The sequence below is a fragment of the Syngnathus acus genome, chromosome 3 (assembly GCF_901709675.1).
Source record: "Syngnathus acus chromosome 3, fSynAcu1.2, whole genome shotgun sequence".
NCBI classification, from domain to species: domain Eukaryota; kingdom Metazoa; phylum Chordata; class Actinopteri; order Syngnathiformes; family Syngnathidae; genus Syngnathus; species Syngnathus acus.
Genome location: NC_051089.1, coordinates 8385561 through 8644156, shown reverse-complemented (window position 1 = coordinate 8644156; position 258596 = coordinate 8385561). Strand labels below are relative to the sequence as shown.

Sequence of the window (258596 nt, the reverse complement as noted above, 5' to 3'; positions counted from 1 at the left end):
CATGAACGTGAACCCAGTGTTCCATCCAAACTGATATCATGTCCCATGGCTATAAAATGACTTTATCTAAGTACTGGCTCGTCGTGTTGCAGAGCGGTCATATAACATGCTCACTTTCATTGCACTTTATCTCCGTTCAGAGGTCTCCCACTTTGACTTGACTTGTGTACAACACAGCCATGCGACTTCTGTACAGTATCTGATCCTGGTCACCTTCTCACCCCTGTGTCTTTTGCCATAAAGTGATCATTATACACATGTGGAAAAAGTTGTTGTTAATGAAAGAAAAACATTACAATGATCACGAAACTATCTTGAGACTGATGAAAGTGGAATTTGTTTAAATGCCTACTCACAATCCTGCAGGGATAATATTCTTGTGACAATTGCTTTTTGTTTTCTTAATTCAACAAAAGGCTACCAATAATTGTTCCCATTCCTCACGTAGAAGGAAAAGAACACTGCCCCTTCTGTGAAATGTGGAGGAGGGCTTTGTTATGTTCGTGGTCTGCTTCGGACACAGTGTGTCTTGAACCTGTGCTGGGTGCAAAGAAATCCAGAGACCATCAAGGCATTCTGAAGTGAAACATGTTGGTCACGGGTCTTCCAACAGGATAAAGAAACAAACGTGAGAATGGCTAAGAACAAAAACTTGGACTATTCCGATGAGTACTAATAAACTGAACATGTTTGAAAAAAGCAGAAATTTATTTTGGAGAAGCTGCCCATCAGACCTGTAAAAGGTTAAAGTACTCAATGAACAGTGTGCACTTGTGATAAAGTTCCTCCTCCGGAATGCTTATTCTCACGCAGCAACAGGAGCAAAAGGCATTGCATTCTTGTGGAATTTAGTGCCGTTTGCACGAGTTCCCCATTGTGTGCGCCATAATAGCAAAAATGCAATAAACAGCGAGCACAAGGTGAATTCAGTAAGAATGCTGCAAGAGAGGGGAACGACTGACATAATGCTTTCAAATTGATATTTCTTCACAGGAACAGTAGCGTTATTTGTCAAACTCTCACTATTGTAGCCGCTTATATTTTAGCTTGTGTTTTATTGCCTTTTGTTTCAGTTAAGGATACGTCATGAACAAGAAGTTGGTATATATTTAGATATCCATTCAGAGTTTAGTCCAAATAATACTACTTGCCCTTAAGATTTAAAAAAATAACACAAATTATTGTCACTTTGTATCTACCATAAATGAATGTTGTAGTCACATCATGCACAATAGAAGAGAAAGAGATGTATTCCATTTATCCAGTAAACATATACACAATGCACAATACCCAGTAAGTTCATGATCAATAGTAGTTCAATTTTAATGCATCATTTGCTATACTGCATATCTTTTCAACAGAGGTTATGTATCATCAGCAATGTAATATTGGTCACATTGAACAAAACAAAAAAACACCTGTGTTCTCATTTTTCTTGTCATGTTCTAACACTTTCAGTATTTATCCTCTTGATTTTCTCTCTTCTCTTTTTCATAATGACTATGACTATATGTAATATGTAATGTCTTGCACATTGCTTTTGAGTAGCAGGTCAACGCTGAGGTTAGTCAACAACGGGTGCAGACGTAACTGGTGTTTGTGCGTTTGCTCGTCAATACGGCACTCGGAGTTTCGGATTAGAACACAATCTCCGATAGAAGCCTATTGTTTCTAGTTCCACTCGGTTGCCCTGTCATCTATTTGGGCTTACCTGCGCAGCAGTGGCCCGTTCCCTGGGGTACGACCACAGCGGAGCGAGACTAATACACAAACGAAGGGAGAGCTCATTAGTCATGACAGAAGAAAGTGGCGGACCTAAATTAGCTGCTTTTGTGTGGCTGAAGTTATTGATGATGCCGAGGAAGCGGAGATGTGCATGGAAAGGAGAGGGATGGTATCAAACCACCAAATTCATATAATGTGAAAGAAAAAGGAATCTACTGCAATATTATGCACAGTGTCTTGTATTTTTTTTTTTGACATTTGTGATATTCAAGTCCTTCGGAAACCATCGCGACCACATTAAATGGGAGAATACTACTTAAGCACCATCGCATTTCTTCCCCTCCCATGGCCTCATTAATGTACTCTGTCTGTGTTTCCACTTCCATTCATCACTTACTCCAGAAAGGAAACATGGTAAATATTAAAACGTCTAAATCTATTTTTAAAAAGCCAATAACCTCAAAATACAAACTAAAAGGAAGTCGGTATTAAAAAAACACATTTCCTTATTTTCTAATGTGCTATTTCCAAACATTTGCAACAATGTGAATTATGTAATATATCGTTTTTGACCATTATGTGTGAATAATGTTTGCAGCCAATCTAAAAGTAACAATAACAGTAGAGACTGTCACTGTAATGTGAGTTTGAGGCCTGCACTCCTCCACAGTGTTCGATGATAGGCGTGAGTGAGTGGAGAGACCATAGGTCACCGAGTTGTTTGTTGTATGACTGGTAGCGTGTGTGTGTGTGCACATCCAGACAGCTATCTAATCAACTTCTTTGCATTCCATCACTTTTGCATTCAAGCCTCAACACGAGCCTATTAGTATCAGTTCCAAAGACTGTGAGCTGATAATACCAACGTAAATATAAGATCGAACGTCACACAACTTTGAAAAGAATACACAGGCTGTGTAGTTGTGTATATCTCAAGGAAGACACAACTTGCTTTTCTGCCTGCACAAAGCGTTGCTCCCTGCCTGTACAATTCCATCAGCAGTGGAGTGAGAACAACAAAGCTGCAATATTAATTTTCACCCGGGCAACAGAATGTGGGCACAGTCATGTCATAATGACCCTGATCCATTAGTTCGAGGCGAGGTGAGGCTGCCGAGGGTGCAACAAAGGATAGCGCGGACAGAAAAGGCCACAGTTTAATGTTGCACATTTCTCCCCCCTTTCCCAGCTGCCAAACATATATATACATATATATATAACATATATATGGTTGCTAATTTATTTGGTTGACGACAAATGTGAGCTGCCCAGTCCAGTCAAATGTTGAATAATCAAAGAAGTCAATACTGTGCAAATTAGACATAATTATATTCAAATAAACAATATGCATTGGTTTTACTGTGATGTGTAAGTTAATGTGCATGGAATGTAATTATTTATGAACTGTTGGATAGATTTCCAAGGTTATCACCTCTGGTCCTACGTGCTTTCACATGACTTAGACTTTGCTACCAAGAAAGCATTCGTGTGTGTGTGTGTGTGTGTGTGTGTGTGTGTGTGTGTGTGTGTGTGTTGTTTGCTATGTTTACCCACGTGTGACTCTATGTGCTTCATATTTACGTATGTGTTGATGTTATAACAAACACATTGAGTGCTTGTCCCCTATATATGGCAAATCCAATAAAATTATTACTCAGTTGTAATAGGGGAAATAGAAATTGATTTAACTTCCACTGTAGTTGCAGGGTGAAACCAGCTGGAATATTTTTGTAAATAGAAAAGGGGGAGAGGAAAGTGTTTGATGCAGCAACACAGAATTTATAATCACGAATTTGGAATACTCAAATTCAGATTCTTTAATAGCTCATAGTCTACATGCAGTACACACAGAGTTCAGAGTGTAACAAGAAAATAACACTTTTGGGCACCACAATACCACAACCCGGATATACAGGACTGCACTTCATACTGACAAAAGCCAATGCAAGCGCCGTGACAAATATTCAAATATTCAATTCAGTTTTGATTAGGGGTTGCACTAACTAGTCGACTTCACTTCTCTGCAATGCCAGTTATAGCTTGAGTTAGCTTAATGAATTAAATAACTATCCACTAGTGTTCCTACAAATGCTCCTGCTTTTTCCCTTGGCTCCACCCCCTTTATCATCCAATCACAAATTACAGACACCGTAATGGTCTCACAGAGAGTCCAACCCCTTAAAATTCCTCCAGCAATCCACACACAAAAAAAACTGCAGGTTTGCTACAATACCACATTGCAAAGCATTCCCTCCTACTGTAATTTAAAAAAGAAATATTTACTATAGCTATCGTGTTGATGTAAATGTTCATTCTGAGATGCACATGCGCATGCCCGTAGCCTAATGAGAGATTTTCTGACCTTTCTCTGTGTACCCCTAGAGAATATTGATGAATCCCCTTTTAAAAATAACTCTCGCCTTGTAGGGTCATTAAATGATTTACAGTTATTTCACAAGCGCATAATTATTGCATTTATTATGCTGGGAGTGTACAGGGTTAGGACCGGACCCAGTCATGCACAAAAGCGTGAATAAAAGTTGATTTTCCCAATCAGTCTAATGGTCACAACCTAAAATGTTTAGTATATTATGCAGTTACTGTTGACTTAATAACAGAGAGGCCTTAACATTTAGGTCGAATTAACCCCCCATAATATTTTGCAACTGTAAAAATGTTAGCCATTTCTAATTGCAGTTCTTGTAATGACATTTGAGACTTACGTTGTTATAGATTTTATAGTTTTATGACTTAAACCTTTGCCCCGATGAAACGTGAGTAGATAGATTTTGTCCCTTCTCAGAATCCTCACTCTTATCTTTGCCTAATCGCCTTTAATCTAAAGTAGTGATTTAAGTAATTACAACTAATGTCATATTTGGTCCAGTGGCATAAAGAGTAACAACCACGACGGAATAGCAGGGTTATGGAATTATCTTATTCAAAGACATCTGACCTGCAAATGTGCAGCCACTGTAATTAGCATTATAAAGGACTTTGTCTGTTTCACTCCTGCCGTCCATATCTATCTCTGTTAATGATGTCATCTCAATTGTTACATCGGCTCGGCTGATGAAATGTCATCTGATTGCGAGTGAGTGTGGCCCTTTTAAACTTCCCCGTGGGTAAAACACCAAGCGCCACATTGTGCATTACAAACAGACTCAATTTACAACGATGATTTTAATTAACTTGTTTGGAAAACATTTAATTACACTCTGAGCGTAATTGAAGACATCTCTCAAGTGTTGAGTTAGTCTTAATGAAATACAAAGTGGTAGGGAGAGAATTCAACAACACACTCAATGACACCCCATCCCCACTGTCAACTTCACTCAGAAATCAAGTATGTGCCGCTTATCAGAAGCTAGCACTGTTAACCGATCATTGCATTCTTCCCAACTCAATTCAGCTCTGCTTACATTTTGGATTTAACACTAAACTGTTTCAGACGGTATCATGAGAACATCGCTTAAAGTGGGTGGTGACATCACAATTTAACACATTTAACACTTAGAATTTGTTTTAAGTATTTTTTTTTAAAGCAATATTCTATTTTCAATCATTTCTATCTTGCATTATATATATTTTCTTAACGAGCCAGTTAACACAAGTTATTGAGGACCCAAATGCAGGGAAGCACAGCAGTGGGGCTGTGGTTCAACCAAAAATATTTAATTCAATTGAAACAAAAAGGCAAACAAAAGACTCATAGACAATGGACATAAAGGACTGCAAAAAGTTCAAAATAATGGGCTTCAAAAGGGAGAGTTCTTGATGTAGTTCAAACAAAAGCGAACAACAAAAAGGTTTCTTTTGGTTAGATGTGGCAAGAAGGCAAGGGAAGGCAAGGCAATGCATTGAGGACTGTGAATGTTTCAATAATCACAGGGGGAACAAAATAGACAGAAATTCGGTGCAAAGTAACAAAACGGACTTGGGCGTGACTAGAGCAGGGGCAGCACAAAGCGCAATGCACGACAGCATGTAGGACAGATAATAATGACCCGAGAACTAAATACAAACAAATTGATGATATAACTGACACACCTAGACAAGACACAAGTGGCTGAGGGAGCTGATTGGAGGACACAAGGGGGTGGGGCTAACAAGGACAGGTGACAAGGGGGTGGGGCTAACAAGGACAGGTGGCAACAGTTACTTGATAAGACAGATGTTGAAGCAGAGGAACACAAGGAAAACCTGACAATGAACAAAAGCAACATAAATCAAAGTCTAAAATAACAAAACCGACAGTATAACTTTGTTTAGGGGCTGGAATGAACTAATCGGCTTGCCATTTATTTCAATTGGAAATATTACCTAGGTTTACAAACATTTCAGGTTGAAAAGGAGCCCAATGAACCAAAAAAGTTCGTAACTCTCCACTATAAGTTTACACCTGTTGAATAAGCAGGATCTCAAGAGACCTCACTATTTGTGTAAGTCAATTTCTTAGTCAATAATGTATCTGGTTAAGAAACTGATGGAATATGTGCATTGTGTCCTGAAAAAAACTCAAATTGAAATAAAATTGTTTACTTAAATATCTTTTTTCACCAACATTTCAGGTTGGAAACGACCTCATCGACCCAAGTAAGATTGTAACTTTCCATGATAATTTTACACCAGTTGGATAAGCAGGATCTCCAGAGACCTCACGATTTGTGTAAGTCCATTTTTTATTCAATAATTTGTGTGGTTAAGAAACTGTGATGGTAAATGTGCATTGTGTATTGAAAGAAACTCAAATTGCAATAACATTTTTTACTTAAATATCTTTTAAAAAACAAAACTTCCCAATATTCAAATGGCAATGCAGAGTTGTTAATTTTGCATAATTCAACCAATGTATTTAGTGGTGATGACATGAGCTGTCAACTGTAAAACTAGCCGTTTGAAGAAATAGTTACATGGCAAATGTTCCTGCTGATACAGTACAAAACACCTTCCTTTGGAAACTTGTCACCCCCCTAACCTGTACCAGTAGTAATGGGAGTCTTACATTCCCTCACCTTTGTACCCGAGCTGACAAAGTCAGACTAGAGGGTAAACCCATGTCAGTCTATGAGTACAACAGGCAGCAGTCGTTTCAATTCCTGGAAAACTATTGACCTTGAGGCAGAAGAGGGTTGAATTTAACTATTTTAGCTTGTTTGCTTGAGGCAAAAGTGTCAAAACAAAGTTATATTTCTTTTAAACTCTCTGAATGTTACATTCGCTTGGAGTATCCCACAAACTTTGCCACATTCTATTCTGTGTTGGTAGCGGCTTCAATGTAAAGCAAACGGATGTTGTATGGTTGAATACTGTGACGCCATTGGTTAAATCTAGAGTATACAAACCTACAGTTTGTATAGTGAGAGCATTTCCTGGCAGAACAATGAGACTCCAAACTTCTCTCGCACAACTAGGGTGTGTGTATGTGTGTGTGAGTTTTGTGTATATGTGTTGACAGATTCCTACAAAGTACGTATGTTTGAAGACATATTAAGATTTTAGTAGTGATTATGTCCAAATCTCAAATACTGTTTAATAAAATGGTGTTATGATGAACTTTATAGGATGTCATGTTTTTTAATGTGGTTAGTTAGCGGGATGAAACAAACATTGTACATTCATTGACTAATTTATTCATCTTCTGAATTGCTTAGCCTCATGAAGGTCACTAAATTATTAACAAAAATGCGTAAATTAGCAAATCTTGTACGCATGATAATTTTGCAAAACAAGATCTTGCCAAAGAACTAAATACCAAATGGATGTCACCTGGTGACAAGCCTTGAGAATCACATTCTGTCTCCACACATCACATGTTTTGCAATGAGTTTACAATTAAATTGCCTAATAAATGCTCATCATCCAAATTATGATCTGTGACTCCAGAGCTGTGGCATCAGAGTTCACATGGACAATGACACCCAGTAGTCAGAGCACATCCTTGGACCCGTCTCACATTCCAGCCAGCAATTACAACACTAGGCTGACCAATCCAGACCAATACACCTCCTCACCAAGACAAAAGACACCATTGTTTGCATACAAGAGAAACGCTCTACATTGTTGTTTTGCTCCAGTCTTGATAACAAACTTAACTGGATAATTAGAGCAATTGTCAGTCATTGCACACTCTCACGTTAATGTAAAAGGCATTGACCATAGGTCAAGTAGTACGTTTGTTGTCTGAAACAAATAAGTGGTTGGTAATACAAGGTTACATTGTCTTTATCTTATTGGTCATATTTGTCATACCCTCCCGTAAAGTGTGTTTACGTGTGTATGTTTGTATCATTTCCCTTGTCACGCGCTTGGCCACTGCCCACCTTTCATAACCTGATAACTTTCCAACAAAGCCCCATCATATCTGTTTCATCAAGTCCCATTTCAAAAGTAATAAGAGTCCAAGACTTGTAGTGTAACTGTATAACATACATCCATTATTCACACTACATACAGTATGTGTTAATGGCCCGAGAAGGAATTTTGTGAGTGAAATGGGGTTTGTAATTTGGTGTGAAATGAAATATTCACTGTGTAATGGAAATGACATCAATCCTTCTCAAGTATCCTCACATATACGGTATTTACTCTTGGAAAATGCTTCATCCTGAAGACGATTCAAGTTTACTTGGTGTTCACTCATGCGGCCACAATAACATAGAAACTCACAAACACTTAACTCTTTCACTGCCTATGATAAATAAAAAGGTCAGACAAAATAGTCACCAATGTTTGGGTCAATGTGAATGGCTGTTTGGAAAGTGGCCATAAATGTTAAAAATACAGTAAACCAGACATGTCCCACCTTTCCAGTTGCATGACATGGCATATTGGACTATACTGTTGGAAGATTCCACCCCACCCCCCTTGTGCGGCTATTTGAGCTGTCTGCGGCAAAGGTTGCTCACCACTGCTGGTGTTCAGCTACCATGTCTCGTGCAATTTTCCCTTCAAAGAAAATTTGTCCGCCATCTGTCTACTGCTCCAACTCCATGCCGAATTGAAGCCAAGTAAAACAGAAGTAGTGCAAAGTTGGGTCATTTTGCGATCCAATTTTTGGGGTTTTGTGCAAAACATTTAACCCAAATTGGGTTATTTCCGACCCAACAGTTTTAAGAGTGTGACTATTGGTCAGCAGGGGACAGGTGAGGCCAAAGCACAACACGATAGAACCATCCCAGTTTAAGTGCGCCCTTAGTCTGAAGTTTAAAAAGGTCCATTATTGATATAAAAAAAACACATCTATTTATGTAGGCCATACATTTTAGGTCGCTTAAATAGAGCCTTAAAAGTTGGATTTATTTGTGATATTATCTTAACCTACAAGAGCAATCAATACAAAAGACATGGGAGCTTTTACCTCAATGTGCATTTTATTCTCCAGTATACAACCTCATGTAAAATGTTGCAGCAAACGCTAGCAATAAAAATCAACGTGCTCATTGTAGTTGTTGTAGTCAGAGCGAGACATAAGTAAAAGAAAGTTGTTTTGTTTTACGATTGTGATTAGCGGCATTATTGTAGCCTGAATTCAAAGAGCAAACATGCAGCCTTTTTCTTTCAGCAGACTAACACATGTCCAGTTGACGCTATCCTATTGTCCCGTCTAGTGGGAGCTGTCAGTTGGTCTGTGGCTTTCCACTTTTGTTTGCTCAAGCAGGGGCCCATGTTTGGCTTTGTTTGTGCGGTTGAAGTTTTTTTTTCCCAGAATTCTGAGCGGTTTTACAAAATGATTGTCCACCAATCAAAGGCTGTAACTTGTCAAGTGCCTGGAGTCGCATGCGAGCAAACACGCCGTGATACAGGATCAATCGCCTGACAAGAAAACACACAATGGAGTCTATCTGTCTGGATTGAACCATGATTGGTATTTTAATTTCAAAAGTCATATCAGTGAGGTATGGTGATATGTGAATAAGCTAAGCAAAGAACCAAAGGTCAGTCATCTGCAAGTATATTGATTATTTGATTATGTTAGTGAATTGTTTTGTTTAAAAAAAAAAAGGAGTGAATTGTATAAACATTGTCACATTCGTTGTTTGTACATGAAAGAATTTGCCCTGACATTGTTTGTTTAGTGAATGGCCCTCATGACTTAAAGTACGTAAAAATAAAATCCCATACAGCTTCAGCTGTTTTGAAATGCGCTATATAAATAATGTTGTACTGTAGAAAAATATAGATTGTGCTCAATCGAAAAAGGATGCTATTGACCTGACCCAACTATTTTAAAATAATCATTTTAGAGCTGTGACCGTTTGAAAGTATACTATTTTTGCCAATATCGTTGTACCAGAATATAATACAGTCCCATGCCTGGTTAAAACCATGCTGAGTTACAGTTAAAGGTAGCACACTAATAATTTGTCTGATGGAGGAGTGTGGGCAGGAAAGGTACCTTAATGAGAGGTCAAAGGTCGCATTGGGTCAAGAACCTACATGTTAAACACGCTGCCCAGGGGGAAAAGGGGACATTATGGTGTTTGACAAGATCAACAAGAATGGCCTACTTAGAACAAAGCAAGCCACAATAGACCAAGCAAGTAAATCTTGAGCAACGTGAATTTCTTCTGTGGCCCTACTTCTTTCACAATACTTATTTTCATTCCTTTCCGTATTTCAGTTTGTGCAGTTGTCTTACCAGCCAACAAGGATTTACCGTATGCAGCGTAATTTGGAGGAAACAGCCTCATCGGGAGAAAGACAATTAGTCCTTCAGCAAACAGCATGGATCAGTTGCTTTAATTAAACACCCTCCCCCTTCATTGCCTCTTCCCTGCAGCTCCTTGCCCTCTCGTTCATCTGTTTTTCCGTCTCGATTCTTTAACACCGTTGAGTGTGTTGTTGTTTTTTAGTTCAACGGACAGATGACACCCTAATAATTTGTTGTGGGGCTTGGTGAGCCTCTAACCAGTGGATTAGATGGATATCAGTCAGTGGGATAGTTTGTGGAGTTAGCGCTAACAGGATTTACCATCTACTGAGTATATCAAAGGCAGAGTCTTGTACTAAGCACGAAGCACTTAACCAAATTAAAAAGTGACCCACAGGTGGGCTCGCTGCACTTTTTGTGCCGATGGGCCATGACGCTAATTGCTTTCTAACTCTGTTACCAGTGCCATCAAATTACACTTGTCAATTAGAGTGAAGAGGAGTGTATGGAGGCTCTGAGAGCTTATCCCGCTGCTGTGCGTTTTACTTTTGTCTTTATTGCACACTGGGCACTGAGTCAGAGACTTGCAAAAGCGTACGCTCTCCAAGGTTACCATTATCTTAAATTCCTTCCTTAATTCAGCATTATTAAATTAGGGCATGCGATCATTCGCATGATTCTATCAAATAGATTCTTATACAGGTCATCGTTAATGCGATAGTAGGTTGAGCTGCAAGTAGATGTAAAAAATTATTTAAATGTGTCAAATCTGTCTATGTACATAAAAAAAAAAACATAAAACCTTGGCTAAAGTTTCATCCAAATAGAGAAAAAAGCTGGAAATAATAAGACTACCTTGTATGCGCGTGCGTGCGCGTGTGTGTGTTTTCTTCAATGATATGCATCTTGGGGTATTTCCAATAGATATGGACATATGATGCAGTGTGCTCATTTAATTGAGGCTGGTCCTTGTTACGTATACAAATAAGGCCACAAAAAGTCAAAACATGCCAATTTAACTCAATCAATGCTCTCTGATTTTCGTCACCCAAAATGTTAAACTATTTCAGAACCTTGTTTAGAAGAGTGTCATGGCCCATGGCAGCCCAACACCCCTTCATGGTCCTTTACTGGAAGTGTAGGGCGTACCTTTCCAGCAAGAGTCACCACATAATGGGGGAATGAGAAGTAAGAATAAAACTGACAGACAACACAGCTGTAGAAGATGAGCGAAGCAAGTGGCACTGTCAGGGTAATAATTCACCTGTAAAACTATCGGCCACAGGTAGTAGCCGCAAGAGGCAATGTGTTAGACGTTGAGTATATCATCAAAGGAGGAAAATAGCACATTGGCAACCAATCAATCTTTGGCGGTGTTTTTGTTGGACAGGGAGGTGCCTCTCTCAGTTTTTGCTTCAGGGAACTACGCTTTTCTCTGTAATTTTAGGGAAAATCTTTAGTACTAAATTGCACTACAGTTAATATATCCTTGATAATTTATTAAGTTATAAGAGAACATATTGCATGTATTGTCGTTGCATTTCACTAAATTGTACAGTGCGATGAAATGGAATTGCTACAAGCTAGTATTCATATAAATGAGATTGTATGTAGTATCTATAATTAAAATGAAATGAGAAATTCAGTTACAACTATTGTTTTAAAAGGGGGTTTGCAGTTGTAACAACATGATGGATGGACTTGTCATTACACTGTACTTGGACTTTAACTGACTTGTTGTCTCTTGTGAAGAGACTATTTAGCCCCTTTTGACTTGACAGGTCTAAGAACTTGAATTATGAGAAGGTAAAAATGATGAGGATTCATGGTGATGTTTTTGCTCATGATACATTGTCACGGTAAAAGTACAGGAATGTACTGTCTGCACCTCATCTTGCAGAGGCATGTTATCGTCTGGGGCTGCTCCAAAAATGACACTTTGTCACTGTAACCCTTTGTGCTGTGGAGAGACGAGTACAGTCAATAATGTGATCAAGAGAGACTGAGAATGTAGAAGTGTGCATTAAATTATTCCTTCATTTTGAGCGCTTAAAATAATATTTTGTATTTCAGAAATGCGTCAAGTTACGTTATAGACTGTAAAATGATTCATCCTAAACTGACTTTTCTCCAAATGATTCCAGATCAAATGTTATTCCATGCCTGATAATCTTGCAATATCAATAAAAAAAAAATCCTGAATATATGCAAGACAGAAGATTGATTTTTGGACAGGGCTCTTGCCACATATTGCTGACAGACATTGAGTCATTTCCAATATTTCCACAAAATTCTTAAACAAGAAAAGTTCCACTTACAACAAAACAAATGAGTGCAAATAGATCATTGATGTGACTGCTCTAATTATTTCGGCATGTGGAAGTTTTTTTATGTAAATATTTATTTTACAGTCTGGGAATAATAAACGTTATAGAGTGACAACCCATAATTTGGACAGCAGACAAAATGTCATTTTTACAAGGATATGGAAACAGTCTTCCAAGCTTAAATACACAAAACAAAACTGAAGTATCAATTATAAACATAAATCAATAGTTTGGTTTCGCAACCACTACTTCAATTTAACAACGCAATGTAAAAGCTACCAGACTTAAGACAATGACAGGCCAATTGGCGTTTGCAAAAGACACGTATAATTGTTATCCAGATATGAGTTAGCACCTTGTAGGCCTCCTGCTAGGTCGAGCATTATGTGTAACCACCCAGAGAGACGTGTGTCTAATTGAAGAAGACACGATGTTTGTCTTCACAATTTGGGCCCAAGCCAAATGCTTAGCATCAGGGGGCAGGGTCCCTCCAGGCCATGAAGGCTTGTAAGCCTACCTCCTCATGCTAGCTTGCGTCTTCGTTCACTTTTCAGCCTCCCCCCTACCTCTTTCGTTTCTCCTTCTCCACATGAGGCCAATTTGTTGTGGCAGGCATGCGTCTCAAGGTCTAGATCTTGTTTCACAAATTTGGCTTTGCTTGAGGATTTTGAACCCGGTCCAGACCTGATAGACGAGGCTGTTGGCGTCTCTGAGGAGTGCCAGACTGAGATGACATGATCTGGGCTGTTATGTTTGATGGGATTTAACAAGGTACTGTACAGTGTACACTCAACCTAATTTGTGGTCTATAATGCAACAAATTACTCAGTCGAGAACACCAGATCCTGCTTTACGACACGTATATTAGAAAAACATTGATGGTTGTGCATACGATTCCAATTAACTGACAATCCAAATTACTAGTGAGCCAAGCTGTCAGTACATCTTCCATTAATATTAGCTCTTTGTATGATAGTCTCATAGTGGTCTTAGCCACAGAGTCGGGCTAATCCCACCAAGACCACAGAAGTAGGATTAGCTAAGCGAATACTCATCCTTTCCTGGATGAAATCCTGTTGCCAACTCTGCAACGGGAAGTGGTGGCCAATGGTTTTTGTGCTTAGGAGGAAGAGGGGCTGTTGCGGTTTACACAGTTCAGTTTTTATCTCCCCTTCTGTTGTTTTAGGGATTGGTCGGCTGATGAGGCTGAGCTATAGGGTCAGAGTGACGAGCAGAGATGCCCGGCACTGATAACCATATCAAGTCTGAGGTCATTACAGATGGGATAACATTTCTGTCGTCATTCAGTAGCTGTTGCTACGTGCAGGCACTTCAAAATACACGCTCACTCTGGACGTTCACATTTTTGTGAAAGTATTACAGTCTCAATTCCTCTCCTACAGAGCAGTGGGTAGTGAGGCTGAGAACAGAGGGCAGAAAAAAAATCTCTTCAGAAAGTAAACAGTCACGGAATTGAAGAAACAAGGAAGAGGGGAGGCATCTGAAACACGTGGGAATGATGTGGATGTCACATTGGATGGACAAAGGGCAACTGTGATGGCTACAAACTGAAATGGACCTTCCTTGTTTGAGAACACTTACAAGATTGACCCGAGCGATTTTCTCACAGGCTTTAGGTAAAGCATTGTGAGGCCATTTCCATATGTACGTACATGCTTAGTGGGAAGACAATGTTGAAAAATGCTTGTGTACTCCATTATGAATTCTCAGTCATAAAAGTTTTTATTTGATCGATCGGTCTTTGTTGTGTCCCCCCCCCTTTTTTTCCACTGATTATACACATTTACCCAACATTATGCCCAACTCCATGTATTAAAGTACTGAAAGGCTCATGAAAATGTTACAAACTGTATTGTATGTGGTATGCTCTTAACAATTTTATCACAGTAGACTGTAATGCTATTAAAACACTGTCTGCCAAGCAGAGGATTTAAAGAGAGCTGTATATACGTATCTGCCAAATTCTTATACATCTCCTTTTCCATTAACATGAGACCGAGAACAGCATGCGTCACAGACGGACATAAATCTCCCGTTTCTCTTCCCCCTCCCTGGCCCCCACACAGTAGCCTCTGAGGGCTGAAAATGCCCAGCAACTGAAGCCTTTACTTAACACCACACTATATGAAGACTTTATCCACAATCAACATGTTTGAATTTAGCCACGTTCAATTTAGCACACAAAATCACACACGGACAAATCTGTGGCTCGAGAGAACGTCATCCTTCTCCTCAAGGATCTATCACTAGACCACGCAAAACAGTCATTAGCCACTCATCCCCTTGCAGAAGGGTTTCAAAAAAGCAGTGACGGATGACTTGATCGTTTCTCCTGTGGCATTCTGCCGTTCCATGAATCCTACTGCCTGTTGTTTAATATGCTCCATAGATGGCATAAGGAAAATCCCATTTTAAAGGACTGTACTTTTAAACAAGCACAGAAGACTGACAAATGGACATTCAGGGCATGTTCAATGGGCATCTTGCTCTAAGTATCTGCATTTCCCCAAAACACTCACAGAATGAACATTTAGCATGACCGTGCATGTTTGAGATTATGAGTTTGAGTAAGATATGCTTTCCATAAACCAACCAATGTGCAACTAAGTGTTTTGGTTAAGAGAAAGATTGGGCTGTATAGACTTTACGCCAGGTAATTGAACATGTCATTATGAGAAACATGGTCACAAAAAGTTAAATACATTTTTTATAGAAACGGAAGGCCTGAAAAAAAAGGCATGAAATTCTGCTGCTTTATAGTGCAATATACGTATGTATCCAACTTGAAAAGGAAAGATGTTTTTTTTCTTTGAATGTTCTCTGTCTTATATTGATGCATTGACCTACAAATCCAAACACACACATACTCAGTACTTGACCATTAAGTGTATTCTCATTAGTGGTAAATAGGTCTTGATTAGGGGTGAGTTCACACAATCCATCTGATGGCTATCTACGGGGCCCGGTGGTTGACGGAAGCGGGAGAGCACCAGACCGTCAATTAGATAACATTTAGAGAAGGTTCTGCTGAGGGGGTCACATTTGGACACTTCTGCCTCCCATTGCAGATTTGTTCCCTCCCACAGGCACAGATTCTTCACTCACTAGCACCTACACTTCAACAATAATCTGTGCAGTGGCAGAAAACACTCATTGTATGCGGTCATTAGAAAATTTACACGACTCTGTAGATTTATGACAAAAGAATGTGACAGATTAGCAGCAGCAGCACAGTGTATGTTTTGCCACTGAATTTAACAAATAACGCTTAACACTGTAGGATCCTGACTGGATTGTCCCTGCAGTAACTTTGAGCTGTTTAATACTTTAGATATTTTTTATTTGAAAAAAATAATAATTTGTTATCGAAACTGTGTAACAGATTTGAAAAAAACATTTGCCCAACTACTGTATTTTCCGGACTATAAGCCGCACATTTTTGCACAAGCTTTGAACCCTGCTGCTTATAGTCCAGTGCATTTTATCTGTGGATTTTTAATGAGTTTTATTATAATGTATGATTTGTGCATATTCTCTTATATATGGAAATTAAACATTAAAACACCTGTGTCTTATAGTTCAGTGCGGCTCATACATGAACAAAACAGGATTTCCCCCTAATTTTAGCTGGTGCGGCATAAAGTTTGGTGCAGATTATAGTTCAGAAAATACGGTAATTTTTCGAAACCATTCCGACAGTCCCATTATCCAACTCTTTAGTAGTACGCTGCTCCATTTAAACCTCACTGAGCTTAGGAAGTATTTGTACTCTTTGGAGGCTGATCAATTTCAAGCTTGTGAATCGGTCCATTTCCTACCAGGCCTCATCACATAAAAAATATTCAATATACTGCATATTATAAAACAATTGTCAAGACTTTTGGTGGTAAAAAGGACCACGGTCTTGGAAATACAGACGGTAAAATCAATTGTGCATAGAAGCCAGGTTCCAATTTATATGAGGTGTGAACGGAAACAGGACAGGCTCAGAGTAATGAAGTTAAAAAGCAGAAAAAACACTACAAGTTTGGAAAATGTGCAGCGGACTCCAGTTTAGCCCGATGTGACACCACACATCTTCTATATCTGGACTGTACTGTCTTGGGGAACAGCCAGTATCCATCATCAAACACTTAAATGTGGGTCTAAATTAAGAACCACCACACATATAGCAGTAACCAGACGAGTGGTTGTAAGTTTCTGCCAACTCTCATCTAAAAGGAATGGAATAGAATGGATGGAAGAGTTAAAATGAAGCAGAATGGTATGCACTTCTAGGTGGGCGTAAAGAGCAGCACGATGCAATGTAGAAGTCACACTCGGCCTGATGATTGAGGGGTACCGTTTAATTTCCAAAATGTTTGAAAATGCATTCATTGGTAAGACAAGCATCAGGGCAGATCCACTACAGTGTGGCAACATGATGAATTATTGACTTTATGGAGAGCAAAGACAGAATATCACTGCAAAGATTAGGTCAAGAAACCTCCAAGCCACAATGTCTCTTGAGGAAAAATGTCTTTCCTCTGAGTGCCCATTAACAGTCTTTTCCCATTTAAGCCACACATTGTGCCATGCTTGGACAGCGTGGTAAGTGTGGCCGGGGCCTACGCCCGCCTTGAAATACTCAGGCTGAGTGCTAATCGTGGTAGGTCCAAGAACTGGGACATTAACTGGTCGCCAGTCAATTGCAGAAAGACAACCATGGCTACTCGCATTCAAACTGTCACTTAGTAGGAAATGAACCCACGCCGCCTGGTCGGGAGTCAGACGAGTGAAACACAACACCGTCAGTGACCTTTCTTAAATTTTCATTTATTACAACACTGTCCAACCCACCGTGCACATTTCTGTTTGTACGATAAAGCACTTGTAAATTTATAGCGTCTATCAACTCTCCATGATAGATACCATCAAGAATTGCAAATGTTCCTCAAGTGGAGGACATGAGTAAGCCCTTGTCATTTTATTAATGGGGAATACGCAGCGCTGGTTCTAAGAATAATCCGCGGAGACGACACCACAAGTGGAAACAGGAAAAGCCGCTGCAAATGCTCCAAACGCATGCATTCATTTATGTAGCCACTGTGTCATCACAAAGCCACAAATATGAAGGAAAATCTGAAAATGTCCATCATTCTATTTACGAGGACAATCTTAAACCATTAAAGTTATGTTACGTATTCATGGCAAGGATGATATCATTTGCCATCATATATGCCGTAATATCTTTAAGTGCTGATTCTATAATATTTCTGCTATTTGCAATATACTAATGTTAAAGTATTGTTAACACAGTCATTCAAAGTTCTTAGTAGACAAATAACCAAACCTTAGTTTGGTCTGTCTGTTTTTGTTTTTCCCTTAAAAATTCGACTGTTATAATATACACTTTCAGCATTTGTATTTATTTTTGAAAGCTCAAGTGCATTTTTGTTTGGCTGTTATATATGTGACATGATACCGCACACTGTGATTTTTTTGGGGGGAGAATTGCAGAAAAAACGGTGGATGGCAGTCAAAAACTAGAAGAACCCTGCACACAGCACAGTTTGTTTCAATGGTAGGCTTTAACATTTACTTTCATATGTATTTGGTCTGTTTCTTTTGTCCCTGAATATCCCACTCGAAATAGTTTTACTAAAATGGATGAAATTACTGTAAAAATATTTTTTCTACATGGCAATGTGATATGTATGTGCTTGATCCTCTGTTTTTTTTTTTTAACGTAGTCATCATACATCATTCTCTTATCACTACTCTAAATTGCATCTATTGGATGCTGAGATTGTGTTGATGAAAGTAAAACCCTGGCTGGATCTTAGTTGAGGTCATAATTACACTGTTTACATGGAAGACAATGCATTTGTGTAAAAGTTTATTATACACGCCGCTTGCTAGGCTTTGCTGCGTCTGTCGCATGTATGATGATAAATTCAGTGCAGGTGACACCCCGGTTACGGTAGGTGAGGATTGATGGTCTGCAAAGACTGGCAATCAATCACCATGGCATCGAGATTTGCCGAATGCGTTCCTGATCACAGCCCACAGTGGGGGCCACGTGGTAACGACCCCTCTCAGTGTGACACCACAGGAAATCGATAACATGCACTCAAGGTCAATGTACTGTTGGAAAACTACTTAAGGCCTGACGGATGGAGGGCTTGTCTGCAGATGAGACAACCCACTGACATTGTCTCATACAGGGGAAGAAAAATAGAAAATACAAAATAAACACTGTTTAACATGAAACGTGCATATTGGTTACCAAGTATGTATGAAGTATGCCATTTTTTTTTTTACTTCTCTGTTAGGTGTGCTTGACTAAAAGTAAGATGTAGTGTGAAAAGCCGGAGTACTTCAAGCCTCACAAAATCGTCTGATCTTGCTGTATAGCGAGTTGTGCGGCATTCCTTTCTCCTCACGTTTAAATCAATATGATTCCTTTTTTATAATTCACATATACTTAAAGAAAATACTTACTCATTATATCATCCATAAGCATCCATAAAGTTATTTTTATTCTAAAATAATTCGACTATCAATACACTTTTCGGTAATCTGGCCTTAAAATGCTGGCTCTGAAATTAGATATTACAGCTCGCTTTTGGAATGTTCCTTTTTGCTTTGGACGTTTCTTTCTCAAAGCAATTTCACACCAAATACACACTTGTTAAGATTTATTGAGTGTGTTCCTATTGAGGTTTGCATGGCCATAAAACATTCATGCAGGGTATTTGATAAATTAATAGTGAACTAATCTGTTTCTTGGTTGACCAATCTGAACACGATGCTTTTCCCGTCTTTTCGATCTCTCGCAATAAAAGCCTGTGTGAGTTTCTTTCAGCCCACTTGTGTGTGTTACAACGATCTGTTATAGATACCATGAATTAACAGACTAAAATGTGGGTGAATTACTGTTTGTGTCTTGGGGTTGGCAGCTACCAAGAAGCCACAAACCCAGAAGTTGAGTTACTATCCGTTCTTTTTCCAACCCCCTCTTTAAGTTGCCCTCTTTTGCGTCACATTTGCATTAGATTTCCAGCCACTGGCATAAACACCACTCTATTACTGGATCTCTATGCGCGAGCATTGCCAACGAAAAACCTGTTCTTCCCATAGACCGGCCACATATATCCATCTGCACTTCCAGCATTCTGAATAATTTTCCCGAAAAACCGCATATCGGAACAATTACACGCATCTATTATTTCTTTATTATGACTTAACCTGGTTGCCATATTTAGTGCTTTACATTTTTTACTAAAACTTCTATTTGGCCTGAAGTTAATACCACAAAAGAATAACTGTCAATCAATGTGAATTCTATAATTATTGCAAATCAAATGACAAGCACATACACCGGAAGTTTGAATGCAGTTTGTTCCAGCAGGCAAGTTTGTTGGCAGTTTCCCTGTCTAACATCTTTTAACGACTCAACATACTAGAAATGTGCAATAGCAAGAAAAAGTAAGTCTAAAACATTGGAAATAATGTGAACTATTATAATCTTAAAAGTCTTTCATAGAGTTCGTTTTAGGTAACATTTGTGCTGGAACCTCGCAACCAGGCCATGACTTAGAAATACACAATTTTCTGCCACATGTACAAGGGAAGTCAATGTAAAATAATAAGAAACAGATACGTTCATACAAAAGTCATTCAATGGGTAATATAATTCAAGATTGTGTGCTCATCTTTAAACTGATTAGTGGAAATTGTCGGTAGCTCAGACATGTTTTCGAAATGATGTGTGCACCTGGCTTGGTCATGCGCGAGACAAGCCGTGATGGGAAACAGGCAGAGCTCCAGAAGCTTTTTAGTAATTTGCTCGTAAATAACAACGTGACTTAGTCTTCTTTGTATTTGCCTGTCAACTTTGGCGCCACATGTTCCCAAATCTTATGTCTGCTGCGAGACGTTTTCTTGGCACCTACGTGTAAATTATGCTTCTTCTTCATCCTCAGACATCTGTATTCTTCCACTTCCATTGCCGCTGCATGATAGAAATGTCATCAAGACATTCATTCACTGATAGTCAAATTCCGTTGATCTTTAGACCATAATCATGTTTTATTTGACTCAGTCATGCTACAGGTTTTTGCTATTTAAGGAGGCCATGTTGCAACTTGTTTTTTTTTTCCCCAAACAAATACGCAAGGGTCTCACACACAGGCGGTTGGTTGTCGACATTCGTTTTGCTTTTATCTGCATAATGGTTTATGTGGGTCAACAAATAGGTGATCTATTTTTCTTCATCCGTGTGCCTTATTATTTATATACCTCAAATAATTAGCACATCTAGACAGCACCAGCACATCTGTGCGAGCTACTCTTTTCCTGCTAACCTACTTATACACAGGTCTGATTTTGCAAAGACTTTGTAGAGTCAACTTTTTAAAAACAGTAATGTTCTGCCTTGTTTCCCTTTTCTTTGATACCACCCATCACTTTAAGTGATGCAAGTCTATTTTTTAATCAGACTATTTGCGGAGGTGTTGGAGAAATTTTGCACAGAATGAAGTCGTGATGCTAGAAGAATAAACGGAAAGACCTCAAAGGACCACACTACAGTGTGATCTGTGGGTTTGTGGGAACCTCTGGTCCGATGAAAATCTAAATAGCTAGCGTTGTTCTGAGGGTGACGGCATGAGCTACAGCAAAATAGACCGACTACCCTCAGGACATTTTATCTGGATTACGGCGAAGAAACCAATGACCCTTCAATGACAGAATAATGAATTTCATTTTGATGTACAGATGACAACAATTATTTGCCAATTGTTTTAACAGTGAAGTATGTCCGAATACCTTTTCAAACCTGTCATTCACACACTTTTTGGTATGAACTATGTTAAGAGATCAGCTGCTCGCTGTGCCATGTTTTATAAGCCCTTTAGGGCATGGCAAACCATGTATTAGCCTCTGTCTGGGCCAAGAAGTCAGTCGCCTGTTTGAACATGAAAAATTAGCCAGGCCCTCAGACACCAGTCATTATGTGGTTGCCACTCGGCTTTTCCGCCATAGCCTGGCCAAATGGGACATGGTGACAGCCCAGGGAACTAACCTTGGAGGCTGGCTATTCATGGTAGAACCTCCCTCAGGAATGGTAACAGCATATTGAGAAGCATGCAATTAATGGAAGAGTCGGAAGGGTGGTGAGAGCAAGATGACAGAGAGGAGTGTCATGGAGAAAAACATAAATACAGATAACTTCATTCAAGAGAAGTGGAAAATTAGGAGCGTAATTGACTAAAAACCTAAATGCTAAATTCCTAGTTCATTTTTCCTGATTGCACATACTTGGCAACAAGTTGTCATGTCTGCGGTATTTAGAAGAGAGTTTTGCACTTTAGGTAGCGCCGATGGTTTTCACCATAGACCATATTGTTTGACGTTTGGACAGTGGAAGAGAAAGAAGTCAATTTCCCGATAATCCAATAAACTTCATAAAACTCAGTGTTTGATTTAGGCGATTCTTCATGCATGGAAAAAGGGATGTAGTATGTTTCCCTCCTGTGCAACATTGTGTTTCAAACTTGGCACACCAAATGACACATGGATTTTATCATCTACAGAAAAACAAAGTTTGTCAATGAGCGAGGTTGTGTACGTTCATAAATTGTTATTGTGGCAGTAGCTTTCTGTTCTATACATTGGCCACAAATGCCACTTGGCAATTGTGAAAGCGGTTGTGCAAGAAGGCAGCAGTCTCAATTTTACCAACAGGTGTTGGGATAGCTACTTCACATTGTACATATTGAGAAACCTCTACAAAGTTTATTTTAAGACAATAGAAAACGTGGCACATTATTTGTGATGTTTGCATGTGCATGTATGCAAGTTCAGCAACACCGGTCCCTTCACACACACACACACACACACACACACACACACACACACACACACACACACACACACACACACACACACACACACACACACACACACACACACACACACACACACACACACACACACACACACACACACACACACACACACACACAAAAACATACACGTAAACCCACGACTTGTAATAACCCACTTTAACATACTTTTGCTCCAGTCTGATGGAATCGGTGCATACACTGAGGTTATCTAGGGGGAGCTGACCTGCTTTTAAATGTATAGTTCTCCGTAGAGTTCATTTTAAAATTTATGTCAGTGGAGACTTATGTGAGATTTAACTGCACTGCAAAGCACAATAAATACTTTTTAGCAGTTGAATATTTGTTACTCATATTGCAGTTAAAACATGCAAGGGCAAAGTGAAGACTTAGTCTAAAGAAATGAAAATTTTAAAACCAACATAATCAAGCAGCTCGCCAATTTGCTTTCCTGTCATGAGGCCATAGAGGTACCTCACTCCACTGAGTTCATACCAGACTCGGCCCACACACAGAACAACAAAGTTGAATGAGTAAATTATAAATAACCACAAGGCATTGACTGGAATAAGCATTTGCCTCCCCCGTAACTTATCAGATGTGTTAAAAACAGTTTAACAAGAATCAACAGGGTTCATATATGTAAAATGTAATGGTCAATACACTGTAAAGAATTCTGTCTCTAAATCTTGTCAAATCCCACCTACGCGCATTTACACACACACACCGCATGTGTCTTGGCATTGCGTGCTGCTTGTTGACCACAACACAGAAGCAACTACCTACCCCACAGTTTCACACATGAGGGCAAATTTTCTATCATTAACTCAAGCCTTTTAAAAATATTCTTTACAAGATCATGTGACCCCACTGCATGAAGGTGCTCTTTTGTGTCTTTGTGGACTAACAACGTCTTAAAATGTTTTATAGGAGACACTTAAGTATCGATAACTGATATCACCTGGAAGGTGGGCTGAGTTGTTGGCAGATGATAGGAGCCTACCTTCTAGGCTGCATTTGCCGTGACTGGTGCATGAGTAAGCACGTTTCTACAGTCTGAATAGTATGCAACAAAGTTAAACAAACGATAGATAGGTATTTAAGAAGAAAATCAAAATGAGGATGTAAACAAATGATATTTTGCCCTTGAGGGTGTTTGCTGGTGTGTGCTTACCAAGATAAAATTGTGATTTATTTTTTTTATTAAACATTTAGAGATTTTTCAACATTCTTTCTATATTTTTACTGTCTGGGTGTTGACAATATTCAGGAAGGTTTCAGTGAAGGTACAGTTTATCATACTTATCTAAATTACAAGGATTGGCTGGACTGAGTACCATACATGTTCTGGTTTTCTTCTCTGACAGGTGAAGTAACCCGTTCATATGAGTAGTTGACTTCTTGCCATGCAAGGTCACTCACCTTGGCTCTCAGAAAGTCTGCTGATTGTCGAAGCCCTGCGGCGGACTCCATCTCCGAACAATGTTATACTTTGGCATGACAAGCACACACAGCACTTCACTCTGAGCCCAACGGCACACAAACACAGGTCACTTTTCATTCAGCGTCACAAACAAAGCCGTGATTGAATAATTCAAACATAACCGTGACAATAAGTAAAAACTGTTGAGTCAATATTTAGCACTAACTTTTCTCAGCGTGCAGGAAAAAGTGGCGACGGGAAAGCCACAATCCCGACGACTTCAGCAACATGTTGAGATGGGAAAACGGCTGCTTGTTGAACTATTTGAAACTGAAGAGAGCATGTACGGTGAAAAGATAAAAAGACTATGTTTACGCTCTTTGTAGATTCCAGGGAGATCTCTCATTTATCTCTCTCCTTAAACAGTGGTTCACCCTGATGCTAAAAGCCAACCTCAGCACTTTCTCTCCCTCTCCTTAGCCTTTAATATTGATGATTCTCACAGGATAAAATAAGTTAAGTGGAGATATGGTAATCCCTCCTCTGCTTGCTGAACTCATTTGTTTACTCTGGGGTGACTCCGGTGATGTAGCTACGCCTTTCTAGTCGCATATAATTTCACGTTTAGCAAATGCTCCCCTTTAATGTGCCCACTATCAAGGTCATGAATAGCTAAATTTTCTTAGCTTCTAGAATTAATTATTCACCGATAAAAAGAAATGGAACACCTCACCCCCTTCCAAACCCTTCCCCCCCTCACTGGAATGAGCCACACTTATGTCTTTGTCCAGAATATATTTGACCACTTACCCATGCAAAAGTATGCAGTTAAATCTCCTTTAATTATTAATTTGGTTGTTTATTGTGACTATTTTATTACCATTTTATAAGCAGCAGAGAAAGCCCACTAAACTAACAAGGCGTGGAAGTTGGAAGTCCTATCTTTTTTTCCAGCCAGCTCTTGAATAAAAAGTCTGAGTGAAGAACAAACTAATTCAACAAAAGCGTTAGGAAATGTCTTGGCGTGATTATGAAATAAGTGCGGAGTGGATTCATGTTTAACTTATATGAGCAACCATAGGAAAAGTTGCGTTCCTACCCAAGGTTAGAGCAGAGATAGAGCAGGACACCCCTGTGGATCCTCTCTGACCAAATATTGGAAATGGCCTGTGAATTCTCATTGTGCAGTCTGTTTGATAAAGGATTAATCTTCATACGGGAGTCTCTCTTTGAGTCATCACTGCATTTTACTGTTGTTAATTGCTTCCTCACACTTTATTTTACTGTTTTTGGCAGGTGAGCTTTGGTTGATATATAATGTTTTGTTGGACATAATATTCTGATTGCAGCAGTCGAATTATTCCAAGTTTGAAAACAAACCAGGTAGTCAAGAGATATTTAGCTATTAAGGTTCAAGGCTCAGTACCTCTTACCTAAACTTCAGATTTAGTTGTATGGATCATACACACTTTTCCTGATAACAAGAGTGGGAAATTTTAAGACTTGAAGAAGGCAACACCGATTTTGCATAGAATATGCTTATTAGTGGACTAGCATGTTTTTTTCTTCAATTAATTTTTCTATTAATTTATTCCATTAATTTGAATGATTAATTTTGCTCTTTGCGGGCCAGCTTCGTCCTTATCCCCAGATAGCGAGGCACCACTTTACACAAGAACAGATGATTTTCGTTTCCTTTATTTCCTTTGGGAATTATTTGGAAATTTGAGAGCACAGATTGTGTTCCACAGGCGTTCTACTGTAAATTACATTTCACAACAAAAAGGAGAGGGCTAGAAGCGCTGAACTCCAATTTTACTCTATGGTTTCTTTAAACTCTGTGTTAAGAATTGTCTACATTCTAGTTAGTGCAAATTTAATCAGCATCCATATCAATTCCCAGTAGTTAAATAATGTATTTGCTCAAGCAAATGCACAAACAGTTTGGGACTCACAGATTGCATCTTGGTATGATTTATCTCAACAAGCATTCTCAATAAAGTCATCTTTTCTGCTTTGCTGTCAGTTTTGGGGGCTCCGTTCTATTTGAACGAATCACCTGCAGACTTTAATTACCAAGTCTTTCCCCCAAGCCAGCTCAGCACTAACCAGCCTGCCTCTTGCAGGCTAAGAAAGTCAATCCCCATCTCAAATGCATGTTAGATTTAAGCAAGACTGATTACGACTGATGAAGGTGTTTGAGTGAAACGCTATAAATGATATGAAACTATTTGGAAAGTGGGAGCGAGGAAGTACGGATGATGGTTTAAAGAGATTGACTTGTGTTGGATTAAACTCTGGATGCTGAATCAGCTTGAACCAAGTTTTTTTGGGGGGGAGGCTGTGATATAACTGAGCTACGATACATTCGACATGTAACTAAAGCCTGCATATACTTATAGGCTGGTTTTATCATTTAAAACGTGTATCATTTTTCTCTGGAAATGCATGGTAGGCCGATTGACTTCTCCAAATTGTCCGTAGGTGTGACTGTGAGTGTGAATGGTTGTGTGTCCAAAGACTGCCCAGGGTCCAGCACACCCACGACCATCGTGAGGATAAACGGTTCGGATGATGAATGAGTGAATGTTTGACAGGTCTGTACATGTGACATATCTCATTCCAAACGATGCTTTTGCAGTTTGACTGCGTACTGACAAGAGACAAGCAGAGCTGAGCGGGAGCTTCAATCGTGCAGTAGTAAAAGAGCTGAGTAAGAGGCGTATTTAAAAATTCTGTTTAATGATGAGGAATAATCATAAGAAAATCACTCTTGATGTATGTATGCTCCACTTCCCTCTGAAGAACTTGGTGGGATTGTACTGCAACAGGAGCATTTGGAATGGCAGCATTACATAACAGCAAGCTCAAGTTCCTAAGCAGTTCCGATCTCTGGTTCTTATATTTGTCCGCCCGACTTGGGAGTGTCCATCAGAACTGCGGTTCTGGAGTGAAGAGGAACACCTCTGCTGCATAGGTCTGCGCTCACCGCAACGCCATTGCAGCCGTAAACTGTGCCCGTTGGCCATGCTTGAACTGAATAATAGGGAAGAAATTTATAGAGCCTAGCTCACCAGTACCTATGTCATATGTTGTCTCACTTACTTTGTGTGGTGTCTGTGGGGATACATCTCACTTTTAAGCTGTAAGTCCTGGGTCTTGAGGCCAACTCTATGGTGGGTAGCCGTAAGTCACGTCTGGGTTTAGCACATTGCTGAGGCTGGCTGAGGTTTGCTGCGGAACCACAGCTTAATTCAGCCGGCACAGTGAGGAGACGGCCCGTCTGCAGCCCAGAGCCATGACCAAGCAGCGGCTTTACTGTGGGGCCGCACGCCAGAGGTATTACCCCCCTTCCCGTCTTTTGTGTCTTTGGTTCTAAACTCTTGTTTTTGAGTATTCATGTTCAGGAATGTCTATTTTTTTTTTAAATTCATAAACATCCAGAACTTGGTCCAATGTGCTTTATCTCCTGCAAAAATAAACAAGGTCCTGCAAGCAAATGTCAAGAGAGATAAATGCGCGTGGTATGTTTTACTCAAGTGCTTTACTGTACTTGAAATGATAATCCTTGCTCAATTAGAGTCGAGGCACAGTGTCGGAGAGTTTAGGGTTTAAGCATAATAATCTTTTTCATACCTTCTCCCATTTACTGGAGATATGTGGACGTGATAACGGCGAGTAAATATACCCAGGCAGCATGTTCCGCACACATGCACGTGCCCCTTTCAAATCATTCCCTGGTGCCACCGCAGCTACTTTACAAATAATAGCCCCCATGTGTGTTCCGGGCTCCAAGGCTGTGTGAGGCAGGGCGACTGGGCGCTGTGCCCAGTCTGAGACCCTGTCAGAATCGCTATAAATTTCTCCTTGTTTTCAGCAGCTGTAATTTAACAGCCAGATGTGCAGGAGACTTTGTCAAATATACAGCTAACTACATTTTTTCTCTCTCTTGATACTGTTTTACATGGAAACCAATTTGCCTTATTTGGGCTCAGCAAATTATTTAGAATGGGCAGGCAGATGATGCCAAGAATACAGAGCATAATAGTGAACATCAGGTTATGTTATCATTAGACTGCAAATACAACTTATATTAATGACAGCGTAATTTTACGTGTTTGATTAGAATTGTCAGGATTCGCGTTGCTGGCATTTATGTGGGTGCCTTTAAAGTTGGGACTATGTGGCTGCATTGTGATGCTATTTCTAACCATAGATATTGCATTAACACATGTAGTTTAGTTTCCTGTGCATTTCACAATGAATGTTGTCACCAATGATCCAACTTTTCGAGACCTAAAACAATCACAGTGGTAGACTAAACATTCTGCAGTCCAAGAGAAAATGATTTTAATTCAGAAGACCACACTAATTGGAAATATAATAGTGGGTGAAGACATGCTGCTGGACTTAGTGGGAGGCCTGATGAATGTGTGCGGACTGGAAATGTAGGAGTCTCCTTGTGTATTGGCACAGACAGGCAGCATTGCGCTCGGGTTTTCGGTGAAAGGTCACTTTGTATCAGATGTGTTTGAACATTCTGCGGCATGCAGTTGACAAGTCGTGGTGTGAGTGCATTTAGGGCATGTCAAAATCTCATGTACCTCAATTTCTATTTAATTACATTTGTGTTAAAATGGAAGAATCAGCACATTAGAAAGTTAAAAGGTTGTTGAACAACCAGCATACAGTAAAACCTAAAAAAACCTCATTTTCAGGACAGTTAGTGTCAGATTCTTTCTGTCTCACATAAAAGTCAGAATCCTGTCACGCCCCTTTTCTTTTCTTCATTGGCCCTAATCCTCTTCCGTAAATATCCTCCACACATTAAAACACTTTTTTTCCATACAATAATGTTGTGCATGGAATATTAGGCATTAATAAAGGTGTGTGCAAGTGTGCGCGTGTATCCCACAAAAATGCTTGCTGTGTTGGCCATGGGCACACAGTGGTTGGCCACACATAGAGTAGCAGTAGGAGGTGGACACCCCCTGTTTTACGACCCTTTGAGGAAGTCCAATCATTTTGGCCCTCTTCATTCTCCTGCTTACGTACAAGCACTAATATTAGATCAGCCGCAGCCACCGCTCGATTCCACATAGAATAATTGCTCTCGGTTTTCTTACTCATAAAACTGTCCTTGTAATTGGACAAGAAATGTATCTTCTGAGACACTCGGGCCAAAGTGTTGGCGGCACTTTTAATTAGATGCATTGAACTTCCATGGAAGTGAATTCTGGCTCCTGCTAAGAGCTGTAATTGTACGACTGATGTTCTGATTATTAATTGTGCTCCAGTGAACGAACGATACAACAAGGCACACGACACCATCTTCACGGGCATTTTTTTTCTTTCAACATTCTGGTTTGGTGGAGTTAATTCACTCAATATATGGATAATCATTTTTGCACGCTTGCAGGTGAGCTAATATGAAAACATAGTCTTAGATGCTCACCTGCTGTGTGGCTTACAAAGGCCATGGCTATATGAGCCCTGGTAAGAATTCCACACAGGATTCCGCTGTGCCATGGGGCTGCTCTAGCTGTATGCTGGGTGCTAGCGAGGGCTTTCACAGGCGGGACCCTACTGGTATAATCCCATAATCCCCCGCACAGGGGTCCCACAACTGGGTTGGAAAGTAGTCTTGGATAGTGCGCTTTAATTAAGGTCTGAAAAGGGGGCAATAATGTTGTTGAACAGATGAATGAAACTCGTGTACGAGGTTTTTTAGCAGGAAATGTACTGGAGACCTTGTGTAGTGAAACTGGAAAAGAGGTTTTTAATTATTCCATACATCTGATAACCAAAGTCTTAACAAAATGTTGCAGATCTTAGTTTAGAGGTCTGTACAAACTGTTGGTGTGATTTTAATTTCCGTTATTGCCTCTAAACTCTTGATTCTAGTGTTTATTTTTATTGTGGTATAAAAAGATGGGGTTCCTATCACTTGAATTTAGTGAAAGCCATCTGGAAAAATTAATTCCAGTGAGAAAGAAACTCTACATTCGTAGATATGATCAATAAAATTAAAACATGCAATTATTATTTATTTAAATTATTTATCCAGTCATTTCCCTTTTCAAATTTATGTCATGCTACTTAAAAGTTTGTGAAGCCCTGAGGAGGACTTATCTATATTTTTAGTGCAATGTAGTGCCATCAAACTTGAGCATTATGAAAGAATCACATTTTAATAGACGTGTGTGTGTTTCCCATCTGAGTAGTTTGGAACTTTGGAAAACGTTCTTGAAGCAACAGGAAGCAACCAGTTTTCCCTGGCTGGGTTGTTAGTGCTCTAATCCAACTCTAGGACAGCAGTGTAGCTTTAGCGACTCTCCATGAATCTTGCTTCTCCACCATTGTTTTGACTGTTTCATGTGCAAACGGGCTGTTGCAAAGTGTTTCACATATTCCATCTGCAGCATTCACTTGTGTGGTGCAATACAGATAATCATCGCGTTATTGTATCCTTCTGCAGAGGGATTCTTAAGGAGCTCCTGCAGACTCACTGTTTGATATTCAAAGCCCAACGCCTCTATTTTTTACAAGCCGGGAGTTTGTTAGATTGACGAGCATAGAAGGCCAAAGGCCACAAGTTCATTCATACTCAAATACTTCCCTTATCAGAATATCATGCCGTAATCACATGACATATAGAGTTGACCTTGCCACAGGATTTTTTTTCCGACTGATAAAATCTAATTACATTTCAAAGGTTCCTAAAGCAGGCCCAACAAAAGGAGACACCCTTGTTACCATCGTGATAGTAAAACACGTGTTTCTGTCTTCCTTTATTGATGGTTTAAGTATTAGAGAGCCCTCTGTTGCAGTGATCTCATGCATTTATTGTAGCACAGTTTTAATACTATTTGCTTTTCATATAAATCTTGAAAATCTGCACAATAGAGAGCTGACAGAAATGTTTATTTTACTATTAAAAAGCTTAAACAGGGGTAAAATGTCCTCCAGAAACAGAACATAAAATGCCGGGATAGGCTCCAGCACGCCCATGACCCTTGTGAGATGAATGGATGGACGGATGGACGGATAGTTGGGAGGATGGATAGGTGGAAGGACGGATGGACGGAATTGCAATTGGAAGGCTTTTTCACTCCTTAGGACTCTGAGATGATGCACAAGCATTTATATGAGCGGCTGACATATTGTTTGAATGCATACTACTTCAAAATAACAGGGGGAGACCTTGAGGAAAAAAAGCACACTATGTTTCCCTTTTCTGCTTTAAATCGTGCCATTTGTAGGTTTTTAAACCCACAGTAACATGTGAACTCTGACATATTCTAATATGCATACAAACCTCATAATTCGTGGATTGGAGGCCGAAAAAATGAAAAATGTGAACATATAACTTCAGATTGTCCAACTGAAAATCTGAAAAAAACGAAACCATTTTGACCCACGACTCCCTAAAGCTTCTCGTGGTTAAAAATGAATAGAAGAAAAAGAAACACCCTTTGACTTTGCCAGGAACCCTTGTAATGAGGTGTACTGCTGCAGAGGCCTATTGTAATACAAAACTACAAGACTGCTTCTTCTAAAGTCTTTGCAAACCCACAGCTAAACGGATAATAGCTCAGCCTTAAACCGAAACATAGCTGAGCCACGGAATAAAAGATATTTAGTCCGATTGCTCCTCTGAATACAAAAACTAAGTCATATAGTTGTAAATTAAGAGACTGCTTAATTACACCGACCACGGGTGCAAACCGGTTAATAAGAGCAATTTGAAGAGTAGATGATTCCTCGATAAGCAGGCTGGATTACCTCCGTAAGCCCTTCTGTCACATATAGTGATGCCCCAAATCTCCCTTTGCTCTGAGCATTCAAGCCGTCAAATGAAATGAAAGAGACCTTAATGAACACCTCGCTCCCACTCGTGGAGTCGCTGTTTAAGATGGGCCGCATCCCCTCGCGCTGGCTGCGTGCTAAAGCTGGGAGATCAGAGCCCGCCGAAGTGCAGGCGAGCATTGTTTCCCATATTCCTTTGGAGGAAAGGAAACTTGAACTCTTTTGGCGATTTTACACGCCTCTCATTGCACTTGCAAGATAAGTCGCATCAACGGCATCATATTCTGGATGTAAAATGGTCATTATGACTAATTTATTAGGGGTAATACAATTATATAGATATGTATTAAATTTAAGTCAAGTTTACTAAGAACTACAAAAATATAATAGGAGTGATATGTTAATATTCCAATTCCCAGTTGGAGTTATGTGCCCTGTTCTCTTATGCATTATCATAAATCATAGCAGGCCTATTTAGACATTCAATACCACACTGTCCCCCAGGACCATAATCTGTTTACAGGAGCACTGCAGCTTTGCATAGTACTCTCAAATCCATACCAAATGCATTTTTAATTGGTAAATAAATGCAAAACGCATGCTAACAGGCAATCGCAGCAATGCTCCTGAATACTTAAATATGGTTCCGAGCATGATGTTCGCATTATGGATTTTGCATCAGCGTGTGTTTCCAAGGTGATTTATAATCAGCCAAGCGTCCAGTCTCTGTTGTGGCATAATGGAAGGTCCCGAACTTAGCTCGTCCTGAACTTAGCTATGACTTCATCACATTTCGACATGAATATTGAAGATTCCACGGGAAGCCTTCACACAGAGAGAGGGCTTGGCTCTTTCCTATTTCCATCAGCGATCAACATAGGTCAGCACCATTCTTTATTACACCAGATGGCTAGAACAAAAAATATGGCTGGCAAGTTCAAATGCAATAACTAATCAGTCTATTTTGTATGTAAAAGGTATTACTGTCAATGGAAACTGGCATATTATTGGTGTTGCAGCGGAACCCCTGAGGTCAAAGAAGTGTACGAAATAAGTTGACACCTTGTCGATAAAGCTGAATACAATACAATTAAATTTCACTAAAATAAAATCTTAGTGATTTGTTTACATAATGTACCATAATACATTTAAAATTATGGACAAATATGGGGTTGCTTTGGCAAAACTGATTGTTTTAGTGAAAATTTTGAGATTTCTAACATTACTGTTGCATTTAAAGTCTCAATGAGTTAGTTAATTGTTTTTCACACGTTCATGCACATGCCGTGAAATGTGACTGCTGTTTATGAGTCACCCAGCGATCAAAGGCCAAGGCACACCACCATGTGCGGAAACACCTGATTCTGTCAGTTAAGGGCGTCAAGAACATCTGTTTGATTGCGCAACACTTGTTATCACAACCACTGCAAAGCTCCGAGGTGTTTGTCGGAAAAGGAAAACAAAGCAGACGTCACACCTGCAAAAGTTTTAGGTTGGAGGCATTAACCAAATGAAAATGCATTAGAAATGAGCAACTATTAAAATTAGCACCATTCAGCCATCTGGTCACAAAAATCTTTGCAGGGGGCAAGGATGCACTTCTGTCAATTGGGTCCAAACTTAGTGTTGTCTTGAGAGTTCAATTAGGTGGAAATGATGGCAGACATTTGTAGCATTATACACTCAGAATTTACGTTTACAAATAAAAATGATAACATTTAAACATTTGCTAATTTGTATGTTATGTTCACTTTTCTTTCATAAATAAAAAAAAATTTTGGTGCAAACAAAACACTTCTCGTCCCCCCCATAAAAACACCACACTTAGTTAACCATGGTGATGACATCGTCATGCTTTGGAACAGTTTTTTTCTTCAGTCACACCTGGTTGAAGGAATTACGAACTGTTCGAAAATTCAATCAGCGCTGCCACAAAACATTTAGGCTTCTGCTAGAAAGTCAAAAAAAGTCAGCAAAAGCCTACTAGAACAGATTTGTTTTATTAGGGGCTATGTACTTTAAACGGTGGCAGGTGTACCATGATTTATTTTTAATGAGTATGTGATGTGATTGGTTAACACAGAACCCAGCCACTTCTCAGTTATAAGAGGCCATGAACACTTGTGCAAACACATTATTTCAGTTTGTTTTTATACCCTCCTCGAAAAGATAATCTGTTGTTGTTGACTGTAGGTCATAAAATAGATTTCTGAACGCACTAATTTGTTAAATTACCAGTTTGTGTTGGCATAGATCTTTCCGACCCAGGAATAGAGAAGACATGCATTTTCCAAAATATCGTTGAATGTGTTGCATCGGCCAATAAGGAAAGGCGGCGATGGTCGTTTGGTGCTCACCAAATTTTCCTCACAGCAGTAAATCAATACATGCAAAGATTTAAGATAGTGGTCTTATCATGTTTTATTGCATCCTTATCAAAATGCAAGCTTCTACAACACCCCTCCCCCCATGGATGAGCGAGATTTCTAATGCTACTGAACCAAACACAAGGACATCCTGTGTTGGAGGCATCTTTATCAAAAGAAATTATCACAAGGCCATAATCCATTCGTTCATCAGTGGTCACAATCTTCTTCAAATATCTTCAACAAAAAGCTAGTCCAGATTAAAATGCTTGCGGAATAAAACAGCAAGTGTCAATGACACAAGTCCTAAATCTTTGGTTTTCATTATTGCTTTGTAAAATGCCAGGGTCACTCCTCGAGTGTGAAACATGACCGTACTTGATGACATTCTTATCTGCTGTTGTTATCTCTGGCAGTGTAAAGCTGGTGTCAAACATCAGGAGCAGGTAAATAATTTACGTCAAGGATATCACAGCATGGTTATAAATACCCATACCAAAATGTGCTTTTAATATCTATATTTTAATTTTCTCTAAGAGAATGTCTTGGCCAACGACATGGCAATAATTGCAAATCTGACTCATATATTTCCGCTTCCATTCCAATTTAAACACACTTTTATAATTCAATTAGGTTTTATTTTTGTCAGACTAATCTAAGCGTTCCGAGACGACACATCCTAATCTGGCTGCATAAAGCTATTGTTTCTCCTATATAATTATATGATTGATATAAGTTTTCCAACAACAAATAGTGAAGCCACGGTGTATTAGCAGGTGCTCTCTCTCACACGTCTAAAAGGGTGCAAGACCCAACAGCATATCACCACATCTGTCAATCAAACAACAGGGAACGTGAAGGGTAAGGAGGAGACAGGCACGCTGGCTAATCATTTTGTAATCAGGCGTCAAAACAAAACAAAAAGTGTTTATCTGATCAGAACAGGCGGCTGCCAGAGCTGACATGGATGTTACTTTTCTCCTGTGTCATTGTGTCAGGCCTAATGGACAGTGGTGAGAAGGAGAGTTAATTACTTTTGACCACCTTCTCCCCTAATTTCCGATTTGTATGGAGTCCCTTTTCTCCTCTGACATCCGCCATGAATATCATACAATGTCATTTGTGCATAGAAATACATGTCCTATTTTAACATTGTCCAAATATTGAGAGTGAGATTACTTAACCTCTGATACTTTTCCTAAGTATAACAAATCTGTTTTGTATTTGTAAGAATTACATGTAAGAAATCTTGGGGAGATGTTCAGCTAAGGCGGCTCGGTGGCGCGCTGGGTAGCACGTCCGCCTCACAGTTCGGAGGGTGCGGGTTCGATTCCACCTCCGGCCCTCCCTGTGTGGAGTTTGCATGTTCTCCCCGGGCCCGCGTGGGTTTTCTCCGGGCACTCCGGTTTCCTCCCACGTCCCAAAAACATGCTTGATAGGCCGATTGAAGACTCCAGATTGTCCCTAGGTGTGAGTGCGAGTGCAAATGGTTGTTTGTCTCTGTGTGCCCTGCGATTGGCTGGCAACCGGTTCAGGGTGTCCCCCGCCTACTGCCCGATGACGGCTGGGATAGGCTCCAGCACACCCGCGACCCCCGTGGGCACTAAGCGGTTCAGAAGATGGATGGATGTTCAGCTACTAATTTTTGGCTCCAAATTGAATTCTTCCAGTCGAGGTGACTAAGAGATTGGAAATGCATGACCACGCGCTCCCATTATCGTCGGTATCAAATTGCAAAACAATTTGGCATAGTTGAAACTACCAAGATTGAACCGATTTTTTTTTTTTCTTCGGGTGATATTTAAACTCTCACTTTTATTTTCACATAAGGAATAATGGTACCATAACTAAACTATTCCAGAGTCAAATTATCACCTTATACTGAAATAAAATGGAGAGTGATATTTAATCCTTGAAAAAAAAAAAACAAGGAACATATTTTTCTTTTTTTTTTTCTCTAAAAAAATTTAACTAAATAAATAAACTAGCAACATTTATCATACCCTCATCATAAAAATTGCTCTGACTCCATATTTCGACCCCACGAATGTCTCCTCAATTCTTTTACATGTTATCGTTCAGGTAGAAATCAACATACGTAATACATGAATTGGGCCTGTTAGACAGTGGCTTTTCTGGCAACTGATATATGTGGAAAGAGCAAAAATAAAATGGGACGTTTTAATTTTGGCCATCAATCTGACTGGGACCTGTGGACATGGGGGAAGAAGGTAATAATTCATTTTAAAAGGGGGCTCGGTTGGCTACAAGAGCCCTAAGGGGTGGTGATGGGTCTTCACCCTGTGATTGAGATCCTAAATGTGAAGCTGTTTTATGGGCCTCTTAATTTAGCTAGGCAGACTCTGTTATAGAAGATATGTCAGGGGGCTGACCTCCAAAGGCGACAATGATTGACCCTCTGTGCATGGGCATGTGGATTAATGGGTTCATGCGGAAACATTTGAGACAGTGGAACATGATTTGGTACCAAAGTATGAGATCCATAGAGACGTACAGTATTGGGGGTCTTGATAGTCTGTTGCAGTGCTCTCGCTGTGATTTGGTGGGACATCCAGATGACCTCGAGGTCATATACTCGATACGGCGTAAACAGTCAATCACGTTCCAAGCGTCTCTGTCCAGGATGTATAATCAATCACTTTCCCAAAGACTTTGAAAAAGTGCATGTTTGTTGAAGGAACATGAATTTAACAGTACTACAATGCAGGTTCCCTCGGTGTGTCCACTGGGGGTTGATTATTTCAGCGACACCTGTAAAATCAAAAGATTGATAAGCGTTTAAGCATGAGGCCAGTCAATCAGGAAGACAAATCCTCCGTGTCGCTTTAAGCTCTCGCGCTATTCTGTGAGAGACAGCCATTATTCTTGCATGCCAACAAGCTTCCCAATTTGTCAGGCACACAATAGCGACCCATTTGCATTACTGTGTGAACAACAAATGTGATTGATCGAATTATTGATTATTGTTTGTTGAAGGTAAGGGATGTCTCTGGAGAGCAGTTGAACAATTAGATTTTACATACGTCTTCTGACCTTTCTAAAGGTACTGTACAAGTCAGGATGATATATTATACTGAAAAGAAGTACTAGCAAACTGAAAGTGAAACAATTACACATGGAAAGCTCTTCAATCAATGGAACATTTCCTTATTTAATTGAATTGTTTTCATATCAATTTAGTAATGTCATAAGTGGTCAGTTCCCACTTTGGCTGTTATTTTGAATGATCAATTATTAATAAGTATTAGTGATTGCAAGTGTGTTAACTCTTGCACATTTTCACACTTTATTGCTTTATTGACTCTGGTATTATGGGTTAGGGTCAATATTCAAATTCTGTTTGGTACCTTAATATATTTTTTCCTTTAAGTAGTGCTTTTGGAGACGCAAGAATTCCACCCAAAAAGCCTTATGTACCTGTTCTGCAATTTTATAAATGTTCTAATACTGTATTTTTTCAAAGAACTATTGACCTTGTTCGTTTATCTTATCACGCAAGCAGTAAACTAGCAAGGAAACATTTGCATGATAAAATGCTATTAACCACTACAATGATGGCAAGCTGCACATGGAGTCTATAAAAGGTTAGGTACAAAAATATTACCACAACTTCTCTCATCATCTTTAATTTCTAAGAGTAACTATAAATTGAAGCACTTTGATATGAATCATTGAATCCAAAGCATTTGTGTGTGTTTGACTGCGGCTGAAGTAAGGGCAACACAGTCATTGGACATGCACATCTCATTGCAACTGTTGCGTATTATTAACGCACAAAACCAGGGCCAATGGATCATTAGTGCATCAATATGTAGTTTGCATAAAATTATATCCTTTAAATGGTCTGAGTTTGAGGTGACACAGGGTTGGCTCATCAATAATGTAAATGAGCCATTAAGGCCTTTAAGAGGCTGTCTGTGAGAATGACAGACCACCCAGTGTCAGTGAGTTAATATCCAATACAGCCATCACCACCACACCCCCAATGGCTACTGGCAGAAACATTGCTGTAATATTAATGTGGCCCATTTTAACATTTTAGCTCAACATCTTTTTTTTTTTTTTTTTTTTTTTTTTGCTATATGCATTTTCCTGCTTTGTTTGCGATAAGCCAATTTTAGCATCTCCCATTCCTCGCTCTGGTGGCTGGGACAGTGTTCCAAGTAAAAGTGATTAGCAATGTTTTTAAATGCCACATACTCCTGAGGAGAATTCCCGATGATGCAGTTGTAGCTCATCTCTGAGCCTGCCCTTTGCTTCAATCCATAAGTGCTCCTGGCTAACACCTGCAACCTTGAGGTCCACCCGTGTCTTCCCTCTACTCTTGGGTCCGCCGATAGTAAGAAGTCTGACTAAATGGCAGTAAGAGGAAATGTTCAACATGGTTGTCTCATCTTTGTTTTATGTCGAGCGCTGGTTTATCGGACTTTCGATTGCTGTGGGATAAAAGATGCAAATTAACCACCTGAAGGTTGTTCTCACACTAGAAGTCAGTTTGCGTTCAGCACATTGCTTTTCTCATAATACAGTAGATGGCTACACACACACACACACACACACACACACACACACACTACTGACACCCCCCCACCTCCCTCGCCACATCTTAACCACCCAAACACTGAGGACCTTAATTTATATTTTTATATATATATATATATATATATATATATATATATATATATATTTATATAAAAATATAAATTATATAATGATGAAAGCATATATATATATATATATATATATATATATATATATGCTTTCATCAAGCATATACGTATATATATATATATACGTATATATATGAGTAATCCATTGTGCAAATTACGACATGTCTGCGTAGGCATTGTATAAGTCTTGGTAAAAATGATTATTTGTATTACTTGGCCTTATCTTTGCCTGCCATACTTCCCAGATCTGTGCTCTTCCATCTTCCCTGAATGCCAGCACATAAGAAGGATGGCAGCTCACCAGTGTAAAGGTGACAGGCACATGATAATAGCCCAATTATCCCAAAATGCCAAATTTTACTCCAAAGGAAAAGGAGTGTGCGGTGATTAATGGTGAACACTTAAGGGGAAGAGTCAGACAACGCTGTTGGAGAGGAGAAAATATGTATCAGACTGCCGACGCTACAGATGCTTCCTCCCTCCTGACAAGTGCAATTCATTTGAGAAGCTATTAACATGCATAATTATGCTAATCAAGCAGTAATTAAGTGCCTATTCATTAGAGACCTTTTTTGTCTGTTAATTTCATCAAGCATCGCTGTTGGGGTTTGTTTTCCTGCATATTTCTTTATGCAATATTTGCCAGATAAGGCACTCGCGTATCACCAAACAGACCCTTTGCTGGATATTTTTGAGGTTTACACAGACTCACGCACACACTTATTGTAAATAGCCCCCTATTGTATTTCCCCTGCACTTTATGTGCCATCAAACAAGGGTTGATAGCACAAAGGAAGAACTGCCCCTCTGAACACACAGTATACCAAGCCGTACTGCGCATATCACAGAAATTCTGAAGTTGGAATCCCTGGGGTCGTATGGTTCAGAGTTAGACCGTTTTGAAGAAATATGTACCTCTAAAGTCATTGTACTTTTGCATCCTCAACAATATCACTGCAAGATCACTTACAAAAGGGTTTTGCCTCCCAAAGGTCCAACCACTTTGTCTTTATAAGCCCGCAAGTAATTTATAACACAATTGTCGAAACTTGTGACACCGACAGGAGCCAAAATGAGAAAAAAAAATTCACAATGGCTGCAATCCAACTTCTGGTGTCGCCTTCAGCATGATTTGTGACGGTTCAGTGAGGGACTCATAGATTCAGAATCAGTAGGGGGTTAACATGGACTATATGCATGTTTACATACTGGGATCTTTGCCCACAAAGATCTTCTACTTACACCACTTACCTCTGACTATTTGTTCATTTCCATAATATTGTCTTATCTAAAGTAAAGGCCAAATAAAACATTTATATATAGTGGTAAGACCCAGTTGAAAAACAATTTATAGCTTACATTCTTACATTCAAGAGTCATCTGATCGGCAAGAGGCGAGGACTAGGGGGCATTATCCTGAAGAAAGCAACAGACTTCCAAAAATACTTCAAGAGAACCAGGGACCTGCTGAGAGAATTTCTCAGGCAAAAGAAGCCCAGTAAGGAGAAGGAGCCAGATGGGCTGTCAAGAAAAGACAAGCACGTGCACCACACGTATTGCTGGAAAATTAAGGAGGTGGCTGACATTGAGAAAACCTACCAGTGGCAGAAAATAAATAAATGGAAAGTCAGTACAAAGATATTAATCATGGCAGCAACAGACATAGCCAGTAATGGCGGTTTGTCACGAAATGTCAGAATAAGTGTGCGCCGATTGGATTATCAATCGACATAAACCACCCCTCTCATTCTGAATAAATTCTTGATCAGAATATTGCGAATGAGGTGTGTAGATGAAGCATTTATATTCCAATCAGGCTTTTAATCTGAGTAGCCACTGACAGCTCTGACAAGGATTGAAGTGACATCTGAAACTGTCAGCAAGATAAGTGAACATTCTCTTTACTGAAAAGAAGAAAAAAAACAGTTGTCAGAAGAAAATAACTTTAAAACCTAATATGGCCACGCATTTGGTCTATATCTTAATACACTTAGATTCTCTTAATTCACAAAACTCCCTTGAAATATTTCCTGCATTTTTACAACTGTATGAGCTACACTCCCACTGTGTCAACTAAGGCTTTGCAGTGCATGTGAAATGTTATTTGCAATGGCATGCCTCTGTCCACTTTCAGAGAGTGGGACAGGTGCTCTCATTGGACATGAAAGCCTCTGGTGATGCATGTCAGTCTTGATCAACCGTGATGATGCCCCCAGGAAACCAAATCGCTTCCCTTCATTTGACATCGAAACTGTTTTGTGTTTCAGCACTTTTCTGATAGTTTTGGCGGCTACGACAACCATTTGGACGGTTGAGACTTGACCCGTGCGTGTTTTATATCCCCCAAATGCCTTTGACGTTCTACCTTTTTGGATGTATTTTCAGTTTTATCTGGAATAGAGTTGGAACTTGAAATAATAAATACATTAACAAAAGGGCCCACCTAATTCTCAATCTTTGTAAGGTTTTGGGGCTCCCCATATGTGTGAATTACTCAAAATGACAGCAGGGGCATGGTTAAGGCTAAGATCATTTATTTCAATTACATTTATAGTACCTTAATTATTGACTATCTATTGCAAATCTCCGTCTGATCCATATGCATCAAAACATTAAGGGTGGCCGGCCTGAAGTTCAACGGGGCAGAAAAAGGTCCACGCTGACGTCCGGCTGCTCGTTTTGACGGCACGTCAGAGTCGGCTCGCACACTGCTAGGCCTCATCAGGGTGATGGCCGTCATCGTTGTGGCGGGCCTGTCAGAACAAACTGGTGTGCTGCGGGAGAGATCCAGCTTTAGTGTCTGGGTGGGGAGTATGCAACACATGCACCGCCCTTCCATGGAATATGTTCCTCAAAGTAGCAAGCTGGTGGCAAATTAATGACAAGAACAAGCGGTGACATCATAGAAAAAGTATGATTAGACTCCACTTAAGACATCCGAGTAAGTCCATACAAGTTGCCAGTGGGGGCTGACTGAAAGATTTATCATCTTCATAAGTGAAGCGTTGCTATTACTTTTTATTCCCATCACCTTAGCACAAAAGTGATCCAGCGTAAATAAAGAATTGGCTCACACATGACCAGGATTTTAATATTGATTTATTCCCATAGATTGACAGTCACAACAGAGGCTAATGTGTAATCATTAGCAAATGCTTTACAAAATATTTATGTATTGTAAACCGTGATGATTTACTCATCACTCCCCTCGCTCACACTACCATTACCGAGTGCCTTAGAAAACAATAAATGCCACAATCGCTTTCACTTAATTAAGACAATAGATATCATACTGCAAGGTAAAATGTCACTCATAGTGCTGTCTTGTGCATGCAGCAATTTACTACTAAGTGTTATGAGAGAGAGTGACACAAATAATAGCTGTTAAGCTGTCAGATAGCGGGGGCTGAGTCACATTAGTGAAATTAGCCGAGATACACATAAACAATGCCAGCATCTCCCTACGTCCATAGAGTACATAGGTGCAAGGGAGTGGATGCAGGAATAATATGAGACATTAGCAGTATAGATTTATCAGGATGTAAAAAGCAGGCCACCATTTGTGCAATTAAGTCTAATTTGAGGGCAGAAATGGTACAAGTGAGTGAACACCCTCTCATGCTGACACATAATTGATGCCTTTATTCAAACTAAGACACACTAAACAAAAAAAGGGTATAAATATAGAGTAAACGTACCATGAGTGACACTGTGTTTCAATCTAAACAAAAATATCAAATGAGACGGCCTGTTCACTGCTTGGCTTTATGACGGGAAGTGGATTCACGGTCAACACTGACATCTGCTGATGGTAGAATGTACATGATAAATATTGTACTGACTGAAATCAAGATGACGTCAAACTTTTTCCACTTAACATAATTAAGTACTGAAGTACATAGCAATTAAAATAGCATGACAATGTCAAGAGTAGCACAGTGCAGGTTGCACGTCAGTTAATCTCTCCGAGTGTCGTCTGTAGCCCGATATTAGTCCCTAGAAATCTCAAGTTGTCAAGAGTTGCACAGCAATTTTTTTGAATGTCTCATTTGTGTTATTTCTCATATAATTGGTGGGGCAATGCAAAAGCAAGCCAAAATAAGCTTTCTTGAGTCAGCGTGTTTTTGCAACATGATATGTCACTCTGTCAATTTACAAACACGCATACACGCTAATGTTAGTCTAAGGAGGAAGAAAAATGCCCCGACTCTTCCCTGGAGACTTCATAGCTGTCTTTGGCAATGACTGACAAGGACTCTTAAACAGGTAGCGGCTGGGGGAGCAAGGCAGACGATGTCAGCGTGTCCGCTGCAATTCTGATGTGATGATTTATGACTCCTACTTCAATTATTACTTCTACTAGATATGTTTTTCTTTGAAAATGTTGCACCTGGGGCAACAGCACATTTGAAGGACTAGTTTCTCTTCCTGGACAGGTGTAATTTTAAAATTAAATAAATTTTAAAAAAGGCTCTTGAACAAAAATTAAATAAATAAATAAATAAAAATCTCTTTTGCTCCAATGATGCAGTCTTGTGCAGTATTGACTTTCTACTGTTAGTATTGTAATCAACAGTAATACTAATTAGAAACAATAAAACAACAGAGCAATAATTTATTATTTACAACAGTACATGGATGAAAGTACACAAGGAGAAATATCAGTTCTGAGGTAAATCCTTGTTTCTTCTCAAAAGATTTTGGTAAGGCCTTTAAAGCGTTAGTTATATGGGAATTAAGGCAAAACGGTTTGGGTAGTAACAAGCCGGTGTTTGCATTTGTCATTTTGAAAAAGCCATGTTCACAAATGTCCGATGCAAAAGTGCTCTGTAAACTCATTTGTAGAATATGAATAAAGCATCATATCTGAAGATATACATCCAGACTTTCAAAAAGGTCTTAAAGCATATGGAATATTTGGAACAACCATAAAAGGAATGCAGTTTTCACTTAACACATTCATTTCATAGATAATATATTCATAGATTTTGTGATTAATAAATACATGATGATTGTCCAGCAATGCATTTTTGGGGATTTCTTGTGAAGCTGACCACTGTGATTCTCTTAGCAATTGTTTGTGTTAGTCCGCCACAACTTGCCCTCGTCGTGATCGAGCTTCTTGGCTTGTCTGTCCAAGTTGGGGCTGATACCCTTGAGTGCTGCGGAGGGCGTCCTTGAAATCCCGTTCACAGTCAGCAATCCGCCCTCTACGGGGCAGATGTAGTCTGCAGATTCGTCGGGTTTCCTCTTCCTAAGGTGACTAAACTGGGTGAAGCCAAGTTTCTTGGGCTGTAATAAACACATTTTAGGGGCGATTTCTTATAGAATGGAATTCCTGATTTGCAAAATAGTATGGTCACACTGTCAAGACAATTATGAAAAAATATTACATGATAAGACACAAATAATGAAAACCGAATAGGTTTGATTACGTAATAGTTTATTTTTACATTGACCCTTACCTTCACTTTCGATGTAGTCGTGAGGGGCACATGGCCTGTAGCATTGCCGTACTCTCTCTTCTCCTGCGTGGCCTGAGTCCCCACCAGGGTGGAGAAGGCTGTGGCTAAATGGCGACGGAGCAATGTTTTCTGCGGGGGAATATTTAGGAGCAAGGCCAAAGTCTCTGCGCTGAAGCGAGGCTCCAGGATCTGTAATAATGGATATTGTCAAGTGTGGTTTATTTCACTAAATTTGATCCTGTATGCCTGACATAAAATAAGAATTACTCACAATTAGTCCACCGTGGACACCACTGCCCCGTAGATTAGGTGCATACTCTGCAAGGTCAACTGCTCGAAGCCACTCCATCACCCGGTGGTTTGACCACTGCACTACCTCAGAAGGGGAAGGTTGTTTCTGAAGGACAATAACAAGAGATACTTGAGGTTATGCACTTATTTTTCATCGTATGCAAGAAAAGCAAACTTAAAAAGCAAGTGGCAAGATTATACCTAAACGTGAAAAGAATATCTCCCCTACAGCCTCCATTCTTTTTGAAAATCTTTCAATCAGATGTTGAAACATGTTTGTGGTATCACCCTCGAGAATTGCCAGAGGTTAGCGGGCCTACTTTATAATTGATGTCACATTTCATCCCAGAAGTATGACAGAGTTGAGGTCATGCTGGCTACCACAAAGCTCTTACTGATATAGTATGTAAATGGATAGCCGCAGTCAGAAGTAGCAATAATAGAAATGTATTTTTCGCCATCTTGTGGTCACATGCTGTCATGTCCACTGAGAAAGATGCAACACAAGTTATGAAACGTGGAGAAATCACGTAATACCTTGCATGGTTCTTTAAATTGAGATTTATACATACAAATTTGACGACACAACATAATAATGACACAATCCTCAATTTGAACGTGCTTACGTCTTCCCCAGGCCTGCGTCTGAGGCAGTGAGGGTTAAACTTGTTAGCATGGAGGACGTGGATGGCACATTTGATGCTGAGATGATGAAGTTGACTGGTCACTTTTAGGCTCAAGAGGTCATTCTAGGCAATATGAAAAGGTATCGTGAGCTTCACGTTAAATGTACAAATTGGGAATTGGACGTTCACCTCAACTTACCACTGTGAGGTATTGTATCATGCGGCCGTCCACACGAGCTTCATGGAACTGGTCTTTATACTGAGGCAAGCCGATATCATCCAGCCATCCTATGAGAGCCCGATGTATCATATAGGCAACATACTAAACATCACTTGTTGCGTTTTGAGTTTAGATAAGACTCTTACGGGTGACCCAGATATGATCTAACTCCGATGACTTCTCTGTTGTTTTATTGGTGAATGCCTTCAATGCCAACTGCAGTTTCTTCCTGTGCAAAGGGTGCTTCATTCCCATCTCCTGAGGTTACAAAGAACATTTCATTCTCATGCTTTTAGTGTTTGTATTCTTATTAATGTAGATTATTATATACGTATATATTATATGAATAATTGCAGTCTCCACAATGTACTGTCAACCACCACGTGTGTGTGTGTGGTGTTTGTTTTGGTGAAGGGTAACATCAGCCCAACCAAGAACATGATTTTAGTTGAAACTACCTCAAGTTTATTTTAGTTTTGTCATCTTAAGGCAATTATTTTAGTCATCTGGGTTTTTTTTCCTGTTCTAACCTTTTCAAGATCCTGAGGCGTGGCAGAAAGTAGCGTCTGGCCACATTCAACCCACTGCCTTGTGAGGTTGACGTAGTGGCCCAGCCCATAGTCCTCCAACCAGCCACACACCTGCTCCTTGCTCCACTGGCTGAACGGGAGATTCATGTCGCTGGCAGAGAAAATGGAGCAAATCGGCACATTAATTAGTATTTGAAATAACAAGTACTGTAGAGTACTTCATTTAAGAAAATATAACAATGTTTGGGCTTATTTCAAACAACAAAAAGTATTCACTTGTGGGTCTTATGTTGCGGACACTTACCGTACAGAGGCAGGAGATTCCGGGGTACGGGTCAGTCTCGGTCCCGCTGTTGCTCGGAACCCGCCTCTTCTAAAAGGACCAGTATCTGGATCCTCTGCATTGCTGCCTCCAGAATTTGTTCTTCGAAGTCTAGGTAGTGAAGAGTGATAAAATGCTAAATTGGAATGATAGGAGCTGCTTTTACGTACTTGGTTGGATGATCCAACAAATTAATGAAATTACAATCTCACTTTGGCCTATTTAATTGACACACATTGAAAAAGTGTCCCTGTCTGATTTGAGCTGCTCAAATCATTATCACTTGATGAATAATTATTTTCCCATATGTACGTATAATGCATTTGCCACACCCACTTTCCCCAAAGTCTCCTGAGGCTCCGGTTTGTCTTCATGTATTCCGGCGAGCCCACATTCCTCTGGCCTGGTGGGCTGTTTGTCCCGGGGCTGTTCTTTGCTGAAAAATTTTTTATAAAATATATCAGCATGAATCATGATCAATGCAATTTTGTAATAGTATACTCTATTGCAATTTGAGGACTAATAATGGCTACAGGTTTGTACTACATTAACTGTGCTATATTTAAAAAGCTCATGTCTTGAACCTGGAGGGGGGGGGGGCAGCCTAAAGTGTGTTTTATTTCTGTAAGCAGGAATATCAATTGGGGTGAGTTATAATGGTCAGTGGTGGGTGGAGCTGGGCTATGTGCGGTCATCAGAAAAGAGGAAAGGGTGTGTTAGCTTAGGGAGAAAAAAAAAAGCATCCATCCCCTGATTCTTCCCAGTCTGAAGTCCCTGCAATTACTGAAGATCAAAAGTAGTACTCCCTCTGGTTACAGGGGAGCGGCTTGCTCCGAATATAAGTTCTGTCTGGTAATATAATATTGTTAATATATTTACTTTGGCTGGAGTCTCCGTCTTCACTGTCATCTGGAGAGCGTTCACTTTGGAGCTCAGTGCTGCTCTCTGTAGGGGACGAACGGACAGGCAGCATCGGACTCCTGGTGTCCCTCTGTTTCAAGTCCCCACCCCAGATACAAACAAATGGTTAACTGACACGACATATCTAATTGCATTAGATGTGCACATGCTATGCGGTCACAAGCAACAGATGTGAAATTCATCAGTCATATTTTTTGTAATTTATCATATGCCTTCTAACCCCTAGCTAAATGGGAAACTAGTAATTAGCGTCAAGAAAATAAGATGAAGTACTTGACCTTTTTTGTCAGGACTGAAATTATATCAAACTGATTTGGGATCATAGTTTGTGGTATACAGTGTGTCCAGTTAAACTATTCCAAACACTTTTATAACAATCACTCGCATTTATTTGCTGAATACGGCAGGGCTCGGTCCCTATCTGCTGCAAATAGCGCTGTTTGGAGTGGATATGGTTCTATGAAAGTATGTGCACTACTGTTACGGGAAGTGATAATGACACAAATAAAAAAACATGAGCGCCAAACCCCTGCTGCACAGCCTCCACTCTTTTGGGAATACTTTCAACCAGATGTTGCAGTGTGTTTGTGGGAATTTTTGTCCACCCAGAACAACATTTTGGGCGGTCAAGGGTCACTAAGAGTCTGACTCCCACTCGTGAATATTTTGTTTGAGGACATCATCGTGAAATGATTGGAACAGCAGATGGTTGGGGACTCTGGGTGGGTCACTCAGGCATTTAGCCATTGAAAAGGAACAAACCAACTCCTTGAGTTTAAAGATACTCAGCCCAGTTGAGTATATTTGTGTATCCGGCATTGGACATTTAGGACCAGAAATAGATTCATGCTGGAACAGAAAAGGGCATAGTTTAAGCTGTTCCTGATTTACCCATCTGCCTCGGACAAATTAGGGTGGAAGGGTGGAATTATTGCTACTGTTTTGGACTCTATTCTCACTCAAACTGTTTCTCAAAATTGCCGTTATTCCCTTGCCGCCAGTCCAGGGTGTAAACCATGGAACCCGACTGATTAAGCCGGTCCTTGAGCACTGGCGGAGCTAGGATTTTTTCTTTGGGGGAACGTAGAGGGAGGGGGAAAGACATCTCAGGGGGCCCGGAAAACATTTTTGGGGGTTTTCACAAACACCCCAAAATTCTTAAGAAAACACTGATGAATATTCGTTTTTTGTTCCCAATAGAGGAAGGGGGATATGTGGAAGAAAAATCGGAAAATACGCAAAACACGATTTTCTGTGGAAAGAAATTTATAGAAAAAAACTGAAAAAAATCTGTCAATTTTCTGGCCTGGCACATGGGGCGGGCATATTGTCCAAAGCTTGAGAAGTAAAAAAGCAAATACCTTTTGTGTCTGACCGGGTGATAAGTCCGCCATGCTACTTGCTGATGTTTGTGTCTCTGGCCTGAATAGACATCAGCAACATTATGAGCAGAAAAGTAACGATGCCATAGATTTACTATCATTGACGTGATACGTCTTGAAATACCTGCAATCACTGTCCTTCTGAGACAAAATTGATGTTTGATGAGAGGAGGCACTATTTGTGGAAACCTAAATCATGTAAAAAAAAAAAAAGAAAAATCATAAACATTCACATTCCAAGTATTTCCTCCTACAAGAAAAAAAATGAGGCAGTTTATTTTTTACCCACATCAGACTTGAGATCCTCAGACTTTGCACTGCTAGAATCAGCATTCTTCTTCAGACCTTGCTCTTCTTCCTCACTGCTACTGGAATTTGTCCTCCCGTTGGACAGTGAATGGCCAGCAGGTGGAGCTACAACAACAAAGTAGAATTTATTTGCTTTGTATTGAGCTTTCCGTATCTCCAATCATGGTTGTCTTTGATTAGAAAAATCATAGTCAACGAGGAGGAGGATGCTTGATTACCTTGCCTTGTGTTGTGTGTCAGATCTCTGAATTGCTTGCACTGGTTTAAGAGCAGAGTGAGCTCCTCAATGTGCCGGTCCTACAGAAATAGAAATGAAAGGGTGTTCAAGGTCAACTTAATCCATTAAGATTTTTATCTAAGCATAAGAAACACACAGATGCTGCTTCCTGCTGCCCCTGACCACGAGGCCACACCAATGGCCTTTTCAACATATGGTCGACATGAAAAGAGCATTTGGGGCGGGGACAAACATCGGACCGACTCGGTTGTGGTGAGCAGCTGCAGCGTGTGTGCCTTTTTTGAAGTGGTGCCCTAGCTTGGCTTCGTCGTGGCTCTCTTACTGCAGCTCTCTCCCAAATTAGGCTTGGCAGATCGAGGTCTACTTAAGTGTGGCTTTGACTGAGTTGGCCTTGGGGCGTGTACGCGTGTTCACCAGCCCCTGCCACATGTAGACCCACGCCTGCAAGTCTTTAGTCTACGATTCCCCACGAAGAAGAACACAAGAGCAATGGTGTTCTATAATTGGATGGAGGGTGGTGTCTGTGTTTAACTTTTAGAATGTGTCTCGCGATGCCTTCCTGGTGATGATCTAGACTGTATGAGATTATCATATTTTGTTTAATTGAATGATTAACAGAGGGATATAGAAGGCAGAATTACCTTTTCATCATTGGCAGCTTCCAAGGATTTTATGTCTCTTCTAAGTCTTTGCAGCTCTTGGTCTATGATGAAGAGAAATACATTTTACATCATCAAACGTAAAATCGTTTAAGGTGATGGTTCAGCTATACAGATTTTATTTAAATTTTTAGGCGATTTAAATACATTTAGCTCTTATCGCTCGGTGGCGGTATAACAGCAAAGGGTGGATGTTCTGCTCACCTCTCTCAGTGCTCTCAGTGGCTCGGGGAGGTCTGGCTAAAAGCTGAGTGTGTAAGCTCTCAATCTCAGCATTCTTACCCAGGAGAAGCTGCTGAAGGCTGCTGATTTCCACCTAACAGACCGACAGTTTAGGTTCTTAAGTTTACCAGAAGACAAGATGTTCTGCAACCTAGTATGTGCCTACTTGTGTATGTTTCACACGCACAAGTCTTCCAGTAACACACTAATGAAACACACCAAAAAGCCTGAGCTCAATAAGACTGTTGTCAAAAGCATTTAGAGCATTTAATTTTTAAGTTTAAGCCATTTAACACATGGTATGAATCGTGATAATGGTTTGAGAAAGAAAATCTGAGTGAAAGAAAATGCAGCACTAAAGTAAAAGGGAGCTGTTACGTATTGCGGGAAGTCATTAAATCTCTTTTGTCATGTTACACCATATTTAAAATGTTTTTTGAGAAATCATAATTAAATGTGTGCACATAAAATGAGTGACTCACTTAACTGCCTGGCCCAACTGATTGGTTCAATAGCATTGGGGAAAGTTGAGTGGCCATTTAGCAATAATTGGACACTGATACAGTACTTATGGTCTAGACCAGCGGTTCCCAAATGTTGTCACACTGGGACCCATGTTTTTTTATTTTTTTATTTATTGTCACTCAGTCGCAACACACTTCGTATTGATGTGAAGAAAATGTATTATTGTTCTAAAATGAAACTTGTGTGCATCATAATTTTAAACATAACACGATTTGCATGTATATAAATAAAGTAAAATTACATAGCACAATTGCACCGACAAACCAGTTGAAAATCGCTTGTGTTCAATCTATAAAGTCGATGAATATTATTTTATTTTATATATTTTACCTTGCTTGCTTTGAGTCTTTTCTCATACTCCAACTTCTCATCTTCCAAATGTTGCACTTTGTCTTTTAGAATCTTGAGCTCCCGCACCAAACACTGCAACAAATTGTAAAGCAAATTCATTCAAAAGCTGCTATCGACCACAACTCGCACCCAGTCACCACTATTAAATCATATTAAAAAAAACTTAATCTAATACTAAAACAAATAAACACAATCAAACCTGCTCTAAAAACTAATTAGAACTTACAACATTTCAAATCAAAACAAAATAAAAGCTACGTATAATGAAAACCAAATCCCAACCTATAAAAACCCTGGTCCTTTGATCTTTCATCTTAAAAGACATCACAGCAACACTCATAAAAAAAAAAGCAAATAAAAAGCAACATTGAGCCTAAACCACTGCAACTCTTTACAAGAATGCTACAAAGCATGCCGGGAACCCATTTATTAGTGAATCAGGCCCATAGAGTTTCTTGACTTATGACCCCTACTGCTGTTAGGGGTGTGTGTGCGTGCGTGCGTGCGTGCGTTTGTGTCATTCAGTCTGAACTCAGGGATAAACACATCAATGTGAGACAAAGCATGCCGTGCTCAACGTCACTAGTCATGCATCAGACTGTGCGTACGCTCTCGCCGTCGTTGTGTCGCAGCTGCTCTGCTTCTGAGCTACTCTCATCAATCCCGTCTGCAGCCTCCTCCTCTAGTTTGGGCTTCACCTCTGCTGCCGTGTAACATGAGGGGTTGGCGTCCTCGGGGGACAAGGAGTGGGCGGAGCATGGCGCTGGTGAGCTGTTGTCAGCTGGGTTCTCAGAGGCTTTTTTCTCCTGGATCTTGCTATTGATCTCCTTCTGAAATCTACACATCTGCTCCTGCAGCTCACTAATGAAATTCACAACGCTCTGCCGGATGCAGTGTGGGAGAGAGAAAAATTGAAAGAGCGTTTTAGAGGGGAGGAAAGTGAAAGAGATACATTTATCGGTATTTATGGTCATATCGCTGTTTGAATGACACATTGTCACACGTGACACCAGGTCTGCTGGTAGAGTTCAGTTATATGTAGAAAAAAAATGCTCTTGGTAACTACACTGTTGCATTTTTCCTTAAAACTACTTCTTTCTTCAGCCTTGCTTTGTCATTTAGCCAAACTACACAGACTGGCTTTAATCCATTCACCAATCTCCATTTTGTTCTGAATTAGCGTACGTTATTTTGATTTCCTTTCATTATGTATATTTATTTGATAATTGCACAGCACAGTATGTTGCGGTTAGCATGTCTGCGTTGCAGTCAAACTGTTTGGATTTGAGTCTTGGCTCAGGCCTTCTTGGATGAAGTTTGAGTGTTCTCTCCAGGATCTCGTGCCTCCTCCCACTTTGGAAAAACATCAATTTTAGTTGTTTTGTTTAAATTGTCAAAAGGTGTGAATACACTGTCATTTTTTTCAATGTTTGTCTGTGTTTACCTTTCAATTTACTGGCAACCAGTCCAGGGTACAGTACTGCTCGGGAGGTGAGGTGCTTCACATAAACACACCTGACTTATCGAATTTTGTGCTGAAGAGCTTGGACAGTGACACATCAACTGTACCACTTGCCCATGTGACAAAACATTCCATTCTGGTGTCATCAAATTTTTTCCTCAATGGCACTCATTCTTCTAAGGTGGCCCCCAAAAGCCAAAGGAAAGCATGCTTGTACCTATTTTTGTTTCTCACCGAGCTAAGCTATGGTAAATTATTATACGACAAGATCGCCCCGATTTGGCTTGATATATTTTTACAATTTCAAAACAGTGGAAATGAATTAATCGACCAGCGTATGAGCTTTCAAAGCTTCGTCACAAATAGTATGCACTACTAATGCCACGGGGGTGAATTGTTTCTCCATGTTTTCAAAGAAATAGTGCCAGTGATTCGCCTGAGCGGGTTGTAAACAGCACCCAAGTTATGCTGGGACTGTCGACAGAGGAAGTCTCGCATGGGGTCCAGTGTAGAGAATATGACAGATGATCTGAAGCCCCTCCATGGCTAAATTTAACTCAGAGCTTACTTGTTCAAAAGTAGAGTGGGGTGGAGGGACTTCAAGGTGTGTTTGTGTAGTAAAAAGCACATGTAAGTGTTTAAAGAAAGGTTTTTTTCCATCCCTCCTCTTGATTCCAAACATATGTTGCAAGGAAACATTCATACAATGAAAGTGCATTGACAAGAAGTGCGGCCCTCAGCTATCATCATCAACTACGCATTTTTTTCTGCTTTAATGTCAAACACTTTTGTTCACATGCATTTGAACAAATTGGGCTCTCCCTCCTCAAGAGCTTCCTTTCTTCATAATGACATTGTGAATCTTTGCCAACACACAGAAACAAAATCTGGGCTGTGAAGCCTCACACGTGTTCCTCCTTCCATCATGCCAGCTCTACTATGGCTGAACTCCTTTCACCTGAGGACACAAAGGCCCTTTGACTGGCCATGTTTTGACAGCAACGTTACAGCATTCTGTCTGCCTCTAATTGTACTTCTTCTCAGTTTCATAGCAAAAAGTTCATCCACTGGTAATCCAACACAACAGTCTTAAGCAAATGTGCAATGAAAATGAGAACAAAAATTGAACGTTTAGGATCTTTGTATTCCTGCTACTAAGCATCAACTCATGCCAGACTTTTTATGAATGTTCCTTCCCATCTGTCCAGAGAGTGTTTATGGACTTCCATAAAATCAGCAGCTGACTTCAAGTCCACAGTACGGTACAGGTTCCCGTATGTTGCCTTGTCATTCTTGGCAGACTTGTGCTAAAATTTCCAAAGGTTCTCTAAACAGAAATGTCCCAGGAGATTTAAGCTAAACTCGCTCTTCCTTGAAAATACGACTCAATGAAAATAGGGTCTAAAGTTCTTTGTCAGTGAAGCTGTCTCGCATACGCTTGCAAAACTGTCTACAATTAGGAAGTTCCCAAAACCCAATGACCTCCGTAAGATCCAAAACTAAGAAAAATTACAATCTCTCTCATCCTCACGAACAAAGCTATCATTTTCAATAGATATGTTCTTTTCATGAATGGATGATTTTAAAAGCCTTACCTCTGCTTTATGTTGCCTCTCTCCTCCTGGGCTCTGTTTCTCCTCCATGTCTGTCAGCTTCAGCTTCAGGTAGGACACCTCCCCCTTAAGACTGAGCTTCTGCTTCTCCAAGGTTGTCCTATGCAGGAGCTCCTGTCACAGAGCAGAAAAAAAAAACATGCTGCAAATACAAGCGCAGAATGGACACCGTGCTATGTGACACTCACTTAACAAAGGCGACATTAGGTATGAGGCACAGCAAGCTACGAGTTCTGTAATAACAGTCTCCGTGGACAAACCCACTGCTTTCAGGAGGCTATATATAAACAACGCATGACCACTATTTATAATGCCTATTTCGCAGCTCACTCAAAGTACACAGCGGGATTGGTGGCGAGAAAGCAGGGGGAGGGGGCACACACATGCAAAACATGCTGGAAAATAACAGAAAAATGACTTAAACTGGTAATTAGGCTGTCAGATTGAACGGCTGCCAATCAAAGCCCAAGCTGTGAGTGTCTCAACCTTGAGACCATGCAAGCAGATGGAGTGCTAATTTTATTCTTTCCAAGCAGGTGTTAAATCATTCAAAGCCAAAAAATATGCATCTGAAGCCCACATGGACAAGAATATATTTGAAACATTGACTTTGGAAACTATCCGCCTTTCCTTTTCAAGGGCATGTGGAAAATATTAGAGCTTTGTCACCAAGAAGAGATTTACGGCTCAGGTCCAAAGCCTCATAATGACCACGTCCCAGGCAAACCGGTCCTGGCTGCCCTTTGATACACTGCACAGCTCTGCACAGTGCATTTTATCATCAACAATGAGACTCATTCCAGGGAATTGTATTATTCGGTAAGATCACAGGTTGGCAATGAGAAGGAGAGGTACAATCAAATTTGACACACAGTTACCTTATACTGTAACGCCTGCCTGGAGCGGAGCAAAGTGTGCTTCACGCATAGTCGCGAATAGTTCCCAGGCTCATGACGCTTTACATGTCATATATCCTTTTCCATGCTTTCTTTAATGGAGTTAAATAAGTTGTACAGATGAAGAGCAAATAACTGCAAGTGGAAGACTCTTTCTCTTCAAGAAGTACAACCCCTACCCGGTCTCCCGCCCATCTCGCCACCTTTTTCAGCTTTTCCTCCCTTCTTAAGCCATTAGTCAGGCTTGGCGTTCCTTTCTATTTCACTCTTCTCTGTATTAGAGTGAGAGAGCATGCACAGACTAAGTTGTGGTTAAAGGTTAGGGGTGTGGCTATTACAACTCTAATCACCTGCCCAGACAGACCAGTTGAGCCCAGCATAAACCGGGCAGAGACTCCGTGACTGACACCGTCTCGGAATGAGTCTGGGCATCCTAAATATTTTGGTTTCCAAGGTAATCTGTAGCTCCATAGAGTGGAATTTTCAGCAGGAATGTCTTCCCAGGGAGAAAAATATATTAACAGAGACTGGATCTGCAGTAGGGATTTATTATGAATAACTCATTGGGGTCATCTTGAAGATCATTCATTAGTCAAAGAATGTCTATAGAATAGTTTCTGTTGCGGTAAAAGTCAAACCAAATGAGTGGAAGGAGAGATCAAGCGTACCTGCTGCAGCATCTCTTCTGTGGCGTTGAGTTTGAGCCGATGCTCTACCACCGAAGTCTGCAGATCACAGATTTTTACCTCCTGAGCTTCCACCTGGTCTGTCAGCACACCCACCTGTGTGTGCATGAGCAAACAAAACACACTGTTGACACTGCAACAGGACATGCGTGTCATCTACTGTGTGTACATACAATGTTCATTTGCGCTGGAATGTCAACCTCTATATTTCATGTAATGACAGAGCAAGCTTACAAGAGTTCAGTGACCTGAACATTGTTGGAATTGTTTTTAGCAAGTTGATTGTAAAACTGAAACGAGGCTGCAGCAGAGTTTGGAATCCTTGACGGCGACCTTGTGTGACTGTTAAATTGTGTTGTTTTGAATCATGCAAGCTAAAACACATTCTGTAACGTTCAATTGGAGCTGATTTCCCAGAGGACTGTTGTATCTGAGAACTAAATAAACAAACAGGGAAACTGTTCCCACACATCAACAGTGCACTGCTTGCTTGCTAGCCTTAACCTGTCTGAGGTATGCACTTATTCAACTGTTCCTAAAACTTGTAATCTTTGCACATCACTCTACTGTTGTGTTGTAATAGTGCTAAACCCACACTATAGCGCTTTGTTCCCGGTCCTGGAAAGGAAACGCAGCAGTTATGCAACATTTACAGCCTGATACAGTGGCCTACCTCTACCCTTTAACCTGCTTTGAGTCAACTCAATCTTACTACGACAGCAGGTCATTTGTTTAAATAAGATGCAATCTAAAAGTGAAACTAGAAAGAGTAGCGAGCATAAATGGAGTCAACTCACCTGCAATATGAGAGATTCTTTGTCTCCTTCCAGACGTGATAAACGCTCCTGATAAGACTCACTGTTGTTTGATGACTGGACGTTTACCTTCGGAACATACAGGTCAAATGTTATTGCATTGATGAAACAGAACAGTTACCCAACAGGTCAAATCTGGTTTTCTTCAAATGAGGCTGCAGCAACTTGCAGAAAATTGTACATGGAGAGCTGCTCACTGCCTCCGCCTGTAAGAGGTTTACTGCCTCTAATCCTATTCAAATTGTTCAATATATTTTATTCCATCTGATTAGCGGGGACTTGGATGAAGCCTCAGGGCTTCCTGTGTATTTAGAGATATTTTTGAGCGATCAATGGCAAGGAATGGATGATTGCAGCCCAATGAGCTACATTTACTCAGAAATGTTCACAAAACCACACTTGTGGAAACATTATGTTGTTTAGCCTTGAGCCTTTGCCAGGAATCCCAAGTGGTTTGCAACAGTTTTGTTTGAAACCAAAATAAGGTCTTTAGCAAACTCTTATCCGAGAGGCATTACAACAAAATGTGTGTATTTTATCTTAACATGCATCATTTTAGTAGATATTTTGTGCAGTGTTGTGTAGCCAAAGGCTTTTTCATTCCCAAATGCAAACACAATGTTTATCTTGGTTGCTCGTTTTATTTTATCCTTCCTTACCTTCAAGTCTGATACGCTCCTAAAACCACGTTTAGTAACTCAAATCCTAATGCTTTTTACCAGGAAAACTAAAGAGACACCTACACAGTACAGTTGGTGCGCTCACTGTATATCACCCTAAAATCTACAAGACATACAATTACAACAAATGGTCTTTAAAAAAAACGTATTCATGCAAATTCAAAATACTTTGCGTGAGAAAACTGCTGCTAAAAGGTTAAGAAAACTGCAGTTTGTTTGAATTCAAACCTCATCTCGGAGAAAACTTGAGTGATGTCATGCAGGATTTTATTTATTTATTTAATATTTATTTATTTATGTTTTTATTGTTTTATTTATTATTATTTTTCTTCTTCCAGAAAGTCCCACTTTTATTTAGTAAAGCAAAATATTTCCGTTGCTAATATAAATGAGTGCTTATGTAAAATGTTGTCTTCTATGCACCCTACCGGCTCACTATAATTATAACAATGGATGTTGCCGGATGACTGATTCCCTAATGACATCATGATGGTTTCGTGTTGACTTGGTAACTTGAAAGTGTCAGGAAACGATTGAAACTCACATGCACATAGATTCATCTTTGTGTGTGTGTGGGGGTGTGTGTGTGAGAGAGAGAGACAGCACAACAACAAAGGAGTCACGTAAGTGAGTTTGCAGGCAAGAGTAGCACAGAACGAGGACGTGCACGAGGAGGATAGCTCACCTTTCTAAGCCAAGCAAAGTGTTTGTAGAAGTCAATGTCATACTCCATTCTACAGGCCCATTGTCGTAGCTTTGGCTCTCAATATTGGCTACTATTAAGAATTTCGTTTGCGGGCTGCATAGAACCAGCAAGAAAAACAAAGTCCAGTGTCATAAGTGAGTCCCAGCGATAAATCCTCACATTGGTGGACTTGTATGCTCCCTCTTGCAGACCATCCACGGTGCTGACAGCACCGAGAGGCCCTTGGCGGTTTTTGAGTCTGGACAGAGATTTTTGAGCTAAGCCTGAATAACTCAAATGATGCCAATTGGCTCGACTCCCTTTTCTTTTCTTTTCTTTTCTTTTCCTACCTCTTTTCTACCTCCTCCTCCGAGTTATTTTTCTTCTCTCGCTTTCTCAAAACAACTCAAATTGCCTCTTTATGTACAATAACGCCGCTTTTACTGCTCTCATCTTCTCCAGTCCTTCCTGACGCTCTTCACTGTCACGCCGGCCGAAGTACCTCCTGGTCTTAAACTAAAGGGGCTCGAGGGGGGGAGTTCTCTGCAGCACATGCTCCTCAGATGTGGTGTCGAGCAAAAGTTTAGAAAGAAAGAGGAGGAGGAGGAAGGAGAAAGTTTTGCGAGTGTAGAGTTCATAGAAGTTCAAAGCAGAAAATATGGCTATAACTGGCAAGTGAGGCCACTTTTGGAGACACAGCAATTGCTGCAGGAAATTAAGGAAAGAAAATGCAGGTATAAAGATGAAGGGAGAAAATGGGCTCGCTTGTATTTGAACAGGAACTCTGGTTCTCATTAGGGCCATCATTCACCTAACTCCCTCAGGACACGCCGGTCCAGATGTTGAAGATGGGAAACAAAATATGAGACAGACCTACATTTGTCTGCGGTGTTCATGGTTTTATTTGATAGATTTGCTTCTGTACTTGATGATTGAAGTGCATGCGTGTGTGTGTGAACTCACTTTGTCTCTATGTAGTCAAGTTAGTACAGTCTGTGCTACTACAATGTTCTTCATTGCTTCCTTCGACCTCCTGCAGTGCCCCCAAAATGTCGGTCATCTCAAGAAACTTTAAAAAGGATTTTATGTGTGGTACAGGCTAAAGGTCTGAGTGTCTAATGACATCAGGTAACTTTAGAGCATTTTATCTTAAGTAAAGGAACATTGGGGGTTTGGGACAGAAGTGTAATTTGACCTTTTTCCCTGCATCAATTCCGAGTTTTTAAGTAGAGCATTATACACACTCGACACTTCATTAGGCTCAAACTAATAGGTGTTTTTTTCAATAAGTCTTTTCAAATGCTCAATTTGGACCAGTGCTGAAATAAAGTTTGACTCTGTTCATTATTGCAGTTGTAGCTTACATTAGTGAAGAACTGCACTGCATCATACTTAGAGCTGTTTCTAGAATGCTGATTAGATTTTGAATCTATACTATAGAATACTGTAATTGATGTGAAAATGTGCCGTACACGTGTTTTTACACCATTGCCATCATGTCCGAGGCTTGATTTGTTCAGCAAAATCTGTGTTCATGCAATACTAATATGTGTGTACAGCTGCATTGCATCACGCTGAGAGGTGGTTACAATATTCAAGTTACCAAAAAAAAACTCCCAATATGATGCAATGTACTGTATTGTAATTCTATATGGCATCTACAATAATAACACTAATAACCAAATCATTTTCATGGTTTTATACAAAGAGTAAGCATTTTTTTGTACATCCGTGCATATTCATTTTATTTTATTTGTGTTTTAGGGCAAATTGCGGCCTGTGTTAAGAGCAGTTCCTGAGATTGCCTGTTGGGCGCAATATTGTACAAGAGCGTGGCTTTAACTATCTGGAAAATAAATGGTGTGCAGTGGAGTTCGTTTCCACCTCATGCACCCTCAAATTACAGGTTTAATTTGTGTGTCGCTATAATAACAACGTCTGAGCAAAAAGTGCTTTCACTGCTCTGATCCTTAAATTAAATCACACACAGAAAAGGAGATGAGACTTGCCATCACGGACGGGCCTTTGTATCTTCAGTGATAACCTGTTATTAGGCATGTTAGGGTCTCCGCAGTTTGCAAATGGCTGGGCTGCTGCCTTATATTATTAGAAGTGTGTCTTCTGACCCTCTGCTAGGAGAGAATTTAAAATAACATTTTATAATCCCAAAAATCTATCACCTCTTTGAGAAAGTAGAGTAAGGGGACAGACTGTGCATGTTCATGGACATGGACATGTCCAGTCACAATATTAGGTACATCCCTACAATCTAATGAGATCAATACAAGTGAGAGCTGGATCAAAGATTTTACAATTCTAAAAATAATAATGCAATTGGTATGAGAGAAGTATTGATTGAACAATCTATTTACATTGTATTAAAGTGGCTGTCCTTGAGACATAATGGGAAGTGGGTTTTTTTTTCTTATTGTGAGAGAGCAAGCTTTGACCATGGCATAGTGCAGGAAAGTACAACAAATACAATATTTTTCAATTAACCTCAACATAGAATTAACTTCTTTTTTTTTTTTAAATAATTATAGAAATTTGATCCAGCTTTTCTATTGTATCTCTCTAGCTTGAACATTAATTGTGAGCAAAATCACTGATATTTTTTTTAAAGCTGTTACCTTCTCAAAGTAAAATCAAATGGAGGTGTGAGATAGAAATTCTTACCTGAAATAATGTCATCCATTTGCTCTAACACAGCAACCAACATGCTGCATGCATTTGAAACTATAGCAACCAATAGTCAGTGAAAGTGGCAGGTCAGAGATGCTCATTTAGCAGCTCTAAGTGGTCACTTTAAGCTGGAGGAAGCGCTTCTCCTCAGACAACTTTACTCTGAGTTCTGAAAGCTGTCAAGGCATCTGACTAACTTGCCACTTGAAATAACACCCTGACTCTCACTTTGGCTTTAAACACTCCTGTCATTCTGCGGCCCAAACCTTAAACCCATTGTCGTTGCTCATATTCCAAATCCAAACCAATTGTCATATTTAGAAATGTTTTGACGTGTATTTCCTTCAAGTTTAGAATTGTTTGTTTTTGTATGGTTTGTCTTGATTTATGTTGATGTGTGACTTTATTACATAAATGGCATACAAAGTACTTGGAAACTTGGCTTCACAGTTTCCACCATAACTTTTTATAACTCAGTTGTTGGAGATAAAAAAAATATTTATTAGTTTTTTTAGGGGAGGTTAATCTGCAGTTCTGTTTTGTCTATTGTATTTTTATTTTTTTGCGATACATTTTTACATTCTTATGGATCGCATATGCAGAGGGGAAACAAACACTAAATAGCCATAATGTAATTTTGTGGTTATGGCAACACTGCAGAAAAATGCTCTGTGGAACATAAATCAGTCTTATATAATATTCAAACTGTAATAAAATGATGGATAGCAGCATACGGTGACCGTGTGATGATCTATGGCCGGGGGACCAAAGCATCTATTCTTCACATGAGCCTCTTGCATTTACACAAGATTTGCTTTACATATGTAATCACGCCACTCGTGTAATCTCTCACAGTACACATGCAAAATATGCTTATTAGACGATTTCCAGAAGTATTCAGACAGCACAGTGGTTAGACCAACTTCACAGTTACAGATGCCAAGCCTATGTACGTATATGCAAAATGAGTATGGCCCCTCAAGCACTTATCGCAATGAAACAGTGTGAGTGGTGGTCGCTTTTGCATGCATCCTCACATGTGAAACACCTTGAAAACATCAAACAAATTGCCTATTACTGAAGTATAAAACAATGGCCTTCATTTAATTCTGCATAATACAATCGTGGACGGTGATCCAATGGCTGACGTCATTGACTGCATTTCTTCTTTAGAAGCACGTCATAGGAAAAAAACATGTTCTTTCAATTCAATTATTTTACTTTAACATAATTGCTTCAGACTGGAGAAAGCTGCAGCACACGTTAGCGGTGCATATACAATGCATAAACCTCATCAACAATTACGTTTGCAGTTAAACATGTGAGTACAAACAGGAGAATTAGAAGACGATGAGAACTGCGACACAGACCACAGAAGGAAACGAGGCCATCAAAAGTGAACCGCATGTGGAATTATTTGAGCTCCGCTTTCCATGAGGCACACATGTACATCTGACCACATCTGTAACGTCTTAACATTGACTACATCATGGGATGTAAATTTATCCTTGCAAAACGTCTCTCCTCTTAAATGTTCAAGGGAAACATCTCAAAGACATTTTCTTTCAATTCTCTTTAGTTAACTACTAAATCATTACTTGTGAGGCACGAAAGAAGACCAGCAGCTTATGTAATAATAGTTTTCACATTTGAGAGGTTGTTCTGATTTCACTGCCACTGTTGTGTGTTTGACTTTACAGCATGAAATCTCAGACAGATAATTATAACACCAAGAAAGATGTTCTGTGAATAATTACTCTCACCTCTATTTGCTCCACTTGTTAAAGCTCATGGTTGTCATGTACAGTACTTACTAATGAAACAGCCGACACATCTCTTGGTTGAAAATGAATAAAACCGTCCATACCAAATCTTTGCGCTAAGTTTTACACGTTATTCTCTATGAAAACACAGGCAATGGTCAAATCAGTAGCTGGATATTTGGAGAGGTCATGGTTATTAACAAAGCTTGCACGGCCAGATATGTCCACAGCATAAGGAGACCTTTGATTTTCATATGAGGGACATCCAGTATTCATGTGGCAATCTGGAACACAAAAGCAGCTATTGAAAGATTGCCTTCATGGAGATCTGGCTCTGATAATTAAAACCAATGTGAGCCAAAAATAATCACAGCCCAGTTGTTGATTGAATTCAAATGTGTTCAATAGTCACACCATTTGGTACACTTGTGGAAAAGAAAAAATGCTTGTAAAAAACGTTAAATACCCAAAAGTCAATTATATGGCCTGGTACCTGGGGGGCGGTCCAAGCATATTTTAGAATGGACAGTGCCCCCCCCCCCCCCCCAGTTCTGCCAGTAGTGTAATGTATGCTATCCGAGGATGTGCCTGTGAATAAAAAAGAATCAGTCATTTGATTGCAATTACAATGCTTTATTGTAACTGCTCTCCGTTCAACAGGTAAAACAGAACAGCACTAGCCTAAAAATGACATCCATATAGGCACAGTAGAGAGACGTGGCAATCTCAAAACATTTTAGGTCAAGAAAAGAACAGGCCACATGACTAGGAACTGGAGGGAAAATAAAAATGCTTTGATGTCCAATCCAATGCAGTCATCCTTGAAGTGATTACAATGGGAAAATAAATGCTATTATGTTCAGACCAACAATGGGCTCACCTTCAACCATTTCATGTTTGCATGCAGAAGAAAACCATTAACACAAGTCCTTCATGAGGCAATGATTTTTTTTTTAGTTGGACAACATCTTGACAGATTATGAATAACATATTTGATTGCGTCCATAGTGCCAGGGCTGAAATTCATCTGACGGCGCATTGCAAGGAGCAGTTATGAGTGTGTATTGTGTGATGTGTTTAGTTTTGAAATAAATCTTTGGAATTTCACAATCTACTTCCGCAAGCAGCTATCACCATCGAGAAAGCATACTTTGGAACAGTCACATATATAAAAACAATTTATGATTGTTAATCACAATATTTCATTTGTACTATTAGTGCCACAATGAATGGTTATTTACAAATTTTCTTTTAAATTCCCAGCCAATGTTATAAAGACTTCCTTAAACGATCCTCTTATTGAAGATGTAAGCACGTAATATTGTCACGTTCTAATCACAAAGTCCATCTTAAATAAAACTATTGAATTGTTTCCTTTATACATCTTTTTTTTTTTTTAAATGTGGGCCTTAGTCAGATTCTTAAATCTGCTATGATGGTAATATAAGCACGCGTGAGTTTTCAACGAGTCCAGGAATGAAAAAACAAATGTATGGATGGAAAACAAATATGCTGGTATATTGGATTGACAATGGCTATTTTTGATTTAATCATATTTATTGACAATATTTAAGTTTTTTCTTCACTGACAAACACTTTCTTGAGAAATCAACTTCCACTACGTTGTCAACAAACACACAAACAGACAAACAAACAAACAGACAAACGAGGGGAGATATCCCAACAAGCAAGACCTCATGCACCAAATGAGATAGGAAAATGGCAGTTCGACTGGTTGTAAAGAACATTGTGCAATTACAGACCCACCTCCGATTAGGACAAATAACAAGACAATGCAAAAACGGCAACTTATGTAAACCCGGCAAGACAGACGTTAAGTGTCTTCGTATGCCTCATAGAACTCATAGAACATTATAAAACCGAAAACATCCATCAATGTGATCATTCAACATGCAACTGATCCAGTTGTGTCTCTCCATGCTGAAATTGGATGGCCGCACCATTCTTTTCTTGTGCGGTAATCCACAGAAGCACGAGGCTGAGCCGAGGGCCAGTCGAGATGTTATGTAAAATGTTATTCTGGGTTATGGGGAAATGGGGGCCTTCAGAGAATTACAGGATCCTCCCTGGCTACTACCTGTGGTACCCTGGTACTGCAAAAACAAGCACAGTATGAAAACCTTAAGTTTTGTGGTAATCACAGGCAAAGACAGTGACTCCCCGAAGATAACACTTGACACTGAAAAAAGCAGACCTTCAAGCGAAACTCCAAAAACCCAAACTGGGGAAAATGAGAGCAACATTTAACACAATGTTACAAGAAACGATATGAAATAAAGTAGTGTAGATGTCCATTAAACACAATTTGGCCACAAGGTTTTAAATTACTTTAAAAACTGTTATTAACTATATCCTAAGTTTACTCAGTTGTCACATCTTTTAGTGGGCTTATAATTGAACAAGATCACAGAATGCACAGCAAGGCCACTGTTGAGGTCAACAAAATTCAAGTCAAAGGATCCTTACTGCAACCCGGTGGTTAGTTGCTGCATTACCGCAAATCCACCCTCCATCCTTTTTGACAGAGAGGCTGTTGAAATGTTGAGATTATATACTGTCGTTCAGATTTTCCTACTTTCAAACAAAGATTAACTATGGAAGAAAAATTGACATACTTTTTTTCTATTAACAGCCATATAACCTGACCAGAGAAAGTTGATTGTGTTTCCAGTGCAGGAAAATCCATCTCTTCTCGCCTGAGGCCAAAATCATGACAGGGCTTTGTCTTCCCTTTTCCTTCTCATTAGTTTCCCACTGCGCTATTTAAAATAAGAATGCTGATAACAATTTAAAATGACGTAACTGGTACAAGCCAGGAAGAAAGTAGGGAGCCTTTTGATAAGAACAAAACATGAGAAGTTATTAATGATGTTAGGAGCATGCATGCTCTCAACTCGTTTCACTGAGCTCACTTCATTTGCTCAATTGCCCTTTTGCCTTTCCCCTTCCCTGTTTTTTTTTGGTCACACCGTGTTTGCCTGTTTAGCACAATTTTTGTTAGATGTTTTTGTTGCCTCTTTCAAGTTCAGCTATTTAAATTCCATTTTTTATCGAATGACTGGTAAGAGACAAAGATTGATCATAATATTGCATATTCCAATAACTATGTCAATGGATAAATAGTTTTAAAAACAAAGGTCAAGAATAATTGTTGCCCTCATATTCAAGTGACTGTCAAAAGTGGTTTGGTGGGTTTGGGGTTTGGTGTATGTGCATCTTCTTCACAATGATATGATGTGACATACCAACCATTATAATAGTCTTTGGTCCATAGTTTTTGCCACTTTTCAGATTAGTCAAAGTCTCTCTGAGCAAATTCTTCAATTGAAAGTTGTAGTTAAGAAATAAAATATTTGGGTCCACTTGCCACCATTCACAGTGACAATAGAATTTGGCCAGCAGTGTACCCTTTCTCATAAAGGAGTTAATGAGGTGATGAATTCTCTTAATGCCCTCCCTCTCTTACCTCTGACAAAAGACTTCCTAGATTTTGTTGATAATTAATTCAAAGGCATGGGCTCTGGAATTAAAGCCAAGCCTGGCAGAGAGAGAAAGACAGCTTTTTCACTCGCTCCACTTCAAGCTGTCTCCCCAGAGCCAAAACACTTGAACCTGGTTTCCACAAGGTTACACTCCAAAATACGTCCACTGAGCCCAGGCTCCAATTTGTTTTACTTGGACATTTTCGGCACATTGCCAATAAGGACTCAGTGGCCACTTCATGAGGTGCACCAACAGAATAATGAATAAGGGGCAAAAATCTACTTTTACAAAGACTAAAAGTCTGCAATTCCCTGTCCTATAGTAATGTATGCATTTGTTTATCATTAAAGCCAGACTTTGAAATGTAAATAGAAAGGCTAATTATGATTTGTACTCATGTTGGCATTGGTGTCTTGTTAAAGTCATGTGCGAATAGAAAAAGGCTCTCACTAAGTGACAGTACAATTGTGACAAGCATATGCAGTACAGAATTGTTAGATGAATACCTCCTTGACAGTGTCAATCGAAATTAAGCACTATTACACGCTTAGGTTTACATTTAATTGTTGCCACTCGACAAATTAAGAAATAAACACAAATGATCAAGGACCAGAATTGTTTTTTGTAAATCTGACACAATAGTAGTCACTTACAATAGTGTTAAAGATTAATTAATGGTTGTCAACCAGTTTTGTGGTCCAACAGTATTATTCGAAAATACAAAACAGAGAAAATGAATGGCTGGATTGATCATTTTGTTGCACACGCCATTTCAGAATATTCAGTTTTGTTGTTAGCCATTTTAGTCCGAGAGAGTGTTATGGGTCGTTGTCCTACTGGATGACTAATGACTTGTAGTTGAGACCACACATTCTGACACTACAGCATATTTTACTTTGACAGTCTGATCCCTGTGGGCTGAGCATTTGTGATTTATGTTCTCCATAATGATGGGTTGCCATCCAAGTTTCTGTACAAATCTTGTCACCATTCTCACCCTTTTGGGTCAATGGAATTTTTCACGTTCATTGTACCATCAATATTGAATTTGTGAATCCTCCTATTTATGTACATAGACACACATAACAGACACATTTTAATAAAATCATCACCTCCACAAGAGGATGCCAGTGGGCGACAGGTTTTCGGGGATACGTGAGCATTTCACTCCAGTGGTCCCGACCGAGGTTATCTGCATCGTTGCCAACCCGACACACACCGATGACCTCGTTATGACCGACTCTGTCCGCACAGGAGGAAAGACAAGACACACTGTAAAGTCAACAACTCCAGTGAAGTATACAATGTTGAAAGTGACTAACAATAAAAGCAGGTCAACAAGTTGTGCAATAGCCAAAGTTTGCCGTCGTCCAAACAAGAGTAAGAATTGACATTTCTCACCGGTCATAATCCATCACGGCAATCAACAGGCTGATCTGCTCTATATTCTCAGGGGGAACATCGAAAACAATGGCCTCATTATAGACAGGATTCAAAGTGTTCCTCTTTGTGGAAGTTTTCCGCTTCTTCAATCTGCGACCGTCACACATGAGCGAAACCTTCACGTAGGGATCTGGAGCGGTGGGGGTAAAAAAATAAATAAACAGTCCATAATGAAACAGATTCAGCACCCTTAACAGATTTAGACTTCTAATTACCAGATGCACCGGTAATGTCCATGGCCTTCAGATTGCGAGCCTTTATCATTGTGATGGTCAGTCTTCCGGCAGTTGGCAAGTAACACAGAGAAAACATGAGATCACCCAAGTCCACGTTATCCTAAAAGATATCAAATCACATTTAACTACTCATAGAATTAATATTACATGCAGGAAAATTAATGGTCATTACTTTTTCACTAGTCTTTTTATGGCATGGGCTTCAATGGCTAAGAATGTGCTTTAATTAAGTCATGCTCTTGTTTCTGCACAGATGGAGACCTAGTATGCTAGAATGGAGAAAGGCAGAAGCACACTTATCACTTGCTCTTAAAATAACTCTGAGAAGAGGTGAGAAGGAGAACAAAAATACGTCTAGAGAGAAAATCTTGTCTGATTTGGTTTGAACTGCTTCACATAATCATAGTTGTTATATGTGATGAGCCATTTTTGAGGTGGGATTCCACCTGTGCAAGTGTGCTATTCAAGAAGCCATACAGACAAACAACACTTGGAGCTCAGGAAAGCATGGCCAGGTGTTTGAGTCTCAGCCAAAGTATCACTGTGGTTAATCACGCGGGCACTCGGAGGAGGCAGGCAAAAAATCTAGTATCTTCTTTGTTAAGATGCAAAAAGAATAGAAGGCACTTGCTCTTAAGAATATATAATAACCTTTCATTATTCATGACCCTTTGTTAAATACCTCCACAGAATGATCGCAGCACATTAAAAGCCTTGTTAATCGTTATTGTATGTAGAAAAATCTATATCAGCATCTTTCATTGTATTTGGTTCTCTCTTTTCATCATCATTATGATCCTTCTTCACAGATGCCACATTTGAGTGTCAGAGTTAACGAGGTCTATAATTAGAAGAAAGCCCTATAGATGCTGCAATGAATGAAAATGATAGTTAGCTACAAAAGTATATAAAACCTGCTCGAATTTTAAGTTTTATTTATTAAATGGGTGTCTGGAAATAATAGCCACCACCTTTACCCAAAATGTAGCAAAATAAGTAGTAATAAAAAAAATTGAAATGTCATGTTCTGTGCAAAACAAAGCAGTTTGTTTTCATTGTACTTGTATTTACTTTTATTTTCTTGCTGAGATGAGCACCTGAGTGTATTTATCATATGAATGAAACAGTGCTTCAGTGTATGTATTCCCCAATTACGCTGCAGTAACAGATTGTAAAATCTGGCAATGAAACACACAATATGGTCAGCGACTCGGCGTCACAGGAAATATTGATGCGGCGATTACCCTCTAAATTCTCTCCAAGCGAATACGCAAAATAATTCAATAGGTCCGATTTTATATTATTGACATTTCAAACCACAATAGGTTAATAGAAATCAAATACGAGATGTGAGACCACCAGGGGTAAAACTCAGCTGCCACCGCAAAGTAATGTTAGAAAATTGAAGATGACAAATGTCGCTGACACAGACACCCATCTGTGCTCATTTAATTTCTCAACCTTACTGACGCTGCCTCTCTGTGCGCAAACATGAATGCATGCGTTGTATGTTTGTGTACTGTCTGGATAAAGCACACTCAAAGTTGACAGTGTGCAGGTTATATTTTGAGGCACTCTGCAAGAAACAGCATTTTTTTGGAGGCCAGCTGTAATGCGAGTCATAATGGCATTCAGATGAATAAGAGACCATAAAATCACCGGCTTCACTTGCAAAATGTAAAATCTGCATCAACAGCCCAATACAGTATGTAAGCAAATGCTTAAATATAATTGCCTTGAGCACACAGTCTGCTTTGGATAGTTCACCGAGCGTTTTGTACAAAATGACCAAAAACAGAAATGACCAAATTTACATTATTGATAAATCATTCCCATTTTGTCACAAGCTCGTGATTGCATTCCCAACTGCGGAAAAGAGGAGGCAGGAAAAAAATACCAGGCTCATTGCCCCAACTGCTTACTGATTGTTCTGGCCCAATTAAGCAAGCGAAAATATTTGACTGGCTCTTCCGAACCAGCAACAGCTCCCTCTGTGAATACAAAATGCACCCACTGTCTTTTTGTGACATTCTATTCAGCCATTGCACTGTGGAGTGTGATTGCTTCAGCTAAAGGTTGTAATTTCAATGAATGCGACCTTGCAATTACACAAAGTGGTTTTTACTTCTTTTTCTTCCAGTGAGACAAAGCAACCACAAGAAGGTGTGTTTAAGAAATTGCTAATGACCTCTTTACAGAGCCCCATTGCTTCCTCTGGTCTTTGTGTGATTGGTCTTGTTCTTCAGATATCTAATTGTTTGAAGAATCCAATTTACATATACACTAGTAGAAATGAGGTATTGAAAATATAATGCATAGAAAACAGACCGTAATTGATTAGATATGATTTTCATTTTTTATAATGTAGATATTAATATTAATACAAAAATCAAGATGCAGATAAAAAAATGACGTGAAGGGTCTTTTAATTTGCGATGTTTGGGTTCACCTCCATTGTTGTTTGATGATCAATTTCTACATCTCAGTGTCATTGGGGTTTAATTTTTTCCCCCAACCTTACGAGTTCAAACTTGAGTTCTTAGACACAGAAATGATTTCAAATTGTAAATCTTATCACAGTAATTTCTTAAATGAGATCATTTTTCATAACTGCATTTATTGTTGACTTTTCTGAGCAGCCTCAAGAGATATTATGTATTTAAAAGATTTTGGCTGTAATGGTCATTCGTTTGAGATTTTCAAATCTCAATGAAAAGATAAATTGGTATGTCTAAAGCTGCCTCATTTTGAAAGGGTTTAATTACTCACTGTGGAGACGTATTTGATTTCCCGGCAGAGTTTTGTCTCCCGTGGGAAATCTGCCAGATCCAGGAAGTTGTCCACAACCACTTGGCCAATAATGTCATGCCGTGAAAATCGGTCGAAGTCATAGACGCTGAAGTGCAGCTTGCGTGTGGGAAGCTCTGAGTAGGCCACAGGAAACAAAAAGACCTCATCAAACACGGGGTTTAGCGTTTTACGGTGCACCTTGGTCTGATGCTTGGTCATCCGGTCAGGCAGCAGGTAGATCTTGACGTAAGGATCAGAGGTTCCAGAGAAATCCTTGGCTGGGAGGTCCTCTGCTTTGTGGATCTTAACAATCAACTGCTCCAGGTCACAGTCAAACTTGAGGATGAAGTGGAGACACCCACAACCCCTGCCTCTGTGACTTCCATCGTCTCCTTCTAGAGACCGTTGTTTGTAGAGCTCAGGTTTGAGGCGCCCGAGGCCCAGTCCCATCCCAGTGAGTGAGTCCTGCCTTTGAAACTGGGCCACGTTGAAATCGGGGTTCGACAGGTTCATATGTCGGCGTATTGAGCCCTGTCTGTGGACAAAGAATATCATCAGAATTATTGAGAACCAGTAACATAAGACATTAATTGCTTACAAACGAAAACTGCTAAAATAACTGACCCAATTTCCGACATGGAGTACCCGGTGGGTGAGGGTTCCGTAGTTTGCCTCTGAATCCGAGGGTTAGTATGAACCCCGTTTTCTCGACTTTTTTCCTGGGCATCTAGTGGAATGTCCGGAGATGTGTGACTGATCTTCATGGCTGCCTCCGGAGGACCCAGGGCGACAGGAGGCGGTGATACGGGAGTTACCGGAGCCTCCACAGATACAACTGACGCCATTGGTGTTGGCTCCTTGGCGATGGAGCACTGGGACGACTCACGGCGGGTGTGGGCCGGGGGGTCCACGGCCGTGTAAACCGGCTGCCTCTGAAGGGGCTGTGAGCGCAAAGGGCTCATGGCTGGGTTGAGGTGACCCCCGTGGGGCTCCTTGGTAGTGGGGGAGAGACCACGCTCTCTCCATGGTATCCAGCAGAGCTTCCAAGATACAAAAAGGGAGACCCCAAATAGAGCCAAGCCACAGGCTGTCACCACCAGTGACAGTAGACTCACTGACACATCTGCAGAAGACAAAGAACAGTGACAGAGGTTGGAACAAAAGACAACCACTTCTGTTTTAATGACATACTCTTGTGAAATGATTCTACTAGGGGGGCAGTGACCCACTTGATCCAGTCATGTTCTTTTTGGTAGTATCCTCAGTGTTTGTATTTCTGACTTTCTTGTTTGTGAGTGAGACTGATATACAGTGGGTTACTTTTTCCATTGGCCCATGAAGCGTTTTGCATTGAGACTTGCGGACACAGCCTTGCAATATTATGTGAGAAGATGAATTCTGCTGATTATCGTTTGTGTTAGGTTGCTAATAATAGGTTTCGATTGATAACATTCACAGAGTGATTTTCCCAGTGGGTAGCTCACCTTTTTATTTTCCAAATAAAAATGATCCTGCTGTTCAACAGGCACATCCATTCATATTTGTGGTGAATTTAAGTCCTTAATAAGATTAATAAGGATTAGCTAGTCTCTCAATTATCCCCTGGAGTGTAAAATCCCTGCAAAATGAACTTCATATATTCTGTATTATATATTTTGCAAAACAACAAATGACTTGTCATCTTCACAGCATGTATTGATACAAAAGTGAAAAGCTTGTACAAAAACACAAATAGTAGTAAAACTGTATGATTCATGTTGTGATACACTGTTTACTTAAAGTAAACCAGATACTTCAGAGAAATGCTTTTCCAACAGTGTTTTCTTCATGTTTATTTTAGATAGCATGAGATTGTATAATGGTGGATTTGTTTACGCCAAGACTGGGCGTGCTCATACCCATGCAGTCAGGTGAAGTGCAAACCAAAGCCAGTCATCAAAGCCTTTATGAATCATGGCTTCTCGTGTGAGAGGACTAAAACAAGTCAAAGGAAACTGCTGGTACAAAATAGTTTGAAACACAGTCACACTGTTCAAATATGTATTATTTCTTCATACGGATGATCATAATTTCAAAATGAAAATCTCAGCTGCATCAAGACTCAAGTGCTATGGTTTCTTCATGTGCATAAATCAATTTTTTGTGCAGCATTTCAAGAAGATTTCTAGTTAGCGTTTCTATAAAACAACATATAATTAAAGTTGCTCTCTCATTTAGCATTGGCTGTCAGACAAAATAAAATCAGGAGATTTAAATGTATCACTTGTGAATGCCACCTTTAACACGTCCACTACAGGTGGCAATGTGATTTGGTATTCTTTCGATCTTAAGTTTGAGTTCAAATTCATGATGGTGGTGTAAAAATACAAAATCACACAATACTTATGCTGCTACAGTAACAAACTGTATTAAATACGATTAATACTGTTTCCATGGTTGTACCATATCTTCACCCGCTAGGACTCGCAAGCATTGTCATTTAATTATTCTTGTATGAAAAAAATAATGCTCTTAATATTGTTTTATTACAATTTAATTTGCATATGCAGGACTCAACTGTTGCCCGGCAACAACTGTTGAGAAGCAGGAGGAAAATCATCTTGGGTATATGGGAAGATGGTTCCTATTTCTAGTGATTGGGGAAAAACAGGGTGACAATTGTTGCTCTTGTGTAGAATTGGCCACCGACAATATTGTCTCCCTTGCGTGACACGTGTTCCTGTACAGTGTCATAAAATTTGTCTGGTGTATCTTTCTGAGAATACCTATTATTGGCTCATTTCGCCTCGTTCTGTGGGAGAGCAGTGAGGCAGACTTGAACTCCGTTTGTGTGTTGACTCGGCTGCGTGCTGTTGATTAATAAAGCTAGTACAATTTCTAGAGTTATAGTTGTGGAACAGATTTGTTTGGGATTTCCAGAAGTCTGCAGTTCACCAAATCCAACTGAACATTGAGATAAAATCCACTTTAGTTGGTAGGATAATGATGCATTCACCAACTTTTTCTACATTGCAAGTGTCAAATTAGCAGCAACCTTTTGACCAGTTATGCCAATATGCATAAACATCATTATAATAATGAGCAGTGCTTTATTCATTTTTCTATCATGAATACAAATGTCTGTTAGGACCAAACTATTTTCATGGACCGATGCCAAATTGTGAATCTTAGTGGAAATGCAGCTACTGCAGCTGTCTGAACACCTGCCTCATTTTTTTGTCCCTAATATTTATGCAATGACCTCAAAGAGATTTAAGAAAATTAGGAAGCTAAACACGCCTTCAGAAGTATTGAAACAGTGAAACCAATGTTTTTTAGTTTTGCTGTAGGAAGGGCAGCTTTATTTATATAACACAGTTCTTACACAAAATAACTCAACGTGCTTCGGACGTCAATCATAGGTATGGTGGTGGAGAATAGTTTTTAGTCTGAAATTTCAAAGCATGTACATTTGGGGCTGACTTCACTTCTTTTTGTAACTTCTCGCCATCCTTGTGTAGGTTCTTGCCTTTTGGCTGTATATTTTCTATTGTAGTCCTACTGTTTGATTTTGCTCCAGTTTGATTGAACTTATATTGTAATATAGTTTATATAACGTTAATGAATTTGTGTTTGTGGAAACGTACAAATAGAAATACTAGTTTTAAAATGTATTTGTTCAGAAGAAGAACTTTCCCCTAATCGACCCAAAAATACTACATACAGTATTTGGTTGAATCATTAGCATGTAGTATATTGAATTAAAAGCATAACGTTGTGCTTCACCATGATAGCATTGGATGAGGTCATTTGAGCCACAGCGACTCGTGAGAACACTTGTGTGTGGGCACTGTCAGAAGGCTTCACACACTAACTGACAGTCTTTCCTCTCTGCGCTCAGAAATCCTGTAAATACCAAAAAGAGTATGTGAGGTTTAGAAGCAGAATGTAGACAAGTAGAGAGACCTGCCATGTGAAGACACCGTCATGTGGGCAGGCTGCCAGAGAACAGCATGAGAAAAATCTATCGGCATCTGGAAAGATTCAGACTGTATAACAACAAAGAGAGTGAAGCAATTTTAGAGCATGGGGCCTTCAAAGATGCAGCAGTGTAGGAGGCAACCTGGTGCTGAAAAAGCAATATGAGAACGCCTCCCTCTTGAAATCTTATTTGTCTGAACATTCCCTTAGTGTGATATGTGTCCACGTTTGCCTCTATAAAAAAACGCCAAGAGAATCACAGTGGGTCATAGTCGGTGGTGTGTAGCTGCAGTTTAGATTTTTCGCTCACCTGAGGTCACATGATCATATCACGACTATGAGTTGAGCACCATCAACTCTTTCTTGGGATCAACACTTTAAACCTTGTAAGGCTGCGAGGTGGGCGAGAAACACTAGTCAAATCTAACAAATGCATTTTAACAATCTACGAATGGTCACAGCTGACTCACAAGCATTATTTAATCAAAAAAGAACTCCCAGCAGAAGGATGACAAATAGGTATTACCAAATTCCCAATGATTAATTCATCAATTAATATCCTTAGTATCGGGGGAATAATTTAGGTGTTGCCTTGGTCTGCAGCCATTTACCCGTGAGGGATTCAAAACTGTCCTTTTTCTTCAGAAACTGCATTTACCAAAATTGCACCATCCCTCTTAGTCATAATTGGCTCTTTATCACTTTAATCTGTCATCGCGGAAAGGTGCATGTGTTCTAGATTTGCCTCATGACTTCTTTTTGAGTGTGAACAAGCAGAGAATGTCCAAGATTATAATGCATGTCTTGACAAATCAACAAATGGGCACTAAGAAAGCAAATGACCAGGAAACAGACTTGTTGAAAATGGCCACTTCAACTGCATGCTCACTGCCACCGTCTCCATTGCGCGCACGCACGCGTACACGCTCACACAAGATTGAGTGCTCAAAACGTGCCATTTTCGCACGTGACTAAATGTGTAAGCCTACGTTGGGAAAATTCACGCCTCTTTTTTTTTTCTCTTTGCAACACGTTTTAGCAAGTTCAGTGAAGTCCGGTGATAAATCCATTTCGATGACACAACACACACACGACCAAGCACGCGCACAGATCTAAATCTAACTTTTATAAAACAAGTGTGGTTTTACTGCAAGCGGCAACACGCACGAAGGAAATTGCACGAGAGTCAGTCACCCTTATGTGTGCAGTTGTCAGTAATACGATATAATAAGATTATGACGATCCCATTAGAGTACAATGAAGATCCAAAGCAATACTGACAAATGACCCTAATACATGTAATGTGCAACAGAATAGTGAATGCACTTAATATGACGAGAAAGTGCTGGCGAAAATGGCAATTGCAGGTTAAAAATATGCACAATTAAAGAAGTTGCATTTGACCGCCATTCATCTGATTGCGTTTAAATGGTAGTTGATCCTCACCTGAGTCCATGTAGCGTGGCCTGGCCAAATCACGGAAATAGTAAATAAAATCCAGGCAGTTTTCGCTCTGCACTTCCCCTTTGGAACAAAGATCTGAGAGGAGTTCAAGTGCCTTTCGACAAATCTCGTCATCTTTGTCTCCAGGCATTTCCCAACAGCATCCTTAAATCATGGAGGCTCTCTCAGGCACCACCACCACAGCGGACCGCTCACCTCACACTCAGCTTTTCCACGCAGCCCAGTCGAGCACTCATCCGGCGGCACGCCTACCCACGCGATAGCGGATCACAAATGCAACCCCCACTCTAAAAACAAAAGTGAACCAAAACGCGAGTGGCGTGTCCCATGTGTGCAATAAACGCATCTCGTGTGTGACATTCGCTCATTTTTGGCCGACACTCTTCGCCGAACACTGGAAAGCCACCGGTTGAATCCGCGCGTTCACACTGCGGCGTGGCGCTCTGTCCATGGTACTAAAACGTGCGCGCGCCTCGCGGACTTCGGTGCACCACGAAAACGTGTAGTGCGTTCATATGGTCGGGAAAGTGTCAACATGCTTACCTCATGATATGACATAACATGCCGTTGAGGATTTCTTGTGGTACACGCCCCGTAGTCACTTAATTGGTTTCACTTGTAAGCAAGTGTGCCTATAAGTGTAGCCCATTTGTATACCAATCCTTCCATCCATTTTCTGAATCACTTATCCTCATGAGGGTCGCAGAGTATATCCTCTGGGTGTGAACCGATATAATAATTTAATATCTGTCTCTGGGTCAGTGTACTGTATTGCAAAATGCAGCAGCCTTCAATTACTTCAGTCCGTCACATTCCTAAATCATTTATTCTATTCAGGGTCACAGAGAGCCAGAGCCTATCCAAGCTTCCTTGATATGAAAAGCATACTGCAGTCTAAACCAGATTTGTAATAGTTTTTTTTATTATTATTATTATGTTTCATTATAACCTTGACACAACCATGGTCTCACATTCCATCACTAGTTTGCCAGGTTTCCAACTTCTTAATTGGATCTCTGGCATGAATTTGCATTGAGAAGAATTCCCACACATAGCTCAACAAGCCCCTTGCCCACTTGCTTTTATCTGTCACTCAGAGACAAACTGGATCAGTACCTTGCAGATAACAATCCTCTTCCTGCTGCTTGTACAATGTGATGAGCAGCTACATTGTCATGCTAATAATACTATTATTTTTATATTTCTAATATTTACGATTGTGCAACTTTCTGTAGAACATATGGAAAAATATTTTATAAGTACCTTGCTCCCTCCAACCAGCTCATTGTATAGAGCATGCCAGTGTCCCTAATGTTGTGGCTACTGTGTGCCTGTCTTTTGACATGACAAAAATGGCACGCAATGTGATGCTTAATTTATTCTACATTGTGTGAATTATGAATTCAGTTATATTTAACTGAATAGGCTGAATGATGACAGCTTGCTTCACTGTCATAAAATGGAGCTCATGCAGAATAGGTGAGTGTGTTACCATCCCATTTGTGTTAACACGCAAAAATGTTTGAGAGGGGAACATGAAAATTACCATACAGGAAGGACGGAGCCAAGAATGGACGACTCAACGGGCTTGACTTATTCATAGTGGCTGTGAAAATAATTTTGAAATAAATGTTGGAGGGGTTTAACTGGAGCTACACAGATTTCTGATGGAGCTGTAGCTCCTCTTAGACCCGGTAGCATCGTCCCTGGGGCCAAGAGTCAAAACCTGATCGTCAGAGCAGCGAGGCAGATGTTCTCACCACTCTGGTAGTTTTCTCATCTAATATAGAAATACAGTATACATCTTCCTGGGTCAGTTATATTGACAAGTAAATGTAAATTGAAGACTTTGCTGTGCTATGGACCATGCCTGTGTCCAAAACGTTTTGATTGAGTGATTGTTGACAGTTATTCAATCACTGCAAAATAAAAAAGAATTAGAGAGATTTTCTGGTAGAAAATTTGTATTAAGTAGCAGCCAAGATATTGCTATGTTTTTCATCCTTATTCCACCCAGAAAGAAAAACCGCAGCCATCTCCCATCAACACTAAGCACGTTTAATGAGCTGTACCCTGCTTGCATTTTGTCTTGTTTCTCCTCTGTTGTAGTAATGTGCTGTCGAGCTTCTCCGCCTTGTAATCATGACAGCGCAGCCAATACCACAAAAAATATGACGTTCATCTTTGGCAATTATGAATATGTGAGGTTGATGAGAGTGTAATAGCGGTTATGATTAATGTGACGAATTCCTGTTCATCTCCCTAGATGTCTCATTTTCCTCATCAGCTCTCCAACTCGCAGTCTTGGTCATGAAGTAATGCAGCAAGCTCACCACACGGTGTTCAGTCGGTTCTAAAAGGCCATTGTGAAAGATGCCTGCAGACAGTCTTGGCACTGTGTGAGTTGCGCGGCTCTATAATCGTCTCTTTCCCAACTGGCTCTCAGTGTTCTACACAGGATTAGAAGAGTTTTATCGCAGTCTATTTTATCTCTAACTGGAGGCAAGTTATCACTTTGTACAATTGGATGAAGCACAATAGTTCATTTTGGTTTTGAGGGTCCATTCCTCCCTGGGTACTCCGGATTCTTAGTGCAGTCCAAAAACACATTGCAAATTTATATTGCAATGTAAACTTTTGGTAGGAATATGAAAATCGAATATACCGTACATTATCAGTAGCTTCAGCTGTTAATGACCTCAGAGTTTTACGAAGATTGAGTTATTCCGAGCAATTAAAGTACCAAAGACATGTTATAGTGTTACTGACCTGGATGGGAATGTTTCACTTAATGTGTCAGGTGATCTCTCCTGTATCTACCGTGCTTCTCGCCATCACTCAGCTGAGACAGGCTCCAGCAACAGTGGAGAGTATAGAACATGAATGGATGGATGGAATTAGTATAAGCCATCAATCCTCTTTAGAGGAAATCCATGGTAAGAGCGAGAGAAAATAGGGACTAGTGCTTGTAGACATTCCTGCAAACCGTTTAAAGTGATTCCTTTCAAGCTGGACGGGGTTCTTATAGTATAGCTTGTCATGGGCTAGTGAGTAATTCCCATTTTGTGGGCAAGTAGGGATGAAAGTTGTTGTTGAGCATGTCAGAGGCAGCAAGTTCATTCAGAACCAAGAAACAGGAACAAAACAAAATGAGAACAAACATAAATACACAAACACACGACGTGCAAATAAAATAATGGGATGACTTAACTGCAGTGTCAGCTAATAATCTGATCTTCTCGCTGCTCTTCCACATGCAAAATAGTTAAATTTGATGTAATTTCTGATATATCTGATATTTATTTTTTTTAAACATTTTCAAGATTTTATTTCATTGACAATAATGTTGTCATGTACTTGGCATTTAGAGGCTACGAAAAAATACAAAACAATAAGGTTGGACTGCTTTGGATGTTTTTAGGCCACAAAAAAGAAGTACTCTGTTAGAGTGGTGCTCACTCTAACTTATTTTGCAAGAACCACACGGGAGACAGTATGCCCTTTTAAACACTTGCAAGTGGAGAGTCATTCGTCACTGTGCATACAGCGATGATCGAATGAGGTCTGACTCAGGCCTCTTGCAAGAGCATTTTTATTGAGAGAAACAGGGTGGGGGTGAGAGTGGACAGGATGGGGTTGAAGCCCCTGGCCTCTGGTCAAAGCATAGCAGGGGGTCTTTTACGAAGTTGTGTAAACAGAACAACTTTGATTGCTTCCTCTGCAGCTGGTCAATCAGTTCAAAAGATCTTAGCACTTTGTTCTACTACTTTTGTGAAGACAGGACAAGCTAGGTTAATTATTACAGGTTACATTCCAACATAATCATAGGATCGAACTAATCTATCAACCCTAACATACTCTGACCTAATGGACAATCTGCTCTAACAGACAACCCTTCAGTGAAATCAAGGTTCCACTGTACTTATTTTCAATAAAGTGTGTCTTTTTAAAATTCAAACATTTTTCATCCTTTCACTAGTTTCAAAATCAAATAATGGTATTTGTAAAACAGAGAGGAGGGTGGGAGGATTTTTTTTCAATTTTTTTTTATTCCTTTATGTCTATTTTCTATGACACAAAGAAAGGCTTTGAGTTTGAGTGGCAGGTCTTACAAAACAAAGACAAAAACTAGTGTGTGTACGTGTGTGCGCGAGTGTGTGTCTGCATTTGGGCATAAGCAACAAAGGGTGTAAGGGAGAGCGGGAGGCTGCGGGAGTGATTATACAGAGTTTATCGAGAACCAGATAAGGCAGAGTATTGGTGTTGGGGGAAGGGCAAAGAAAGAAAACTTATTTAGTGGGAAAAAAAATACGCTTGGGAAAAATTGATTTTGAATAGCCAAGAGAGCTTTCTCAGGAAAGGATTTTGTGTGGTAGATCACCGCAACTATGTTCCCAGGAGGTGAAATTCAGCACAGGGAATGATATACCCCACTGATAAACGCTACATTTAACTAGCACTATCATCGTACCGATATGGATTTTTCTCTATAATTAATTGAGTGTGCATGGAGGTTCACGCTGATAAAAGCCCAATGAGGAAAGTTTCTGCCAGACCAAACCATTGCATGAAGAGAGCAGCTGCTAAAAATGCCATTACAAAGCAGTAAACAAGTATTTGAAGCTGCTGGAGCCTCAAGGGTCCTGCAGACATCAATGTTTAGGATCCTCCAGAGGTGTGTGGCTACACATAAACCTTCTTTTTGCTCATCTTTAAGAATTGCTCACAAGCAAAAACAGCTGCTGTCTGCCCAGAATGAAGACTCATTTTCATTTTTTCTCAGTTTTGCTCACTGATGAGTGCCATGCAATCCTAGATGATCCACATGGATGGAGTGCAGGAGTGTCAAACATATAGTCGGGGGGCCAGAACAGGTCTGTCTCGTCAGAGAGATCCAGTCCAGTTATAGTTCAGGGCAACTAATTGGGGACATTACATTTTCAGTTTGTCATTTTTTTGAAAATAATAATCAAATTATTATTATTGTATCATCGGAAGGTTTTTAAATAACATCAAAATTATACACTAATGGATGATGACTTGAAAATGACATTCTAAATAATAAACACAAAAGTCAGAGAACACGATGTCCCCAAAACGTCATAAGCACCAGGAATTTTCTTGCATTGAAGCCAAGACAATACAGCAACAAGAAACTGTTGAGCGGGAAAATAGCACGCCACTGGGATAATCAGCTGCTGAGAGAAAACAGGTGTGCCAAAGTGGACCCAGTGGACCGTTTGAGGGGCAAAAAACTGTTGAGAAATAACACAGTGGAAACAATTGGAGTGGCACTATAATGATTGGCTTTATGTTGGACTGTACAGTACATGTAAACACAGTCATTGAATCATAAATATCTGCATGCTGCATGTGTCACAATCGAAGGCTCACTGTAGAGTGTCCGGGTTCTCCGGGTTCCTTCCACATCCCAAAAACATGAAAGCCATGTTAATGAAAGACTTCACCTTGCCCAAAATTGTAAATGTGAGTGTATGAGTGTGAGCGTACGAGTCGCAAGGGGAAAACTTGAAAAGTCCACGCAAATCCAGGGTGTGTAGTACAGTAAGGTTGGTTATCAGTTTCTAGGTGTGTTCTATCATTGTTTCCATTTCAGAAGCAAAGTAAAATTACTTTAGGATTGAGGGAGACTGATCTGCCCACTCATCATCTTCGGCTGTGTGATTGACAGGCGGCAAGCTTCTCAAGGAATGAGATGTGTTGCTCTGCGAGACATTGTTGTGCCTCATGCAGGAGATTTCCAGAAAAAAGGTTAACACCTGCTAAAGCTGCTGGGGCCCAAGGGAGGATGCTCCTCATGAGGATTTAGGCAGGGGCAAAGCAAGATAAACAGGAGGACAGGCAGATAATCACACACAGATTCAGGGTGGCTTTATTATTCATTTGTACCAAGCCTAGCTGCAAAATAGCCAAACAAACAAGCACATCTATTTCAAGACCTCAGTCGTGCACAGAAGCTTGAGTGGACATTTTCATTTTCCCGTCTTGTTTGCTCATTTTGCAATCATTTTTAAAGCTTTGTTGTGAATAACCTGAGTATCCAGGTGACAAGAACAATTCTTAAATCACAACATCCATTTGGAGTTGTCCTGAGAAACAAGTTTAATTCATTTAGTGACTATGCACAACACAAAATACTTAAATCCTAGAATACTTAGAATGGAAAGGCTATGAATCTGTTCCAGCTACACAAAAGAAATAATTGTGATGCGTTTTTCAATGAGGGTAATAGCACTCTGTAATTTTGTGCAACATATATGTATACATACTAACAGAATACAGTTAAATAGAATGTGAAGAATTAAACAGTTTATAATGATGAATCATTTCTTGTGACTGTTTGGCTGTTTTGAAGTTAAGTTGCGTTCACGCCACCAACACCAAAAGCGGTTGGAGTTCAGGTTTTTGCTCAGAAGGCAAAGCATAAAATGAGTCGAGTGACAGTTTGCTTCTTGAACAACCCTAGACTTCCATCATGCAATTCTCCTAACAGCACACTAAACAGAAGGAAACAAAGGCGTCATCCATTTCTGCTTGAGACCATCTATTTGATCATTTTCCCAGAGCCGCAGTTCAGACGTTTGGCAAGTTATTCAATGTCAATTCAAACTGAGCTGAATCCAAAACACATTAGTGGTAATGTGTGCTCATTTAAAAAACTGTCGCTCATACATTGAAAGGGAATTGTGCAAATGCAATATTTATCTTGACATTTGTGATCCACACCTAACAAAGTGAAAGTGATTTCCTTTTATAAGGCTTCTATTGATTGAGTAATGAGTTATAACCCAAATGAGGCTTGTGGTCCGGTGTGTATTGCATTTTCCATCTTCTCTTTGCAGAGCCTCAGCTGGCTTGCTGCATATTAGAAAGAGAGACCTCTGTAAGTAGACTCTCGGGAACGGAGGTGTTTATACCTTCACATGAATGCAAGAAGTCATGTTTGCATTGACATGTGTGCTGTCTGTATTATAAATGTTTCTGGACTGTGCTGGATGTACCAGAGGACACTAAGCAGCACCATCATATGTTTTGAAACATTGCTGCCATGTTCACAGTATTTGAACAGATGGAATCCGTCCTGGTGTGTGTATTGCATGTCCTTAGGGTTTGGAGTGGTGGCGGGCATCGGCAACATTGATATAGCTTTGTCAAGTTCCCTGTCGACAGTGGTGCAATAGGGGGTGCATGCCACTACATATATCCCAAACTAATGGATTTATAAATATTTTAGTTGGGCATCATCATGTTGTCATAGTATGATTTTGTGCTTGATTTTGACATACAATTTTGAGTGCATCACTCATAATAGTATGTTGTCCAATCTTACTTGTTCCTTCTCAATGTCTTGTGGCTCTGTGTGACTAATGCCTCCCACCCCCACCTTTTAGGTGTCTGGTCTTTCCCAGCACCATTGCAACATTGCCTCTCACAGTTGAAAGCAACACACACATGCACAGCCCTGCATGGTGGGTTGCCACGGTAACAATGCAGCCAGTACCTCTAGCGCTCTTGTATTTGGTTATGGCTGTCCAGATCCCTTCTTAGGTGGAAGGAGTGATCACTGTTCCACTCACCAAATGTCTAATCTGGATTGGCACCGATGCAGATCACTTGGAAAATGGGCCCAACTTGGATACGCTGGTAAAAGCTCTTTCTCATTCCGTTCTGCTCTTTATGTGCCAAAATGGGCGACTTGAAGAAGAGCACTATATTTCTGTCACACTGTAAAGCGATGAATGTGTCTTACATTCTCAGCCTGTACGGCATGATTACCTACACAGCCTCAAAAGCCAGAATGCTTCAGTTGATGCAACAGGAAGTGTGCATTTCTGAGGTGGACTTCCTGGCCGTTTTATCTGCTGGAACGGTTAATGCGATTTACTGCAGAAGCTAATTAAGGAGCTGTGTGTTTGCACAATTGTAACGCAATGATAACAGTGTTTTGTCGCAGGGGGCGGAGCAAATAACCACTAACTGTCATGATCATTTGGACACGTGTGTGTGTGTGCAGCATTACATCAGCAACCATAACCCTCAAGTGTAGTGTATGTTATCCAGTGTTAAATAAAACATATATTATGCAAAGCAATATATCTGGGTGCTTACAGAGCTCTGAGACGGGGCTCTAGACTGCCTCTAAATGGTCACATTTATAAATATGAGACAGCGCAAGTAAATTTTTCATCCAATTGCCCAACTGAGACTGGTAAATATATTTTCTTTTTTTAATGGAAAAAAAAAATCTCTTATGACAAATATCTGCTCCACACCTCACATCAAAAGATATCGCAGAAACAGGCCTGACCACCGGACTGTCCATAAATGGTCACATTTAGCTCCTAAAATATGAGACAGTACGATAAAATGTACCCTCCACTTGCGCAGTGCACGTGGTAGATATATCGATAAATTCATCTTTCGTACTGCTTATCCTCACGAGGGTCACAGGCACGCTAGAGCCTATCCCAGCAGTGGTTGGGTGATTGGTGGGGGACACCTTGAACCGTTCGCCAGGTCAATCAGCTTTGAATGTGGGAGGAAAATGGAGTACACGGAGGAAACAAACGTAGACACAGGGAGAACATGCAAACTCCACAGTATCGCTTCTGATAGGGCCACCACCTTAAATGATGGCTTAAATGTCAAACCCTGCAAAACTGTAACAAACAAAATCCAAGAAAATGATCACTGCCTACCTTCCACCCAATAACGTGTGGCAGAGGAGTCAAATCCTGGACTGCCGCCAGTCAGTTGCAAAGCACATACTATATATTAAGACCGACAAGCGTTCACTCGGCTGGGAACTGAGCACTGAACAGCCAATATTGCACTTTTGTCTGGTGAACAAATTCAATTTGACTGTAAACTCCCTTGTCGATACCCACAAATATTTTCAAATTGCGAAATTTGCTGAAAATACTTGCACTGCTGGTCCAAACATTAACATTTTAGGTATTTAAACAGCAAAACATAGTTTGGGTTTATGTTGTGTGAAAAGCTGCACAATAAACACCCCTCCATTTTCTTCCAGCGCTTCTTAGATTTTAAGTTAGCGGCTACTGCACTCCTTGTGAAAAATATTAGTCTGGAGCCCTGCTCTAAGAGGACGATCCATGTCTAAATAATTCATCTTAACGACTCAAATGAAACATTTGTGCTCCAACGCCATCATCTGTGACTCCATTAATCTCTGCTCATGCTTCATTCGCACTCAATATTTTGACAACATGGAACTCCAGATGGCTAAAGTCAGATGGCTAAAGTTACCAGAAGACAATAAAGTCCGTACATGAATTATCGAAACATTCCAATCTGTGTCTATTTTGCATTCAGCGTCTAGTGTAGCTATTGACATATAAAATGTGTTCAGTGAATCAGAGTTAGTACTCATGGGCCAGCTGCTTTATCGTAAATGCTTCTTATTTGACATATGTGCCAACAGCCCACCTCATAGTCTTAACCATCACTATCTAAAATACCTCAGAGCCATGTCGCCAAATAGTTAAGTCAATTCAGAAGAAATTAACAACCTTTGAGGAAGTGGGAGTACTATAGTGTGATATTAAGAATACCCAAAGGATTAAAATGGAAATCCAGTGTGGGGGTTGGTATTAAACAATGGCGGCATGGTGGTGAGCCGGAGCTGTTAGCTTTTTCATAAATAGGTCTTTCCTCCATTGAGCTCCATTCATTGATTTACTGATCATTTGTCTTTGCTCTTTGGACTAACATTACACTGAGCAAGGGCCGGTGACACTTTTATTGCCCACCCTGCAAAAAATTTGAACACTATGAATCAGTAATGATTTCTGCAAGGGCAAAAAGGCGAGAGCCAGCAGATGGCCGAGATGGGGCTGCTGGTTTTATATACAATTCATAGTTGGGGTGAAAGTTGACAAATGAATGTGCAACTATGAAACATATACCAATATATTTCAATATGCTTCAAATCTGATCAAAATTATTATGGCATCAACAGACTACACCGAGCTATCTCAAACTTTTTACAAAACCTAAAAAAAATCCTTTACTCTCCACACTAATGACATACATTAAAATGCATTTAGTAAGCCTTGATGTTCACGTAAAAAAAAAAAAATGTTTTTTTCTGAAAATTATATTTACAATTGCAACTTTGGACAGTGGTTGGTTACTGCTGCTATTTGTCTGTTTTTCTTCTGTTATCTTATTGTGTCTTCAAATCAGACTCAATACCTTAATGTGTATACTTCACTTAAGTTTTGTATGCCTTGTCATTTTCATAGAAAAACACAGCTTTTGATTTTCCTCGTCGTGAAAATCATGTAGGCGTTAATGATTTTGTTTCAGTCAATGTTTTAGTGTCCATCCATCCATTTTCTGTCCTAATTAGGATTACGGGGGAGCTGGAGCCTATCCCAGCTTCCTTTTAAGCGAAAGGCCAGGAAGACCCTGGACCGTTCCCCAGTCAATATCAGCAGTATAATAGTGCAGTGATAAAAAAAAAAAACCTGTTCCACTCTATTAGAAAAATTCTCCTAAAACATAGATGTCATCAAACAAATTGACCTGATACGTAAATGAAACCCAATGTGCTCTGCTGTAATTGTGGTTAACAAGTAACAGGAGTACTCAGACAGAAATAAAAAAAAACTATCATACTCGTGCTACAAGCTGCAGTTCTAGTTTATGGAGCGAGTGCAGTGTTCAGTGAGGCGCCATATCACCATCATCATTAATTTCACAGGAAATATCACAGGGACCTTTGGTGTAGGCGCAACAGATGGGTGTGTGATTTTCTGGTTATCTCTGCATCTTTCTCTGATTCATTGGGGTCCAAAGCAATCTGGATGGAGAGGACTGGACAAAAGGAGAGAGAATATATTGGTCTTCCAAATGCAGCAATATAAAAAAAAAAGCTAATACATGGTCAAATCATGTGCTTTAAGTGCATGTATTCAAATGTATTTGCTGCCATATAATTTAGCAGCTGGCTTCTGTGTTAAAACTGATCGTGATAATTTTGGTCGCTCTGGTGGTGATTTGAAATATTCATATACCTTTTCATCTCTGATTAATATATGCAATGCTTGCATCTACTTTCTACAATCTGGCTCTGAAATAGAATCTGAGCATGTTGGCAATAACAAGTGATGCATTTGCCATATAAAAGAAATTCTAGAAAGTATAATGGTGACCAGAATGGATTATTTAATGTTCTATTGTTTTATGTGGAGAGATTTTTCTTCTTCAAATTGCTAACAAATTGGAGGTCAAATGGTTGGTTAAATCCTGAATTGAGTTCAGGAGCCATTCGATTCTTCTGTAAACACACTGAAAAGATGCGGTGGTAAAAATGGATAATTATCTTTGCATGAAGCTAATTGTAGTTGTGTATTTTTTGGATGAAGTCATCAATGAGATTATTTTGAGTTTGGAGATGCAGCTTCAAACAAAGGTGAAAGAGGAATTTCCAACCGCATGACTCCCTAAGACTAACCTCACAAAAGGCTTTCCTTTTGTTTCAATTCCTCCAGCAGTGTGTGTTTTAGTAGCTCAATCACGGCTGTAATAATTCACCCTTGATGTTTCCAAATCCTGTGGAATGTGTAGCCTTCACATGTATGCTGGTGTTGGCATGGAAACAGGATTGGCATTGCGATGGATCGAAAATTTCACCCTGAATCCCCACATTGAAGAATGCATGACACCATCCCTGCCCCCCAGCTATTACGCCGTGAAGAGGAGGGGGGAAGAAGGAAGTGGGGGGAGGGGGTCTTCAGCATTTCACTCGTGGAAGAAACACATTCAATTTTTTAGGTGACAATAGTCCTTGGTCCTATGTGGATGAGGTTACTGAATTGACTTTTATATTTCTGCAAGAAAATTATGAATGAACATGTTCAAATAGCCTTCACAGTTACTGACGAGGCAGTTGATTTGCATGATCTTTCCAGCCCAAAACAACCAATTGATAAATAAAACATAATTAGCAATTACATGTACATTCCGTTATCATGGTACAGACTAATACTCTTGAAATAATAAACTATTTCTCAGTGACACCTTGTGGTTGAACGAGAGAAGTACAGCAAACGGCTCATTATATATATTTAACTTCCAAACACTTACATACAGTTAGTATAAGATTTTTTTGTGAGTATGTTTAAAGCACATACAATTTTAAACATTCCGAATAAAACTACAGATCCATTTGACAAGTTGTCACATTTACTTTTATTGGAAAGGTAATGTTATTCCAAAATAATGTTAGAGGGAAAAAAAGAGAAAAAGGGATGAGGAAAACATTTTAAAAACATCTACCCAACACTTTGGTGATAATCTTAAGACAATCTTGAAAAAAACAAAAACCTTTATGAATGTTAAATAATATCCATTCCAAATGTGGTGGATCTACTTTACAACACTTTTGAGTAAAAATTCCTAAAACACCCTAAAACAACAACAGAAGGCAGTGAAAAACATTGGGACAGCTTGGCACATGTGCTTTAAATTACTGTTGTGCATTGCTAAGAATACCATGAGAAATCTTAGTTATTTACTTATTAAATCAATTTGGAATAGTTCCAAGACATCGTGTACCACAACACATTTACAGTAATTTTGCAAAAGTATATCAGAGCTACAGCACAGAAGAATCAGCCTTGTTATAAGTGGCTGATCTTCATGCTTATCTCCCGATGATAACTTGAAAACAAAAAATAAGACACTAATGCTGCCTTCAAATTTCTGTTAGTCTTCAGTGGGACGATGGAATGAAAACAAAACCGATATGATTGCACTGCTAGAATTGTAACGCCTCAGGAAAATGTCCTGAGTGAACAGCAGAGGGCATGATTACACCTTCAAATTCTAACCCCTTTCATTCCCCCAGTCAGAATCAGTAAAATGAACAGAATTTTACTTTTATTATAGCCGATGTGTAGTAAATGACAAAAGAGTGCCATCAGAGCCCTAAATAGAGTGCACTGGGCCATTGTGTGACAACATACAATTCCTGGGTCTTGTTCCCACGTTATCCTTCCTAGCAGGGATGCACGTTGCAAGCTCGGATCTCCTTCCTGTCCTTGCAGCTGGACAATTGTGCAGTCTTGAACCTTTGCTTCACAGTCATGAGCCGTTCTTGAATTCCTCCTCCGCACACTTTGGTGCATTCCGTCCAATTTGACCACGGACGCATTTTACATCCTTGACGATTGACAGAAAGAGGTTTGTTGAATAGATTTGATCTGTTTGTCTTTTAAAGATATGAATACAATAATACATCTATTGTTGGTAACACGATGGTTGATTAAATGACAATGAAATAAAAAGAGGCCAACCTGGATGCTCAGCAGCGACCTCAGTTCTGCCCTGTTTGCTGCTCCTCTTTTTTTCTCGCTGCTCCCTGCGTCGTTTCTTCTCATCGCTGTTCCCTTGTCCTCCTCTGGTGCACTTCCTTATCTTACACTTTTTCCTCTGGATGCTTTCAGGACAGTGGTCACCTCCAAACTGACGCTCCAACGTCACTGTGCGAGTCCTGATGGTGTGGCCTTTGCCGCAGGACTTATTGCACTCGGACCACTCGCTCCAGTCGGACATGACACAGTCTATGGCTGACAAGTGAACAAAAACATTTAAAAAAACAGATATTACATTGACCTCAGCTAATTCAAGCATCTAAAATGAAATACTTTTAAAACACAGCTAACAGCAAGGCTATCCCTGATAGTTCAGAAACCTGAAACTGTGACTGGCAGAAAAGACTAGGCTTGATCCTGCTTGAAAAGAGCAATAATTTTGCTTTCAAGGTGTTGATAGAGGAATTCAGGATCAGCAGGAGCTGAATCGTGTCTTTGTTGGCTATGACAGGATACGTGAAGAGGAACTATCATACTGAATCTGGAGAAGTACTATTTCGGAATAGTACAGGACATATGAGAGAAGCAGATTAGTGGTGAGGTGTGCTTTGATGTGAAAGTGACAGAGAAGTTTAAAATGGAGGTGGGACAGCATCAAGGATCAGCTCTGAACTCCTTTCTGTTCGCAATACTGATGGCTGGCAGACGAGATTAGACTGGAATCTGATGTTCGCAAGTAAAAGCAGTAAGAGCAGAACTTTAAATGTATTGTACCTTTTTGCTCTTGAGTGCACTAAAGTTTGATGCCAAGTGAGTGTATAATGTGCTGACATGTCAAATATTGACAACTTACGACATTCCGGTAGCATGCACTTCTCCACCTGATCCAACTCTTCGGTGCATTCTCCTAGCTCAACAGGCGATTTGAGCATCCGCTGGCGTGTTCGTAGGCCTTTCCCACATGTGACGCTGCAATCGCTCCAGTCAGACCATGTTGTCAGCATGCAAGGAATTGTATCTATACATGGGAAAACATATTTTATCTTTAAAAAAAGCTATGGTGGGATGAAATCTTACATCACTACACCAGCATGAAATATTATATATATATATACATATATAGTCATATAATATATGAAATATTAATATTAACAAATGAAATAAAAATATGTGAGGGTGGATGCACATTTTTAATTATTATTTACTTATTGATAAAAAATTAAATAGGAAAAAGCCTTTGCCTCATTTTGGATAAACACTTCAGCTTGCTACGCTGCTAATGATGAACATTAAGTTGGTACTTTGAGAGCTAAGTGTAAATCATTTTGAGTACCACTGCCATATTCGTAATGCTTTGCTCATTTACTTACGACATTCTGGCATCATGCACTTCTCCACTTCAAGAACCTCAGCTCCACAAATGGACCCATCAGCAGGAGGCATCTTTACCATGCGCTCCCTTCTCTTCATACCCAGACCACAAGTGGCACTGCAGGCATCCCATTCCCCCCATTCCGTTACTAGGCAGCTGCTGGGAGCTGAAGAAAAGCAGAGAAAATTTGTTAAAAATAACTGACAAGAAATTGTGTGACGATAACAAAGGCAGGTTTTGATCTTACTGCATTGTTCGTTGACAACACAATCTTCAGTCTCCTCTGTGGTTAGATTGCAGACTGAGCCGTCATCTGGGAATTGCTTTACGTAACGTTCCCGGGAACGTCTGCCCTGCCCACATGACACGCTACATGGAGACCAGGTGATCCATTCTGACATCATACAGGTGGATGCATCTAAACACGGAAAGTGAAATTATACTTTGCAGTGAGGACAAACTTTGTAAAGAATTCACATTGAAAAAGCACATTTAAAAGGCTCTTTAACTGAAGCAGCTATAAATTTAAAAGCTTACCATAGAAAAAATAGATTCTTTCTAATTTATGTCTGACTATGTATAGCACCACACTAATAAATTATGGTTGTAACCCTTCACTTTGTAAACTGTAAAAAGAAAGCAATAATCTATAGCGCTCAATAAAAATGAGTGAGACATCTAAGTGGTTGTAAAGGAGTGTAGGCAGGTGTCATCCTTCAGACTGACTGTCTAGAATGATGACTTCGTCATCTAAAGCTTTTTTTTTTTGTTCCTCTGTGACCTTGAATTGTCAAATACGTGCCCTCGTCACTGCATCCCGGGCCCATGCAAGGTTCAAAATCCTGCGTGTGTGGACAGGGAACGCTGAGATCCAGCTGGGCCTTGAGCATCCTCTGCCTCATCCGCTTGCCCTTTTCACATGTCGCTGAGCTGCAAGCTGACCATGGAGACCAGTTGGAGTAGATGCAGGTCTCGGGGGTGTCGTCTGCTGGGTGTGAAATAATGATGGAGACATTATAAGCCCCGTTACAAAAGCGAAGCTTTTAGTGTAAACGAGAGATGGTTTGGATACAGACCTTCATCTTTCTCCTCTTGGGCGATATCCGCCACAATGTCATCCACGTTGTCTGGCACAATGTTGCATTGTTCGCCCTGTGGATTTAAACAGAACACTCTTTTTATGAATCGTTTATTCTAACCTGGTCTATGATAAGAAGCAGGGCAGATAAAGTAAATAAAGCAGACTTGTTAGGAGGCAAGATGGACTAAGGTTAGTACATCAGAAATTGATCTAAAATCCCGAAACCTGCCTCTAGATGCCACTCAAGTGCTTTTATTCTTACGTCCAATTCATCCGTTTTCTACATTATCCAGTTGAACTGGTCGCCAATCCCTCACAGAGCACATGTAGAGACTGACAACCATTCACATTCACACCATTACTCAGTGGGAATTGAAAGCACACTCCTTGCACAGAAGGTGAGTCAGGCGAGTGAACCACCCAAATATCAGAGATTTAAGATTATTTCACCTCAGTGACTCGCTTTTACAAAGGTTGTGCCGGCCAGGCAATACCCGGCAGGTATTGATGTTTTGGTTTTATCTTACTGGTTTGTTTAGTACCACCAGAAGCCACAAAGCTTTTCTGGGGATTTGTTACTGCGGCAGCAGAATCACATTGATCTATCTTTAGTATAAGAAAATATAAATTTAAAGAAAAAATAACCCGCATTGTCCAGGACACCAAATCAAACTGACTTATCACACAGGCACCATGGTATATATTTTCCATTTGAAATTTCTTTCACCAATTTTTTTTTCTTTTCAAGTGGTGCAATAGAGTGGCACAACCCACCTTTACAAATGTGTGTTTTTTTTGTCCAGTGCAACACGTAACACGTCCTCACCACTTTGATGTGCAAAATGTAAAATAAAGAGAAGCCAATTTAATTTTTATGTATTTTCTAATTTGTTTTTAGCCAGAGCGGGATGGTGCATTAGGTTTGGGTAATAAAATAAAACTGTGAAGTACATCTGAAATTCACCGCTTGCATCATGTTTGGCATCATACCGCTGTTTTGTTATGTTGAGTGCAGGCATGTGACTAGCATGCCAACCAACCTTTCTGGCAATACGTTCCACTATGACTTTGGCAACAGGACTGATAGCTCCTCCTTCAGGGTCATAGAAAGGGCTCTGAGGATGGTCCAGACTGGTCAGAGGACGGATTTTATCTTCAGGAACGGTAGGCTTGTTGGGAGACTGATGAAAAACAAAACAAGGATTTCAAACATGGAATCAGAATTTGGTCTACACATATAAATAAATCTCTTAGTGTTGACATAGGGCACATAGTAAATGGCAGGACAGGAAGACGTCCTTGTCAGTTCTTTGATGGCAGATGATTAAGCTTGATTTGTTGCAGATTGGCTGTGCATATATGGAGAAGTGAGGCAGGCAATGATAGTCAGAAATAGGGGGGGAGAGGAAGACGAAATGTAATGACAAGGTCACAATGCTTCTAAGAGAGGGAGAGGAGGGTTATTTGGGGGGAAGAAGTGGAGAAAGCAAGTTTTTGTGACTTCTGTGCTTTGATAAGGTCTGAAATCGTGTGAAACAAGTGCACTCGATTGAAAGTAGAGGCCATAAAGGGCAAACACTAGTGTCCTACCTGTGGTAATAATATATTTTACGAGTCAGATTTTTTCAAAATGATAGGGTAGGGCATCTGGATCTTCAGCAAATTTTATGTTTTGTTCCTCTGTCCTTACTTTGCTGGTAATCTATATGCCATTCTACTGCTGATGGAAGTAAAATACAATTGTCCTAAAATTTGCTCTATTGAGCACACAGGTTTATAAGATGCACATATTATACACTGAAAATTACGAGAGAAGACAAAAACTATCATTGATTTGTTTTCTCCAAACTCCCGAGCAAAGGCGCCGTAACCTTTTTTTGGCGGCCAGGTCGATCACTTTCAACTTGAACGCTGCATTATGTCATGCTTTCGGCATAATGAGTGTGTGCCCTTGAGCACAGCAAATCAGAATACCGATCTGGATGCTTCAATGTGGGAGGATTTGATTTAAAAAGGTGAATAGTTAGCACTTCAATATTGAAAATCTATGAGCAGGAAATGCAGTTTGGGTGAGTTGAGTTGAAAAGAAGCTTGGAATAGACGAGAACTCATGTTCTGGGGATCGACAAAATCAGCAATTAAGCTGTTGTGAATAAAACTGCCCGAGCCATACCCCATTCCTTTTAAAGCACCACATGCATTTAGGTACATGCTTTGGAAGGGCCCCCCCCCGGGGGATGTGGTTTGTACTGTGGGGGCAGGCTGAAGGTCACTAGTGAGCCTTCCAGCCTCACATGCCCTCTAATTTTAATGCACTACACTGCACTGTGGGCTACACAAATAACAGTGCAGTGACCCCAATTTCTAATCAGGTAACCCGGTGATCATACTAATAAGGTGGGAGATGGAAAGTCAAGTCACACGAGCGTGACTCCTTAGGCCAGGCTCATTCTCATTGGCCGGGTGTGACCCAAAACACAAAATCCAGAGCCGTTTTCTTCTCATAGGTGGTAGGTGGGACCCGCTTGCTTTCTTGCCGTCCAATGACTGATACACATGTGTGACGATGCTGTCACTTGTATATTTCAGAAAATACATGCCTATGGGATTTAGTCACCTGGTGTGGGGCCACTTTCTAATTGCTATCGCAACCTTCATGATTATATTACCTTCCTGGACTGTCCTTTAATTTACACTCAAATTGCATTGCATAGCCACCTCCACTTTGAACTGCCTGGCTCGTTACCCCTCTCCTGTCCTCTACTGTCCCGTCTTATTTGCTGCCCATTGCACCCTTTCCTCATAGTGTTGCCTACCCAGTCCACACAATATTGAAACTCCTGCATAACATCACAGCTGTTATATAACTTTAATGTTGAGCAATTGTTGCCTTTTGCTCTGTTCTATCTTTTTTTCTCTGTTCTTGCCCTCTCAAACCTTGTTATGTCCGACTGCCATTCCTGTAAATATCCATCACAATCCAAATCAGAGACGGGTATATCAAATTGTCTCGCTGCACAGCATCATAAATATCCTAAAGATGATTATACGTGTCTCACTGACCTCGTATGATACCCCACTGTCAGTGCCTGCATCCCAAGGGATGAGATCCTGGGTGACTCTTTGAACCCATCCACACTCTTTGGTGCACAAGTCCTCTGCAGATAGACCCACGTTCCAGTCGGGACTGGGCCCCAGCATAGTCAAGAAGGACATGAGGTGACGGGTACGGTCAACAGAGAACTCAGCGGATGGTGCAGCTCGCCTGGAAATGAAAATTAAAAATTAGGATTTGGGTATTCTAACCCCAGAAGGCAACTAAAGTCTACCACATCCACTGAGGTTATTTACCAGTCAAACTCCCAAACAGAACTTTTTCACATTTATGACTTTGAGTACTTTGAGTACTTTTCTCATCATGAGTCTGTTCTCCATATTTTATTCTAGTTTATAAATCAAATCATTGTAGATGTTTACTCTGACATTCATCATATTTCGATATTCATCATCACAGTAACAATGTGACACTCATTAAAACAAAAAAAAAATGAATTTTACCCAATTTAAGTAGATACATTTATTTCATGCTCTTAAGTTGTTGGTTGAATTTTTAGAGATGTTTATGTTGATTTAACTTTTAGAGACTTTTAGAGATTTTTTTTTCTTAATCATTCCAATTGTGACTGAGCAAGATTTCAAGACTTGACTTACGACTTGCCTTAACCGAGAAATGATTGAATGAGTCGACTTGCTTTTTTTCCCCCAATATAACTTGTGACTTGCTTGAGACTTGAAGGTTACAACTTGATATTTACTCCTACCTCTGTCAATCAGTAACTGGTGAGACAGAACACACCAGTAGCATTGTATTGTTGCGTGTCTGTACGTCAAGACGGGAAAAATATCTGCTCGTCTCTTCATCTATGACTGGCAGCTCAACTACTTAAAAGGATGTACACATTAGACGTGAAACAATACTCAGTGTCATATAGACACTTAACAAGTCATCGCCATTTCCCACCTTTCATTTTAGTATTAATAAATTTGACTTTAGTGCACTCAGTCTTCTCCTTGAGAACTCTTGTTAATGATGGCCCCAGAAGGCAAGGAACAGCCTTCATCCCCTGGGAACATCCAACCCGAGTCTACACTTTTCTCAGCAAGTACAGGAACTTTGACATTTATCTTCGACACCACCTGTGCTCCATAAGAAGTCACTGACAGCAAAGGAGAGACAGAGCGAGGCTGGTTGCACACGAGGAGGGCGTTAATCACCGCAGACTACCTCAGTAAACCACTTTTGTCATCCCAAAATTCATGGAATCCTTGCTGTGCCCTGCAAAGGTTATCAATTTGCACAAGTAAAAATTGAGGTGAAAATGTTTCTGCATTTTGTTGCTTGGAGGTGAAAGAGGGATGGTGCACTTTCCCGCAGGTTCATTTCAGCTTCCGCTGTGCTCCAAACTTGATTATTCAAGAAGCTCAATGTGAGACTAACAAAAAAGTTGTACATGGAAAGAAATTCAAATGTCACGATTTGAATAAAATTCTCATTGTATTTCAACACTGTCAGCAAACTGAAGTTCATTTCAATCTCTGCTGATTATTCAGCAGTGACTTTTTAGTACGCCATGGGTCATTTGGAGTGACCCTGCTTGAATTGCAAAGTTGGATTTTTCATCATAATCTCTGTCAACACTTTATCCTTCCAATCAAAGCACATCTACATCAGAGTGTATTGTTTCCTTGTGAATTTGATATTTTACAGCACCTAGCCATTAAAAATACATTAAAAAACAATGCATCAATATCACAAAGATAATACAATGTCATGGGGCTTTGCGAGCGTATCTCGCCGTTGTCTGAGTAAAAGACACGTTTTTCTTGTCTCAGTCCCTTGTCATGCTCACGCCCATTATTGTTTCTGGACGCAATTTCAGAATGCAACAATGTATTGTCTGTGTATACAGCAAGGAGTAAGCTAATTATTCTTGGTGGATATCTATTCCTGGCTATGCAATACCCTTTGGAGATTAAAGTCATCGGCCTTTTTGCTCGGGTAGTAAACAACATTGCACAGGTTGTTACCATTGAAGTTCTTTGCACGCTGAGCCAACAAGCATCTTGTTTTTCTCATGAATAAGAGATTAAATAGCTTTAGGGGCTAATGAACCCTGGAAGAATGCGGTAGACGGCAGTTTCGGGGATGGGTTTGTACTGATCAGCAAGTACTGGGTCCAACTTGGAAGATGCTTAACTGGCCTCAAAAATATAGGTCGTACTGCAAAATGTTTTTCGCTGTAGTGGTCCGACAATATTGTAGTATTTAAACATAATAAAACTGTCTTATAAGAAGAACCAATGTTGTGATACAATATTGTAACAAAAGACTGTCAACAAAAGTACTTCCGCCAGTGAGGAGCATTGAGACATTGCGTGATATGCGCACATCTTGTGTGATCACAGATATTATAGTGATAATTGTTTTTATTAAATTCTGCAAAGTAGGCACAAAAAACACACGCCAAGTAGTAATCCTTTGGGGTCTTACAAAATTTGTTAAGGTCTCACTTAACTCCAGAAACTTACTTTTAAGAGCCAAGTATACTTCCGTGACTACTAAACAAGATATGACAAACTAACTGAGTTTAGTCCAAATGAGTTCCGGAACGATTCAGAAGTAAACGTATAGAAATTAAAAGGTTTTAGTTCAATTCTATGCTTTCCTCTGTCCAGAGTCCTTGAAAGGGGCACTGCATCTAGTTTCTTTTCCCGCCTCAATAGTCTACTGTGTGAATGAGCCGTTCTCTCTATAGCAACATCTTCCATCATCATTAGATGAATGAGGCAAGTGTAGTTTCACTTTTTGACAACCTCAACAATAGGAAGCCGTTTCAAAAGTGTACTGACCAATTACTTCTGCAGGGTGGCTAGTCTTAACAACTCTCTCTACCGTTAGACTCACTATCTTTAGGCGAAAAGCTCAAGAGAGGTTGTTAGTTTCATGGCGCCACCACATCATAGCCCAGCCCTCTGGTAATAATACGACTCTTTCACGCTATTGTGGCTCACTGCAGCCTCTTGAGGGGCAAATAAGTACCTTGAGACAGCATGAACTGATCCGTCTGTTTAGTGCAGAAGTGTAAATGACACAAGATACTTACACATTAAGAGGCTGCCAAGCAGGCCATTGCGCTTTCATCTTGATGACGGTCAGGACATCATCACCCTGAAAAAGAAAGGGAACACACTGTTGAACCAGTCGCTTTCTCTGCTGAATGTTTAAATTGAATCAATGTGATGTATTAATAATACAAAACTATTACAGTCAGTTGTGGACTAAATTTGAAATAAAACCCTAATGAAAAAAATATTACATCACCAGAATGGCTAATGCTCTGATTTATTGAATTCCACTGCAATAAATCTGACAGGTTGCAGCGAACATGGAAGACTAATCCTATTTCAAATTCAAGGGTTTTACTGAAGGCCCACTACTCCTGTGAGAAAAGTGAATTTAGTGAGACTAGAGGGAGGTGATGTCACCAAAGCTATGAATTAATGTTATGATTTTTTGCACTATCAGCAACAGGCACAGTTTAGCACAGGGTTTATCATTAGGATGCTAATGGTTGCTAACCATTTTGTGCTGACTGATTATTTGGGATAATTGTTTTTCATCTTTACATCCACTACTTGAGTGGATCATATTTTGCCTCACTAATTTTACAAGGTGCCTGCCCTTTTCCAAAGACTTTCTATTGGCTCGTTCTCAAGTGACTTCATCAGAAACTTTTATGAAATTGTTAACATGGCGTGTCAGGTCAGCTTGTTCATTTGTCAGTTTGATTTAATTTCCCACTACAAGGTAAAAATTTTGGAGTTACTGTGAAACAACGATTTGGGCCACACCCAAATTTGTTTGTTGTGTTAATACTTGATTTTACGAACTACATCAAAGTAGTTTGATTAAAACTTGAACTTTGAATAGTTTAAAAGAAAATCAACTAAAGGGAGGTATCATGAAAGAACTGCTTTTTGGGGGATAAGATTAATTTAACAGTAGCAAAGATAATAATTGTGCTGCACAAGATAATATTTGAACAAGAACCAGGTCGCACATAAAAACACTGAGTCGAAATGAGTGGACACATCAAAAGCCTTGATGACAATGACACTCCTCGACTCGCCTGTTGCGCAAGCTGAAATGTCAAGAGGAGATTCAATCACTAAAAAGGGACGGATTTCATGTCATGTGCTTGCCTCACAAGATTTTGTTCAGGTTGACATGTGGCTTTTTACAAAAAAAAAATATTTGTTATGTTCACTAACAACATTTAACAAAACATCCATCACCCAGCTCAATCATGAAAAAATTGAAAAAGCTCACTACTCGATTATATGGACTCCCACAAGTATGTCCACAGTAATATAAATGACACAATTCGTGTGTGTGTGCGTCCTTGCATGTGTGTGTAATATATTATCATAAAGTGCTTCTACTACTTGACATAACTTTGACATGAAGTTTAATGACTTGTATCATGCAGATTTATGGATTTAATGACTGTCTCCATACAACACATCATTACCTCTCTTGCACAGACAGTAAAGCCTCTGATCACATTGCCCATTTAACAAGTATTACTGACTTTGTTGTTTTTACTAAAACTAATCCCAAGAAACCCGTGGCAATTTAATTTATAGTATTTTATTCCGTCAAGTAGTAAACATCTGGAATTAACAGAATCTCAATATTCCTGTAGTTGATTTCCTTTGTAATGCTTGGGATTTTTAATTAAGAGTAAAAGTAATAATAAGAATAAAACGTTTCTTTCATCAAATGTGCTTTGATGACCCAACTGCAGGCAAGCCTTTCACAACCAATTTAGGCTTTTATTATGTTTCAACATCATTAATGCTGCTTGATAAAAAATGTTTGAGCTCAAATAGCAGGCATAGACCAAAAGCATTACCTTCCAACATGAAAACAACAGGGTTCTGCCCTGTGATGATAAACATAGCTGTGATATACATCTGTCATTATAGTTAAAGGCATGGTTAAGGTGATGCTGCCTTTGTGTATTTGAAGGCAGATGTGAAGCACACTGATATGGCAAATTTCAAATGAATGAGGGTAAACACTTTTCCAAAGAGAGATCTTTATCTTAGGTTATCCCACTAAGGGCTTTTCAGATTTGTGATCCGAATGTGTCTACTGACCCTATAATGATGCAGCTACCAAAATATTTACTTTACTTCTGCTTGAACAGAAAACGGTTGATATTCACCATTTAGGCTCTTTGGCGTCTGGATTTTTACGATTTGTATTATTTAAACTTTGCATTTCTTCGCTTCTTCGACTCTTGTGTAAAAGACAAGATAGGACACAATTTTAATGATTATAAGTAAGCTGGCCGCACTGCTAACAGAGGCCTATAGTGATGTCCCCAGCGCTTCATGCTGTATGAGTTTAATTATCAGCGCTGCTTTTGTCAATTTAATATAGAGCCAAGTCAATATATCGCTTGGTTGCATTTTCTACGATAGAAGCTCTGTCTTTACAGCAAGTTTAGTGTAGAAGAATTGTTGAGGATAGTTTTTTAGCACTAAATTAAAATGCGATGTAATTTAAATGTTGCTTATATTGCATAGATTAGACTTATGAGAATGTGTATGTCTTCTTTATTGATTTGGTGTGTAGGTATAATTATATGCTTAAAATGTTTCTTTTATTGATTTAATATGTGAATATACTTGTCTGCTTATGTACTTTATTCAATGACGTTTGAGCATATCTGTTTTGTAGCGAGGCAGGACTTTTTGTATTTCGACCCCATTCCTTCAGTATCTGGTCTTTAGTTTCCCGAACGCATCACAAAGCAAATAAATTTGATAAAATTACAATCCTTACTTTACCAAAGAAGCAAGTTTTGGGGATGTTTGGAGGAAAGAGTACCTGAAGATCTGGATCTCAGATCCCCTTACTCCAAAAAACACATCCTAACCATTATTTCTCTGTGCTTCCTTTACAAAAACAAAAATAAATAAATAAATAAATGAATAAAATCAATTATTTCATATTCGCTACTTTCATGGATCATTGTTAGACAGAAGCACATTTTGTATCTGCAGTAGGGATTAATTTGTGCAATACAACAAGTGCTTGTCAAAGTAATGCAAGAGCATTTGTCATTAGAACACCATGCATATTCAATAATTCATCTAAATATATAATCCGAAGCGTTATCCTAAATTGCGAGTTGCAAAGCTGCATATTTTAAGATAACCACGTTTCACAACATCTTAGCCAAACATTACATCATGGGCTGAAAAACGAAGCCACATTATTTTTTACTCCAATCGAATGGAACCCGAAAACGCTGGTAATAAATCATCATTTTTGGGAAATTAAACATCTGTAAAATAGTTTTTAGACGTTCTATTTTCCCATTGTACATTTCAAGACCAAGTTAAAGCAGGGCTGACTTCATACACACACGGAAATAAAGGTGGTTGTTCAGTAACGCAACAAGGACCCATTTTGAGTCTCACTCTTATTTTGAGTAGGCTACTTTAAAACAACTCAATGTAGTATTCTTAACAAGATCAAACTGAGAACCATTACTCTGAGCATCTGGCACGGCTGTGACAGCTTTTACATCTGGCTAATACATTTATGACTGACTGGAGTCCAGCTGAGACTTTAACAGAGTGGTTTTATGTGCGTGATTCAGCCAGGATCATTATCTGGATACTCGTCACTCGGAAGGCATACATTTATAAAAAGGGGTTTCGTGAAACACTGGCAAAAATATGAAGGTAAATGTAAGATAAAAACGACAGTGTGCAGGTGTTCTTTCATGCATAATGGACTAATAAATTAAAAAACTGTAATATAAATGTGATTTTTGTTTTATGTTTGACGATAATCGCTGAATGTGCAAAGACCGAGGGGAAGTTAATACTCAAATGTGGTGATACAGCAGAAAACATTTCTTTCACTATTTCCTTTTTCCTGATTTTTCCAGCATGTGTAACTCTTTTGGTCATCCAGCGCAATTGTTATGTAACTATGATTACTTGTCTCGCGACAATACGCTGTTAGCTAGCTAACAAATTCATCTTCCCTGGGTGTCGCAATTTGCAGAAAAGCATATCATTATTATTTAAGTTCAGAAGCGAGACAGCCACAAAAAGTTTGAAGCAGAAATATGTTCACACTCAATCCTGGAGGGAAAGTTGTGTGCGATTTGATTGTTCAATTGGGCGGGGGTTCGACACGTCAACAGTCTTTGAGAGCAGTGAGAAGTTTCAAATTTGCAAGTTATATCTATTTTTTTCTTTAAAGCAGTGCTTGTGTAAATTTCCATGGGTGTGATTTGTGTTCACTGCACCTGAATCCTTTATTGACACAAAGGCAGATTACATGCATGCTTGTGCATTAATGGCCTTCGCGACGTGTTCCACACTGCAAGTCATTCTGAGCTTGCATGTGTGCGTGTGTGTCACTGATGCAAAGCACTTTATGCAGTCCCAGGCGTCTCAGTGGATCAGAAAAAGTTAGAGGGCAAACAGACTCATCTCAAACATTTGAAGGATGATGGGAAGTTTTGAACTTTTGCATCTTTTCTTGGTCCACTAAACTTTAAAGCGACTATGTGAATAGTGTATAACATCATTTATGAGTGACACAGTGGAACCAATATAGTCTTTTAATTTGGAATTCAACCAATCACACAAAATGTGGATGGATGTATATCGTGTGATATTAAGGTTTGGATTGAATCAATTGTCATTATCAACGCAGGATGGCCAAGCCATAGTGATAAAACCACCAAGCTATATTTGCACAAGACACAAATCACTAACAAGACAAGTGGTAAGCAGAGTCCGAATGAGAACATGATTAGTTTTATTGACTAAATGTTGCAACTGCTAGGAAGTATTGCCTTTGTTTACCAATGTGTGGTCAAGCCAGTCATGGGTTTTAATCAAACTGTCGTGACAAAAAGAAAATGGAAATGAGTTCTTTCCACTACTACTGAAAGAGTGTGTCCATTGGGTAGACCTGCACAAAAAAATGTACCAAGACCCTTTTAGCTAGATTTAGGGCAGCACTTTATGTGGAACAAAAGAGCTCAGATGTGGCCTGCTGGATATTATGTGGTCATACAAAAGCAGCATTTGATGCTACAATCATAAAGCATTCTTATTAAAAGTAATGGGTGTCTGAAGGAAAAATACCCACCAGGACACAGATATATGTGTTCCTGGTACACTGTTTCAACGGTGCTGCTTGCTATTTTTTTTTTTGATATACTGAATGTATCACTGTTGTCCTTTTCATTGTTATTACGAAAAAGCTGGCTTAGCCAGTGAGTTTTGCGCTGTACATTAAAAAAAAAAAAAAAAAGAGGCGTTATGCAAAGCATTTATTCTTTTTCAGCTTGATTGGAATCATGTGCAGGGCTAAAAACTGCTCACATCTGTTAGAGGAGACACAAAAAAATCAGATTGCATGACTAATTTCCATCTAGTAGTCCTGACAAGTGCAGTGAACTTTAATTTGCAATGCTTGATTTAATAATTGTAATTCTCTCTTGGGCAAGTGACGACATTCAAACTGGCATCATCACAAAAACAGATTTGTGGTGTTAATATTGTTTAATAATGTCTGCTTATTACACTAACACGTAATAGCCTAAATTTACATTTGGGTGACAAAGAAGCCGTTTGTCGATCAGAAATGAAAATCAAAACATTTCCCACTGAGAATTTAGAAGGAAATCAACAAAGCTTGTGTTAAAGGCACTCTAAGTGTAATTTCCAGTATCATTAGACTAATGTCATAATTGCCCATGCTCTTTTTAAAGCCACTCTTTCTAAATCAATAAAAAAAATTGCAGTGTTCCTGCTAAAACATTTTTTTTTTCTTCAAACATTCAAATATGACGTTCTGTTGGGCAAATGCACTTATCAGACTCAACTGAGGAAGAAGATAACACGACATCAGCTATAAAAAGTTAACATCCACGACAGCAACTCCTTAGGCTGTTTTTTGAAGTTTGAACTTGTGCATAACTTTAAGTACTATAAGTTTTAAAGATCCCAAAACATGAAGCATTGTGAACTCAGGAGAGATGTTGACCCTTTTCACATGTTGCTTGTTTTTCGGTGTGTGAAATTTCAACAAATAATGTGTGCACCTCTTATCAACAATGAGCACAAGTGAATTTTCTATTTCAAAACCAAGGCTACCGCCTAAGAATGCAGCAATGTTTGTTTCCTCTTTGTTCCGCTTTGTCTGGGGCGTAAATAAGAGCTGTGATTTATCTTTGAATGGTGAATGGAATTTTATTGTTCAACCCGTGTTCATGATTTGTCTTATTTCTACTTAACGGGCCACCCTTTTTACAAAATAAATCTACTGCAAGCGGTAATGGCACCTTTTGTGAGAGTGGGTGGGTGGATCGAATATGTTGCTTCTCTTGAGCAGTTTAATTTTGAATTAATCAGGACTTGCAGGATTCCTCAGATATACTTGCTTGCTTTAAAAAAGCACACTCTTAAACAGACACTCAGGTTTGTGTTTCTATTATACAAAGATGATAAAGCTTCTCCAAATTCAACAAAATTGAGGTATGAGGTAACACAATCACTGGATCATTATGCAAGACTGAGAAAGTACAATTCATCAAATACTCTCCTCCTGCTTGATTGGAAATGGATTTTGATCTGTAGCCTCTGCAAGGTCAGAACCTGTCACGAACAAGGCAGGACAACCAAATGGGAAAAGGAGACAAGGAGGGCCGTCGTGTTGGCAGACAGGGGTAAAGCAAGCGAACGAACCGGCCAGGCGTACCGTTACACAGCGTATCAGAAGGGTGGCAGGCGTGTGTGTGTCAAGGCAGACAAACAGTACTGACGAGTGCACGCCGTCTATATACATGCCCTAACCAGTGGGTAACACGAGACAGGTGGTGGCGATCAGCGCCGATCAGCGCCGATTAGCACAGTGGGCGCGTCAACTGGCCAGCAGGGCCAGAGCGGACTGGAGATGTGACAGACAGAACCTTAACTCAATAGTCAGGGTTTTGCAAGTCTTTAAGTATTAGTTACTTGAACAAAAATGGTGTAACCGCAGTGTTAGACAGATTTAAAGGCACATACTCTTCGTCTTCTAAGAAAAAGTACAAATATTACAGAAACTATGTTGGGTTGGCACTAAATCATGACTCATAACTGTCAATATGTTTACATTTTATTTAATTAAACTATTACTCAATTTTTTCAAAGGTTCTACACTGTAGTGCTATTTTTCTAATGATGTAACAAAAAACTGTTTGAATCGGTTTGGATTCAAAACTAAAGCAGATCTTTTACTTCATGTGTCAGTATACCTATCGAATCATATTTTATTTTAGAGATGCACACCCTCTCCTTCTTAAAAAAAACAAAAAATGCCAAAGTTTGTTGTTTCTTTTCCTGGAACGGAATTAACGGCATTTCCTTCCATTTCAATTAGGAACAATGATTTGATACACAAGTGTTCAGAGTCACAAACATGTGAATTCCTATGTTTTCCATACATTGCGACTTTCAGTGTGAAATGAGCACTGTGTCGTAGCAGTCGGAGAACATACATGTCAAACAGAAGCAGTTGGCCCTTTTGTTTTTCCACTTCTGCTGTGGACTACCACAGCACATCCACCAATAATCACCATGCTAAAATAATCATTAGTGCTAATTACCATGCAAAAATTCGTTCTGACGATTAATATTATTCGGAGAGCTTATTACCTTGGAGCACTGTGCTAAGCAAATAAGCCCTGAACTAATAGATTACTATTTAAAAAAAAGACTTGACATCCTGTCTGTCTTGTGGTTGAACATATAAAAAGATGCTCAGTTGTCCCCAAAGGCAAGTAGTAAACAACTCCGCTGATTTGTGTGCATTTGGCAGGACAACTAAAAGCATTTGGCACGGCCCCTAGATAGCAGAGCACTTATCCAAACTGGTCAAATATCCCTACGGATAACACAATTATATGGAATTATTGGATGTTTCTGCCTATAAGCTAAGGTCCAGCTCGGGCTAAAGATATCTTTTCTCTGGATAAGATGAAGCTCCTCTGATGTTGTGATCAAAGGTCTGTTCAAGCATCGCAGATCCGTCTGTCGCAGCACAGTCTCCTATTAATAGACAGCCAATTGGTGCAAATTTTAAGGCGATGCAAGCTGGCTGTTATCAGTGCCTCGCGCAAAGGTTTGCACAGCCTTCAGGTGTTAATTAAATCTCCACTGACTTTCCCTCATGTTGCGCCACAGAACTGGCTGCAGTTGAATCGAGCAAAGCTCTCATCCCAGCGATTTCGCTCGAGAGGACGGTAGAACGTTTCCTGAGAGCAAAGGGAATCGGTGGGGCTTGAAGTAGGCCGGTTTGTAAGCGGCCTCTACGTTTCTGGAGAGTTGGGGATTGATTTTCTGAGCGTGGTCAACCTCAATGGTGATCGCTGAGCCTTGAAGTGCAGTCTGGATGTCTGTAGTCCTGCCTGGCATACATGCATGGAAGTTGACAACCTGAGGCCTTGAACGCACACACACGCGCACGCACGCACGCACACATACACACACACGAACTGGCAGGCCCAGGGCAGTGAGGTATTATTACAGAAGACTTGAGCAAACGGCCTTTAATGACCCAGTTTAAACTGTCTGCCACTCTGTGCCTTTCCTCCAATTTTATAACTTCCTTTCTATCTTCCACAATCCTTGTTCCATGAGGAGATCGATGGTCAGTGACTATTTATGGGGCAGCAAAAAGCAATTCCTGCCAATTCAGACTGAACCTTACTATGTTATTCTATGTACGTATGTATCACATACAGGATGCCCTTTGCGAAAAGCAATCTCCAGCACTATGCACCAGAATACATAATAGTTTAATTAGTCTTAAACTCACTTGAGACATAAACTCTGTGTTACCTTGAAGACAGAATATGCGTAACATAAACAGGAATACATTAATTTACATAAACATATGCGCAACCACAGATATTCTCTCTGATACACTTAATGACATGCACGTCTACAGGATGTTTTGAATGAAAAATGAGCATTCGCGATAGCGTACATTTTTATCATATGTGCCAATTCTTTAAGTAATTTGATGGAATTTTTTTTAAATTGCAATGTGAGAAATACCTAAAATACCTCTACAGTGTAACATCCAATGAGCATTTACTCAAAGGTTCTAAATCTTATTTCCCATAGTAAGTAATAGTAGGTGAATTAATTTGGTCCAGCTTTAAATGGTCAACCTTTGTCAACTAAACATGCAAGGTCAATGTTATCAGTAACATTTTACCATTCACAACATATAGTCTTACACATATAAAACAAAATCTCAGGCTTATTTATATAGAATTAAAGACTTATTTGATATACCATGGATGGACTGGATCATGTGGTGAAGGTGTACGTAATTTTGTGGTCAGTCAGCTCAAAATTGACAGCATAAAATTCCAGCACGTACTTTCGATTTGATTTCCAGCTCCATCCAAATTACAAAAGAACTCATGAAGTGGTGTCACGGGGGAAGGAGACATGACCATGGTCTCATTTACATATAAGGACAAGATAACAAGCCCGGTCATTACCGGAAACAGATTTATCAGGTCTAGCTCATGAATAAAAGATCACAGAGATTTATAATGAAGGTTTATTGTGTTTAGTTGCCTGATCTTATAAAGATCTGACAAATATTCAGAACACATCCCCTCCATATTTAAGTAGCCCGTCCGCAGAATCAGTGTGTCTAATCTAAGATCTCTATCTGCTTGTCTCGGTTGCTGCTGCAACAGCTTTCAAACCGGGACCGTTTTATTACACTGCAATTAGTGCTGAACACACAAATGTATGTTAAGCAGTGAGCAGAGTTCCTAGCAGACTGGGTTGGAACTGGACATGCGTAATCATTCGTTCATCTCATTGCATTCATTTACAGCATATGCCCATGTCTCTTAAAATGTTGCCAACATTGCGGCAATAAAGTAGATCCTGCCACTGTCTTCCACCACAGGTTTGTTGTTATATTGAGTGGAGTTCATAAATGTATATGTAAAATGCTATTAACATTTCAATATGAGTAAGGTTAGTTAAATGCACAACGTGTTTAGTTTGACAATAACTTTGGGTTTTTGATTGGTTGACACAAGGAACAGGGCTGACAAGAACAGGTAGAGGCAAAACCCAAACCCGCTCACACAAGACATGAGTATGGTACACTGGACAGTAAGACATAATATGAAACTAAATTAAATTAAATCAAAACAATGCAATAGTCGACAGAAACACTGTTCATGACATAGCTGTATGTCCTCGTAAATTTTCTGGACCTTGGACTCACTTTAATATAGCTACCGCTGAGTGCCTGTGACGGAATGAGGGAATCATTTATTGTGCTCTATATAAAAATGAAAAAAACATTCACGTGTGAATGTTAACTGTGCCAACAATGCACATGTTGGCACTCATCCATTTCAAATTGTACTCGCCTCTGGCTGCACTGCTCGATTTGAGTGATTATAATGACCGTCTTGGGATCCAAAGCATGCACGTATGCTTTTGGAGTACTTTGTTATACCAAACAGGAATATCTGCAGGGCTCATGAAGCAAGTTAGCACAGGAGACGCCCATCTGAAATAAAATGATTGCATTCCTTTTTTGAACCATTGTGGAACTTCAGAGAGCCACCTCTTGTCATTGACAATACAAGATTGCACTTTGACTACAAACGCAACTCAAACGTATATTTTTTTTATGCATAGAAATGGATATATTTTATTTATGTACCTGGCTACTATTTTACTATTAACGCACAGGGATATAACAGGACTTCACAACATTGCAAGTCAAGTGACTCACACTTCCCTTAGTTTAGTCTACTTAAGAGTGAGAAAAGAAATGTAAAGTATCTGTATAATATCACCATTGTTTGTGCTCATAGGAGCGATATAAGCTGCAAGGGATACACATTTTAGTGCTCTTGTGAAACTATACCATCAGTGGACCAGCACAAACAAAACATAAACATCATCTCACTGACAGTTAAGGGCCCAAAGTACGCTTTTTTATGTTTTTTCTGGTTGATGAACTGCGAAATAATTCTTTACATCTTTGCTAGGTACGAATAAGGCTCAGAGGGTTGAAAGTCTAGCAAGCTTCAGCTTCAAACATAATCTGGGATTCTTTTGAAGTGGCAACGAGCAGGACAATTTTTTTTCCAACCAAAACTGGTCTGCCCAACAACGTTTATGGAAGGATGATTTAATAATAATAATAATAATTATAATAATTAATTACATCATTGTAAGCACAAGCACAAAGCCCAAGTATTTTTTGTTGGGACCAGCTGATACTCAAGGCGACGATGACGCCATCAAGAGAGGTGGCCTACATGCTCGGCTGAAGCCTAGAGCTATGCAATCACTGCTGCATAGCCTAGAGCCAGGATTAGCACCTAACATGAAATCAAGGAATGCTGTGCTCTGATTTTACGGAAACCTGGATAATTACCAAAAACGTCAGACTTGGCCATGCCATCTTTTAATGCACTCCATCTACCACATAGGACTGTGCAGTTATGTCAGCAAAAACTAATGTGGCCGAAGTCTAATTCTTCATCAACAACAGATGGTGTGCAGACATTTGGGTGATGGAAAAATACTACTGGACTGGCATCTCTTGCTGATGCTAAAGTGCTGACCAATTTATTTACCAAGAGAGTTCAGTACTGTGTTCATGTCAGCTATTTATATACAAAATATAGCGCTAGCTCGACTGCATGGCGTCATTGATAAACGTCATGTTTACTGCAGCAGGAGATTTCAACCGCTGTAACCTCAGAGCTGCTCTCCCAAAATACCAGCCCCAAATGACGAGTCCAGCAAGGGGAACAAACGTACTCACTGGACTGAATTTATAGCAACATGCAGGACACATATTAGGCTGTGCCTAGACTCCATTTTAGACAAGCTGACGATATATCCATGCCCCCCCCCAGTTAACAAAACTGTTTTCATTCACACGTGAATACTATGATGAAATTAATTTAAAATGGTATTGTACTTAAAACATTGCATGTATTCTTTGAAAAAATATTCATTTTTTACTCCGTAATTATTTATGTTTCCATTAGTTCAAACAAATCAGGTTGTCAAGAGGCTTATTGTGTTTGTCTTGAGTCCAACATGTGTACATTGTTTTCATTGAGCCGTAACAATATACTCCCATGACACTACACGGTTTCAGTAGTCCTTACTCCCCACAGAAAGTCACCAAATGATTTTGAAAAACAAACACAAAGTCCCTAATAGAGGTATTCAGTGACACAGATCTGCAATTTCTGTCGTTGTTCTGCAGTTTGTGTTTTGGTTCCCAGTCTCCTTTTGGTACTGGCCTAAATTGAGGAATCAATCTGTATTTTCCAATTACACAAGAAAAATATTCCCATGCTGCAAGAGGAAATGGGAGATTTCATAGTCCACATGAGGTCTTGGCCCAGGTGTCTGGTCTTTGGAGAGAGTCTCATTAGACTTCTCATTACAGACCCAGCGAGCTCCTGTAATGACTGCTTGCATTTACAAATTGTCTCAGACATGAAAGGGAGTATGACAGCGACGGACCCAGGCAATCTCACCGCTGCCAAGTCTTCTGATTAGAGTATTTGAACAATAATGCACGGAGTTTTGTGAGCTGGGAACAATTAAAAACATCACAACCCCTCCCCCATATGTAAATCAACTAGTAATGTGACTACATGCATTCTATCGTGAGGTATCCATTTGACATACATTACTGACTATGAGATGTATTAAATGAATTCAAATGTGGGTAGCCTCTCTGGTGGAAACCTGCCATGAATTAAATTGAAGCCGCAATGGGGTGCCTGCTATGTTCAGTGGAAATCGCAGCACAGAGGCATGATTGCTCACTTGGATTGCAGAGAATGTGATGGGTAGGCTACCTTTAAGAGGGTGCTAGCATGCAATTTTATATGTATTACCAGGCCATCACATTATAGTAGTATACGTTTTAAATGATTGGACCAAGCTCATACGCTGGAAATAGAATTGTTGCACTTAGGGAAAATGTCTTTTGTAAAGTGAAATCTAAAAACAGGATACCATTCATGTATCTCATTTGTATTTTATTGTCGAAGACAGAGAAACATCAGTCTCGAATGCTATTAATCCTTGAAGGTGCTACACTACTGAGTGGCAAAAGAATTGCCAGTGTTTTCGAAGGTAGCCGATGTTGCGTTCAGGTCAGGGCTCATTCAAGATGGCAAATGTTCGCAAAACGGTCGCCAGACATTCTACAACAGTTTTAGTGATTTTATTTAGTCCAACCACTGAACAAAATTAAAAAAATGAGTAAATTCAGTCCACCTTTTTTTTCAGTGTCTAATAATTGTAGTGAGAGTGGACTTGGTGTAGAATAATATGAGTCACGTAAAAGTGAAAAATAATTAATAATGAAATAAGAACTATTGATTAACTAGTGAATATTTTAATATTTTTAATCAGAACCAACTTAATTAAAATATAAAATTATTCACACAAATACGTCGATCACTGAAATAAAACAGTATTGAAAGCGATTGATTATGTAATGGCTCCAAGGTTCTGAATAATAACACTCAATTCTCAAGTATCGAACCAATCAGGATTTTCATGGATCATCAACCTGCATTCATACAACAGAGACATTTTCTCCTGACTACCCCAGCGACCAAACCACACAGCCAAAAAGGTCCCATTTCTTTTCTATCAATTCAGTTTATTTTTGATGATCAAACTGGACATTGTTAAATCCAAACCACCCAGTGAGTGCATTTATATCTAGCGCCTAATCACTCGCTTTACATGATTTGAAAGAAAAGTAAGAGCAGCCAGAAGTCAGCAAGGGCAGAGACCCCGTTGCTCACACTGTGCTCTCATTATCTGCTGTGACTTCAGGTCTTCAATATTAGCCAACAATAAGCACCCTGTGAGACCATCTGCTTTGCCAGCATCAGTTATTTTAGGACTGGGTGGGAGAGACAGCCGTGGAGAACAGGGAAAGGAGAAGGAACATAACATGCTATTTGTGGAGATAATAAAAACACAAGAAGGCAGAGAATACAATACTCGAAGATTGCTATCTAAATGCATGTGGACCTCAACTATGAAAGTGGTCCTTGAGCCCCATTGGGGGGTAAAAACTGCCAGTCCTTGTTACATCCGATACAAAGATGTCTAGTCATGAATTTTATCAATGGCTGTCCAATTTGCAAACACTTGTGTTGAATCAACACTTCTGTAATATTCAAAAGACATTTCATCAAATGGATTCCCTCCGGGACCCACTGGAGTTGGTTAAGAATAACAGAGCTACTTGAATGATCTAACTAGTCTGGACAACAGTGCCACACTAATTGAATACAGCAGGTTTAGGACAAAGAAAATCAATAGCTGCTTCTGCACCTACGATGTGAAAGGTTCGTACATAAAGTATATATGAATACTGGGAGAGAAATCACTAATCAACGACTTCGGCCTTAGACAAGTTCTCCTAAATTAAAATTCCTTTCAAGAAATTATGCAGAATTTTATGATATCAACGTTACGTGAAAAGTTGCTTGTATTAATTTGGTGTGAGGAAAGAAAAATCCAGCATTTGTATCAATTATTTTTGGCAGAGTGCAAGGGTTAGCAGGTGTCTCATATTTTGTCTTACCTTTTGTCTGATCTCCTCTTCCATTTTGACAGGCGATCCAAGCTCAGCTACCTGTCTGACCCCATCACTGGCCAAGCCTCCATATTCCCACAGCACATAGTTCTTCGAGTGGGATGCGCCAATAATGGCTTGACCAGTGATTGGCACGACCTGTTAAGAAGGCACCCACACACAAGGTAAGCCCTTAGCTATTCTCCATGTGTGTTGGAGCACAGCTCAAGAAATGAGATTTCTTTGGTTACCCATCTGCAAAGCAAAGTGATAGTAGTCGCCTTTTCCGTATTTTTAAATAGCTCTGTCATTTCATCAACATGTGTTTTTTTCCCCACATTCTTACACAATCTATTATGCAAAAATGTGCGTTGCATGTTCATTTTTCTGTGCAGCGTTTGGTCATGACATCACGGAGTCCGAATCATTAGCATCAATATTTGGCCAGACATTCTTTATAGGCATTGGTGTCTTACAAAAAGGCTTGGTGATGTATTACAATTAAAACATGGATTTTTACTCAGGATTGGTAAAACCAAAGTTTCTGGATCAAACCACTTTTTGAATTCATGAAAAAAACATTGTTTTTTTCATGACTTTGTTTCATGAAATAGATTAAATACCATTTTCAGAAAGGTTGACATCAGTTCACGTGTATTTGTTAATCGAATGTTAAATTGCAAATACATGCCAGCTCGTTCTAATTATCATAAGTAAACACCCTCCACTCACATAAAAGCACGTACCATGGTAGTGTGAGAAGAAAACACACAGAAGGGAAATGAGAGAAATTAAAATGCCTGAATGAAAAACTAGAGCAGAGCGGAAAAAAAACCCAACAACAAAAATCTGTCTTTTTGAAGTGGCTGCACCGCTTCAGGCAAATGAAGCAGTAACTTTCTGTTGTGCCAATGCATCGAGCTCATGTCTGCCTGTTTACAATTTGCCCATCAAGACCTTTAAAATAAGTGTACCTAATAAAACGACTAATTGTATGTGAGAATGTGTTTCAGATGGTGAATTAAGGTTACCTTCGATCTGAGGGTTTATCTTACACCACTCTCAACAGTATATTGATCTACTTGGTAGGAATTTTAGAGAGCGAGAGAGCGAGAGAGCGAGAGAGCGAGAGAGAGAGAGAGAGAGAGAGAGAGAGAGAGAGAGACGGTAATCCCTGAATACATTCACATCCTGATCGAGAGGCACAAGGTTATGAACACACACACATTTCACAAAATGGCAAGCCTGCAGTTTCCGAGCGGACTCACGATTAAGATGAAATGTATGACAAAACAAAGGCGACATGATAAAGAGCAGATTAGTGTTCGCTTACGTGGGTAGTCCTTGGGATGAATCTTCTCTGACCAGTTCCCATAGAAGGTGACTCTGTACTTGGCCGTTCCACAGGCACAGCAGTCAAGCAGGGGTTTATCTGTACCATCTCCATACAGAGATTCTGCATTTAAATGAGGGATTGGGGAAAACGTCAAGGAAGTGAAATTGACAGGCACTCAGTGAGACCATTATTCAGGAGATTGGAAATTTAAGTACTGAAGGTGGGAAGCCAGAGGAAGGGGAAAGTTGGACATGAGAAAAGGAGCATGGTTGTTTTTGTCAGTGTGGCATCCAATGTCACATATCTCCAGGGGGTTAATCCCAATTACCGTCATTCACTCCAAACCCCAACAGCTGGGTGGAACATCATCAAAACCAAGAGTGAAGCAGTGTAAAATGTGGAGGCGAAGTGAATTCCCTAAAGGGATCCTGAGTATATCCAGGAACTGGCAGGGAATCTTACCTTTCTCACACATCTTCTTAGTAAGTGAGCCTTCATCCTGGAAATAGATGATCTTCTTCTGCACAATGCTTGCCCTGCACAAGCATAACAAGAGATGAGAGTAGTGAGAAGATTATTAGAAGTGTTTCCATCTATACACCTGGTGTGTAAAATTAAGTGATGAACTTTGAGCTTTTTAAGAGCCCACCATGAGAAAATGTCTGTTCATATTTGCATTGACACACAAGCACATCAAAGTATGTGCATGGTGCTTTCTGAGATGGAAGCTGAGACCTTGTGCAAATTGAGCTGTCAAAGGGCCTTGTTCCTTTAACTGGTAGGATGTTGACATGTAGATCGGTCCCAAACAAACCTTTTCAGAGACCAAACAGATGAGGGCAGAATACAAGGCCCCTGCCATCTAACATTCTAACACAAGCCCTTCAGGCAGTGATGGCTGCAAAGACGTTTCCATGGGGATGAACCCCAAACAATGGTGTGTGAATGTGAATGGAAGGGCTGGATGGTCCAGCTGGACTGGTCGCATACCAATTAAAGCAGAGTATCAAACTAAGTTTAGCTGCACACAGTGGAATGCATATACAGTGCATGAAATTAGATGCATAAAAAGAAGTGTATATTGCCAGATATTGCAATTCTCTCTTGATCTCTAAGTTTGTTGTATGAGTCGATCCCTTATAGATACTGTTGATGAAATGTTAAACTATTCATTTGGAATGTAAAAACCTCCAACATTATTTTTGTTGGATTCCAGTTTTCTACATCAAGATGAGCAAAGCAATATTCGTGGACCTTGCTAATATTGACTTTGAAGTACTGCCATGAGTTATACATTTCTCCGTTAAGTCAAGACGATATTGGATTTGGTCTCAATAGGCGAGGAGCCATAACTTCCTTCCCTTACAGACTTGCTCACTGAAATTATGCATTTTTATTTTTTTAAGTATGTAATATGTAATACATCATACTGTGTTTCTGCTTAGTAATTATACCACTAATAATGGCTTTTGAAAAGTCATTAATTGTGTTACTCTCTGAAGTGTAAAACATCTCTATTATTTTTGACCAGCTGTGGAAGCATGAGATTGACATTCATAAATACGGCATAACATTACTGGCATTTACCGATACAACAAAGCCAAAACAAATTGCAAAACCCATCACAAATGACACATTTTGATAGACTATATTTTTATTAAACTTTAATGTGTTTTCAAATTAAACAGTAATAATGACTTTTTGTTTTCATAACAAAAGACTAACCCTTCTATTCCTAATTATAGGCTACTTTCATAACATGACTACCAGTCAAATAATTTTGTTTCCCACTCGATATTGTTGTAGTTTTTCAAAACCAAACTGTTACATTTACTTGCCAGACCTTTTTTGCTGTAAAAGGATGGTAATTTTTGCAACTGTTTGTATTGATTAACCTGGAAAGACACATGGAGCGACATTACAGCTAATATGTTACTGCTATAACAACTGACAATATCAACAGTCAGTGATGCATAATCACTGAGTGAAAATGTAGACAATGACAATGCAGTTAGAAAGCAAAAAATGCAAACTAAAATTGCTGTCTTTCAAGTAGCACGCAATACAAAATTAATGAAAACGTCAGTCTCGTGTACTGATGGCCTTCTTTTAATCTCATTAGTTATTCAAGTGTACTTAATATTATTGATGATTCATATGTGGAATCAAGTTATTTCTGTGCAAAAAAAAAGACTTAATGCAAATATAAAGATTTAACGAAAGTGATGCCACTGGCACTGCTCTAATTGTTCACACTTTAATTCAATCTCAGCCCAATTTCATATACTGTATCACATTGAGAGTTGCACACACTGCTGCCCCATCGCCCACTTTACTGGGCTGGCCAGACAATCAAGTGCAGTAATGCTTACTTAACATCCAATTTAAATTCTATCTCACTTCGCAAGGTCCACGCTGCAACCGATTCCAATCACCCCTAAAGTGCATTGATTTGAAAGAGTGCGTGTGCGTGCGTGCGTGCGTGTGTGTGTGCGCGCGCGTGAGAGAGAGAGAGAGAGAGAGAGGGGAGAGAGAGGGGGAGAGGGGGGAGAGGGAGAGAGAGATTATTGTTTTCTTTCAAAAATGATTTCCTTTTAAAGCTCAGATGTGAAGAAAACTTTAATTCACATTTTGCCCTACCACGGCTTCAACCAGAGATTAACTCAATTAATTTATTTCTTTTTGCCCCTCCTGTAGCTTGAAAAAAACTTTTAGAAGATACAGTGTGAAACGTGCACAAAAAGCATGTGATAACGGTGCTCGTTCTCCTATCGATATTTGAAAGAGGTAGAGTTTGACACTTCCATGTGGTAGGATGTTCACTGTCTCACTAATACCGCCTATCAGAGTGCAACACACGACCCCGCATATCTCACACCAGACGGAGATGAGGAATAAATTGCCTCCCACCTACAAATGGAGAGAAAATTGATGGCGGAAACTTCACAAGTCACTGCTGTACTCGCATATGACTTATTATGGCTTTAAGAACTAAAATGAATAAAACCTGCAGCTTCAGCTGTGGCAAAGTAGTTTCAATTTCGGCATTTACAGGTCACATTCAGTTTTATGACGAGGTGGATCCTGGTGAAATGCGTGGAAGGCAATTATTTACAGTTCAAATACATAGACACATAAAATAGAAGCCTTGGCTTCGTCACTGACAGTGAACAGATTGTCTCTTCGGTTAGTCGTCTTAACAGTGGTGCCGAGACATACTAGTGAAACAACTTGTTCTGACTTGCTGGCAAGTATTTGGTAATGTTTCTTCTGGAATGTGTTGAATATGTACAGCAGACTCCAGGACTGTTTGTCTGCTGATGAAAAGTACACATTTTGGACAACAGTATCTTGCTGTGGTCAGTGAACACAATAGTTACCCACTCAAACCAATCCACTTCTTCCTTATGTGCAGTCAACAAAACCCAGTTGCAAATTAGACATCGTATCAGCAGACACAACATTGGCGCATGGTACTATAACTGCATGCTAAATAGTTTAAAAGGTTATTTATTGCTCAGGACGTAGGACAAGAATAAGCATTGCCGTCCGACTCTATCATCATGAAGTAACCTTAAGCCCAACCAAACCACTGCGCTCAAGCTTTCCATTTGAAAGACAGAAACTGGCCACCAATTATGCTGCAGTAAACCACTCGGGAGGGGCAACATACGACAGATATGCTTCTAATTTCAAATACGTATGTTGTTTTGATAATGACATCTTAGATTTAGACTGACAGATGTACAGCTCCGCTCAGAAATGAAATCGAAAGAAAAACAAGTATTGGACGGTTCTTACAGTAACGAGAGATAACCTGGAAAAGTTGCAAATATTTGTATTGTTGCCAATGTTTTTGTGTATTTGCATGATTAGGCAAGAATTTCATCACTGATTTTAAGGGAATGTTTTGGCAAGGTGGTATATGTGCATAACACAAAAATGTGGAAGCAGTCTTTGCAAGGAATACTTTTAGTTGGCTTGGAGAACAAAATTTGTACAAACTGACGGCTTACCATCCTGCTGTAAATATTTGTTGATTGCATCTGTCTTTCCAACCACTGCCATTTTTCAATAAGTGTGACAATCTCTTCTCTATGAATGGCTCTCATACCCAAAAAGAAAAAGAAAATTGCACTTGATAGGTCGTTACGTGTGTAGCACCTCTTCGATCAATATGACTTTATTAAAACTTTTGTTGTGATGCAGCCCAGAGGCACACAACAACCTTCATTTTGACATCTGCGGGTGAGAGAAGAAGCCGTGATAAATACACACTGCCAGCCTGTAATCATGATTTCCAGACGTATCTCTTTTGAACAATAAGCTTTTCACGCTCTCCCTCGTTCCTTCCCCAATGTCAAGGCTCTGCTATTTTGTCTTCATTTTAAGTATCTCCACTTTCAGTCTTCTAAGAGAACTATGGCAAGGCCCATAAAGATGAAATTAAAAGATTAATTGAAAAACAAATGGATTTTTTGTGACCACTTATGAGATGTGTTGAAGTAGCTCTCTGTAGCGTAATAGTTCACATGGCTAATTTTGGTGCATCTGATGCAGGGTCCATTCCTACTAAATGGACTCTTAGCCACTTCCCTGTGATGGTCTGGGGACAAGTCCATGGTGTTGTTTGCCTTTCGCACTCTGTCAGCTCTGCGATAATCTTAAAGGGATAAGCAGCAATGGAAACTGGACGGACAGATGGATGGAAATGTGTTGCAAGAACAATTTATTACGAAAGAGAAACCCCTGTCCCGCTGAGATAAGCGATGCATCTTATCATCCCTACTGTTCGTGACCAAATAAACAACAGGGATGAAAACAAGGCAGGGAAAAGGTAAAGGAACAATTATCCAATTCATTGATCAGAAAGAATATACTTTTCCAGCTCAGAGATATCCTTTAGCAAACACCGCCTCAATATTTCCCCATGGTCGCGGATTAATAAAAGGATATCTGCCATGATCTGTCTTCAGCTGAACAAGAATAACATAGTTTCTGAGTGGGCCCGGAAGGCACACAACAGAGGCATTTATTGGTGTCAATCAAAGGTAAAAGCCAATACAGGTTAATGAATAGCTCCAGAGGACAAGTGGGAAAGAAAATGACATTCTCCTTTTCACTCCAATTGTGAAACGGAATTAATACCAGGTCTTCATATGTGCTCATAGCTGTGCTCAATGCATCAGTTTCAATTTGAATGCAGCACAAGTTTGAACAACCAGAATATTCACATAAAATAATTATATAATAATATTGTTTATTTGTTTTTTAAATAAAAATAAGCTGAGACTTGATATACATACTTGAGGTATACACAGCCAGAGCCACTAGGTGGCGCAGTCCAGAAAACCTGGATACTCGTTCGTCGGCGAGGTGTCCCCTCTGTCACTGCAGGTGGGCAGTTGATCATATACTGTGTTTCCTCCTCATCAATTATCTGTAGAATCAATAGAAATGTAGTATATTAGATGGAAATAATACTCAGACTTGCCCTTGCACACAATTGTTCCAACTACATTGTCATGTTCTTCAAAAGTCAAGCGTAAGGTAAAGCTTCCATGCTTGTGGCAATGGTTGTGTGTGGGAATAATGAAGATGCAGAAATGTGATGCTTTACATTTTGACTGCCACGTTGTTCTAGTTGGCTACACTCAATGGAAATTAATTCCTGAACTCAAATGGATGTTACTGGTGAAAAAAAAGAAAATTGAATTGCAAAGAGTAATACTGCGGTCCATCAGAAAATAAACTCCCACATTTTTAATCATCAATATTGACTCTGTGTCATTACAAAAAGCCCAGTCTGATGCATGCACATGAACTGTGCCGTGTATTCATGATTCATAACAGGTAAAATACGGGTATAGAATATTTAAAAGGTGTAAAGCCAATATCGACAACAGGTAAGATAGAACACATTTCTTTTAGAAGAGGCAGCATCAGGGCTCTAAAAGCAAGAACATCCCGCCGCCATGAAGCTGTCAACAGGGAATTTTCACTTTGTCAGTTCACGGTATGAATGATTCCCCCTGGAAAATGGATGGAGTTTAGTGTGGACGTGCTTGCGTGCATGAGGAAGTGTGTGTCAGTGTTTGTGTACGTGTGCTCATAGGAAATACATATGCGAAGCGTGAGGACATACTCTTCAAACCACACTGGAGAGTATATTTTATGATGGTGAAAAGTGTGTTTGACTGTGTGTATGTGGACTGATCTATCTGAGTGTCTGCCTCTGTATGCGAATATTGTGGACTTGCAAGGACATATTTTTGAAACCACACTGAGAAGCATATTTTGAGGCACGAAGAACATGTTGTCTGCAGGGCCTGATTCACTCAAGCAAATTCAGGATTGCCTCCAAGAATTGGCTGCAAAGTTCATTTTAGACATTCTAGAACTTGTTTATGCAAAGAGATGAATTTGGACCATTGGTTGGTCTACCCATTTCACGCTATGTTTGTAATTGTGTGTGGATGATGATCGGATGATGATGATGATGAGGATCATGACAATGAGGATGATGATGACATCCTTAAGAACACTGGACTGTGCACAGTATTAAGAAAGAGAGAGGACATTTTTCAACAGTCCTCACCTTACTTGTGTGTGTGCACGTGTGCATGGGTGGCCTGTCAGATTAATCCCCCTCAACATATCCATGGTTTATTAACGGAATCCTCCTGTGACCTGATATCAAGTCAGGACACGTTAAAATCCGTGAGGCCTCATGGGTATCAATTAAACAAAGTCTCCACTAAAAGAAACAACCAATTACCAAACAGAACCTTCTGATGTGTGGTTTACGGACTCCTTCCTGTCAGATGTGACAAAAAAAGATAGTGGAACAATTCAATCATGGAAAAATAGGCACAGTTTGCATGTGGTAGATGTTTGGCTTTAAGAACATTATTTAAGTACAATCTATTATCCTATTATGTACATTATTCCAAGCTTCGCTAAAGCCTCATGAATTTGACTTGTCTCAAACCCCAATCTGCCCTTGCCTGCCCTCCGCCTGACAACCGCACCCCCACCAACATATTTTACGAGAAGTATTGTCCCGTGAGATACCGCCCACCGGTTTAACCACTCTAACATGCACATGCAGTGGCAGTTGAGGGTTGGATAAAAGTGTTTCTCATGAAGTCAGGAGCTGTCCTGAGACGATGACGCGATGGGGCGCGCTGAGATTTCCAATGAGCTGGGCGTCAAATAAGATCTTGTGCCGAGGCTTTTGCTTATTCTCCCAGCCTGGACGCCTGCCCACCCATGTAAGAAAAGAAGAATGGAAGCATTAGATGAGTGTGCACTTGGGCAAGATGTGTGTGCAGTTTACAAAAGCTGTATAACACAAAAGATTTCGTGAGATGGTGACAGTAGAGGAATATACTGTACTGTATATTTTGGCAGCATTTATTTTTTACCGCTTGGTCACATGACTTCAGGGATAAGACAGCAGTAAATCTTGTGTGGCATGTAGCATATCTCTGCATAATGGTGGATTACACCCGATGCTGATTATTTCCATGTGAGAGGGAGGGCTACGCCACTGTGGGAGTCGTCACAGACAACAATTGTGCACTTGCCTCACTTTAGTGTCGCAGTAAGGAAAAGGCACATATGCAAAGTTGGAACTGCCCCCTCCCCAAAAGCTATGCTGCTTAGTGGGATGATTTTTTTAATCAAATCTAGCAAATTTTATACCAATGATTCAGAAGGTTTGATGCCCTTTGTTCACATCTTTATGTATAAAATGTGTTACATTAAACCAGCTATCGACCCTGCATCACCCACAAAGACATGGTCTGTGCAAACAAACGTAAGATTAAGATCGACTTTATGCCACCAAATTGTCACTCCAAGACACTCCTTCTATAGCACTGATCCACCCAGAATGGCAAAAACCTCTTTGACAAATTGACATGAGCAGTTGCAGCAAGCCTTGCGGTGATACGAAAATCCGAATCCGCCGGCACATGCGCCAAGTCGCAGTTTCACCATCTCTGAAAATAGAGCGCAATGTTTTTGTACCCTTTGGCCCAACATATGTTCCTTTCTACCCATCAATGCGGAAACAACCTACAGTACAATGTTTTAGCATCCTCTAATATCAAGCGACTCCAGGCTGGGATGTAAAAGAAAAGAAAGAATCCCAAAACGAGATGTGAGGAGTCTGCAGGGCAAAAATAGAATATTCTACTTTTTATGTCCTCAAAATTTAGTGGCTAAGTTCACAGCGAGTGCCACCGCAGAGTGGTGTAACTCTGGTCTATGCGGTTTGTGCACAGCAGATTGGGCTGTAGATTCAGTAAATAGAAAAAAAAAAATTGGAATATGTTGCTAAATCTGTCCTGTCTCGCAAAAACAAGGATTTCATCCCAGCACACAAACATGTGGTTGTCTCTAATTATGTTTTTGACCAAAATTACAAAGACACTGCATAATAGGCTACTTTGATTTGATCTTAAAACAGTCCCATGTGTTCTATCTTTTCTTATCCTTGGACACACTTTGGGTTCCACACCTTTACAATCGAATGGGTTTCTTTAAAATCTTTCTCTACAAAGATCAGTTTTGATCGACAGACGTGGAGGGAGAATGATATTTTGCTTACCTCATTCACTACAGACAAGCAAAATATTGGACCCAACCCTAAGATTAATGAAGTGCAGTTTAACTACATCCGCAATACAAAACATTGTTAAATAATAGCTTGCATAGCAGTGGTCAATCTAAACATTGAGCAGAAATTTTCATCTAGCCCTTGCCTTTCATTAATGTGCTCAAGTGTACCTAATGAAGCATACTGTTAGTGATATATGAATATCATTTTAAATGTCCGTGTTGAAATTAATAATGAAGACGATAAAGGTGACTCAGGCGTACGACATGATGATCATTTCTCAAACCATCAACCAGTATTCTCCTCTGCTGCTTGCACTGCATTTGAACCGCACAGATTTATTTGGACCCCTCACCATAGTCAGGTGTGTGTAACAGCACCCTGCTGTCTGTCATCTCAACATTTCCCTTCCTTCCTTCTTCTTCCTCAGGCTAGATAAAATGCTAATTGGCAATCTACACTCCACCAGTTTCTTTGAGTGCAAAGTAAAACACACACAAGACTAGCTCCATATGTTGCTTATGTTCACAGAGCCATACATTAAATAAAAGAAATATATAGCAGAAGGGGACGTTGACGGGAAAGATTCCGCTTGTTAGACGAGTTACAAATGGTGATGTGACTATACTAATGAGAATTGTTCTGAATATTTTATCCTACCTGGAAATTTCCAATGTAGTCATTCTCCTTGTCTCCTGCTGCACCCTCCTTCAAGGCGATGAGGGTGAAACCTCTGAAGTAGGAGGGGTTGGTTGCAAACAGAGTCACTGGATGGAGGTGAATAGAATGAGAAAATATAGATAAAGTTTGAGCCAGATGCCACAGCCATCAGAACATAAACTCCCTGCGCTGTGTTGACATTCCATTCTTTCCTTGCAAATAAGTTTCAGATTTCTAGATGTGCAAGATGTAATCATATTTATGAAACCAAAGTTTCGGTATATAATGTGAAATGTGTCATGACGATCAAAATAAACAGCAACACAATGGAACAAAACAAGCAGCATGACTCAACCGCAATACGCTGTAAGCTTTGTTGAGCTTCAGTCAATATACTTAAAATTTAAAACATGAATGTGAAAACTACATTGAGAAAAACAGGGAGGAGTAGCGTGAGAACCGAAATGAACAAGAACATCGTCAAAGTCAAAAGTTCAAAACCTGTCACAAACTGCTCAAGATGCTCTGTTTAAAAAAAAAAAAAAAAATCATTACCACTGTTCGATGAAAACTATGAAAATACAAATTTTCTCTCCAGGTAAAACAGATAAATAAATAATTGGGAAATATGGGTATACATTATAACACTACGGAATTTAAAACCGCTAGAGAAAAGTCAGTTTGTTTCGAAGCACTCCTGAGGTGCCACACCTTTGGCCATTGTCAATTTTGGGCCGTCTCTTCCCCCTTGTACGAATTATACAGAGGAAGGAAGGAAGGAAGGAAGGAAGGAAGGAAGGAAGGAAGGAAGGAAGGAAGGAAGGAAGGAAGGAAGGAAGGAAGGAAGGAAGGAAAAGAAAGTTTTTGAAAGGAATCATGGTGATGAATTAAACCTTGATGTAGTCTTTTGCTCCTTGCATTTTTTATTATTTACTTATTTTGCTTTAATTTCCTTTTCGTGATATAACATTTAAATTTGCTTTATTATTTAATCTTAATATTGGGAGCTTAAGATCAGGGGATGCTTTGAGAATAATTGTCAATTTTTGTCTATGTGAAGCCCTTTGAGACTGCTTGTGATTTAGGGCTATACAAATAAACTTGACTTGACTTGACTAATCTTACAGGGACTAAAAACACAACCATAATACAAGCGTGCAAAACAGTGCGTAGTGATATTAGAGGTGATGACCCACGCTAACCTCTGTAGGTGCTCCCTGGTTGGTAGCTCTCGGGGTCTCCCTCCACGCGAAGCCTAAACTCGCTGTTGGCGTCCCTCCTGGCGCTCTGAGCCCGCAAGATGCGGTGGCAATAGCCGTCCGATTTAGCGCCTGTGTCAGAGGGCTCCTCCGTGGACATGAACGCGTTGCACGCCGCTATGGAGATCAGGCACAGCAGGAGCATGGCGCGTGAATGCAACCTGCGCGATACCATCCTAAAATCTTGGAGAACTTGCAGGAGTGGAAAAAAAACTCCCAACAAAGACCCGTTTCTGCACAAAAATGTAAGCAAAGTGATGTCTGCTAGGAGGATGAATCCATTCTTGCTTTTGGGAGAAGGCAAGGACCGGACGGGTGCGACGATGTGCACTCTCCGAAGGAGTCGCGCGCACTGGATGCGTCTGGCAAGGGTGGAAAGAGGATAGCTGGGGTCCGTGGAATGGCCGAGCGTGGAATGAATGTTGCGCGGCTGTCTCCACGACCACAGCTTGTCCTGTTGACCAACCAACCGGCAAAGTCAAACATTCCTGTATAGAAGGCAATGCGTTTGACATATGTGTGTCAGTCTGCCACGGCCACACGCAAGTGGGGCGCACAAAGTAGCCATAATTCTTTCTTAAGAGTTGCAAGTAGCCAAATTAATTGTCATCTCTATAAAAGAAATTATCGATTGACACGCTATATAAAACCTAATAAAAATTATATAGAGAAATTATCTATCTATCTATCTATCTGTCTGTCTGTCTATCTATCTATCTATCTATGATATATGGTCAAATGACTATGATATATCTATCTATATATATATATATATCTCATAGATATATATATATATAGATATATATATCATATATAGATATATATATATATATATATATATATATATATATATATAGATATATATATCTCATAGTCATAATCATTCGCAATGATTTGTATAGCCACGAAAAAAAGATTACACAAGGATGTGGCATACTGTGCAGAAGTAATCCCCTACGATTCATCGCTAGCTTTGGAAGGTGGACTACATGTTATCCTTGGTGACATTTTCTGCACCCCTGCAGTTTATTCCTGACTTGAAGAGGGTCAGTGGCTGTGGAATGAGAATACAGCCAGATCTTGGTGAGCTTTGATAAATGGAGACCGTGCGCACGCTTTTATTATACTGCTGAATTGATGGAGAGATGTTGGAAAAGGGTCTTGGTAATAGAACACTATACCAGCAGGTGTCATGAAAGCATTTTGTCGTGTAGCCCACGCTGAGCTAATATTTTTCTACACCTTCAGGTTATTTCCTGGTGTTGTAAGAATATAAGTACAGTGTGTTGTCTTTGAATATACGTAAATGAATATAGTACAGTACAGTATATTGTCTTTGAAAGCAATTCATTTTGTCGTACCAAAGGAGAAACTTTAGAATGTCAAATAACACGTGATTGTGTATTTTTTTTTCGTGGGTGAATAATATGATTGCCTAATATAGTGCCTAATAAGTTGTAAGAACTCATTTTCAGATTCATAAGAGGTTCCCAAGTCCAAAATATGCACATAAGTGCTTGAGTTCAAGCAGCTATGATCCGTCATAATGTCAAAAGCTAATTTTGAGTGGGCCACTTAGTCTTGAACAGCTCCAGGGGACCGCCTGAGATGTGGCCACGCTGTCAATGTAGTGTGTCGGAGCTGTCTTTATGCACTTTTGTGGACCACAGCAGAGCTGAAAATAGCCTTCACTTTTAGCTGACCTTTTTCTGGAAAAAAATAGGATGACACAAAAATGCATTGCCTTAATGTGAAAAAGTTTGGGGCTGACTGTGTTGATAAAAAAAAAAGAAAGGAACAAAGTGAAAAAAGCCTCATTAAATCATTAGAATTTACACTGTGTTGAATGAAAAGCAAAATGTAAATTTGGACTAGGGTTGCAATGTCAGACTAAGATACAATATACTGTACATTCAAGGCTCAAAATAAGAAGGTTCACAAAGCAGTTTTTCTGTTTGATATGCATTTTGCACCTCATCATAACACATTGAATAGCAAAAGTGAGAATCAACCAATGTGAGGTGGACCCCTTTCCTCGCTTCAACTGTATTTGATCGTCAAATTTTATATTTCTACAATTACAAAGAGTCATTTTGTGTTTTGACATTTCCTTAAAGCCTGCGGAACAATTTGTAAGGACATAAATCATGTAAACATTGTTTTAATGAATCACAGACAGCATCAATCCCAAATTTCTCTTAGCAACTTCAAAGAACTTTCTTTTTAAAGCAAATGCTCATGAATAAAATTGCAATCCTTTGGGTCTTGACAGCAATTATTACTAGAAAACATGGTTTGTTTTTGAGAGAAATAGAGGTCAAAAGGAAAAATCAAATTGGGCCCAAATTGAATCATAGTAAAGCTGGAGAGAGCGCTGATTAAGCAAGCGAGCCACCCTGCTGCAGATTCATTAAGGCTGAATTAAACCTGTAGGTACAGGATAAGCATTACAATAATAGGTGATCTAATATGACATTATTCACCGATGCCTTGAAAGCACACTGACAGTTATCCATTATTTATATCAGCCTGCACAATACAGTACACCTCGTCCGGTCCAGCATGACAATGACGTATGCTAATCCATGATAACACAGCGCCATAAAGCCGCCATGGACGATTTTGTTGCGACTCAATCATTGCCTGCATGAATTCCCAGCAAATTATGAAATATTATGAAAAGAGCTGCTGTTGATCTTCATGACAAATAATGACCACTAGAGCAAGAAAAGGACAACCATTATTAACAGAAGATCAACCTAGGTATGAATTAACTTCAAATTTGATATAATTTTAAAAATATATACGTGGAAACTCTTGTTCAAACACAATGTTTTCCATAATGCAGTTGATTTTCTTTTTATTTTTATTTTGTTTCATAGTCAAACTAATTTAACTGTACAAGCTATGCTTTAGGTATACTTTGTAAACATTGTGAAGCACTAAAATGGATGGCTGGAGTTCATCCTTGAGATACTAATAACTGAGGTCAAATCTCGTGTTCAATAAAGCATGATGGACCTGTGAACTTCAAGTTTTCTACTTTTGCGACATAATTTTCTGCAATTATTTTTGGTCTTTGAAGGAATGTGGCTGTTTCTTTCTTACTCTTACTTACCAATTCTGTCACCTTTTTTTTTTGAAAGACATTCAACGGAATCAATAAACTTGTTTGAATTCAGATCAATACTCCACAACAGCAATTTCAAGCACTGTTCACAAGGCACATTATTACATCGGTCTCTCGGGACTCTCTTAAAAGTTGAAACACAAATAGGCCACATTATGTTAAAACATGTACTTAATGTACTCATCATCCTCAAAATGTTGATCTTTATTTCATATGTCGGAAGCATTTAAATTTTTGTGATTGAGGCCAAGGGTGATTTGATGTCTTTGTGAAAAGAAATAAAGCTAACATTCAGGACAGTATATCAATACAGTGGAATTTCCGTTTCAGGAAAGTGTCAGGTGATGAAAGAGTCTCTGCTTGGGGTTATAAGAAAAGGGCTGGCCATTTTGTACAGCTTAGTAACAGCTCGTACAAAACAAACAACAGGAAGCAGAGCCAAATGGCTGAAATTAAGCTCTTGGGGTTCTTTTTAAGAATGACCAGGTTTGTTAGGATAAAAATTGAACTCATCGGAGGCCACCCTAAAACCTGCAGTGCATGAAATATTGGCCCTGTAATTTGAGAAAACACTGTTGCAGTAAAATCTCAGTGTGTTTAATTCAAGTATTCACCAATGCTTGTAAAACTGGATTTTATTTGTGCCATTTGTTATCTTGGATATTTATTTGGTGTTCCATTGCGTACAACTACTATTTATACATCAGAATCACATGAATTCTTAAGACCTTTGTACGTAGTTTAATTAAGAAGATGAATATCCTGACATTTGTAACTTTAATCTTGACTTGATGCCATACTCAGCACTCCCCAAAACACAGATTTAAATCAGTACTTTAAATAATACTTGAAAGTTGAAACTCTGCCATTATACTGTGCCCTTATATTCTGCAAATTGTGACCATGTTAGGTCATGCTTGTGAAGGCAGACATTTAGTTTTAATCCGTTCCGCATAGGTGGGACACCATGTCTGTATAAACGTGAAGGCCAAGACATCCCGCTGTGTGTTTGGTTTAAATGTCACCTTAACATCCATGCTACCTTTTGCCATAAGTGCTTTGACATTCTCTGACAGACCGATTCAAAAATCCTCTCAAAGTCTCTCAATGGAACGCATCAAATTGCAGCGAGAACTTACGGTGTTATTCCGGCGGTCAACGGTTCAAAGGTCTGATATATTCCACTTGTTCATGATGACTCAAGTTACGGGCGTTTGGAGGAGGGTTTTAACCTTTTGTAGCTGACCTTTAGCAAGGGAACGCCACACATTAAATTCAGATGCTTTTGTGTGTGTACGTATTTTTTAAATATAAGGCCTGAGAGCAGAGGAGGTCCTGCATGTTGCATCTGATTGCAAGCGCCGCTGAAAACAATGTCATAATAACTTAATTCAAAGCCCCCCACGCTCCACCAAGATTGTAAAATAAAATGAGTTTTTCTGCACACAACATCAAAAACAGAGAAAAAAGGTACATTAAAAGGGACAACTAGCATAATAAGAAGCAGTTCTCTCTAAATTGCTGTGATGATGAGGTTGAATACAAATAGCATAGTTATTGGGAGGTGCTACCATATATATGTTCGATTTAAATATTTGTATAAATGTAAAACACAAAACCTCAAAATCTTGCACACAATTATTGAGGGAAGCTCTCAACAAGTCGAAATGCCTGTCACATACATTTCATTAAAACACCTGAAAACTATTTGAATTTGTGGGGGGAAATGGAGTAATATGTCTGCTAGGTTTATGGTAATATTTATGTCAAGTGTAAATTTTCTGGGATGCAACATTGTTCCATCTAAAATGCAGGTCTTAAGTACAAAAAATATATATATAATTCGGCCAATATAAGATATGCACTGTCAAAAACATAAATTCAAAATGTGTGTTTACAACCACCTTCAGGCAAGAAATATATTTCACTCCAATATGTAGTTCCTTTTACATAATGTCGGGGTAGCTCGTACTGTCACAGATTATTCCAACATTAAACTATTCTCCCCTTTATTTGTTGTGTTGAAAATCTTGCCTGGGGCATTTCGTGTGTCATGTAGATGTCCGTTTAGTTTCTCCCAGTGGTGTGTTGAATGCCTGTTTGATTCATCATTTGTGTCCTTAAAAAATCCCTGATAATTCTGACAATTTGTGGCAAACCAAAGTGCATAACAGATAAGCACAGTAAACTTTCTTTGCATATGGTCGGTAAGACTTCGAAAGTCCTGGAGGCTTGAATACAAATTACACTCAATTTTTTGTGTCATTAGTTTGAACTGAACTGAGCATCCTGGCAGGGGAGACGGTTCACTTTGCAGAGTCGGGTCACTGTGTAGGCTGTGGACTAAAACATAGACACAATGATGTGAGATGGCAGCAATGTAGATTCCTTAGCTCTCCCCTGAGGGATTTTTTTTCATACATAATATAACATTTTATCGCTGTGACCAAGTTCATAACGTTTTCATGATTTCTAAAACAAAAAAATATTTCGCACCTTAAATTTAAGTCAAAATTACGCACGTGATCTAGAGAAAAAAAGGGAATATCAATAAATATAACCGAATCCATCCAGAATCATTTAAAGCCTAAACAAGTTTTTGATAATTGTGTTCCGCTTTATTCTGACAACAAATACAAAAGGTTTGTTATTTCCGCCGCTAAAAGTGCGACAGGAGGGAGTTGTGCCAGATGCTAAACTGAAAGTGTATGTGGGGTTGAGTGAACCCCCTGAGACTAGAGGACTGAAGCTCTGTGGGGGAGCATTACTGATGGCATATAGCTGGAAACTTCCAGGGATCAGAAAAGGCTGCGGTACAATACAGGAGCTATATTTCCCAAAACTTTGCCATCTATGCGTGCTTGAGCTTTTGTGTGTTGCTTAGAAACATACCAGCATCTATTTTAGCGCAGATGTTTGATGTGGATTTCGATTGCTGGCTGACTCCCACTGGTGCTCGCTACACTCGAGAGCATCGGGCACGACTGAGCGCATCAAACTTTGATGACAGTAAAGACTGATGCTTGTACATGTCTGACTCACAATGAAAACTTAACAGAAATAGCAGCCCAGGTGCTGTATTAACCCTAACAAGACTAGGTTGCTTTCATTAACTGCCATAATAAGACATCCCTCGGAAAAAGACATTTTTCAAATCACGCCCCCCCCCAAGAAATGGACCATAAATTAATAGTTTATAATATTGATACAAACCTGACAAACTTTGGTGATAATCTGCCACAAAGTGTGTGGTTAATTTTGTCAACAATAAAACGAGCTATTAACTGTGGTATTAAACTGCTTAATTGTGGAACAGTGTTTTTATCTCACTAATGTGAATGAATGTCCAGTGGAGCTGCAAAGAGCTTCATTAGTGCGGAGAAAAGATCCAAGTTCACAGATAAAAGGGCCAATAGAAAAGTCATCAGCTTCCTCACAGAACACTGCTTTCACGTCACACTACTTCAATCAGCTCGAAACAACTTCAATTTTGTTTCAGTAATTTCCTTCATTTACATCATAGTGAGCTAGAAGAAACAATATTTGAGTCTTGCAGGCATCTGTGCAGTGAAACAGTGAGCAAGAAAAAATGCTAGAAGAAAAGAAAACATCTTGCAGTAAATATGTTTTTTGTTCACAATCTATCTTGCTCACAATTCACACTAGTCCAGCCTCATGACAGCTAGTAAAACATTGATTATTGTCAGCTAATAACGAATGGGTATTACTTTCTTGAAGCATAATATGCTCGTCATCACTCTGTTATTCCGTCGGTTATGATAGCTGTCAGTTTGCAAGATGGTCACATCCGACAGTATTCACCATTATGCAGCTTTACAAATGTAATACAATAAAAATAGGCCCTAGGATACATCCTTGGGGTACTCCTGCCTTAGAATGATGGAGTGAAATAATTCGGAATACCTATGTGATTAGATCGACAGACAAAGACATACGGGCAGGCAAACAATCTCAATTATCTGATTCCAAGCACCATCTGTCCATTTCTACATTTTACACTCACTGGAGAAAGTACCAAAAGAACATTTTAATCTTTACACTTTCACAGTGTGAGGGCACAAAGCTTGATAAATCCCATGGAAAGTCGCTATTAATTACGTCAATTTTCCATGTCGCTCTCTCACTCATTGTCCTTCCAATAATGAAGCTCATCACATCAGTGCTGACAAAATCGCTCCCCATCAAACCGGAGCTACGGTCCTTTGATAACACCCAATGTCATTTTCTACCCTAATGAGGTGCACTTATCTCCGAGTCATGCGATATTGAATCATGTTATACAAGGTGACACGATGCAACACAAAATTGGGCTAACATATTCAAAATGGGCTGTATGGAAGGATATTAAATGTACCGTATCTAGAAAAGGGTATGACGAATTTATACTATCTTAGTCTAAAGTGTGGCTAGACCTATTTTTAAAAAGTACCTGATCCCAATGTATGTGATAAACCATATTCATCTCATGGAGTGATCATTAACAACGGAATATTTCTTTACTTGATACATTTAATAATTTTTGATAGTTCATGATTGTCCTCTGTTTATGTAATTACCTCACAATTTTTGTAGCCTGCTAACTTTCAAGAAAACAATCAAGAGAGAAAAGACAGCACTTATCCAAAGTTACTATGTCCCTGGGATCACCTTGGATAATCCAAATGCCTGTTCTTGAACGTTAAACAGCAAGACTTCATTTGCAATGGTATTTTTTCTCCTCTCTTTCAATCTAGCATGTGGCAGCAACCGTGACGCCATGAAACAATCAATAGCCTCTTTGCTGTGGAGGTGAGTCCATTAATGAGATGCATGAGAAGACTCAGTTTTCAGAGCTTGACTTTGAGGATTTAGACACATTTTGTAATAAACACATAAATGGACGTTCTTCATTCAGCAATAAATAGTTAATAGGTGGCTTGATATGTATAGAAAAGAAACAAAAATGCAGCTTGGACCAAATTGTCTTTTACAGAAATGTCAATACAGAATTCAAGAAAAGCATTCAGGGCAGCCTAAAAAACCTAAATGAGCACCCCATGGGTTCCGTGGGCACGCGTGGCATCCTAGTAAGACCTGGGCACTGGTCACCCCCGTGGGCAGGAAATGCACAATAACTAACGTCCAAGTGCTACAGTGTTTTTTCACGTGCATGTTTTACAAGACACACCCCTGTGGGATTCTTGTTGCGGGGCCACTCTCTGATTGCTTAACACAGGCTTTGTGATTATATCTTCCAGGACTGACACTCAAATCCTTTACAGTTATTGGCATTGCACAGTCACTGCCACCACACACCGGTAGCACTCTCACTGCTCTTGCCCTGTGCTGCCTTGTTGTATTGACTTCTTGCCACATCTCTTGCTCATCATCTTGGCAGTTCTTGTATAGGTAAAACAAAACTCCTTCGTCATGTTATTGTTGTCGTATTTTATTGTTACGAGAGATTCAAGATCAAACTTTACTAAATTGATAAACAAGGCTACAGGAAAGAGAAAAAACTAAACTGGTAAACATGGCTACAGGGAAAAAAAGTTTTTTAGAAAAGAGAACATTTAGTATTTACAATTTTGAACAAATACGTGGTTCTTGGGCAGCCCAGAACAGACTGCATTGGACTTTGGAGCAGGAGGGTCCTCGAGTGCCACGTTCCTGCATGTTTTATTCTGAATCATTCCCAAATGGATGGTGACATACAAAAATATACTTCTAATTCTTTATGGGTAGACTTGTGAAATAAACATAGCCATATTTCATAGCTCTACTATTGAGCATGCTGTTTGCATCCAAATAATGAACGTCATCAAAAACACAAGCCATTAAAATAGTTGACCACCCATGAATCAAAGGAATTAACATGAAAAGGTCATGCAAGATCTATTTTTTGATTACCTTCAGTGGTGGTACTCGAGTATGTTTGGAGTGCTAAGTGGCCATTATAGAGCCTGTTTGGAGGAAAACTGTGGTGGTCCTGCTGGGTTTGCTGGAGGCAGCGCTTTTTCAAACAACAGGGGGCTTGTGAGACATTTCATACCCTAAAACATCTATCACTATTAAAAGAGAATCGTGACAGGAAAAAAGTTTCCTCGGTCCATCCGTATCTTTAAATATCCCCTTAGTGGATACTCTTGGTTAACATTGACGAATGGATGAAAAACTAGGCTCTGGGAATAAAATAAATAATCACTATTAAAATACCAATCTCAGTTTTGTTTGTTATTGTTTTATCGTGCTTTAGTGGAAAAAAGGGTGTCTATTTTGTCTATTGGTCACCTGAATGTTGTGAGTCACTTAAATGTTGTACATAGGCTGAGATCAACCGGAGTCAAATTCCTTGTTTGGCATGCACAAACTAGGCCAATAAAGCTGATTCTGATTCTGGTCATTCAAGATCAGTCAAAATGCTCGAAGGTGGCTTGCAAGCTGAGCTAATGTGAAAAACAGCAGGCAGTGAATGATTTAATGACTGACCGAGCAATTACTATGCCTAACCCTGATTGACACAGTTTTTACACCATTTTAGTTTCTCCACACTAATAGATGAAGCATTGTAAACTTTTAAGAAGGTGTCTGGGAATTAAAAATGACCCCTCACAAGACCCATCCTGAAGTTGCAGACCATGTCAAGGTGGATGCAGATAGATTGTTGCAACAAAGAAGACGACCTCATTCCCCCACCCACCTCTAAGATACTAAATTAGATTCATGAGAAAATGAGCAGAGAAGATGGAGTAATTTATTTTCCACCTGTTCCATACTAACTAGGCGAGGTAATGTATGCCTCAGGTTAATTTGTAGAGCGCTACAGGTAGTATGCCAATCAACCAGTGACCTTGACAGCTGTTAGAATGGACTGTGAGGTTTGTTCAATCTCTTCCATATTAGAAAATACACCCTTTAAAAAAAACAAAAAACCTTCCTGGGTCGGTCCAATTTTTAACCCAGCAGTTTTAAGGGTGTAATATCAGGTTCCAAATTGCTGCAACACAATTAAAAATAGATGATTATGTTTCATCCCTCTCATAAGATATATGAAAGTATATAGAATCCCAATGGTGCAAAGTGAGTGATTATACAATGCCTAAAAAAGACCACGGGTCAAAATGGTGCCTGTCCTTATATGCGGCCATAAATTCAAGACTGCGTTTGACTGATCATTGAAAAATCCATTTGGAAGGCTAAAATGATTTATGGAAATGTGGATGCAAAATAAAACTGGAAATGAAATCGAAAAAAAGTACAACTTTGCCTTTTAAATATTGTCCAACCAAACATCCCTGTTACCTCAAATAAACAATCAGGTGACCTTCTAATTGTCCGTATGCCTCACAAGCAGATGCTTATCCAGGCTCTGAGTGGGACTTGAATGATATTACATCGTCACTCGATATTGAGGTGCAGCACATATAAAATGTCAGCATCCTGAGCTTTACAAGGACACGGCAGTGTCCTCCATTCTTTTGATAAAACTGTATACGGTGCAATCTCGAGCCATATCTGCATCGGCCTCGTCTTTGGACTATTCAGCATGGTTAGTTTGTTTGAGTGTTAGATATGGGCTTGTCAGCATACACCAGCAAGATGGGTGGTGTGATACAGCTGCAATTTCCAAGCTGCGGACTCTCTGGAAATTAGAACTCACCCCCTCCCCAATGGCAGGAGGCCACCTATTGTACGAATCATTGCTGTGAGTGGTGAGCTGCACGGAGAGGGAATGAATTTATTCAGCTAGAAAAAAAAAAAAAGCACACACATGGTGAGAGTCTGATGTTTTTTCAAAAGTCGAGAGAAATGGAAATTGATGCATTTATGTGAGATTAAGATGGTGAGCTCTTAAGATCCCATTTAGATAAAAGGAATATATAAAATAAAAAAGGGGAAGCAGCCGTGCGTGGGAACATTAGTTTGAGAGCTCGGGAAACTGATCATTTGCAAACCATCCATATTAGAATTGGTCACTTGAATATCTGAAAACTGACAGCCAGGTTTCATTTGCAAGTTGACACGTGGCCATGTTGGACAGGACGTTCTATACGTGTGCTCGTTTTGTAGTCTTGGCAATGTCCTTGGTCATTACCACTAGATGAAGTGAAAACGGAACATATAAAGGGGTGGCTCAAAAAGCATCTGATTTGTATGAAACAAAACCAACACAAAATCGCAAATGAATTCCTTTTGTAATATCAAATCATTTCAAAAGCAGAATGTGTGCTCCTGTCACAATTTAGACACGCGCGTTGCCAGCTGCCAGGGATTCGACAACTGGACTGCAAGTTCAATTATATGGTCTTTTTGAATTCACGAGTTAATTATGGGGCTTCGTAGACATAAGCAGACTCAAAATGGTACCAGAGCCAAGTTGAAATCAAGCAGGAGTGGTAATTTGCAAAACTGCATTTCCATAAAAGAATGGAGGGTTGTATCTTTTTGGCTGCTTGTCACTGTAATTGTGCCCATGTACATCATCGTTGGAGTCCTGCAACATAAAGTCAAAGCCCCTCGAGTTTGTTAAACTAGTGGGCCATTACAGACAAAAATATGTCTTATATAAAATCAAACAGAGTAAGTTTAATGAACACAGGGGCCGGTGTGATATTACGTATAGTATAATAAACTTTTTAAAAATAAATTCCAATAGAGGTCAAGTGAAAGCCAAAGCTGAAAAGCTTCCTTGAGAGAACTGGGACCACGGGAAATATATCAGCCGTGAACATTGGGTCAAAGTTCATTAAATATCCTGCTCCTCTTGTGATGAAGCTTTTTTCCAGCTGAGGAATTTTTGTCTATTGCCACACTAAGTCAGTGTAGTGGAAGGAGTCAGAGGGCCAGAAGCACAAAGTCAAAGTCACCCTTGGCACAATAGACAGATTGAGTCACTTTGTGTACCAATGTCAACCATTCCAAGGCTTACCTTGGCAGTAACTTTTTTTTTTAAATACATAAAACAAGACATAAGCAACTGATGTATTGTTTGACATGAGAAATGCCCAATGACAGTATGAACAATGATGTGTGATGGTGCTTGCATATCATCCAGAAAGGTATTCAACAGGAAAGGACTTCAACAGAAACTCAATCCACAATACAGGAATGAACCAAGAATACTTGATGACCGAAGTAACAATTCTAGACCGCGGCTTTTTCTACTGCCCAAAACATGTAATGGTCCAAGCAAAGAGGATATTTTGTTGCATTTAATTCCAAAGTAAGGTAAAATGGAGCCAAAGCTTTTATTTTTCAGAAAAAAAAAAAATCAACGTGCATGCTTGCTGAATATTTGTAAAAGCCCATTCCTCTTTTATCATATAACACACAGTCACCCTTGATTACATTAGCATATAAAAAGGCACACCTTTGTGGCATCTGAACCTCTCAGAACCAAAATGCACACGGTGACCCTTGTTCAGGAGGAAAACGAATAATAATTTAAATCAGACTACCTTCGTTAGGACATTAGGAGACAGGATTGGCTGCTAGGTGTAATTCTGATGTTTATGAAGCAATTACCCAATCTGGGATTGTTTCGAAATTCTATTTGAACCCTAAGTACTCGGTAGCAAGAAAACAAATGGAAAACAGCAAATAATATCCTCCACCGTTTCTTCCATAAGTCTCCTCACTTATGGAAGTGGACATCCCAATGTGTAGTAGTGTGATTTACACTGCAGTGGCTGAGACCCATTAACGATGACATAACATACCCTCCATCCAGGAAGTGATTTACGTGTTCAATAAGCCCGGCTAGCTTTCATTTGCGTCTCGCTCTCATTTCACTCCCTTATTCCTGACAGCAGCAGTAAGAAAAGCCAAAGCGTGAAGAGTGGAATCTGTCCAGTGTGTTGCCAGCGGTGCTGCAGTACACTGAATGAGCTTCATCAAATATACATAATTAAACTTTATTTCTTCAGAAGGTAATGCTATACTGTGATGTTTGACTTATGAGGTTTAATTTGTTCTGTGATCATGCTCGTAACTCAAAACACTCAACTCATTCACCCCTTGAAAAACCCCGGAAAAAGTGGGAAAATACAAAATCTTCAACTTCAAATTATATCATTTCAAATTATATATATAAATTATGTTCAAATTCATGGGTGCCGAACTGCGAATACGTATATGTGGTAGTTTTAAGTTTTAATATCACCACTAGATGTCAAACATGTAGTCTTAGGTATTCTGTGTTGATGATAAGTGGTTTCTTTTCCGTGTGGATGCTACATCCGAAAACAGCTTGTTCACCAAATGCAACTTTAAAGAGAACAGCAAAGTGCGGAGGTAGAGTGAAAGCACCAAGAGATATCTTATTAAACGTACACTAAATGTCGATAAAACCTGATCTTACTGTAACCAGGTCAGTGAAGCGGAGTGATCATTTTTTTGAGGAGGAGGACAGCTTTTGTGGACTGGAGAATTATATGATGCGCCAGCCAGTGTAGGCAGAGAAACGATCAATAAAATTATATGAAGAATCAGGCTAAAGCACATACACCCGGTGTTAGAACAAAAAAAAAATCTAAAAGTCTGAACTGAAAGTCAGACTTGAAGAAAGTTTCATCTGTTGAATGTTCACATATGAATCATCTTACCATCTGTAGCTGAGGCACAACATCAGCCAATATATGTGAAATTATCTGTTTGGTGGTGTATTAATGAACCACCCACACATGTTTTTCCACAAAGGCTGTAAGCTAAAAAGCAATGGCACACCTGGTCATTACAGCTAGCAGAAATAAAAACAGAACAGATAGGAAGGTGGCCCAAGCTAAACCAATGCCCTCCAGCAGTATTGGACCGGTGAGACCAATTCCTTTTTATATTGTTGTACATTGAGAACATTTGGGTTTGAGACAAGAGATTGCAGTTTTTATTTTCAGGTATTTCTACCTGGATCTGGTAAAAACTTTATAAGCCGGTGTAGGAATGCGGTCTTGTTAGAGAAGCAAGGAAATGGATTAAAGTGATGGTGTGAGGGGGAATCTTTTGTTGTAGATCATTTGTTTGCTTATAACTGTGTCACTCTCGTGACCCTCAGGCACACCCAAATAAATGTATGAATGTCGCATATTATATACTGTATAGGCTACTCAAAAAACTGATGACTAACTAGTTTTGAAATCAGAGACTATTAAAAACCGTTCAAATTTTTAAAAAGATGAATGGTTATAAAAAAAAAAAAAAAGAATTTCAAAGTGAAGACAATTTGCGATTGTAGTAGTGACTCAAAGTCGATGCACAATTTGTCTTCGAGGGCCAGATATAATTACCCTGCCGGTTAAATTTGGCCCGTGGGCCAGAGTTTGATACCCACGGGTTAGTCTGGGAATTATCTTCGCCAGTTTTTAAAGCTCCCAAACTCACTGTTTTGGCAGTGTGCTTCAGGTCATTATCTTGCTGCATGATGGATGCACTCCCTAACAGTGTGATTGCATCTTTCTTTAAATTGGCAGACAACGTCTTTCTGTAGACCCCAGAGTTTATTTTGCTGCTGCTGCTATCATGACGCTCATCAATGAAAATCCATCCCAGAAGAAGCCATGCAAGCACAAGCCCATGACCTCCACTGTTTCACAGATGAGCTTGTGGGCTTCAGTGTTTGGTATTACTAGCAGACCGTTTCTTTCCAAGGCTTTAACTTCACCATCACTTTAGTAAAGGTTAATCTTTTTCTCATCTTGAACACCTTCCACATCAAATTCATTCAACCATGCCTTAATGGCCTTTGCTTTAGTGCACTGGGGAAGATGAAACAGCCTTCCTCAAACTGTTCCCATAAAGTTGGATGCAGAGAGCTGTCCTAGCTTTCTTATTAAGAATTGAGATGCCATTCTAATCTTGTTCTTACTGAGTATCTTAAAACTGCAACTTTTTTCAACCCATAGGGAAATGATGAAAAGAAACACCAGACCACTTGAGTATTTAGTGAGTCCACCTCTGACACAGTTTAATACAAAGGATTTGTTTCATGAATTACATCAACCCTCAGCCTTTAAAGCTTGACCTCAATCACAATACATTTACACAATGATGTGAAAATTTAAAACTGCTCTAGATGATCATAAAGACTAAAATATTTTTTTTACAATGACAAGCCATCTGCAATCTATTGTTTTACCTTGACCTGTCCTTGCGCTCCGCATTGTGCTAAATCTTTAAAGCTCTACGCTGATGTCTGCTCGAATGGCTGTGATAATTACTTTAAGTGGCTTTTATTAAAAATAATTGGCCTTCAGAGCAAGACCATATCCAATTACAGTGCGCTACCTGGGAGGTAGACACAATGGGAACAATGTCTGCGAGTTCAAGTTAGAGTCATCATAAAGAAAATGGATACAAGTGTCTGTCAAGTCATAACATCCCACTGGAATGTCATTAATAATAAAATACAGAGCATTAGTGGGTACGCAATCATCAATGTGTAAAAATTTAACAAAAGTAGGCTATGCTTTCGACTACCTAAAAGCAGGTTTAAGTTGTGGCGCAGGTGGTGTAATTCAATTTTGGTGGATTTAATGAAGGCAGCTTTTCTTGCATTTAAAGTTCACTTGCACCGAAAAACGCCATGAAAACTCTTATTGTCTGTCCAGTGTTTCACTAGTTACTAGGTGCTATTTTTAACTGCAATTGAGGCGGGCTGCAATGTATCATGAACATAAACAAATCTAAAACCGGCAAAGAAGAAAAGTAATGTTTTGCCATTTAGTGAAAACGGGTTCAATTAGTTTCTTTCCTCATCAAGCATGTGTGAATTATTAGGGGGTGAAATATACGATGTTTACGTTATGTTTTGGCAAAGTATTTTTCTAAATGATGGATTTCAATTATACATGATTATAGCACAGAGCCAAACCGTGTGTGTGGGGACAAAAATTGCTACTAAAATAAAAAGGAGAAAAGAAAAACAAGTTCCCTCGATTTGGAGGAAAAACATTGGTTCGAGAGTTGAAGATATTGCTTACGGCACCACTGTTATTCCTGATAAGAAAAAATGAGGCGTCCAATCAAAGAGAGGTGTTAAAACTAGGGTCAGGGTTTGAAACTAGGGTTAGGGTTTGAAACTAGGGTTAGGGTTTCAAACTAGGGTTAGGGTTTCAGACTAGGGTTTCAAACTAGGGTTAGGGTTTCAAACTAGGCTTAGGGTTTCAGACTAGGGTTTCAAACTAGGGTTAGCTTTTCAAACTAGGATTTCAAACTAGGGTCAGTTTCACAATAGATTCAAACTAGGGTTTCAAACTAGGGTTAGGGATTCAAACTAGGGTTTCAAACTAGGGTTAGGGTTTCAAACTAGGGTTTCAAACTAGGGTTAGGCTTTCAAACTAGGGTTTCAAACTAGGGTGTGAGTTTCAAACTAGGGTTTAAAACTAGGGTCAGGGCTTAAAACTAGGGTTAAGGATTCAAACTAGGGTTTAAAACTAGGATTAGGGTTTCAAACTTGGTTTTAAAACTAGGGTTAGGGTTTCAAACTAGTGTTTTTAATTTGTTTTAAAGTACAAAACACCCAGTGATGTATTAATGCACAGTGTTAATTGGTACTGAGGCCTTTATTTTATATGAAACAAATAGTCAATGGATGTTGATTGTGCAACATCTGGCACAGTTAATAAAACATTAATTGTGCAACATTTTTCACTGTTAACTTTGTACTGTCGCAATACTGCATGTTCTTAAATGGTCTAATTTCAAACACTATTTTTTTTCTGTAAGGACTGAGGATGCACATCATGCTGGTATTGGTTTGTAAGGTGCAATGCTGAATCCTGGTGGACAAATGCTATACTACACGTTCATTGCACACTGCTGATCTGCAAAATAAACATTGTTGCATGATACACATAGACAATGTTGAGAAAATTATACAATATGGCATCAGTATGAGTAAAAATGAATGCAGCATGACTATAACAAAATATGCATAGTACTTTTTCTGATGAGTCACGGATAAGTTCCAATCTATGCCAACTGATTATGGGCGGGAGGCAGGGTCAAGGGTGCTGATGACATTTTGGAACTGGGGGGAGGGGATGGGATGGGGACCATCTTTTAGAGATATATATAGTTTGGAACTCTCCTTCAAAACCCTCACCCTACTTTAAAACCCTAACACGAGTTTTTTAACCCTAACCCCAGTTTGAAACCCTAACCCTAATTTGAAACCCCGCTTTGAAACCCTCACTCCAGTTTGAAATCCTCTTTTAAAACACTAATCTTAGTGTGAAACCCTAACCCTAGTTTGAAATTCTAGATTGAAACCCTAACCTTAGTGTGAAACCCTAATGCTATTTTGAAACCCTAATTTGAAACTCTAATCCAAGTTTGAAAACCTCCTTCGAAACCCTAACCCTATTTTGGAACCCAACAGGTCTCTTTTTTTACCCACAAACTGTATTCTTTCCACAGGAGGGAGCAAACGCAATCTCAGTTTGACAAAAAGCAGATAAAGGCTGTGATGTATTTCATTTTGCCTCCACCATCATCCATCATCTGGAGGAACCTCCTTGACAGGAGCGTGATAGAGAAGCCTGTGGAAAGGAAATCACGTCAGTATTGTTACAAATAGGGTTCTACAAATGTAATTTCTCTCAATAGAAGTCGGCATGCTTTCTCACCTGGCTGAGTGAAATCTGGTTATAAACTGTGGGAAATGACATTTTCAGGGGGAAAGCAGACAAGACACAGACAACGCTGTTATACTGATAGTTAAAAAAAATGTATTAAGTTTAATCACATAGGCTATTAGTGCTTTCGTTGTTTGTCTCTCCCTCCACTCAATGAGCAGATTAAGTGGAAATTAGGAACTCGGTCATGGAAGACAAGGAGACACAATGTTTTCTGATTGTTTTAGCTCATGTTCATTTACATTTTTGTTCTGCCAAAGAGCACGTAAAACCCTTTAGCCATCTTATTGTTTTTCTGCCATGACTCTGCATTCATTATGCACACAAAAATCACATTGACTATATGTTGTAAAGTTCAAACCTTAAGTGCTGCTCTGGTTCTTATCAGTGGGAAGTTGAATTTGGGGAGCTGACCAATTTATTCATTATTTTCTTGAGCAGAATGTTTGACTACAAAACATTTCTTGAGTGAGAGAAAATGATATATTCAACTGTGAATCAGACATTTTAGGCAAATAGCTTTTCAAAAATTGCAGCTTTCTTCTAACCTCACTGGCAATATAGCCCTGCATGTTACAAGGAGACAATTTCTAGCACCTGGCTGTTTACAAAGTCTCCCTGCTATAAACTTCCATGGACTTATTGGCATCCGCTCTCACTTTACAATCCCCAGACAGCAATTCTGCACTAACAATTGAGTTTAGCATTATCCATGAAGGCTTTTATCCCAAAATAAAATATGAGTGTCTCTTCCACTCAGATGAATTGCTAACAGCGTGCAGTGAATTAACGCATTTTATTCCTCAGCAAAGGGTTTTATAGTGGTCCTAGCCTGATGATTAAAGACAAAAGCAAACATACTGGAATTGTTTAGTCTGCAAGGCAGCTGGTTATGATAGTGTGATGCTTAAAACGGGGGCGACAATGACGTCACCAAATCTGTTTGATGCCAGCAAATGAGATAAAATATCTTCTTACATGCTTGTATATGCTGCGGTCAACACACAGGCTGTCAGGAATTGTTTGGTACGTTTGGTAAAAACAATGCTTGATATTGTCCTCCTAATACTGTAGTCTGTTCGTACTATAGACATATCTACAATGATATGGGTGCAGTCAATTCGGACATCAATTGGAGGAGGTGTGGGTTTTCTCTCCGAAATAAAACAACAATTGCGTAGCTGCTTTATGCTAGCAGCTGACTGGTGTAAGAAAATAAATCAATCAGTTAATGGATTAACAAGATCTGGTCATCTTACAGTACAAACATCAAAAATCAGTCTGAAAGAGTGCCACTTTCATGAGTCTGTTGTGGGCCAATGCAACATTAACAAGGGAGGGCAGGATCCATACTAGAAGTCAAACATTTCACTCTGCTTCTTTGCCAGCTTGGCCACCTCTTGTCGTATAGCATGTACAAGTGCAGAGGTGGAGAGGTTGCTCAGGGGAACGTTGTCCGTGTCCATCCCCTGCTGTAAGCTTTTCTGGGATGCTGTGCTCTGGGTGGCAGGCTGTTGGTCCAGAGCCTGAGTGTATTGTAGGGGAAGTATGGATGAGCTCCCCTGTGGGTAGCGAGGATGAGGAAAAGCCTCCACATAACCCGGCAAAGGAAGCTGGAAAAAAACAAAACAGAAATTGAGTATTGTTGATAATAAAAAGCGAAGCCAAACTTAGTTTATTGTTGAGACACATAAAAGCTTATTACCTCAACCAAGCACAAAATGTTATCATCATTGCTTAGTCGGTTGTTTTGGCACTGACAAAAAATCATTTGTAAAAGCTCATTTTGGATGCAAGCAGTTTTTCCATTTCCAGATTAAGGTCGTAAGAGACATCAGGGTACTCGGAAATTGCTTTTTCTAATCATCATTTAATGACAAATTGCTTAATATCTCCCTACAGTGATGCCTTGAGATACGGGTGACTCGACTTAATGGCTTTTTCACAATATGAACTGTCGTTTGGCTGATTTTTACCTTTGACTTGCGAGCAATAATTTGAATTCATCATACAAGCACTGTTAAGTAGCAGTGACTCTTCACAACCAGCTAATGTTTGACGGATATAATTAGTGAACAATTCATCAAAAAAGAGGCTTCAAGATGTTTATTGCCACTTTCAGTTAAGGTTACTGTCAAACTAAACGTGAGACAAAGAGAATTACACTACTGTAAAAATTGTTCATGGTGTCATAGCTTAACCTTTCAGTCCATTTGGGTTTAATGTTAACACTAAATAGGATCTGTTTTGCAGAGCTTTAAACTTTTTAGCAATGAATTGAATACAAATGGAGCAGCAACACATGTAGACAGCCAATTTAAGAGTTTAAGATTTAAGTGTTTAGTTTTACTTTTATCATTTTGTGAAAAACTACTAACAGTACTCTATTGATGAGATGAAAAGGGAGTTTAAACTTCTCGATTACATTATATCCATTTGTTTGTCTGTCTTATACTGCCCCCAGGTGGCTTAGGTGGGCACACAAGAAAGAGCAGTATGGCCATTTAAACAATGTGTGTCCTCACTAAGACACACATTACAAATAAACTAATTCAATGAATTAAAATGTCATACAGAGTCTGTCCACTGATGTGACACATCTTCCGGTTCTGGAGGATAGGACATCCAAGAGGGACTGTGGTAGGAGGTGGGCGAGGCGGAGACAATATAGTCTGAGTAATCCGGCCTGCTGGCTGGGATGGAATAGACGGCTGTTATCGGGTTTCCTGAAGAAAGCGTAGGAGAGAGAAAGAATATGGAGAGTGGAGGGGAGCCACATTGTTTAAAATGTCACTTTAGTTCACTTTCCACTCACCTGAGTAGTTGGACACAGGCTGCTCTAAAGTGATGGATGGAAGTGCTGCCCGAGAGCTTGGCCCATATGGGTTGTTGTCATGTGGAGTCTGCGTTTCACTGACAGATGTCTGAGAGCTTCTTCCCTTGGGCCCCAGGTCAGAGATGGAACTGAGTTGGGATTGCAGACGTATACGAAGAATTATACTGAGCAATCACCACTAGAGGGCAGACGCACTCAGTGTGAGTGAGCGATTAGCTCATTAACATTCTCTCTATACCTCACTGCACTAGTTCAATATTAAAATGTATACAGGGCCTGAAATCACACTGGTCACAGTACATTACCTAGAGAATATCAAGTCTCTGCAAATGGATGAGAGGGAATTTACGCTGGTTATGCAGCAAACAGCATGTGTACGTTTGAGTGAAACCTAATGAGCATTACCGTCTTAAGGAGGTGCCAGGAGGTGGTCCAGTGCGAGGTGGTAAAGGAGGAGGAGAGCTAATTGCCATTTCAGGCAGCTGGGTGAAGTGAAAGGCCTGCAAGACATAATGAGAAACTCATATCAACATGATATATATATATTTTTGGGGGAGCTAAGGGGTGACAAAACTGTTTATCCATTGCATAAAGGGTTGTATTTGTTCACTATTTGTTAGCCCGTCTATGGCTTTGTGCTTTTTTTTGTTAGCATGAAGCTAGTCCAACTTTACCAAGGCAAAGCTATGTGTTTTCAACACGCGTAACTTTTGTTTAGTTTGACAGTAAATGTTAACTGGGCGTGGCAACAAACAGTTTATTGTTTTGAAGTATTGTACTCTATCTGCCAAATTATTGCTGGTTGTTAAGTGAGTATAGTTAACTGCCAATTTACAGCGCTCGTATCGCTTAGAGTCACTTGTACGTCAAGGTACCATGAGTAGAAAGAAAGAAAGTGCAATGCTTAGGCACATCTTACCCACTATAGAAATGAAGTAGTACAATGCAGGCAAATGACATTAAGATTATGATTAATTTTTTCATATGCTGTGGGCCACTAAAAAACAAAGCGTGGGCCACAGATGGCTCCCAGGCCATACTTTGGATATCACGGCTCAATATTATTTCATCATACGTACTGGCTTGGGCAAACTGCACTGGTACACATCTGCTCCGTAAGATGGACTCCACTGCAGTCCTCCACGACCACAGCTTATGGTGCCCGGGGCACTGGTTACCACATCTGTATAGGGAAGGGAAGCTGGAATGCCGCTGTATTGCTCGGGAGGTGGGCGGTGGTGGTGGGAGTGCCTCCCGGATGTTGAGTGCCCCCCCGAGGCCAGGCTGAATGCCTCCTCCAGGAGCAGGTGCATCTGCTGCCGCACTTCATCAATGGATGGCTGTGAGCTCAGGGTAGACGTCTGTGACTGGCCTTTCAGACTGCGGCCGTACACGAAGTCCCTCTGATCCGTTAAATGGTCGACGTTTGTTTCTTCAATCAACTCAGGCTCGGTCTGGAATAAACACGCAGTGTGACGACGTGTGAAAATCAATCAAATTCAACTATTAATTTACTAAATCACTAGGTAAGGGTTACGTGAATAAATACTTCATTGTACTATAGATTCAAGAACAACCCTCAGCTTTTCAATCTGGATCCAATGTTATTTTTCTCCTCAATATCAGTCATTGCCATTCTAAACCACTCCATAAGTTTGACAGTTCTCACGTTCAAAACCTTCAAAACCATCGCCCTAGCCTGACTATTTGGTGACAAATGAAAGCGAGTTGAGGCTGCCCTACATCCTGTGCAAATAAAATGTTGCCATGGGATACCCGCCGTAGTGCACCTCATAAATCAGTCCCCCCTGCAACATGAAGAGAGAGAAACATCTGCAGTAACGGGGCTTGCAGCCACAATGGCCACATTGTAATCAACAAGCCAGGAAATTTGGCGGGGGGAAGCGTTTGGGGGTGCAGGGCTGTGTAGGTTAAAAAAAAAAAAAGCATGTGAGCGATGACTTTGATACACAGCAAAAGAAAACACAATTTGGAGGTCAGCATTTTTAAATGGTTTTTGGAGCTTTTCTTCTTTAATCCAAGTCTTATTTGTCATAGCTTTGCGGTATTAATGCACAAAATCAGTGTGAATGGAAGACAGTAAAATGAATCATATACGTACACTTTGATATGAATAGCACTGTACCTCCATTTTGCTTTATCACACTATTAAGTAAGCTTATGTCATAGCATATTTAGATTCCAAAGCTGAACAAAATGCAAAGAGGGTGGAAAGGTAGAGGGAAGCAATGGCATTTAAGTCACTGATATGACTGCTTATGATTTACAAAAGAACAGCTCACAGTAAAAACACCACGGGAAGAGTCTGCCCTATTACACGAGGGAGCTAGGAACCATAATTGAACCATAAAAGATGGCAGCACGGAGCAGTCAGACGGATATGCATTATATATCAAGACCTTATAAATGTTCATCTGGCATTATAAATGAATCAACTGTCTTCTAGCAGCTTGTTGGTGCACACAGTGACCACACCTGAGTACGGCGGAGTACTGAGTTCTAGCTTGTAGTATTTAATAGGCCAAGAAGACACAGATTTAGCAGTAGCACAAACATGTCACGTCTTAAAAGCTTTGGTTTTGGGGGGTTTTCCCCACGCATGTGACTGGATTAAAAAAAAAGGGTAACAATTTAAGCCTATTACAAAAACAGTATGATAACAAATACAGTACTGTATGTAGTTTGCATGCTTAAGTTAATTGAAGAGTCTAAATTACTCATAGGAGTGAATGGGAGTGTTATTTTGTATGGCAATACATTCAATATCCTCTTTATGAGCTGAATTGTCTATGTACAAGTATGCACATTTATTCTCTTAATTAAGACCATTCGGTAGGAGAATGATCAGGTTGCACTAGTGGCATGATGCTGTCTTAAAAGTGACATTTTGTCCTTCATGATTTTATGACATTTGCGCACTAGTTGAATGTCTAAAGAGAACAAGAAGAAAAAAAAAATCACTAGTGAGGCAAAACTGTTCGCTTATTGACAACAGCATGCCCTTGGTGTAAAATGTTTAAGAACCACTGAAGTAGAAGTAGTAGAAGCCATCAAAGCATTATTTCATACTTATTACATACAATTTGCTATGACGTGGTATTTTTCTCTCTTTGTAACGGATTTATGTTCATTACGAGATGACATGACATTCAGAGGATGTAATGGATCCTTTATATGGTTTTAGAGTCGCTTTCGATTAGGTATGGGACTTACATCATAGCCGCTGTTCCGGATGCCTTTCCTGGGTCTTTCCCTCATCACGAGCAAATCCATCTCAGTTCCTCCGGGACTTGGACTGTTCAGACTCTGTCTGCTGCGATATGATGTCTTCCCTACCTGATTGTGCCTGTAGGAAACATTGGAAAAATAAAGTAGATGATAGCTGCAGCAAAAAGATAATCCTTTTTTTTTTTTTAGAGTTTTTTGGGATTATTACTACACACAGATTCTACAGTTTCTGTATTCAAAATTTGGGCAACACAGCCGTTAAACACAGCTTGAGTATATTTGGAACAGCCTAGCGGTGAAGCAGGCCCATTCAGAGCAAATCAATTAAAAGCCATTCATTTGTTTTAGTGTCCCTTGAGCGTGACAGGGGGTTTTATGGTCCTAGAAAACATAAATAGGTTGGGGTAGAGTATGATTTAATTGCGGTTATGTGGATTTCACTGAAGGATCGCTCACATTAAAAATGATAGTAAAATAGATTTAATACACTAGTTAATTAAAGTTTATTTTTTTTGGGGGGGGTCTGTGAGTGTGACACAGGATATCTGCTTCTTTGTTTCAGAATCTGCAAATTGCAAAGTCATCCTTCTGTGCAAAATATCCATTCATGTTTGCGATCTTCCTCACCTCACTTGTGACTTGACAAAGGTGGCATTTCGCTCCTCCTCAAGCTCCGCCTTCTTGTGGCCGTGCCGCTGTCTTTGCGAAAGGGCTTGGCTGCTGTAACTGCTGCCGTCCATGGGAGGAATGTCATAATAGCCCTTCTTCTTGGCCTTGATTCTCAGCTTATTCCTGTATTGTTCCATGTCCGACCGCTGCTTGAGGGCTAAATTCACCTATGAGCAGAATAAAACCGGACAAGTTAGATAAATTGATTTTCACTCAGTTCATGTCGTATAGATGAGCACTCCGTGTAAAGAACTCCGTGTAGACTTAAAATTTTGCACCAATTAAATCAATAACTGAAGGGGTTGTTGTTAAAATAATTGGACTGGACAGTTGTAATGTTTATCTGAACTTGCTAACAAGAATGTTCAAACAAACTGCGGATGACGATGGGACGTCAATATGTACATTCAAGTCAGGTGAATTCAAAAGTCGAATTTGTCTAGAAGTGAGAAGGTGTCAAGTGTCAAGTAACAAAAGTAACAAAAAAAAATAATGTTCACAATAAAAACATACCTTTATTGACATAAATGACAAATCCCGCTCATTAAGTTTACGTTTATGTCAATGAATTACCTCTCCGTTAAGCATGGATGAGTCACGGTCAGAAGGAACGTGTTGCAAGTAGTTGAGCTGAGCCGTCATGGGCTTTATCGAAATAAGCTGCAGGGAGCCAGAGGAAGTGTCATAAGGATCTGAAGAACAGAGAAGAAATTCATTCACAAGGCAACTACAAGAACTGATTAGTATTTTGTCAATCACAGAGAACTTCAAAACAGCCAGAAAATTAAATTCCTGTCCCTGCTTGTGATAGACAAGCAATTGAGGCAAAATGGAGTATGCTTGGCGGCAACCAGCAGACGTGCTGTTTATTCAGGCTCAACAACTCTGTTGTCTAAAGCAGTACAGTATTTCCTAACCTTCAGTGAGCCAAGGCATCAGCATACTTTTCAATAGAAAAATCACAGCACCAAACCAAAATGATACAAAAAGCATCTCAGTTCACAAATTGATCATCTGTGTATGTACTCTAGGCCTATTTAGATTTAAGTGGTCGTGGTGCAGGTGTGTTTATTGCATGTCAATGGGCTACTTTTACAGCAGCCACTCGTGAGCATTATTAATGTGCGCAAAAACATCATGTCCATCTCTGTGTACAGCTGAATGGTAACATTTCTACTTTCATAAATACAGAGAGGAAATAATTCTCTACTGCAGTGTACCTTTGCATGTAGAGTTCAAACCAGGATGTGATTGTCTCATGACCACATGACCTTGTCAAAGGAAGCATGAATGATTTTGTATTTACAACCCCCCCCTCCGCTGCCGTGTGTGCGTATGACGCTCACCGTCTCTCTTGTGCGCCTCCTCCTTTGTCGTTTTCTGCTGCGCTGTGATTTTCGGCGCCGCCAAGCCCCGGACGGAATTCCGCAGCTCTGATTTGCTGCTGATGACGGAACCGTCCTCACTCAACAACTTGCTGCAAGTAACCATAGCAACAGGAGAGGCGGTGAGCTCTCAGAAAAGCCGGGCTCGCAGCCAGGTTATGTCACGCTTTCACTTTAACAGTCCCACCTTTGGATACATAGTGAATAATGATGGCAATTGTTTGTTAAAAATAGACTTGAGTAAGACTACATTCAGTCTAACTAGGTTTGGATTAGAGTGAAAGGATAGAGCACTGAACTAGTAATTAATGTGAAATCAAGCAGCAAGCTTAGATGCTTATCAATGGATAATATTCTACATGGGCGTGTCTGCTACATTTAAAAGGATGAAGTAAGAGAACATCATTTTGCCAGTAATCAGACAATCACTGGCTCTGTCCGCATCGTGTTAAAGGGCCTTTAAACGCTGCACTGAGGCTGGAATTAGAGGCGCGCTGACAGTGACATCAAAGCACCGCAGTCCATCCCTCATTTGTCTGCTAAGAATGATAACAGCGAAGAGAGAGACAGAGGAACAGAGGATGCCCCCCCTGCTCCCGTTGAAGCGGCGCAGCATGGCCTCAACAAAGACGTGCACTGTGTGATAACTACTAGAGACGTAGAGAATACATTTACATTGGCTGCATGAGGGGGAGAAGTTAGGTTAAAGGATGTGTGGAATCGTGACTAATGGGATCAAGGCAATGGTAGGATGAAAAATCTTTCCTTTAGGGAGGAGGAAGCTTACTGTAGATAACGGTGACTGCATTTGGCATAGGAAAGGAAATACATTATCTAAGTTTAAATGATTGGTCAAAATTAAGCCTTCTTAATTTCTCTTATGATATTGCACATTTCTTTCAAATCAAATTAAAATGAGTAATGGCAGAATATCCACCTGCAGAAAATGAAAAAAAAAAAATCCACCCCTTGACTGCAGACAAAATGATATAGCACTTGCAAAGTGAAGAAGCAATTTAGGATTGAGTGGAGAAGTTGCGAGTTTTTTTTCAGACGTGGAGGGACATCCGGCAACCGAGAGGATTCAGTGGTGATGCATAATAAGTGACATTTTTAGGGTAGGTTTATTACCTCATATTTTATTTTTAGGTTGCCCCAATAACTAAAAACTGGTCATTAGTTTAATAGTAACTTGCCGTAGCGAATAAGTCATGCTACCAACCATCATAGCAGCTGTGGCTAATGTAAAATAAAATAAAATAAAATTCTAATTAATTATAATTATAATTACACATGTAACAGGGGTATTATAGTAATTGACATTGATCAGTCCCTGCGTATAAGTCTTAGTAATAGTTCCAGATTCCTTGTGTCCCAGGTCGGCACAGAATAAGCAAGGGAAACGAATGCATGGATGCTCAAATTAGGATTGAAATATGAAGGTAAAGCCAAAGTGTGTCTGACTTGTGATTGACGACAGTGAGTCATCTTGACGTCAAACACACAACCAGCCTCCGCCTTGACTTTTCCGTCACATAGATTTAAGTTTGAGCTTATTATCCAGCTCTGAAATTGAATCCAGGCTTTGAGAGATCCTGCCCTTTTTTGTGGTTGCATTAAGCAATCAGTCATGATTTAACAAGACAATTCATTTCCAGAACAGCATTTTTGCTATCAAATACGTGAAATGATAAATTTGACTTGGCCACAGAATGATCTCTGCTCACGCATGTGTGTTCGTCAACATTATGGCAGTCGGAGGGCACGCTTTAAGTTTTCTGAATGGGCTGGGTGGGCATGCTGCGGGTTTTCATTTTGATACAGCTCATTTGTATGGAGGTGAAAATACCTTTTGTGTTTGTGACTGGTAACGTTCCCCTTGTTGACTGTGCCCTCATGTTTCAAGGTCTTCTCCAGTGAGAGTGGCGCATCCCGAATTTTCAGGGACAACATCAAAGTATCTTGACCAGGTGGTAGGGTCTCCTCATCGCCTCCCTGCTGCCCCAAATGCTGCTTGGCATAGTCAAACCCTTGAACCGGCTAAGAGGAAAAATAATGGAAAAAAAGTTTACAATTGATAATATCAAACTGTGAATGTATTTTGGATTAAGATAATAGCATCAAATCATTTTGTTCAACTGTTTATTTTTGAGAAAATCTGTAACAGCACAAACTAGTGTTATTAGCATTTAGCATGTATATTTACATATATAGGGATGGTTTCTTTTCCTTATGGTATTGTCTCATGGTTACAAACTATATGTAAATCTGTCAACATTTATACTATAGAGTATACACTACTAAAAAAAATAGGGCTTAAATTCGTAGGTTAATTAATATATGTCTAGTTTATTGGGTTTGGGGGATGAAATGAATTATTTAATGTAATTAAAATATTCCAAAAGTAGATAATCTATTAAAGGCATTCAGACGAATGCCATGAACTCTGGTTGCCAAAAATAGCTGTAAATAAACATTACTTGTATTTCTAGAGAAATTAGGGGGAAAATCAACTCTGTTTACCCCGCTGCGGTCCCTTCAACTGAAGAATATAAATTGATTTAACTGCAGCCCTTTTCATCTTCTTCCAACTTGGTGTCTAATAAACACTCACAGAAGGTGGTGATGAGATTGGCAAGTTTTCATAAAAATATAATGATGGATTTAAACATTCAAATACGCTAGGGGAAACAGAGGAGGAATGCTTTACTGTTTGTATAGAGAAAGAACGCAATGCCATGCGCACACACACACACACACACACACACACACACACACACACACACACATACACATACACACACACACACACACACAGACACACAAGCAGAATGAAATATATACTGCTTCAAATGCATCCATTGGGCGTTGCAAAATCAAGGTGACACTCCACTGAACAAGCTCTCTATGTATTAGTGCACACCCTCATATGGTCTATAGAAGTCACTGAATGTTTATCCATGTCTAATATTCAGTTCACTTGACATGAATTACTAGTGCAGTAACATATGCACTGATCACAACGCCTGTCAGAATAAAACAATCACCATTTTTACTGGGAGGGAAATCACTGTGGGTGTTTTTACATGCAAAGATCGCAGAGGGATCGATTGTGTACTGTAATAACTGTGGATTACAGATGGTAGCGTAAGATTTTTATTAGTACCAATAAAGCAGCGGAATGTGCTGAGGGTGTCACTTTTTGTTTTCATTCATCGACGCTGATCCATTCGGGTGAAGAGAAGCCTGACTCAGCAAAAATAACGGTTCGCACAAGGTGCTCAGTGGAGTTTGAGCGGGCGATATCGACGCCCTGCCTCTTTGCAATCTTGTAAATTCACACACTTGTGCTTCATAAACACTGTGTAAAAGCTGGCTGGATCTGCCAAGCAACATCTGGAGATTGCTTGAAGCCAATTGTCTTTCATCCAAGAGAATCAATCCCATTGTAAAAAGCCTTATAGCTCCAGTGGGCTGCTGGTGTGTTAGTTTTCAGCAGCACGCCACAATACACAGCAGTGGAGCTCATTCCCCATATATGGCACCATGCAAAGGCACAAATTGTTGTACCTGGTGATAGTAGTTGACGTCCCTCCGGTAGGCCATCTGAAAGTGAGGTAAATTGTTTTAACGGAACATTGTGGTAGCTACAGACATCTCATTTTAATCAAGGAAGAATAAATGAAAGGTGGATGATTGATTGGATGGAAGAATAGATGGTGGGATGAATGAAAGCCATGTAAATCTAGAGATCAATCATACTTTGATGTTGTAACGATCCCGTTTTTATTTATCATCTCAATTTGTCAAGTTCCTTGATGTCATTGAGCAATTTATTCCATCCATCCATTTTCTATTTCATTTAGGGAGCTGAAGCGTACCTCAACTGACTTTGCATGAAAGGCTGACAAGTTGCCAGTCAATCATAGGACACATACACAATAGATATAAACTACACATACAAATGAACCCAGGCTCCACAAAGTCACACAAATGAACTATACATCAGTGACTTCATTCCTGGTATGAACTAATTCCATTAAATAATACGAAGAGAGCACCAAAAATGCCACTCATACAACAACTAATAGCAATTAGTTATATCTATGATGTTGCCATTCAACATTTGGAATCACAACCGAATTGGTTGCAGATGGTCAGTAAACACTGAAAACTAGTTGCAAAACGATGCCACTGAATTGTTAATGGGTTTTTGGCCATGTGGTTTGGTGTGCAGCCGGCTCAAGAAAGAAATAACTTGTGCATGGAAAGGATCCAATTCAACATATGGATTCATCTTCACTTGCCTTTGCTCGTGGATTGAGGTTTCCGATTGCATCCGCTTTGTAGTCCTTTTTGTTTCTTCTGCACAGCACAGCTGTGATTACGAGGATGATGAGTGTCACAACAGCAATGGGCGCCAACACTGCAGCGATGATCCAAAGGTTATTTGGAGGGTTCTTGACCACAGCTGAGGAATGTAAAATATCATCATTGCCATCATCATTATCACCAATCGTGTTTTTGGAGAGTTCTGAAATGATTGGCTCAGCGTTATATTAATGTCAAATGGTGAATCGCATGGTTTGTGTGTTCTCTGCAACTTTTTTAAAAGACACACGGCAGCATGAAAGAAATCTTGAGATCCAAAAGGCTCTATGTTGAGGGCTTGGATATGGTGCCAGCTGTTATTTTGTATAAATAGTGTCAGCGTCATTTAGATAAAAGTAGTGCTATGTGGCACCCTAGTGCTAAGAAACCACTGAAGTTTAGGAGCTTAACTGAGACAAAACAAGTCCTCTGCTGTCTTCTTTTGGCATCTATAGGCAATTATAACCCTTTTTATGGTGTCACAGATATTCGCTTTTCACAGCAGGGATTAGTGAAATGTGGGGTTTCACAATTCTGAACCTAACTAATTATGTTATTCTTGAATGCATAAAAAAAAAAACATTGACTATCCTACTAAAGTATGCAGATGTGGCCATTATACCTATGCTAAAACTCTCCACATTTAGCTCAACCTAATGTCAAGTCTGTTATGGGCAACATGCTACTGTATGAGAGAACGCTATCAACTGTTTACTGCCTTGACCGTCTCCCTTGTTCTGTTCACCAGGCACGAGCAGCTCTGCAGCCTGAGCAAACAATGTCCTACAGGCAGCCTTTATGAGAGATTATAGAACACAAAGCTTCCAAAAGCTCTGCTTTCTGAACCTGCTATGTGGTTTGAGGTTGTCAAGCGCTTAAAAGATGCTGTTGCTTACGTTCTGCTTGCAGCTGAACAAAGTAGCCCAGGGTGAGCGCCATGGTCTGAGAATCCACCGTGTTGAGGACCTTGGCAGCTGACGCGCCCGCTAAAGGAATGCCATTGTGCTGAACATAGTAGGTCATCTCTGCTGGATTCTTCAATCCGGGCACTCTTCTGAGACTCACCATCTGACCAGACCAAACAGAAGACCATTGAGACAATATCATGTGCTAGTGTCTTCTCATTTAGGCAAAGAAATACACAACAATGAAAGCTTTTTTTAATGAGCATTGTCACAGGCAAGCTAAAGCCTATCCAGCTAATCCTAAACTCTTGGTCTTGTCTTGATCTTGATGAGTTCTGGTCTTGGGCAAGCCAGGGTCTCAAATAGTGCTGCAGTCTTCAGTATAACAAACCAAAGAGCAAACAGCAGTGCTGTAAGTCATTCGTTTACTATCAAGCACTACTCTGGCTGACCATGCTCCAGAAATGGAAACGTGTCAATAGCGAGGAGAACCATCCCAAGCTGAGTGGTTGCCATGCATTGGAGAGGAAACACAGCAGGTGTCAATTAACCTAACATGAGATTTTGAAACAACATCCAAATCTGACCCATCATGCTGTGAGCCAAACATTCTCACTGCGTGCTATAAATTCATGTGAGGCACTCAGTAGCATCTATTATATATGATTCTTTCTTCTAGAGCAACTGAGAGCTGGTAATCCCCGTGGACGGCCATCTCTATCATACCTGGACAGTGTAGCTGCCGACAGCGGTAGCTCGTTTGAAGCGAGTGCCCTGCTGGCCTGCCAGCACAAACAACTCGGCAAGCCTCTGCTCCATCAGACTGGCAAAGCTTTGGTACAGTTCGGCCAGGCTGGCGTTATCCACATCCTGGATTACTGTGAAGGGGGACGGACACATGAGAGAGCCCCAGTGGGTGGTTAGAAATCTGACACAGAGGCGAAATTAGATACGTGTCGAGAATATGTTTGCAAAAGTTGGGTATTGAAATGATTTTGATTTGAACTATAATCAGGACCTGAGCCTCGCTAACTATTAGCTATACTTTTACTCACTGATAATCGCCTTTTGTAATTTAAGGTTGTTGCAATTTATTCAGGGTCACAAGACCATAGTTCTAACATTATCTTGTTGAGTCAGGGATATAATTGTTTAATTTAGGATTTTTCACAATAGTTATTTTAATATTTCCTTTTGGCTTTTATATTTGATCTTTAGTTAGTTTGCAACAAGTGAGGCTGGCTTCCACACACAACTGTAAAGGGCAAAAAAAAACATTTATTCATACTCTTACCTGTGATAACCCAAAAGTCTCGGGTGGCAATAGAGGTGTTTAGGTTGTGATATTCCGATGCTGAAAACATAAACAAAAAATCATTGTTTTTAAATCAACTGAATGAAATCCAAAGAAGAATCTGTTTGATTTTATTGTTTTGTGTAAAGAATGTGTAAATTATTCTTTTCCCAAGTAATAAACTTTGCAGATAAATCAATAAATCTGGCTGAAGAAAATTTCAAACAGCTTGATTGCTTTGTTGTTTCTTTCACCATTCAGTTGTTTTTGGAAGCCATGCAGGGACAAATGCAATGACTTGTTAATGAAAATCAATCACATTGTTCTCACATCAACATTTGTTCTACAAGCGATGTTCCGTGTGATCTGAAGATTCAATCATTGTAATCTGGTTATGGGGTGTAAAATATCTGATTTAGTGTGATACAAATCTGAGCTGGATGCATATCAGACAAACACAGAAGCAGGGGGAGCGCTCAGCTGCCTAAGCGCCGGTCCATGCTGTGTTCTTTTTACATCTATTTCCTGCTTGATTAAGTTCCCTGTGCTGTGGGCTGCTGCAGTGTTTGCAGGGAAACTGCATTGCCGGCCTGTGAGAGCAGACTCTTGTACACGACAGCAGTTAAGCAACAGCAGATCCAGCAAATGCACCTTTTAAAGCATACAGATGCCTCCTATTAAAACATTCCATCTAATTGAAATTGCTGTAGCACAAAATTTCATCACAACACTCGCAGAATCACATCAATAGGAGGTTAATTATAGGTCAAAGCGATGTCAGCAGATGCTTTTGTTTCAGATTTAGGAATGCGAGGTAGGCAGTTTGTACGTTCTCAGGGCCATTAATTATTGGCTCTTGTCAGTTTATTTTAATGGGAGGCTGGTCTTGTAAGCCCCCAAATATCAGCTTCGGGATGTTGCAGGAGGAGCTTTGAAATTTGAGCCTGGATGATACTAATTCCACTACAATATTCCTGCATAAAATAAATAGCAACACACCTTATTATCATTTTTGTAAACGAAAGGCATCAGAGTGGCAGAACACGAATGACTAACGCTGACCCGACCTGAAAACGATGACTAAACCTGTTGTGTTTGGAGTTGCGCCACTTGACTTATTGCCACCCAGAAGTATGTGTGACGAATCTTGTACAAGGTAGTGGATCTATTGTTTTGACTCAAAATAGACTTTTCGCCTGCGATGTAAAGTGAAGTGGGAGTAAAGCGGCTGAGAGCAGCATCAAGCCCACACGAGGCACGACAGAACCAGTGGTGCATTCGGTGTTGTAAACAGGCACGGCGGGACATTGCTATGTGTTTTCATGCAGTCCAAGCCAAGTCCAAGAGCAGTGGGAGAATCCCCTGCTGTTAATTATTTCCGGTACAAATTGACTGGAGGAGAGAGTCATACATCCTGTGAGCAGCAGTGACATCACTGAAGAACAAGATGGAAAAACAAACATCCCCTCATTTGCAGTTTTGCCTCATTGTGATCATTTTGATGCTTTTCTTACACTTTCCATCTTGGCACTAAAGCTGTTTGGAGGCAACTTTACTCCCTAGTGTCATTTTAATGAAAGCTTAATTCAATGCTCATAAACAGCAGCCAGCTATATAGTCACGCTCGGCGTAAACAAAACTGTCAAATGTCAATAAATGAGTCACAGTAATGCTTGTAGCATAGTGGAAATTCAATTTAAAAAATGCATTAAAGGCGTCTTCTTCCATTCAAATGTCTTCTCTAAACGTATTAAAAACGTAACCATGATTTCTAGCGAGAAGATCCTGATTCATAAATCATTTGAGACTAGTTACGAGGAACGACATCAAAGCATTTCAGCAAAATCATTGCTGAGGTTGCCGATAAGCCTGGAATTGTTTTGTTGGTTGACACAATTTGACTTGCGGCAGTCATAACCACAAAATCTTGGCTTTTTTTTGGCACATTATTCCAAATCGACGTCCCTGTAGCTGCATAGAGCAGTTTGCGGTAAATTTCAATATCCTCTGTATGAAATAAATGCAAAACAATACAACTTGTGCGCTTTTTTACAGCCTTTCAGTGTATCCCCCTCAGGCGATGCCATTTGTGTGACACCAATCTACCCTATTGCAACTCAAAGAAGTAAGAGCATGTCAGCCCAGCTTTGCAAGTATGAATTTTATAGATGATCTCATTGTTATTACGAAATGAACTAAATGACTTCCTCTCTGGGCTTGAACATTTTGTTTCAAATTGTTTCTTATTAGACAGAAGAATGTTGTGTTTGACTCAAAGCAGTTGAAGCTGCATATGGAATGAGAACAGACGGCAAACTGGGTCTCTACGGGAATGCAGTTTAGGCTCATGCTGATTCCCAGTCATCATTGCTGTGTTTCTCCTTTAACTACAGCTAAAACATAAATGGAGAATTTGGCTTGCAAATGAGGCTGAGATGAAACACGTACAGTTAATTTTTTTTTTTTTAGCTATCGTAACTCTGCAAGGTTGAATCACGGGAGGGTATATCACCTCGTATTAAACAACTGTCCACAAAAAAAATGAACAACCAGCATGCTTTGTTACACACAGGTTAAAAGGTCATTGTAGACATCAATTTGAAGAATGAGCCGTTAAATTGCATTTGATGTACTTCACGGGCCAAGTTGTGACTTACGTTCAGCAACAATAAGTGGGGGGTAGAAGAGGAAGTAGCCCACCAACTCAGAGGACAGCTGACCAAGGAGGTTTGAAGCAGTGGTGCCATTAAGGAAGACAGTCCCATTTTTCACACTGTAAACCAATGACACAGCAGAAGAGCTTGCAGCCTGGGAGACAGTCAGCATCTAGGCACAGGCAAATTAAGAAAACAGGAGACAGAAAATTACATTGGAGGAAAAGTATCAAAAAGCAAGAAAGCATTTTTGGGGGGAAAATAAATATATATTCCATGGATTTTGTTTCTCACATCGCAAATGGAAAGGCTTATCGTTTCATCACCTGCACAGACAGTTTGCTGTTGACACTGAGCACTTTGGCATGCGCTTCAGAAAAAACCTTCTGCAGCCTCTCTTCCATCATTTGTGAAAACTGGCAGGAGCGTGGATCATCAGCAGCTCCCACAAACTGCAGAACTGAAGAAGAGGAGAAGCCATTTGCCTTCATTTTTTAATTGAACACAATCTGACTCTGGACTGTCCTTTCATCCAACAAACTTTGACATATTTATTGTTATTCACATTGAATAATTGAATTCTGGTGGAGACTCATACACAAAAATGAAAAAGGTTTTAAGCTGATCTTATTTTCTTCTTTCATCCTGACCTGTTTTAAGCTGGAAGCCAGAAGCCGGGCTGGTTCTCCACATTGCAACAGGAATGGGGAGTGCTGTAACCATGGGGAGGTACTGGCGCAGATCTGCAATCAGCTTATCACGACCATATGCATCCAAGCCCGAAAGCACCATGGAGGGGACGTAAACCATGTCTCTTCCAGTCACATGATAAGCCACCGTCATGTTGGGTGAACCAAATACAGTCTCCACCTAAAAACAATATGATATAATATGTGTGGCTTCATGGAATAAATTGTTAAAATTCAAATTTCCCCTCCAGCTAAAAATAATTGTCCAAGATACATACATTAAAATTGACCTGGTTGATCATTTTCATTTAATGGTTCAGAACTTGTTTGCCAATATCAGCGTCAGATCTGCATGGTTGCTGACCTCCCAACCTTGTATACGCCTTAATTAAACACACAGGCAGCAGCTTGGATCCCATCAAATGAGAGCGCAGCGCTACTAAAAGAAGCCCAGGGATCCTGTGGTGAAATGGGCGATGGGAGAGCAGTGAGGCAAGACACTTTGTGAGCTTCAAGGAGACATGGCCGAGCACTGACCTTCAGGTAGGAAGCTTTAAATGACACTATAAGAGATTTATTCAGCTATATGTTTGTTATTGTTGCTGTGATATAGAAGTGGACTCTTTTATAGAAGGTGTTATAATTACCTAATTTAGTGAAATGGGGAAAAAAGCTCTCAGTGTGACGTAGTGCACGTACAATACTGAAAATATCAACCGTATTTTTCAATTCCCTAATCAGAATACTTGTCAGCTTGATGATTGCTGCAGTCCTCATTTAGACACTGCACCTCTCCACCCTGTGCCTTCTGGGATGCACTCAACCTCATTTCTATATCAGTCCTCTCATGGCAAGCACGAAGGTCCTTGGTCTAAGTGTTCAATTTACTTTGAGTTAATTAACTTTCAAATGTGTGTCAAGGGAAACAACAGAAAGTGTTGACAAATGCTGAGAAGTCCTTAGCAGAGGAGAGTTCACAGGCAGTTCATGGAAAGATGGATGACGAGGAGGGTTAGGCATCGAGACTCGATTTGAACCGGAAAGGTTTGCTTTATAGAATTCCCGTTTCCCACATTGCCTGAATGGGAAGATCATTTTCCTCAATAGGAACAGTTTTAGAGTTCACAGTACCTCACTCTAATCAGGACTGGGATACCAAATTATTCTGTTCTGTTAATCTATGATAACAATGCAATGCATTGCAAATAATAATCTAAGAATGACAGCTAACATTGTGCCCTCCATTAACAGAGTTACCACTAACATGTATACTTTTATTTTTTATTTTACTCCACACACTGACCACATTTATAGCAGTAAGTAATAATCTGACCTGTGCTTGGGCTGAGCTATCATTCAGAGCTTTCCGGAGGCCTTGACTGAGTCCCCGGCGCAGATTCTGCCTTTGGATGCTGTCCAGTCTGTTCCTCCTTACATAGATTGACACAACTATGACACAGGAATGTAGAGATGAATAAAACAAACTAAGACGTGAACTGTAACACACAAATCAACAAGGATCATATTTACCTGTTTTCACCCACATTCTTTCCGTAATATTGCACTGCTGAGGCGGAGCTTCAGTGGTGGTGGTAAAAGGGGAGATGAAGACAGTAGCGCCTTCTCTCGGGGGGCTCGTCCTCAGGATGGGCGGGATGAATATTCTCCTGGTGAATGGTGCCCTGATGGTTGTGGTGCTTGTTGTTTTCCAGGAGATGGTCATAGGAAGCACTGAGGTTTTAGGGGTTGACTGTATGGTGGTGGTAACTCTTTGCCAAGGTGTTGAACTGTGGGGCATTGTTGCAGTGGCGCTTGCAGCCAGGCTTGTGGTGCTGAACTGCACGGATGTTGTGGTGGTGTCCTGTTGAGCAGTCAGAGGTGATACCTGAGATGTCCTCTCAGTAAGCCCAGGAGGACTCGTTCCGGTAGAATTAGAAGGCGCAGACACTCGAGATGTCCCAGCGGTTAACTTGTCCCTCTCCGCCACTGTAAGAAGAAAAACATTTATATGAGGGATTATCCGTTTGGGATGTGCTGTGGATGATGTCAGAGTAATGATGATGAAATTACTATATTTGTTAATCTAAATCTAATTACTGCAATTTAGCTTTTGTTGATTACTTTCTACACATGGATACATAAAAAACTTCTCAGTTCTCTCAAGATGAGCTCATTCTCATGCAGGGACAATCCACAATTGATGAAAAGAATCACTGCTGACTCCTCTGAGAATAATACAATTTTACAAATGCACGTGCATAATTGTCGACCGTCCAAAGTTAGATGTTCTCATGATGTTCCATCTGCTGCTAAATTTGAACACGACAAATACACACCAGAAGTTGTGTTTTTTCATCCAAAGGCTTTTCTTTAAAAAAAATGGTTCACCTCTTGTGGTGCTCCACTTCCCATGTGCTGCCATTACTTTTGTGCCAAAGCTGAAAATAGCTCTTAATAGCTCAGTGCTTCAGTATGCTGCCCATCATTGGCCGTGCCAGCGCTATTAGGGGTTTTGGACTTATCTGAAGAACAAGCACATTAGGTTCGGTTTGTGCTACTTTTCCATAACTCTTCGTTGGAGTGCCCATCATAGTGGTCCATTGATTACTCGACAGAAAATTGGGTTCCTTCCTTCATGATTCAATACAGTGACTTGTGTAGCTCAGCTTCAAAGACCTAAGTCTATCATTTTTGAGAAAAAGACTACTATACATTTGTCTTCCTCCTGGCTTCTACTCCCTTCACATTAATGACTTTATTACTCAGCCTGTGGAATTAATCTGACATTATATTCAAGTCTTGGTGGATTCGTGTTTCAGAGACTCAAAGTGAGATATCAGGTAAGCTTTAGATAACATAGATTTGAGCAGCCGTCCTAATATTTCACCCAAATTGCCATCAAATAAAATGATGCTAGGGACTTAAGTCCAAATTTGTCAAAATCACATTTGGATGTCTCTTAGGACACCAAAGGGATCAGACCACTGCGCAGTTTTTAATGGTTAAGGCAACTTGCGAATTGTATCTTAACATGTTTGTATCCACAACAATCACTTCTTTTAATTTAACACTGTCCATACAGTGAATGATGTGTCTCCATTTACTACTTAGACATCACCAAGCGATGAATCAATTAGCCGTATTTATAATTTATTACCCCTTTTATTGCCGGGGTAAAGAGACAGTGCAGTGCAGTTGTGATTTGTGGTACCTGAATATAAATTGGTGGATTAACGGCATCATAGGGCAGCCAATTGGAATACACATTGCAAGTAAGAGCCAATAACTTTGGGAATGTCACGGTAGGGCAGCAAGGTGACCGAGTGGTTTGCACTTTTGCCTCGTATTTCTGTTTAAGTTCAAGATTTGAATTTCAACAGTTCTGTGTGACGTTTGCATGTTCTCCCTGTGCTTGTAAAAGTTTTCTCGGGCTTCCTTCTATAGTTCCAGAATGTTGATTGAACACGGCTGAATAGTTGTTTGTCAATATGTGTCATTTGCTAATGACCCGTCAAGGATGTAACCTGCTTTAGTCAGCTGGAATAGGCTACAGCTCAGCCGCAGCACTAATGAGGACAACTGGTATAGAAAATGGATGGCTGTTACTGTTTAACTCAGAGCTTGGAACTCTTCTATGACCTTGAGAGGAGAAATACACTGTGAGGCAGGTGGAGACAACAAAGACCGTATGAGACAGCGATGATGAAGTGTGTACTACCATTCAAAACGGACATACTTCATCAACATGGAAAAAGCAAAAAGTTATATCGTAGGTAAACAGTCTTACATGAACGACCTGGGGATGATGAAGACGGCGCCTCTGAGTCTTGGCTGGAACCGTGTGAAGGCCATTGGGTGATGTTGATATCAGTGGAGAGTGTCGGGGAGGTTCTGTGACCAAGGCTCTCTGGGTGTTTGACAGTTTCCGCCATGACAGTTAAGACAGACGAAAAGGCAGGAAGGCCCAATAGGCCTTGCCCCTCAGATTTGGAGCCAGCCTCTGAATGGGGGGCCGATGGGTGAGCAGGAGCAGCTGGGACTGCGGGGTCGCTCGGTAAAGACGAGGAGCCAGAGGCATCATAGCTGTTCTTTTCTGTTAGTGGAATACAAAGGCAATTCTAGGTGAATATTCCAGGTATAGACCGTCGTTTCAATAGGTGTTTCTAAATTGGTGTTCTTGTCCATTCTTACGTCATTGTGATCTTGTGAAATGTCATCAGTCGGTTGGTAAGTTGGTAAATTACAAGCCTTCAACGCTTTGGCAAAAAATCTAAAAAAATATCTGCAGACACGGTGAACTATTTGACCGAAAATCAAATCTGACTATGATGGACTATTTTTTAGTACGGTCTGCTTGTTTGCAAACACTGAAAGAAATGCCGTTAGCATTACAGTAGTCTTCAGAAAGCCACAGGAGACAAATGGCCAGTTTGGCTTCATAACTATTCAAGTGCTGTTCCCATTCTCAGCTCTTTTTCACATCCAATCATCCATCAGTTGGTTTCCTGTGACTATCTTCCATCCCCTCAGCATGTTGAAGTACATCCAGATAGCTCTCCTTCACAGCACATTATGGGATTTCAAGGGGAACTTTGAATATTAAGTGAAATATGCGGAGAGTTGTCGAGTACAGTCATTTGGGTTCATGTAACTATAAAATGACTTGCACACCGTTTCGAAAGACATGAGGTTTCTATGTACTGATTTTCTTTACGTAAGAATTGTAATAAGATTGATAAAGTGACAATTCGCTGACTCACAGTGTACATTTAAATGACAGCATTATCGCTGTATTGTTCTGTTATTAAAGGGTAGAAATCAAATACATGGATTAGTATGAAGCTCTTCGGTACCAAAAAATGGGTGAGCTGCTTCAATGCTGCCATAAGGTTATGTAGAAAATAGACGTTCCAGCACGCGTCTTGCTCTGCTAACACAGATTTACATGCCAATCCTCGCTGAGGTGTTGGCTACCGCCGGTTAGCCACCTGCTAAGATGGAATGGCGCATATGGGAGGATTTTTCATCAACAAGCCAGAGAGGGCGAGGTGATCAGATAAATGGAGTTTTGGCTCGCAGGAGGGAAATGAAAAAGTGGAGCTGACAACGTCGGGAAAGTAAGTGTAGTTAAACAAACAGCTGAGGGATTGAAGGTGAAGTCGTTAACAACGGAAATGAACAAGAAAGTCTGCAGGTAATTTTTCTAAGAAAAGCAAAAAAGTGATCATCCAATTTACTGGAAGTTTTATAAATGTGTTACCACTGTGGGTTAAAGCAATGGTCCCCAACCTTTTTTGCACCACGGACCAGTTACGTGTCAGAAATATTTTCGCGGACCGGCCTTTATATAAATAAATAATACATTCATATAAATAAAGAATACATTTATAATAAATATATAAATACAATGAAATCAAATGATACGACTGGCATAAAAACAAGTATAAACGACATACATTTTTTATTATTTATTTATTTATTAGTAATTATTTATTATCTTTGTCTTTAATTACTAACTAACCCTATGATAAAAAGTCTTTGATTCCACCGGAATTTGAACTTGGGTCATTGGGGTGAAAGTCCAGAGCACATACCACTACACTATGGAACCCTCGCTTGTCTTGCATGGAACGTACGTATATGGTTTAATGGAGCAGCTCACAAGTAGTGGCTCGTGAGTGAACAATTCGTTCAAAAGAACTTTTTCCGTTCATATGACTTCAACCAGTAGTTGTCAGTAATGCGCATTGGAGCTGGTGCCACCTCGCCGTAAAACAAAACGAAGAAGAAAATGACGTAACTTCCCGTTCATGAACGAGTCGTGAATTGCATTTCCCGTTTACCAACTGAACGGATCTGTGAGTGAACGAGTCAGCGAGTGAGTGATTTGCATTTCCAGTTCATCGCAAGAACGGATCAGTGAGGGAACGAATCCTGACTTTCCCGTTCGCGAACGAGTTAATGGGTGAACTGCCTTCCCGTGCATCAACGGATCAGTCAGTGAACGTGTTGCGTCTCCTGGCGTGAACTATGTAAGCCAGAATGTAGATTTACGATTTGCCAAAGAAAGAAAGAACCACTCACTGAAACACCACTTCTTTTATGCGCGTTTTCTCCAAGCTAACGGCTAACTTTATTGCATGAAGGGATGCGCCGTTATGCAACAACGTGGAGATTATGCTTCTCTTTGGGTAATCTTGATTTTATAACACTTATAGTAGTTTATAAATAAAGTGTATGCATACATACGCCTAAATATTGTTATCCAATATATCTACTGCAATTTCACATTAGATTGCTGGTTTGAAATTTACTTTTATTATTATTATTATTATTTTAATAAACATTAAAACCTGTTAAAACTTGTCTGGTGTTTTATTCCTTGTTTTTATTTTTTTGGGCATGAAAACAAAAATCTGACATTTGGTTAACTGCTTTATATGACAATATGTATATGTGTTTTACGTTGTGTAATATGTGTTGGTGTCCCCCAAAATAAAGAGCAAGTAGTCAAATACACATTCTTGACACGTACAAAAAATGCACAAAGTTATTAGGTACACCTGAAAATGGCGGTGTACATAATGGAGTGTCCGAGTGACGTCACAGATCAAACAGCCAATCAGGAGGTGGGGTTGAGGGCGGGTGTGGCACTTTTCACTTAAGCTTTTTCCCTAATGAAGTGGCCTGTGATTAGGTATACCTCATGGACACTACAATAGGTACACTACACGAGGTAAAAATAAAAAAGAATAAATAAATAAGAAAGTGTAACGAACGATTCGGTACACAATTCTTTTGAACAAATATTTTGAGTGAACTTATTCTAAAGATTCAGTTCACCTGAGAACTGGAATGCCCATCACTAGTACAAAAGAGTGCAGACGGCCAAGGGCTGCCAGGTCGAAATAGCCGACTGGTTAGTGACATGGGCTCTTGCTTGGTAAGAACATGGTTCGATCCCAGGTCTGAGAATGTACGTTAATCTGCTTTTATTGTGCAATTAACCCTTTAGTTATTTATTCTTTTTTTTTTACCCCATGGTCAAAGCTTAAATGAAAACGAAAAGTGCCACACCCGCCCTCACCCCCACCTTCTGATTGGCTGTTTGATCTGTGACGTCACTTCGACACTCCATTAGGTACACCGCCATTTTCAAGTGTACCTAATAACAGGCCACTTTATTAGGGAAATATCATGGTCAAAGGTCACAGGTGTCAAGCTCTAGTCTAAAATGGCGGTGTACCTAATGGAGTGTCCGAGTGATTCCCTCGTTAAGTGCACCTGCGTGAAAAGTTTTGGTCACTTTCACGTTCTGCAGGAGCTAAAACTTTTCACGCAGGTGCACTTAACGAGGGAATCACACGGACACTCCATTAGGTACACCGCCATTTTCAAGTGTACCTAATAACAGGCCACTTTATTAGGGAAATATCATGGTCAAAGGTCTCAGGTGTCAAGCTCTAGTCTAAAATGGCGGTGTACCTAATGGAGTGTCCGAGTGATTCCCTCGTTAAGTGCACCTGCGTGAAAAGTTTTTGGTCACTTTCACGTTCTGCATGAGCTAAAACTTTTCACGCAGGTGCACTTAACGAGGGAGTCACACGGACACTCCATTAGGTACACCGCCATTTTCAAGTGTACCTAATAACAGGCCACTTTATTAGGGAAATATCATGGTCAAAGGTCACAGGTGTCAAGCTTTAGTCCTTGGGGCCGCGTTCCAACATGTTTTCCAAGTGACCCTCGTTAAGCGCACCTGCGTGAAAAGTTTTTGGTCACTTTCACGTTCTGCAGGAGCTAAAACTTTTCACGCAGGTGCACTTAACGAGAGAATCACACGGACACTCCATTAGGTACACCGCCATTTTCAAGTGTACCTGATAGGCCACTTTATTAGGGAAATATCATGGTCAAAGGTCATTTACGCTTTGATCATGGGGTAAAACAAAAAGAAATAAATGATAAATAAATATAGGGTTAATTGCACAATAAAAGCACATACAATCTATTCTCACAGCTGGGATCGAACCAAGTTCTTACCGAGCAAGAGCCCTCATCACTAACCAGTCGGCCATTTCGACCTGGCAGCCTACGGTCGTCTGCACTGTTTTGTACTAGTGATGTGCATACCAGTTCTCGTGAACTGAATCTTTAGAATCAGTTCACTCAAAATATTTGTTCAAAAGAATCGTTCACCAAATCGTTCGTTACATTTTCTTATTTGTTCATGATATTTCCCTAATAAAGTGGCCTGTTATTAGGTACACTTGAAAATGGCGGTGTACCTAATGGAGTGTCGAAGTGACGTCACAGATCAAACAGCCAATCAGAAGGTGGGGGTGAGGGCGGGTGTGGCACTTTTCATTTTCATTTAAGCTTTGACCATGGGGTAAAAAAAAAAGAATAAATAACTAAAGGGTTAATTGCACAATAGAAGCAGATTAACATACATTCTCAGACCTGGGATCGAACCAAGTTCTTACCAAGCAAGAGCCCATGTCACTAACCAGTCGGCTATTTCGACCTGGCAGCCCTTGGCCGTCTGCACTGTTTTGTACTAGTGATGTGCATTCCAGTTCTCAGGTGAACTGAATCTTTAGAATAAGTTCACTCAAAATATTTGTTCAAAAGAATCGTTCACCGAATCGTTCGTTACACTTTCTTATTTATTTATTCTTTTTTATTTTTACCTCGTGTAGTGTACCTATTGTAGTGTCCATGAGGTGTACCTAATCACAGGCCACTTCATTAGGGGAAAAAGCTTAAGTGAAAGTGAAAAGTGCCACACCCGCCCTCACCCCCACCTCCTGATTAGCTGTTTGATCTGTGACGTCACTCGGACACTCCATTAAGTACATCGCCATTTTCAGGTGTACCTAATAACTTCATGCATTTTTTGTACGTGTCAAGAATGTGTATTTAACTATGTGCTCAGCATGAAGGTACTAACGCTTGTCAAACGTCAAAATTCCTGTGCGGCTTGGCGGCCCGGTACCAAGTGACCCACGGACCGGTCTGCGGTTCGGTGGTTGGGGACCACTGGGTTAAAGAACAAGTTGTAAACTTTAGAATTTGAGTGGACAGATCAAAACACATCACACAAGAGTTCAGCAATTCTTGTCAAGCGCCACTTATGCCCAGTACCAAACAAAAACAGCTTTTTAATAATAAAAAAGCTGTTTGAAAATATTTTCTTTTTGCACCCCTTAAGTTGTTTTTTTATTTTTTTTTTATTTAAAAGTTTCTATCAGAAGTCCACACAAATGCTTTATATTCATCCCTTGAGCAGTTGGCAGTATGTTTGAGTAACCAGCAATCCAAAATGTCGCTGCGTGCTCCATTCTACTCTCCTGCTCCTTTTGCTCTCAGCTGTTTTTGTGCTCTTGAGTGCAGAAAATTGTAAACAAGAGAGTACATTTCCAAAGAGAGGCGCAGAGAACCCTGCAAGCGGAGAAATACATTTCAGAACTAGAATCTTCTGCTTGTGATGAGGTGCCAGAGGCATCCCCCAGGTTTGGACTCTTTTCATGGAAGACACACACACATGGCAAACACACACTGGATGCTAATGCAACCAAGCTGTTGTTCTTGTCTTCTTCAAACTGTGACTATAAGTCGATAGGACGTTTGTGAGCTTCTGACATCCTGCGACGTGTGTGTGCACAATGATGGTCACTGCTGAGGTGACACAATGACTGCATTGTGCTTTCTATTTTCTTCAGCGACGTGCATCAGCTGTCTGGAGCTCAGCCCGGGAAACACTTAACTACTGCAGTCATGCAGAGATGTCGACATGTGCTCGATAAACGGGATGTTTATCTTCTCTTTCAATACGTTCATCTTTTTCTATGACCGTTGCCATTCGATTAAGGTCGGGGCTGTGCAGAGGGTGGAACCAACCACATAAGGGGTGGTGCTTAAAAACCTTTGTATTGATTAAAGTTTGTCCACTGAAGCTCTTTGTCGAAATACGCCACTTTAACCAGGCTTGTGCACGTTGGGCTACTGTTGTCAGGAATTATTGTGTGACACACTGTCACTAGGCTCCAGGCTGCAAGGTTATCATTGCTGTCTTAACGACACCCACACTCATGCGGGGCTGAGTCACAAGGTGATAAACTTGGAGGCCACCATGGGCCGAAGAGACAGCTTGAATCACAATGTCAGTTGGAGGTCATCCAATAGGTGTTTGATGGGGTTGAGGTCAGGGTTCTCAAGGTCAAGCAGGCCTGTGGTTGTAAAGCATTGAATGGGCCCAAAATGTTTTGATACAATGTAAGAATCAAGTCCAACACCACGTCAAGCATACAGAGCTATATTTTTGGTTTCAACCACAGGCAAGAGAAAGCAATTACTCAGGTTCGTTTTAAAAGGTAGTTGGGGACACATTCTTACTGAATTTTTACATGAAAGGTTGTATATCTGCTGGCCTAAACGCTTTGAGAGTGAAAAAAAAATAAAATAAATAGATGCCCGAAGCTACTGATTTCTTGGCCTCAATGTGCACATCCAGAAAGATGCAATTTCTCTAAATGGTGCAGAAGGTGCACAAGGTAAACCATTCCAAGAAAGTATTTTTTTTTCCCACAAGTCCTTTGTAAGCTCACGAACCTTACTTGTGAATTGGAGGCAACGTGCCTTTCTAAGAGTTTGATTTCTCTTTAGAGAAGAAGGGTAGAGGGTAAATCATTAAAATCTAAACTACTGCTGTGAAAGTTATTTTCCCTTGTAAATATAAAAACTGTCCAAGCGGACTATTATTGATGATAAATACGAGGATATAACGCATGATTCAATCTCTACAAATTTGTAATGTCGGGTGTTGTGATGTAGTTTTTTTTTTCTTATTATGAACCCTTTTTGAATTCAATTTAATAATAATCCATCTTGGGAGAGAGACAACCTGTCAAATACACTGAAATGGTTGCTCATCTGCATTCTGGATATGCAACTGGCATGGCAGTCCTTGGAATTCAAATGGGCTGGTTAAGGTTTAAAAATGGGTGCATATTACTCAGGATCCACTCATCATTAGAAATGAATGCCATGAAACAAGGAAGAACCCTAAAAGCAGCAAAAATAAGTTTGCTGTCACTATTAGAAGTCGTAGAAATAAACTTTTGTATTATATTTTGAATTTAAACAGCACAATTATGGTTATATTCACGAATAGGACAGTCTCAGTCTAAAATTTCAAACATTTGAAATGGATACAATCTACATCAAATAATTATCATTTATAAATTATTGGAGTTGAAGTTGAATGTCTACACTATTTCCCACATTAGATTCTCTCCTCCATTGTGGTGGTCTATAAAGGCACATTCAAAATGACAATGTCACTGTCCAAAACACTTCTTGGCCTGAGTGAATGTATCCGAGACAAAAGCAGTAGAGTGAGTTGAATTTCCTTTCCCTTTGAGGGATTTATAATGAGAGTAATTACAAAAAAAAAAATAACAATAGCTGCCCATTTTAGCTCATTTTTTGGGCTGCTGGTGGAAATGTAATTCATCAAATTAGAGAGAAAAAATACAAGTACAATGTGCCACTTCAAATAACATCTTGTCACAGTGCGGCTCTGTGTGGCGCGTGTGCGTGCAGAGACGAAGACGTGACTGGATTAAAACTCATGGTCGTCTGCTACGAGCATGATGCGCGAGAGGAGACAGGATGAGCAGATGACTGCATGCTGTGACTCTGACGGATCTCGGGATTGCGGCCTCCACTTGACATGGTGGATGTGAAATGGCAGCTGAGGGTCAAGGGAGGGCGCCAGCTGATGAGATTACATACAAGGTGAGCATGACTGTCGCTTTCTGACTTATGCATTTCCTCTACTTAAGATGGCAGGTTTAACACTTTTGATGGGGACATTTTCATGAAGTGGTTAATTCACTTATAGAGGGACAACATCGTCTCACAAGAATATACGATTCTTGGGATAACAGGTCTTGGTGCAGTGGGGCATCTGCAGTAAAACGCTCCTGATGCAACAATATTATTGAATTCAATGCAATACAGCAGGAGTTTTCAATTAGTTTTGTCCAAGGGACCATCATTAGAACCAAGAAGCAACTCGGCGACCACTGCTTTGGCGGAATATTATTTTAGTTTGAAAGAATATAGACCGATACAGGCTATTCATTTGCATCTGTATGTGTATTTTGGGAATCTCTACTACAATTGATATAATTAGCAAGAAAATAAATCAAGTCCAAATAATGAATCGATTTTCTTTTTAAGAACTTTTTACAAATATTTTACATTTCCAATTTCGTTGACCACCTGCAATACTAGAGGGTCGCGGACTACTCGATGACAATCACTACAATACAGAAGTCAACGAAATTTGGTTATTACTTAAGTAATAAATATGACTCCAAAGCAGCACAAAACTTTGGCAACAGGGACCGCACCAGAATTTCCAGACTGTCTTCTATAAGCTATTTGTTTACAAGATTTACATATAAAAAGCAATCACAAGGAAATTGAAGGAAGTGGAATACAACCCTAGCCAACACACATTAAGTTAGCTTATTAGTGTTTTAAGTACTGATTCCACATGCTCAATGTACATTAAGTGCTTTGCATAAAATGTGGCTGCCTTGATGGTCAAGTGCTGTGATGACTTCAGAGAAACACAATATAAGCACTGGACATTTTCGCTGGCCACAACATTGTTTGCGTAAAAAGACGAGACTACAGTCTCCTCACTGGGTGATGTGTGCAGGTGATCTCGAGGTTTAGTCATGTGATGCGACAGAATGAGCGCAAAGGCAAGCCGACGACTTGAGAATGTTCCGGTATGACTGCGTGAGAGCGCTCACATGTCCCTTCCTCTGACTCTTTAATTGGGCCCGAAGAGACACTTCAGAAGAAGTCAGAGCTTTGCCAGTCCTTTGGCAGCAGTACATACACTGGTGCCTTGACTTACGAGTTTAATTGGCTTTGTGACTAAATCATTTTTCCATTTTGAAATTAATAAACATGCCATTCACCTGTTACGGCCCCCCCAGAAAAAAAAATCATTGAAGCAGAGCTTTTGCCACTATTTACTTGTCATACTTGTCATTTCTCGCAGATAAAGAATAAATGCCTGTGAGTGTTTTTTATGCTGTCTGCAAGTGTTGCTCCTGCTTGTGCATAAATAGACGTTGTTTAAAGGTTTATAACTAAATCAATATGGACACTACTTTCTACTAAGTCATGCTACTAATTCAGATGAGTCCATTTCCAAAAGGGAGTAGTAGAGGTTGGGCAAGGCCAAGGAAGGTTGAAGGAAAGCGGACAATGGGGGATAATAAGGTGAGGAAAGCCTGCTAAGCTTTCAGTTAAAGCTGACCGAGACCTTGAGCATTGGAATAAAGCGTAAATGCTCGGTAGTCGGAGGTCTCTGAAAGCGGCAAGGCACAATCAAATACAAGCTTGCAGCAGGACATTCAGAAGGATTTGGGCATAAAAAAAAGACATACATATATCATGCTGTAAATTGAAATGAGATTGACTTGTAATAACACACTAAATTGGCAGCGTCAGAGCATGCCCACTTGTGTGTCACATCACAACGATCACGTGTTCAACAGTGATGCCTCACAGCTGCTGTAAAATGAAATCTCTCTCGGCCCCCGCTAACAGAATGATGGATCAGCTCTGTAAGGGAAGCCTCTGCGACTCTGAGGCAGACCACACGTTTCTACAGCTGGTTTTGTGGCGCCAGTGGTCACCCCACTGCCGTGTTTTTAATTAGGTAAAAAATGGGGGAGATGAAATCTCCATGCTCATTTCACGATGACATTGCATGATAGGCTGGTTCACAGCACACTGCTGCAACCTTGACCCCAGAAATATGCTGAACAGTGGCACTGTATCAATATCTGGGAAGTTATGTAATTTGAGACTATAACAAGTGAGAATATGAAATATATTTTTTTTTCCTACTCTTACTGTGCAGTAATCAATCAAATGAGTCAATATAGTTACTATGAAACGGAACACTAATTTAGAGAACAAAGAGTTCCCTGCGGTGTGCATACTATTTATGATAATTACATGGAAATTTCAAACAAAGCGCTAGTTTTGTTTTAGATCAACAGCAGATGCAGGCAGCATGAAGAAGCATGCAGTTAGCAAGTCTGCTTCACACTCCAAGGTTGTGACTTTCAATTTATCTGTACTTGTGAGAACAAGTTATTTAAAGACTCTAAATAGCCTATTTTAGATTTGAATTTGAGTGTAAGTGGTTGTCTTTAGGTGACCACGCAGTGACCAGTGTACCTTGCCTCTTGCACAAAGTCAGGCAGTACTGTAAACCAGGATAAGTGTTAGAAAATGGATAGATGGATCAATATCAGATGTGAGAACTGCCATTTTTCACCAATAACATTGTTAACATCTACACAGCGGATATTAAAAGGTGACATAAACTGCAAAATCAATAGATGACACATTGGACTCTATTTTCATGCCCAATGCAAGCCTGGCACATCTAAATCTAGCACGTTTACACACACCACCATCAAATCTTCTTTTGCCTGCCTCACCCTTACATACCATAAATATCACTAAAAGAGATGCCACTGTGCTATACTGCTCAACATATATTATCGTCTAGAATCAAGTCCGGCATGAATATACTTACTGTGGGACGCGCGCCCACTAATCCCTTATGTGATGCAGCTTCTCAGACACTACTAATGAAAACCAAACTCGATCTTTAATGAACAAAAGACAAAATGTCAATATTAAAATGTTAGAAAAGGGTACCATTTGATGTATAAGAGCTCAAGCGAGCAATAGCAGTGCAGCAGGTTTATTTTAAAGCCCAAAGGCAGACAGATACTCTAAAGCGGTGTCCTCACAGGAGTGGCCCATATGGTAGGTTTCTTTCTGAATAATAACTAGGCCAGATCATTACAGGCCAGTATGGCAACGTTTGACGGATGAAGGTATCAGATGCTAATCACAGATGCCATTTGAATAATAAAAACAAATCTTTTGAGAATAGACTTTCCTTTTAGGTGAGTTTATTTGCTACCCAAACTGACATGGCATGACAGATTACTTCATATAACAATGTAGGAGAGAGCCAAATACAGCAGGTATAAAAAATAAAATAAAATAAAAATAAATACAATTTTTTAAAAACTATAAAGTAATTGGACTTCTATTCCGACTGGCACATTAGAGAATTGGTGGTGATGTTGGGGCTGGCTGGTCATTGTTAAATAAGTTCCAATAATTATTTTGTATCATTTTATTTAAAAAAATAAATAATCTGGAACTCAATATGGGGACATGTGCACTAATTATACAAACACCTACCAAACTACCTTAACTAATGGAGTATTTTTCCGTATACGGGGGTGCACATGGTAGTTAACCACCACCGTTTTTATTTTTATTTTATTCTCTCACTGGTCTAATATGAACATGAGCACCTCTATGTCCACTCCACACTCTATTGGGTGACATCAATGTCTCTTTATATCGCAAAGAAATAAGGGACTGACTTGCAATATCATCCCTGAGACAAAGGCTGGTAACATTAAAAAGTATCACCCTCTAATGCTCCGCTTCACTTCACTTCCAGTGCCCTACTCATAAATGCTAAAAGCATTTTGATGCAAAAATAATCTGTAGTAATAAGCAAGTGCATCAGAATGCACATGCAAACCTTTCCCAAATCAGGCTTTATATGTCATATTATTCAAAACACACACACAAGCACACACAAGCACACACAAGCACACACACTCACTCACTCACTCACTCACTCACTCACTCACTCACACACACACTCACACACTCACTCACTCACTCACTCACTCACTCACTCACTCACTCACAAAACAAGAGCGTATTCCAGACAAAAACTGCAGTGGTAAATGAATACCTATAAATCCAACGTTTCCAGGGAGGAGACCATAATGTCCCCTCCCTGCACAAAGTCATGGGAGTGGTGATCTCAGACAGATATCACACCCACACAATGAAATGATGTAACAGCATGGATGAGGGGAAGCAAAGTGTGTTATATGCTACACTGCAGCATGCAGAATTGATTTGTTTGTCAATGTGAAAAGAGGCAAGTCTCCAGAGGTGGGGCAGGAGCCCATTAGGATAAGCCCAGGATGAACTGGTCCTCTGGGAGCCAGACGGGTCATTTGAACACCGACGTGGCGACCACAGAGCACTAAAGCAAAGGCATGAATCAAACTAGTGCTACATGCTACAAGAATGCACATGTGTAGAGCTGAGGGTAGGTTGAAATATTTTCCATTTGATTGTACCTGTGGGAAACAAAGCCAAAATCACCTCCACTGAGGAAGCATGTTGTTTGCATACAAACATCTACAAAAGTAACCTAATGATAGAAAACAAAAAGCTAAAATATGGAAAGCAAGAAATCTGCATACGCAGTACATTATAGCCCGTAGTTGTGTGCGTATGGGAATATTTCATTCAACTTGTTAATCAGCCAGTCAACAAAGAATAGTTATGCAAGTATGTCAGCAGGGTACACACTGGACTGGTCACAAGTCAAACACATGGCAAATCTTGTAATGAAGTTTCTCAAAGATGTGCAAATTACCTCCAAATACGAGACATACTGAAAAGTATTCGAATGTGCAGGCCGCACGACTTTTCGGAAAGCTTGATTACTCGTCCATTAATAACACTTGAACAAGTATGGAATTCTCCCTTTAATGCTCTCAGAGTTTGTGACGCTTCACTGGTACTGATGTAGCAAATGGGTTTCTCCACTCATTGCCTTCACACGATTTCTACAAACCAGGAATAATGGGACTTTAAATTAAAAAAAAAACAGCAGGAAAATAAATTGCTATTTAAACTGCAAATAAGTTCTCCTCAGTCAACATTTAGGGACTGAGTCAGGACATCACATGGGGTCATCTCATGGCTTCTCGAGGGTACGTGTTGGTTTTAATGTCATAAAGTCCCATGAAACTTTGAAGCGCAGAATAAATCAAGACTGAAATTAATATTGCAATATCATGAATATTTCCTTTTCCCTTTTAGTTTAAAGCCACAGTATGAAATATTTGGGTGGAAATAATATGGCCTGTCAGGGAGTATCATCTCTGTCATCGGAATGGTGACCTTAAACACCAACATCTCAGATGCTGACCCCGGTAACCCCATCCAAAAAAAACAAAAGGACACAAAACAATCCCATTTTCAGTTTTTACATGACAATGTGATAATTCTTTGTTAGTTGTGAGAATCGCCCAAAACAGGTCAGGTTGGAGAACAACAAAGTCCCATTCATTGTAACCTCTAATTAAAATGTTGCGAGCAGGCTACATTCAATGTAAAGTAGGTTACAGTGGAGCAACTACAATATTTTGTGAGGCAGCACCTCACAAAAATATTGTCTGTCAGTCGCATGCACGAGCACTTAAATGCACAGAGCAATGCTGGCAAGAATTTTAAGATATTGCTCACAACACACAAGAACAAATATTCCCTTGATCGCACTGAACTATACCCGGGATAATACCGAGCAGATGGTCCGCTGTACTAATTAGAAGGCATGTTTGCCTTTTTCGTCACGTGTGAGTTCTAGAAGCGATACGAGCCTTTAACGCAGACGAGCTAGCCCTTTTAAACTTCATTAGGATATGACAAAAAACCTCTCGGGGATCATTTCCAGCACCAATAAATGTTTAATTGGTTGACACCAGTGTTTTCAATTTGGAGCTAAATCTAAACGCTGACGTTTTGAACAGCGTGTCGCTGTTTTTAACACGTTTACATATTGACTTAGCAATGAGGCTCTTGTTGCATCTACGGAAGCAAACATTGATCTGGACCTGGCACATTCATCTCAAGCTTATACCCAAGTTAATTAAGCGCTGTGCGTTAAATCACCACAGCGAGATGAAATTAGAGGAGCAGGGTCGGCCTCATGCTCACCCTTGTGAGTCACAGTTGTTTGTGTAAGTGACTTCCAGGAATTTGTTTTAGTTGTTTTGAGTCACAGTTGTTTGTGACTTCCAGGAATTTATTTTAACACGGTGGCACCTTGAGAAGGCCTCATGCTGGTAGAGCGAGAAAAAAGGAAAGTAGTAAAAAGGAAGGTGATGCGCAGTTTCTCAGTCAACCTCTACTTTTAGTGTTAATCAGTCATTAGGGACCGGGCATTGCAGGTAGGTAACGGCATCTCACATGCGTCTTTGGGTTTTTGAAAAGCGCTATACAAATTTAATGAATTATTATTATTATTACATGCATGATTCTTTTAAGTGAACACAAAACTCATGTAGCCTCACTAATATTTCTATATACGTATATGTGCAAGTGTTTACATTTTCAAATGATCACTTACACAACATAAGAAATCACAATGTGAACTATTTTTGGATCAGGTACACTGGATACTCGTGGTCCTTGGGGGCTAATACAAAACAAAGAGCACTACACTTTGTGTATTTAAAACACACACATTGTTATTTTGACAAATTATTGACACATCTAATGCAGTGTTAATGTTAACAGAAATAGTCTTTTTTGGCTGCTGTTTCTTGAAAAGTGTTGGTTTTTAGAGATGTAAGGATTCTGTTTGATGGCAGTTGAAATATGACTTCACTTACACAAAGGTTTTCTCATTTTTTTTCTTTTCACTGTGGCCCTATATACTTTTCTGTGAATCTAAATAACAGAGACTTGAAATAGGTATAGACTAGAAGTCAACTCGTCAATTTCTTTTTCAAATTCATTACACCACAATGTTGTTTAGAGCATGACGAGGGCTAGTCACTTATCACGTTTTTGGCTTGATAAGGAAGCAGTGCTGCTTGCGGCCACTAATGTGTGTGCTAAATGAAATCAGTCTGTCACTGTCATTGATTTCAATTGACTTTTCTTTCTGAATGTGCAACTTTGGTAAATGAGGGAAAAGCAAGGAAGGGAAAAAGCCAGGCTCCAGCAAGATTTTCAACAGCTTTTCCGACCGCACTATCAAAGTGGAAGGAGAGTGTGTAATTGTTCCACCGCACACAAAGAGATTTTGTGATTATTGGTAAACACTGTAAATGCCCACCACGCAGAACTCGCTGCTGTGGTGCCACTTGGCCAAGTTGTGCAAAAATTATGTGGCTGTCCCAGCGGCAAGCACACCAAGCAGGAGGGATTGTTTTTCCTGGCTGGAAAAAAATATCACATTGCAGTGGGCAAGATGGCTGCCCCAGAGATGGAGAAAAAGGGATGAATTTTGTTGCTTAACTCAATACAAGGCACTATTAATAAGAATGCCATGTTGAGTGGGGGCACATACAGCATATTACTGTAAAGATGATTTTGGGCTTGACTTTAGGGTAAGAGGCAGGGTTCACCTCGGATTGATCACCTGTCAGTCAAAGTCCTGACACATAATGCATTGTAAGATTTATATTTATGGTTTAGAACAGAAATGTAAAAGCCGGCATGGGGAAAAAAAAAATTACAGCAAAGCACTACTCCTCAATGCAATCTAACATAGTTTAATGGCTGCAAGATGCTACTAGATGGTGACAAAATACTACATTTGTACAATGAAGCTTCTAAAACTCACTTCAACATGGTTTAATAGCACCAAGTTGCCAAAAGATGGTAACAGAACACCACTTTTGTCTAAATGAAGCTCCTCAACTCACTTTAATAAAAAAAAAAAAAAACATCAGCATCAATATGCCACAAAATTGGGCAAGATCCCTCATGCCAAATAGAGAAAAGAAATCTTGCAAATGTGTGTGTGTGTGTGGGGGGGGTGTATTGGCTACTGTCAACACAAGAAACAGTGCTGTCTAATGAACGTCTTTCTAATGCTGGGTGACAGTATTGCATGGTGTGTGCAGCTGTGATGTGGTGGTAGTGATGGTAGTCATCGCTGCTGAGGCACCACTTCTCCGGTCTCAGCCTCCTTCTCAACACTCAGCACATCCAGGAGTATTAAACATGTGCCCTTGCAGCACTCACTTGTATGCAGTCGTCTTGTTTGGGTTGGGTCAAGTGTAACGTGTTGGGTCAAAGTCGTATTAGAATGAAAACAATATGCAATTTAATCAGTGAGCAAGCATGGTTTTTACAGGCAACCTTGATCCCAGAGATAAACCTACTCTTGGCAACATTATGTGTGTCATTAGTGCTGACCCAGATGCTCTGAAACACATGCGACAGCACTGCTTTGCCTTCCCAGAATAACTCCCTTCAGCTTTTGACTGACAAAGATCATAGTTAATGTCAGGGAAATGTAAACACTAAAAAGCAATTTTAAGAGGTTGACAGGAAAGACAAATAGGCTGAGGAAATATATAAATATTTGTGTAAATGAGTAAGACAAAAGAGCAGCATCAATTCTCAGTGGTTTCTTTGCAGTGGAAGGACAATATCAGCACTAATGCATCATGACAATCTAACCACCAATAAATCCCATGGATCAAGAACAAGGAATGACCAAAAAATGGTACAGTCGTGTTTTTGCTAGCAAGGATAATTCCAGTGATGCCTTGCAATAATATTAGTTTGTTGACTTGTAAGCACAAACTTAAGATACAAGCGCAGTGAACTCAATTCAACTCCACACTAAGCTGCAGCTTGGCAAATATTGAACAATTCATCAAAAAAGAGGGGCTCAAACTGTTTAATGCCACTACCTGTTAAAGTTTACTGTTAGAATAATAGTTTCTAATATTCATGGGCATATATTATTTATCCTCTACAAAAAATAACAGAATCTCACTGAGTGTCTTACAGTAAAATAATTAAAAATAATAAATACATAATTAAATTAAATAATTACTATTCTTGAAGGTGGACACACCTGAAGGAGTAGCAAAAAAAATCGATTGGACCACGTTAAATCACAAAGTACCTCTACTTAATCTTTACACTATGTTTAATTATGCTATTACTCCATATTTTTAAAAAGTACAGTGCGGCATTCAAGCATTACATTTTTTCTCATCAAAAAACACACTTTTTTTTTCTAGCGGGGTAACTCTTGGAACAGATTAATGACATTTCCATTTATACCAATGTGAAACGATTATTTCTGAGATACGAATGTGGCCAAGAAATGAATTAATAAAGACATCACTCTATGTGCACTGCGATTGATTGGCAACCAATCCAGACTACACCGCCTCTCGCCCAAAGTCAGGTAAGATAGACACCAGCTCACTCGTGACCCCAATGAGGACACACAGTATAGAAAACAGATTCATTTGTTCAGTTATAATTTGTCATCAATTTTGTATGGATGACTTAATATAAACTGAGAGACGACCTATCTTTTGCTAAATAATGGCCACTACCCAAATATTAGAAACAGCTCTCCATAGTTTTCATCTACAACCAACCACAATAATAAACTACAAATATTGTTGGCTGCTGCACTGCATTACACAGAATGGTTTCTAATATTTTGGTCGGAGACACATGCAAGTGACTACTCCCAGCTGCTCAGTATGATGATGCGGTTCTACAATAAAAAATATCAAATGTACAGGATTCTCCAATATTGGATATTATTAGGCATCCTTAAAGAAGTGACACATTTTAGAAACAATGGACATGGAGCATGTTGTATTTCAGCTACTCAGGTGAGCCCTGGTTCATCCACTAGGTCCTGCAGCCTGCAGCAAATAGTGTGCACAACAATGCCGTGTGAAACAACACTCATTCACAGTGGAGGGAGATAGGAGGAGACGCATGGTGATGATGCATCCATCTGCATATTTGGTGTGTGTGTGCGCGCGTGCACGTGTCTTACCCTCTGCAGCCAAAGAGCACCGGAGCAGGAGTAAAAACATCCCCGCAGACAGCGCACGCTTTGCAGGCATTCCTAGCGCTCCACTCCGCCACCTGCTCCTTCTTCTCGCACGCCTTCCCTCTTCTCCTCTTCTGCATCCTCCTCCTCTTCCTCCGGCATCCCTCGCCGGAGCAGGGTCCGCTGCCAGGGTTGTCCCTGGCGCACGCTTCCTCAGACCGGCAGCCATATCCGGTAGATGAGTTGCTGAAGTTTTGCGCGTAAATAATGCATTGGATCAGGCTTCTGCGGGCTTGCGATCCGGTCTTGTGGCCAGGGTTGCAGGAAGGAGAGAGCGGTGTGCAAGGTGCAAGGGCTTCGGGGTGCTTGACGCTGCGGTGAAGACAGATGAAGAAATGAGCCCTACCGGTCCACCTCCGCTCGGTCCACCCATCATCATCATCATGAACATCATCATCATCATCATCGTCGGCGTGTGGTGCATGGCGCGCACACACTGCCACAAGGTTCGAATTGTGGATGCAGCTCCTGATGTCCACTGCAAACATATTTAGCTGGATGATTGAATATTTTTAAAACATTAATAGTAAGCGCAGACTATGGGGAGAAAAAAGGTTAAGCAGCGTCTTTAAATTCTCTGATTAACATATATTGGCCGTTGTGCCAGTTTTTATCCACACGGGGTCAGCAAAGCGCCAGGCAACAAGCAGGACGCTCGTTTGACTGCAGCATTTTGCCCAAACCTGTCATCAGGTGTGCTCCATTCATCCATTATCTGAACTTCTTCATTCTCCCGAGGGTTGCAGATGTGCTGGAGCGTATCCCAGCTGACTACCGGCGGTAGGCATAAGTGGGTACACTTTAATAATGTCAGGTTCATTTTAGGCCAATTCTTAATCACTGTGCTATGAGAAATCAGATCATCAAGTGAGCAAAATTAAGCAATTTCATTGAATTGGTCCAAAAATAAATATGGAGGATTACTCAATTGTTCTGCCTGTCACTCACTACACAATGCTGGCATATAGATAGATGTACAAATATATACTTAACCCACCCATACATATTTGATTTTTTTCAACATTAAATTAAAATTTTCCTGTTTTAATGGAGTATTGTTTTGGTGTTATCAGGTGGAAACTTGGTGCTGCAATAAGTTGTGGCGATTCATTTAAACAAAAGTACTTATTTGACGCCAAATCATAGCAATTGCTGGACAGTGTAGTTTTTCAAGGCATCAATTACTCATTTCCACTATATATACAGAAGATGTGTGAATCTATATAGTCTATTTACACACCCAATTTAATCTTGCTGCTGCCGTAAATTTAAAACTACCAAGATCCATAGCACTGTAATAGGGCAACAAAATAGTCCTACATGACCTTTGACCTAAGTTGCAACAGGCAGCATTGAGAAGAGCCAATCTCATTTTACACAGTCAATGGTTAACCTTTTACTGTTGTCAATGACCAAATATTTCATGTCACATCAGAAAATGGTGTAACCACACATTTCATGATCTGAAACCAAGTCCTTTTATTTAAAGCATAGTTGCTTTCCAGATAAGAATTGCAAATGATAAGTCTGGCAGGAAATGCCATGGACTAAAATTAGCCCTTGGGAATTTTTGGATCAGAGGTTTTAGAACTGTGAAGTTATCAGTGTGACTATTGTGAAGAGGCACGGTCGTAAGTTTTATCAGTGACCCAAATGTGTTTCACGAAACATCGCTTCAATTGTTCATGTTTGCAAATCACATTCCTTCTGGATCACTGCAGAAAGTATTTGGTATGTTATTTGAATAAGACTTGAATTGTTTTCATTCACAGTATAGTGGAACAACATTCAAACTAAATTTCTAAAAAAAAATATATATATATCTTACGGGTTTCTGCACAACAGAAGCAAAAAAAAAAAAGATAATCACAAAATCAGAGTCATTGAGAGCCAGAATTGAACAGACAACAAAATGAACAAGCACACATGGCAAAAAACGGCGTCAATAGATTTTTTTTAATTCAAAGTGAATCTTAACAATAATACACCATTTATAAGTCTTACTTCGACACTCACCAAAAGAGTCACCTGGAAAACCCGCTTAATGTGACTAAGTAGAGAAGGCTTGGTCACACCTAAATCACTGAGAACTAGAGAGGAAACACTAACGCAAACTGTAAAGAGACATCACATCCATAGTTAGTTTCCCAGTCCTCATACTGTAAATATTGCACAGTGCAATTGCTACATGGCAAACTAGTGTAGCACAGACAAATTAAAAAAGCAAATCAAACAAATGGCAACAAAAAAAAACACCAAAGCCACAAAATAGTCTACAGGTTTTTAAACAGTAATAGCTCCAATTTTATAATCAAGTGTATTTGATGAGCCATCTAGACAGATAATTCCATAACTTGCAGCATGAATTAACTCTGCATAAAGAGATGAACACAAGCTAAACCAAAATAGAGCAAAACAAATCAAACTGTAACACAGTAGCACATTGAGACTAATACCAACCCTGAATTAACAACTCTAAAGGATAAAACCGCAGCAGAGGATTTTTTGTGTGTGTCATAAAATCATTACAATAATAGTTTACAAACTGTTTTATCTGTTAAATGTTACACAAACCCTCCAAATGAAAACAAACATTTCTGTAAAGCAAGGTGATGGGTGGAATTCAAAACAATAGGTTGCATCTCCTCTTGCGTCGCATTGCTGGTGAATACTTTGGGAGGAACCACAACACCGATTACATTTCCCATGCGCATTATTGGCAAACTTTTTTTAAGCAGTAATCATCTGCCAAGTTCTTGTCTTGTCAAAAGCTTTCTTGTCCAAAATGATATCACCATTATAATCACTAACAAATAAAAAGCATACAACCATATCAGTGTTGAAACGTATCGCACCTGTGAGCGTGCCGTGAATCCACAAGAATAAATCTCCTTATAATGAACAAAGAAGAGAGAAAATTCAACATGCAAGTAGAGGAGTTTGTGATTCTTAAAAGCCAGTGTTACCAAATGTGCTCTGGGTGCTTGACGAAAACAAAGCGACGCACATGCAAGGTCATGTAAAGTACACATCATCTAAGAACACTTGTGTGGTGCAATGACGGCAACAATGTTTAAAGTATTGCATCTGCTGTTTCAAGCCAGTGACAATCCAAAGAAGGGTGACATGATGCTCATGGTTATCGTTATTATGAAGTGTTATATTGGTACAATCCACCACTATGCATGGTCCTCTATTGGTTTTCTACAAGCTGATCAGAGGCGAACAGGATGAAGTCTTATCTTGGGTTTCTTTACGTAAGCCACTTTGAACACTCATCTATACGGAAAAGTCTTGGGACATATCTCCTAAAAATGTCATCAATCAGGGTGGAGGAAAAAGTTCCCTCTGACTGTTAATTCATCACATTAAGACGTTGAGAATAATTGTAAATTTTTGCACATGTGAAGCCCTTTGAGACTTGTTTGTGATTTAGGGCTATATAAATAAACTTGACTTCATATAGTAGGAATGAATGTCTCTCTTTCTGCGAGCAATGCATGATAATGATAGAGGCATGGCTGGGTGAGTTTGGAAGAATGCCAGAGGCCTGACCTGAACCTCGTCAATCACTCAACACACCGCGTGCTGAAGTCAACTTTCCCAAGAGGCTGCCTTCAACAGGCCTCAAAATTGGCGTAACACAGGTTACTTTGGAGTCAGCCAGCTCGCTATCAATCATTTCCAGTTGGTTTAAAACACATGCACTAGCCTGTTAACTGGAACTTGAGGGAGCATACAACTCTTAGTCCAGCTTCCCACCAGCCACTTAATAGTATCTTTGAATTTGTTATTATTTTTTTAATTAAAATTTTTGTTCATCAGTCTCACGAATGAGTTTTGATGCCAAAAGTGAAAATGACCTCCATGTGCACAATAGACGAGCTGCTTTGCCATTTATTTTTCAAAACAAGTCTTAAAAAACACATGAGATGTGAGTCTTTCATCTACATGTTTTTAAAGTATTCAATTAAAAAAAAACAACTTGAGCTACAGCTCAAGGCCATTTTGTATGATTTCTCTGTATAAGAGGCTCGTGAATAATAATTACCTCTTGCATGTGTCCCAGTACTTGTCCGTATAGCGTATTGACAGATTGAATGGATTCTAGGCCTTCCTCCTTCAATATGCATCTCGAATGTTCAGAATCTCAAGGCACATACACAGTGCTGCTCACACTGCTTCAGTTTCAGTAAGGGCCACACGACAACGGCGGCTTTCCAATTAAAAACACTGAGACGAGCAGGGCAGCGATCACAACGCAAGGCAAAGCTGATATTCTTATAACATTGAACAGATAAAAACATTCTAACAATAAATACTAGGTCAAATCAATTCAAACATCTTCGGCGATGAAAATCATTTGTGGTAAGTATTCTAATCCGCCTTCCTTTATGGTGAGTGTAAATAAAAGATCATTTTCACATGCACAATGCCGTTGCGCTGGGAGAATATTGTTAACGTACGAGTTACATTGATACCGCAAGCTACGTTTTTTTTAAATGAGTACGAAACGTCAATATGAAAACATACAAAAATTAAGTTATACATCGATACACATCATCTATATGTTGTGATGAGCCTCAAAGGATAGGTCGAAAAGGATAAAATACTGATGCATAAACACGCACGCACACCCCGAGAAACAACAAATGCAACTAGCGTTCGTTATCAGCAATACAGTAGTTATAATGACACTTCAAATAGAAACGTGAAAAAAACAAATCAAAACCACTTCTATATTAGATCATTAGGGACCTACACAGACACACACACACACACACACACACACAGACACACACACACACAATTTGCGACGCCAGGCTCAAACTCAGAGAAATCACCTAATTTCACAGCTATGGAAGTGGCAATCATTTAGCAGCTTGTCTATGATACATTCAAGAAAGAAATGATACGACTTATTAATTGCCCAATAAGCTAGACAAAACCTCGGCCGTTTTTAAATATGTTTGTTTCTTTCTTTTTCTTTTTAATCGACCCCATTCTACGACTATACTCCAAGTGAGGTTTACGCAAGGAAATGAATTACAGTCTTTGGTGCTGCCAAGCAACTTCATTTGAAATTAAAGACAAATTATACACGCGTAACTAAGAAACGAAACTGAAAAAACACACACATGATCTACGTGTATATATAGATATATGCTATATAAACTGGTGACACCTGCTCCCACCGTATATATTTATATATGTATATATATCCTCCCTGACGGAATGTTTAAAAGAAGCAGTCGACACTGCGAAGCCTTTAGCCATCAACAAATGTAAAGGGAAAAAGTTAACTTTGTCACACATGCATAAATGAGAGAATTGCACACAATTAACTCACACCTCATCAAGCATTGGTACTAAATACTGTAGCTCTACAATATACGTCCATATATGTGTGTATATCGAATACTGCATGGTTTGCTCAGGCTTGGAAAAATCCATACCGTGAATTCATTTGCATTGTTTTCCTTACCTAGTCAAAGCCATGCCCACACACATCTTAACATCGAAGAAACAAAGTGAAATGAAAATACGTCGACGAGTGTGGAGGGAAAGGCGACTATTGAGATTGTATTGCAGTTTCGTCCAACAGTACAAACAACTGTTAGTAATAAGGGTTTCACTAAATAGAAAGCGATTATCAAATATGAAGCAATACTCAGTACTTGCACGTTGTACACTAGTTCATTTGGACAAAACTAAAGTTGCTTTTTCTCCTTAAACAGCAAAGCATTCGCAACCGCAAAGCATGCCGTTTAACTTGCATGAAGGGAAAAGGAAATTACGACGCACTAAAATATACACCAAAGTATAAGCCCACCGCTATCCGCGATACATCACATCCATGCAGCCTATGTGTGCACGCATATATACATAAACACACATGATGCATCGCGTCATTGTATATACTCACACATAGGATGCATCGAGTGATTGGAATTTCAAGTGCTGCAGTCCAGTACATTAATAGTCTTGTATATAGTCATATATAAGTACTAACATGAACAATATGTAAGGCACTATGGCTGGGGACAGTTATACAATGCAGCGAGTCTTGTCACACAAACGATAAGAGCAACATCAACGCATCGTTCAGTTTACACTTTTGCTCATGCAAGACCACATGCAGCGTGAGGAACGACCCTATTTAAAATCGCTTAGTTGACTTTTGACATTGCGAACACCGAAAGACACTGGAAAAGTACAAATACTCGGAACAAGGTACAACATACACCGTAGACGACATCTGGCAATCTAGAGCTAGAGACTGGGATGGCTTTACAAATGTGAATGTGTCTTGCTCATGTAAGAAGGCAATATAGAAAAATAGCTGGGGTCGGGGGTGCAACGTCAAACTATTCAACACCACCCCAATTATTTACCTGTTTTGAGGAGTATTCGTAGAAGATCCAATGCAAAGGTATATCAAATGTGCAAAACACATTAAGTGTGACTTTAACGACTCATTCATTCAATCATTCAGACATTATTTCCTTCAGAATTTTTGCCCAAATCTCAGACATCGTTCTTTTTTTTTTTTCCTTTTTTTAAAGCTTGAAGTTCAATTACACCCAAGTTGACATGATTCAAAAAATAGCTTGTTTTCTCTGTGGTTGTGTCATGGTTTTTGGAAATGAAAAACCATGTTGCTTGTGGTTTAAGACAGAATTCGCCCGGCGCCTTTAGCCCTCGGGTAGTGAGAAGAGTGCCCGGGCACCTATGCTCAGATGTAGGGGTACTGGTTTATTTTGGTGGGACTGAGTGGGAAACTGGCGTAGGCCGGCGAGGCAATGTAAGAATGCGGGGGGAAGAGGGGCTTGAATTGGCCTTGGGGATGCAAGGTTGGGGAGGGCAAAAGCCGCGGGTTGATGCCCACTGTGACCTGATGCACGATGCCCGCTGGGTGAGAGATGCTGTAAGCGGGCTGAAGGACGGGACGCGAGGCGCCAGGGGAGGCCAAGAGGTGGGCCACGGGCGCGGCCGTGACCAGAGGGCCAGACGGGGGGTAGGACAACAAGGTGGGTTGGGAGTGCGGGTGTCCCCCAAGGTGAGGATGGCCCGCAGAGTGGTTCGGGCTGCTGTGGGACAGGGTGAACGCGGGCCCATGTATGGTGGGGGGGATGAAGGCCTGCGGTCTGCGGTGGGTAAAGTTGCCGTTCCATTCCTGGTGGCAGGAAGTGAAATGCTGGACCTGGAAGAGATACAGGTCAGGTTTCAACAAGACACGTCCTGCATTTGTTTGCCACTAGATGGTGCTGTATTTTCATTGCAACTTTTGAAATAAATACAGTTCAAAGCTGTAGGAAGGGAATAGATGGGGCAATATGCTCAATGGTGGAAGCAATCTGTATCAGTGGATGTCAAACTTTTGACACCAAGTTTGACCAAGGTTTGTCTTATTTCTTGTTTGACATGTGAATTTTTTATGCACTTGGATCAGTGGTTCTCTTGCATTCCTAATGGTAATCATGCCACACACACTCACTCATATCAAATCTCCACTGCAGTCAAAACCACTTAGTGGCGCATGAGGATGCGACTGCCGCAAGTTCTCACCTGCCCAAAGGCTAAGGGTTGCTGCTGCTGGGGCTGGAATGAAGGGGTGATCTTTTGGGAACTGTTGAGCAGAGGAGTGGAGTGGTGATGATGCCACCCAGAAGGGCCTCTCCCTTTGGACTGGTATGAAGACTCCAGAACTGAGCAAGAAGTGAAGGAGATACCAAGAGATGAGGATGCTATTCATTTCTTGCCTGAATATAATTTGTGCAAAAACCGATGAGCAAAAGCATGTCATCGCTAAAAGTAGATGACATTAAACAACAATTGTGGCAGGAGGCTTTATCAGTTGTCTGCTATTTTCAAAGTTTGATTAGCTCCAAATTTTCAACGTGGTGGCATGGGTGCTCTGAATGTGATCACTATGATATTAATAGACATGTTTGAGGGATCAGAGAGGAATTGGTAACTAAACTCTTTCATAGAGTGAGGCCAGATCATCAGCTCTAAACATAGCTGGTAGCCGTGCCCTTTTATGTGTGGCCAGTTGGTGGTTGGACGTGCGACATGACTGACATGAAAGGTGATATGACTGAATGATTTCTGTGAAGGATTTACATTGCAACCTTCCCTAAGCCCAATTTTGGAAAATAAAAATAGTGTGAGGGTGCGGGGCGGCGTTGAATAAACATTCGGTAAAGACACGTTGACGTCCCACTGGCCACAGCTGTTAAAAACACTACTCATGGCGTGTGGGAAAACTCTTTTACACGTGAATGAATTGAATATTCAAACTTGGGTGTTTATGACAGCCAGGATTTGCGTGTACTGGTCGTCATCCATGTTTTGAATATTTAATTCCAAGCAAATCCCAAATGCCATGCGTAGCTTTATGAAGCTCACACCCACACAGATACACACTAGCAGAGTAGTTTAGAATTAGCCTATTGGCAGAAAATAAATATCCACTCCGGAAATGGGCTCAGATAAGTCAGTCAGGTCACCCATAATCACCTGGGAGAACCTCTGTGGTCGACTAAGATGACGTAATCCCAGGCCATGTGACCTGTAGAGCAGACAGCAGCAGTGGTGACTAGACTTTTGAGCTATCATGACCTAGCACTTGCTGCTCTCCGTGGCCGAGTTAGTAATCCAGGGTTCGTTACTCACTTAACCATATTAACACAGACATCCGACGAGTCAGTTCGACATTGGATATCAAAATCATGACTGATGCATTGCTTCGTGCACTATATGTGGTCAGCATTACCTGTGTTGCCAGGTGCTTCACCGACACCAGTGTTATTGTTCTGTACTCTCATCGGAGGCACGGCGGCCGTACGCACGGCTGGCTTGCTGGGCTGGGTTTCCAGGGCAACGCATGTAACACGAGGCTTGCAGTTTTGATTGCTGTTTGCAATGTAACGCCGCTGGGGGTAGGGACTGGTGTTATTGCCGTTGGAGGCGGGTGAAATGTCCACTGTGTCGCACCCACTTTCCTGTTCGTCATCGGACATGCTGTAGGCGAGAAGAAAGAGAGGAAAAACGTTACGGACAACGTTGTTGTGTTGACTAATGCCAAATATGGTCTCTGAGGACTTTGTTGTGATAGCCTATATTGATCATACCTGTTGGGATGTTTACAGGGTGACGTGCTGGACTGCACTGAGGCTGAAGAGCTGGTGCTGAGCGTGCTGTCGGGGCTGCTGAGGGAACACACTCTCTCCATACTAACGGTGCTCTGACATGCCTCGCAATCTGCACTTCCTTTACATCTGACAAAGAAAAAAACGACATTTACCACAGAGCCGTAGCTTTCCTTGCTCGAGGGACCAGGCACTCTACTCACTCGCCCATTGAGTGCCTTTGTGCGGCCTCCTCTTCATCACTACTGATGCTGATGACGCTGACAGACGGGCTTGTTAGCTGCTCTTGCGAAGCCGAAAGGTCCTGGCAGTCCGGCTCTACTTTGCAGCAGTTGTCGTCATCATCTTCTTCTGACTGCTCTGTTTCTTGCTCGTGTATAACAGCATGCCCCTCTTCAGGGCATCTTGCTTCTTCCCCTGCGGCCTCTTCCACATTCTTTGCTGTATCAGCCATCTTTGGGGACTGGCATGGTAAATTTGGGTTGTTTGTGTTTTGGGAAAAGCTGCTGCCTCTGTGGGAAGAAGGAACCATGTCGCATCATGAAAAACAGCATTGATAAAGTAAAATCTTCATTGGCCACTAACAAGATATTTATTATCGCATTAGCTGGTTTCAAAGCTGAATTGTATGATGTGATAATATAAGCCTCAAACTGTTTTTCTGTTGTTGTTTTTTTAGTAGCCAGGAGTGACATACCTGTTGGTACACGGCTTTGCTCTCTTGTTGGCAGCTGGCTGTGGCCACACCACATGTGCAATGCCGATGTTTATTGGCTGGTGGGCGGGCATGGTCATTTGGTTGGTTAAGAACGGCTGAGGGTGGGCAATCATTGAGCTGTAATGGTTACCATGGGGATGCACTTTCCTGCATTAAAACAGAACATTGTACAATGAGCCAAAAGCCTTTAGCACCATTACTGACAAAATGGTCTCCATCCCAAAGGACACACATATGACTCACCAATCATTAATATTCAAGGCAGACAGCTTTCTGTGTCTGTGTTGCAACGCAACCAAATCTCACACGATAGCAAAACAATTTACGCAAATGACACCCTTACTCTACATACATGTATTGAAAAGTTTTAAAACAATGTTTTGAAGTACATTATTGTTAGATTGCATGACTAACACATCTTAGCTTACCCCCAGTCACCCACTCTTGGTGGCCCCGCCACTGTGTCAGATGCCAAAGTCGTTGGTGGTGGGGGGACTGATGTCACTTGCTGCCAAGTGGGCACCAAAATCTGCTGGGCTCGGCTCGACCAGGCCTGTGCAGAGAATCCAAAAACGACATATTTATCTCATCAGTGATCATCTTCAAATACAAGGTTCGTGTCATTCACAAAACCTCCACATTTTAGCATCTGATGTTATAACTGTGTGAAAGCAGTACCTGCGTGATAACTCCTGGTCTGATTTGGATGGGCTGGATTGGGGGCGCTTGAGTGACCAGAGGAACGGAGGCCTCCATTCGAACAGAGTAGCCAGCTGGTTTCACAGTGTTGGGGGGTATTCCTCAAGAGGTAAAACGTAGAATATTTAGTTACAATTGGTTTCTGAACATTTGAGGAACATGGTGCAAAGCACCTTGAGATTACTTTTGTTTTGAATAGTCTCTATACAAACAAAAATGAATCAAATCACAAATGCTAACCTAGAATAATTTACATTACATGCATAATACATATATTTGTACTATAAACTGTGAAAAATGTACACATAGTACCTTGAATAGTGGGTGGACATAAGATGAGTGCCTGTTGAAATGAATCGTTGCCTCCAAATTGTCCACTTCCTGGCTGTAATGGTATTCCAGGGTGCAACACTGAGGGGGCAGCTGGTGCTAATGCCTGGAAGGAAAAAAAAATATGGAAGATTTGAGATGATTAGAAAAGCGTGATTGACCCATACCGCAAAATGTATTTACAACTTCAAGTATAACTCGAATATTAAAATTCGAATGAACTGTAATGTGATAAGAGAGAGACCCAGTTGTGCCTTTGAGACAAGCGTTGCGCACGTGCTATTCAAGCATGTGCTTCTGCTTCACTACTCATACTGACTATCACAACATTCTCTCAATACTAAGAACTGGGCTTTTTTTGTTCTGCCACAGTGTCTGCGTGGCTGCAAAGGATTGTTAACACAAGGCCACATGTCAGAAGGTTAAAGAATAATATTACAAGCCCTCATTTGTGCAGCAGACTATAGTAAAAATGGTCTCTTCAACGGGATTCTTTAGATTTAAAATGCAATCGTCAGCCTTGCATTGTGGTAAAAGAGACCTATTACGGAAAATTGACTTTTGAAATTGCCTCTGTACAGACGGCTGAGTCTGGGGGGGTTGTCTATACATCACGTGAGAAATCAAACAAGCAAATAAAACTCAATCCCATAACTACCCCAAACAGCATTTCTCTTGCCATTGAGTTGGTGGTAACAACTGGACTACACTGTCTAAAATATGTTATTTAGCAAATCAAAGTCTGCTTTATTGTCAATTTCTTCACATGCCAAGACACACAAAGAGATCGAAATTACGTTCCCTCTATCCCAGGGTGACAAGACATAGTACACAATATACATACAAGTATAATGCCATGGAGTGATGGTACTGTTGGTTCTAAGAAACGTGTTTAGGAAATGGGCAAGTGTGTGCTTACAGTGTTAGACAGGGAGTGTAATCTTGAGCTTAAAAAAAAAAATCAATAACGTCATTTTTCCATTATTAGTTCACGTGATAATTTTGTGAGGCAGTCAATGTGGTGTTGGTGGCAGCGTATTTGTGGTGAGCCATGTGTCCATTGTATGAACCACATACAAACACTGGTAATTCAGTGTTTGCGCAAATTTTGACTTGGCTCAACACTGTAATCGGAGATGGTCCCAGCCGTAAGAGAGAGCAGGGTGAGCAAGGGCTCAATTGCACACGTAAGCACCGCACCCTCAAAATTTTCAGCCTGGGTCAAAATGCAGGATGTAAAATTTGCTCCAATTCTGATCATGGGGGTATTTTGACAGAGGCATGTTATTAAGACAGCTGTTATGTTGTTTATTTGTTCAAGGGGTGCAAAATAATTCCACTTTGATGTTTTGTGTTGTCTTTTTTCTAGATAGCTTTTATAGACTGACTGATTTGTAGATCTGCATCATCAAGTGGCACTGACAGAAAAAGGGGTCAGCTCCTTATTTCTCCTCGGCAACAACAGATTTGCAGCGTTGCCATGACCTCAGCAACGTGACGTGATTTTGTTGCCATGACAGCAGAGCTACAAGGCAGTTAGATGGGTAAGTCCGCAGTTTTGAAATCAACAAGGGCAAGGAGATTTTCAAATCTTCAGACTGGGTCCATAACAACTTTTCATTGAATAGAATTAGAATTAGAATAGAATAAAGCTTTTACTAATATGCTTTTAACATTACCTTTATCTTCAAGCCAGGGGAGATATTTTCAGGGTAGTTGTATTATTTTATTTTAAAAATCTGATGCAAAACACTGCATTCCAATATGCTGTGTTTTGGCTATTTTCCACACCATTCAGTGAAGTGTGGCATTTTTTGATAGATAAAAACAACTTGAAAAATTTTTATCGTCGTACATTTCTGTCCCAAATGCAAGATTTTCTCATAAGCGTTGCTTAGGAGTGGCCGAAATACTTCATAGATAACAGATTCCTTTTGCTAAGCAGCACCCATCCCCAAGTGTCGCGTTGCATCCATTCCACCAATGAGCCGGATGAAAAGAAAACTTTTTTGGCCCATGTTGACATCTAGAATACTGTCTTAAACATACAGCGGGTTTCAATGAGTAGTTTGTAATGTAGACACTTTGTCAATGGCTTACTTGAGGGTGGACAACAGTCATTTTGTTGAAGGGGTGGTTAACTGTGGCTGCAGCAGTTGGGGCCCCGGGTCGAACGAAGGGTCCCTTACTCCTGTTCGCTACCTCATACGTACTGGGGCGGGTTGAGCAGATATCCATGATGTGGAAACACGATTTGACACTGTGCGCAAGAGATGAGGAGGGTCAAATTGATGCCCAACTCAATGTGTCGTCAGCACAAGTGCCAGTGGACTTACTGGTTGCTATGAGGGAAGTCGAGCAGATGTTGCATTGTCACAAAGGGGTGACTGAGAGCTTCAGCGGGGGCGATCCTCTCCTCTGCATCGATGAGCAACATTTTCTTCAGCAGACTCACAAACTCCTGGCGGTCTGCTTTCTCTGCGAGTAAATCACTGCCTTCTAGATTCATCACCAGGTTCACCTGGAACAAAATATTTTAACAGAATCAGTTATTTGTTCTCAGTTCTTAAGCTATGATATTATTGTAATATGATGCATGTTTCCAGAAATTCTAAATGTTGAAATCAATTCTGACTTAAGAGAATGTGGGTGTGTGAGAGTTCCTGCCTTCTGAGTAAAGGATGACTAAACCTTGAGAGTTTTTTTTGGTTTGTATTATGTTTGAGGGGATATTTTGAATACAAAATGTCTTTGCTCTTTCATTATAAGAGATGTGTCTTCTGCTTTTCTACCCACTTTCATAGATAAACAACCACATTCTCTAAATATTTGATGTTGACCTTTGGAAGTTTCCTATTAGAAGTCAGAAAAGTTGAACATACATGCACGATGTCATCCAAACAACTCAAGATGTACTTCCTCGCTTCCTTTGATTTCATCCCCGTCTCAGCCTCATGCTCATCTGTAGACTGTGGAGACATATGTTTTCAATAGGGTGTTAGTGAAGTGAAAGTATGAAGAGGTTTCAGTTGTACTATCTGTCAATAAACTGCTTCACCTTTATTCTCCAGACTGCATAAGGCGAATCTGACTCTCTGCAAAAGAAACGTGTCGTCTTTGTCCCTGCATTCAGTAAATGTTCTCCAGGCAAACCTTGCGTCTGAGAAATGTAGCGAATCTAGTCGGACAGAAGATTGGAGAGGGAAAATGACAAATAAACAAAAATTCAGTTGAGAAGGCAGCAAAATTCATTTAATTCCCATAAATACTGTGTTTGCTGTCATTACAATGGCAACAAGAGCGACACCATTTTGTAAAGTCACTGGTTGCAGATTGTCTCCGGCCGAGCACTGCATCAAACACCTTGAAGACTACAGTTCATGTGAAATAGTTAAACCCAAATATCCCTGTGCTGATGTCTGACAGGTGTCAGGGTCTTTTCATGTTAGGCTGTGATAACAAGGTCCTCCTGCGCTAAATGCAAGGTGCCTTCCTTGGTTACGATGGCTCTTCGGTGGAGTGTGCCACACACACACTCACACATGCTCACAGGTTATGTGAGGAGGCCAGTGAGAAGCCTTGCTGACGTCAATCACACTTAAGTGTTAAGGACAACGAGCATTACAGATTCAGCATCGCAAAGAATCATGGAGCCACACAGTGCGAAAGACGTGTCACACGACGTCAATCATTGTAGCTCCAGTCCAACCCTAAATGTGATAAAAAATCCTGTTATGTCACACGATTTGCGTATGCCAGTATGGCAGAAAATAAGAATTATATGTAACATTGCTAAAAGCTCAGCTTTAGGGAATTACGTTTTGGAAATGGGAAAACATCACTACAGTGGAAATGGTGTAGAAAATAGAATTATATGGGAGGGGAAAGTCTTGTATTAATTTTCCCTGGATGAAAAACAAGGCTATAAAATAAAGCTTTAAAAAAGTGGAACGAGGACACAATGATTTTGTAGAACTGCCTCCAAAATTAGGTTGTAGATGGACTAAAACATTGCTGAGAGTTACAGAATTATAAAGGAACATATAGAAAGGTCGAGATGTTACAGGAACCTTAGATAAATAAAGAGGTGGAAAATCAACTGTATTTGCTCAATGTTCAATCTTGACTGTGTGGGTGATCTAATATCCTGCAACTGTGAATCAAATTAATAGTGCAGAAAAACATTTCAGAGTAGAATCATTCAGAGTATCAAAAATGCATTCCACTTTTGATCTCTCTGACCTTCACAAAAATGAAGAATCAATTAAGCTACAAAATATTCTGCATCTAAAAATTCACACTAAGCCCTGAGAATGTTTGTGCTGCCATCATTTAATGCGTTAATCTCTGGTCAAACCATTTATTGAGCCCGAGCTTGAACGTTGGTCTGATCCTGGGGTATAAACAAGCAATGTGTCTGCGAGTGGGAGTAACATATGTCCATGTTTTCAATGTAATAGGAAAAGACTCAATTTGTTTTTCATAATCATGAAGCCATCTGGTTATTTGGTTCATATCCATCCCCAAGATGTACAGCAAATCAGAATATAGAATGTAGTCAAGTCCAGTCAAATTAAGCAACACATTACTTACTACGTGTGCAGTGTGCACAAGTTACAGTGATTGTTTAGTAGTCCAGTGGCGCTCAAAGCTTTTTACTCTATTTGTCTCTCAGAGTAGACCACCATTCAAATAATGTAACATTACAGAAACATGAGCAAATATTTGTCTGATTATCAATTATGTTCATTTTCAGCCAGTATGAAACTTATTTCTCAATTGTTTAGACAATATCGCACGTATTTTTATTTAGTTTGGTACGGACCACAGAACCCATCTCAAATGCAAAAGGACCTTGAGATTCTTCGGTTAATTTAAAATATCAGTTTTGGATGGGAGCAGAATAGAAAGCTTTTAATATTGAAAACTACAGTACTTGTACGTTTAATCAAACGAGAGGTGTTCTGATATTAATTGAACTAAATGATACACTAATATAGGATGAGGAAGGTAAGAAGAGTAGGAGGACTCAGAGTTATAAATACAATCTGCTGTGTAAGCTGGAACCAGATCCCGTGCAGAAAGATAAGTTCAAAACGGAACGGAAGGGGTGGCTCCAGCCAGATTCCCTCCGTGGCAAGTGGATGGATGACACCTCACACCAGCAGGCAGCTGTGGCCTCTTTATTTTAGTCAGCTTACTGTTTAAGTTCTGTATTCACTGTATTAGCAAGAATAACAAACGTTTGTTTTGTCGATGTTATTTTTGTCTACTTGTAGTTTGTATGTTCCATTTATATTGAGGCACTGTCAATGGGACGTCCTGATCATGTTTTAATCAATGTTTTAACTAGAGTTGGTTAGTTTATTCAGTTAGTTTATTCAATTGATCTGTAAGAAAAAAAATACTAATCTTGAAAATGCACTGATATCTCCCAATTGAAATGAAGGGCTGACAATTGAGGAAGTATTTTGATAAATATTGATATCAACTATAAAATCTAATAGTTTATTTCGTTTATTTAATAAAGAAACCAGAATCCTTCCCAAGATACTAGTGACAATTACGATTTTACACTAAAGGTTATGTGAGGCAGCCACATGTTAAATGCACAATCGCAGGTGCTCTGACATAATCATATTTATGTCGAGGATTCACTTCTGCCACACCGAACATGAAGAACGTTTCTGTGGAGTGATCTTTGTTTCAGGTTCCTTCTCACCTATTATCTCGCTTCTTTTTTTAGGAACTCTCACATCTCCTATTTTTAGCAACTTGTATCCAAACTCATCTGCCCATCTGAGACTTTAGACTACAAGAGGTCTCCATGAAATGAGGATGCGCTCCTTAAATCTTCCTAAGGCAACGTTATTTCATGGGACCCTGTCTTATGCAAAATATGACTTTCATTTTGTTCTTGTGTTGTTGACCTAGGTCAAATCTGTTTTAGAGATGTTGAGTGATTTCTCCTTAACCTGACCCTGGGATGGAAACAATTTTAAAGTTGGTGATAAAAATAATTCATGGGCTTCAGAGCAGGGTGCAGAGAGGCTGAGCATCATCAGGTAGGGAGCAGTGGCACAGAGAGGCTTTGCTGGCAGGCTTTGAGGGGATAGTGCAAAGCAGCTCAGCGTAAGCCCTGATCAGACTGGGCCCCGGAAGACACCGTCAGGGGTCCACTGGGACAAATGGGAAAACCCATTTCTGCTCAGTCTTGCTGACACCAGCTGACTGCTAAGTCTACCCCCCGGAAAAAAAGTCCCTTTCCCACCCAATAAAGAATGTTGCTTGAGTATAAGACGTAGGGCAGGCTAAACTATGAGGCAAAAAAAGTGACAGTCTGACAAATATGGTAAATTATAGTTAATAAATAAAAAGGAAGTCAGCGTATGCAAAAAAAAAAAAAAAAAAAAAAAAAAGTGTGAATATGGTTGCTTACCTGGTCATACTCCAAGGCCCCAGGGTAAAGGGGCCAGCCCAGGAAAAGCTCAGCTATCACACAGCCTAGGGACCACATGTCTATGGCTTCACAAAATGGCAATCCCAAAATAATTTCTGGAGCCCTGTAGAAATACAAAAAGAGTTACACCCATGACATTACAGGATTGCATTCAAGAATCACTTTCATTTTACAAGTGATGTCATCATGTAAGACATTAACACAAAGTGGCATTGATGATAAAAACAGACAAAAACATTTCGAAAATGATAAATAACGCATAATAGAGAATTAAAGGAGGATGGCTGCTAGATGTTTTAAAGTGGGAAATAGCAAGCAGTATGAGTTGAGCCAGAGTGGCTGAGCATGAGCAGGCCCCGGCCAGTGGGTTAGGAGGTCGGCCAGGCTGGGATGAGAGCTTGGACAGTGTTAAATCTCCTTGTCCCAGACAGAAAATCAGCATTAGTATTTCTTCATTTACTTGACGGCTTCCTGTTACTAGAAGTGATTTGGTGATGAGAGGACGAGAAGAGCAGAGGAAGAGTGGTTGTGGGCTTTTTGGTCTCATTAAATAAAAAGGAGTGGACATTAAAAAAGAAATATTAAAAAATACCGCTTTAGGGAAAACAAAAAAGGTCATGAAAATGGCATCAGATCATTGAACTACTCTAACGTTTGCTGGCATCTCCAACAAAATTCTACTGTTACTGTAATATCAATGTACTATTAATATCATATTAAATGTACAAAATGTAATATCAATCATTTCAATCGGAATATCTTATCTTATATTAGTTAAGGAAACTTAACACAATACAAGAGTAGCAAATGACATAATGACCTCAAAATAAAAACGAAGCAAACAATTATGATCATGTGCGGAAAACAACATGCATACCAAATCTAGGTCAGTCAGAAACATAGGAAGGAAAAAAACACAGGGAGTGGAGTCAGGCAAACAATTTCTCATCCCATCAGTATTAGGGCAGGATTTTCCAGAGGATAAAGCTCGGGGTCGGGGCAGCATTGGGTGGGTTGTGTTGTGCCCACATGCAGGACCTAGCTGGTCTAAGATGGGAAACTCCATCTAATGCGGCACAAATCTAATCTTACACGATGTATATCTTGTCGATGCAGATTGGCCGTAGAATGACAGAACCAACAAGCCAACTGCTACCATGCGCCGAAAGTCATGACAGCCCCATAAAGCCTGTCATTCATGTATGTAGCACAACTATTTTTGTTTCCATTTACAGAACTTTAAGTGAAGCTGTTATCTCACACTTCCAGAAATAGCTCCCTCATCCTCCCGCCCGTGTCCTATCAGGGAGGACCAACGTGTAAGGTGGAATCCGACCTGCAAATAAGGGCGGCAACACACCAGGGAGGGGTATTGTTGTTTCGTGCTTACAGAAGCCTTACACAGCTTGTCCGGATAAATAAAAGTATTTTTGGAAACACGGGTGAGAAACCTAGTCACCCTCTTGATGGAAGCAGGAGGAATTTGTGCACATCTCTTCCACCAATTGTGTAATTCCACATAGTAATTTTCAGGTCATTCCGCATTATTATGTGGAACATGGGCAGCAGTTGTGCTCTGATCAGCCTAGGCCTTGGATTAAGGGTACAAGGCTTTGGGCGTGTGCTACCAATGTAAACCTCTTAATGTGCTGACATGGAGCCAAAGCTAAAGAAAGATTTTTGTCCCAATTCAGATCGACTTCATGTCGTCAACTTGCCATTTTCAGTTGGAACACAATGAACCTCACATAAGATTAATGCCACAGCTTCCCGAAATTACAACTCCAGCACTTCATCGGGTCTCTTTGTGACACGTGGTGTAATAAATGTGTAGTTTCAGTGCAAATTAATCAAATGAGGTCATTTAAAAGTGAATCCTCAGTTCAACTTGCTTTTCTTCGATGTCCATTGTGTTGTTATGGGGATTAAATTTCCAAGACTACAACAACAAGGCTATATACAACTTTCCAATAGCCGCCTGAGTACAGACAAGTTGAGGGAGTATGTTTTTCTGTCCTTGGCAACAAGTCAGTTTGAGTTTGCCAACTACTACATAAGGCTTTTAGCAATGACTGTTCTCATTTTCAAGGTGAAACCTCCCAAGTATTCATTAGACGCCTTGCCTTAAATCCATTAATTTATTGGAAAAACAATAACAGTGTGGAATGTAAAGTTGATCTCTCCAGTTTTCATTTCCTCTCATTATGTGCGCATGTACTCATAGTTAAGCCACCGACTCAGCCACAAAAGAGAAAGGTATGCATTTATTGTGAAATAGTAGTGCAGATACTTGGTATAGTAGGAATAATACCCTTTCATAGATTCAGCGGGCTATTTTTACTTATTTTTTTAACTAGCAAATATATTTTATTTACAGTCGCGGTGGTGCTCAAGCGCATATATTATACATTGTGTGTAGAACCTATGCTTCAAAGACACTTCTTGAATGAAATATATTTAAAGTGCTAGTTTATGATTTTTCCTTTTTAAATTTGAGTTGTCGGGGATCAAAATCTTATCTATCCCTGCAACGCCCTTTGGCAAACTATCAGACTGTTCAAATAGATGCAAAATGCACAAGAGGGTTGTTTCAAATAAAAATGTTGAATCAGGCCTAAAGAGTACAATATACCCCATTAAATGAGGGAATTATTTGATCTTGAGCAATGAACAAAACAGACTGATTCTTTAAAAATTAAATGAGAACCATCTTGTATTGTCAAGCTCTCCTAGAGTCGCACTGGCCAGAGTTATTTTAAGCAGTTCTTTGCTCACATTCTTAAACATGCTGCTCCCTTGACGTATGCACAACATGGTTTCCACAAAACAGGCAGTTTTTATCCGGGCCGCTATTTACATAACATGCAGTCATTGATTTCACCGCGTCAGTTTTTGCTGTGATTGTTGTGATAGCGGGATATCTTTTTGAAGGCGCGTGTTTCTATTTTCCATGATGTCATACATCTTTATATATATATATATGTATAGCTTGCTGGTCAATCTAAATTAAACAGTGCGTGTACACTGAAATATTATCTGCTCATTGCAGCAATATTTACTTGTATGTATCAGCATATGAAAATAGAGCAGCAGAATGTCATGAATGGCCACCAAAGCGCTGAGAGGACTGCAATGACAAGCAGCTGCTCTCAACTTCCTGCCTTACAAAAGTACAAACTGTTCTATTTTGGGAAACTTCCTGAAACAGCCTATACACAATGGTATTTGTGAAAAGATATTTGAAACTTGTTGAAGACAAAGCTGTAATGGTTTTTATAGGTGCATCACAAAGCAACTTCAGTTCATGGACCGTAACCCCAGGAACAGACAATGGAAGAAAATCTGGAATACGTCAGTTTCCACTGTTTTGGGGAAGCCTTTCTACAAGATTTTAGAGTGTGTCTGTGAGATTTTTGCCGTTTCGGGAAGAGCAGTAGTGACGTCAAAGGTCGTTAGAGGAGAGGGCTTGGGCTCACATCTCTAGATTCCTCCCCCTATTGTTTTGCGGTTTTAAAGTACCGATGTACATACAATACTTCAAAGAAACTATCAATAAAAACCACTGCCCAATTGTATCATTGATCAGCTCTAAGTAATCATTCCTCCAATACAGTGATTGACAACCGCCAAACAAGTAGAACGAGTGCAAGCAGGGGGATAAAAGTTCCGTCAGGCATCTGGCTGTCGCAGATGAGAAGGAATTTCCTAGAACCAATAATCAGTCGATTCGTTCACATTTTATGTGTTACATAATGCAACAAAAGCAACCGTATCATAGTTTCCTTTCCATCCAAGCTGCCAGCTTCAAACACCAAAAGCCAACCGAAAATATGCATGTGTTCCGAAGTTGGTACTTCAGGTTTCCACAAGGCCTTGGGACAACAAACTACACCTGCGGGTAGCATCTGCTCAGGCCTACACGAGCCGCGCCTTTGGATATAAAAACCACAGACGTTCATAACTAAAGAACTTATGATTACATAACGAATAAGAGTTTGGGTGATTTACATGTAACTACCTTGAAGGAATATAATTTAGTAATTTCTTGGCCAGGCTTCCAAGATGTAATCTGATTACACAAACAACGTTGGGGTTAGCACTCCAAAACTCATGTTAAATCCTTTCTGAAATGAAGGCACTAAGTTAGTCAACGATTAAATCAATTTATTTGCCGACAAGTTCTTTCCCAGGCTCTGGAGCCTGAAAAAAATCTTTTATAATAAACACTGTGGCGTCACTTTTTTCAGACTCTAGCGGTATGTGGCTCCTTAGCTGGCAGGATGTTGTGCAGCATGGGACACATGGGAGATTTCCTTGTTTTGCCAGAGGAAGGACATTTTTGACCCGACAGTTTTACCTCCCAATGACACAGCTTGCGGTTGCACTTAAGTGAACTGTCAAAACTATCAATCCTAATTACAGCCAACAAAGTTTACTGCTTTGTACTCACCTATAGTACCGAGATTGGAGGTACGTGGAGCATACTGCTTTGGACACGTGGCTGGCCGAGCCAAAGTCTATCACCTTCACCCTGTAGGGTTGCCTCACCGGATCCACCAGCATAATGTTCTCAGGTTTGAGGTCTGCATGAATCAGACCCATACTCTTCAACTTCTTCAGAGCCGTGGCCACCTGCTGCAGCACAGGTCTGATCACTTTCAAGGGCAGCGGGCTGAACTTATTCTGCTTGAGGAAATCGTACAGGTTCTGCTCGAGCATCTCAAACACAAGGCAGGTGTGGCTGCGGTGTTGGAAGCATTCAAAGGCTCGCACCAGGTTGTGTTCGTCTGCGTTCTCCCCGCTCAGACGAGCGAGGATGCCGACTTCGATTTGACCTTGTCGGGCGTATGAAGGATGGTTCTTCAGGATCTTTACGGCCACGACCTCGCCCGTGCCTCTTTTCCAGCACTTTACCACCTGTCCAAACGTGCCGCGTCCCAAGAAATCCAGCACTTCGTATTTATTCTTCAGGGAGCAAAGAACCTCATGCTGTACGACCTGGTAGTCCCCGTCACATCCTCCAGCGACGGGTCCTGCAGCCTGCTTGGAAGTCCCCCCTCCTGCCACCACGGCCGCAGGCGCTGCTGCGTTTCCTACATTCGTTGTTTGCAACATGGCAGGCAACATTGACAGTTCCTCCACAATCTGCATGGTGCTCCCTCGATTATCCAGCTCCTCACTTTTACGTTTCAGTCCACATCGCTGAGAGCTGTCAGCCGAGTTCAAACCTACACAGTCTGATTCTGTGTCTCCCTCCCCCTCCGCTTTCCCGTCCTCCTCCTCTCCACCAACCTCACCTCCTCCACTGTAGCCCTCTCCCCTTCCCCCTCCTCCTGCCCCTGTTGCTCCACTGCTGCCCCCACTTGCTGTGACTGTCTTCTGCTGCTGCTGATGACGACGATGATTCTGGTTCTGCTTGTGGACAACCGCTGCACTCTGCCGCTGCTCGACCGCAGCCGGGCCCAATTGGCTACCTCTTTTCCCAGGCTGTTGTCTCTGGACGCCCCGCACAATCACCGTCTTCACAGGGTACACTTGTCCTCCAAACACTTTCGCGTCCCCCGCCAAGTCTTGGCTCAAGAAGGAGCAGGCCTTCGTCGGGTGCACAATACCAAGGTTTCGCCTGTTCAGATAAGTCCGCGGATGTGCTCTCTCATGGTACACACAGCTGCTGGGCTCAACTTTGAGTTTCTTCACACTGCTAAAGGCACTTGTCTGGGTTTGATAAATGTGTGGTGGGTAAACCAAGACTTGTGAGGCCATACCTGTAAGGCAAAGAGAAACAACATTGGAGGTCAACAATACTTGGAATATCATTTTAGTAATTGAATATGCAAAACTAATGATATGCATTATAGAAACTGGACAGATGCAAAGTTCCATTCAACAAATAAAGAGATTTTAGTAAATTCAGAATATGGCGACCACAGACTGAAGCGAGAAGGGACAATAACATTGGTTACAAACCCACCAATCATGATTTTGGACCAGAGCAAGATCATAAAACTTATAAATGTGATAAGAAAAGTCATCATCATCATCATCATCATCATCATCATCGAGCAAACAAGCTGCAGTGGAGACCTTGAGAGCACCTTTCGACTCACATCCATCCACTGTAAGCTCACCAACACCTCCACACAGAAGATGACTAATGTTGCAAAGGCTTGCCTGACCTTTCCCTGTGGTTGCAATACATCCCCTGCTTCATGTCTCCAGGCAACCAATAGGGAGGAAAAGCATCAGATGAAGACAACCAGTCGAAAATAAAGTCACATGGCATCAAGGGGTGCAGATGGACACCACCCACCTGTGTTTGTGTACCATTTCATGTTTACTGTTCCCATGGGAACGTATTCATCTGATCACCTAACAACCATTTAAAGGGGCAATGAAGTTCAATAGTTTCTAATGAGCCTCCCTGGCAGAGCGACTAAGCATTGGGGACAATGTGTGCCATACTCTGACCTCTAACCTACTCCAATTGTCCAACCGCTCAAGCTCAATGCTTTACACACGTTTATCAACATTTGGTCAAATAAAAATACCTTTTGGCGCTTTCCTATGCATGATGTCTATTACCTTGGTGCTCTAAACATGACAAGACAGACAATACCGAAAGATTTGCTATGTTGGCCTTATGAAAGCTCTAAATTACAGCCTGAGCCAAAAGTGACTACGCATGAATAGAAAAACTGGATTAATGGATTAATTAAAGTTCAGAGTTTTCCATTTGACAAAAAAGGAGCCTGATGGAAGGCAATCACTGAGTTAATTACTAATGATGAACCTGAACATTTCCAATCATTTATTGGGACCGTTCATAGGTTGCAAAAACAGTGATTTATTAACATGTTGAATACTTTCGATCCGAGGTGCTTGCTTCCAGGCTACAAATATTTTGCTGAGGTTGCCTTGCCTTGATTGTAAAAATATGTGAGAAAAAAAAGCAAAGCAATATTCTTTGGGCCAAAGCAATATGGATGAGGGGAGACAAGCACTGTGGAGTTTTATGAGGTTAAATTGTCGAACATTTAAAATGTTAATTTATCGTACGTGTTCTGACAAAAATGAAATTTTTTGCAAGAGAAGCAATCGTATTGCTTTTATGTGTAAGAAGCGTTTCTATTATTGCTGCGGAACTTGATGCAAGTTAATTGTCTGAAAAGAAATGGTAGTAAAAAACTATTTCAAGGATAGTTTGGTAGGGGTGGAAAAAAACAAGTAAAACTTGATTTGAATAACAGCAATGCCATTTGCTAAGGAGAAGCAGGGCAATTTAAAACAACGAAAATTGAATTCCTGTCAAGAAAATCAGATTTCGATTTCACCCAGCCCTACTTAATAGTGTTTAATCTCAATTTTGCTGTGGTCAGCAGAAAACAGCCAAAAACAGCATGCAAAGGCTTTACCACTAACATTATACAACCAAAGACAAAACCCTCAGCTGCCAGCAAGATAAACCCTAAAGAAGACTAGATCCCAAACCCTGGAAGAGCATCTTGTCAGAGACTCTTCTCGCACCAAAAACAAAAACCACCATATACTTAAATTATGAGACGCCGGACATAAAATGAGTAACATAAGGCAGTAATTGGTGGGAAAGGAAAAAGAATAGCAGCTGCTTCTATTCTTATGAGCAGACGCCAGATACTCCCTTGGTCAACCATGAGGCTTCTACTGTGGGATTGCATTACAGCCTTCAAAGCCTTCCACCAACCTTGAGCTGCAAGATAATTACTCACGAGTGACCTTATGACAGTAGTCAACTCGAAATTTAAACCAGGAAGAAAATCAACACGTCACACCTGTCTGTGACAAGCAAGTGGTACTGAGTGAGAAAGTGTAATTGATATACTGTGAATAACAGTCACAATGTTTACATGCCATTAATATTCTGGTTAAGGTCAAAATTTCAGTTTTGGAAACATTCTGGATGACCTTTTTTCATGCGTGAGCTGACAGAGTCACTCCCTGTGATCAATCTGAATCTTCCTGTCGAAACCGGATCTTTCTGCACTAACAAAACAAACAAATGGGCACGATGGATCCGGATACACATTTATATGACCAAATAATCAGGTTAGAAAAGGAGTAACCCAAGGATAAAGGAGTAACCCAAGGACCTCGAGGATTCAGATTTTTTAAAAACCTGAAGATGAGCATATTGGGCTTTTTGCTGATGTTTACATGGCTTTGCGGAGCCGGAATATTCCTAATGTTGTTGTTAAAGAAAAGTCTGTGGATAACAGGTTAAGCATAGCAGCATTAAAATGGAATAAACCTTCCACACACTAAGCAGCTCCATCACATTAAACACATATAACAATGAAACTGTGCTACACACGATTAAGGGAATCTAAGGTGTCACATCATCACCATCTCATGCATACAGCGAATGAGCTAACAGGCAAAAACTGACCATGGCCATGTGGTTAGACTTCACTATTCAAAGTAACACAAAAGCTGATCTGTTCACTGCAGATAACACTTGAACATGTGAGAATGAAATGTAGCATAGTTCAGCGCCGTGTTAAAGAGATGATAAAAAGAGTTTACGCAATGAAGATGGATTTACAATATAAGATAGGGCGGACCTACAAGTGTTTTTATTTCTTAACCTGAAAGGTGGTGTGCCTGATTAAAAGCTAACCTTTAATATGCACATAAACCATGCAATTGTTTGAAAAAGGCTTTTGCAATCACCAGAATCAACAGATTGTTTATTAGTTACTAATACGAGCCAAATCTGATATTGTAGAGGTGGGCTTTTTTTTTTTTTTTTTTTACTTGCAATCCCTCTGCCTTAAGACTGGGTTTGCTGCAAATATTCACAAACAGCCTCACAGTGTCTCGTGAAAAAGATCTTTTCTCAAAAGCCTCTCTATTTTCCAAGGAATGTGAGCACATGGGATTTCTCATTACTTGCATTTAGAGGTTCTCAGCTTGTTGGATTAGTTCTCGTACACAGTCAATATAAAGAGCGGACCGAATGTTCAGGATACAGCATAAATTGACAACTGTGTAAAAGGGACAGCTGGAACCAAGAGGCAGCGTCACACTTTAAACCAACGCTGCTGCTGCTGCCTGACACGTCATGCCTCTAATTATGAAAGGCCAAAAAAATCCCACACTGGGTGGGCACTGGCTGTTTGGTTCCATAATAACAAAGACAATGACTGTAAAGTGCAGGGTATTTTTTTCTTTTAAAGCATTGACCATAAAATTATCATCTGTACAAAGTGTAAGCACCACCACTGAGGTGTGAATATGCTGCCATCAGTGAATAATATTCATGTTACTAGTCCCTAAAGCAAATATTCTTCTTGATTACATTTAGTAGGACTGTAACGATATAGTGTGCATTTACCAGGAGTGTGCATCTTAACAATTCGAAATGTATCGTGGGTATTCCAAGTACATTTTCATTTTCAAATAATCTGTTACATGCGAAATCCATTTTTTTAGATTTTCAAATCTTATTTCTCCCATAAACAATGCAAAGTGGTGTTTTCCTCAATTCATCAATCTCAACAGTCGAATTTTCTCAGGGTGAAAGTTGGCCAAGTTTTTCTGAAGAACTCGGAGCAAAAAGTCTGGGACTAGCCGACCATCTCTGTTCTTAACCGGGGAGCCAAAATGCTCCAATACTGCTGACCTCGAAGGGCTCGCAGTTTCAGAGTTATTAGTCATACGAGTCATGTTTTTTCTCTCCTACGGGCTTTTCTCCTAATGTAGTTGAACATTAGCAGTTGCCACAGTGTTGCTCATTTTGGTCAAATGGCGGCGTCATCAACTGACTCAGACCAGACAAAGTGGAAAAATAGATATGAAAGCATTTTCAGTTTCTACTGCACACGTGTAGAAAAATCCATTTTGATCACATTAAATCATGACCCCTGGTCAACCCTGACATAATTTAATACCAAGTAACATTTCTTGATCAACATGCTTACCGATTCATTCACCAAGAAAAAAATATATACTAGGTAGCCCAATCCAATTATCTGACTGGTCTTAAAATAAACACTGTGCCTGTCCTGTCCTACAAAGAATGTTGAATGTTTACTTCTGGTGGAAATGTTCCACCCATCTGCACAGCTTTCCACAGAAATTCCAAGATTGTCATGGGGCTGGCTGTTATATTTTCCACCTTAAATGCAGACGAGGTTACCAGGAAACCAGCTCTTTATGCGGAAACACAGTGCCAGCACATGTTGCAAAGCCAGTGGGGTGTGTCATTAAATGTCTATGCTACCTTCACCTCCTAAACGCCTTGCTTTAGATATCCTAAATAAGCAAGATTAAGAACAACAAATTGCTGCTTATGACTATTAATGTTTTAGACAATGGTCTATGGGAAAAGGAGTCCCTTATTTAAAAGAACAAAGAAGCAAGGATAAGAAATAAATTGCAACCAGTCTGGGAAAGTATTAACTGAGAGCCTCTTAGTATTTACAGATACAGTATGAGATGACAAGAAAAATACAATTGGAAACAATGGAAGCTTTTAGCCTTGTTTTCAAAAAGCACTCTTGGGTTACGGGTAGAAGCATGAAACTACAGGAAACTATGAGGTGTCCTTGTGGTCAACTTGGCTAAGCAATACGAGCGCAGCACTCCTACAATATCTACCGTATTAAAGCAAAAGGGGTCGATGGAGTCCATGGCACCAGTCAAGGGTGTTGGAATCATTTCTAAGATGCACAGAGGCGTCCATGAAAAGGTGTACAAGCTGCTCATGGTGTGGTTGACTGAGAAAGCAGCACGTGGGAGAGATAATGTGACGATGAGTGTAATGTGTGAGAAGGCAGAAGCCATTTATGCTGCTTTGCGCGAGCAGAGCCCAGGCACTTCAACAGGGCGAGTTGTGAAAGGCAGTCAGGCTTCGTTTGAAAACGTTTATAAGAGCCTTCAGCCTTCATTCCATTGGCAGTTATGGTGAGGCAGTGAGCACTGATGCAAAAGCAGTGGAGGTTACCTCAAAACATTTGCCAAAATTGTAGCAGACAAATGACACATTCATTGAAGTTTCCAACTTTAATGAGAAAGGCTGAATAATTTAAAAATATATATATATATATTTTGAGATTTCCATTTAATTTGCCATCACTTTATCAAGGTCCTATTTCCATGTGTTAACATCAATCAAACATCCTTATATGTTGTGTTATTTGTTTATTTATTATTTATTCATCACTCTTATTATTCATTGTTTGTGCCTTCTTGTTTTTATTTTGTGTTGTTTACTTGTATGCATATCGTGTACTATGTCTCGTCACCGTGGGATAGTGGAAACGTAATTTCGATTTCTTTGTGCGTCTTGGCGTGTGAAGAGATTGACAATAAAGCTGACTTTGACTTTGACCTTTTTGACTATAAACAGGATGGTCTGTCCAAACTGAATACACTGTGGACCGATTTGAGCATTGAGTTATGTATCAAATGCAATACCTTTACAAAGATAATAGCTTTACGTAACACGTTTTCTTTATTTGTTCAATACTTTTGAAAAATCTCACCACACTCCACCAAACAAAAAGGTCACTGAAATTACTGAAATAAAGATGACAACATCTCCTTAATTTGCCCAAATATAATAATGTGCTTTTCAGGCATAACTAGCCCAAAGAAACCATTTGTGCAATTTGGCTTGCGATGAAAATGCGTTTGACAGTCACACTACTTACCATCTCCTGAAGTGGGTTTCATTAGATGTGCCTAATTTTGTGGCCAGTGTGGGAGGCAACACAACAGGTGCCAGGGAGAGAAAAACAGCCAGTCACGTAAGAAAATCTACATCTATAAACCACACTAACTTAGTGGAAAATATTAAGAGTCGATGGCCGGTTATCTGAACACAAGCTATGGGACTGAATTTGGTTAAATAACAAGATAATGTATGCACTTGCAAAGGTTCACTGAGCTCAAAGGTCTCCCGTGTTTGTGTTAACTTGCCTGCTGACGTCTTAGGACAAATAATGGATTGACACTATAAACGCAATGGGACACAAAAATCACAACATGACCGGGTTCGTTTCATCCACGTAGTAGAAAGTGATATTGTCATCACGATGTATAAATTGACGGATCCCCATGACAACACAGAAATAAAACACCACACACACTGGCGTTAATCGTTACAACCAACGTCACAATCACATAGGCGTACTAGGAATGTTTCTACTAGTCAAGTAGTAAATACTTAATCGCAGCAAAATGATCGTTTCGTTACCACAAAGTCACGATCGCGTGATTAAAACCAAACAGACGCGCGAGCCAAGTTTGTTGTTAAGTTACGGCAGTGTTACGTCACGAGCAAACTGCTTCTGCAATATCAATTTAATCGCACACACGGTGCCCCCCCCCCTGTCCACGTACCTTCACATAGAGTCACAATAAATATAATCCAGGGCTTTTCTGAACATGTTACGGATTTATAAATCCATAGCATGCACAGTTCGCCTGCACTGCTGCCATCTTGTCCTAGACGACAGGAAGGGAGAGCTCCCCCTCGGTAACGCCACCATCTCCCACATTGCAAACGTCAACTGAATCCCGCATATGAACATCCAGAAATATCAAGCCGTGCTCGGGTGAGAGCTACGCGGGTCTAATATGTCTCCCTCCACTTTTGGGAAGGTAGCCCATCTAAGAAAGGGTGGCTGTCCCCCCGTCTAGATGCGCTGCTCCGCAGCCCTGCTAGCCTCCAACATGTCTCTTTCCTCTGTCTTCAACCCAGCGAGAATGTTTGTGAGCTGACGGCATTGGCCAGACCACAGCAATCCATCACAGAGAACATCGATGCAGAAACACGGCTTAAAAATAGAATAGCGTATAACTGAGAGGATACATATCTGTTTCGCTCCAAACGTCTGATCATACTGTATGATCGATGGATTACCGGCAAGATGGCATCGTTTCAGACCGAACAAATTAGATGCTTGATCACTCGGGAATCTTCTTGTTTGGTCTAGTGTTTTGGTTGTCAGCCAGACACGCACACAAGCGCTTCCCGTGGTTGTCATATGTCCCACCCTACTGGTCAGGGAGGGGAACAGCATGTCTGCAAACAGTGCAGTGGTCATGAAATTTGAGCTGTGGAAAACCCCCACGACACTTTGTTGCAATTCCAGGACTTAATTCACCTTCTGTCAAATACGATCCTTTTTTTTTTCTTTTTTTTTTTTTTACCGTGCAATGTTTCCACACACCAAATATATTGTTGTACTCCACGTATATTTTAATTTATTGCATTGATCGTAATCCCTCAAGAGGAGATTCATTATACACCATGCTTTATATATGCATAATTTGTGTTGAAAACCACATAAGATGTAAAACGCGTACAGAGCTGCACCTGCCTTGCTCAAGGGCACCTCAATGGGAGCTGGGAACCAGACTAGCATCTCCCCAACTAGTTGCCTATTCCCCCTACATTTTGGGCCAAAGCAGGACTTAAATTTTGACCCTCCACTTCCAAAAAGCTTCTGCCGTCCACAGGTTTTGGTTTACAGACAGATCTATGGCACCCAGATCTGAACTGGCAACCTCTTTACCTACAGTCAAACTCTCTACTCACTGCTTTGTTATTCCATCTTCGTTTTCAATTCTATATTTTTCAGGACATTTTTCTGTCGCTGTCATGCAATTTCAAATAATACATGCACAGACATACATATTTGTTGAGTATATTAAATATTATAGCTGTCTTCGGACAAAATGTACATGTAGATGTAGTCAAATTGATTCCAAATACAGTATTGAAGAGCTCTTAGGTATTTTCTAAAATTCGAAATTTTAAATGTGTAGTGTGGAATTTGGTGAAAATGGGAATTGTTGGAATGTGATTGAATGGTGGATATGTTTTTTGTTTAGTGTCTCATTCACTTGAATGGGTTTCTCACTAAGTGGTTAAAAAATATGAAAAATGACATCTGAAAGCTGTCTTTGTTTTTGAGGGAGGAAAAGTCTTGTTTTATTGTTGAAGGTTTGGGGCCGGAAGTTTTATTGTTTATGCCCGACGCGGAGGAGGAAGTCGATCTCCTCGCCATTTTGGAAGAAAAAAAAATCGGTTCGTTACCGAGCAGCTACTTCTATGAGGACAACGTGATAGCTTGGTTTAAAAATAATGCACGTCACGGAGCTGCTTTAAAATTCGCCACTTTGTTACCATTTAATCCTTACTCAAACGGTAGTATTACTTATATTTCTCTTCCGACCATGTCTACAGATGCAGCAGCCGACCAGGTAAAGTTAGCTTATGTCTCGTAGGCCTGCACTAAAATGCTAATGCCGCATGTAATTTATCCTTGCTGTGACGGTCGTATATATTTTTTAAATGTATTTGTTGCGTTTTGAGTATGTTGGCAGTTGTCAGTTAATCGCAGTAAATTTGTTTAAATGTCGATATGTTCGTTTAATGGCGGCCAAACGCCGTATTGTCTAGTCTAGCGCGTGGCTGCGTTGTCGCTATGGCGTCGTTGGCCTGATATACTGCCTCCTTTCCCCCCCTGAAATATACGCGGAAACTCTTGTAAAATAAAAGAGTTATGGTCCGCGTTTTGGTACGTGGCGAGCAATTATTGTTAAGATTCGAACGCGTAACACAGAATTGGAATCAATAAATTATGATTGAATGGGAGGGGTGGTCAGGTTGAATTTACCTCAAACGTGCCCATCAAGCTTTAACTTTAATGCAACCACCACCACTCCCCAGCTTTATATTCACCCGCACAGTTTACATTGTATACACTTTGTTTTTGATTTTCATTCTGCAGCATAATGATTCATTTTCATGCATTTGGTCCTTCCACTGCAGACTGCAGCAGAGTACGTCCCGGAGAAGGTGAAGAAGGCAGAGAAAAAGTTGGAAGAAAACCCATATGACCTTGACGCTTGGAGCATTCTGATTCGAGAAGCACAGGTTTAGTGACTCAAGAGTTGCATTACTGTATAGGGGTTTAAATGATGGGCTTAAGGGTGGGGGTGAATTCTTTGTTAAAGTCTTACATATATTTTGCTCATGTTTGTGTGGATGTAAACACATTCTCCCGCTTTAGAACCAACCTATTGATAAAGCAAGGAAGACATATGAGCGACTTGTCACTCAGTTTCCAAGTTCCGGCAGATTCTGGAAACTCTTCATTGAAGCCGAGGTTAATACTTTTTTTTTTCTTTCTCGTACGCATGATATTTTTCCTTACATGATCAACAATGTGTTTTTCACACTAATTGTCTCGCACGTCGATGGGGTTTAAAGTCACAATTCTTGATTTCAGCCACTTGCTGAAAATTATTAGTTCAAGCATCACCCTGTCATAGAATATAGATCATCAATATTGAGGATTGTGCCTTTAAATATAAAAACTGAGTTTCTTTTTATTTTTTTGGTTCCCAGAATTTAATTAGTATTTTCCTCGTCATATTCATTTAAATGGGGTAAAGTGAATTTGTTGCATGTTTGGTCTGCAACAGTATTAAAACTATTTTAATGGCATTTGGAGTGCATTAGCCTTTTATTCACTTGTCGTGTCAATTTATTGACTCCTGTGTCTTTTCTTTTGGAATGTGATGAACAAATACTCTGCTTTTTAAACATTCCCCATCACTTTCCCACCAAATGAATGGAACAAGGACCAGCCGCCCATTATTTGTTTTTTGCTACTTTTTTTATGATGCGGGCAGCCACTGAGACCCGTGTATTAACCCCCCCCTGGTTTAACGGGAAAAAAAGCGCATTCACCTGTGTGAAGCGTTACCTCAATTTTAAGTCTCTTTCCTGATAATCTGCTCTGGAACCTCTAATGTTGTGGGTATCACATCCAGACAAGTAAAAGAATGAACTTCTGTATCTTGGAAAATTTCACCACCATTGCAGCAAGATCCAGTGGACTGCAAGAAGCAGGTAGCGGGAATAATAATATAATAATCACACAAAGGGAAATTTTTGCTTATCGTTGGCTATTGGGCAAAGTTGATTGAATCATAAAACTAGTGTAGGGAGTCCAATCAGTAGCCATTTCAGTTATTTTCAAGTTCTTGCGCACTGTGCTCAGTTTGAATTAATTGATACAATAGGTAAAATGTTTTTTTGTTTTTTTTTAAACAGCAGTTCTTTTAAGCTTTCTTTTTAGAATTGCAAATGGGTTGTCAAAAGCTGTCATTGGTCCAAAATGGCCCACTGGGTCTCGGTTCTCCACGTCTGCCTTAAAGTGAAAGTCAAACCAAATATGTTATTTACAATATGTTCTAAGTGCACCCACTAATCTAATCACAGTATTCTGATTAATAGGGAGTTTTTTGGAAGACGAATTAAGCACAAAAGCCACCCATCGTAGCTCAACTGTTTTCCCGGTTTAGTCACACGATGGTTGCAACTTGAGACCTTCGGCACTTTGTCATTTTTAGTGGACAGCAATGGCCGCCTCATGAGATGGATGAAAATGTGTGGATTTTTCTGCTTAATTATGTTCCTTAAACACAATATTAATAAGCATACTAGTGGCAATGCATAAAACAATATTGTATATAAAATGTTTGACTTCCCTTTAAGTTTGTTGACATGCAGGTCAGAAACATTTTTAGGTACTTTTTTTTTTTATGTAGGGCTGCTTTGTCTTAATGTTGCTGTCAAGAATATGGAAGCCTATTGGCTTGTATGATTCACATCAGCAGCAGTTTAACTCTCCCCCCCCCCCCCCCCCCCCCCCACTTATTGAGTGTTTTGGTCTGTGAGTGACAGTCTCTGTGAACATGCGGGTTGGTTTGTGTTGCACATGATTGTTCTCAGGCGGGAAGGACTACAGCTGTTGTGATGTGTCGAAACTATTTTTGGCATAGTGGTGTGTCTTCTCAGCGGCACTTGCAGTTGGCCCTAGTGTTAATTGCCATTACCTACCACTGGGTTGAACAGCTCCTGCTTAGTCATTTGCCGACGCCTGGTGTATCTTCAGTTGAATGTCACATTTTGGTCTGCTTCCCTTTTCATACTGAGCAGGGGAGTGAATGTCAGCTCAGAGCTGCTCATTTTAACCTTGCATGCATGTTATTGCCAGTGAGGCAATAAGCTAGGACGGTCCCTTGTAAGTTGCTGGCTCTGGATTTTACTGTGGATCTCTATCAGCGTGCACGTAGAAAATAACTTTCTAACTGGGATGTGTGTGTGTTCGGAATGAACTGATCACATGTTAAATGGGAGTGAGTAGTGGGCACATACCTCCCACCTTTTGAAATACCTCTGATTAACCCCAAATAAATTCAGATTTTCTTGTGGTCTTTTCCTAGAGTTTTATCATTTCCTTTCTTGTATAAGTCTGAAATTACTGTGCCATCAATGACTGCTCATAATTTTCCTCTGCCTTGACTACAGGGTTATGCCCAAATTTCAGCTAGAGAAATGCAGAACCAAAACATGATGCTACTGCACTGCAGGTGTCCATTATATTAAATGGTGTGTTTGGTGCAATTGCAGCTGCTCCTCACAATAGGCTTCATGGAGGGACTGCTTTTTATTTTCCAGCTGAAACAGCCTGAGTCAAGGTGGAGTGAAATATTTATGTGCCCATATGTCTGTTATTGTTAGCACAGTCTTCGTGCTTCTGCTTGAAGGTTAGAAAATGGGGGTGGCGAGGAACACCTTGTATCAGAAGCACTTCAAATGGTGTCAGATAGGCCTCTGATTCTGCCCACAGCCACCTCCCACTTTTAAGAAGATTTGCCTAGTTGTGTTATTTGAGGTTTTATTGTAATTTCTCCTTTAAAAGAAGTCTACCATCATTTTATAATTCAGATGTGCAGGTTATGGGTCACGATGATGCTGGATAAAGTTTTGAAATTATTTAGTTTGATCTTTTTTATTAATAAATGTGCAGGAGTGTCTGGACAATATGACATCCACACTTAGTTCCACCACATTCTCTTTGAGGACTTTCCTCCAGCTTTTAGTTATGATTTGAAAAAATGTTGCCCTTAACAATGCCAATGCGATGGAAGATGTACTATTAGCTTGAAGGAAGTAACATTAGCTTGAAAGTTAATTGTGCTGTTAGGAAAATAAACTATTTCTTTACCATGAAAATAACATTTTATTGCAAATAACATCACTATTTTTGAATTTCTGTTGTCACGTCAATGTCACCGGAAGTGTTGTCTGCTTTGATGTAATTCAACTTTCCAAAGCTGAAATTTCTTTTATTTGAAATCCAAAACATTTGATGCCAAATCCACAGCGTAGTCATGTGGTGTGCTCTAACAATTCATCACTTAAGCCCGTCACAGGATTTATGTAGAAATTTAAAGAACTTTGCCATCCTTATTAATTTAACCCCATTTTGTGAGCAACAACATTTTTGGTAGCCTAAATTAGCTTTTGTGCAATATTCAGCTCACACTTTAAACTTGGTTACCATTTGAGTTTCACGGGATTACTTAAAATAGGCTCACAGTAACTGATATCTTGAGGGGGCGGAAGTACGAAGGTTTGCATCAAGGGTGTTTAGTGAATCTGTTTCAGAGAAGAATTAGTAAACAAATCCTTGTTGTTTCTGTGACTTTGTGCTCATGTAGCTGTCAAGAGAAGCTTGGTTTGGCTTTATAAAATAAAAAGTCTTTATTCCATTGGCTGCTTTGTCTTTCTCATGCTAAAACCAGGATGTGCCCCCACTAACCCCCCCCGGGGAGAATCTTATTTCATATTGCATTTTTGTGCTGCTTTTTACTTGTGATATGTTTCTGGAATTGTGGCGTGTTTTAGATCTTGAGTGCTATTAGGGAAAAAAACAAAGGATGTTCACTTGATCGCTGCAAAATCTGCCAATAGGATATACACCCCAGGCAGTTTTTCTTTGTCTCCTTTCCTTGAAATTTTACTGACATCTTACTCTGGCATTTTCATGGTTTTGAGGCACAATCAATATGACAATAAACCCCTTTACACAAGTAATTTGTCATTCTTGTGTGAATTTCACTTTGTTGATCTGACTTGTTTGTGTTCGATTTTGCATGAATGCATGTTTTCTGGAAGCCACGGATTATTTCAAATTATTCTTGAAATAATGTTGCATTTACATTTGTCTTATTTGCAGGTCAAGGCAAAAAACTATGACAAAGTAGAAAAGGTGAGTGACTGTCTTTATGAATAATTATTGGAGTCTAGCACTTTCTAATTTATTTTATTGGTTTCCCTGGAATGAAATAAAGTCTTTTACTTTGAGTTCATATTCTGGTGTCAGCAACATGAAAGGAATATTGCTTTGTTCCACTCATTTCAGGAAATGTCATATTCAATCTTGCAAGTTTTAATTTCCCCCCATACTAACCTATTATTTTATTATTTCTCTGTTGAGCCCAGAGTCACATTCAAAATGAGTTGTTGCATTTTTGGATTTTATTGGATTTAATATTTGGTGGCGTAACCCTTACTTGGTTGGAATAATTGCATCAAGCCTGTGACCCATTGAATTCACCAGCCTGTTGCATTATTCATCTCAGATGGTTTTTCCCAAGACACGTAGAGTAAAAACAGCAGTGGAATTCAATTTGCCATTCCAAAACATTTAGAAGGATCCATATGTTAAAAAAATAAATAAAGTTGGCTCAGTGTACCAACCTGTTCTCTAAATAGAGTTTTTAAACTTATGCTTCGAAATTGTTTCTGAGCCTCTTCTGTAATCTCTTTGCCACAGCTGTTTCAGAGATGTCTGATGAAAGTGTTACACATCGATCTGTGGAAATGTTACCTTGCTTACGTGCGAGAGACCAAAGGAAAGCTCCCCAGCTACAAGTAAGCTTGCGTGACTCCTGTAAATCTTGCTGATGAATATTCAATGAATTCAAGTCACATTTTGCTGCCCTCAGGGAGAAGATGGCCCAGGCATACGACTTTGCCCTGGATAAAATTGGCATGGAAATTATGTCATATCAGGTAGATGAAATATACGTTATTTTAAATGTACATTTGGTAATGTTCCCTAATGGTTTGCATTCCCTTTCCCGCAGATTTGGGTGGACTACATTAACTTCCTGAAGGGAGTGTGAGTAATTTCCCCTCCAGTTATTATTTTATGTACCATGCAAGTTAACGTTGATGCTCATGTTGTTTTATGTGCCACCAGTGAGGCTGTGGGCTCGTATGCAGAGAACCAACGCATCACAGCAGTACGAAGGGTCTACCAGAGGGGCTGTGTGAATCCCATGATTAATATTGAGCAGCTCTGGAGAGACTATAGCAAATATGAAGAGGTGAGCTCATTCATCTATTATGCAGCCTCAATATGTTTTCACTCTAAATGCTGACAGTTGGTTCTGTAACGCATCAGGGAATCAATATACACTTGGCCAAGAAAATGATTGAGGATCGAAGCAGAGACTACATGAATGCCAGAAGAGTAGCCAAGGTAAGGCACCTGTGTAAAAAAAGAATTAACCACCTAGTTGCTTCAATGTCATGATGATGGTTTTGCTGAATTAGCCGGTGTCTGCTGTGCGCAGGAGTATGAGACCGTAATGAAAGGGCTGGACAGGAATGCACCTTCAGTGCCACCCCAGAACTCCCCCCAGGAGGCGCTGCAGGTGGATATGTGGAAGAAGTACATCCAGTGGGAAAAAAGCAACCCTCTGCGCACGGAAGATCAGACGCTGATCACAAAGAGAGGTGACTCATTGTTATTGTGTGTGAGTCCTCCAATTAGCTTGAAGCACCGCTTGACTTCTTTGACTTGTTGCAGTGATGTTTGCCTACGAGCAGTGTCTGCTGGTGCTGGGGCACCATCCCGACGTTTGGTACGAGTCAGCTCAGTACTTGGAGCAGTCCAGCAAGTTGTTGGCGGAGAAAGGGGTACAAGACATGGTTTTTTTTTCTTCATTTGAAGAGTTTTGATTTGAAATAATCAAACCACTAATGACGAGCTTTTGTTCCTCTCAGGACATGAATAACTCCAAGCTATTCAGTGACGAGGCGGCTAACATCTACGAGCGTGCCATTGGAACACTACTGAAGAAAAATATGCTTCTTTACTTCTCATTTGCCGACTATGAAGAAGTGGGTCATCCAGTGAACTGTTGCTGCTCTTCAAAACAATTTGAGACATACAGTAGATGATCCTTCATATGTATTTGCGATCTTTACAGAGCCGTATGAAACACGAGAAGGTGCACAGCATCTATAATAAACTGCTGGCCATTGAGGACATTGACCCCACGTTGGTGTACATACAGTACATGAAATTTGCCAGGAGGGCGGAGGGCATCAAATCGGGCCGAACCATCTTCAAAAAGGCCCGCGAGGATCTGCGTACACGCCACCACGTTTATGTCACCGCGGCTCTGATGGAGTACTACTGCAGCAAGGTGATCCATGCCTCGAATAGTTTGGACACAAACACTTCAAGAAACAGCCTCATGTTTTGTCTTTTATGCTCAACAGGATAAATCGGTGGCCTTTAAGATTTTTGAGCTTGGTTTGAAGAAATATGGCGACATTCCAGAGTACATACTCGCATACATTGATTACCTCTCGCATCTTAATGGTGGGTTTTGTCTTCACTTATTTTCTCATTGGTAGTGAGCAGCAGGCACCCATTGTACAAATGCAGTTTTAAATTAGAATTGTATTATTTGCAAATTGTTTGTATTATTAGTTTGCGGATAATAACATATAACTAAAGAGTCTTGCCTGGTAGAGGTAGCATTAGCAGCATCTTTTCCGCTCAAGTGGACCTACCAGTCACTGAACTGAGAAATGGCCTCGATTAGATTTGTATCTTTCTTCTTTCATACAGAGGATAACAACACCAGAGTTCTGTTTGAACGGGTCCTCACCTCAGGAAACCTTTCACCAGAGAAGTCAGGGTACGCATAGTGTTCATTATATTGACTCATTGACCAAGTTTGTCTTGGCGCCCTTGTTTTGATTGACTCGTATTTCATCTCAGGGAGATCTGGGCTCGTTTTCTGGCCTTCGAAAGTAACATCGGCGACCTGGCCAGTATTCTGAAAGTGGAGCGGCGCCGTTTCACTGCCTTCAAGGATGAATACGAGGGCAAAGAGACAGCCTTGCTTGTGGACCGATACAAGTTCATGGACCTGTATCCCTGCTCCAGCAGTGAACTCAAAGCTCTGGGATACAAGGTGGGTGCTTTGACCATCACTGCTGCCTAATAGTCAAAACAACAGACACTCCCACTAGATGAATTAAAACACCAACTGTCAAATGACATATTAACGGTTTGACTCACAACTTGGTTTTAAACTCTCAGTTTGGATTGCATAGGTTACATTTTGGAACAGATGTAGTCACACCAAATGACTCGTTGAGTTGCACTGTTTGTTTACGTTCCTTAGCTCCTCTTTTCCATGTGGGAAACCCTAATTGGCCAATTATATGCAATACAACAATAATGTTATAAAGATTCATGGAATTATGTAGTACTCATTGCAATAATGTAAACACTCGCTGCATATAAAATTAATGGCCAGATCTGGCCAGTGAGCCTTAAATTTGCCACCTACTCGACTTGTATTTGTAGGATGTGTCTCGTGCCAAACTGGCAGCTATGCTCCCTGAGGCTGTCGCCGTGCCCTCCGCGCCCACGCTGAAGGACGAAATAGACCGAAAACCAGAGTACCCCAAACCGGACACCAATCAGATGATCCCCTTCCAACCACGCCACCTCGCAGGTACGTTATCTTTGTCCATCTCGTGAACCGCGGCAGTTGTGGCGTCTTGTGTTCACCGCCGCCTGCTGTTTGTTTCCACAGCTCCAGGCCTGCACCCTGTACCCGGTGGAGTGTTCCCAGTACCCCCGGTGGCTGTCATTTTAATGAAGCTGCTCCCGCCACCTACGTGTTTCACCGTCAGTAATCGTGAACATCCACAGTGGTCTGCTACTTTCTTTGTGTGATGTTAAAAGGACATGTGATTGTCTGCTCTGCAGGGTCCTTTTGTCCAAGTGGATGAGCTCATTGAGACTTTCAGGAGATGCACACTTCCGCAGAGTAAGTATTTGTCAGTTGTTGTTTTTTTGTATCCCGCTCTTTCTTTATCTGTATTGCTCTCTATCTGTCTCTCTTTATCTCGCTGTCTCTCTAAAAATGTGAGTGCAATAAACATGGCCGCAGGACCCAGCCCTACTGTGAATAGTGTACAACCATGAATTATTGACACCTCCTATAAAGACCAAGGCAAGGCAGATTTACCTGCAATATCCTACAGATGCCACAAGATAACGGCAACACTAATTCTGTTTTTCATTTATTGTGGTCTACGACAAGCAACACCATACTTTTAGCACGTACACAATCATGTTCCATAAACAACTGTATGCAGCAAGACTCACCATCTTTACAAGGTTCATTCAAGGCCCCTCAACAAAAAGGAACATCTCAGACATGTTGAAAAATCACCAACAACAAATAATTAAATCTAGCAACAACACTCATATTCCACAAGATGACATCAGAGTATTAGCGACCAAGTCACCAATGTCGGAAAATGAAAATATGCATTTTCACTCTCCCTTTTCCTCCCTCCTTCTAAGCTGTTGAGGCTGCTGTGGAGCTCATCACGGGCAGACTGCCAGACAGTGGTGGCGAGGGCAATGGCGCCATGGAGAACCACAACAGCACCAAGTCACTCAAGAGGCCCAATGCTGACTCGGATGAGGAAGACGACAAAGGAGCGGTGGCGCCGCCCATCCACGACATTTATCGCGCTCGCCAGCAGAAGAGGATTCGATAGAGCGCCCACCACGGCTTGAACCTTACAAGAATGTAACAAGCAGCCAAAGGAGGTAATATGTTCGTTTTTGGAGAGTCTTGGGCTGACAGAACTTGACCTCTGTAAAGCAGCCATACGCAGCCACACAAACACACAACCTAAACCTGAGTGTCCTTGTGTTTTTATGTTCAAAGACTGACTGATACTGTACAAAGTTTTTAATCCAACCATCGGTTGTGGCAAACAGCTCAGTTTTTGGCCTTGTGATGTTCCAGTGATGGCAAATATTTTTAGATAACTGGAGAAGATGATCTCTCTCAATAAAAGTGTACATTGTTCAACACATTTGTCTTAGCGCTCTTTGTTTAGCCTTGCAGTTCCAAACACAATTACCGTGTAGCCTCAATGCATGTGTTATACAAGGCCAAATATTGATAATATAGTGTGTAATTAGTTGCATGGCCCTCAGAGAACTCAATAAAATCGGAAATGGTTGCTAATGGTACAATTGTATGCTGGCCATGCCCACTAGGGGACGGTATTTGACATCGTTCTATCACGACAATGGCCACCGCAAAGTGAACAAGCCGCAGTTTTCCCCCTATCGATCATTCAGTTCACTATGATAGAATCATGGGTGAGTTGGAGCCCATCAAAGTTGACGGATGAACAGAAAATACACTCTAAACTTTTAACAGATTATTTCTAATTTGAATTCTCTACGTCCGAGATGTTTTGTTGCTTGTAGACTATGCTAAACATTTGTTTGTGTGCAATCAAAATGTTTGGTCGTTTGTGTTTACAGCTTCCATCACCTACTAACAAAGCAGCCGTTTCCTCTTTTAATGGATCTCATTATAGAGCACCGTAGGAAACGCAACTTCGACGACGTGACTGAAGCAGGCTTTTGAAACTGATGCCCACAGGGGATGATTCCCATGAATCTCTCCGACCCTTTACAACACAGCAGCATCAGACTTTCAAATTAGCTTCACAAAACTTTCTCAGACACAGCTGCAGGGCTGCATCACATTGTTTATTTGCAAATCTTGTTCTTTTCTCACAAAGCACACACATCCATAAAGAGCAAAATTCACTACCTCACATTGGACTAGTTCTGCCTGAATCTTAAACATTTCTGAATCTTCATCAGTCTCTCACAACAGCTTTGTTTGACTTTTGGGGCATCAGCTACTGTAGTTTCTGAATATAAGCCGCTATGATTACTGCTGTTTTTGTTTAGGTTTTATTAATTTTAGTATTGCTTTTAGCTTTTTTTGACTATATGAATATGTATTTGTCAAGTGCAAGGTTTAAAAAAAAAAAAAAAAAAGAGTCACAAAATGTTGAATAGGTAGGCTACAATATTTAAATGACTGTTTGACTCTCCTTTTTTTTGTATGGACATACAACAATACCGCAATAAATAAATCTAAAATAAACTCCATAAAACATTTCTAGTCAATTTTATAAATATAAAATGTAGTTACAGTTTGTTAAGCATTTTGGTTCGTATTTCATTTTGTAAATGAATATGTTTTTTTCAACTTCAGGTTTAGTTTTCTCACAAGTTTTCAATAACTATAATAACCTAGGTCCGGCTCAGTAGTCAAGAAATGATGGTATGTTCATAAAAATCTCAGCTTCCTCTTCACAAATTCACATTCACCGTCAGTATATACACAAAGGCCACACATATGTTCTCATTTACACCACACTCTGCACATTATATTCCACCAATAATAAACATTACTGTAGCAACATGTTCATGCTTGATAACTTATTGCTAAAATACAGTACAAAAATGTCCGGGTGGTCTTTGTAGAACTGTGCTAGCAGTCGTCTCTTTTCCTTGCTGGGCAGGTTGGGGTTCTCGTGGATTTTCCGCAGTAATGACCACAATTCCTCTTCGGTGTGTTTTTCTCCATTTTCTGGGTAAGCCTTTGCAGTCTGTCTTGTGCTAGATGTTGACCCTGGTTTTACAGAGGGTAAGGGAATACGACAATAATACAGGAAATAGGAGTAAATAATTTATCGAAATGAAGTTGAATCCGTGATAGGATGATGTGAAATCTGCATACCTGCTATGATATCTCCATCCTCCCCTCTATCAATATTCTTTAATCTGTCGCTGACCATCGTGTGTAGTGAAGCAGGAACCTGATGGCAGTAAAACTTTAAGTATTCATTTGTGGTGGTGTACCTAATGTTGTGACCAGTGTGGTCATTGAATATTGTATGGAAGAATAAAATAATTTGAAAAGCACAAACAAAAGCTGCATTATAATTTTTCTTCCGCTGCACTTCTCTTACATAACGTCCCTGTTTATTACCTCCTTCCTGTTGGGAAGCTTGTCATTTTTTTCTCTCTCTTTCAGAGACAGGCAATTAGTTTTAAGCTGTTCCTGATGTGCCTTGGAGATGAAACTCGTGTAAACAGCGTGCAGTCGTCACCAGCCGTCTAGGAGCTCTAGCCTTGAGCGTGATTGTTATCAAACACGATGTAACGTACAACACTCACTTTGAAGAGATCGTGGTGGTTGTCCATCATAAACAGAACCATCAGGTCCACTTTGCCTTTGGAAAGTCTTCTGCTGTACACAATGGCGCTGGAGAATGACCTCTTCACTGCCATTCTGTTCTCGATCTGAGGAACACATGCAGGGTCAGCAAAGAATTGTAACTATACACTTTAACTAACAACCTGGCTATCAAATTGAGCTTAAGTATTTATTAAATGAGGAGTAGAGACGATATATTCACATTTTAAACCATTATGATACTCAATACATTATTTGCACTCATTATCCTTAGTATTTGCTTTACTATATTTTGTTAAATTGAATTAGAATGCCTTAAAATACAGCTTTAATTAGGTCAGCTTATTCTTTATATATATATATATTTTTCAATAATCAACTGTGCCTCTCCTAGCAGCCAGGTGCTTTTGCCTCCACCACATATTAATGTCCCTCTCAACGGCACACACCTCTTGGTGGAGTTTGATGTCCTGCGTGTTAGCGGCGATGGCCATGAACCTGAGCAGCCGCCGGAGCTCCTCTCTGCCTCCAGAGTCCTGCAGCTTGAGGCTCAGCTGCAGTGCCTCCAGAGCCTGCCCCAGTTTTCCGTTTACTGAGGACACACCGCACACAAATAGTGATGACACAAGGTTGAGGAAAGGGGATCTTATTTATTGTTATTTATTTATTTTAATTGAATTAATTTCATATGTTTGAGTCTTTTTGAAGCATGTGGAAGCCTTCTCACCAAGAAGCTCCGAAATGCCCGAGTGGATGTCGAACACGTGGTTGCTGAAGAGAGGCGGCTGCTCATCTCGAGCGTAATGCCTAGCCAGGACTTCGTAAAGTAGCTTCTTACACTCCAGGTTGTTGGTGCAGCCCGCGAGGCCTTTGCTGACCTTAACCACTTGAGCGTCAGGGAGGAAGTCCAAACAGTCTATAGCACCAGACATCCATTCATCTTCCCTGAGGGAGAGGAAGCAGTTGGGATTTGAAACTAACACAACAAAATGACGTAAGCAAGATCCATGCAATATCTCTTACAAACATCATGTGGACCCTCTTGAGTAGCTTCATAACATAACCAACATATTACGAATACCACACTAATGCTTATCAAAACAGTATTTCATTTTGGAGAAGAGCAGCTGTTGTTTGTGTAATGCATCATTCACCACGATAAAATTGCAACTGCAACGCTAGGCTAAGACTAGACATTTTGTTTTCGTTTTTCTACTACTTCTACTGCGACAACCTTTTCCTTTGGTACCAGGCTGCCTCTCACAGGTCAATCTTCTTGGTACTATAACACATTTGGTTTCAGGGAGGAGATGTATGCTTGTTGTGGAGATATTGTAAACCACAATTTTCTCACCATATTTAGTCTCTGGCTTCCAAAATGCTGGTGTTGCGTAAACTTACTGTGCCTCACTGAAGGCCTTGAGCACTTCTCTGTCCATGTAGTCTGATGTCAGGTTTGAGTGGCTCTCTCCAATGTGCAAAGAATTCCGATAGTCATGCTTGTTCTCCAGCAACGGGAGCTCAATTAACTGCAGGAGCCTGCACACCGTCTGCTGGTGCCAAACCTCCACGACCACTGCAGTGAAGAGTAGTTGGAAAGGTACAAAAAGTATGAGGTATGCACATTTGTGGGATCTTGTACCATTTGTCACGTTCTACTTACGCTCTCTTGAGACACCTAAGTTAATTTGAGGCGTGATGGTCGAGTTCAGGTTGAGACTTTGCAGTATCTCGTCCACTGATTTGCCTTTTCTCACAGGAGAGTGAGTAAAGTAGATTGGCACATCTTGTCTGGAGAGTTACAGGATGGAAATTGCGGTTATTTCCTTACAATTCCTTACCTGTTTTAAACTTGACTTCAAGCCTGTTTAGTTTCCAAAGGCATGGATATGTAATGATTTCACGACCACACCACAAGATGGCACTAAAGTAACACTTTTGCTACTAGCTGCTAGATTAGACTCAGTTGATCATCTAATATGTTTTTTTGTATTCAAATAGAATACAGTAAGTGTGGTCATGAAATTAATTAAATTAGTATTTCAAGGCAAAAGTTAAAGAATTCAATATTTAAGTACAGCATGAATATAATCAACGTCTACTACCTGTAGCTGTTCTTGTTTCTGCTTTTGCCTGGAGAGTCATAGCCGCTCTCTATGGTCACCGTAGAGTTGGACTTGGTGTTGTTCAGTGGTGACAAGTCCGTCTCCGTGCTTGGGAACCTGTACAAACTATAGCTGCTGTCCTCAAAAGTGTCTCTCTTCTTTTCCTTGCCAAACACTTTAATGCCCACTGGCTCAAAGACCTTTGAGTCCATGAGGGCTTGACAAAGTCGGATGGCTTTCTGGCGAGGGACAGCCTCGTCGCCGAAGAAGTGATTTAAAGTGATGTGCGCTAACACGGCATCCACCGCCTCGGAGCCCAAAAAGCAGTCGTGGTAGGACTTGAGATTGTGGCGCCGGCGCTTGACCTCCACGTGAGTGTGGAGGTTGGAGATGATGCTGCTCCAGATTTGGGTGGCCCGGAATGGTTTCTCAGCCATGCCTCGCTCTGAAAGGATAGAAGATTAGATTAGAAGGGTTAGAATTTTAGCTCAGTTTAGTCTTAGTAATTACCATCAAAGGTACAGTTTGCCAGACTCCTACTTTGGGTATTATGCATGAAAAATAATGGTGAATTGGAAAACATTGGAGGTGCAGTATTCCAAATTTGGTGAAAGCTCAAAAAAATTATGATTCTGTATTTTACTAAAATAAATAACTAAAAGGTATAAAAAATCTTAAAAGTCTCCCGGAATTAATTATTGCGTGTTGAGTTCAGAGAGTTCACTTAAATAGAAGACAATGTGATTCTCCAGGAATGAAGAAACAATGTACACACTGTTCGACCTCCCTTACAAAAGATGTCTAAATATCGTATTCCACAATGTGGGTGGTCTTCATTGCTGCTAAGACATGCACCAGACGGCACCACAGGTCAGGCCGATTAATGGACATTGAAAGAGTCAAAATTTGCTAATTTTTAAAGCAATTTTCATAAGCGTGGCAGCCCTGACTTGCCTTGATTAACCGCAATTAATTTCACACCCCAAAATCAAAATAATTTTTGACAATAAATGAATCAATTTTTATTCATAGTGCAAATGCAGCTAAACTAGAAAAGAAAAGAAAAAATGGGTAAGAGGGTCTCTTACTGCACATCTCATTGGTCTGGGCTTTAAAGTCAATTCTCTTAGAAGTGTGCTGCTCACCACAAGAAAACAGAGTGTCCCTACATGAGATGCCAGTGTAGTTTTTATGTCACCACAGGGAGCATCTTAAGCCAGTTGAGCAAATGTTAGAGGACGAGGGTGGTCAGCAGCCTGGGGCTATAAATCACTGTCCCTGACGTAGCAGCTATGCTCTTTGTTATGACAATACAATATGACAATCCTATTATCACCCACCTGTAACAACAACAAAACAGCAGTTCGGACAATAAGTGCATGCAGACGAACCTGATTGAGTTAAAGTGGAACCTTGGACAAAACTGGATAAAATACCCGTATGACAAATCATTCGTGCATAAAGAAGACAGAAAATATATAGAGGTAAGCCAAGTACATTGTGCAGAAGGAAATTTCATAGAATTCAGACGATTCAAGGATCAAACATGTTTAAGTGACAATATCAGATTAAAATCCTTTCAATTAGAAATTAGGACCATCTGGGTAATCCACAGGACTCCCTGCATTACGAATTACGGCACAAATCCGGATCTGATCAATTTCTATAAACCCTCGTTAAAGTCTGAAAAACACAGAGAAGGGGGAATAAGGGGAAGTATGGTGATGGGGGTCATGTGTGGGTCAAAACAATCCAGGGAACACAACTGTACTCAGTCACCTCTTGTTGCTCACATTTGAAATAAGACGATTTAACATGAATTGTCTGAGGCTGGCCCAACTTGGCTACTGCAAATTTCTAGGCCACAAAATAAAAAAGACCAAATAACACGCGTACAAACACACACAACCTGGTTTATAGGTAGCCTGACACCTGAAAAGGCTTCATGTGGGACCTAGAGTCAACAACGACAAATGATTGCAGGCTCTATCATTTTGATTAGGCAGGTAGAGAGTAATAGTGTAGCAGTGTTTGCACACAGCAGTAGGGGTAAATAATTGCAGAGGGAGGAGACAAATGCCATCAACACAAGAGACTTTTATTTCCCCTTGTGAATATCACAGTACCAGCCTTATTATCATCATCATCATCATCACCATCGGTATAGCTGTGCTAAATAGCCTCGTAGGACCTCAAGCATGCTGCACATTGAGCACATTGTGTGGCATCAGGCCATTAACAGCCGGTGTGCAGATAATCTTTATTCTTTTAGTATGCAGCAACAAGTGAGATTAAGCTGTCAAGGCAAACTGGATGCTCGTTTACATTTGAACAATCGCATAAGAAGTGCAACCTTGTCTCACCTATTTTTTTTCACCTCAGTTACTTTGTATAGGGCCACAACTACAACTAATGATTATTTTGATCATCGATTCATGATTTTTTTGATAATCATTAATCTGTCAATCCATCAATGAATCAAATTTGGGACTCTTATGTCAAGGAGACAATATCCATGCAAAGAAGCTGTGATAATTATACTGTAAGCCTAGTTCAAAACTCTTAAATCATTGCCATAAAGCAAGTCAATCACAATCAGCAAGACTTGCAAACAAACATTCCGAGCAGGTCCTCTAATTATTGTAACAATGCATTGTTCTAATTAGCCCAAAAATTATTTACACAAGCCAGAGTATTAAAAGGAGCAATTAACTTCAGGTAATACTGCAAAATTGTAAACTGACGCACGCCTTGGATGAAAACGAGTCAACCAAACTTAGGTGAGCACGGGAAATGACTCATTAAATTAGACATATTAGGTTATTTAAAAACAACAACAGCAACATAAATCATTGCAATGCGTTTACTTGCTGTTCGCTCCAGTGACAGCGAGAAGCCATGCAAACCGCCTCTTCTTCTCCACCTCTCCTCACGCTCAACTAAAGTGACGCAAACTTCTACGAGCGTCTTGGTACCCTGTTAGCTCCTCCCCCTTATTAATTATTCATGATCAATCAGTACCGTCATGGCGGATTTCAACATAAGAAGGAAGTACCTCGACGTATTGTCTTCCCTCACTTATGAAATCTCAATAAAAGGTTTGTTGACGTTTATTTATCATCCCCAAGCTATAGAAAATTTACATAAAAAGTATACGATAAAACGATAAAACAGTCTTTCTTAACAAAACACTGAAATATTACTTGCTGGCACGCCATGTTTTCAACTCGTGTTTTACTCGAAATTACTGCCTTGAAGTCTCCAAAATGAACTGATAAACACTAATCGAACAAAATACGGGCAAAAAAACCTAAAATATACATTTAACGTAGAATGTAAGAAGCACTGTTAAGTTACACTTCCCAGACATTTGATTAGGTACACTTGGTGTAATGCGCTCCATTAGTGTCAAAAGCTGCTCCCCCCCCAATCTACCATTACAAATATAAAAATGCTGTTGTTGTACCACTTTACTAATAACCAAACAGGGCCATATTCAAGTAAATAGGCAACTGTATTCTTTTTTAGGTGGAAGAGATGGATACCCAATAAAGGCTGCTCAATCTGATCTGCGATCAGACACATGCACAAGTCAGTCACAGAGATGAGTCCATCCACGGTCTCAATGCCGTACCAATATCACTCACGTTGTGACCCCGTGGCATCTGTGTGGCGTAAGTAATCCGACAGTGGAAACAACAAAACACGGTAAGGTGACACTGAACTCAATGAGTGGGAACGTGACTCGAGTACAGCACACAACAGGTAAGGCTTAAGAGTGGTGCATCAAACTGGTTTGTCTCATATACAATAAAACATTATTTTACCTGAGGCAATGCCACTAGAGGAGGACAGCAAATAAATAAACAAAATCGGCTTTTGTAAACATAGGGAACACAAGAGAAATTTCATCAAAGTCTACGTAAATGTTTACACGACTGAACCCACTTGTTTTCATTTTGTTGGCCTAATAGCAATACTTTTAACTTATTTTACAATATCACTTTAAAAACATATCAATGTGCCTGCTTAATTCTTTGTCTTTATATATTCTCTGTCATCCAGATCACTTTAATATAATCTGCAAAAACTGAATTAAGGCAACTGGACACTCCTTGTTTGTTGTACTTTTGATTCTTTTTAAAACAAAACACTTAAGTATGACTTAAAGCAACTTTGCTATCAGGCTTACCATAGGTTGATCTCTCAGCGCTGACCTTCTTTCTCGTCACAAGTAAGATGAGGTACTTCTACCCGTCACATCCACACCTTAGAGGAAATGTAACTCTTGTCTTTGAGAGCGAGAAGCTAAGTGGTTTAAAGAAAAACAGGTTTCACAACTTTCTCCAAGAACTCCCGCATACCTTTGTTTTGTAAGCCTGCCAAAAAGCGGAAGGGAAAATGAGAAAGAAGGCAGTCTGGTTAATATGAAGAATAGCTAATCATTAATGGCCTCGTGTTTCTTTGCCTGCAAACATAATTCCTGACTCTTTATGCTTTTTATACTGGAGGTGAGCTTGGCAGACTAAATGCATTTTAGAGCTCTTGAATGTGACCTTTAAAATGTAATTAACCTGTCAGTGGAACATAATGTAACTTCGTTTATGACGTCTTTTCCCCACACGGTCCTTTTCACATAGTCTCTATAGGGACCCCCCACCCCTCTCTTCTCCCACTTTGAGAACAATGCAGCTCATTACAATTTGTGTAGACAGTAGAAGTCCAGCATCTGTCTCAACCAGTTTGACCAGTAGTGGAATGGTGAACTGATTGGCTGCTGTCCGCCTCCAACCAGAAGACAGAGGCTCTCCTCAGATCAGTACAGACGTACTTTTGTTTCTCAAAGGACTGACGGTCATTTTGTGTTATGGCTGCACTATGACGGTCATGTTTTATTCAATAGTGAATAGTTTGATCATGAGAACACCGAGGGCCAGCATCACATTGAACAGCGTTGGTCAACCAGTGTTCCTAAATAACAACCAGGATTAAAAGAAAAACATCAAGTCATGTAAAAAGATGCCAATTGCCCTGGCCAGGTATAGTAATAGAAAAAGGAAGCATGTGAGAAATAACGTGTGAATATTTGAGGAGCTGGTGGCAGTTATTGACTGCATGTACACATTAGGAAGATTATGATATGTAGTTAAGTAATATACATAATGTATTGGTACAGCTAGGCTGCAGCTGTTTTGATCTCACGTCAGTGCACATGTTTATATTTATTCAAATGTTGATTTACTTGATGGCAACAACTTACACACAGAAAAAAATCTAATTCATTCATGTGGCACTTTATTTACAATCTGTATCTTGAGAAGACCAAAAATATTTGAAAGCATAAAAGTGACTGTAAAAATTGCCCGTTATCAGCATACAGTGAAAAAAGTACATAATAATATTTACTTTGTGAAAAATAGAACTCTATTCATCATTAAAATGTGAGCTATGCAAAGGAGTATAAAGACAGCTGTATTTTACCCTCAGAAAAACAATATTCATGAAAATGACTCTTAAAAGTAAAATGTTGAATAGTAGATACAGTGTTTTGTTAGCAATACACCCACTGGCTTAATTTTTTTATACAAAATGTACACTATATATATGAATAACCATGTGAGTTAACACACCTAAAAATGGGATGTTTTACAAAAAGTATATAACTAAGGTTGTTGTTTTTTAATTACAATCAATAGGGCTCTCTGTGATTTGAACCTACTTATTGAACCGATTGATAAAGGCTTATTATATCTATCGGCATTCTGATTTCTACCACAATCTAGCATCCATAATAATCTGGCTAAAAAAATAGAAATTATAAATCTATAATGACCAATAAAAAACTGTGTCTGTTGCAACAAACAGGAGGCGCTTATGGAGGGAAAAGTTCCCAAAACATAGCCCTTGTCCTCTCTTGATGCTTTCTGCTGAGGCAAAGAAGGTAAAAACTAGTTTCTATTAGATTCTTATTAAGACCTCAGCTACAGAGAAGAGACATCTTACATCTATGCACTCCTTTGGCACCATATTGCTCGGATCCATGTGTAGTTTAAAGACAACACACGAAGGTTCATAAGTGTTCTCAAAATATGAGACTGTTCATCGGCAGGCCTGCTGCACTTGATTAATCAGCTCCCCAAAACGGTCAAAGAGCCCCTCCAGCCAAGCTCTATTCTGCAGGCACTTCTGTATGGTTTCCTCCTGCCCCAGCTCACCCGCCTGCACACGCAGTGTGGCGATCTGAAGAACAAATAACATGATGATAATGATTAGCCTCCATAAAGCAAAGCTCTACGACAGTAAGAACCGTCTCACCTCATCCCTACACATGAGGTATGTGTGGTACTTGTAGTGCTGTAGAGAGTGATACAGCGAAACCCACCGGGTTTTTTGCTGGTCCACCGTGTACTCCTACGCAAACAGAGACAGGCAATAAATGGTGGGAAATTGCACCCTCTGCTGGACAGACCTAAAGAGCCGACCCATAAACAGAGTGCCAAAAGCAGTTGAGATACAGATTGGCACTCAAATTCCCCGTTCCATAATTGTTGACTTGCTTTTGGCGATTTGGGGGATTATTGCCAGTGGAGAGAATGTGGCGGTAATGCACCAAAAGTATTTCCTTATGGCGCAAGAATTCACAGCTCTAAAAGGTACAAAAATCAACTAAGTTTGTACCTTTTACATAAAATGCTATATGAGATTATAGTTAAAGAAAAAAACCTGTCCGCATTGAGAAGCTAAAAAAAAAAAAAAACAGCTAACAAAATGATCACAAGTGTCCTACTTGCGGCACTTGATTAGGCATCTCGTCAGGCTTCAAGGTCTTTCTGTTGTAGGCCATTCCACCAAGTCGGACTTTGAAGGCGGGTGTTTCCCCATCGTTTGTCAGCTCCGTAACCACCGTAATCTCTGGCAAACTGTCCAGTGCCGTCTGAAGATAGACGACAAGATCACGTTACACTGTTCTGTTATGTTGTGAAGAGGCCGAGTAGGTTCCCGACTAGCTTCCAGCAATTGTCGTTCCCACAGAGCAGTGCAAATATACTGGATGTGGGAGTATTTTTGTATGATCTGTTTGAATGTGCTTCACCGTATCACGAAACGGCAACAATCGAACAAAACCCACCTTAAGGGCTTGCTCAATGTGCAGCTTGTGAAGCAGGCGTTTTCTGTTATCACTGATTAAGCTGTCCATCCTCCTCATCTGTGGTAGCAGCAGCGCATCTGTGGCCGTGAGAGGACAGGCAAAGTCAGACCTCTGGAGGGAATCCATCTTTCCCATATGCTTAGCATTTACCGTTGGCTCGCTCAAGTTCAGCCAGCACATCTTCGTCAAGGGCAACGCTGACGAGCAGCTCCACAAAGCTCCTGAAAGTCTCCTTCATAGTTCGCGTGTTGAGAAGTCGCGAAGCGAAAGGCACTGGGGGGTTTAACTCTACGAGAATAAGACAAGGAGGTGATAACAAATTCTGACCACGATCCTGATTCAATCTCCCAATCTGAGAATGATTCAAGTGCTTCTTTACCGTCTTCTTCAGCGGATGATCCCGAGGCAGCGGGTGACAACGCCTCCTTCCATTTTCTCCTCTTCTTGGGTGGGGGCTCTGCTCGTTGCTTGAGGGGTTTGGGGCGAGGCTTTTGGCCTTGAGATGACGAGAAGGGGCCGCCTGTTAAGCCCAGCAAAGTCTTCACTTGAAAACCCCTGTGAAGCAGACCAAAGGATGTCATCACTGAAGCACCGGCAACATGCCAGAAACTGTTCAACTCTCATGAGTCTGCAGTGTGAACACACCTGAGTGAGTTCATGGGCTTGCAGCGCGGCTTCCGACTGCATACTCTGACATATTCCCTTTTGTTAACCGTGTCCAGAAACTTCACATAGACCCTTTGGTACATACTTTTAGCATCACCAAAGTATCCAAGATACTGCACAGACAAAACAAAATATGTTGAATTAGCAACCAGGAAGTCGTAGTTGTAGATGACCACAACAATACCCACAAAAGCCAGGAGGTGAGAAAAAAGTGAGAAAATTATTTGAATTTGAGTACCTGCAATTTGTTTGCATGTATTAAAAAAAATGGACTTATTTGAGTACAGTGTATACTCACACTGTTTGTAGCAAAGAAGACACGCTTTCCGTCTCTTAGCTCTGGCACAAATTTCTGCAGCAAAGCTTTCTGGACTTTCCAGATGGCAGGAGGCTCACTTCCTGCACGCAATGTCCCCTGGTAACATCAGACAATAAATTATTTATTCGACTGAGAGAAGTCAAATAGTTCTTCCTTTAACATTGCATCATTTGCAATTATTGTATACCTTCAAGGTCTCAATATCCTCATTCCTTACAACAAACTCGTCTCTTTCCCGATACATTCCTTCCCCTCCACTGTCCGACAGCTCCTCATCAGTCAGTCCCTCGATTGCCACACTTATTAACTGAACAGCGAGCTGGCCAGGCGGCGTTGCGCTGGGCCCCTGCTTGATGGCGGATGTTGTTACTGTGGTGACTGTGGTTGGCATTTGAGCAGCAGTGGGTATTAGTGGCAAGCGGGTGTCAGTGATGCTGAGCGGCACAGTGGGAACTGGGACTGGTTTTGGCACCATACTGGGGACGGGGTTATCTGCAGGAAGATGAAGCATGCCAATAATATAGTTCCTTATATCATTGAAATAAAGGCCCATCTTTAGTAGGAATCTTTGATCCAGCCCACCATGTAAATCCTAAAACCAACCAAATATCTACTAATACACTACTATACCTGGCTTGGCTTTCCGTTCTGAAGGCTCATCAAGGGCAGAGAGCACTGAGCTGATGCTGTTCCTCAGTGCCTGGTTTCTTCCCGTGTGCTCCTCTTCATCGGAGCTAAACGACGGCAGTGTCTCCAAGTTCCTTTGCAGCTCATCATCCAGAGGTTTCTGCTGAGCAATCGTGACCTGACTTTGCTGGGAAATCAGAGAACTTGGCAGAGTCTGAATTTTAGGGGTGAAAACACATGATGGTGGTGGCGCTTTGGCCAAGGTAGCAGGCTTTTTGGAGCGGCTAACAGTTCTTGAAGGACTTGGGGAGTACTGCTGTTTGGGGCCAGATTTGATGAAGTCCAAGAAAGAGCCAATGAAACCAGTTTTCACCTCTGGTTGTCTGGCTTCCACTTCCCGAATCTTCTGCCTGATTCTCTCTTGCTGTGGACAACCGTCGTATACATTTTGTGAAGCAGATGGGCTGACGTCGCCGCCCTTGGAGTTAGGCCGCTTTGCCTGCCCAGTGCGCTTGGCTGGTTTATACGCTACATTATCTTCTCCAGAAACCTCTGACCTTGTCAAAGACTTAGAGTTGGCTTCCTTTTTGGGGAAATCCTGTCTCCTTTGGCATTCTATGGAGTCATTCTCAGTTTTAACACGCTTTTCATGACTTTTGACACTGCTGTGGAAAGCGGAGGAGTCGTAAACCTGCCCCGCTGAGTGATAGTCACTTTCAGAGCTGTCTCCATCCCCATTTGTGTTGAGATCAGAACTGTTGCTGTGGTGAATGGCCTGCCCTTGGCGGTCTGTAGAGATCTGCGCACGATTTAGTGTCATCGCCATGGCGTGGGAATTAGTGTCTGGGCGGATCGTCTGTTGAGCTGTTGAGAAACTCGGTGACATTTGCGTTATATCCACAGTCTGAAAGGGAGTCTTGGCATCAACAGGACTCACCATTGCTGCCATTTGAACTTCTGTGGAGGATGCACCTTTGACAAAGTCTTGCGGCGTGACGCCGCAAGCAGCCACAGTAGCAGCCAGTATGTCATCAACGTTTGATAAAATATTCCTGTCATCGACAAGTAACATGGAGTCCGAGAAGCAAAGAGAGTTAAGGGCAAAGTGGTTCTTAGCATCATTTGACTGGTGAATAGCTGACTGGCTGTAATGGTCTTTAGAAGAGTCGGAGCATCCCGAGCTCTGCTCAGACACAACTGTGGCCTGCTGGCTTTGGCTTGCAGAGACATTGGGACACATCAGTTCCCGATCCATCTGGAGGTACTGGATATTAAGAGGGCCCAAGCTCTGGGCTGATTGAAGACCTTGCACTGATACAACCTTTGAAGACATCTGGGCATTGTGCACAAGGGGCTGCTGAAGAAAAATCATCTGGTTAGGCTCCACGAGAACCTGAGCACTTGGGACAGTGATAAAGTGGGTATGGTCTTGGGGGGGTTGTTGCGCTTCCGATGATTTGATGAGGACAGGATGCTGCTTAATTGGTTCTGAGCTAAGAAGTACATGTGAAGTACTAATACTGGAGTTGGTTGTTTTTGGATTGGCATTTTCTTGTCCACTGAGGTGACTGTGCTGTTCTGCATTCAACTGTGTGAGATGGTCACCAGAATGTGAAATGTCTCTGATGACACTTTGCGTTTTGTGGAGATCATCCCTTTTTGAAACAATATAGATTACATTGTTGGGAGCTGCCGTGGTGCCGTTTGCGACCAGGCCCTCCATGGATGCCTGTTGGAGGGCCTGCAGCTCCTGGATAGGAAGTTCTTCAAATGTGACTTTCCCATATGTCGGCTTGATGTCCTTTAATGATGAGCTGATATTATTATTCAAAGCTTCAGTAGTTGGTGGGTACGTAGCAGACACAGTCTCATAAATCTGTTGAGTCTGCACGGTTGCCTGCGGTGAAATGGTGACAGGAAGTGTTTTATTCCCCACAGAGCCTGTCATCAGGGTGTAGTCTTGTGCAGACGTGGACAAACTCTGTCCACAGGTGGATTGGTAAGAGGAGTTGATGGATTGTACAGGGGTATAGCGCTTGGACTGAGTCACTGAAGCCCGCTCCTGTGACTCTGACGTATAAGTCACATTCTGAGAGTGTGACGACGAATAGCTCTCTGAGAGAGTCCCCTGACACAAACCCTGAACCTGGACACCATACATTTCTTGGCTCAGCACTGGACCGGAAGTGTACACAAGAGTCGAAGATGCCCCAGTGTCGGACAGACTAGACAGAGAAGGTAGTGTCTTATAAAGGGAAGACAAATTGCCTGATGAAGGATGAGGGGGCTGCGACTGGCTGTGTGTTGTGATATAGGTTTGGGACAAAGTGCTAGGCATAAGGCTGGATAGTTGGTTGGCAATTACAGAGTTTGACTTCTGCCCGGGGTTGGAATAGCTCTCAGGGGACTGAGATACTAAGCTTTGAGAAATTCTGTGATTCTCTTCAAGGCCAGCAGAAGCTAACTTGGAGGAATACTCTTTAGTTGTTGGCACTGTGGTGCATGAATAGCTTTGGGTGACTGAGTCCGCTTTGTGTTGTAGGGCACCATTGACCCTATGAGATGAATCCTTTTCTGTGGAAGGGCTGCAAGATTCCGGGGTCTCACTGGGTCGGTCTTGTCGGAAGGACATGCCTCCCTCACTACCAGAGGCATAGTATCTCTGTAAGGAGTCCTCGGAATTGGATACTTGGTCCGAGGCTATGTGGCTGGTAGAAGGTCTTTGGTGGTGTTTAATCACGCTACATTCTCGCTGAAGTGCTCTCTCGACAGAGCCAGAGAAAACAGTGGCCCCGTAGGATTGTGAGGCTATATGGGGTGCAGGAAGGTTAAACTGTGGCTGCAGGAGGTGGGGGGCTGACTCCTGAGCTGAGCGGTACGTGGAGGACTGGACTGGTAGAATTGAGCCCAAAGCGGGTCCAGAAAGGTTAAAGGCCAGGGCAGTTGGAAGCGCAGTTTGGCTTGGTTTGAGTTGCAGGAGGGAGTCCTGATGAGACAACAGACCATTGGTGGAAGTGCTCAGGGCTGGCTCCTGGAGAGCCAGGGAAGAGCTGGTGGAATAACTCTTAGAAGTATATGGACTGGTGTGTTGATAGTTTGTCAATGCAGCTGGAGAAGGAAATGTGGCAGTAGAAGGCAAAGCACCAGTCAGGTATAGCTCTGTGGTTGATGAGTTGGTACCTGGATTTCACAAATTGATAACAGTCAGCTGTGTAAAGGCAAAAATGTACATTTGCAGCCAAAAACAATTTTTTTGCTCTTGCAGTTTATGATGGATGACCAATTTGTTCGAATGTGTTTTCACCTGCTGTCCACGATGGGGGTCTAAAGGGAGCGACGAGCGAGGCACTACTTCTTGACTCCATGGCTGAAAGGAAACTCATGATTGAGGTCTCTGAAGTATTAATGTTTGTGTCAAGTGCTCCTGCAAGTCAACAGGGAAAGACGAAAGAAATCAGGACGCTAATTATTTATTTTGAAAATGACAATGTCAAGGGTATAAATTAGGTGATTTGATAGTGGTTATAACCTAACATTTGCAAATGTGTGGAATGTTACTTAAACCATTAGCTGCTAAAGTTAATAAATATTTAATGATGGCTACAGTTAGACCTTGGAAGGAATTGTGTCATTTGCCATCATCTTTAAGGGGAAAAGATTTGAACAAATTGAGAAGCGCTCTCGCCCTACCTCTTTGGTTTCTTCATCATGATTACATCATATTGCCTTACAGCAAATAAGAAGGGTCAATATCAAAACAAAATGCTTCATAACTCACCTGTGGCAGCAGCAAGATGTGCTGTAGTGTAGGTGGGGAGCTGCTGTACTGAAGTAAAGCTCTGCCGTTGAAGGAGCCCTGCATCAAGCTGTGCTGCACCATAACTGGAACTGAATGCACAAATCACAACTGAAGACAGCTGCTTTTCCCCTGCACAGTAATCTCTAGTTTTTTTTTTAATGCATTATGAAACATAATGCTAATGATCCGTGTTGTAGTGTTTGCTTCTTGGTCACATTTCATCATTACGGTATAGTGACTTAACTGTGCAAACATTTTCATCTGGAGACTGCCACGTTATGCTGTTGTACAATAAACAGCCATCTTGTCCTAGTCTTGGCAGTTGAGTTTGGTGACATAATTTTTTAGCACATTCATTTCTGTGGGAGTTGTCGTTCTCGGGTAAAGCACTAATATAAAGCAAGCATATAACCATCTTGTACAAGTTACTACAATGGCCTTGTTTTGCAACGGGACCACGGTGGGTTTTTGCTTGGTCTCGAAATAAATAGATATCTTAAAAACTGTCCATCTCAGGTGACCTTTCCTTGCATCTAATCTAATCCGATGATGCAAGAGCCAACAACGTGTGTGTGCCCTGATGATGGGAGTAACTTTGTCTTACTGAAGCTTTAATCACATTATCAATTGCAGCATGAAGTCAATTCACAAGTACTTTTATTTAATACATCGTGATTATTCCTTTGCTCACTTTACCTTTTTTAATACATAGAGCCATATCAAGTTTTGTGTCACTGAAGAGTTGAAAACACTTAAGTCACCAAGTATGGTTGCTATTACTGTGGACAAACTTTAGCATGTTATGCAGTTCGCTCCTTCACTGTGCTTCTGTAATTACGTTGTAAGTAACCCCACGACCAACACGACTATTTTATACGCATTAGTATAACAAAAGCACACAACTATTGCTATTTTGGGGACAGAAACTCATTTGCTGCGCTTGTTGTTTTTGACTGTTCAACTACGTTGCTGATTTGTGATTCGAGAATAGTAACTACAAAAACCCAGAAACCTGCACAAATGCGCAGAATATGTCTACGAAATTCGATTTTAGTTGACCAAAAACTGCCCCAGGCACGCAGAGTAGATACACACGGTGCTAGCTAAAACTAGGAGGAGAATAGATCGCATTAATAACCAGCAAGGAACCGGCTCACAAGTTAGCCAAAACTTGGGGGCACCGATTTTGAATTCTTTTAAATGCGCCTTGTTTCCTTCCAAGCGATTGATTCACTTTTTAGTCCTCTAAGACCCCAGCTAGGCCCTCCATCACCGACATTTCCTTTGTAAGGTGACCCACCCTCCCCGCCTGCCTCCATCCATTCGTTACCTCTGCTTGATGGTAGCTGAGTCGCGGCCATAGGCCCAAGAAGCTGCGGGCTGTGCTGCCGGAGCCAGCGCGTCCGCAAAGCTGGAGCTCGGGTAGTTACTGTCCATCATCCGGTGAACGGCTCTCTTCCCCGGCGGAGCTTCGTAGAGCGGCGGACACACATCGTAGCAGCTGCGGTGCGGCCGACTACGGCAGTCCGGTCGGAGCGATGCACGGCCCGCTAACTTCCTCGCCGTGAGATCGCGCTATTCCCCGGATGAAAAAATGCGCTTTTCGACCCACACCCCCTTCGTGACTTATTAGCGTGTGTTCATGCAACATGCTTTCGTACACATACAGTGAACTTCCCACGATGCATCGCACGCACTTCGACTTATTGCAAGTTGTTCGTACTGCAAGTGTGTGATCTAATTTCACATATTAAACAATGTCTTAGAAGAGTGGTTCTCGACATTTTCCAGTTAAAAAATGACTTAAAATATACTACTGTGCCACCATTGATTGTTTGATTAAAGTTTGGTTTCATTTGTATAGTAATGGCTGTCTCGATTTGGAATAACTAGAAAAAAAGAGACTGCACAAAAATTATTAAGTGTCCTCCTTTGGGATCATAATAAAGATCTGTTCTTAAAAGTAACTCAATAACTCAATTTTAAATAGTTTAAGCGTTTGACAGTGTTGAACCATTCTGGTCTAGGGGAACATTTGATGAAATTACATGTTCCTGAAAAAACTTAAATAATTTACTCTTTTTTTCTTTTCTTTTTTAATCGATTTTTGCCTGTATGTTATTTTAAAACGGGGTGGCATGGTGAAGCACTAGTTAGCACGTCCACCTCGCAGTTCAGAGGTTGCGGGTTAGATTCCACCTTCGGCCCTCCCTGTGTGGAGTTTGCATGTTCTCCCCGTGCTTGCATGGGTTTTCTCCGGGTACTCTGGTTTCCTCACACGTCCCAAAAACATGCATGTTCGTAATTATGGAGTTTCCTTTAACAGTCTTTGTAAAGTGCAGTTATGAAATAAAAAAAAAGTAGAAACAAAACATAGAATTCATACACAGTATTTATTCATTTAGTTTCTAGATAAGATTTAATTTATCATTCAAAGTGTCTAGATAAGATTTATATGTCTTGCTTCTGGAGGCCTTTTTTCACCATTAAGAAAAAAAAAGAAGTGATTTCGTATTGCAATCATTCTCAGTCTTGGACTCACCTGTACAGATATTTCAAGCAATAATTACAGTAGCGAAACAATCCCCAGAACGGCATAGAGGGGGGGGTGACGTCAGTGCCTCCCCAGTCATGAACCTCACCGCACGACACTGTTTTGGATGAATATTGTGCCAAATTGCTGTTTGATGTGACAGGCCACCATCAAGGGCTGGTATCTCAAATTTCTGCTTCAATGTCAATGATAAAAAGAAAAAAATATTGTCTGAGCGGCGGCTCATAGCTCAAAACCTCACAAGTCGAATCACTCCTAAGTCAAGGTACCACTGATGTCATTTTAACTTTAATTCAGTGTAGGTTTGGATTTTAGTGCAGAAAAATCATAATACAGGCTCATGATAATACATTTTAGGCATAGACTCTAGAAGGTTAAGATTAACAGTGGATTAAATAAAAACGTGAGCTTGATAGGACAGTTCAATCCCTATGATAAACAGGAGGCACAGGCAACTTGTGAGGAGTTGCGTCAAAAATCACAGTTTGAGAATTGATGTGAAGCTCCCGAAGACTCTACCGACGAACACTACCATGTCGTGAACTAGCAAGAGAAGAGAATACGTAAAGTGTAAAGAATGTGACTCCATTATTTTATACAGTAACTGTGTTTAGTTTAGTTACCCCGGATAGGGAGGAGGTGGGGCATCGTGTTGTCCGCCTTTTGCGATAGCCTGCTCATAAGAGGGCAGTCCCGGGGGCTCGATTTCATCCATCGGGGCCGGGGGTGGTAGCACTGGCTGTAAAGACATCTCCTCTAGACGACGTATGATGACAGCGGCATTGCTCCTGGGACGAACCTGAACTGAGCTGTGGGGAGGACAGAAAACATTTTGCATAACGGCCAACAGGTCTGGTGCTTGTTTTCAAGTTATATAATAGTTATTGATGGTGTAAAAAGATTACATTTAGGTTTTGAAGGTGTGTGCAGTCATGTTTGAAAACAAAAGATCAAGTGTTGACCCCACTTTTCCTCACCTTACTTGACTGAAGTCGTTCTTACATTTGCCTGGACATAAATACCAGCTGAGTAGGCCCAACATGACAAAGATCACCCCGACGACAATCAGCGACACCAGGAGGGAAGTAATGTCGACCCTTGCGGCTACCTTGTCCTTCTCTGTGAATCATCACAAGACAAAGAGTGAACCTCATGGTGTGACGCTTTAAAACGACAAACCAGTTTTACACCATTGCACTGTTTTGATGATGTAGACTTGTTGGCTGGATTAAAAAAAAAAAAGAAAGGAAGTAAAACAAATATCCCATAAGACAAATGTAAGCAGACTGATGAGCATGTGACTTTCTTTTTAGATGCTCAAGTGGTCAGACAGGTTTTTAAAGAGCAGCAATTGTTTTTGATGATGTGACTTGCAAGTGTAAACAGGCCTTAAGACAATAATTATCAGTTAATGTGTTCATCGTTGTGGTTGTGCTTTGGACTGTATTACGGTCAGCAAAATAAAGTAGCCATTTAAAATTATTGTAAAAAAAAAAAATCGAATTGTGAACAAAACTGTGCTTAATTATCTTTTATCATAACCATAACTTTGGCTGTGTTTGAGTATTTATACAGACTGTAATTGCTGCCTTTCAGTCTTAATTCCTTGAATTTGTCAGTAATGGCCATTCCGTCCCTCCGACCCATTTTTTTGTACGGAGGATGAGAAGTATTTAAAAAGGACAGCGTAAGCAAGGATGGCAGTGTATTTTATCTGTCCCTGTAATCGTCCCCAACCGGGTTAGGGTTAGAAACTGACTCACAGAAACACGCCCAGCCTGTCTTGCATTTGTAATCCACTAATATAGCCCAAATATGAAATATTACAATGTGGCAATTGTCTTGTGTGCATTGACGATGTTTGTGGCGGAGGGAGTGCCATGACTTTGCGTCAAGCAAAGAGGGGAAGGACATCTTCTCACCAAAAAGGTTTTGACATCGCCAGTCAGTCTAGTTGTGTTGGAAGCTAAATACTATCTTGGTTGTATTTAATGATGTGACCAGTAAGTGTACAATTTCATGATCATCATTTAATAATACTGAAATTATCATCCTTACCTGCAGTGTATCTCTTCCAAAAGTCATTCTGTAAAACATACAAATCTGTGTAAATCATCCCATTTACCTCATAATTTGACATATTGCGTGACTTAACTGTAGCCGGGACATCTTCAAAGACCTCCCTTGCTTCTTCGTAATTGCAGTCCTCTTCATTACACTCCCTTTCCAAGTTTCCAGGGACAAAAATTTCAAAGTCGAACCGGTTGAACAGCAGATGACGACCCAGGAATGAATTTGCCTCCCCTTCATCCACAAACACTGACAGACCAAACAGATTGCAATCACACTTCAAGTGTAGACAGAGCTGCCAAAAGTATTCACACAATGAACTTATACTTCTGTCAAAGGAGACTTTTAGTGAAAGAAGTACGGATCCAACTTTGGTTTGGAATTAAAAGTAAGAGTATAACCTAAAAATGCACTGCCTTTAAGTACAAAACATTGCAAAGTGTTTTACTGTTAATTATATAAATAATTCCTTTGATTCCCATTTGATAATTATAGCACAGTGTGTGAAGAAAAATTTTGTCTCCACAAAAAATATTGCACGTTTGTCTCTCAGTTGTGAGGTTAAGGTTTGAATCAGCATCTTTTAATAGAATATATATTTCAGGTTTACAATGTCTTTTTTCACCAATGTATCTGTTGGTTCAATTCGTCGAGGATTTTCGCTTTTTGTGGGCCAGCCCAGTTCTACTCATAGCAGGGTTCCGCTTTGTCGTTTGTAAGTTGTTGTATCACCATTCACCACTAGATGGCAGAGATAGCTTGGCTGCGCTTGAACTTGGTCTTATAAAACTGTCCAACGTAAATAAGCCTAATATAATATTTTTGCAGATTTCGAATGACATGCAAGACAAACATAGTACCCCAATAATATATTTTTTTTTTGTTGGGGTAAATTGTTGAGCAATTTTGTGCTTCCTTTAATAGTAACTTTTGTACAAGAAAACTACGCTGAAGGGGGAAAATCACAGTATGTGGCTCTTTTGTTGTTTGGTTCAAACCCTTTGTTGTTGAATAGTGAATACATGCATTAAGAAATGTATTTGGGGAAAAAATAAGACCTTACATTTTGCACGGAACAGTGTGTACGTTTTTGTTCATACTGTTTTAAATTTTTCTTTAGTTAGGAAATGTGTGGTTCTATGTGGCCCCTCCATCATTTAATTTGCCCACCCCAATTCCAAATGACTCAACGGTAAATCAATTATGGGTAATATATAAGGAGAAAAATGACTTACCTCCCTCTTGTGAACCATCCTCTATTGAGCGTAACCTCCTGACGCAGGCGAGATCTGCACAGGTGAAGAATAGCAGGACGAAGACGAGAAGGTCAAGATGAACTAACATGGTCACTTGGGTACAGACACATTAATAGGCCGTAAATGGAAGTTCCAGCCAAATAAAGTCCACTAAGTCCTCTTCTACCCAAACCGACAACAGGCGTTTATATCACTGGGAGCTAACGTCGACACATAATATATCGAAAGTATGGGAGCGGTACATGTCCTCACGTCTACACTGATAAGACACTGGAAACGTCACCAACTATTTCCTGGGCAGTTTTTGCGTATCAACCTAGGCTGGTGTAAATAAAAACCGCAATTTGTCAAAGGCGTGTTTCCTCGTAGACACGCGTCCCTTCCAATTTGTTTAAAGGTTGCTTGTTTACTCCGTAGTTACAACTGCTCCGCTCTTCCGAGAACTACCTGCGCAGGCTCGACCAATCGATCAGTTTACCTGGATGACAGGATGAGTGATATGTACGCAAACGGACGCTAGATGGCAGCAGAGGCAAGACTCCACATTTGATTTGATGTACTATAGTGTAGGTAGAATTTGGGGATAAATATTGATTGAATCCAAAAACTTTTGCTATTATCCCGACCTTTCAATTGAACTCTCTTCAAAAAATCTTACCTTTCTGTCTTTATTCACGTCTGAATCTAACAATACTTGAATTGAACAATTCAAAATGTGTATTGGCCCAACTCAGGCGACTTCATATTTGAAGTCATTGTTTTAGAGTTCTTAAGCTCCTCATTTGAGTAACAAGATTGAAAGTAACAAGAGGGAATATACCCAAGAATGGTCAAGTCATTTATGCTCATAGAATGTTGATACTTAGCACATCATCATCATCATTAAAGTGATTCAACAAAAAACAGATTTATCAAAAACAATCATGTTAAAATCAAATATATATGGGACAGAGGGTCGGCAACAAAGGCTATTTTTCATATTCTATCTACTTTAAAGTAATATTTAAAAGTATTTTTAATTACATATGCAGTCAGATAAATGTGGACGTCTCTTTTTAATGACCCTTTAAACGCCAGGTTTTGCCTAAGCGTTTGAACTGCATCAATCTGTTTGACGCTTTTACAATGCAGGAGCTATACCATCACGTCTAATGGGTAGGCATAAATGACATCTGTAATACAATGCTATCTTTGGGATCTATACGCTTCTTTTAAAGGCACTCAACCTCTCGCGGGGGACTGGCTAGGGACCATATTGCTGTGCACAGGCCTTGTATGGGGAAAACGTTCTAGCATGGCCTTAAACAGCATTATTTTTTGAGGAGAGAAGGGACATCTGTATTTTTTAAAGGTTTTGTGGATGGAGAAAAGTGGTCAGCAAATTTGGTGGTAAAACCTACAGAAAGAAGAATCCACAAAGTGGGATGGATTATTCGAATTTCAAAACATATTCAACTATAAACAGATTTTGTACTTACTGAGTAAATTTATGACTCAGTTAGGACAAGATCATCATTATTACAGTAGACAAAAGGTTTTGTGACTTTTTTTGCTGCTCCATAAGCTTTTTGTAATGTAAAATACTGTATATGCTGTGGCTCAGTAAAGGTTGGGAAACTAAACTTCAGAATACTCTTAAAATTAGTCAGTCTATATAACTCATGTGTAATTTAGTCTCGTGCCCTGCTTTACCCCCTGATGTCTGGATTTTGGCCTGTTTTACTGTTTCTTCTCCACATTAGTGCCTAAAGATTCCCAAAGTGACCCCAAAGTGAAGTGTGTTAAAAGGAAAAGGCAGACAAATTCTCCATTATATCTTGTGTTGACTCTAATGCTTCTTGGCTGGACCTCTGCGTAAAATAGGTTGATGTTTCACACAGGCTGTCCCTGAGATTCTAGGCCTTGTGTCCAGTGTTTATGTAAAGCAGATATGATGTAATAGAATTTTATCTGTCTGACTACTGCACAGTGCTAATTGAAGGGACAATGAGAACTTCTCTCTTGTACTTGGCGAGGTATCTGGATTCTGTCGAGTCTCGGGATTTATCCAGAGGAATGTTGACACGGAGAAAAGGGCAAAAGAAAATGATGAATTCCAGACTTTATCTGCCGTGTGATGTCAAACCGTATCTGTCACTTACTACAATATTGTAACCCAAGTGAGAAATACCGTCTCTCGCTGAGCTATGCATCGAGTTCCTCGGAAGCTCACGCACAGTGAGGCAGCTGTTTGCGCCTGGTCATTACTGATGTAGCTCTTCACAATTCAACAATGCAGAAGCACCACTATCTGACTTAGATAACAATAAGGTCATAGCGCTTACGGCAGATAAAATGACCCTAGTATTTACATCTGGGACTTCTCACATGAAGAAACGCTGAATGAGACAAATTAGAGGCAAGGGAGAGGGAGCAGTAGCCAGACTAAAAAAAAAAGACAATATTCCAGCCAAGATACAAAGCTTTACAAACATTCCATTAACTTGATCACATGACACTTTCTTTGCACTGCTCCAGCTTTTTGTGATGGTGAGCGCATGACAATTTGTTGCCCCCGATAAAGGCTGGAGATGCACCTCTCGGTGGACAACTGGACTGAGTGGTGAGCTTCTGCAGACAGACATCTGGACTGGCAGGATAGGAAAAGGGAGCTTGCTTAATCTGAGTCATGTCTCAAAAGACTTGTCCCGATTACTATTTTGCTGATGATAAAATGAAGTGCTTAGGGAGGGAGGGCTGGAAAATTGGAAGTTAGCTTGCACCAGTCAAGTAGCCTGCTCTGCACTTGTCAGTTATGCTTATTCAAGCACATTCTCTGATCGCAAAGCAACTCAAAAAGTTATTTCACCTAAACACAAACTCTTCAGCAATAAAAACCTTTTACATCGTCAAATAACTTTAAAAAAATGTTTTAATCACACTTTTCAAGATCAAATTTTTGCACTGATTCTGACCTTGTTTTTTTCCCTAGCGCATCAGGTCTTAATAACAATAAAAAATATGTGATCTACTAATATATTTGGTAATATTTATGAATTAATGCTGAGGGTCAGCAACAGGTGGAGTGACATGTAGCACTTCAGGGGCATTTGATTTTTGATAATACATCCTTAATGCTTCAGACCAGACTCAGAGAACATACGTATTTGTTGCAAGATAAAAATTAAACGCAATGAATCATGCTGACCACACTGCCTAGCAACGTTATGAATCATCCCCCACAGCTCCCAAGTGTTGCTAACACCGGGACACGCAATGCCGATCCGAGAACGACGGGTTCATCACATTTCGCATTAGCGCCGACACCTCTCCAGTGGTTCCCCGACAAGTGACCTCATCATTACAGCCAATTTCTCAACTCAAGTCACAGCTCATCTAATACTTGCATGTTGCCCTTTAACTGAAACCAGATGTCGAAAGATGCTTGAGGAAAACCCCCTCAAGAAAGAGTCACACTTTAAGGGACAAAGATGATGCCCATTTGGAAAAACAAAATTATTACAACAGCTACATTAAAAATGAACCTGCACAATATCAACAGTAAAAAAAGACTCAACTGCATTGAGCTCCACTGTTCTTTTATTGGATGGGTATAAAAGTTGAGAGAGCGGTTGTAAAAGAAGGAATCCAAGGGTCAGGCAGTTGACGGATGGGCTGAAGGTAGAATCTAGGCAGAAGGTGACAGAGTTTGCAGGCTGGTCTTGACAGTTGCAAGGTTGGCTTTCCAGGAGCTGAGGCTGTCGAACAGCTGCTGCCACTGCTGCTTGCCGAAGGTACGGTGTGTGCTGTGGCTGATGGGGAGGATGACAGAAAACATTTGAAGTCGTATTCGAGACACGAGTGATATGCCTGCAATACTTTAATGTATGTCTTATAAAGTATTTTTCACTCAAATATTTTCTGTATACTACTTTGCTAAGGAAGACGCGTTGTGACTTGCATACAAATTACTTTGCCACCGTAAGAATGAAACTCCGTCAAAGGCCAAGTGGTCCTCGACAAACCAAATTATAGTGAGTGAAAAAGATAATTACCTGACAACAACTTTTTGCTGTGTCTGGTCTATTTTGCAGCAGATCATCTTTGTCCGAACAGCTATAAGATGGAAACAAAAAAGGCATGAAAATTGTGACCAAAAGCCATCACATTCACACTTTAGTGACACTTTAACAGAAAACGGCCAAATATGAAGGCAGTTAAAAAAAAAAATGTATTCAATGTCTTGTTATGCGACACATTGTAGCGAAAGTGAACTTCCTTTACCATCAATGACAAAAGCTTCGACATCATCTGCCCCAATCAAAAGCTCCTGTTGCATGGTGTCAAAGGAGATCTCCTTGAATTCCACCGCCATGCCCATGAACGTGAGCAGACGCATCTTGGCCATGTTTTGCTCGTGGGACAGACCTGTGGGGAGCGACACAAGGGAATCATTAAGCTGTTGCGGGCCATTACCTTTCCCCTTAGGGACTTTCCCAGTGTACATTGAAGAGCAACAGAATTAGGGATTCTACTCATCAACAACAGGACTACACAATATCCGGGTAGTCCATCCAACACGTGCATTTACAACTGATCCTTCAGTCGTGGAGGACGACCACTGCTGACACAGACATTCCTCGTCTGTGTCAACTAGCGGGACTATGCTGGCTCAATATTTACCAAGCAGAAGGCTGTGATGTAATGCAGCAGACAGTAAAGGAATATTAACATTACAAGTCTCTGTTTGCAATAGTTGTCTCAAAATTTGTTTACAAACTGATTTGTGATCAGGCATTGTCCAGTCTTTGTAATATGACCCGTATAATTGGCGGATGTACTTACCGAGAGAGTCAATGAAGTCTTTGTTATTCTGGTAAAATTTGACGTAGGCCGCGAGCTTTGCACTAACAAATATAGTCAACAGCTGTAAAACATGGAGGAAAAAAGAGCTTGTTCAATAGAGCAAAACTCAAGTCAAAATTAGTCTTTGTCTCAGGACTTCACAAAGCAATAGTCACATTTTAAAGATCGCATAAAGTGTTTCACATCAACACTCACGTCGTGAATGAGCTCCCCCTCCAAAAAGCGCACTGGCTTGAGAGTGAGTAGGTGATCAAACAAGAAGGTGTTGGGGTCTTTTAGAGCACGAACTATGCATCTAAAGAGCACATAGAGAGATCAATGTTGAGAATGGGAAGCAAATATGAATTGGACCCACTAGGGGCGATGCGCTGCAAGTTTACCTGTGAGCATCAACGCGTGCTTGAGACGCATTGTCCTCTGTGTAACTTCCCAGCAACTCCACCATCACTTTGGCTGCAGCCTCACTGCCAAATCAAAGAAATCTATTTTAAACTGACACCCGTCAGACAGTGTTTAACTGAATGGCAGTTTTTTTTTTTATAGCTAAATATGTAGTTTACCTTTTTTTGCAGTCCACCAGTGCTTCATACACCAGCCTCAAAAGAGTGTGCTTCTTCTCTGTATTCAGGTTCCAGTCAACAATCCACTTGGCCACCTAATCGACAGTTGGAAGAAAATATAAACAAGATGGCAACGAGATCAACAAGGCGGAGTGAGCGTACCTGATCAAGGTCAGTGGGGATGAAAGCGATGGCGTTGCAGGCGGCTGCCACTTTGATGAGGCTGCATAAGACTGTGTACCTGACTGGTGCATTCTCATCCATGCCATGGAACAGGTTACTCAGCCTGGAGCACAAAAAGCATTTTAAATCCTTCTTTAAATCTTCGTCACATTAGTTCTATGCATCCTACTGGAGAAGACAATGCATATACTCTCATACAGTGTCTTTTTGCTGGTCTTCCACTAACATTTTCAATTCCATCAATTCAAATTTGATTTTCCGCTTCATGTGTTCTCCCTAAAGTTCTATGGCGTGATTTCAGTAAGCAAATACTTCAGAAAAAGACTCACAACTGCATTCTGAGGGAAGGTCTCTCTCCTTCGTGGAACTTGACCAATTTCTCACACAGACTCTCAATGAGAGCTTCTTGCTTCTCTGTGTCCAAGATCAACAGAAGCGATACGATGCTGTTCATCACACTTTCCACATCTGTGGAGGAATACAGAGAGATTGAGTACAACCATACATGTTACTTGCCGTATACTGAGGCTCATTTGCACCAGTTTTGTCCGAACAGAAATTGTCGGGCAATTTTAACATGATAAAGGCGGCTTGGACTACTGCTTACCTTTATCATCATCTTTGAGACAAACATCACAGGCCTCAATGATCTGAGCCAGGTCTACGTGAAGTCCACCTTCAGAGTTCTCCTCGGAGATTTCAGCTCCTTTAGACTTGAGGAAAGCTCTTAACTCGGACGCCTTTAAATTAATAAACAAATGTGCAAAGAATGAAGATTGATATTTTGTTCAAATTACATGGCTTGTTCATAAGTGGCGCTTGAAATCGAGTCGTAACTTCTGCTGGAAAACATCTGTCACATCGTTTATTTGTTTTGTCTCGTTAACATAATTATCTCATCCAACATCGTTGACATATGTGACAGCTAGATAAAACCCAAAAAGGACACGTACTTGTATTAAAACTTATTCCGGCAGAGTGATGATGATCCACCAATTCTCAATCTAGACTATAAACAGTATGTGCGTCTTTATTATGCCCTACGATAATTTTATACCTAGCCGCTCATACCGATTTACCGGGTTAGCTTAGCTTGTTTGCTATTCTTTACAGCTCAATAGCAATAATTGACGAGTTCAGCAGCAAAGACGATAATTAATCAAAAAGTGGGAGCATAAGGCAATACCTGGTCGTCTTCCGTTATATCGATGAATGCCGGGACGCTCATTTTTGTTGTTTGTGTGCGCCTCAGCAACGAAATCCACGCTCCCACCTGGGTAGCCCAACCGGAAAAGAAAAAGAAACATCCCGGTGAGATTGTTTACTTCCGGGTCGTTTTCTTAAAGCTACAGTGTTCCAAAAACGTCACGCACGAGCTTTCCCTTTCAGCCTTGGCGTTTCACAAGCATTTTAAATTATGTCCCGCTTTTATTACAGCGAATTGTTTCCACTTAATTTCATCCTTGCAAATTTATGGCTAAATCCCTGCATAGCTCTGCTGGATAGCTTCAGCTAATGTAGTTTTAGCCTCAAAGGTCAGCCAACCTCTTAAATTTGATGTCACCCAGACTTCCATCCTGCATCCCTATCTTTCATTCTCTTCTCTCCAGATATGCATCTAGTCTCTTTGGGAGATTAACCCTGGACGACTTGGATGAGAGTTACTGAGGTGAAACTGATCCCTGAAAGAGGTTATCTGATGGAGGTGAGGCCCATCAGCGTAGACCACCATCGCAGGCCTGTCCAACCCGGAAACACCATGAGTGTCAGAGGGCAAACACCCTCCACCGTAGCCTCGCTGACCTGTGGGCGCACGTGCTCTGCCTCTGTGCCAAACCCGATCCTGTGTATTGTTACAATGGCAGGTCACAGGGTGATGGAAGTGAGTGGGGTGAAAAGGGTAAGTCGCGCAAGAGTTCACCCTAAAAAACTATGGCGTCGTGTTACAAACATGTGAAAGGTGCTGCCCAGACTTTAGTCCCAAAGTGACGATACAGAAGTTGTTTTCACATGCATCGCTCACAGCTCATTTGTCACTGAAATTAGAATATTTTTAGGACTCACTGTCTACTGAGGTACTTCACGTGAAGTCATCATTCCCTGAAAGACGTCTTGCCACATATTTCTCGTTGTGCTTACAGTTAGGGAACTGAACTCACTGCAGTTAGTCTTAAAAAAAAAAAGAGGGGAAATGGCTGATGGAGGATTTCACCATCATGCTCGCACGATGCGTCATCTTGGTGGGAAGGCAAGTGCCTGGTACCGAATCCCACCCTCACTCTCTGTTGCCCTTGTGCGCTGTCACAGCAAATTATTTATAGATACTTCTCCACAAGTGTTCTCGTATACCTCTGCACCTTTCATTATCTGAATAACAACTTGTCATGTGCCTGGCATATTTCAAATCCTGAATATGTTGTTTTTATGACTTTGGAGCTCCAGGTGCATATGAGACTTGTTTTGTCTTCAAAATTTTATTGCAGTTATCTTGACGATGTAATGATCATAACATTTTAGTCAATACGTTGAAAAAAAAACTACTTTTGTGTTTTCAGTATGTGCGATGGAACCTTTTACGGTTAGATTTCTCTGCATTACAACAGTTTTTCCTGTTTCAATTAGAAAAAAAATGGTTCAAAGGTCAAACTGTCACCCTCCAAAACCATTGTTAACCGTACAGTTTGTTTTTAAGTGATATTCTAACATTTTTAACAAGCACAGAAATGCAAAGTAGGTTCATTGTTTGTGAAAGATAACTCTCACTGTATTATCTACAGTATAACATTCCTGCTGGAAAAAAAAACTGCTACTCATAACGACTCATAATTTATGAAGCATAGTCTTGTCTTCTTTGCATTCTTCTTAGTACTAGTTCATTCATTTATGTGAAATACACTCATGTTGTTCCTGCTGTCATTTTCATAATTAGTCGTGTTTACGTGACTATACATTTCCATTGGAAAATAAATTGGAATGAAAAAAAGCACAACAGAAACAGGGACTACTGTAGTTTTCCTGATATACTTTAAACGTTTACTTTTACTTTGATAAAACCTGACTAGTGCAGTCCTCAGAGGACTAGTTGACAATTACAGCAGGCCCACGTTTTCAGTAATTTATGTCTGGAGAAATTTTTAGGTACCATTCAGTGGAAGAGTATTTGTCATTTGGCCTGTCACGCATTCTGTTTAATGACGTCAGGTTCCCATTTGATCGTAAAATAGTGATTGTGAAACACCACATTGCCAAAGATTCAGCTTTGTGCAGGAACAATATAATAAAATGAATCCAATTTCCAGGATGTCTCTCAAAGAGATGAAACAATATCTACATTTTATATCTAGATTATTGCAACCATTTACACTTTTAGCACAGTGGGAATTATAAACAGTAACACCCAAATGTATGTTTTGTGTTGCAAGACCCCAAGAAATGTGGGCGATTCTTCTACATGTGGACTGTTTTCTCCAATCGGTCTTTATTTTGACTATTGTGTCAAGGAACTATGTTCAAATAAGTTGAGGAGCTTCATGGAGTGCTTTGGTGCAAACACCTCATCCCTGGTACCACAGTTCCATTTTCTATAATATAAAATAATTTAATTTCGAACATTGTAATTTGTAATAGTAATAAAAACCACATCAGAGTGACGTGAAGCTCGCCGAAGCATGGCAGTGACAGGAGGACGCTAGGGGCTGCTGTAACTCCCCTAGACTAACAATAGCACCTCTGTAGCGATGATTCTTTTTATGTTTCTGGCACAACGCCTACTCTGCCTCCTACAAGATAAATGACCATGTATTAGGAGTCGGTTGAGCCCAGGTGCAGCCTCTCTTGCTGTCTACCGGCCAAGCGGTGAGTATCCATGTAAAGCAGCCTGATGGTCATCGTCCAACATGGCCGCCTACCTTCCACCCACTAATTGTCTGGTTCCCACAGTTCGGCCTGCCTTCACTGCCTCTGAAAAATCCCCCTCGCTCAGGCTCATCTATCAGTCAGTGACCTTGTCAGGATGCATTGCATGACTTGCTTCGTGCTTCCCAAGGTGAGGCCGATTGCTTGTTAATTACTTATAAGCTGAGTCCGCCGGCCGCCTTCCACCCATGCAAACCGTTGCACAAAACCAACAAACAAATACTGTCCAAGATGCCTTTATTGCATTGGACTAATTTATGGGACCTCCAAGCAGTATAATTATGTTTTCAAGCTTCACATTTAAGCCAAAAGAAATTCCCTTTCTAGTTTGCCTTAGCTTGTGAATGTTATAAAACGATGTTCCCTCATAATTATTTGATCATCATGATTACTATCAAGCCCAAAATCATTACCAAAGACCCAAATGAACATAACAGACATGAATTTATTGCAACAAAGGCACACTTTGTTTGTTTGGTTATCAATAAAAATAAATTACAGAATTTTATCATGGCTATTGACAATTTTGGGAACAGCTGGTCATTTTTATTTTGTTGAACTTATTATTTACAGTACTTTTTTCTTGTCCTTGACACGCACTAAAATGGAAATGTGGCACCAATTATGATCAAATAAGTCACAGCTTATCTCTATTAACTGAAGCTTGTAAACATGCTACGCCAATAAGTCCAAATCCAAAATTTTAATAAAAAGAAAACATTTATTATACATTGGGGAGCGACCTCCCAAGATGACTACAATCTGTTCACAGATGTGTCCACATTTAGCTATTTCTCTTTTAGGAAATTATGGAAACAAAAGATTTTCTGAAGTATTGAATGGTTTGCAGACTGTAGCATCAGGGGGGGGGGGGGGGGGGGGGGGGGGGGAAACTCAAACTTGGGTCACATTCTGATTGTGTTCCATTTTAGTCAATCCACTAGTTGAAGGTAAACTCTGTTTAAATGTTTCCAGCTACTGCATCTCTTTAAAACTAGCCACAACGTCCCTATTTTCCATCTCTGGCTTATCTTGAACCTGCGACCTAATAATGTATCACCTATCTATATTATTTATTCTTCTTATAGATTAGAAGTCCTTGTGATTAATTACCTGCTTCACCTCCCCGTATTCAGTCAAGCAGAGTTATGATCAGAATCACCCACAATGCACTCCAATTGTCAATTAACGTCAGGCATTCAGCTCGAATTTTATGACCACTACAAAAATTAGTACCAAAAAAACTTGCGCCAGTCGTGCCATATCACTTAGCTTCATATCACTGACAGCACCATGGCGATCAATCATGGCAACTTTGAGGTCGTTCATCCTCTCGTGTGGAATGTGTGTGCTCTTGTTCAACTTCATGGCAGCTGCAAAAAAAAAAAAAAAAAAAAAAAGGGAGTCATTGCAGTAGGATTGCGGCTCTCTCTGTGATGGAGTGACCTCTTGTCATCAAACCGTGTTTATATTACACTCACAGGCTTGTACAAGTGTTAAGATGACACATTTAAACAACAGTTAGCATCCATATCATCGGGCTTGAGACGAAAGATGCCAAGAGTCTGTAATACTAATTAGTGGCATGTTACTAACATGACCTTTCACTTTTTAGATAACAATACAGGCTATCTCATCCGAGTTGATGATTTAGAGCAGAGGTTCCTAATAGGTGGATTCTGCTCAGGCTCCAGGATCATTTGCCTTTTTGTATCAACCCAGAATTAATATCATATTAATGTGAGAAACATTTCTAATTTAAGATGTGTGAAATTTAGGTGCAGCCGGTTGTCTCATATTAACCATTGCGGCTTTCCATTAGCTTTTCTTGTCATTACAATGGTAAATGTAGAAAATGCACTGCGCACTCCTCCCTTGTGATGCCAATCAAATCCACAATTTAGATTAGCAGCTAGAGCGAGTAGGTGTGTTTGAAGCCCCAAAGACAAAAGTCCTGGAAAAAGTGGTTTTAAGCTTTTTAACTGTTAGTGCTCCTTCAGATTGTTTGCATTTGAACTCTATTTGCAAATATAAGTACACAATTTATATAATTATAGAACAATAAAACTATGTCGCTGGCAGATGGCAATAACAAACCGACTAAATTACAATGCATGCCAGGCCTGAGGTGAATACCGCGCCAGAAATTCTCAATTCTATGCAATTGCATGCTTCTCCCCGTCATTGCAATCATACGCGAGTCATCACGTCCGCCTTTTTTTTTGTCTCGTCCCTACAATGAGGCTTGTGGTGGATGACAGCATGTGTAAGCAGTAACCGCTGGAGATATGTGCAATGTTTTTTTGTTGACTGCTGACGCCCTGCTGGCCGCAGCTGCTGCTGGGCGTGACAACACGGAAGAGGCCGCAGTTTACTGTAAAGCGCTGATAACGGACTGGCCTTGAAGGTGACGCACACGCACCTGCTTGTATGAGACATGGATTATCCAGCACATTTCTCCAAGTGTCTACCTATGTAAACCTTCTACATTTAATCAAATATAAAGATAACATATGGTCAGCAATCATGTATTATTATTGCTCTGTGACACTTGTAGATTACAACTGTTTAATTCATTTCAATTGTAATTTTGCTGTGGTGAAGAACTGTATTGCATTTTAATGAGAGCACTTTCTAGTATTTTTATTCCTTTTTTGTCATGTTAAAGGAATATGATATTAAAAACACTTTTCAGTCTGATGTAGTACAGTTCCACACTGCTGCATATTAATCCCGACATTGTGTCTTTCAAAGGGCCAATTTTAGTATAAATATTTGACCAGAACCAAAAAGCTAAATCATGCACTGAAATATTATTAATGCGTTTGGTTTACATAAACTAGAGGGAGTTTAGTGATGGAGGGTGAAGGTGAAGAGAAACAAGCAGCTGAAGATTGCGTGTTAAACATCAGTGGACAAATGTTGTGTCTGACATATAGTGTGGAGATACTCACTCTCCCACAGATTGTTCTTTTCTTCTTCTTATCACAGCTTCTGATATGGGACTCTTTGAAGACGTCTCACTGTTGATAGGAGGGGAAATAAAATAAAAAAAAGCATAGCCATTGCCTGTTCATTAAAGGAAAATAAGGACGGACAACTATCCTGTTTGATAAAAGTTCTTGAAAGACTTCCAGTCCTTAATATAAATTGAATTTTCCCA

At 40.2% G+C, this 258596-nt stretch overlaps 10 protein-coding genes across 19 annotated transcripts; 1 reads left to right on the top strand and 9 right to left on the bottom strand.

The window, feature by feature from the left end:
* Positions 1 to 43500: 43500 nt before the first annotated feature.
* Positions 43501 to 58352, bottom strand: ppfibp2a (PPFIA binding protein 2a). Of its 5 annotated transcripts, XM_037247770.1 has the most exons (22): positions 57804 to 58352; positions 56421 to 56507; positions 55606 to 55719; positions 54024 to 54155; positions 51575 to 51847; positions 50946 to 51038; positions 50073 to 50184; positions 49851 to 49912; positions 49190 to 49268; positions 48952 to 49076; positions 48787 to 48851; positions 48642 to 48702; positions 47239 to 47350; positions 46696 to 46795; positions 46342 to 46470; positions 46038 to 46188; positions 45654 to 45765; positions 45487 to 45575; positions 45288 to 45410; positions 44642 to 44767; positions 44371 to 44559; positions 43501 to 44197 (listed from the first exon to the last, which is right to left on the bottom strand). In XM_037247770.1, the coding sequence occupies exons 1-22, from the start codon at positions 57849 to 57851 to the stop codon at positions 43973 to 43975; spliced, it is 2607 nt and encodes an 868-aa protein (XP_037103665.1). In that variant the 5' UTR covers positions 57852 to 58352; the 3' UTR covers positions 43501 to 43972. The 5 variants fall into 5 exon arrangements, with proteins under 5 accessions (XP_037103665.1, XP_037103666.1, XP_037103670.1 ...); XM_037247771.1 differs by lacking the exon at positions 51575 to 51847 and having other exon boundaries at positions 57804 to 58348; XM_037247775.1 differs by lacking the exons at positions 55606 to 55719; positions 56421 to 56507; positions 57804 to 58352 and adding an exon at positions 55117 to 55206.
* A 4508-nt stretch (positions 58353 to 62860) lies between these two features.
* syt9a (synaptotagmin IXa) lies at positions 62861 to 76108 on the bottom strand. Its single transcript, XM_037248007.1, has 7 exons — positions 75628 to 76108; positions 70846 to 71344; positions 70201 to 70756; positions 67411 to 67531; positions 67154 to 67325; positions 66865 to 66994; positions 62861 to 64362 (listed from the first exon to the last, which is right to left on the bottom strand). The coding sequence occupies exons 1-7, from the start codon at positions 75773 to 75775 to the stop codon at positions 64294 to 64296; spliced, it is 1695 nt and encodes a 564-aa protein (XP_037103902.1). The 5' UTR covers positions 75776 to 76108; the 3' UTR covers positions 62861 to 64293.
* An 11752-nt stretch (positions 76109 to 87860) lies between these two features.
* spon1a (spondin 1a) lies at positions 87861 to 124526 on the bottom strand. The gene is given in 17 exon segments (XM_037248032.1): positions 87861 to 88857; positions 88992 to 89264; positions 89863 to 90027; positions 90380 to 90547; positions 90629 to 90799; positions 91184 to 91366; positions 91458 to 91533; positions 92503 to 92643; positions 94526 to 94727; positions 97627 to 97691; positions 112248 to 112376; positions 112378 to 112397; positions 113572 to 113694; positions 114037 to 114110; positions 118881 to 119014; positions 122861 to 122967; positions 124063 to 124526. Coding segments are annotated over 17 exon segments (2427 nt in total). The 5' UTR covers positions 124295 to 124526; the 3' UTR covers positions 87861 to 88693.
* A 17423-nt stretch (positions 124527 to 141949) lies between these two features.
* Positions 141950 to 182247, bottom strand: kiaa1549lb (KIAA1549-like b). Of its 2 annotated transcripts, none has more exons than XM_037248431.1 (22): positions 181710 to 182247; positions 163719 to 164024; positions 161462 to 161917; positions 161265 to 161380; positions 159893 to 160112; positions 159569 to 159702; positions 159246 to 159414; positions 156589 to 156648; positions 156021 to 156172; positions 155286 to 155457; positions 154326 to 154489; positions 153589 to 153624; positions 151868 to 152058; positions 149980 to 150110; positions 149207 to 149325; positions 148592 to 148800; positions 147950 to 148082; positions 145795 to 146169; positions 145121 to 145215; positions 144695 to 144843; positions 144454 to 144605; positions 141950 to 143492 (listed from the first exon to the last, which is right to left on the bottom strand). In XM_037248431.1, exons 1-22 carry the CDS (start codon positions 181933 to 181935, stop codon positions 143232 to 143234), a joined length of 4026 nt encoding a protein of 1341 aa, XP_037104326.1. In that variant the 5' UTR covers positions 181936 to 182247; the 3' UTR covers positions 141950 to 143231. The 2 variants fall into 2 exon arrangements, with proteins under 2 accessions (XP_037104326.1, XP_037104327.1); XM_037248432.1 differs by having other exon boundaries at positions 163728 to 164024; positions 181710 to 182245.
* A 1458-nt stretch (positions 182248 to 183705) lies between these two features.
* hipk3b (homeodomain interacting protein kinase 3b) lies at positions 183706 to 211878 on the bottom strand. 3 transcript variants are annotated; one of them, XM_037248433.1, is made up of 17 exons: positions 211510 to 211878; positions 203579 to 204893; positions 199108 to 199231; positions 195727 to 195846; positions 195551 to 195637; positions 195005 to 195189; positions 194769 to 194928; positions 192651 to 192774; positions 192318 to 192439; positions 192068 to 192192; positions 191619 to 191786; positions 191125 to 191433; positions 190904 to 191050; positions 190546 to 190793; positions 190290 to 190341; positions 189336 to 189475; positions 183706 to 188970 (listed from the first exon to the last, which is right to left on the bottom strand). In XM_037248433.1, the coding sequence occupies exons 1-17, from the start codon at positions 211580 to 211582 to the stop codon at positions 188462 to 188464; spliced, it is 4008 nt and encodes a 1335-aa protein (XP_037104328.1). In that variant the 5' UTR covers positions 211583 to 211878; the 3' UTR covers positions 183706 to 188461. The 3 variants fall into 3 exon arrangements, with proteins under 3 accessions (XP_037104328.1, XP_037104329.1, XP_037104330.1); XM_037248434.1 differs by lacking the exon at positions 211510 to 211878 and adding an exon at positions 210819 to 211480; XM_037248435.1 differs by lacking the exon at positions 190290 to 190341 and having other exon boundaries at positions 211510 to 211877.
* Positions 211879 to 213118: 1240 nt separating this feature from the next.
* Positions 213119 to 223187, top strand: cstf3 (cleavage stimulation factor, 3' pre-RNA, subunit 3). Its single transcript, XM_037246498.1, has 20 exons — positions 213119 to 213378; positions 213950 to 214054; positions 214191 to 214286; positions 218214 to 218246; positions 218814 to 218911; positions 218986 to 219052; positions 219127 to 219161; positions 219243 to 219369; positions 219447 to 219524; positions 219619 to 219781; positions 219855 to 219964; positions 220052 to 220168; positions 220258 to 220476; positions 220553 to 220655; positions 220908 to 220977; positions 221061 to 221256; positions 221655 to 221805; positions 221887 to 221981; positions 222063 to 222123; positions 222666 to 223187. The coding sequence occupies exons 1-20, from the start codon at positions 213145 to 213147 to the stop codon at positions 222863 to 222865; spliced, it is 2358 nt and encodes a 785-aa protein (XP_037102393.1). The 5' UTR covers positions 213119 to 213144; the 3' UTR covers positions 222866 to 223187.
* Positions 223188 to 223859: 672 nt separating this feature from the next.
* Positions 223860 to 231813, bottom strand: depdc7a (DEP domain containing 7, paralog a). Of its 2 annotated transcripts, none has more exons than XM_037246499.1 (9): positions 231682 to 231813; positions 227490 to 227934; positions 227048 to 227175; positions 226786 to 226960; positions 226112 to 226329; positions 225834 to 225976; positions 225366 to 225491; positions 224926 to 225004; positions 223860 to 224817 (listed from the first exon to the last, which is right to left on the bottom strand). In XM_037246499.1, the coding sequence occupies exons 2-9, from the start codon at positions 227924 to 227926 to the stop codon at positions 224594 to 224596; spliced, it is 1530 nt and encodes a 509-aa protein (XP_037102394.1). In that variant the 5' UTR covers positions 227927 to 227934; positions 231682 to 231813; the 3' UTR covers positions 223860 to 224593. The 2 variants fall into 2 exon arrangements, with proteins under 2 accessions (XP_037102394.1, XP_037102395.1); XM_037246500.1 differs by lacking the exon at positions 231682 to 231813 and adding an exon at positions 230357 to 230427.
* Positions 229384 to 241663, bottom strand: qser1 (glutamine and serine rich 1). Of its 2 annotated transcripts, XR_005097419.1 has the most exons (14): positions 241381 to 241490; positions 240030 to 240139; positions 239556 to 239675; positions 236255 to 239431; positions 235812 to 236116; positions 235604 to 235720; positions 235285 to 235418; positions 235019 to 235194; positions 234790 to 234927; positions 234619 to 234716; positions 234277 to 234423; positions 233805 to 233900; positions 233353 to 233729; positions 229384 to 229398 (listed from the first exon to the last, which is right to left on the bottom strand). XR_005097419.1 is itself a non-coding variant. In XM_037246497.1 (13 exons), exons 1-13 carry the CDS (start codon positions 241488 to 241490, stop codon positions 233589 to 233591), a joined length of 4869 nt encoding a protein of 1622 aa, XP_037102392.1. In that variant the 5' UTR covers positions 241491 to 241663; the 3' UTR covers positions 232765 to 233588. The 2 variants fall into 2 exon arrangements, 1 of the variants encoding a protein (XP_037102392.1); XM_037246497.1 differs by lacking the exon at positions 229384 to 229398 and having other exon boundaries at positions 232765 to 233729; positions 241381 to 241663.
* Positions 241664 to 242426: 763 nt separating this feature from the next.
* Positions 242427 to 246397, bottom strand: prrg4 (proline rich Gla (G-carboxyglutamic acid) 4 (transmembrane)). Its single transcript, XM_037248104.1, has 6 exons — positions 245910 to 246397; positions 244760 to 244923; positions 244663 to 244690; positions 243582 to 243723; positions 243228 to 243413; positions 242427 to 243147 (listed from the first exon to the last, which is right to left on the bottom strand). The coding sequence occupies exons 1-6, from the start codon at positions 246016 to 246018 to the stop codon at positions 243120 to 243122; spliced, it is 657 nt and encodes a 218-aa protein (XP_037103999.1). The 5' UTR covers positions 246019 to 246397; the 3' UTR covers positions 242427 to 243119.
* A 3094-nt stretch (positions 246398 to 249491) lies between these two features.
* Positions 249492 to 252844, bottom strand: eif3m (eukaryotic translation initiation factor 3, subunit M). Its single transcript, XM_037248002.1, has 11 exons — positions 252705 to 252844; positions 252126 to 252258; positions 251848 to 251986; positions 251498 to 251621; positions 251336 to 251430; positions 251156 to 251239; positions 250971 to 251070; positions 250755 to 250836; positions 250194 to 250337; positions 249965 to 250025; positions 249492 to 249721 (listed from the first exon to the last, which is right to left on the bottom strand). The coding sequence occupies exons 1-11, from the start codon at positions 252744 to 252746 to the stop codon at positions 249598 to 249600; spliced, it is 1128 nt and encodes a 375-aa protein (XP_037103897.1). The 5' UTR covers positions 252747 to 252844; the 3' UTR covers positions 249492 to 249597.
* Positions 252845 to 258596: the final 5752 nt, after the last annotated feature.

Coding starts and splice junctions, on each gene's coding strand:
- eif3m (XM_037248002.1), bottom strand. CDS start 252,746: ATGAGCGTCCCGGCATTCATCGATATAACGGAAGACGACCAG. Junction 252,259..252,704: donor ATATAACGGAAGACGACCAG/GTATTGCCTTAT, acceptor ATTAATTTAAAG/GCGTCCGAGTTAAGAGCTTT. Junction 249,722..249,964: donor CAGCAAAAAGTTGTTGTCAG/GTAATTATCTTT, acceptor CCTCCCCATCAG/CCACAGCACACACCGTACCT.
- qser1 (XM_037246497.1), bottom strand. CDS start 241,490: ATGATGGACAGTAACTACCCGAGCTCCAGCTTTGCGGACGCGCTGGCT. Junction 239,676..240,029: donor ACATCTTGCTGCTGCCACAG/GTGAGTTATGAA, acceptor GTTGACTTGCAG/GAGCACTTGACACAAACATT. Junction 233,730..233,804: donor ACCTCATGTGTAGGGATGAG/GTGAGACGGTTC, acceptor TTTGTTCTTCAG/ATCGCCACACTGCGTGTGCA.
- prrg4 (XM_037248104.1), bottom strand. CDS start 246,018: ATGTTAGTTCATCTTGACCTTCTCGTCTTCGTCCTGCTATTCTTCACC. Junction 244,691..244,759: donor TTGAAGATGTCCCGGCTACA/GTTAAGTCACGC, acceptor TATGTTTTACAG/AATGACTTTTGGAAGAGATA. Junction 243,414..243,581: donor AACGACTTCAGTCAAGTAAG/GTGAGGAAAAGT, acceptor TCCTCCCCACAG/CTCAGTTCAGGTTCGTCCCA.
- ppfibp2a (XM_037247770.1), bottom strand. CDS start 57,851: ATGGAGTATGACATTGACTTCTACAAACACTTTGCTTGGCTTAGAAAG. Junction 51,039..51,574: donor GACACAACGACGGCGAGAGC/GTACGCACAGTC, acceptor AATTTGTTGCAG/TGTTTGGTGCGGGAGCTCAA. Junction 48,703..48,786: donor CAGAAGGACAGTGATTGCAG/GTATTTCAAGAC, acceptor ATGTCTATTCAG/GCCAGAGACACAAACATCAG.
- kiaa1549lb (XM_037248431.1), bottom strand. CDS start 181,935: ATGGCTGCCGGTCTGAGGAAGCGTGCGCCAGGGACAACCCTGGCAGCG. Junction 144,844..145,120: donor CCTGGCACCTCCTTAAGACG/GTAATGCTCATT, acceptor ATCCCAACTCAG/TTCCATCTCTGACCTGGGGC. Junction 144,606..144,694: donor GCCTGTGTCCAACTACTCAG/GTGAGTGGAAAG, acceptor CGCTTTCTTCAG/GAAACCCGATAACAGCCGTC.
- syt9a (XM_037248007.1), bottom strand. CDS start 75,775: ATGCCTGGAGACAAAGATGACGAGATTTGTCGAAAGGCACTTGAACTC. Junction 67,532..70,200: donor AAATCAAATACGTCTCCACA/GTGAGTAATTAA, acceptor GATATCTTTTAG/GATAACGTGGACTTGGGTGA. Junction 64,363..66,864: donor ACTGGCATCCTCTTGTGGAG/GTGATGATTTTA, acceptor TTGTTTTTGCAG/TACCAGGGTACCACAGGTAG.
- hipk3b (XM_037248433.1), bottom strand. CDS start 211,582: ATGCTATGGATTTATAAATCCGTAACATGTTCAGAAAAGCCCTGGATT. Junction 199,232..203,578: donor CTCCAATCTCGGTACTATAG/GTGAGTACAAAG, acceptor GTATTTCTACAG/GGCTCCAGAAATTATTTTGG. Junction 195,638..195,726: donor ATGCAGTCTGGAGAATAAAG/GTGAAGCAGTTT, acceptor ATGTCTCCACAG/TCTACAGATGAGCATGAGGC.
- cstf3 (XM_037246498.1), top strand. CDS start 213,145: ATGCCCGACGCGGAGGAGGAAGTCGATCTCCTCGCCATTTTGGAAGAA. Junction 220,477..220,552: donor TGGAGTACTACTGCAGCAAG/GTGATCCATGCC, acceptor TATGCTCAACAG/GATAAATCGGTGGCCTTTAA. Junction 222,124..222,665: donor GAGATGCACACTTCCGCAGA/GTAAGTATTTGT, acceptor CCTCCTTCTAAG/CTGTTGAGGCTGCTGTGGAG.
- depdc7a (XM_037246499.1), bottom strand. CDS start 227,926: ATGGCTGAGAAACCATTCCGGGCCACCCAAATCTGGAGCAGCATCATC. Junction 226,330..226,785: donor AAGGCCTTCAGTGAGGCACA/GTAAGTTTACGC, acceptor CCTCTCCCTCAG/GGAAGATGAATGGATGTCTG. Junction 225,492..225,833: donor ACATCAAACTCCACCAAGAG/GTGTGTGCCGTT, acceptor TGTGTTCCTCAG/ATCGAGAACAGAATGGCAGT.